Consider the following 275428-nt stretch of genomic DNA (forward strand, 5'->3'; position numbering starts at 1 on the left):
AAAGCTGACTTAGTTTCCTTGCCTTTCTGGAGGTGTGAACCTCCAAGTCTTGAGACTCCTTTCCCCTGGCTGGGGCTTAGAATTTCTACCTGGCTCAGAGGAAGCTGGAGTTTTCTCTCTCTCATTCCTTAATATCTTCCCTCTATTGTAAATAAAACTACCATAAATTCCACTTATTTGAGTAACTCATTTTGGGATTTAGAAATTAAATCCTTGGCATCACCTATTAAATATTCAGTCAAACAATAAAAAAATTAACACTTCAGAGTCACATTTTACTTTCTTTATGGGTGTTATTGGTGTATTATATTCTGAAATTGTTGCGATTAAAATTGTCTTATCTAACAAACTTTGGATAATCGGGTTGATTCCATTTATGGCTTCTTTACTTAGTTTGTATTGTGGTTTTTTTTGTGGTGTTCCTTCTTTAACTTCTACTTTTACTGGTGTTGCTGACTTTAGAATCCCTACATCTATAGAATGTGTAGGCCAAAACCCTTCTGGTATATCACTTGGTATTTCAAATATAGTATCTTCATTCTGAACTTGTACATCATCCACTTGCCCCATGCACAGCAATGGATAATGTTTTAAAGAGTCTTTGGGTAGATGTAGAAAGATTTTCCCCAATTTATCACATTGAATGGTTGCTCCAATTTTACACACAAAAAAGTCTCTCCCAAAAAAATTGATTGGGCATTCTGGGATTAACAAGAATGTGTGTTCTGTTGTTAGGGGTCCTAGAGTTACCATTTTTTATTTTAGTTTTGGAACTCTCTGTTTTTTCTCTGTAGCCCCCATTATTTGTATGTAATTTGTGATTTGGCTGTCTTCAGGAGATGTTTTTAAAATAGATTTAGTTGCCCCTGTATCGATAAGAACTTGGTAGATTTCATTACCCACTTTTATCATGACCTTTGGTTCTGTTTTGTCATTTTGTTGGTATACTTGGACCATAGGTGCTTGTATATATATTTTGTTCATATCCCAGTTTTGTTCTTCAGCTAGTTAGTTTTATCTTATGTTGAGAAGTGTTGCAATTCATTGTTGCTTGGATCTAATCTTTCCTGTTCTTTACTTTCTAAGTTATAATGTCCTAATATGTTTAAGGTTTGTGTATTACAGACTATTGCCAGATCTGTTCCTTCCCCTTTCTATGTATCATTTTCCACTGTTCCAAAAATGTTCTCTCTAATCTCTGTTACATCATTATCTAATTGGATTTCTTCTTCTATCTGCTCTTTAGTTTTATTTTGTACTTTGGGGCCCCCAAATTCTATTTACATGCAGTCTCCTTTTTTATTTTCCCCATTTCCTTTCCCATTTTTCCTTTTTGATGTTACCCCATGCCCCTGGCATCATAACTGACATTGTTTGGCAGCACGGGAAACTACTTGTGAATAATGTGGTTTTATTCCCTGTTGGATATCTCTCTCCATGGTTTCTAAATTTGGTGCTTTCGATGAATTCTTGCAATTACAATTGCAACATTTTGTATTTGTGCATTGTTGCTATATGTTATGTTGCTTTTCTAGGATCTCTTTTCATTGTTAGCTTGGAATAATTGTGCCTTTAAATAACAGTCATGAACCATGTGACCCATTTTTCCACATAGAAAACATTTGGGTACATTTCTCATTTGATTGTTTTGTGTGTAATTTCTTGTGGGTTTGTATGATTGACTAGTTTTTTTTATTTCTTCAATTTCTTTATGTTTAATTGTACTATTTGCCTCTTTGAGCTTGGTTTTAAGCTCTTTTGTTATTTCATCCTTTTCCTCTAGTATTTCTTTGTAACCTGTGAATATGTAAGTTATAGTTTTTCTTAAATCTCCTAGACTTAGTGTTTCCCAGTCTGGGCATTGAAGTTTAAAATATGATCTAATAGGTGTATTACTGCTTTTCACAGATTGTCTCCTTATGTGTTGGAGATTTTGTTCAGTTAAATTTTCAAAACCAAGCAAATCCTCTGCTATTTCAATCACCCTATCAAGGAACTTTGATGGATGTTCCCCACTCTACTGTCTCAATTTCTCAAATTGTCCCCAAGTATCTGATCTTTTTGAAAAACTTTTCATTGCCTCTAATAGATCTTCTCTGGCCTTTTTTAGATAACACAGATTTTCATTATTAGATAACTCTAAGTCTGTTCCTTCCTCTGGCCATGATGTTAAATTTGGATTGTTTCTAGTTTCATCAATAAATTGTTGCTTTTCCTTTTTGAAAATAATTCTGAGAGAAGAATTTCAGAGTCCTGGAAATTTGGATCATAAAGCCTAATTGCTCTTTTAAATTCTTTCAAACATCACACAGGCTCTGAAAACCAGGAAGGCATCTGTTTTTTCAGACTTTCAAGGTCTGCTGCTGTAAACCACTAATGTGTTTTAATATGAATTATGCCACTGTCTGGATGTAGGCTTGTTTGATCTCTTAGTGGCAATTTTGGTATTCCACCTTCAGTCCCATCTATCTTTTCTTGCTTAGGTACATCATTATTTTTTTGGTATGTCTTGTTGTGAGTTAATATCTTTGCAACTTTGTTTCTCCTCACTTAGTTGCTTAATCATTTGCTTTAGTTGTGTCATCTTCTCCCTCATGGCTAAAATCATCACTGCCATTTCATTTTCTTTTGCTTTTTACCCATAAATTAGATGCATACCTTTTTTCAGGGCATAGTATATTTGGATTAAGGAGAATAATGCTCCAGCATATGTGTGAATGAATGAAATCAAGCTTTCAATACTAATCTTCAGCCATTGAAAACTGTCATAGATGTTAAGCAGAAAATAAATATAATCTGGAATCTTGACAAAAAATAAGTTATAGACCATATAAAAGAAATGTCCAATTAAGGCTAGATAACCCATGGCAGTAATAGTTTCTTTGCTGTCTTGTATCTTGAAAAGTCTTTTCCAAAGGAAAACAATGTTTTTAAGTTTGGCCTTTTAAGAGTTGCCTCATCCCTTCAGAAGGAATGGTTTCTTTTGGCTGTGGTGTTGCTAGGCAGATTACCTGCACTCAACACTGCTCTCAAAATGGCTACTTTCCACAGTCACATAGGCTTTTGAAATGTATGTGGGCCCGATTTCTCTGAAACTTCTTTGACACCTCCAACTGCCTTATTCTTCTCAAATTCTTGGCAAAATAGGCTGGAAAACCTATCTGGCTCTGCCAAAACTATAATTTTTATAAGGGATTGCTGAGGATTGAAGAGGTATAGGGGATAAGGAAGGTTTGTAACAAGGAATGGAGGAGTTGAAGGGACAGAGGGTATATGGCTGCTGGTGAGGTAAAAGGAGAGAGATACACCTTGCTGAGAGGCTATCTTTGAAATTGGGGTTCCTGAGAAATGGGCTACCTATGATAGCCTGAGGGGATGACTTCTCTATTGATGGATGCTGAAGATACCCCAGATCAGGTAAGCATGGACCCCACTGAGGGACAAGTCTACCCCAGACCAAGGTTGCCGGGGGGAGGTCCAATAAAGACCGTCTAGGGCTATATGGCTGTCCTTAGGTTCAGCTCCCTCTATGTTCCCCTGAAATGACATTCCTCTTATCTGACTGCAGTCATTTAAATAAAGATGACTTTTAATAACACGTTTGGATTGGGGAGGTATCAGGGAAGAGGGATTTCCCTAGATTGGGTTTGAATCTCAGCTTTTGAGCTGAGGCCAGGCCTCACAGGCTGGTGGAGGTTTTCTTTTATTCCTGTCTATATGAATCTGTGTTAGTTTTCTTAAATTCAAAGTCTTTAGCAATAGACAGCAAGAGTAAGGCAAGGTTCTGACCTTCAGAGCTGGTTGGGCCTGTCCCTTTGGGCTGATGCCCCTAAAGACTGGCCTTACAGTTCAAACTACTCCCCTTTTGTCCAATGACAGGATCACAGGAATCTAGGTAGAGTACACATTTGAGAACAGGAATAGAGGTACTTCTATCCCGAGACAGGGGGAGAGGATCCTTCCAGTCTGAGAGCCATGAGATCAACTGACACTCACAGTTGCCCTTCCCCCCATGAACTGTCATTCTTGTCAATATCTTCTCTCTAACATTCCAACTGCTGTTTGTTCCACCCGAGTGTCAGAAAGTTCAAAACTTGATTCAGTTTTCCTTTCCACAAAGGTAAGGATAATGGATATGAATTATTTCAGGTAGATATTAAGGAATGAGAGAGAGTAAGAGAAAACTCTGGCTTCTTCTGATATCAGTTAGAATTTCTAATCCCCAGCCAGGGTAAGAGAGTCTCAAGAAATTGGGCCTTTCCTGGAGGCTTCACGCCTCCAGAAAGGTGAGGTCCCTAAGCCCACTTTTCACTCACCAGTGGTAACAGTCTAAAAGAAGTCTGGGTGTTGGTCTTCTAGTTGCTCCTCCATCCTTCACTCCAAGCCCGGTGACTGACTATTTTTCAGTTTTTTTCCCTCTATTTAAAGACCTGTTCCTCTTGTGTTACCTCTAAATTTTTATGTCTACCATCACAGCAGACGCTTTTCTCCAGGACTGCCCATTCTCTAGTTCTCATCTTCTTTGGTTATATTATTTCTTTTTGGGTTAATTAACACCTTTTTTGTTAAGTTCACCTTTTGTAGTTACTTAACACCTTTTTGTGGTTAATTCACCTCTTGTAGTTACTTAACACTTAAGTAAAATTCTAATTGAATATTCTATTACAAAAATCCCAAAGTCATACTTAAAAAAAAAAACAAAACTGCATGACAATTTCTCCTTCAAAGCAATTTTAAAAAGCCAAATTTAAAAGTTTCAAAATTGAAATTAACTCCAAAAATTCTCAAGACTAAAAATGCTTCTAACTTTATTTAATTTTAAAACCTCTCACACACACACTTTTGGGGAGGTTGAGATGCTCAGGATTTAAAAATTGTTTTCATTCACCTTTACTTAACAATTATAATCATGCTTAAATAGTTTAGACTTTTTACTTCTATTAACTGTTTTACTTTGTATGAAAAATTAATATTGCAACTGAGTCAGCCAATGTAAAGTCTGTAGATGAAAATTATTGTGAAAATAATTCTCTTAATTTGAGTTCTAGCCTTAACTAAATTAGTTTTGGTACACATTTCAATTTCCTGAGTATCTATTCATTGGCAATAAGGACTCCATAGGCACCAACACCCCTCACCCCCAAACTCCATGTTGTACAATGTGACAAGGAAATCACTTTAAAATACTGATATATATTAATTTAAGGTCACCAAGGAATTCAGCTATGTAATTCCTAAATGAAAACTCAAGTCAGCAGTCAACCTTTTATGGAGTTTAATTACAAACAGGAGGAAGAAAGGTATTAGAGATAGAGAGAGAGAGGGAGAGAGAAAGGGGAGAGAAGGGAATAGGGCTTAAATACCCCTTCTGTTTAGGCTGGGACAAAAGGCCCAAGCCCTTAGATAGCTGAGGCAAAGAAAAGAGATCAGTCCCTATCACTCACGTGACCAAAATAGAGAAACAGTCTCAGGGGCCTCCACCTCCAGCTTCCTTCAGAGCAAGCTTCTCAGAGCACAACCTCTCAGAGCAAAACCTCTCCAACCAACCCCCATCAGTCCTCAGACCCCCACTATCTTTAAGGAAAACATCCAAGTTCCCTCCCCTCAGTTCTCACATCTACCAATCACTGTCCATGTCTTCCCTGTGCCAATGGTGGCTCTAGCTTAACCCAGGACCGTCCAGAGGTCTGTGGCTTTGCACATGTCTGTTGAAGGTCATATTCTCAAATAATTAAATCTTGATCCTTTGCTGCAGCCCTTCCTAAATCCTCTTACCCTGAGTAGGGTGGAGATTGGAATAATTAAATTTTGATCTATGCTGCAGCCCTTTCCATTGTTCAGCAAAAGGTTTCTGTCCTAAAGTAATCTTAAGAAGGGAGGAGGAACCTCCCATGCCAATGGGGTTCACATTCCAATAGACTATCAGTAAGAAATTTTCCAAGTATGAAATTTCCCAATGGTGAAATTTCCAACATTTATAAGTCTAAGAAATTTTAAGGTTTACAACAGTTTGTGTTGGGTCATGACTCTGCCACCCTGTGTAATGGTTAAAATTTATGGAATATGGGGAGACTGAGGCAGGTAGAAATTAGTTTCTCTCTGCAAGGAGTATTATATTTTTTAGAGGTTTATTAAAGGTTAAAGATTAAAAAATATACAAGTAAGAAACATGTGCCTAGGCCAGAGGCCTAGACAAAATAACCTCACATCCCGCAAGAGACGCCTCTGCTCCAAAACGGAAGTCCAAAAAAAACCAAGCCCCTTCAAAAGCCTTTGAATCCACTTAAATATCTTCTCGATCTCGGCCCAGGTGAGATTACAAGGCATTCTGGGGAAGTGGAGCAAAGGCTCGTGGGGATTGTAGTCCTGTATTCGAGTCTATTTTTTACACCTGCCATCTTCTCTGAACCTTTACCTGCATTAAGCCCAAACCTTGAAAATGTAACTTGCAGAGATCATGAGGTGGTTCCTTGGTTCACTGACTGCCTCCACCTCCATTTTGGGATCACAGACATGCTTTTCCCATTCCAGCAGCCCCTGGGTAGCTCTGGACCCTGTGGCTCTCTGTGTATCCTACAGAGTCCCACTTAATGTCCCATTCATTAAATAGTTGGCCCCTCCCAAATACTTGAGGCCAAGTCCTTTCTCCAAGAGCCACTTCCCTGCCCCTCTGATAATTGAACTCCTGACTCAACCCTAAAAGGGTTTTGTGGGTACCTCACATCAGGGCATGTTTGTATGCTCTCAGAAGTGAGGCTTTACTATTAAACAACAGGTGGGTAATATTCTCTGGATCTGGGTGGAGTGAACTTACTTCCGTCTTCCAGATCCCCTTTTCATATGTTAAAAATGCAATCAATTCTACTGATACTCTAAAGTGGCTCCTGCTGGCCACTTGTGTCATAGCAATAGTTCTCTCTGGTTTGAATTTGGGAGGAGAAAAAGGTTTTTTCTTTGTGCCTAGAAATTTTAAGGGGGTCAAGAGAGGCTCCCCAAACAATTTAAATGCTGTTTGGTTGTGGCTGTCTAGGCCTGTGTTCTTGAGAGACATGGTGAAACACAATGCCGTCTTTTGGGATACTTCTGGCTTATATCCTGAGGTTGCCTTGGCTTTAATTCAGGGCATGATCATTTAAAATGTCCAGCTTTGTGGCAGACAAAGCAGACATGTTTAGTCTTATTAACCCGAGATGCCCTTGGATTTTTGTGTTTGAAACTTTATATCTTGGCATGCTCTTATAGTCCCTTGGTGAGGAATTGTCTCTGCAAAGAAATTTGCCTCATTACATTTTTAGTTACAATGTGCAATGCTCTTATAGCAACTAATACAATTTGATTAAAGAAGATCAGATTAAATTAGAAGATTAAAGAATAAAATTTTTTTTCTGAATATGATAATTGCCTCTTCAGAATCTCAAATTCACCTGTGCCAGTGAATTCATCATAGGTAATATTCACATGGTTTCTCTGTTTGATCCTAGCTTATTCCTCACATAATTCCTGAAAAAAAAAAGCACCTATATTATTAAATCTTTGGCATTAAGCACAGATGCAGGTAGTTCATACCAATAGTCTGATGTGGTGAGCTGCATTACCATACTATTCCTGAGCTCTTTAAGAATTTGGAATTCAACCTTTTTATGCTCTGCCAATTTTACTTTTGCATTCTGTGGAGGAGAGAAATTATAAGGCATGCATGCAAAGGACAGAAGCTGGAGATGGGTCAGTTGTCAGTCAATTGAAAATTCCATTTGGAATGTTACTGGGGAAAGTAGTTTGGCATCAAGCTAATGGTGACTGATTTTCTGGGACTTGGCTGAGGGCTTTTTGGCTGATGGTGGTGACTTGGAAGGAAGAAGTTGGGTTTATCTCTGGGACTTGGGATAATCAAGTTGGAGGTGGCCCTGGCTGATTTGAAGGCAGAAAAAGGACAATAGTCCATATATTTCTCTCTGACTAGCTCTGTTTCATGCTAGTGACTGAATTGCCATTTCTCTCAATATCCTCCAACTTAATATTCACTGCAGATAATAGGGAAACCTCCAACCCTCTTACCTTTATCCTATATCTTTCCTGTTTTTCCCCAATAAACTCTTATTTGAGATAAAAGAAGAAAAAGGGGTATTTCCTCTGAAACATCATAGCCCACCCTGAGTGACTTAGAAGGAGGCTAAAGAGGAAGAGGAAGGGGAAACTGAAGGGAAGAAGAGGGGAGGAAGGGAGATTGGAGGAGGGAGGAAGGGAGGTATAGAAGGAGGAGGATAGACAAAAGAAACTACCTGATCTATTAGTTATTTAATATCCATCAAATATATCCTACAATATTCTCTATACAATTCTCAGGATTATCCTCAATTTCTGTGGAGATGCTGATTTATCTGCTTCTCCTCTAGGGTTAGGATCATTATAACCTTGCATTTAGTATGGAGTGGAAGTGGAGGCAGAGGTGGGCAAGGAAAAGCAAGGTGAGTGGTATAGGAATCAGCTGAGCTGGAAGCTAAGCCCATTGGTGATCCCAGTACTGCACAGAAAGAAGAGTCCTCTGCACTATGAAAGGGAGGGGCAGGAATAGTGAGTGAAAGGGGGGAAACAGCCTGTGGGAGATTAGCAGGCTTTCAAACTTCAAGAGGAAGGCAAGAAGAGAGGGAGCTCAGAGGGATGGGTGGAGCAAGATAAGAAGTATTCAGGTTAGAAGGAGAGTGTAAGAGTGAGGCAGGTTGGAACAAAGAATTCTAAATGGTTTCTGCCTCTAATGCCATCCTAACAGCTTCCAAGTTAGCCAAATTTCTGGCTCACCTTGAAGTCACCTTTCCTGTCTTTGTCTTAAAGCCTGTCCAATGAGGTCCCACTTTTGTACCATGAGTGCCCCTACTTCTGGAAACTCAGGATAGCATTGCAATTTCAAGAATCAATGCCTGAAGCTTTGCTTCTGTTACTGTATTGCCTTGTCTCTATACTAAAGATTATAATAAGCATATATAACAAGTATGAGAAGAAAGTTTTTGACCCATATTCTAGTAGTCAGCTAATCACCCCAATGGCTAGTTCAGGTCCATTGACCATTCTGAGTCCTGAACTGCAATCTTCCTTTCCGGTGTCTGAAAGGCAGGTTGAAGGCCAAAATGAAGGCATCAACTGACTTCACTAAAGTTCCTCATGGGTAGAATAGTAGAAAAGGGAACTAGGGACTGAGTGAATACAGGTGATGAGTTAAAGTCTAAGGAAAGGAGGGCTTGAGGAGAAGAAAGACACAGAGACACAAAGAGTTCCAAGATAATGTAGGTCTGACAGGGAGTTAGCTCTGGTGGAAAAGAGCTCTGGTGATAACATACTGATTTTTTTATTGGGGTTAACAACAGGACAGAGGGAAGGGAGAATGATGATCAAATGGTGGTCTGATAAGTTAACATTAAGAGGTAATCATCACAAGATATAAGCTGCCAGATCCTAAAACAACAGGTATAGCTAACACCCAGATCAGGAGTTCATTTGACCTAAGGCATCTAAACTTATCTGATATAAATAAATGTTAAATGATTGCTTTTGGCAAAACAAAGATACTGAGATAGCTGGTCAATCTTCTGGAATGTAGCTTCAGGGAATGGTTTGGATTACAAGGTCTTAATTCTAACTCAAGTGCTTAGCTGGAAAATGAGCACAATGCTCATAAGTGTGATTTTCTTAGTACATATATAATATTTTCAAGATTAATACATGCCTGGACTGTTACAAAAAATACTTGAATACACTAGAATTGGAATAAAAATATAAAAGTTAAAGGATTTAGGAAAAATGATGCTCAAAAATTTAGTGATCTGCTAGTGTAAAATACCACAAATTTTGAAATATTGCAAAAAATAAAATCTCTGAGATAGTATTGCACGTGATTAAGATACATTAATCACCTTCAAGGAAAATTTTAGGGTAAAAGATCAATATACATTTAAATACAACTTGCTAAAATAAATTTTTGTGTGAAAACAACATCTATATGTTATGTACACAAATGTGATATGTAAACTATGTGCCTCTCTTCTATTTGTCATAAATATATAAGAAATAATGAGTTACCTTGACTGCAAAATATGTTAGATCCAAATATTTTTGATAAAATTTAATCAATTATTCAGAAATGTTTCCTAAATGATGAAAATAACATCTTAATTGTGCAAGACTTAGAAAGTCCCTGAATATATCAAAATTCTGCACATACTGTGTGCCTTGTTACCATCTATCCAGCCTCAGCTTACACACAATTACATTCTGAAGTTTGCAGCTCAAACTTTCATAGTTAGTCAAAGTCATAAATCCAAGTCAGTGATTACCCAGGAATGGAAATGCTTTTTTAAATAACTGTGAGTTAATCTAGCTGAAGTTAGTGAAAATTAGATCTTTTTCACAATACCAATCCTTGTGAGTAGATAGAGACTGGACCATGAGAAAATCATCTGCCAAGAGTGAATCATCTATGCCGACCCAGTTCAGAAGGAAGCAATTTTCAGAAACCAAAAATGCTATCCACTTTTCCCAAAACTCATGGCTGGTCCTTTCTCTAAAATAATCTGAACTAGACAATCCATCATAGCTTAACCATTAGAACACACATTTAAAAAAAAGGTAGGGGGGATTGACAAATATTATAATCGAATGGAAGAAAACCCATGTGACCAAAATTTAGTTATTTTTTAAATTAAAACATAGGAGTCAAGGTTTCTGCTTTTATGTACAAATTGTAATAGTTAACATTAAGAGATTGAGTAGCTTTATAACTTTATTATATCAAAGTAGTAGTAGTAAAATGAGAGGGCAGAGGAGAGAATTAAAGAGTTACTTAGCTTTCTACTCTATTGGCTGCCATAATGGATTGAAGCTCATCCAGCTTCCATGCTCCAGCCAGAAGACCCTTACTTCCTGCTGGGTCTCTCATTTTAAAGTTTTCTCCACCCACATCACATCTCAGGAACCAACCATAATTTCTTAATTTGCCTGCTACCACCCAAAGGGCAGTGCCTGTGAGATCAGTTTCCTGTCTCATTGGTTCTTTTACTTTCTTTCTTTGAGGGGCTTGTCTATACCTGCATTTACTTAGTGGTAGTTGGCCTCTAGGACACTGAGAAATGATGTCAACAAAGTGACACAATGGAGAGAGAAATTCCCTTCCAACATGGCAGATTTGGTTACTAATAAAACTGTGGCAGCTACTCCCCTAAGGCATGGTGGTGCTCTTGAAGCAACTGTGTCCAAATGGGCAGAATAATAGGCTACTAGGCATTGAGTAGGTCCCAAAAGTTGAGTTAGAAAACCTGAAGCTACCCCTATTTGTTCATGGACATATAAGGTAAATGGCTTGTTGTAATCTGGAATGCCTAGAGCAGGGGCAAATAGGATAGCATGTTTTAGATTTGAAAGAGCTGTCAGATTTTCCTTTTCTAATTTAAGTGGTTCAAGGACCAATTTTTTTTCTGAGTGATACAAGTGATTTCCCCACAGGAAGGGATCCACTGCTGACAAAAACCCAGTTGCTCCAAGAATCATCCTCAATTGCTTTTTAGTGGTAGAACCAGTTAATTTTTGGATACTTTCAATATGTTTAGGAGAAATAAGACAGGATTCAGCAGTTAAAATAAAACCTAAATATTGTACTTTGAGGAGACACCACTGAACTTTGTCTTTGGAGACTTTGTGGCCTCTCTTATGTAGCTCCAAAATGATGTGTTTGCTGTCCTCTTGGCATGCTTTAGTATTAAGTGATTCCAAGAATAAATCATCCATATATTGTATTAAATGGCTGTGTTTAAATTTATTGGCAGTAGTATCAGCAGTTAATAATTGTGTAAACAATGTAGGGATGTCCACTAAACCTTGGGGTAAATGGTTCCAGGTCCATTTGGAAACCTTCCATGAGAAAGCAAAGATGTGTCTGGAATTTTTATGTATGGGTATAGGAAAAAAAAGTGGAGCACAAGTTACTACAGTAAAGTATATAGCTGTGCTAGGAATAGAAGAAATAATAGTATTTATGTTGAAAATTATGGAGTGACTCTTTATAATGTGATTATTAACCACTCTTTAATCTTGGGCAAATCGATAGAAATGCTTGCCATGGGGCCCCAATTTTGGTTTCTTAACAGGGAGGATGGGAGTATTGTATTCAGATTTACAGGGAATTATGATGCCTTGGTCAATTAATGAATTTATTACAGGGGTAATACCCTCCATTGCCTCCTTCAAGAGGGTACTGAGGAATCAAAGGAGGTGGGCAAGATTTTGTTTTAATTTGGACAGGGACAGACAATTTAAATAGGCCAACATCAGAAGATGATGTAGCATAGAGAGCCTCAGGTATATCATTTGGGATTTGAAAAGTAAGAGCATCCTGTATGTTCTGAGTGTCCAAAAGTAGGATCAGGAGCAAAGTTAAGGTTTCCTCTGGGAACTCTAATGATATAGAGCCATTAGGAGTGCAATTTATCGTGGCTCTCAGTTTACATAATAAATCTCTCCCCAAAAGATTTATGAGGGAGCCAGGCAACAAGAACAAAGAGTGCTCCACTGATAAGGATCACACAGACACCATCCTAGGGGAAAGCTTTGGAACCTTTAGGGGTATACCTGATATCTCTACTATATTTATTGAGCATATGGAATTGCAATCTTAATCAGGTGTGCTCCTCAATAAAGATCTGGAGGTTCCTGTGTCTAGAAGACAGTCATAATAAGAGTTACCAACCTTTAAAGTCACGTGAGGTTCATCACTATGGGGGATGGTAGTGAATGGGGATAACGGGTAGTAAAACATCAGGGTCTGGAAAATCAAAGGTTATATCCTTTGAATCTTGTGTCCCAATTCCTCCCCCCCCATACACCTTCATAATATTTGGATAGTTACTTTTGATTCCCCTGGGGGGAATTAGCACCCTGATTTGGTCAGGGACAAGCTCCACTTAAAATATATTATTGTGGGGTCATTTGGTTTGAGTTATCAGTTATTTGATTTAAATTTCTAGAAAAGCTATCACTTCTAAAATTAGGATTTCTAAATTCATTATTATAAATTATAATTTCTATATCTATTATTTCATTGATTATTGTTTCTGATTACTTGGAAGAAATTTCTACAATTCATCATTATGTGGCCCTTCTTTCCACAGAAGTGGTAGGTAAGGGATGGATAATTAGGTTCTTGGAGAGGGGTGTTAAAAGGAAATATAATTTGGATAGGGGGAAGGAAAGTAATACAGAAGGAAAAACATATAAATATTTTATTTATTTTAACATAGAAGGGATGAGGGAAAGGGAAAGGGGAAAAGGTGGAATCTAAATTCTTTAATTAATTAAACTAATTAAACCATTAATTGAACCCTATCTGACTTACTCTAAACTAAACCCTAAGTTATCTAAAAGCAAGTCCAACAGGGAATGGGATCAGTTTCTCACAAAGAGTCCTTGATGAGCCAGAAACAGGAGTCTAGCTGATGTCTTCAGATGTCCCAGCAGGGTAGTGATCTATTCCCCAGTCTGGCTGTCCACCAGGAAGCCTGGAGTTATTCTTTCACCACAGCTAGAAGATTCTCAAGGCCTGTTGTTTGATGGATGGGATCAAGATGATTCAACAGTACATCTGTATCCTCCATATCTCAGGTCCAGAGTGTCAGTTGGGGAACTGTCTCTTCAACAGTTTAGAATCCTGACACCCCTGGAAGAATTCTGAGTATCACACCCTGTCAATCATTTCTCACATAAGTTTTATTTTCTATTGCTACAGGAGCAAGTGGCATTGGTTGAGTATCATACCATTTTTCTTGTTTATCAATTCTTTTGGTTAAAGATTTTAACTTTCTGGATCTTTTCTAGTAGATCACTAGTTTTTGATTGTTTTTATTTTTATTTATTTACATGAAGACATAAGAGCAGTTCACCTCAACTCATCAATGTCCATTTCAGGCCACTTTGGGCAATGTATTTTAAAGTAATCTTGGACTACTGTGAAACAGTTGTTTACAAAATGTATTTTATATGTCTAATATCTCTTTTCTGTAGAAATGTCAATGTCCACCTACCTACCTCCTAGTTCAATGAGCCTATACATAAATTGGGGGAGGGGGGGTCCCATCATCAGATTAAGGCATTCAAACTTAGTCCATCAGGTCTTTCTGAGAACTCCCTCATTGCTTTTAGAATGGTGTACCTAGCACGTTGTAGTTGCATGTGTTCATCGTGATCATTATAGTCCCAATGAGGATCTACAGGTGGCCAGTGTGGTGCATTGCCTCAGGCCTTATTAACATGAGATGATCTTATTCCTCTCATATTCTGTCAAAAAGGCATGGAGAAACTGTTCAACATCCTTATACGAAGGGTCAAAATGAAAGAATATATCAGCCATCTTTTTTTATGACAAGTACAGGTTCATCTTCGTAACTGGGAACATCTCGTTTAAATTTCTTAATGTTAAGATCCCCATTTGGTGTTAATGTGGGGACTTCCCCTAAGGGGAAAGGAGATTCATAGGAATTAGTTAGTGATTGTGGCTTTCTAGGTGTCTGTGTAGATACTGAGGTAGTTCAAGTAGGAACCTGTATGGTAGGAGGACAAGGGTTTCTTGGGGCTGGGATTAATCATGGGGTGGAAGAAGGGACAGGGCAGGAAGGGGCATCAGAAGGAGCAGAAGAGTGTTTTAGCCAGGAGTTGCTCAAAATGAGAGAGGATGTTTTCCATCTGAGACATATGAGAACAGTCCATCTGTATTTCAGTAGAAATGGGAATAGGCTCTTAAAAATTTGAATTAAACATTTGAATGGGATCATTTTCTACTGGATCATATGAAGTGTTTGAAATTTTTCCAATTGAATTTGGACTGCTGCTTGTATTTTTGCTTGCAATTTATAATTTTCAACCTTTTGTATCTTAATATTAATAAGTAGGAAAAGAAGAATTTCTAGAAGCATTAGGAAAAGGAGCCATTCAGAAACCTTAATAGTTTCCCATTTGACAAAAGCCCAAAGGCTTTCTTGTAGAGAAGCGATCGTGTTCTGTTTTTATTCTCTACAATGATATAGTGTTGGCTGTATTGGATGGGTTTTTTTGTTGTTATTGTTGTTTTCAGGTGCTATATGTATATATATTTTTATTATTGGTGCTTTCCTTAGGTGGCAGAAAGGTAGCACTGCAACTCAGAAGAAAAGGGGAAAAAATACTGAGTGCTCAATATTAGTCTCTATTGGCAGGGGTGAGGAGGTTTAAGCCAAGGATTATGGGCTGGTTTTAGGGGTGATGACTCCTTTTAGATGGAGTGGGAAGAGATTTTTTGTTGTTTTGTTTTATTTTGCTAAGAGTGAGTATAGGAAGCTGGGTGAGGTGGTGGCTTTTTGTTGTTGTTTGTTTGTCTTGTTTTGGAACAGAACATAGTTAGGAGAGAAGACCAATACCCCCCTGAAAAGGGAAAATGAATTCCCCTCTGCTGGGCTGAGATTTGGGGCAGGAAATGTAAAGCTTACCAGTAGCAGGAACAGCAAGCAGCAGTGACAACAGAAAGAGTTAGCAGGAACAGCCTCTGTGAGGGTGAGACCCAGCTATCTGGCTCTCCTGGCGGGTAGATGTAGGCAATGAGCCTGAGAAGGCTTTGAAGGGTTTTCAGGAGGGAGAAGGGAGAAGGAAAAGGGGCCACCTTCATGGTCACCAAAGATTTATGGGAGTAAAAATGACTACTCCAAGTATTTAAAAATATATAGGATTTTAGGGGGCAGCTGGGTAGCTCAGTGGATTGAGAGCTAGTCCTAGAGACGGGAGGTCCTAGGTTCAAATCTGGCTTGAGCCACTTCTCAGCTGTGTGACCCTGGGCAAGTCACTTGACCCCCATTGCCTAGCCCTTACCATTCTTCTGCCTTGGAGCCAATACCAAGACGGAAGGTAAGGGTTTAAAAATATATATATATATATATATATAGGATTTTAAATACTAAATCAAAAGAGAGGGAAAAGAAAAAACATTCTTTCAGTTAAGTGAGCAGAGCAAAGAGAGACAGACTCATACCTGCAGCACTTTACCAAAAGCACAAGCTCCTAAAAAAAGAGCCTCGCAGAGTGGGTCTTGGTCAAATTTATCTCCTAAGCATGCTTATGAAAAATGAAGACGTAACTTAAAAGAATGCTGGGAATGTAGCTCAGATGTTGCAAATTTTCCATCTGCACAAGAGAAAAATCAAGTATCCAATTGCAAATATAAAGAAAAACAATAATAAACAGGAATTCATAGTTCAAATTCCACATGAAAATGTGTCAGCAAAACAGAGGCATAACACAAAGGTTTTTTACTCAAAGACAAGTTCTTTTTCCTTTCTAACTTGGTCATGATCCACGATGTGAATGTACATAATTTTTTCACAAGGTAAAAGCTTTTTATAAACAGTAGCACAGCTAAAAGCCAAAACACAGTAAATGAAAGTAGCATAGTCTAATGGGATATTTTAGAGTAGATTAATATGTAAATATAAAAACAAAACTGAATCTTAAAACTGATGAGAAATAAATCCACAGATAAGCAATTTGAAAAAATAAAGTCAAAAAGTAAAAATTTCCAAATCAAGGTAGTAAGCTAGATTTCAATGGAAGAGGGCCAAGTCTTCCAAGAAAATGGGACTGTTGAATTACATCGTTAACCCGCCACAAGAGACAAATTAAAATGGCTAATGCCTGTTTAAATACTCTTACAATAACAAACAATATTTCTATGCATGGTGCATGAGTTTTATCATGACATTGCATCATTTCGACCTTTTAAGGAAATAATTACCAAACAAAAAAGCTGATTGGTTAATTCGTTTAGGAAACCCCCTATTTGTCCAAAGATTGAAAAAAGGAAAGGATGTAGGTGTTTAAACCATATTTGGACATGAAACTCAGAGGGTTAGCACCTTATGATCAAGAGAAGTTCTTACACTGTAACTAACAAGGGAGACCCTGAAAATCCCCTTACAAGCAGTTTTTATACTTTAGAAAACTATAGATTAGAAAGCCTTATACAAATAAAAAATCATAATTATAATTATGATTTTGGTGGGATTGTACTAATCACTTTTAGAATCACAATATTGATTATGTTAAACCTATCAACATCACCAAAATCCAATCAAGCATAAGGAGTTAGGGGTTTATTTCCTCGACAAAACAAACAAGCAGCAAATACAACAGATATGACAGTATACAGTCAATCAGTGTCAGTAGAAGATACCTGTTTTACATGTGAGCAATGAATCCAAGAGTCCTTTTCTCGAATTTTTATATCTGTTGGAGTAATTCACAGGAAATTAAATGAGGAAAAAAGCTAAAATCTAAGCTTGCTACCCTCCCCCAATACTCAATCACTTCTCACCAATTCAGAGCTCTGGGCCATGAGGTTGTAACTTTGATCAGTCCTCATCGCTGGCTCTGGGTTGGAGTCTTGGCATTTTTTAGCCAATCTTAACAGCTACAAACCTACTCACTTAAGGATAGTATAAAAATTATTATAAATATTATATTTTATAAGATTTATTAATGATCACTAGAAGTAATAAAATAAAAAGGTAAGAAAATAAAACCACATACCCATGGCTAATCTACCTGTTCAAACAGCTTGCTCCACCAATGTCCCGATTCAGAAAGGAAAGAGCCCTAGCCAAGGAAGACAACCCCATGTATCTCTTGTCTTGATCTCTTGTACATGAGCACATAACGACAGGAAGTCAGTATGATCCTGGGAAATATAGTTCAAAGGCTCAAGATTTCCAATTACACATTCCCTCCTGAGATTCCTTGGAAGATTAGCCTCTCCAATGGATCTTGTAAATATAACCAACTTTTAAATTACAATAATTTGGGGATAAAAGGAAAAGAGTAAAACCCAATGACTGTCAGGCACATTGAAGAAAGTCAATTATGGGGCAGTATCTTTCAGCATAAAAGTATACATTCAAAATAAATGCATTCAACACCACACAGTTCAAATCACCACAAAGGATCTTCTGGTACAGGGTGTGGTCTGTGCAAGCATCTTCATGGCTCCTTCTCCAAACGGTTCACTTTCTGGATTTGGAAAGGTAGTATGTTTCTTATCCTAAAATTACTCTCAAAAGAATTTAAACTTTGCATTATAGGACAATTATATTCCCTCCTGAGGAGGATGGTGAAAAACAGGGAACACACAGGGATGCCTGGCTGAGTTATGAGGTATGTGAATCAATTGGCAAGAGAAATCAAAAACATTTAACAATCCAAATAAAAGAGAAAAAGTAATTTCTGGATGAAATATAAAATATCAAATCTTATGTCTAAAAAATTCTAAGGAAAAATAAGCCTATAACAGAGGTCCTTGAATCAGGGCCCAATTAAAGTGATTTATGTAATTATGTACTTTCCCACTCAGTAGCCAGAACTACAGAAAGTTTGCCACACTATGAAAGACAGAAAAGGGACTATATTTTGGGAGCCAGGAAGGCAGTCAAAGTGACGGGCTTGATAGAATGTGGGGCACAGGGGAGATCTGCCTCTGACATATGTCCAAATAGCTGCAACCTCAAACCCCAAACAAGTTCAAGTCCTCTTGTCTTGGCTCAAAATTTCATCAATTCCATTGGGATTGGTTGGTGTCTTTGACCTTGTGCTCGATTGGCACTATGTAGGTTAGCTTTGTGCTCCTTTGGCACTGTGCAGTGGCTCTTTTTGTATTTCCTTCTCCTGGAACCAAACACAATCATTAAGCAAAGTCCCATAATTTTTAAACAATAAATGTCAGGTTTCTATAGTCTAAAGCTTTTGGGTATACATTGACACTAAAGGTAATGGACATTTAAAACTCATACTAGTCCAAAATCAAAAACTTCTTAATACTGATAACATGTGTTTTGAGTTCAAAAAAGGAGAGGAAAAAATAAAAACTCAACTACTATATTGCACATACAAGGAAAAACAATAATAAAAACTGTTTTAAAAAATCAAAAAAATATATATATATATACATATACAGCTTATAATCAGTGACACACTGTGTCAGCCAAGGAGAGGTCGAATACAAAGTTTTTATACCCCCAAAATGAGATCTATTTGCTTTTTTAAACTGGTTGTGATCCAGTGAGTGCAAACAATTTTTTTTTTACGAAGTAACAGCTTTACAAAACAGTAGTATAACAGGTAATGCACATTAAAGATGTATCAAGATTCCCCAAAATTATAATAGTCCAAAATAGCAAACAAACCCACTATCATTAGGAGTCACATGAGTCTCTATGTAGCCACTTGCTGTGTGACATTTAAAAAAAACCTATGAACACATGCATACTTGTCACAAGTTCTACAGCTCTAACAAATATTTCAACCTGGGCTGAGATATTTTTAACAAAGTCTATAACTGCCATAATTCCAAAATTTGGCAGAGGAGCCTAGAAAAAAACCACAAACCTTTGTACTGTTGGTAAAAACCTTTTGGGGTCTAAAAACATCATTAAGAAATTTTGATTGTTTTGGTGGAAGTAGATTAAACTGAAGAGTTAAAATATTATGCAGAAGTTACTTTAGGCTTCATGATTTATATATAAAACTTTTTGGCAGGAACTTCTATTTTGTTCTCTAATTAAACAAGTTTGATAATATATGTATAAAAACAATATTCAAAAGCTACTATATTTCACAGAAAAATAAAATCCTTCATACAGCCTAGATCAGATTATAGCCCATTACAAGGTAATTAAGCCTCTTGGGCACCTTATTTCCACTGGTGTGAGACTATAACACTTAACAGACCTGTCTCCAATATGTCCCACACATTTCACATAGAGCCAAGGACTAAATAATGAAAACCACTTCAGATGTTTCATCCATTACATTTTTAATAAATGCAAAGATGGGGAAATACAATAGTGCTATTACACTTTTCTTCAACTACAAATGGACCCTTATTTCTTGTTACAAATAATTAAAAGTCAGGCAAATGATAAGTAGTACTGGTGCTACTAGAGATCTAAAAATCACTTCTGAAGACCCCTTAAAATCAGTTTGAAATCCATCAAGCCATCAAAGAACTTCCTAAGAAAAAATCCCCAGGGCCTGATGGATTCACCTGTGAATTCTATCAAACATTCAGAGAACAGTTAATCCCAATACTATACAAACTATTTGACATAATAAGCAAAGAGGGAGTTCTACCAAACTCCTTTTACGACACAAACATGGTACTGATTCCAAAACCAGGCAGGTCAAAAACAGAGAAAGAAAACTATAGGCCAATCTCCCTAATGAATATAGATGCAAAAATCTTAAATAGGATACTAGCAAAAAGACTCCAGCAAGTGATCAGAAGGATCATTCACCATGATCAAGTAGGATTCATACCAGGGATGCAGGGCTGGTTCAACATTAGGAAAACCATCCACATAATTGACCACATCAACAAGCAAACTAGCAAGAACCACATGATTATCTCAATAGATGCAGAAAAAGCCTTTGATAAAATACAACACCCATTCCTATTAAAAACACTAGAAAGCATAGGAATAGAAGGGTCATTCCTAAAAATAATAAACAGTATATATCTAAAACCAACAGCTAATATCATCTGCAATGGGGATAAACTAGATGCATTCCCAATAAGATCAGGAGTGAAACAAGGATGCCCATTATCACCTCTACTATTTGACATTGTACTAGAAACACTAGCAGTAGCAATTAGAGAAGATAAAGGAATTGAAGGCATCAAAATAGGCAAGGAGGAGACTAAGTTATCACTCTTTGCGGATGACATGATGGTCTACTTAAAGAATCCTAGAGATTCAACCAAAAAGCTAATTGAAATAATCAACAACTTTAGCAAAGTTGCAGGATACAAAATAAACCCACATAAATCATCAGCTTTTCTATATATCTCCAACACAGCTCAGCTGCAAGAACTAGAAAGAGAAATCCCATTCAAAATCACCTTAGACAAAATAAAATACCTAGGAATCTATCTCCCAAGACAAACACAGGAACTATATGAACACAACTACAAAACACTCGCCACACAACTAAAACTAGACTTGAACAAATGGAAAAACATTAACTGCTCATGGATAGGACGAGCCAATATAATAAAAATGACCATCCTACCCAAACTTATTTATCTATTTAGTGCCATACCCATTGAACTACCAAAATACTTCTTCACTGATTTAGAAAAAAACCATAACAAAGTTCATTTGGAAGAACAAAAGATCAAGGATATCCAGGGAAATAATGAAAAAAAACACATATGATGGGGGCCTTGCAGTCCCTGACCTAAAACTATATTACAAAGCAGCAGTCATCAAAACAATTTGGTACTGGCTAAGAAACAGAAAGGAAGATCAGTGGAATAGACTGGGGGAAAGCGACCTCAGCAAGACAGTATACGATAAACCCAAAGATCCCAGCTTTTGGGACAAAAATCCACTATTCAATAAAAACTGCTGGGAAAATTGGAAGACAGTGTGGGAGAGACTAGGAATAGATCAACACCTCACACCCTACACCAAGATAAATTCAAAATGGGTGAGTGACTTAAACATAAAGAAGGAAACCATAAGTAAATTGGGTAAACACAGAATAGTATACATGTCAGACCTTTGGGAGGGGAAAGGCTTTAAAACCAAGCAAGATATAGAAAGAATCACAAAATGTAAAATAAATAATTTTGACTATATCAAACTAAAAAGCTTTTGTACAAACAAAACCAATATAACTAAAATCAGAAGGGAAACAACAAATTGGGAAAAAATCTTCATAGAAACCTCTGACAAAGGTTTAATTACTCATATTTATAATGAGCTAAATCAATTGTACAAAAAATCAAGCCATTCTCCAATTGATAAATGGGCAAGGGAAATGGATAGGCAGTTCTCAGATAAAGAAATCAAAACTATTAACAAGCACATGAAGAAGTGTTCTACATCTCTTATAATCAGAGAGATGCAAATCAAAACAACTCTGAGGTATCACCTCACACCTAGCAGATTGGCTAGCATAACAGCAAAGGAAAGTAATGAATGCTGGAGGGGATGTGGCAATGTAGGGACATTAATTCATTGCTGGTGGAGCTGTGAATTGATCCAACCATTCTGGAGGGCAATTTGGAACTATGCCCAAAGGGCGACAAAAGAATATCTACCCTTTGACCCAGCCATAGCACTGCTGGGTCTGTACCCCAAAGAGATAATGGACACAAAGACTTGTACAAAAATATTCATAGCTGCGCTCTTTGTGGTGGCCCAAAACTGGAAAACGAGGGGATGCCCATCAATTGGGGAATGGCTGAACAAACTGTGGTATATGTTGGTGATGGAATATTATTGTGCTAAAAGGAATAATAAAGTGGAGAAGTTCCATGGAGACTGGAACAACCTCCAGGAAGTGATGCAGAGCGAGAGGAGCAGAACCGGGAGAACATTGTACACAGAGACTAATACACTGTGGTATAATCGAACGTAATGGACTTCTCCATTCGTGGTGGTGTAATGTCCCTGAACAATCTGCAGGGATCCAGGAGAAAAAAACACCATTCATAAGCAAAGGATAAACTATGGGAGTGGAAACACCGAGAAAAAGCAACTGCCTGAATACAGAGGTTGAGGGGACATGACAGAGGATAGACTCTAAATGAACACTCTAATGCAAATACTATCAACAAAGCAATGGGTTCAAATCAAGAAAACATCTAATGCCCAGTGGACTTACGCATCGGCTATGGGGGGTGGGGGGGAGGAAAAGAAAATGATCTATGTCTTTAACGAATAATGCTTGGAAATGATCAAATAAAATATATTAAAAAAAAATCAGTTTGAAATATTTAGCTCATTAAATTCTCCAAAGGTTGTTAAACAGGTTGACAAAATCCATTCATTATCTATGTGACAATTAACAAAGGCAAAATGGAAGAAAAGGCTTTATAAGCAACATGTGACCTCAATGAATCTTGTGAATTTTTTAGGGCTTATGGTTTTGCCAAAGGGTTTGCACAAATTGTTTATGGATTTTTACAATGTTATTTGGTTCAGTTATAGGGGAAAATTTACAAATCAAAATAATGTAACAGAATATATCTAATAGCCAAAACACAGTAGATTAAAATGATTCAGTGTTACAGAATAGTACTGATCAGATTAACAAATGAATTTAAGACAAAAAAATTAAATTGTAAAGCAAACTATGAGAAAAGTACTATAAGATACAGACTTTCATAAAAAAATGGAGTCTGAAAAGACTTAAAAATTTCATCTCCAGACTTTTTAAAGTTCCTTCCCTATCCATTTAGGTTCCTTTTGTCACAACTCTGGGATCTCCCACAGTGAGGGAGAATTCCTTGATGAACATAGTATGGAGGAATCCCAAATGGGATGTATTATAGAGACTGGGCAGGCCCAAATGGCAAGGGATTGTAGGGAGATGAATTTCTCCCCTGAATCTCCATGCAAAATAATCGCTAGGACCAGTACATACAGGAATGGTAGGAAGGAAAAGCATCCTAAAATTGGGATCTGTTTGAAATAGGTAATGTACTACTCTTTCATAGTGAACCATGCTTGCAATTGTACTTCTTGTTTGGAAGAGTAACCTTCCTTCCCCTTCCCCCCATTGGTAAAATGCCAGGGGCCACATTCTATCAGAAGCCTACCTGGGTTAGTCAAACTGGGGAAGGGGTGGGTGTGTTCCACTGCAGAAGATCCTGTAGGCTCAAAAACCCACATTGGGGTTGGGGAAGGGATTTATACTTCACCCTTCTACAGAAAAAAACAAAGGTTCTTTAAATGGTTCTTGAACCCTCGGGCAATTGGGTATGGACTGCAGTAGCTCATGAAGGCAGAAATGGCAAGGAATTAGGAGGCTAATTATTGCCTAAGGGAAAACACACCTGGGCTTCCAAGGCAAGCAATAAGCAAGCAAGTACATTGTTGGCAATGTACTTTATCAGCTGCCTGGAGAACGGCTCCAAGGATTGCCAGTTTGTGTGTTCTAAAGTCATGGTGGCAGTAATCAGCAATCAGCAACAGCAGTAGGAACAGCAATAGCAGCAGAAATGGATGGCTGGGACAACCCAGGGAGTTAGGCAGGATTGGCAATAGCAACGCCAGAGACAGCAGTGAGAAACAGGAATGCTGGCTCCAGCAGATGGGCCGGAAAAGTGGCTTATTCCTTCTCTGACAAGAGCCTCCAGCTACATCATTCAAACTAAAACAGCTGGGTGGGTGGGGTGGCCCGGAAAAATTGAGGAAAAAAACCTGGCAGGAGCAGGGCAGCAGGAGAAACAGCAGGAGAGAAACATGGTTTTGCAAAATTTACCTAGGCTATTTTTTAAAATTGAGAATTCTTTCTCCAACTTCAGTGGTTGCTATCATTGTAAAAATTAAAAATTTATAATAACTTCAAATATTACATTTTATAAGATTTATTAATGATCACTAGAAGTAACAAAATAAAAAAGGTAACAAATAAAACCATGTGTCCATGGCTAATCTACCTGTGCAAACAGCTCGACCCAGGAAGGAAAGAGCCCTTGCCACAGAAGACCATTCTATTTATCCCATCTACATCAGCATGGAATGACAGGAAGTCAGTGGGCTCCTAGGAAATGTAGTTCAAAGGCACAAGACTTCCAATTACACAATAGTTTAGAAAGAGCAAAAAATGAAAATGAGAGCACTTCTCAAACCTTTATAGTTGTCAAATTTTAAGTTAAAATTAAAAGACTGATAGCAGCTTTATTAAATCAAAGTCATAGTAAAGAGAGGGAAAGGTACAGAGGTAGAGAAAGAACTTGCTTACTGATCTGATGGCCACCATGATGGATTGAAGCTCACCACTGACAAGAATTCATCCAGCCTCCAGCTGGATACCCCTTAACTTCCTGCTGGACCTCCCCTTTATAAGCAGTTTTCTCTACCCACATCTCAGGAACCAATCATAGTTTCTCAATTTCCCTGGGTCAGTGAGGGGGGCAGTGCCTGTGGAATCGGCTTTCTGTCTTGGTTCCTTGATTCTCTCAAATGTTCTTTCACTAAGGGGCTCGTCTATCCTTGAGTATACTTAGTGGTAGATGACCTCCAGGTCACTGATAGATGATGTCAACAAAGTGATACAATGTGTTGGGATTGGCAACAATCTTACAAATGGAGAGGAAATCTCCAAGAGTTCTGATTAAAAATGCTTCACTATTATTCATGGCCTCCTCCTATATCACAGGAAGGAAGCCTAGGAGGATCATATCTAAAAGTACCAGAAACTAAACTAAACTGACCAGGCTGCAGCCAGTGAGAATGGGGAACAATTTGTGCATGGCCCCTCCTCCACTAGGGCTCCAAACGCAGACATCCAGGAAGTAAGACTCCATTTCTCAGAATGCCTGAGCCCTGAAGTTACCCAAGTCTTGGCACCTTTCCCTGTGCAGTCCCGGGGCATGCTGGGAATCTCTTGTGGGCTGTCTCTGCTCCTGGAGTGCTAACACAAGTCCTTTTGGGGACTTTCCTCCTTGAGAAGGGGAGGGGAGGGAGTCAATGAAAAAGGTGTGCCCTGGTTCCCCCCCTCTGGCAGAGGAGACTTTTTGCTCCCCAATTCCTGTGGATTGAGAAGACCCAGGTGGTACAGTTGCTGGTAATTTAGCCTGGAAGTCACAGTGGGGGAAAGGCTAGGGTTAGGGTTGCACCCAATGCAATTTCTGAATGGAATGAAGCCAAAGATGGCACTCCTTTCCAAGCCTGAAGTTCCCTGTCCCCTCTGGTTGGGGAGTTTCCCCTGAGTCCAGGGAAAGGTCCCTAGGAGTTCCTCTGAGCCCTCCCCCTCTCTAATTTACCACAGATATACAAAGAGGAAGATTCCCCACCTTCAAGCTCTCATCTCATAAAGGACCACAATCTGGCCCAAGCAGAGACCCTGGAGCCAGAGGGAATGGCACCTGGGACCCAGAGGACCCCATCCCAGGTGAGTGCAGTCCAACCTCAGCCCTGGCAAAGCTCCCCGCTGCTGGAATCCAGCAGAATTAAGACCTCTGTCTTTTCCAAGTCTCTGGGGGTGCCACCACAGCTTGCTATCAGCATGACCTCAAGTCACCCACAATCTACAAGTATGTTAGGGGGTTTTTCAGGGTCTTGGTAGCCCCTGCATGATGATCGAGTCCAGGTTCCAGACAGGCCCAAGTGCAGTCATTTATTCATCTACCCTCCTCGTTGGCACACTCCTTCAGAGGGGGATTGGTAGTTCTTAGAATGGATAATCTCCACTCCTGAGCTCCAGGTTCTGGGGTTTGGACAGGTCAGTCAGGCCACCCAGGGAGGCTTTGGAAGAAGTTTGAGGTGAGATCAGGTAAGGGCACAGAGAGGAAAAAGTATGTTTTCATGAGAATAAAAAGGATGAGAATTCTGGGAGAGGGTAAAAGGTCTGCTTTTCAAATATTAAACTATCAGGAACTTAAGAGTGCATTTAACATATGGAAACTTTAGGTCTTTCCCTGTCCAATGAGAATTACGTTCCTTGAATCTAACAGGATTATCTAACCTGTTGCTTTATCAATATTTTTTATTTTGGTTCCTTTATTTTTTTTTTTATTTTTTAACTTAAAACATTTCAACATACAAAACCTTTAGGTCTTTCCTTGTCCCATTAAAATCATGTACCTTGAACCCAATAGATTACCTAACCTGTTGTTTTCTCAATGTTTTTTCATTTTGGTTTCTTTAGAAGGATAAGATGCAATTACAGTTCTAGCCCTATAGATACAAATATAAGAAACAATGGTTTTTGGGGAAATAGATTTTTCTAACCCTAGGTGCAATGATGCCACAATTGAATTAACTTACAAAAGACTAATTATATTCCAGTTAAAACAAAAAAGTGGGTGGGATGCCAATACATTTCAATAATTGCCTATTATATATAGACAACTGTGTATCTATTGAGTTGCCCATAATAGAAGATTAGAGTTGTTGACTACATTCCGATAGGAAGATATTACACAAACTATATCAGAGACTTTCTTATACATGATTAGCATTAACAGACAACCAATTCACTTGGTTGGTTGGGATAAAGAATGACCTACCATTTAACAGGAAAGTCATATGTTAACATTTGCATTATGTTCCTACAATTCCTTGGTGACTTGCACAGATTATAATCTATACATTTTCCATTGTAAAATCCAATAATTATACATTTTCCAATTGTAAAATTTCCAATAATTATACATTTTCCATTGTAAAAATTAAAATCTCAATAATAAAAAATATATTTTAAGGGATTTATTAAAGGATCATTAGAAATCAAGGAATAAAGAGGGTACAAAATAAAAACTGTGTGCCCATGGCTGATCAGTCAGTTCAAACACCCGCCTTACCACTACCAAGCTCGGGACTGAAAGAGATGGGACCTTCCACGTCCATAATGATAGGAAGTCCATGGGCTCCTGGGAAATGTAGTTCTTTTTTAGGGTAACAGATTTTCAATTATACACCACCAAAGAAAAAACAGATAGAAGAGTATAACCACATTAACAGTGGTCTTTTATATATCAATCTCAGTGCACTGAGTGGATTCAACACTATTTGACTTCAGGTAAGAGTCAGAGGTGTCAATTAGAGAGTAATAGTTCTACTTTATACCCAGATCAGGAATAATCAGGTGGAAAATTCATATTTAAAAGGAAATAACAAAATGGGGATTCTGAATCGAAGACGGATCCTATTCTCATATGTGCTAAGAATCATCCCCTTGACTTCTGCCAGATAAAGATATCCACTTGTGAGTGTTTGGGATCATATTCCTTCTGAGTAACTGGTGGATTTTCTCTGGAAAGCTGGATTACTAACTTCATGATCAATGATCCATCAGACAATTCTACCTGAATTCAAGACTCAAAATGTTAGTTGCAATCCCCAAAACTTTTAACTCAGATACTTACCACTCACTGTGGGGTTTTCCTTAATGGACTTCCCTGACCAGCAGGGTCCCACAAGGGAAGGGGCTCACCTTTGTGATGGGACCCGAGGAGAGGTAGGAACCGAGAACCAGGGTGGAAATGAAAGACACGGACAAGTCAGTGGTTGGATAGGGCAGGCAATCCCTATGATACTCCCTTTGATAGGAGAGTATGAGTACAAAGGAACACGAGGTGGAGGAGGAGATTAAGATAGGAAATGCAGGCCGAGATGGTTACAGCCTCGGGGAAGGAGAAGGTCAAGAGGAGAGAGACATAGTCATTGAGGAGCCCAGTGGAGCTCCATGGAAGGGAGAAAGGCCAAGAGCCAAGAGGAAGTTCATGGGATTGCCTCTGGATTTTATTCCTGTCCTGCCTGGGCGGTACTCCCAAGCACGTAGTAGCCACATCACAAAGTATAGACAATCAAGATTGGGTGGCAAGGTAGAGGGAACACCTTTGGGCGTGTAGATTGCAAACCCTGCTTTCCCGGGGAATTGAGTCCGAGCATGTTAATGAGTTTGTCTTAGCCAAGGGCCTCATGGCCAGTTCAAGGTTACATTCATAAGCCTCATTGGTATAACCTTATGCTTGGAGACACAGTAGCCATACAGTCATTTATATTTCATAGATGTGAATATGCTTGGGATGCTACATATCCCCCCCCCCCCTTTTTTTTTATTAAAATGAAAGGTGGTTGATATAGAAATGTGACTAAAATAAAAAATATAAAAATCATGTAGCATCACCAATTGATGCTTCAAGTGATTAAAAATAGATATTCAAAATATATTGCCAAAGCCTTGGCTGAAGTGTGATTATCAACAATAATAAAATCTTCCTCTTTGCTCATAAAGATTATTGCAAAGATAAAATGTGTTCTTAATACTGAACAATCAAAATCAAAGATGAAAATTTTCATAAATGATTAAAAATAATGACAAAAGTAATGAGAAAATAGTTTTCACTCTGATTATCCTGAATTATTGAGGTAGCAGTCCCATAGAACATAGGATAGGTGCATTAGATTATCACCCACACACAGTTAGGATTACAAGAAGTTGCCAGTGCTTTTGTAGCAAGATAAAAGATGACTGTATCTGGATATGAAGGGGAATTTCCTTTTTCTCCCTTGTACTGATTATGCATTTTTGGGATATACCCGCCTAGATGCCTGCCACATGGCAATATGGTTGGACTTTGATACCCGAGCCACCTGTGAATGAGGGTGTCAAGCACCGTGTCCCAGGACCTCCAACCTCAGCAGTCCACATATATCCATCTCTTATGGAATATATGCCTGTGTGTGTGGCTTTGGCTATCTGGCCCATTGAGGTGTCCTCTGCATTCCCTTTTTATGCAATCAGTGATGGTTTCCCAGTAAAGTCACCTGCAACTTTGACAAATGCTGTCACGTTCTTGTAATCTGATGCTGTTGGGTACATATTAACATTTGCACCTTCATTGCTCAGGATTAGAGTGTTAAAAGTACTTGAAATATTTTTCAAAATATAAGAGAAAAATGAAAACAACATAATATAATCAAAATATTCAGGGAAAATAGTGAGAGCATCAAATCAAAATTGCTCAATAGGATTAAAATGATATAAAAATGGTATAAAAATGTTCTTAAAAATACTTTCTGTCTTATCCCCCTTTTTTTAAATAGCATACCAAAGATATTAGCATCTTTTACATTTTTCAAACAGTAGTGCAAACATTAATACAAATATCAATTTTGCCATAAATATAACATTTTGATTTGTTGAAGACATAACAAAAATGAAGCTAATGAAATGACTTTGTACATTCTGGCTGCATATTTCTTATATGAGCCTTATTTAAATCTCTGCTATAAATGAATTAATCAATATAATGACCAAGAATATAATATAACCAATGTTTGCAAAATTCATTCCACCAAACCTATGTTTGGACTGATAGAAGCTTGAGTTGCTTTCTATGTAGAAGCGATTTCCACAGTTACTTGATCATACGGAGTTTGATGTAACTTACTTTTCCTAGTTGTAAATGAATAATATTCAATGTGCTTTTTCTACAAGCTTATTAGTGCCAAAATTTTTTTTCCTATTTTCAATACATACTCCAAAAAAGAGCATCTTAGTGTATACTTTGCCCTTGCTCCATGTATGTATGTAATAACCTATTCCATCTAGGAGGTTCAACAACTGCGCGTCCACAGAGATTGTCCAACCTAGGCTTTACTTTCATGTACCAAAACATCTTCCAGTACTTGGAAGTGGAAGTTAATAGACCCCGAATCCAGCGGCCGTCTGAATTCTGGGACTGGTGTTAGAGAGCAAGAAAGAGTTTCCATGAGGATGGGGTTTCAGGAGTAGTGATCAACAATGATGTTAACCTTTAACTACAGCAATGGCAGTTGGCACATAATGTCTACATAGTCATTGTCAGGAATATAATCTACACATGGATGTAGATGATCAATTTTCAATAATGTTGGTTCCTAATTAAAAATTTCTAAAGTGCATTTTGCCTGATATCTCATCCCTTTTTTAAGAGTGGTATCAGGACCATCTGTGCATTGAACATTCCTGTTCAGCATCTCCTGCACTGAACATAATTTTTGTAGTCAGGGTTGCTAGGTTTGTGTTATTTATAACACATTTATGAAAAATGTCTATCTCCTGTCCTTTTGGAGATTCATACCAATGTCTATACCCTTGTCAATAGACCAATTTTTCACAATACAAGGAGTTTTACAATGCATACAAAATAAATTTCCTTTTGACATATATAACGGATATCCAAAATGAAAGATATACATTAGTGTTTGAACAATTATGGCTGTTTCGATTTTGATCCCATGATAAAGTCTTTGCAGTGTGGGATCCATCTGACGTCACAAATATATGAGTGGGGTTTAGTCCATACAAGTTGACATGCTTGATATTGGTTTAGTTATAAAAGACCAATGGATGTCAGCATGACCATTGTCCTTCAGTAGAATAGTAAATGTCATTAAAAGTAGTGTAATGTCAGTGTTTGGTTTTTATAGTCACCAATAATGGTTTCTTCCCGCTTGCTTGGTATGCAATCAGCTGGCATCATAGATGTTCCTCGTCTGCTTCTCTTCCTGGTCCCGTGCCTCATGGCATGACGTGCTTGGTGGGTGACCAGGTGTTTTCACTCTCTGTAAACATACAAAACCTCGACCCAAAATTATCATCCTGTTGGGTCCCTGACAGTCTTAATCTCCTGGCAATATTCAGCCCAATCCATGTACAACATACAATGCAACGTTTATCATTACATGGGAATTGTGATTTAATAATATTAGCTTATATTCCTTCTGGGGTGTAAGAGAGATAGATGGTTAGTAATACCATTTCCACCCCGTTTTTCTTTTTAAAAGCTTCAATGCTTTTCCAAAAACTTTTGAATAAGATTGATTCTAATGAAGACCTAATTCGTTCTTACAAATTTAATATGAACCCTATAAGGTAAATATTATACATACATTTTGGATGATAGCAACAATGTGTTACAATTGGACAGTATTCACTGTATTGTTATAACATTTCAATAGTATGATGTTCATTTGGTCAAATTTGGGTAACATGGAACAATTCCACTAAAATAATTGCAGGTTACATATTGTACAAATACCCTTTGAAGTTTTCAGGTACATGATGAACTTAGATCTTACAACAAATACCCATATACTGGCATAATAGAATGCTAGTGAGTAACAATGATATTTTTTTTCTAGGTAGATTGTCTTTCATACAAGTATATTTGTGTGGATATTGCATTAGACCTGCCTATAGAGCAGTGATGGTTTTTCCAGCTCATTGGCTGCTTTTCCTGTTGTCTGGCATCGGTGCCATGTTGTGGATGGTGCCAGGCACATCTGCATTGACTTTCTGGGCAGACTGTCTTTCAGCTGGATCATTTCAGTTTTCTTCCATGGACTTCTGGTATCTGAGAAAATAAACAGAAATCTCGACCCCAAAAGAAAGCCTTGTTGGGTCTTGTTAAATTAGAAAGTGGCTGAAAATATCTCCTTGTGTTTTGAGTTTGGGGCTTATCAATTCCTTTGAGCCCTTTTGAAATTGCTTGCATTTAGGCCATGGATTATCCCAGTCAGCCCATGTATTGCTGTTACAAGCACTGTTACTTCACAATTGTTTTGGAATAGTTAGATCTGCCCAATTATTTAAAAGATCTGTAATAACTTTGCATACTTTATTATTTTAAGCTTAATCCTATACATCAGGAGAGTGATTATCTCCCATCACATGTCAGCTTTTAAATTTTTATACCACAGGGGCATGTAGTAATGCCTCCCTTAGTCCACAATGTCCAGTTCAGACACCTGTTTGAGGTGCACGAGTGACATGATAACATTCACAAGATTTTGCACTGGTAGCCAATTTCACTTGTGTGCATAAACTATGGAGGAATACTGGACTTGGCACTCTGATGTGTCAGAGAGTGCAAGTGATCTGTGTCTGCCCAAAGCCGTGTCCTCCAGGCCATTTGCCGTTGATAATGATTTCACCTTGGCTTTGCAATAAGGCCTGCATAGATGTTTAATATTCACGTTTTGAACCAATGCTCATAAAAGCATTATACCATAAATCACATTTGATTTTACCAGCCTGTGCTGTGATCTTAAGCAGTAGCCTATCTGCATGTAGCTTTTGCTTTTGTATCAACTTATACTGTGCATTTAACAATATCTGCTGTACCCTAAATAGATGCAGTAAATGTAAGCATAGCGATTGCTGTGATATTTTTATTTTTAAACTGTCAAATTTAAATTCATGACTGAAAGGATTTTGATAATTTGAATGGAATTATCAATTTTACCTAAGAGTTTTACAAAATTCTGTTGCCAAGAATGGACCACCTGGTGCAAGTAACATTTGAGCTTGTACACTAGTAATTGGTTTTAGACTGCAATAATGATCAGGATTGATATATGCAATTTGAATAAGTGGTAGTGTTGCCCATTCTAAACCACACATAGGTCACTGTTACTGGTTAATCAAATTAATTAATAACCTTAATAATTTACTACTGATTAACAATTTGAATCCTACCAGCACTGTTTTTACTCTGATGCCTTGCAATGCTGAGAATGTGTCTCATATTTAGAATTGATGCTATATTATTTTGATATTGAGTAATTCTAATTAATTTGCTTTTTGGATAAAGTAGCAGTAATGTGCTTTATATACAATTTTTGAACTTTATCCAGGTTTTTAAATAATGGCTGCTAATTTTTATCCTTGTTGACCTTATGTACTGTTTAAAAATTTAATGATTCCTACATCTTTAAAATTGGAATATATTGGAAATTTTTCTAAAGCATATGCCAATTGATGCTAGTCAATTAAAAATTTGCACTGATTATTCATTTTGCTTTTGATAATATTCAATATTTGCCATAAAAACTTGTAACCTGAGGTGTAGATGCATTGCCTGCTATATGGCAGGATCAATTTATGAAACTGCTGAATTAAGTTTCCTTTCCAGGTCCAAATAGTTTTGGTAGTGAGTCACATGGTTGCAAGAGTCCATGAGGATTTACCTCTGAAAACCTTGATAAATTTGTGTTTATACCTTGGTTTTTGGCCTACAGTTATACAATAATTCATTTAAAAATATTATTACAGATAAAATATCTCCTGTAGCATATGACAAAAGTCAGAGAAAGATTTTTAAACTTTAAAACTTTGCCTTATAAGAAATACAATTGGACCTTCTTATGTAATTTTGCCATGTCCAATCCAAATTAAGACAATTTAATTTTTAAATTTTGCTTCATAATAATACCATCTTTTAGCAAAGATCTGTTTGAAAGACATAACAGGTTTATACCTTTACATTTAAATCATAGTCCTCCGGCATTCTCTGGTGCTGCTACAAAAGGCCTGTTCCTTTTAGAAATGCTAAACTGGTGGAGAGGTTTGCTGATAAGAAAGTCTTTTTGCTCCGTTTGTCCTCTTGAGAGCAAAATGTCTGTTTGCTTCCTAGTTAGGGCAAACACGTGCTCTGCCTTTTTTAAACTGGTCTTCCTTTAGGTGCTTAAGGAATATTTTCATGCTTTGATACGATCTTATGGTCCTCATGTGAGGGATTGTCTTCTCACAGCACTTTAACCTTACGCTAGTAGCCCAAAGTGATTAAAGGTTTGCTCTAAGTTTAAGCGTTGCTCATTAAGCTTTCCCCATTCACCTGTGCCAGGTAACTTCTGGTAGAGAACAGTGTTATGGCACAGAGTTATGATTTTTGGCTTTTTTCTTGCCTCACTTTTGCAATAAGCAATGTTTAAGTAATTTCTTGCCATGAACTTATATTTAATTGATGAGAATGGTTTGGTTCTAGGACTTGTCAGTGTTAGTCTTATCTAGCCCCGTATGCTTTAGCTAGAAGCTTGATACTCTGCTTTGGATTTCTAGAGGAGTCAGGATTTCAATGGCCGTAGGCTGAATTAAGCTTCCGTCTGTACTATTGGAATCATTTCTAAGTTTTGTAGAAGAAACATTTCTACCTGCTTATTTCTATACATTTAAAATGATCATAATACTACATTAAGCATGGATGGAGGCAGAGGTTGACATAGAATATTTCTGTCTGTTTCTGCAGCAACAGACAGGGGAGAGATAGCAAGGATAGATCAGTCAGCTGAAGGAAGTGATTTAAGTATATTGTTAGTATCTTTAGTGAAAGGAAGGGCAAAAGACTGAAAGATAAGTCAATCCTCCTTGTTTAATGTAGCACTTTAATCAGAATCGATCTTAGCAGCAGGTAATATTTTCCTTAATTTCCAATCATCTGGTGTAAAATTTGTTGCTAAAGAGTTTTGATCGGTTCTGTAATGCTGGGAGCTTCCCATATTTTTGCATGTTTCAGCACAATGTAGAAATCCTGCTTCTCCTTTGCAGGGGGCTCTCTGTAGCCTCCTTAATGCTGTTTTGGCTTGCAGAGTTCTGCGGGGGAGGGGGCGGGCTGCACAAGACAAGAAGCCTTAAAGGATGAAGGTGGCTGGAGAAGGCTGAAAGCTTCCGAGGAAGGGACTTCCTCTTGCGTTTGGAAAGATTCTTCTACCTTATGATCGGGATGCTGAAATGGCTTTGCGTTGAACGCCCTTTGCCTCATTTCCCACGTTTTAAAAGGTAGAGGAGGGAGCCGTGAGCCAAACTATGGCTTCTGCACTTTTTAGAATGGAATCCTCCATAGTGAAAGGATTAGGAGAAAGTGTTAGACTTGCCCATAGCGCTCTCTCAGCCATCTGCCCTAAGAGATAGGTTACAGCAGAGGCTTTTCCCTCCACAGTTGGAGGGGCCTTCCTCATTCTGAGAATTAGGGTTAGACTGAGGCTTGGCTTTCCAGCACCCGTGATGCCTAAAGTCTGCACAGGTTGTGCCGTCAAGGCCATCCTTGTAGTTTCCCAAGTGTTCCGACTGACTTGCGATACTTTCTGTCTTTCTGACACGGCCTCGTTTTTTCTTTTACCCATCAGATCTCATAGCTGCACTTTGGGAACTCCCCTTGCGGGAATTCAGGCTTTGCTTCAGTGCCCACTTACGCAATGTTTCAGAGATCTCAATACCTTTCTGTTCAATCAGAGACATTAACCGTCTAAGGTGACAAGTATATGATGAGGCTTATAGACCCAGTTCTAAATAATTTCTAAAATAAGAAATTGAAAAAAAAGACATCTCTCACCTTCAGAGGCCACCTGCAAGGTCACGCCTTTGTGATTCCGTACCTCAGTGGTCGCTCCTCAAGTTGCACGTGCTTGAATGCCTGTGACAAAGGAATTTCACTCCCAAATCCGGGGTGCCAAGTGTGGGGTTTTCCTTAATGGACTTCCCTGACCAGCAGGGTCCCACAAGGGAAGGGGCTCACCTTTGTGATGGGACCCGAGGAGAGGTAGGAACCGAGAACCAGGGTGGAAATGAAAGACACGGACAAGTCAGTGGTTGGATAGGGCAGGCAATCCCTATGATACTCCCTTTGATAGGAGAGTATGAGTACAAAGGAACACGAGGTGGAGGAGGAGATTAAGATAGGAAATGCAGGCCGAGATGGTTACAGCCTCGGGGAAGGAGAAGGTCAAGAGGAGAGAGACATAGTCATTGAGGAGCCCAGTGGAGCTCCATGGAAGGGAGAAAGGCCAAGAGCCAAGAGGAAGTTCATGGGATTGCCTCTGGATTTTATTCCTGTCCTGCCTGGGCGGTACTCCCAAGCACGTAGTAGCCACATCACAAAGTATAGACAATCAAGATTGGGTGGCAAGGTAGAGGGAACACCTTTGGGCGTGTAGATTGCAAACCCTGCTTTCCCGGGGAATTGAGTCCGAGCATGTTAATGAGTTTGTCTTAGCCAAGGGCCTCATGGCCAGTTCAAGGTTACATTCACAAGCCTCATTGGTATAACCTTATGCTTGGAGACACAGTAGCCATACAGTCATTTATATTTCATAGATGTGAATATGCTTGGGATGCTACACTCACAACTTGGAGCAAAAAATATTCCAGGATTAATACACAGAGAAGAGATTTCAATCTATTGTTTTATTTTATTTTATTTAATTTACATTAGAACTCATCCTGTATAAAGATCAATTTTTAGAAATCATTGCGGTACCATAGTCAAATTAATACATCATTAAGGATTCCATTTCCTTGTTTAGAAATCCCATAACCCAAACAAGATCTGATTTTGCAAGGCTGATTGCTTTGCCTACTCAATTGACTTCATAAAGTCTTATAAGTTTACAAAGAAAAAGTTTTCCCCTTTAATCTTCATATACTGTAATCACCCACTCTTTATTTTCTTTATTCTCTTTCCAAATTTTTGTCTTCACAGAATCTCAATACTCTACACTGGATCTCATTGATAGGATTTTTACCCCAGACCATCACAATTTATTTTTCTGGGAGTTTTCACAGACATGGACTTGTTCCCCTTTAGCCCCTTCAATGTTTTCCTTTTTGTAGTGAGAAACACATAATTCTTGAATTCCAATGAAAGAATTACAAAATACAAAAGAAATTCAGCAAAAAAGAACTCTAGTTGGATGTTTCCCAATTCATATGCTTTTTCCTTTACCTTGAGTCAGAAAAGGTTTAAGAAATCTGCAGACAGTTTAACTTTTATCAATTCTACATCTTCCTCATTACCTCTTATTTGCTTGAAAAGACCTATATGTGCCAGCAAAAAACAGGAAACTAGTTGAGTGCCAATTAACTAGGCAATGACTAAAAAAATTATAACAGAAGAATGCCAACAAATAGTGAGGAAGAATGATGAACATTAGGATTTCAGAGAAAAAGTCCTTATCATTGTGGTATTTTTTTGGTACAGTATGAAATTTGGAGTGTTTAGTGAGGGCTTTGTCTGTGGCACAGTCTATGAAGACAGGACTAGAGAAAAACGCCTTACCTACTGAATACAAGACATTGAATCTTATCTCAAGCATAATGTTTCCAGTGTCTAGTCAAGTATGATCTCAAGGTGAAGCCCTTCCTGTAATCATTTCCCGTACACCTCTTAAGTCCAGAATGAATGATGTTCACTACTGATCATACGATTCTTAAAATATTATTTTATTATTTATTTTATTCATTCATTTATTTATTTTTATATTATATTCCTTTATTATTTATTATTAAAAAATTTATATTGTTTAGAGTGATTTGAATGAACACAAAACATTTGATCAGGCCTTTGGATGGGGACAAAAATTGATCCAGAACTAAACAATCACTCTTTGCAGATGATATGAAGGTAAAGTTAGAGAATCCTAGAAAATCAACTAAAAAGCTAGTAGAACTAATTAATAATTTTAGCAAAGTTATAAGATAAAAATAAATCTACATAAATCGTCAGAATTCTTATATATTTCTAACAAGATTCAACAGCAAGAATTAGAAAGAGAAACTCCATTTAAAATCAACTCTGGAAAATATAAAATATTTAAGAATCCTTTTGCCAAGAGACTGAGGAATTATATGAACACATCTACAAAACATGTATCACACACACACAAAAAAAAACTAGATCTAAACAATTGGAAACACATTCATTGTTCTTGGGTAGTGAAATAACCAAGTTCACAAATATGTGAACCCTCAGCATCCCTCAGTGAAGTAAGGACAATGGCCTCAACTTACTGAGACCAGTGTGAGATCAGGCCTCCAAGCAGTGTTGGTAAACAAATAAAAGAGTTAGTGATAATAAAATGAAAGGATTAGGAAGGAGGATTAAGGAACAGGGTTTCCCAAACTAATAAGTCTCACTAGCTTCCCCTTCTACATTTCCCACATGGGAAATTCTTCATTTTTCTTGAAGCCCCCTAAGCCCTTTCCTGCCTTTGGCTAAGATCCTTAAGCCTCACTATCTATACCTGACTCTAATTAATCCTCTTTGTTGTTTCACAAGATGTAACAATCTTGTGATGATCAAGGAAGGAACTCTTGATGACTGAGTTCAACCCAGCTAGGTCAGGCTCTGAGTTTGGCCTCAGGCCCTCACACCAACACATCTCTTGATCAGATCAGGCTGTTATAAGGATCTTCTTAGTGAGAAAAGGCACTTTCCCAGTAGGTATAAACACTTCCCTTCAACCTCACTGTAGATATTATCACAGCAGGAACAACAGTGATCCGCTACCTCCGCTCCACTCAGCTACAAGGACAGGAAGCAAAAGCCCTTTCAGTTGGTTGGTGTCCCTTCAAATCCTCTCTCTGGATTCCAGAATCCCCTGTCATCAGGTTCCTAGCATGTGGCCAAACCAAGTTCTGTAAAACCATTTCTCTTTCAAACTCCTGCTGCCTTGATATGTTGGAAACTACCAAGAAAATTTTTTTTTACTGAATTAGAAAAAACTATAACAAAGTTCATTTGAAAAAACAAAAGATCAAGAATATGAAGGGAAATAATGAAAAAAAATGTGAAGGAAGGTGGTCTAGCAGTACCAGATCTTAAACTGTACCATAAAGCAGTGGTCATCAAAACAATATGGTAATGGCTAAGAAACAGAAGGGAGGATCAGTGGAATAGCCTTGGGTTAAGTGACTTCAGCAAGACAGTTTATGACAAACCTAAAGACCCCAGCTTTTGAACAAAAATTCAGTATGACAAAAATTGCTGGGAAAATTGGAAAACAGTATGGGAGAGATAAGGTTTATAACAACATCTCACACCCTACACCAAGATAAACTCAGAATGGGTGAATCACTTGAATATAAAGAAGGAAAAATTAAATGAGGTAAACACAGAATAGTATTCTTGTCAGATCCTTGGGAAAGGAAATATTTTAAGACCAAGTAAGAATTAGAAAAAATTACAAAATGTAAAATAATTTTGATCACATTAAATTAAAAGGGTTTTGTACAAACAAAACCAATGCAACCAAAATTAGAAGGGAAGCAACAAAGTGGGAAAAAAATCTTTATAACAAAAACCTCTGACAAAAGTCTAATTACTCAAATTCATAAGGAGCTAAATTAATTGTAAAAAAAAATCAAGCCATTCCCCTATTGATAAATGGGCAAGGGACATGAATAGGCAATTTTCAGATAAAGAAATCAAAACTATCACTAAGCACATGGAAAAGTGTTCTAAATCTCTCATAATTAGAGAAATACAAATCAGAACAACTCTGAGGTACCACCTTATACCTAGAAAATTAGCTAACATGAAAGCAAAGGGAAGTAATAAATGTTGGAGGGGATGTGGCAAAATGGGGACATTAATGCATTGCTGGTGGAGTTGTGAATTGATCCAACTATTTTGGATTGCAATTTGGAACTATGCCCAAAGGGCGCTAAAAGATTGCCTGCCCTTTGACCCAGCCATAGCACTGATGGGTTTGTATCCCAAAGAGATAATATAGGAAAATACTTGTACAAAAATATTTATAGCCGTGCTCTTTGTGGTGGCAAAAAAATTGGAAAATGAGGGGATGAATATGGCTGAACAAATTGTGGTATATGTTGGTGATGGAATACTATTGTACTCAAAGGAATAATAAACTGGAGAAATTTCATGTGAACTGGAATGATCTCCAGGAATTGATGCAGTGTGAGAGGAGCAGAATCAGGAGAACATTGTACACAGAGACTGATACACTATGGTACAATTGAATGTAATGGACTTCTCTATTAGTAGCAATGCAGTTATCCAGGACAATTTGGAGGGACTTAAGAGAAAGAACACTATCCACATCTGGAGAAAAGAAATGTGGGAGCAAAAACAGGGAAGAAAAACAACTGTTTGACTACATGGGTCAAAGGGGATATAACTGGGGATGTAGATCTAAATGATCACCCTGGTACAATTATCACTAATAGGGAAATAGGTCTTGGTCAATGATACATGTAAAACCCAGTGGAATTGAGCATCAGTTTCGGGGGGAGGGAAGGGAAAGAACATGAATCATGTAACCATGGAAAAATATTCTTAATTAAATAAAATTTTTAAATAAAAAAAGTCATTTTTCTCACTTATATTTCAACCCATTTCTATCTCTTTCCTTTCTACACTACATTAGGATGAGCTAATATAATAAAAATGACAATACTACCTAAAGTCATTTACTTATTCAGAGCTATACTTATCAAGCTGGCAACCACTAGATTGGATGAGAACTTCTCAAATTTTTTAGCCTAGATAATAATTTTTTTAAAGCCACATTTCTCCAAGATGCTCTTTAGAAAACCATCTTGATCAGCTCCTGCCTGCGGCCCTCTCCGGCTCCCGCTTCTGCTCCTGGCCTCTCACCTGGTGCCCGAGCTCCTGGCCCTACCTGTCTGTGCTCCAGCTCCCGGCCCTACCCACCCTGGCGGTCTGTCTCATCACCCCAGCCCCAGACCCACGAGCGTGACCCCAACCGGCTCATCACCCAGATCCTTGGAGCAGATAGCTCAGGACTCATTGCGACCAGCTGGTAACAGTATTGGCCACGTAGGCGGAGGGGAGAGACGAGAGGGAAAAGAGAACAGGTAATTTTCCCTTAGGCTAAGCCTCCACGTGGATGGGGATATTGACCACAGGGGTTTCATAGCAGGGGAGAGAGAAGAAACAGACTTTTCAAACAGATTTTTAAGCAATGGGCTATTTAAAAGGATACCTTTTGACTGTTCTGGTAATTTCATTGATTTCACCTGCGTGCCAGAAGAAAGATCCAGCCCAAAGATTCAACTTTAACTTTGAAGGGGCAAATGGGTGGCTCAACCAACTGGGAGCCAGACTTGAGGACATGTGGTCCTGGGTTAAAATCTGGCCTCAGATACTTCCCAGCTATGGGGACCTGAGCAGACCCCTTAGACCTCATTGCTTAGCCCTTACCACTCTGCCTTCTGACAATAGACATTTAAATGGATAAACCCCCAAGGAACTTTGAAGAGACTAAAGGCTATATTCTAAGGCATTTCAGACTCCAATGGTTTATAAAAATCTCTGTATCCTATTGCATTTTTTGTTATGGTTTAACTTTGTGATTTTAAGTTCATATATTACTGGATTCAATATTCTCTTGCACTGAAGGTTAATTGAATTTATTTTGAATGTACCGAGTTTTGAAATTCTATTTTTTTCCCCCTATAACTGTGCTGAACAAATATTATTGTAATTAAGCCCATATGAAAAAGAAAACAGCCTTTCTATTTTGACTTTGTAAATTATCACATAGATGGACTTCAGGACTGGTTATAATTGTATAACAACCTTGGAAAAATTTAATGTGCTAAATACCTCAAATGATTTTAAGGGCTTTTTAAATATGATTTTTGGAAATTTTTTTTTTAACAATCTCTGGTTATTTTGCCTGCCCCTACCATGAGGTAAGGCCCATTCTAGTAGCTGAAGTGAAATGTATTCTATAAACCCCAACCTTCCCACATGTGAATGGAAGTTGGGCAGTTAATCTCAGGGCATTTGTACCCCTAAAAAGCCTCCAAGAAAAAGGAGCACCCCTTTATTTATACTCTTCAGCTCACTACTTTACTTGCACCAGAATGATATATAGATTTCTTGATTATGTTCTAAACCCAAGATGAGTTTTACTTTGTTTTAAAAAATATGTTTAAATATCAAGGTTGAAAGATTTGCTATGATTGTAAAACTTGTGACAAATATCCATCAATTCATAGGTTTAAAATGCCAGTGTGTTTGTTTGCTATTGTAATTAATTGGACTATTGAGAATTTTGGGGATTTCAATACCTACATATTTGTACTACTGTATTTTAAAAATGAAAAATTGTTAACTTGTTCAATTCATTTGCCTTCTATTCACAGGCTGATCACTGTGATATTAAGAGGAAATGGATCTCATTTTTGGTGAGAAAGCCTTGCATTTTATATTTTCTTAGCTGACACAGAGTGTCAATGATTATAAGCTATATTTTTGAATTTTTTAAAGCTCTTTTATTATTGTTTTTCTTGCATGTGTAATATACTATTTGTTTTTGATTTAATTTTTTCTCTCCTTTTTATATTTCAAGCACATGTCACCAGCATTAAGATTTTCTTTAACTTTTTGACTTTTCAGTACTATAAGTTTGAAATACATTTGTCAGAGCATGCCCAACAAGCTTATGACTATAAAAACGATGCCACTAATTATTTAAATAAATTATGGGACTCTGCTTAATGATTCTGATTCCAGGACAAGATATACACACAAGAGCCATTGCACAGAGCCAAAGAAAAGCCAATCCAGGATGGATTGATGCACTTCTAGGTCAATACAAAGGTCTTGAACCTAGTGTGAAGACTCGAGGTTACTGTGTTTAACATGTTACAACATAGGTTGTCCTTGTATCCACACTCACTCTGAAAATACTCACAGATGAGTATCCCTGAAACCTTGGCTCCTATAATCTGGTCCCCTTTTCTGCCTCTCATAGTGTGGTACCTTTCTGTAGTCCTGGCTACTGACTGGGTAAATGCATCATTGCTTAGATCATTTTAATTGGGCCCTGATTCAAGGACTTGTTATAGATTTATTTTTCTTTTACTTGGAATTTTTACACATAAGACTTTGATAGTCTATATTTTCATCCAGAAATTTTTCTTTTCTTTTTGATTTTTCTGATATCTTTTAATTTCTCTTGCCAATTGATTCATATACCTCATACCTCAGCCATGCATCCTTAAGTGATTCTGTATTTGTCGATCACCCTCTTAACGGTGGGAATGTAAAAAAAAAAATCATTATTTAAATTGCAAAGTTTAAATTCCTTTTGAGAAGAATTTTAGGTAAAGAAGATGCTACCTCTCTGAATCCAGAACTGAACCATTGGAGAAGCCACCATGAAGAATCTTCCAGACCATAAGTGCACAAAAATGAACTTTGGGTGTGGTTAATGAACATTTATTTGCATGTATACTTTCATGCCAAAGGGGACTGCCCCCTAACTGCCTTTCTGTCAATGAGTCCAGTAATTATTGGTTTTGTTCTTTTTTTCCTCATCTTCAAATTATTGTAATCTTTAAATTGAGTATGTTTTCATGATCCTTTGGGGAAAAACTTCTTCCCAGAGGATCAAATGGAGGAATGTAAAAAATAGACTAGAATACAGGACTACAATCCCCACAAGCCTTTGCTCCACTTCCCCAAAATGCTTTGTAATCTCACGCAATTCTGAGGTGGGCAGAGATTGAGGAAGGATTTAAGCTGGTGGCAAAGGTTTTTGGGCTCTTTTTGGACTTCCGTTTTGGAGCAGAGGTGTCTCTTCCATGATGTGAGGTTATTTTGTCTAGGCCTCTGGCCTAGGCACATGTTTCTTACTTGTATATTCTTTAATCCTTAATCCTTAATAAACCTCTAAAAAATATAATACTCCTTGCAGAGAGAAACTAATTTCTACCTGCCTCAGTCTCCCCATATTCCTAAATTTTAACTGTTACAGTTTTCATAGAATTAGCAGAAATTATAACAAAGTTCATCTGGAAGAACAAAGGATCAAGAATATCAAAGGAAATAATTTTTAAAATGGGGAAGGATAGACACTGAGTTTCACATGATCTCAAACAATATTATAAAACAAGTGATCATCAAAACAATATAGTACTAGCTAAGTGACAGAAGGGTGGATCAATGGAATAGACTAGGGATAAATGAACTAAGCAAGCTAGTGTTTGATAAATCCAAAGATCACAGCTTTTAGGAAGGAGAACTCACTATTTGACAAAAATTTCAGGGAAAAGAGTATGGGAAAAATTAGATTTAGATTAATTTCTCACTTTATACCAAGATAAGTTCATAATGGGCATATGACTTAACATAAAGAGTGACATTTTAAGTAAATTAGAGGAATGTGAAATAGTATACCTGTCAGATCTATGGGAAAGGAAGGAATTTAAGACCAAACAAGAGACAGGGAACATTACAAAACATAAAATGGATAATTCTGATTATATTAAATTTAAAAGTCTGAATCAGTTCTCAAGTCTTTCCAAGTTTTTCTGAGCTTCTCCTTATCCTCATTAATGATAAAATCATAGGATTCAATTACAATCATATACCACCATTTACTAAGCCATTTGCCAATTGAAGAATTTACTATTAATTTCCAATAATTTTGTCACCCCCAAAAGAGCTCCTTTAAGTGTTTTATATTTTTAATATATATTGGTCTGTATCCTTTGTTTTTTAATGCACTTTGGACATAGTTCCAAATGGACCTCTCCTGAATGATTCAATTAGTTCACAGCAACTCTTCAAAAGTTAATTTCTTTTTCAATCTTTCCACATCTCATTCAACTTTTGTCACTTTAATTTTCTGTAATAATAGCCGATCTAATAGATATGGGCTGGTCCCTCAGACTTGTTAATATTTGCATTTCTCCAAATGATAGTGACCCCCTCCTCCTGAGGAAAACACATAACCTTAAGTACATTCATTAAGTTTTGTTGCACAATGAATTCTCAGATATGAAGTAAGGGATGATCTCTGGCTGAAAGTCTTCCTATGGGAAATCCATCGGGAACTGGTCTGTTCAGAAGCCATTTTCTCATACTGAACAAGCTCTGTACTTTCCATTTCAATGTCTTTGTTCATTCATGAAAGGAATAAGATTTCTTTTCAAAAAGAATCCTGGCTTGGAAATAAGGGGAAGGCCTTACCACATGGACCATACTCCTAGAGTTTCTCTCTAGTGTGGATCCTCTTCTGTTAAATTAACTAAGAGTGTCAACTATAAGCTCAGCCTCATTCATGAGGTTTCTCTCCAGTGTGGATTCTCTGATGCTTAGCAAAACAGCCTCTCCTTGTGAACGCTCTTCCACATTGTTTACATATATAATGTTCCTTTACTGTGTGGATTTTCTGATGTCTAACAAGATCACCCCTCCTTGTGAAAGCCTTTTCACATTGTGTACATTCATAAGGTTTATGTCCAGTGTGGATACTCTGATGTGCAGCAAGAGAGCCCCTCTGTGTGAAAGCCTTTCCACAGTGTTTACATTCATAAGGTTTCTCTCCAGTGTGGATTCTTTGATGTCTAACAAGATCTCCCCTCCTCGTGAAAGCCTTTCCACAATGGATACATTCATACGGTTTCTCTCCAGTGTGGATACTCTGATGTGCAGCAAGAGATCCCCTCTGTGTGAAAGCCTTTCCACAGTGTTTACATTGATAAGGTTTCTCTCCAGTGTGGATTTTCTGATGCATAGCAAGATTGACCCTCCATGTGAAAGTCTTTCCACATTGTTTACATACATAAGGTCTCTCTCCAGTGTGGATTCTCTGATGTCTGGCAAGAGAACTCCTCTCTGTGAAAGCCTTTCCACATTGTGTACATTCATAAGGTTTCTCTCCAGTATGGATACTCTGATGTGCAGCAAGAGAACCACTCTGTGTGAAAGCCTTTCCACAGTGTTTACATTCATAAGGTTTCTCTCCAGTGTGGATTTTCTGATGCATAGCAAGATTGCCCCTCCATGTGAAAGTCTTTCCACATTGTTTACATTCATACGGTTTTTCTCCAGTGTGGATTCTCTGATGTGCAGCAAGGTGGGCCCTCACTGTGAAAGCCTTTCCACATTGCATACATTCATAAGGTCTCTCTCCAGTGTGGATTCTCTGGTGTCTGGCAAGAGAGGCTCTCTCTGTGAAAGCCTTTCCACATTGTATACATTCATAAGGTTTCTCTCCAGTGTGGATACTCTGATGTGCAGAAAGAGTGCCCCTCTGTGTGAAAGCCTTTCCACAGTGTTTACATTCATAAGGTTTCTCTCCAGTATGGATTTTCTGATGCATAGCAAGACTAACCCTCCATGTGAAAGCCTTTCCACATTGTTTACATGCATAAGGTTTCTCTCCAGTATGGATTCTCTGATGTTTAACAAGATCGCCCCTTCTTGTGAAAGTCTTTCCACATTGTTTACATTCATAAGGTTTCTTTTCAGTGTGGATACTCTGATGTGCAGCAAGAGAACCACTCTGTGTAAAAGCCTTTCCACAATGTTTACACTCATAAAACTTCTCACTAGCATGGATTTCCCAATGCATAGCAATATTCCCCCTCTCTGTGAAATCCATTCCACATTGTTTCCATTCATAAGGTTTCACTCCAGTGTGGGTTTTCTGATGTACAACAAGAGGGTTCCTCTGTTTGAAAGTCTTTCCACATTGTTTATATTCATAAGGTTTCTCTGCAGTGTGGATTCTCTGCTGTGCAGAAACATTGTCCCTGTGTGCGGCCTTTCCACATTCTTTACATTCACGTTGTCTCTCCCCAGGGTATATTATTTGATATGAATGCAGCTCAGAATTCTGAATGAAAGGTTTCATCCCTTTATCACTCACAGAAAGCATCTCTACATTTTTACTCTTTGGATGTCTTGTGAGGTCTAAACTTGAGCCAGAGGCAATTCTCCCTAGATTACCTTGATACATGGATATTTCTGGTGGTTTCTCATGTGACTGATTAAATTCTACTATTTTAGGAAAACATTTGGTGTATTCACTATCCCCACAACAGCCAATTCCTGAGGTCAATTTCATATACTGATTTAGGACTGAATGTTGGCCGAATTTTCCCATAATTTCATCATATTCACAGTCACTCTTTGGATTTTTATTTACCTTGATATAAGAGTCACAGATTTCTCTCAAAATGAAGTCACAGGAACCCTGATTCAAGCCACTTTGGGGGCCAGATCCTTCCAGAAAAAGGTTCAGCTTTGTAGACATCTCCTTCACTTCAAAATTAGTCTCTGCCTCTGAAGAAAACAAATAATAATATAAACACAGATGAAAAGGGGACATATACACACACACACAATATAAATCCTTTCCTCTGATGGCAATAAGTAAATGGCTTTTTATGCTAATTCCCAAGGTCAAAAGGAGTTTTCAAACTTAAACAATCAGAACCAAACTTTGGATATACCATTTGGTCAAAAATGCAAGATGGAACATTTTAGAAATACTTTTACATACAATAGCAATGAAACCTCATAATGGATCTGTGACACAGACAGGACCCCAATTCTTATCCTAATTCACAACTCATGACATAAAAAATGAACAGAGTTGGAGGATTGTGGGTGATCTTTAAGTTCACACTGACAAGTAGTGATGGCACCCCTCGAGGCTTGGGAAAGACAGACGTCATAGTTTTTGGTGGGAACTTAGCCAGGGCTGGGGATAAACTCCACTCACCTGGGATAGGGGCCTCTAGGTCCCAGAAGCAATTCCCTCTAACTCCTGGGTCTCTGCTTGGGTCAGACTGTGGTCTTACAGGGGGGTGGGAGCCGCGAGGTGGGGAGATTTCCTCTTTGTACACTTGTGGGAAATTAGAGAGAGAAGGCTCAGGAGAGCTTCCAGAGCCCTTCCCCTGGCTCAGAGGAGACTCTTCCCTACAGGAGAGGACAGGGAGCCTCAGGCTTGGAAAGGACCTTGGATGGGACAGGAAGAAGCCTCCCCACCCCCTCTGCTATTCTCTTTGGCTTTATTCAATTCAAAAATTACATTGGGTGCACAGGGTGGATTGAGAGAGACTCCTAGGTGGAGAGGCTACTGGGTAATGAGGGGCAGATGATACTAGACAGGGAGATAGGCATCAGGTTGGGGTTGGGATGAAACATGTTGGCATTTGTTCTGTGCCCAAAATTAGAACTCCTTCCATGGCCTATGGGCATGGGCATCTCCCCTCACTCCAACCAGGCTCATGTTGGATGCTTCTCCCCTTGGACCTTTCAAGAAGGGTAGGACCAACCCCTCCCCCATCCTGTGACTGCACTCCTCTCCCCCCTTCTGGCATCTATCAGGGGCGGGGGGAGGGGGGGGTACGGCATTCTGTCCTCTGGGGAAGAGTAAATCCCTGCCATGGCTCCTGGTCCAGAGAGAGTCTGGCCTAGTAATGGTATTACTGGATCAAAAGGTATACATTATTTTGTAGCTATTTGGAAGTCATTCCAAATTGCTCTTCAGAAAGAATAGAACAATTCACAAATCCAACAGCAGGGCATTAAATGTTCTAATTCTGCCACATCCCCTCAAATGTGTTTAACTTCTTTTTATTGTCATACTAGCCAATTACTTAGGGGTGAGGTGATGGTTCAAAGTTCTTTTAATTTACTTCTCTAATCAAGAGGCATTTATAACATTCCTTCATATGGTTATTGGCAGCTTTGACTTCTTCATCTGAAAACTTATGAATAAATAACCTATGATCATTTGTCCATTGGGGAATAACTTGGATTCTTATTAAATTGTCCTAGATATTCTTTGATTTTTTTTTTGGATTTCCAATTTAGTCTTTACTTGGGGATTTTGAATTTGTTCTTTTTTCATTTTTTTCCTCTATCTTATTGATATAAGTATGCTTGGATATATAATTTTCCTTCAAGTACTGCTTTGGTTACATCACAACTTTTGATATGTTGTCTCCTCATTGTCATTCCTTTTTTTTTTTTTAATAAAAAACCCTTACCTTCTATTTTAGAATCAATACTAGGTATTGATTCTAGGCAGAAGAGTAGTAAGGGCTAAGCAATGGGGGTCAAGTGATTTGTCTGAGGCCAAATGTCAACCCAGGACCTCCTATCTCTCAGCCTGGATCTCAATCCACTGGGCCACCCAGCTGCCTTCTGTCATTCCTTTTATATCATTGATTGTTTGCATCATTTGTTTGTTGACCCACCCTTTTCATCAATTAGATTATTCAGTTTCCATTGAATTTAAAATATTTCTTTCCATTAATTCTCATTGACTATACTTTTATTGCATTATTACTGGGAAAAAGTTATAGTTATTATTTCTGCTTTTTTGCATTTCATTGTGAAGTTTCTATACTTTTAAATGGTTTTTTGTGTATTTTTCATGTGCAGCTTCAAAGAAGATATATTCCTTTACTATTCCATTCAGTTTTCTCCAGATATCTATTAAATGTAATGTTTATAAAATTTCATACAATTCCTTTCTTATTTTTTTGGTGAGAATTCTGATAGGAGAAGGTTGAGATTCCCCACCAGTATAGTTTTAATGGCAATTCCCTCCATATTTCCTTTAGTTTCTACTGTAAATATCTGGAGACTATAACAATTGATGCACATATGTTAAGAATCAATATAGCCTCATTGTCTATACTACCTTTTATCAAGATTCAATTATTAACCTTATTCTCTTTTAATCAGATCTATTTTTGCTTTACCTTTGTCTGAGATAATTGCTACTCCTGAAGTTGAAGCCCAATAGTTTGTCCTCCATCCCTTTTGCGGCTCTTTGTACTTCTAACTTCAAGCAGTGAGTATGGGATGAGCTAATGAAGGCTTAAGAAGGGTACAAGGTCTTGAAGTTGGCTTCTGCCCAGGAACGGGATGTGGATTACTTCCAATTCCTCTCTGTCCTCAGAAATAGACTCTTTTTACCTACCTTTCAACTTATTTTCCTCCAGAGGCTCTCCTTACTCTGCCTTCTTCATTCTCTTACTCTGGAGTTTTAGAAGCACTCTTTTAAGGCTCATTTGAGACTAATGGTGGTTCTTGCTTTTGCTTCCACTCTGCTGCCTTCCTGGCACTGCCTTCCCCAAGAATGCTTTTTAAAAAAGAAATCCTTTCTAAAGACCAGATTCATCCCAAACGGAAAGGGGCTGCCTTGGCAGGTAGAGTGTCCCTTTCAATGGCCATCTGCAAGGAAAATCTGCCTTGGTAGTAACAATTTTCACACAAAATTCAAGTCTAATTAGAAGGTCGACTAGATGACTTTTGTGATTAGCTTCAGGAATGTAAATCTGTAACACTGTTTTAAGTTTTCACCTAAAGCTATCTGAAATAGAAGAGAGACAATTTCAGAAGCAAGAAAGGAAAGTCCCAGCCTCTCATCACAGAATACAAACTTTTTTAAAAATTAAAACCAGGTAGGAGGATAACCCTGTGCAGAGATCAACAGTTTTACTATTTTAATCATTGGCAAAGGCTTAAAATTCTGCACCTTTGGCATGGAATGAAGATATTCACTCAATGGCAGATTCAGAGTTAAATGAGGAAATGGTCCTTACCCACAGAGAGTAGATTCTGCACATTCTCCAGCATCACCTCCCTGTACAGCTCTTTCTGAGAATGGTCCAACAGCCACCACTCCTCCTGGGTGAAGTCCACAGCCACATCCTTGAATGTTATTGACCCCTAAACCAGCAAAAGTCACAAGATTTAGAGCTGAGTCTGCCAAATTCATCCTATCTGTACCTCATCAACTAACTTGAAGAAACTGAAGTATACAAGGGACTCAGCCCAAACTCTTCACCTTGAAAAGTGTCAGTGCCAACACTAGACACCTAGAGCCCAACGGAATGCCGACAAAGGCATTTTGTGTCTGAAGTGAGAATCATGTTGGAGGAGTAAAACTTGGAGAAGTGTCTCACTATGAATTGCTTTCCCCTATGGAATAAGGGAGAGGCTCATTGAGGGAGGAAGGATTCTGTGGAGAATAGAGAAGGTAATCTGAAATCCCTCCTCATCACAAGTGTCCGAATTATTTTGGTAAGAACATTTTATTGAAGTTTGTGAGAATGTAGCAAGTACTGAGTATTCTGGGGGAAAAAATATTACTAAAGCAATGTGGACTGATCAACTGTAATCTATCAGGACAATCCTGAGGGACTTGTGAGAAAGAAGGCAGATTACATCCAAAGAACTGTGGTAGTAGAAACTCAGAAGAGAAACATGATCTATCACCTGGTTCTATGATTATATGATTAGGAGTTTTGGTTTAAAAAAATCACTCTATTCCAAATATGAATAATAAGAAAATAGATTTTGAGCAATAATACATGTGTAACCCAGTGGAATTTTCCATCATCTGGGGGGGGGGTGATTGGGGAGGGGGTGTAGGGGGAAGTTAGAGGCAAGGGAGGGAATAGGAATCATGTAACCATGGAAAAATATCATGAATAAAATTTTTTCAGAAAAAAAAATTTTAAGAATAAAGGAAGCAAAATGAAAAACATTGAGAAAGCAACAGGTTAGATAATCCTTTTAGGTTCAAGATAAATTATTTTCGTAGGAAAAGGAAAGACCTAAAGTTTCTGTATGTTAAGTGCACTCTAAGTTCATGATACTTTAATAATATTTGAAAAGCAGATCTTTTTAGCCTTCCACTTGAATTCCCAAACTTTTTCTTCTATTAAAAACATGCCTTTTCCTGTCTGTGCTCTAACGTGATATGTCACCCCAAACTTCTTCCAAAGTCTCCCTAGCAGGCCTAACTGATATGTCCAAACCCCAAAGGTCAGGAGCAAAGACTGTACCTGGGCTGTCGCTGCAACTGTGGAACACACAGTCATCCCCATCTGATGGAATTTGTCCCACTCAAGGGCAGTTGAATAAATGACTGCACTTGGGCCTCTCTGTCTGGAATCTGGGCTGGCTCATCCAGGCAAGGGCTACCAAGGCAATGCCCAGAACACAGTTGGGGATTGTGGGTGACCTTTGAGGTCACACTGACAGACAGCAAGCAGTGATAGCACCCCTAGACTTGGGGGAGCTTGACCAGGGCTGGAGATGGACTGCACTCACCTGGGAAAGGTGCCTCAGGGTTCTGGGGGCCATTCCCTCTGGCTCCAGGGCCTCAGCTTGGGCCAGACTGAGATCCCTCAGGGGGTGGGAGCCCCAAGGTGGGGAGACTTCCTCTTTGCGTACCTGTGAGGAATTAAAGGGGGGAGGGCTCAGAGGGACTCCCAGAGCCCTTCCCCCGGCCTCAGAGGAGACTCTCCCCACAGGAGGGGACAGGGAGCCTCAGGCTTGGAAAGCACCTTGGACTGCCCAGGAAGAAGCCTCCCCACCCTCTCTGCTGCTCTCTTTGGCTTCATTCCATTCAGAAACTGCATGGGGTGCACAGAGTGGATTGAGGAAGACTCCTAGGAAAGGAGGGTAAAGGGGGCAGGGCAGGAGATGCTGGACAGGGAGATGGGCATCAGGTGGGGGTTTGGGGAAAACATGTTGGTATTTGTTCTCTGCCTGAAATCAGAACTCCTTCCATGGCCTGTGGGCATGGGCATCGCCCCCCACCCCCCCACCCAGGCTCATGTTGGCTGCTTCTTCCCTTGGACCTTTTGGGAAGGGCCCAGACCAGTCCCACCCCAATCCTGTGAATTTTGTACACACCCCATCTGTGTACACCTGTGTGTGGCCACCTGTGGGGGGTAGCCCATTCTCTCCTCTGGGGGAGAGCAAAGCCCAGCCATGGTTCCTGATATAGAGAGAGATGTCCCACCTGACAGGAACACTTCCATGTTTGTCCATTTTCTATGGTCCTTCAAAGTGATGGACACAAAGACACATGTGAGACATAAAGACACTAAGACACAGAGACCTCCCCCCTCCACACACTTACACCCCCAAACACAAGCCCCCTGTCCCTCCTCTCTGGTTGCAGAAACACCAGAGCTTCTCCTTTCCCCTACCCTGACCTCCAGGCTAAATTACCAGCAACTGGACCAACTGGGTCTCCTCAATTCCCAAGAATTAGGGAGCAAAAAGTCACCTCTGCCAGAATGGGAAACTGGGGAGCACCTTTTGCATTGACTCCCTCCCCTCCCCATCTCAAGGAGGAAAGTCCCCAAAAGCCCTCAAGATTCCCAGCATGCCCTGGGACTGCACAGGGGGAGATGCCACAACTTGGGTACTTTCAGGACCCAGGCATTCTGGGAAATAGTCTTCTACAAAGGGAGTGCCAAGACTCAGAGGATGTCCTGCTAGAGGTATTCTGGGAAATGGAGTCTTACTTCCTGGACCTCTAAGTTTGGAGCCTTGGTGGAGGAGGGGCCACACACCAAGCGTTCCCAGTCTCCCTGGCTGCAGCTGGGTCCTTTTATTTCCCTTTCCTTTCTGGTACTTTTAGCTTTAATCCTCCTGGGCCTCTTTTCCTGTCATATAGGAGGCTGCTATGGAAAGAACCACGGAAGCGTTTCTGAGGAGAACACAGACCGAGGGTGAGAAGGGACTCAAGAAGCCCCTAAGCACCACCTCTTCATTTCAGGGAGGAACAAACTGAGGCAGACAGGCTCATCCTTGTCCTGAATGAAGGGCCAGAGGAGGGATGGTGCCGGTGCCGCATTGATCCTAATAGCAGAGTCCTGGAGCAGAAAAGCCCCACTTCCTGTAGTTTAGGAACAATTTCTATGTATTTCTCTGTCAGACCCGGCCCCAAGATGCCATCCAGTCTATGGCTTGTTGCACTTCCTTTGCCTTAAGCATCCCAAAGAACTTCCTTGTCCACAGAATTTGGTGACTAAGTGAAGGGGGCAAAGAAGGTTTTCAGGCCTGAGAGGGACCCTTCCCAAGTCCCCCTGAGTGTGACAATGGCCGAGGGCTGCCTGGACCATCTCCTCATCAGGCTTTCACCAGTTGGGCTGTCTCCGAGGGCTCCAGGGAGGGGCTGAATAATGAGCTCCTCAAAGTCTCTGTTAAACTGCCTGAGCAAGCTCTGGGGTCTCTGGTTACTGGGGAGGCTCCTGACCTCCATGGCCCATTCCAGAGCTGATGCTGGTGTGACCCAGACATGGATCTAAACCAGAAACTGACGCGTGTCACCCCACATCACTCTCTCACGTGACTTCAGTCCTCCCAGGACAGAGCAGCTGATGTAGTTGAGAGCCCAAGCTGGCCAAAGCTGAGCTAGGCTTGATCCATTCCAGCTCCTGCCATCCTCTCCTCTTTCTCCAACATCTGTTTGCATTAAACATGAAGCCACTTCAGCGCCAACAGGTTTTCTCCATCTGCCTTTCTGAGCACAAGCACTGCCAGGAAGAATCCTTAATGTAAAAGCCAGCGTGTGTGCAGGGAGTGAAGGCTGGCCCAGCATTTTATAGAGATTTTCTCCCTCAAGCAAGGGTGCACATTACACAAACTAAGAGGGAAATGGGGTTGACTAAGGCCTAAGTTAATCAGTTTTAAAACTTAACTAAAATATAAGTAAAATGCCTTCTAAAATCATGATTTATACTATGTTATCTTGGAATTACAATTATGATTATCTTAAAAGTATTACTAAAAATAAAATCTAATCACAGATAAGGGTATTTTCTCACTCACAGTTCTGGAATCTCTGGAAATTTAAGATGATGTCCAAGGAGTTACACCTAAAAAGACTAGTGGTGCCTTATGCAGTGAAGAACTGCCCAGTTTGATTAACGATATCTTCCAAAGGGCAAGAGGCTCCTTGGCAGGTACAGGGTTCCCTTCGATGCCCATCTGAAAGGAAAAGCTGTGCAGAGAAAAGCACTTGCTTTGTTAATCAATTATAAAGGCTCACAATGCTGCACATATGGTATGGAATGAAGGCATTTCTTGGATGGAAGAAACAAAGTTTGAGAGGAAATGGTCTTTACCCACAGAAAGCAGATTCTGCACATTTTCCAGAATCACCTCCCTGAACAGCTCTTTCTGAGATGGGTCCGACAGGCACCACTCCTCCTGGGTGAAGTCCACAGCCACATCCTTGAATGTTATTGACCCCTAAACCAATAAAAGTCTCAACATTCAGAGTTGAGCCTTCAGAATTCATCTTGTTCAACCCTCCTGGTAGCTAGCTGTTCTAGCACACTCTCAAGCTGCATCAAAATGCATCATGGCTTGCCAGCCCTGATCTAGACACTTGGGAAGTATAAAAGACAATCTGTGCCCTCAGGTATCATATGATCTCATAGAGAAGCCAATTCACCAACAAATACCTGCAGTGAAAGAGAATTCTTTACTCTATTGTCCATCCCGAGTTAACATTAACTTAAGTACCTCACTAGAGTATGAAGACAGGTACAACTCTCCTTTGTCTATCTTTGATTGAATCAACAAAAGCTTGAACTAGGTGGAGGACCTCACAAACCACTTAGTGAATTCACATCCTCAGAAACTCAATCAGCCAGGATGAGTATTCACCTCACCAGAAGGTGAGAACTTCAAAAGGTGAGAGTTGATACCACAGACACTGCCCCATGGGCAGTACTAGACAATTTGGAGACTGTGATTGGCCCCTGTGCAGAGGGACAAGGACAAGAAGTCACCATAAAAGCAAGCCCTTATATATGCTGGCTTTTGCCTTTCCTTGCAGCTGAACCTCTTTGGAAGCTATTCAGTGAGTTTAACAGAGAGTTTGAGGAGTTCATTATTCAGCCCCGCCCGGGAGCACCCCAAGACATGCAAAAAGCCATAGACTAGATGGAATCTTGGAGCTGGGTCTGACAGAGAAATACATAGTATAGTAATTTTTCATAAAATACAGGAATTGGGGCTTTTTCACTTCAGGGTCCTCCTATTAGGACCAATACGACTCAGTTTGGTCCCCTCTGAAATAAGGTTGGGCTCAGGGGGTTCTTGGGTCCCCTTCTAACCCTAGATATATGTTCTGTGGGAGTAGAAATGCAGAAGAAAAACAAGACCGATCACATGATTTGCAAATATTAATATGGAAATGGGTTTTGAGCAATAATACATGTAAAACCCAGTGGAGTTACTCTTAGCCCGGGGAAGGGAGAGGATGGAGGGTAGGGAAAGAACATCAATCATTTAAATATGGAAAAAAATTCTAAATCCATTAATTATTTTAATTAATTAAATTTAAAAATAAAAAAGAAAAATAGAAAAAATTTAATATAAAATTTTTAAAGCTTACATAATATAAAATGAATGAAAATATAAAATAAAATGAATATATAATATAAAATAAAGAAATAAAATAAAAAATAAAACTATTAAACTAAAAAAAAAAACCGTAGGCACTTTGATCCAGCTATATGACTACTAGGTTTGTATCCCAAAGAGATAATTATGAAAAATGTTTCTAGAAAAATATTTGTAGCTGTGCTTTTTGTGGTAGTAAAAAATTGGAAAACATGAGGGTTCCCATGGATTTGGGAATGCTGAACAAACTGATGGTCCACTGATTGGGGAATGGCTGAATAAAACCATGGTATCTGATGATGATGGATACTCTTGTGCAGTAAGTAATGATGAACTGGAGGATTTCTATGTGAACTACAAGAACCTCCAAGAACTAATACAGAGTGAAATGAGCAGAACCAAGAAAACATTGTACAGAGTAGCTAAAACAATAAAGGATGATCAAATGTAATCCATTTTGCTATTAATAGCAGTGTAATGATCCAGGACAATCCTGAGGGACTTGCAAGAAAGAAGGTTATGCACATGCAGAGAAAAAACAATGGAAGGAGAATCTCAGAAGAAAAACAATTGATTTACACGTGGTTCAATGGGTATGTGATTGATGGTTTGGGTTTTAAATGATCCCTCTATTACAAATATGAATAATATGGAAATAGATTTTCAGCAATAATACATGGATAACCCAGTAGAATTGATTGTCAGCTCCAGGAGGGGGGAGTGAAGAGGGCAGAGACATAATACAAATCATGTAACCATGGGAAAATATTCTAAATAATTTTTTGAAAAGTTAAAAATTTAAAAAAGTAAAGGAACAAAAATGAAAAACTGAGAAAACAAAAGGTTAGAAAATCCTGTTAGGTTCAAGGTAAATGATTTGGGAGCAGATGGTAGCTCAATGGATTTAGAGCCAGGCCTAGGGACGGGAGGTCCTAGGTTCAAATCTGGCCTCAGACACTTCCCAGCTGTGTGACCCTGGGCAAGTCACTTGACCCCCATTGCCTAGCCCTTACCACTCTTCTGCTTTGGAACCAATACACAGTATTGGCTCTAAAGTGGAAGGTAAGGGTTAAAAATAAAAAAAGAACTGGTCCTCAAGATAAATGATTTGAATAGGAAAAGATAAGACCTAAAGTTTCTGTATGTTAAGTGCACTCTAAAGTCCTGATAGTTTAATAATATTTAAAGGCAGACCTTTTAGCTCTCCCCTGGAAAATTCCCAGAACACAGTTGGGTATTGTGTGTAACCTTTGAAGTCACACTGACAGCAAGCAGTGATGGCACCCCTGGAGGCTTGGGAAAGACACAGGTCTTAGTTCTCCTGGATTCCAACTGGGGGGAGCTTGGCCAGGGCTGGGGCTGGACTGTACTCACCTGGGTTGGGGGCCTCTGGGTCCCGGGGGCCATTCCCTCTGGCTCCAGGGTCTCTGCTTGGGCCAGACTGTGGTCCCTCAGGGGGGTGGGAGCCCCAAGGTGGGCAGACTTTCTCTTGTTCACCTGTGAGGAATTAGAGAGGGGGGAGGGCTCAGAGGGGCTCCCAGGGCCCTTCCTCTGGTCTCAGAGGAGACTCTCCCCACTGGAGGGGACAGGGAGCCTCAGGCTGGGAAAGGACCTTGGACTGGCCAGGAAGAAGCCTCCTCACCCCCTCTGCTGCTCTCTCTGGCTTCATTCCATTCAGAAACTGCTTTGGGTGCACAGAATGGAATACAGGAGATTTTTAGGAAAGGTTACTGGGTAATGAGGGGAGGGGAGACCCTGGACAGGGAGATAGGCATCAGGTGGGGGTTTGGGGGAAACATGTTGGCATTTGTTCTGTGCCAGAGATCAGAGCTCCTTCCATGGTCGGTGGGCACCAGCATCCCCTGACTCCAACCAGGCTCGTGTTGGCTGCTTCTCCCCTTGGACCTTTGGGGAAGGGCCTACACCAGCCCCGCCCCCAACCTGCGACTGCACCCCTATCGCCTGGGAGGGGGTGGTGGGAGAGGAAGGTGGGGAGCCCATTCTCTCCTCTGAGGGAGGACAAAGCCCCGCCCTGGATTCTGGTCCAGACAAGAGCCGTCCCTGCCTGATATCAACACATACATATTTGTCCCCCTTCTATGGTAGTTTAGAGCGATGAACAGACACAGAGACACACAGGAGACACACAAACAAACAGAGACCTCCCCCTCTCCCCATCACATACATGCACCCCAGCAAAAGGCCCTGGCCCCGCCACTAGGCACGTGAACCGAAGCTTCTTTCTTTCCCAACTCCCGATCCCGACTGCCAGGCTCAATTACCCGCAACTGGTGCACCCAGGTCTTCTAGCTCCCCAGGAATTAGGGAGCAGAAAGTCTTCACTGCGTTGACTAGCTTTCTCAAGGAGGAAAGTCCCAAAACTCAAATTTGTGAACACTTCAGGAGCAGAGATTGCCCTTAACAAATTCCCAGCATGCCCTGGGAATAAACAAGGGAAGTACCAAGACTTGGCTTTAGTCAGGTCCTAAGCATTCTGGGAAATGGAGTCTTCCACGATTGGAGTGACTGTATAGATGACGTCATTCCAACGGCATTCTGGGAAATGGAGTTTTACTTCCTGATCCCCTAGGTTTGGAGCCCTGGTGGAGACGGGGCCACGCGCCAAGTGTTCCCAGTCTCCCTGGCTGCAGCCGCGTCTTTTTAGTTTCCTTTCCTTTCTGGTACTTTTAGCTTTAATCCTGCTGGACCCCTTTCCTGTGATATAGGAGGCCGTTATGGAAAGAACCACGGAAGCGTTTCTGAGAACACAGACCGAGGGTGAGAAGGGACCCATTTCAGGGAGGACCAAACTGAGGCAGACAGGCTGGTCCTGGTCCTGAATGGGGGGCCAGAGGAGGGATGGTTCCGGTGCCGTATTGATCCTAACAGCGCGTGTAAAAGCCCCACTTCCTGTAGTTTAGGAACAATGACTATTTCTCTGTCAGACCCGGCTCCGAGATGCCATCTAGTCTCCGGCTTGTTGCCCTTCCTTTGCCTGAAGCATCCCAAAGAACTTCTTCCTCTTCCACAGAATTTGGTGCCTCAGTGAAGGGGGCAAAGAGGGTTTTCAGGCCTGAGAGGGACCCTTCCCGAGTTCCCCTGAGTGTGACAAGGGCTGAGGGCTGCCTGGACCATCTCCTCATCAGGCTTTCACCAGTTGGGGTGTCTGGGATGCTCCAGGGAGGGGCTGAATAAATGAGCTCCTCAAAGTCTCTGTTAAACTGCCTGAGCAAGCTCTGGGGTCTCTGGTCACTGCGGAGGCCCCTGACCTCCGTGGCCCGTCCCAGGGCTGATGCTGGCCTGACCCAGACAGGGATCTAACCCAGAAACTGACGCGGCTCACCCCAGATCACTCTCTCGTGACTTCAGTCCTACCAGGAGGAAGCCGTGGAGGTAGTTGGGAGCCCATGTTGGCCAGTGCTGAGCCTGGCCCGACCCCTCCCAGCTCCTGCCATCCGCTCTCTCTCCAACATCTGTTTGCATTAAATATGAAGCCACTCCAGTGCCAACAGGTTTTCTTCATCTCCTTTCTGAGCACACGAGCACTGCCAGAAGAATCCTCCCTGCAGAAGCCAGCGTGTGCGCAGGGAGTGAAGGCTGGCCCAGCATTTTACAGAGATTTTTTTCCTCTATCTTCCCCTCAGCCCTGAGAGGAAGCTGCTCCTGTGACCCCATTGGCAGAGGAGTATCAGGGAGAAGCAGGTGAAATGACTCAACCAGGGTCACTGAGATGGAAATTGTAAAGCCCTCAGCACGTTGCCTGGCACCCAGGAAGCTTTTCTAAATGTAGGCTATATTTGCAGATGGACCCCAACCCTCTCCCTGGTGTGGAGGAGGAGTGGCCCCCTCTGAGGGTGGGGGCAGGGAGGAAGGATCTCCCTGGGAAGGAGGGACAGTGCAGAAGGAAGGGATAGGCTCCCTGAAGATGGCGGGCAAAGGGAGCCTGGGGGTCCCTTCAGAAGAGCTCCAGGGTAGGGGAGAGAGTGAGACACATGGGAGGGGGACGGGTAGAAAGGGCAAGGATGGGTTGTCTAGTGGGGGATCATGAGGAGATAGGAAGGGCAGAGGGGTATCAGGAAGGAACCAGCAGGTCACCCCAAACTCTCCAAACCTCTTGCTAATCTCCTGACCCCAGGGTACTGGTCACTGCCTTAGCATCTGGCCCTTTCTGGTCCTGAGCAGCCCTGTCCAGCTTGGCCCTCTGTCCACAGCTTCCTTCTAGCTTCTCTCTGTCTCTCTTTTCCCTGGTTTCAGGTAGTATTTTTGTGTCCCTCATTCCACAGGAAAGGAAATCCTCACAGCCAGCATTTTTGTGGAACTCAGGAATTTGTTGCAAGTACCTTGTGTGATATTTAAAAAGAGTTAAACTGTGGCATTTAAAAGAGTGGGAGCCATAAGCTGTAAGAATTAAAATGGTTGAGGCTGTAAACTGTAGTGATTAAATGGTTGAAGACTTAAATTGTTGTAGATATAAGAGTGGAAGACTTAATTTGTGGCCACTAAAAGAGTAGGTGAGTAAATTTGACCGCTGAAAATATGTTTTTACTACAGTGTTTTGTTTTAAATCAAATATAAGGTGGTCGCCAGGGAAATATTCCAAATTATGAATATACCCAAGTCAACTGGGTTTTATAGAGAATTTAATTAATAATACAATGAGGAATTAAAGAAAGAGAGAGAGATAGAAAAAGGAAATAAATGAGAAAAGAATAGGCCGGCCCAGGCAGCCCTGGCCAACCCAGGCCTAAGTCCTAAAAGAAAGGATCAGTTAGTCCTTAATCACTCACCATAAGATCTGTTCAAGTGAGGATTCAGAGGGACAGAGTCTCCTCCCCAGAGGGAGTTCCAACCAGAGTCAGCCTCCCTTGAGAGACCTCCTTAGAGATTGTCTTTCTTTCAACAACCTCCTTAGAGCTTGTCTCTCAAGAGCCCCAGAAATCCTGTTTTTCAGCTTTTCCTTTCCTTATAAAGGGAAATTTTCCTTTGTCACCTCCCCTAAATTCTTACATCTACCAATCACAGTAGACGTTTTTCAAAGGACAGACCTTTGTCCACACCTAAGAAGGTGTGGATTTTTGAGTAGTTCACACCAGGAAAGCTCTGAGTAAGTTTCCCTGTTCTTTGTTCCTTGTAAATTCACAAGTTGCCTGACCTTTATAGGTACTTGGCACCCCCTTGTATTAATTCTAAAAATAGGCATGGCTTAAGTATGGGTGTAAGTATTTTTCATTGTTTCAGCAAGGAGTTTTCTCCCCTAAAGTAGTCTTAAGTACAGGTGGAGTAGAGGTCTTCCCATTTCTGATCTAAGTAGAGTTCTCACTTTCCAAATGGGGAGTGGTCCAATAGGGAATTGTCCCAATAAAAAATTCCCCAATGGGGAAATTTTTTTAACATTCACAAGTCTGAGAAATTTCAAGATTCACACTTGGTGTGTTGTTGTCCCATTTTACACATGGGGAAAGTGACTGGAGATGAAGTGATGAAGAGTTGTGTCCTGTCTCTGACTGGCCTGACAGCTCAAATAAAGACCTCTACTGTGAGTCCTCATTGGTCCATCCTACCAGAGACTAAGTGGACTTAAAGACCTCAAATCCTCCCTCATTACTTCATCACAGAAGGGCTGGACCTCAGTTCAGACCCAGAAATCAGCCAGGTGCTTCCTTGAGACTCAGTCGTTGGATATAATGGCCTGAACAGCAGGGATCAGGGCCTCTACCCATTCAGTATCTTCTCCATATAATGTTATTTTGTTTGTTTGTAAGATCCTATGTGCCAGCAAACTACAAAGCAAGTATCAATTCACTGGGGAACTGCTGAAGAAATTGTAATAGATGAATGCCATGAAATGGTGAGGAGGCATGACAAACACTGAGATTCCAGAGAAAAAGCCCTTATCATTATAGTATTTTATACACAATATGAAATTTGAGCTGTTGGATGAGGCCTCCTCTGTGGGGCAGTCTAGGGAAGACTGGGCTACAGCAAGAGGCCTTTCTGGAGAATGAGTTTTACTGAATCTTCTCTCCAGAATGATGTGTCCAGTGTAGAGTCAAGGATGAACTTGAAGCAAACTACTGCAACTACTGCTTATAGACCTCTTTATTCTTGGAAGAACATTGTTCTCTACTGATCATACCTCTGAAATCTCCCAACAATGGATATTTTTTTTTTACCACAATTAGAAATAAAAACAATATCCAACATTTAAAAAATATTTATTTTTGGATTTTCTTCTTCCAGCCCAAGAGAAGGTAAACAATCTGATATAGATTTTACATGGGCAATCATGCAAAACTTTTCCCCATATTGATCTTTTTGTGGAAGGAAACTAAAAAAAGAAATTAAGAAAGTAAAATATTTTTCTTTGGTCTGCATTCAGACCCCTTCAATTCTTTCTCTGGAGGTAGATGAACTTTTTTTTTTTTTTAATTATGAGTTTTGGGGATGTTTTGGATATCTGCATTGTTGAGAAAGGCTAAATATAGTTGTTCTTCATGGAATATTGCTGTCTCTGTACAATGTTCCCCTGTGTCTGCTAACTTCAGTTTGCATCAGTTTTTGTGAGTGTTTCTTTGTTTTTCTTTGTTCTCCCTGCTTAAAATTAATTGTGTAGGAGCCGCCTGCAGTTCCTACACAATTTACTTGTGGGTGGTGACCTGAGAAGGAGAATGGAGACTGGAGGAAAATGAATGAATAGATAATAGAGATAGAGGGAGAAAGGCAGGAATAGACTCAGAGACAACAAGTGGGATGTAGCAAGCTCTAGTGATACTTCTCATGAGCAAGAGGAGTAATGAGAAGCAAGAGCTTTATGAGAAACAAGAGAGTTACAAGAGGGCAAGAGGAGCAAGAGGGAGGCTCGCATGTGTTCCCCAACTTTTATTGGAGATTTTAGGAATGTGGAGTGGGAGGTGATTAGTGAATACGTGACATGGCATAGGTTTTAACACTGGTTGAATTGACAATCATGAAATCAAAGAGGAGGAGATTAATCCAACATGCGCCTTGGAAAGTGTCAACTTGGAAATCTAGAGATCCCCAGTTTATTTAGTTTGAGTGTAGAAACCCCAGGTTTTGACCTTGTCACAAGAGAGGTTTCCCCCTAGTTGACATTAGGAATGTGGTCTGACAAGGCGTGAGCTAGGACTCTGTGGCCAATGATGTCCTGCTCAGGAATTCTCTTGTCCTTTGGACTGAAGATTCGGCAATACAATAGTCAATAAGTAACATGATCATGAGTCTGGTAAATGAATAGATAGGATACAATATCAATACATCAATAATACTTCCAAGATGCTAATATGCCTGGTATCCTACAAATTGCAATACAATATTGTCTGATTATAGTCATACGTCACAATTTACTTAGCCATTTCCCAATTGATAAGTTTCTCCTTACTTTCAAATTCTTTGCAATACCAAAAAGAGCTGCTTTAAGTATTTTTAGCTATATGGATACTTTTCCTTTCTGTTTTTTAATGAGCTATGGACATAGTTTGAAATTGCTCTCTCCATAATGGTTCACAGCTCCCCTAGTAGTTCAGAAGTATCCCATTTTTCCTATATCTCTTTCAACTTTTGTCACTTACTTTTTCTGTCACAATTGCTAATCTGATAGATATGGGGTGATTCTTCAGACTTGTTTTAATTTGCATTTCTCTAATTAATAGTTGTTTGGAGTGAGAGATTAGTGTATCATTCTCAAGTTATTAATAATTACTATGTCTAAAGAGTTAGTAAAAGCCAATTCCCCACCCCATGCCCATCTGTTCCCTGTAGGACTGCTTTAAGTGTTTGGGTTGGGTTTTTGGAATTCCTCTGGGAACTTGCCTGGGGCAACAAGTGCCCCAGTCTGTCAATGATCAAATCTTAAATACCAATCTTGAGTACCCTTTTGTCTTATTTGTATTGTATCTTTTGAAGATTCTTCCAGGAGGTTGACTGATCCTCTCATCAACCCCTCCTAGATAATTCAGTCTGGAACTACTCTCATCTTTGTATCTGTCTCCAGATTCCTGAACATTTCTTTAAAAGATTGATTTGCTTGGATGTCTCCATTGTGAGACTATTTTCCAATTTCTTGAAGATGTTAATTGGCTTGAATGTGTTAATTGTGAAGCCATTGTAAAGCTATTCAACACTCTGTCTCCAACAATTTTAAAAATGTGATAATCCCTACTGAGCGGTTTGATTGCATCAGAATTCTCCTATAAGTAAGGGATTTTTCTGTGAATTTTTTGGTATTTGTCTTCAGTCAATGACTTAAGGTATTGCCCCACATTTTTCTATAAATCCTTGGGGAGTATTTTGTCTTTTCTCAATGACTTGCGACAGTACACCCCCCCCCCCACTCCCCATCTCTCTCTTTTAAGAAAGAATTATACTTTAAGTGATAATTTTCCCTGGTCATATTCTTTAATAAGTTATTACAAAGGATAAACTTTGGAATTTTTGAGTTCCTCTCAGTTTCGACTCCATACATAGTGATCACACAAACTTAAGGAAACCATGTCCACCTAGAACCCATTCATAAGGTTTCTCTGAAATTCTCTCATATAAAGTGATGATCTCTGCCTGAAAGTCTTCCCACTGGGAATCCATCTAGAATTGGTTTCCTCAGAAGGCATTTTCTTCTACTGGACAAGATCTAAACTCTCCATTTGAATGTCTTCCCTCATTCATGACAGTGACAAGACTTCTATATGAAAGGAATTATCAAGCTGGGAATAAGAGATGATTGCTGCATGAAGGCCTTACTGTATTAGAAATGATAATTTGAAGCTATTTCTGGTTGTGGTAAATGGATACACTCTGGCTTGTGACTAGAGAGATACTAGGGGAACCTCAGGATGCTTAATTATAATGGAGATAGAGGTACTTCTGAGAGATAGAGAGATGCTACTAGAGGGGATACTCTGTGGTTGCCTATTGATCACTATTGATGGCTAATAGATCAAGATTATTTCCTACCCTCCTTCTCCCTCAATCCTGCCTTTCACTACCTTCTTCTTGAAGCCTTTTGATTCACCCCTCCCCCCTGTGTAGACTATAAGGTTTATGAGGAAAAACTCTTTTCTTTTCCTTTATCAAGTAAGGGGGTTTATTGGGAACAACAGGATGGAGATTGAGGTAAGATGAGGTGGGAGGAATGAGATTTGTCCCTAATCTACAAGGAAGGGTTATGAGGATTTTTGGGAAATGTCAGTCCTGTCACAATTGTGACAAAAAAGTCTGTCAAGGAGATGGAGGACAACTGTTAAATCTTCTTTCTTCTTCCAATTACACAAAACCACCACCAAAAGTTAATTTCTTCTCAGCCTAACTCCAGAAGCCCCTCTCAAGCATCTTTCAGCCTGGGACAGAAGCTAATAAGGATCAGTTTCTCAGCTTCTTCCCCCTTCAGCCAGAAGCCAAGGAAGACTGTCTCCAAAACCAAGAGAAATAGTTCAAAGCTAGAAATACCAGCTTCTTCACCACTCTGTCAGAAAAGCCACCCAGGTCTCTCCTGGCCAGGCTCCAACTGCCTTTCCTAGGAACATTCTATTTTGGAATGTTCCCCTTGATTGACAGCTGAGGTCCTTTACTTTGTTTTGCATGCATGGCTTGGCTTATAAATCCTCTCTTCTTTCATGCCTCTTCCACATTACCATGATAATTCTACTCCTAAAGTTTCTCCCCAGTGTGGATCCTCTTCTGTTAAATAAGCTAAGAGTGGCAACTGTAAGCTCAGCCTCACTCATGAGCTTTCTCTCCAGTATGGATTCACTAATGTGCAGCAAGATGACCCTTCTGTGTGAAAACCTTTCCACACTGTTTACATTCATAGGGTTTCTCTTCATTGTGGATAATCTGATGTGCAGGAAGTTCAGAGATCTGACTGAAGGCCATCCCACCTTTATTATTCCCAGAAACCATTTCTGCAGGGTTACCATTTGGATGTCTAATGAGGTATGAAGGTTACTCTGTCTAGATTAACTTGAAAAATGGGCATTTCAGGAGATGTCCATGAGACTGACGATGTTTTACTTCTTCACAAAAGTATTTGCTGTATTTACTATCCTGATGATAGACATTTCCTTCCTGAGGTTATTTTCTTTTACTGAATGAGATTTTAGTATTATCTGAATTTCTCTATAGTTTCACCAAATTCACTGTCACACTTTGGATTTTTATTTACCTTAATATTAGACTCGCATATTTCTCTCCAAATGAAGTCTCAGGGAGCCTCATTCACATATTTTTGGGGACCAGATCCTTCCACAAAAAGACTTAGCTTTGAGGACAACTCTTTTACTTCAAAACTGGCCTCATCCTCTGAAGAAAACAAATAATGGTATCAACACAGAAATATAAGCTCTTTCCTTTGATGTTGAAGTAAATTTATTTTTACTCTATTTCCCCAGTCAAAGAGGACTTTTAAAATCTGAAACAATCAGAATCAGTCTTTGGATACACTACTTCATTATATCTGCAAGATGGTTTATTTTAGAAATAGCTTCATGAACAACAACACTGAAAGCTCACAATGGAGCCGTGACACAGGCAGGTCCAGGGTTCTCATTACCTTTCACAATTCAGGTCAAGAACTTAGAATGTAGAAGGGACCTATAACAGACATCCAGTGACTATTATAAAAAGAATTTTCTTTAGTGGGTTGGGGCTCGAGAATGAGCAAGGAGTCTGAGAAAATGGGTGATAAATAAGAGACACAGACAAGTCAATATTTTTAGCAAGGGAAGGCATGAATCCCTGATGACATTCTCCTTGGAAAGACAATTAAAGGAAAATGTGAGAAGTATGCTGGCACATGGAAGTAAGAATTCTGAAATAGAAAGCATGTGGCCAAGAGTGGCGCTAGGAAAGATAAGAGAGAGAGAGACAGCAGGGAGAACTTCAAGGTTGCAGGAAACAAGAGGAGGAACCAAAGCTTACCCCAGGCTTTATTGTAGATTGTGAGGATGAATGAATACGTAACAAAGCATAGTTGATTCTCTTTGGTAGCATAGATAATGACAAGATCAGAGTAGGTGGGGATTCACCTGACATGCACTTTTCAGAGGAATGAGGTTAGACAAGGTGAGGGCTAAGCTTTGTGGCTTAGGCCCAGGAATTCTCTTGCCCTTAGAACTGCCTATACATTGATCATTAACTGCTCTGATCAAGTATTTAATACATCAACCATACTTCCATGCCTGGTATGCTACAGGACCTGACCAGCCTTCCTGCAACTAGACTAAAACTCAAACCCTGTGCCTGACCATTTGTCATTAGTAGAAAACAGTTTTTCTCCACTGCCCTTACTATCTTTCCTTTAAATGTCACTTGTCAATTATACTTACAATTTTCTCAGTCTCAGGTAACCTTCCAGATATTCTGTTCTTATCATTTTGTAGGCACTATCATATGGTCATTCTTGGTAAATTTTATATGCGAAGCTGAGAAATAAGATTAATCTTTTTTAACTCTCCTGCAATAATTTTCAATGTAGATTATACATTTTCTACTTTTCAGATTCAAAGATATGCCATGTTGTGCAGATATACTAAATAGTCATCTTATTTAACAATATACCATCTATTATGTCTCATACTCTATGTTGAGTCTATCATCCTTCTCTCAGAAAATGAGCAGCAAGATTCAGCATTGGCTTTCTAGAACAATAGCACTTTGGTGAGTCTTGAACTTCTGGAAATTTAGAATGATGTTCAAAGAGTCATACCCAAAGGGGGCACCTGGGTGGCTCAATGGATTGAGAGTCAGGCCTAGAGATGGGAGGTCCTAGATTCAAATCTGGCCTCAGACACTTCCCAGCTGTGTGACCCTGGGCAAGTCACTTGACCCCCATTGCCTAGCCCTTACCACTCTTTTGCCTTGGAGCCAATACACAGTATTGACTCCAAGATGGAAGGTAAGAGTTAAAAAAAAAAGTCTCAAGATTCAGAGTTGAGCCTTTCAGAATTCATCTTGTCCAACCCTCCTCAAGTGACTAGAGAAAACTGAAGCACACAAGGAATTGACCCCAAAACTCTTAATCCTAAAGAGTGTCAGAGCCAGCTCTGGAGACCAATCATTCAGAGCCCAATGGAATATTGACAAAGACATTTTGTATCTGAAGTGAGATGTTGGAAGAATAAAACCTGTAGAAGTGTCTCACTCTGAAATGCTTTTCCCTATGGAATCAGGTAGATGGTATGTGCTGTCTGAGTAAAGAATGAGATTCTGTGGAGGAGAAAGAGAGAAGGTGATCTGAAATTGCTCCTTATCACAAGTGTCAGAATTGATCTGGTAACATTTTTTGAAGAGTTTGTGAGAAGGTACCAAGTGCTGTGTATTGCTGGGGAAAATATTACCAGTGATTAATGAGGAGAAAACTAAGAAAAAGGAATTCTCTACTCAGTTTCCTTAAAGGCTTTTACCAAATGTGCTCAGAGGCATCAGGCCGTGATGTCTTGACAAAGTCACTCATGGTAACCAAGAGGTCACAAGCACCAAGAGGATTCCAAAGAGTTACATAGAATCAGACTGATTCTAGCTAAGTGAAGAGGAGCAGTCTCTTATTATATTGCACATTTAGGGAAACACTGTGTAGGATGCGGCTTAGCCAAAACATCTTGTCTTTGCTTTATGATAAATTTCATTTGTTAATGGAATATACTCATTCATTTTATAATTAGTCACATAGAAAGAAGAGTAATTATGATGAGGAAAATAGGGGGTATTGATTAAAAATATATAACATTTTAAGAACTGGGGTTAGATTGAGCTAATTCATATGAAAGGTGTTGACTGTAATGATTGCAATTCTCAAGAGGCTGGATTTCTTCATTTCATATTAATTTATTACTTGACTGGTCAATTAATGTGGTCAGTTGCCTTTCCACAATCTAAAAGAAAGATAAAAGATACTACTGTTGTGGGATGAAGAGGTGAACCCCTGGGGTTTGGGAAGGATACCTTTCTGAAAGAATGCAAGACTCCAAAACTTAGCTTAAAAATAAAAAGAGAAATTTATTAATTTAGAAAGTAATGTTGAGAATGGCCAGGAGGATAGTAAAGGTGGAACAGCAAGACAGAAGGCTGCTCCTTGGGAGGATAACATGGATGGAAAAGCTCTCACCCTGGGAGGACAGCATGGATGGAAAAGCTCTCCCCCAGACAACATCATTTCTGGGGATTTTATACTCTTTACAACAGATGCTGTCATGGTGAGGACATGACCCTAGAATGGTAAACCCTCAGGCATTTGGTCATCTGACTGGGGTCTGCCTGGAGACATAGGGAATGACCCTCATAAAGTATTCTTTAGTTTTAGGGAACAGACAGATGTCTGAGATACAGCTCGATAGTATTGAGGTATAACCTGGAGGTGCATCTCTGTCCATCTTAAATCTAAAGGAGGATCAAAGAAGGATAATCTCAGAGTTTTATAGGAATTATTAGATGTTTGGGGTTAAGAGTCATGAGGATGTAAGGGAGCAAAGGAATTTCCCTGATAATAGTTTGCCTGAGTTTCTGGGGGTACAATGCCCATGTCACTACTCTAGCACAATTCTGTGTGTGTGCATGTGTGTGTGTGTGTGTGTGTGTGTGTGTGTATTTATATGGGGGACCTCACCACTCAGTCCCTCCACTGGACATCCCCTGCTATCTCAAATTCATAATTACCACTGAGGAGGGGGACTTATGGGACCTCAACTTCTCCCTCATTACTTCATCACAAGAGAAGCAGGTCTTTGTCCAGACAAGGAAGGTGCTACTCCAAGCTTTCCTCACTCTGGTGGCTAGTCCAACACACTCTCAAACTGCATCAAAATGCATCATGACTTACCAGCCCTGAACTGGCACTGGAACTTAATTGTTTTATTTTTTTTTAAACTCTGACCTTCCATCTTAGAATCAATACTATGTATTGGTTCTAAGGCAGAAGGTAAGGGCTAGGCAATGGGGGTTAAGCAATTTGCCCAGGGTCACACAGCTAGGAAGTGTCTGAGGCCAGATTTGAACCTAGGACCTCCTGTCGCTGGACCTGGCTATCAATCCGTCTATCTCTTAATCCTTTCATCTTAAACAAAAGGGGGAGGGGGGATTCACCTGTAGTGTCATAGCCTGAGGAATGAGGGGACTGAAAGTCTTGAATTTTGACCTTGAAGAGCTTGTAATAATTAAAATAGTGGAAGACATAAATTGTGGCAGATAAAAGAGTGTTTGGCTTAAATTGTGACCGCAAAGATATGTTTTTTATATTAAAAATAAAGTGGTCACCAGGGAAAAATTCTCAAATATTAAATATACCCAAGTCAGCTGGGTTTTAATAGAGATTTTAATTAATACAAATGAGGAATTAAAGAAAGAGAGAAAAAGGGAATAATGAGAAAAAAAGGCTATACCAGCCTAAGCCAACATGAGCCAGCCTAAGCTGAAAACCCTAAGAGAGGGATCAGTCAGTCTTTTATCAACTCACCACAAGATATCTAAGAGGAAGCCCCGAGAGAGACCCTTCAAGGCAGCCTTGGCCAGCTGCCTCCTCCAATTCAGCCTTTCCCAGCTGACTTGTCCCTAGAGAGAGCTTTTTGTCTCCTTTTAAAGGGAATTTTCTCCTATGTCACCTCCCTAAGTTCTCACATCTACCAACCACAGTAGACGGTTTCCAAAGGACAGACCATTCTTAGTTCACACCTAAGAAGGCTTGAACTTTTAATTAAGTTCACACCAGAAAACCTCTGAGTAAGTTCTCAGCTCTTTGCTCCTTGTAAATTCACAAGTTGCCTGACCTTTATAGGTACTCAGCACCCTTTTGTATTAGATATAAAAATAGGCACAGCTTAAGAACTTTTGCCTTACTATAAGTATGGGTTTAAGTATTTTTCATTGTTCAGCAAGGAGTTTCTTCCCCTAAAGCAGGCTTAAGTAGGGGTGGAGTAGAGGTCTCACATTCCTGATCTAAGTCCCTTCATTGCTTAAATGGGGAATGGTCTTAACCAAACCTTATGAAGTAGGGTATGAGAATTTTTAAGATTCACAAGCTAAAGGGAAATTTATTCCACAAAAAGATTACAATTCAATATTTGCAAGGCTCATCAAAAAGGTGGCCAACCTTTTCGTGACCTTGCCTGGGGTAACAAACATACAGAGTGACGAATGGATGCTATATGAAAAAGCATAACAACCCTTTATTGAGTTCAAACAAAGCAATATATAGGTTAAGACACACAGGAAGATATGATGTTATCGCCCAGCAACAGCAGGAACTAATAATTGGGCAGATTCATAGGAATTCGTGACGTTACCTGCCAGGCACAGGGAAGAACCGAGAGGATTCCAAACAAAGACAGAGAAGCAACTTTCTCACAGTCTCTCACAATTTCTCACAACCCTTATCAGTCCTCTGCTGGTTACTCCAACCTTACAGTTTCTTTCTCACAAACCTTATCAGTCCTCCCTCTGATGGTACTCCAACCTTGAGCACACAGCTGGGCAGGTCGTACACAGTTCAACCCACGACCCTGACTATGCAGCCCAAACAGAGAGAAGAGGAGGCTTAACCCTTACGGTTCTGCCTTTACGGCAATGCCTCAACTACAAACATTAAATTTCAACAACAGTTTATTTGTGAAAAATAGAGGATCCAAGCCTAGACCTGGAACCCTAGGGATAACTTACTGCAGTCAGATCCACGTTATCAGCCAAATCTAGTGCAGTATTGGACAAACCTTTTATCAACAGTCCTAGTTTAAGTAAGACCCTACCATTTGGAAGTAATTCTCTTTCATGTAGATAGAAATCTCTTTTCACTTGTTCATCATTATGATTTCTTCCTTAAAACATATGATTTCTCTTTTTGTAATCTATAGTTCATCCTTAGCTTCCTTCAATTCTATTAGGAAGAATTTAAGACTTTTCCCCCTTCTTTTTGTAGATTCTAAAGAATTTACAAAATTGTCCTTTTCACTGGGGTTTCTTGAGTTATGATTCTTCATTGCACTGTATTTCTTCTGTAGGATTTAAATTAAATTAACAACTAATACTTCAAGAATTATATTTTATAAAGTTATAAAGTTTATTAATAATCACTTGAAGTAAAGGAATAAAAAAGGTAATTATCTAATAAAGACCATGTGACTAAATTCTCTTGCCTGTTTAAAAAGCCCACTCTACCAAAGCTGTGACAGGAAGAAAAGAGAGCAAAAGGCAGAGCTACACCAAATTTATATTATCCCTATGTCACCATGTAACATGAGAAGGAGAGTGGAGTGCTGGGAATTGTAGTTTTAGGGTAGAGATATTAATTACACAATCCTCCCTGTAATCTTTTGGGAGACTAGTCTCTCCAATGGATCATTTAAACATAACCAGCTTATATCTCTAAAGATCGACAACTAAAGATACATAGAATATAGTACTTTCTAAGAGGAAATTACAATAATTTGGGGATAAGAGGGAAATAGAAGAGAAAGTGAACTAAACCAATGATTGACAGGTGCATTAACAAAAAGTCAATTAGGTACAGTCCCCGTTGGCATAAGTGTACACACAAAATAAATGGGTTCAACCCCCTCACAGTTCCATTTCACTACCTCCCAAAGTTCATTCTGGATCCTTTGGTGCAGTGTCAGTTTTCTGCAGGCATCTTCATGCCTCCTCCAAACAGTTCACTTTCTGGATTCAGGGAGGTAGCAAGCCTCTTATCCTAAAATTACTCTCAAATAAGAAAAATTTTATAAAACTAGAATTTATGACAATTATATGGTCCCCCCTGAATAGGGTGTTGACAAACACATGGATCACTCAGGGATGTCTGGCTGAGTCATGAGGTATGTGAATCAATTGTTAAAAGGAAATCAAAAACATAAAAAAAACAGAAGAAAAGAAAAAAAAATCAAAATTAAATAGTATGTATAAATTCTGAGTAAATAAGAATAAATCCATAACAGGTTCTTAAATCAGGGTCCAATGAAGTGATTTATGTCCCACAAGCCTGTAGGACCTTTTCAGCAATATGTACTTACCCAATCAGCAGCCAGAAGTACAGAAAATTCCCACACTTATGAAAGACAGAAAAAAAAGCCTAGATTTTAGTAGCAAATGGAAAATATCATTCCCTTGTCTGATTCTACCTTTGCTCTTCTGGATAGGGGAGCCAATATTCTAGCCAAACTGAGGTACTTTTCAGAATATGGCATGGAGAAGACCTATGTCTGATGTATGTCAAACAGCTGCAATCTCAAACCCCAAAACAAGCCCTCTGTCTTGGTGCAGAATTGTATTAATTCCATCAGGATTGGTTGGTCTCCTTGACCTTGTGCTTGTAGGCACAGTGCAGATTGCTTTGTGCCTCCTTGACACTGTGTAGTGGCTCTTTTGTGATCCCTTCTCCTGGAATCAGAAACAATTATTAATCAAAGTCCCATAACATTTATTGATCAATGGCAGGTTTCCATAGTCTAAAGCTTTTGGGTATGTGTTCATATTAGAGCAAATGTATATTTTAAACTTATATTAGTGCAAAATCAAAAAAACATTAATACTGGTAACCTGTGCCTCAAGTATAAAAATGAGAGAAAAAAAGAAAACTCAAATATCTTGTTGCACATGCAAGGAAAAACAATAATAAAAATTTTTTTTAAATCAAATATGTATAGATTTCATAATCAGTGACTTTGGTTGATTAAGGAAAGGCACAATGCAAACGTTTCTCAATCAAAAATGAGATCCATTTCCTTTTTAACTTAGCTATGATCCACAGTGTAAGTGTACATACTTTAAACTAAGAAAACAGCTTAAAAAACAAAACAAAACACAGTAGTGTAGCAGCTAATGTACATTCAAGAAGTACCAAAATCCCCAAAGTCATAAGAGCACATTTAAATAACAATAGCAAACAAACCCCACTCATTAGGATTCACTGAGTCTCTATAGCCACTGAGTCTCATGGATACTTGTCACAAGTTCTTCAGATCTAGCCAATCTTTCAACCTTGACTGAGATATTTTTAACAAAATCTATTACTGCCATTGTTCCAAAATTTAACAGGAGAGTCCAGAAAAATCCCTCTACTGCTGATGAAAATCTTTTGGGTCTAATGTCACCAAGAATCTAGATTGCTCTGGTGGAAGGATAGAGTAAACTGAAGATTTAGAAATATAAAAAAAATCCAGAAGCTACTAGACTTCATGGGAAATGCTCCCTCTCAGGGGCCATTCAGGGGGGTACCATGCACTCTAGGAAAACCTTACCACCTCCAGATGAACCTCCCTCCTCTGGCATGGAACTGTAACAGCTGTAAAATGCATGTCTTTGTGTCCCATCCATTGCAATGTGGAGGTATGGGCTACAATAGTGAAAATCACTTCAGATGTCTCATCCATTACATTTTTAATAAATGCAGAGGTGGGGAATACAATAGTGCTGTTGCACTTCACTTCTACTACTAAATGGACCCTTACCTTTTGTTATACACAAGTGAAAGGTAGGCAAATGATCAGTCAGAGGTAGTGGTGCTACTAGATATCTGAAAATCACTTCTGAAGACCATTTAAAATCAATTGAGATATTTAGCTTATTAAATTCTCCAAAGTTTGTATACAGGTTGCAACCAGTTTGATGGAATCCATCTCTTCTTCCCAGAATGTGGCTGTGGAGGCTGGGGGGAGAGCTTGCCAGGAAAGCTTACTCACATGGTCTTACTTTAGTTAGAAAATTAGGTTTTTAATTTCTATTTCTTTTTCTTCCACTTCAAGTGATTATTAATAAACTTTATAAAATATAATACTTGGAGTTACTGGATATTAATTTTAATCTTACACTCCTGACTTACAGAAAAACTGGGATACAAAATGTTCCCAATACAAAATGTTCATCAGGTTTAAAGAGATAGTCTCAATTTATAAGAAGATATAATAGAATTAACATTTCAAAAGGTTGGACAGTTCAAGCAAATTAGCATCTTCAAGAAACTGGAGAATAGCTTTAGAATGGGTACATTCAAACAAATTTATATTTTATTTTTAAAAATTTATTTATTTGTTCATTTTTCAATTAATTAAGAATATTCTCCCATCGTTACATGATTCATGTTCTTTCCCTCTCCTCCTTCCTTCCCCCTCCCAGAGCCAAGAAGCAATTACAAAGGGTTTTATAGGTATCATTCCTCAAAACCTATTTCCATATTATTAATATTCACAACAGAGTGATCATTTAAAGCCAAAATCTCCATTCCTATCCCCATCTAGCCATGTGATTCAGCATGTTTTTCTTCTGCATTCCCACAGTTCTTTCTCTGAATTTGGATAAAGTTCTTTCTCATAAGTCCCTCAGAATTGTCCTGGATCATTGCATTGCTGCTATTTGAGAAGTCCACTGCATTCGATTGTGCCATAGTTCATCAGTCTCTGTGAACAATGTTCTCCTGGTTCTGCCCCTTTCACTCTGCATTGGTTCCTGGAGGTATTTCCAGTTCACCTGGAATTCCTCCAGTTCATCATATTGGCTTGAGGCCCTTCATAATTATTCCTTTCCTACTCTTTCTCTAATTCCTCATTTTATTATTAATTAAAAATCTCTATAAAACCCAGTTGACTTGGGTATTTGAATAATTGGGAATATTTCCCTGGCGACCACCTTATATTTGATTTAAAACCAAGACACTGTAGTGAAACATATTTTCTGCGGTCAAATTTACTCACCCTCTCTTATATCTATCACAATTTATATCTTCCACCATTTTAACTCACTACAGTTTAAGACCTCAACCATTTTAAATCTAACAAAACCCTAAAAGTCAAAGGAGAAATTAATAAAATTGAAAATAAAAGAACTATTGAACTAATAAATAAGACTAGGAGCTGGTAAAAAATTGAACTCACCTTCCAATAAGAAGCAATTGAGGGCAATTCTAGGAGCAACAGGATTTTGTAGGCAGTGGATCCCTGGCTATGGGGAAATCACTAAGCCACTTTATAGCACTAACAACAAATTCAGTACCTAAAGTACTAAAATTAGAAGTGGAACACCCCTGTCAGTTCTTTCACAATTGTAACATATCCTATATACCCCTGCTCTAGGTATCTCAAATTAAAATAAACCATTTCCTTTGTAGTAAATGAACAGAGAGGGGTAGCTTCAGGTGTTTTAACTCAAACTTTGGGACCTGCTTTGCAACCATTGCTTATTATTTGGTCCAGCTGGACCCATTAGCTTCAGGAGCACCATCATGTCTTAGTAGCTGCCACAGCCTTGCTAATGACTAAATTTACCGATTTAGTATTGGGATGCCCTTTAATCATAATGTGCCCACATGACGTCAAGGCATTATTGCTACTACATAGAACACAGGCATTTTCTGATCAGAGAATTACAAAGTATGTGGTAACCTTTTTGAATAATGAAAATATTACATTAAAATGATGTGCAGTTCTAAATCCTGCAACCTTATTTCCCGATTTACCAGTTTCAGGAGAACCTTTGCACATTTGTGAATCTTTAGTGTCCATGGATTTACTGGATACTCTTTTAAACAATTCAGAACTAGTATTATTTACTAATGGTTCTTCTTTTATGAGGGATGGTATACACTACACAGGAGCTGCTGTAGTCAAAGAATTTGCCACTCTGTGGTCAGCTTCACTGCCCTCAAATATAAGTGCTCAAGGTATAGAACTGATAGCTCTAAAACATGCCTGTCTAATTGCCAGATAAGAAGGCAACAATTTACATAGACTCTAGATATGCATTCAGAATATGTCATGCAGTGGGCATTCTTTGGCTTCAAAGGGGATTTTTAACATCAGCTGAAAAATGTAGAGCTAATGCAGAAATTATTAATGAAGTTCTTTCTGCCCTCCAGCTCCCTGAAGCCCTAACTGTAATTCATTGTTCTGCCCATACACATGGCACTGAACTCTGTCTGGGGAATGACCAGGCAGATACCGTGGAAAAGCTAGTGGAGGCCACTGAGTTAATTTTAACATTGACAACTATTGATGACTTAAATCTATCCCTTTCTTATAAAGAAAAAGAAATGGGAAAATGGAAGCAAAAATTTAAGACCAAAAAGTTAAATGGAGTCTGGGTATCATCTGAAGGAAAATCTCTGCCCCCTAGTAGTTTTTATCACCAAATTTGCCACTCCATTCACAAAAAAATGGTCAGTTTGGTACCCAGGGCATTGTGGACTTTGTTAAAAGACTATGGATAGCCCCTAGCATAACTACTTGCTGTAGTGTGGGCCAGCCTCCCACAGGGGGTGGAGTCTTGGAGGTGGGACAGTGTCAACGAAATGATGGATGGGACACAGCTTTCGCATTTAACCCGCAGCACAGGTTTCACAGGATAAACTGCTCCATCTTGGCTGAGGCCTGGCTTTATTTTATACCCTCGTGATCACACATCTACTTGGTACACAGTTTCATTCTCAACATACATGTTTCCATAGAACCAACAACAGATGGGAAGCCTAGGGAGACAGTCAACAAAACATTGTTGCTAAGTGCATGGTTAGAGTGTAGAATCAACATGACCTAGATGTAGGTTAGGGAATTCAGAGCACAGATTTGCCAGAAGTTTTTATGCCTAGAAAAGAGGGTCCTATCTAAGTGGGTATATAAGAATCCTTACGTTTAATTTTGTAAGTGGGCTCTCCTGTAGTAGGCTCTCCTGGTAATATTCTGGGGGGACAGATTCTATTAACATCTCTATTAACCCTGCAAGCATGTTGCTCTCATCTATTTTTCCTGGGACTAAATAAGAATCATAATTAATTCCAATAGTAAGGGGATGTTAATAAGGAAATTTACTTAGGGGGTTTCAGTGGGTGTTTCCATCCTTCCTGGGGACTGCTTTGCAGTTCCTGGTTTCCATGTGGACTGTGTCATTCATATAGTCTTGATGGCTCCCAGCAACTACTGTTATGGGGTTTAGAGGTGTACCCCTTGGGTTCAGGAAGGATACCTTTCTGCAAGAATGCAAGACTCCGAAACTTAACTTAAAGGTAAAAAGAGAAAGATTTATCAGTAAAATAACAAGGGGATAAATCCTTTGCCATCAAGACAACATAAGTGGAACAACCTAGAGGTTGTCCCCGAATGCCTCCATTCCGGAGTTTTTATATTCTTTCATTTCAACTGAATGGGAGCAATCAAAGAAGGGTAATCTCTAAGGTCAGGTGTTTTAGATTGGGAGTCATGAGGGTCTCAAGAAGCAGAGGAATTTCCCTGATATGGTTTACCTGAGTTTCTGGAGATACAATGCCCATGACAACTACCATAGTCTCTAAAGTGTGTACAGCCTCCCCTACCTAGCAAGCATTTAATCAGCCTGCCTTTTGTGGCAAAGCTTTTGGTGTCCTCTGGCTTACACACCTTTTGAACACCTACAAATTGACTTTCTCTCTATGCCAAAAGCTGGACAGTATAAATTTTGTCTGGTCATAGTAGATCAGCTAACCAAAGTGTCTAAAGCATTTCCTATTGCTTAAGCCACAGTGGCTTTTGTTGCCAAAGTGCTTTTAAAAGAAATTATGGGGGCAGCTGGGTAGCTCAGTGGATTGAGAGCCAGACCTAGAGATGGGAGGTCCTAGGTTCAAATCTGGCCTCAGACACTTCCCAGCTGTGTGACCCTGGGCAAGTCACTTCACCCCCATTGCCTAGCCCTTACCACTCTTCTGCTTTGGAGCCAATACACAGTATTGACTCCAAGATGGAAGGTAAGGGTTTAAAAAAAAAAAGAAATTATTCCTCACTTTGGCCTGCCAGCATGCATTGATTTATATAGAGGAACTCATTTTACTGATTTGATTCTGTCTCAGATTTCTTCATGTTTGGGAATAACTCCTAAATTCCATGTACCATACCATCCCCTGTGAATCTTAAAAACTGCTCAGACTCTACCTTAGAACATTTGGTTAAGGCTATTCCCTTATTGTAACAAATGGAGGTACTTGATTGGGAATTTTAACATTACTCCACCCATACTTGGGCATACTTTAGGGGAAGATAAAGTTGTAAACTCCTTACTGAACAATGAAAAGTCACCAACTTATAGTTATAGTGAAGCAAAAACCCTAAGCTAGGTCTATTTTTAGATCTAATACAAAAGTGTGCTAATAAGTACCTATAAAGGTTAAATTAATCACTATAAGGTCAAGCAACTTACAAAAGGCAAGCTTAACAAAAGAAGTGTGAAGTTTTAGTCTACCTAGAGAAGGTGAGAACAAAAGAAGATGTGAACTAAGAATGGTCAGTCCTGGGGAAAACGTCTACTGTGATTGGTAGATGTGAAAATTTAGGGGAAATGACATAAGAGAAATTTCTCTTTAAAAGGAACTGGCTCTCTGGACTTAGGGAGGGGGGAGTTTGGACTAGTTGGAGTAGCTGGGTCTCTGAACTCAGTTCAGGAATTGAGGATTTCAGTGAAGGACTGGAGTTTTGCTTGGGACAAATCTTGTGGTGAGTGGATAAAAGACTGACTAGTCTCTCTTAAAGCTCAGGCAGGCCTAGGCCATTTGGCCTAGGCCCTTCCTACTCTTACTCTGTCTCTCTCCCTTCCCTTAATTCCTTCATTTGTATTAATTAAAATCTCCATAAAACCCAGCTGACCTGGGTATTTCATATTTGGGAATTTTCCCATGGCAACCACTTATTTTTAATATAAAAATCAAGACACTAAAAATTATTTTTACAGTTTGGCTGAAACCTTTACAATTTTGGCAATTCACTGCCTTGGAAAACCATATTTTTGTGGTAACACCCCTGAGCTCAGGCCAAGTTGAAAGAATTAACAGAGAACTTAAAAGTATGATTGGAAAATTGTGCACTGAGATTCCTTCAAAATGGCCTGAAATTCTCCCTCTGGCCCAATTTAACCTAGAACAAGGCCCAGAGGAGATCTACACATCTCACCATTTGAGATGCTTTTTGGACACCCTCTATACAGGCTAAGCCTTTCTCTCCCACATATATTTCATTACTAGGAGGAGATTCTTCTCTGGTCTCATATATATAGGATTTACAGCCCAAACTGCAAGAGCTCCATGAATCTGGAGCTGCTGTATAAGCAGGACTTATAGACTTCTCACTCCATGACTTGCACCCAGGTAACAAAGTTTACATAAAGAACATACAGTATACTAGAGCAATTCAGCCTGCCTATGACAGTCCATTCCAAGTCTTGTTAACTACTCCAGCAGCTATTAAAATTGGAGAAAAGGACTCTTGGATCCATTGCTCCCATGTAAAGAGAGCACCTTCACTAGATGATAATTAAATACTATAATCTTTATTGCATTTTACTGATTGCCTTGAGATTTAATTTTGTTTTTAAGTATATATAGATGTAGATGTAGATATAGATATAGCTAGCTAGCTAACTAACTAGATAGATAGATATTGCTGTTTCTCTTCAGCTATTGTATTTTTGCTGTGGGATATATAGTCTATTCCCTGTTTTTATTTGTACTATCCTATATTTGAACCTGAGAAAATACTGTTATAAAAGTCCATAAACTAGTTGGACAAATCTTGTATTAGTAACCTTTAGATAAGTTAATGTGCTTATTGTGAATTGTGAGAATTTTTATACTTTCTTTGAACATGCATTGCCTATTGTACTACTGTATTAGTAACCTGTTACTTTGCACAAATCATTTGTATTCACACTGTGGATCATGGCTAAGTTAAAAAGGAAATGGATCTCATTTTGGGGGTGAGAAACCTTTGTATTTTGCCTCTTTGGCTGACACAGTGTGTCACTGTTTGTAAGCTATATGCTTTTGATTTTTAAAAGATTTTATTATTATTTTTCCTTCCATGTGCAATATAGTATGAGTTTTCCTTTTTCTTACTCCCATTTTTTGCACTTGAAACACATCATCAGTATTAAAAAGATTTTTTGATTTTGCACTAGTGTAAGTTTAAAATGTCCATTAGCCCTAAATGTACATGCGTACCCCAAAGCTTTAGACTATGGAAACCTGTCACTGGTTGTTTAAATATTATGGGACTTTACTTACTGAAAGTATCGGATTTAATGAGAAGGGATGACAAAGGAGCACAGATTTCACCTGCACAGAGCCAAGGGAGTACAGACTTAACCTGCATAATACCAAATGAGCACACAGGTCAAAGAGATAAATCAATTGTGGTAGGATTGAGGAGATTCTGGGCCAATACAAGAGAACTCTAACCTTGTATTAGACTTGAGGTTTCTGATTGAAGAAAATCGGGCACAGACAGAAGAAATGACCTGCAAAGCAAAGAAAAAAAAATCAGATGGAACACAGATCATTGGAGGAGGAGAGAGAGAGAGGAGAGGGTGAATGTTTCATGGAAGCTTGAAAAAGTTGTCAGTTAGACCCCAGCTATACTGGTCTCACTTCTTTCCTTTCTTCTGTGGAGAGTGGTCTGAAGATACCATTTCATCTTCTGTCTGGTCATAACCTTTTCTACCTCTAATTGGAGCTGAAGAAGAGAGTCTTGCCCAGAAAAGACTTTGGCAGAGTTACTGCCATCTCCTCTCAGAGGAAGAGATATTTTTTCCTATCAAAGAGATTTCTTTAAAAGTCTTCAACCAATGTTACATATTTAGAAAATAGGGAGTCCTTTTCCCTCTTTCCCAACCTCATCCTTATTCCCCTCTCCCCAAAAGGATAAAAGATCCTTTAACTAAAGAAATTAGTTTGAAGGATTATTGTTATTAGATAGAGGAATTTGACTTGCCATCTGTGAGGAAAACCTCTATCAGGTTGTTTGGTGAAGGAAGAACAGGAAGTGGGGGGGGGGGCTCAAGATTCAGCTTCTTACATTCAACTACTTCTTGGTGTGACATCTTTTGATTTCCCCTCTAGTACAGGTTACAGCTGTTAGACCTATGTTAGATGCAAGACTCTGTATAATTGAAAATCTGTTAATCTAAAAAAAATTGAATTTTTTATTTCTCCCAAAGGTTAATTTTTCTTTTTATGTTTTTGGTTTTTCTTCTGATAATTGACTCATACATCTCATAACTCAACTACTTTGAGTTGATCTGCATGTTGGTGAACACCCTCTTGAGGGGGGAATGTATAATTAAATTCATTTTCACAACCAGGGGAGAGTAAAATTTAATCTTCACAACTCCTTGTGCCATACTCTCTATCAAGTACCTAACATTGCTAGTTCTTGCTCCCCTATCCCTGAGAGACAAGGAAAAATCAGAGCAGGGAATGATATTTCCCATTTGCATCAAAAATCTAGTCCCTTTTCTGTCTTTTACCCTGTGGCAAATTACTGTAGTCCTGGCTGCTGAGTGGGTAAGTGCATGATTGCTATTACAGGCTTATTTGACATAAATCACTTTAATTGGGCCCTGGTTTAAGGACCTGTTATAATTATATTTTTCCTTACTTAGGACTTTTACATATAAGACTTAGATATTTTATATTTCATTTAGTAGTTACTTTTTTCTCTTTTATTTGTTTTTTTTGAAGGAAGGTGTGGTCAGAGGGCCAAGTTGAACAGGGCTGCTCAGGATCAGGAAGGACTAGATGCCAAGACATGACCAGTACCCTGGGGTCAGGGGATTAGCAAAAGTGCAGGGTTTGGGGTAACGTACCAGCCCCTCCCCGATATCTCTCTGCCCTTCCCACCTCCTCATGGTCCTCCATCAGACACCCCATCCTTACCCTTTCTCCCCTTCCCACTCCCATTCTTCCCACTCTCTTACCCTGGAGCTCTTCTGAGTGGATTTCCAGGCTGCCTTTGCCGCCCCTCCCCCATCCCAAGGGACCCCTCCCCCCACCCTCTGCACTGTCCCTCCTCCCCCTGCAGGTCCTTCCTCCCCTCCCCCACCATCAGAGAGGGTCACTTCTCCTCCAGACCAGGGAGGGGGGGATTGGACTCCACCTCCTAGAAGAGCTAACATTTAGAGAAGTTTCCTGGGTGCCAGGCACCGTTGGGAAGGCTTTACAATTCCCATCTCAGTGACCCTGGGCGAGTCATTTCACCTTTTCCCCCTTTACTCAGTCAACAAATTTTGTTGAAGAGGAAGAAGTTCTTTGGGATGCTTAAGGACAAAGGAAATGGAAAAAGAAATAGATTAGATGGAATCTCGGAGCTGGGTCCAACAGAGAAATACAGTCATTGTTCCTAAAATACAGGAATTGGGGCTTTTCCGCTCCAGGGCCCTGCTATTAGGATCAATATGGCACCGGAACCATGCCTTCTCGGGCGCCTCATTCAGGACAAGGACCAGCCAGTCCGCCTCAGTTCGGTCCTCCCTGAAATGAGGAGATCCCGCTCAGGGGCTTCTTGGGTTCCTTCTCACCCTCGGTCTGTGTTCTCAGAAACGCTTCCGTGGTTCTTTCTATAGCCGCCTCCTATATCACAGGAAGGAGGTCCAGGAGGATCAAAGCTAAAAATAAGGAAAGGAAAGGAAAAGCACCCGGCTGCAGCCAGGGAGAATGGGAACCCTTGGTGCGTGGCTTCTCCTCCACCAGAGCTCCAAACCTCGGGCACTTGGAAATAAAACTCCATTTCCCAGAATGCTTCCGGCACGTCGTAGCACTCCCACTGTAGAAGACTCCATTTCCCAAAATGCTTGTTTTGGCACCTCCCCACTCTGTAGTTCAAGTGTTGGTGAGGGCGGTCTCTGCTCCTGGAGTGATCGCTAGTGTTGGTTTTGGTACTTTGTTCTTGAGAGAGGAGGGAACGGAATCGATGCAAAGGTTGCTGCTGGAGCTTCAGCAGAGGAGGCTTTCTTTTCTCTAACTGCTGGGGAGAGAGAAGCCCCGGGTGGATGAGTCGAGGGTAAGTAATCCTGGGAGTTGGGGTGGGGGGTGGGGGAAGGGGGAACCTCCAGTGCACGTGCAACCAGAGAGGCGGGGCAAGGGGAGGTTTGACGGGGTGTAAGTGTGTGTGGTGGGAGGAGGGGGAGGTCTCTGTGTCTCTGTGTCTGCTCATCGCTTTAAACTACTATAGAAGGGGTAGAACTATGTAAGTGCTGGTGTCAGGCGGGGGGCAGCTCTGTGTGCACCCGGAGCCATGGAGGGGTTTTCCCTTCCCCGGAAGAGAGAATGGGCCCCCACCTTACAAACCCCCTCACGCTGGGGGCGGGGCTAGGCCAGGCCCTTCCCCAAAATTCCAAGGGGAGAAGCAGCCAATATGAGCCTGTTTGGAGTGGGGAGAGGGATGCTGGAACCCACATGCCGTGGAAGGAGCCCCGATCTTTGGCACAGAACAAATGCCAACACAACCCCCCCCCCCCTCTTCTTGTCCAACGTCTTCCTCCCCACTATTTCCCATAACCTCTCCCAGGAGTCTCCCTTAATCCACTCTGTGCACCCAATGCAGTTTCTGAATAGAGTGAAGCCAAAGAGAGCAGCAGAGGGGGTGGGGAGGCTTCTTCCTGGCCAGTCCAAGGTCCTTTCCAAACCCGAGGCTCACTGCCCCCTCCTGTGGGGAGAGTCTGGGCGGGGGGCGGGAAGGGCCCTGGGAGCCCCTCTGAGCCCTCCCCCTCATTAATCCCCAACAGGTGCACAAAGAGGACCTCCTGAGGGACCACAGTCTGGGCCAAGCAGAGACCCTGGAGTCTGAGGGAATGGCCCCCAGCACCCAGAGGCCCCCTTCCCAGGTGAGTATAGTCCATCCCCAGCCCTGGCCAAGCTCCCCCTAGCTGGAATCCAGGAGAACTAAGACCTGTGTCTTTCCCAGCCTCCAGGGGTTCTGTCAGTGTGACCTCAAAGGTCACCCACAACCTCCAACTATGTTCTGAGGGTTTTCCAGGGCCTCTGTAGCCCCTGCCTGGATGAGTCAGCCCAAGTTCCAGACAGACAGGCCCAAGTACAGTCATTTATTCTTCCACCCTCCAGTGTGACACACTCCATCAGAGAGGGATGCCGGTGTGTCCCACCATTCCAGGCATGGCCCAGGGACAGTCTCTGCTCTTGACCTCCAGGACCTCAGGTTTGGCCAGGTCAGTCAGGCCTGCCATGGAGACTTTGGAAGAAGTTTGGGGTGAGATCAGGTGACAGCACAGAGAGGAAAAGGTATGTTTTCAGCAGAAGAAAAAGGATGGAAGTTCTAGGTGAGGGTAAAAGATCTGCTTTTCAAATATTATTAAACTATCAGGAACTTAGAGTGTACTTAACATATGGAAACTAGGTCTTTCCTTTTCCTATTCAAATCATTTATCTTGAACCTAACAGGATTATCCAACCTGTAGCTTTCTCAATATTTTTCATTTTGGTTCCTTTATTTTTTTTTTTACTTTTCAAAGAATGTATTTAGAATATTTTTTCCATGGTTACATGATTCCTTTTTTCCCATCCCACTCCTGGAACTGACAAACAATTCCACTGGGTTATCCATGTATTATTGCTCAAAATCTATTTCCATATTACTCATATTTGTAATAGAGTGATCTTTTAAAACAAACCCCCTCAATCATATACCCATAAACCATGTGATAAATCATATATTTTTCTTCCGCTTTTCTAATTCTACAGTTCTTTCTCTGAATGTGGATAACCATAGGATTGCCCCGGATCATTACACTGGTATTAGTAGCAAAGTTGATTACATTTGGTCAACCCTCATTGTTTCAGCTACTGTGTACAATGCTCTCCTGGTTCTGCTCATTTCACTCTATGTTAGTTCTTGGTAGTTCACATAGAAATCCTCCAGTTCATCATTCCTTACTCCACAAAAATATTCCATCACCATCAGATACGACGGTTTTATTAAGCCACTGCCCAATCAGTGGACACTCCCTCATTTTCAAATTTTTTGCCACCACAAAGCACAGATATAAATATTTTTGTGCAAATATTTTTCATTATTATCTCTTTGGGATACAAATCTATTCGTAGTATTGCTGGATCAAAGGACATGCAGTCTCTTTTAAAATTTTAATAGTTTTGTTTCATTTGCTTATATTTTATATTCATTGCATACTACATAAGCTTTAATGCTAATTTATTTTATATTCTATAACTTAATTTTTTATATTGTTTTTATTGTTTTATTTTTCTATTTCTTCTATTTATTTAATTCATTTTTATTTTTCTATTTTTTAAATTTTATTGATTTAGAATATTTTATCCATGGTTCCATGATTCATGTTCTTTTCCTACCCCTTTTTCCCCCCTCCCTGAGCCAATCAGCAATTACACTGGGTTTTACATGTATCATTGCTCAAAATCCATTCCCATATTATTAATATTTGTTACAGAGTGCTCATTTATTTTTTAAAATTTTATTTAATTAAGAGAATTTTTCCATGGTTACATAATTTATATTCTTTCCTTCCCCTCCTCTCACCCCCCACCCTCTAGCCAAAGCGCAATTCCACTGGTTTTTACATGTGTTATTGATCAAGACTCATTTCCATATAATCGATATTTGCACTAGGGTGATCATTTAGAGTCTACATCCCCAATCATATCCCCATCAACCCATGTGATCAAGCAGTTGTTTTTCTTCCCTGTGTCTACTCCTACAGTTCTTTCTCTGGATGTGAAGAACGTTCTTTCTCTTAAGTCCCTCAGAATTATCCTGGATCATTGCATTGCTGCTAGTAGAGAAGTCCATTACATTTGATTTTGCCACAGTGTATCAGTCTCTGTGTACATTGTTCTCCTTGTTCTGCTCCTTTCACTCTGCATCAGTTCCTGGAGGTCTTTCCAGTTCCTATAGAAATCCTGCAGTTCATTATTCCTTTCAGTACTATAGTATTCCATCACCATCACATACCACAATTTATTCAGACATTCCCCAATCAATGGACACCCTCTCATTTTCTAGTTTTTTGCCACCACTAAGAGCATGGCTATAAATATTTTGGTACAGGTATTTTTCTCCATTATCTCTTTGGGGTACAAACCCAGCAGTGGTATGATTGGGTCAAAGGGCAGGCAGTCTTTTAAAGCCCTTTGGGTCGTAAAAGGAATTTGGTAGAACTCCTTCTTTGCTTATTCTGTCAAATAGTTTGTGTAATATTGGGATTAGTTGTTCTTTGAATGTTTGACAGAATTCATTTGTGAATCCATCTGGTCCTGGGGATTTTTTATTAGGGAGTTCTTTCATGGCTTGTTCGATTTCTTTTTCTGATATGGGGTTGTTTAGATAGTCTATTTCTTCTTCTGTTAGTCTAGGCAATTTATATTTTTGTAAATATTCATCCCTGTCACCTAGAGTGCCATATTTATTGTTGTATAATTGGGTATAATAGTTTTTAATAATTGCCTTAATTTCCTTTTGATTAGAGGTAAGGTCTCCCTTGTCAATTTGGTTTTCTTCTTTCCTTTTTAAAATCATATTGACCAGTATGTTGTCTATTTTATTTGTTTTTTCAAAGTACCAGCTTCTATTATTATTTATTAAATCAATAGTTCTTTGACTTTCAATCTTATTAATTTCTCCTTTGATTTTTAGGATCTCTAATTTAGTCTTCATCTGAGGATTTTTAATTTATTCACTTTCTAGTTTTTTACTTTACATGCCCAATTCATTGACCTCTGCCCTCTATAATTTCTTAATATATGAACCCAAGGATATAAATTTCTCCCTGAGTACTGCTTTGGCTGTATCCCACAGATTTTGAAAGGATGTCTCATCATTGTCATTTTCTTCAATGAAATTATTATTTGTTTCTATGATTTGTTCTTTAACTGATTTTGGAGAGTCACATTGCTTGATTTCCAATTAATTTTTGATTTGCCTCTCCATGTACCCTTACTAATTATTATTTTCATTGCATTGTGGTCTGAGGTTGCATTTATTATTTCTGCTCTTTTGCACTTGTTTGCAATTTTTTATGCCCTAGAAATGGTCAATCTTTGTGAATGTACCATGTGCGGCTGAAAAGAAGGTGAATTCCTTTTTGTCCCTATTTATTTTTCTCCACATATCTACTAACTCTAATTTTTCTAAGATTTCATTCACTTCTCTTACCTCTTTCTTATTTATTTTTTGTTTTGAGTTATCTAGTTCTGGTAGAGGAAGGTTCAGGTCTCCCACTAGTATAGTTTTTCTATCTATTTCATCCTTGAGCTCCCCTAGTTTCTCCTTTAGAAATTTGGATGCTATGCCATTTGGTGCATATATGTTGAGTACTGATAGTTCCTCGTTGTCTATACTGCCTTTTATCAGGTTGTAATTACCTTCCTTATCTCTTTTGACTAGATCTATTTTTACTTTGTCTTTGTCAGATATCATGATTGCTACTCCTGCCTTCTTTTTATCGGTTGATGAGTTGGCTCCATCCTCCTAATTTTACCCTTTGTGTGTCTACCTTCATCATGTGTGTTTCTTGTAGACAGCATATGGTAGGGTTTTGGTTTCTAATCCACTCTGCTATTCGCTTTTGTTTTATGGGTGAGTTCATTCCATTCACATTCAGAGTTATGATTACAAGCTGTGTATTTCCCAAGGAAGATGACCTTGCAGTTCCAGATATCAAACTATACTATAAAGCAGTGGGCATCAAAACAATTTGGTACTGGCTAAAAGACAGAAAGGAAGATCAATGGAATAGACTTGGGGTAATCATCAGTAAGACAATTTATGATAAGCCCAAAGATTCCAGCTTTGGTGACCAAAACCCACTATTGATAAAAACTGCCGGGAAAATTGGAAGACAGTATGGGAGAGATTAGGTTTGGATCAACACCTCACACCCTACATCAAAATAAACTCAAAATGCATGAATAACTTGAATATAAAGAAGGAAACTATAAATAAATTCGGTGAACACAGAATAGTATACATGTCAGATCTTTGGGAAAAGAAAGATTTTAAAACCAAGCAAGAGCTAGAAAAAAATCACAAAATGTAAAATAAATAATTTTGATTACATCAAATTAAAAAGTTTTTATACAAACAAATACAACCAAAATTAGAAGGGAAGCAACAAATTGGGAAATAATCTTCATAACAAAAACCTCTGACAAAGTTTAATTACTCAAATTTATAAAGAGCTAAATCAATTTTACATAAATCAAGCCATTCTCCAATTAATAAATGGGAAAGGGAGGTGAATAGGTAATTTTCAGTTAAAAAAATCAAAACTCTTAATAAGCACATGAAAAAGTGTTCTAAATCTCTTATAATCAGAGAGATGCAAATCAAACCAATTCTGAGGTATCACCTCACACCTAGTAGATTGACTAACATGATAGCAGTGGAAATTAATGAATAGTGGAGGGGATGTGGCAAAGTTGAGATAATAATGCATTGCTGGTGGAGTTGTGAATTGCCCAAAGGGCGCTAAAAGACTGTCTGCCCTTTGATCCAATCCTAGCACTGCTAGGTTTGTACCCCAAAGAGATAATAAGGAAAAAAGACATATACAAGAATGTTTGTAGCTGTGCTCTTTGTGGTGGCAAAAAAATTGGAAAATGAGGGGATGCCCTTCAATTGGGGAATAGCAGAACAAATTGTGGTAAATGTTGGTGATGGAATAATATTGTGCTCAAAGGAATAATAAACTGGAGGAATGTGAACTGGAATCATCTCCAAGAACTGATGCAGAGTGAAAGGAGCAGATCCAGGGGAACATTGTACAGAGACTGATACACTGTGGTACAATCAAATGTAATGGACTTCTCCATTAGTGGCAATGCAGTGATCCTGAACAACCCAGAGGGATCTAGGAGAAAGAATACAATCCACATTCAGAGGAAAAAATGTGGGAGTAGAAACACGGAAGAAAATCAACTGCTTTATTACATGGGTCAAGGAGATATGATTGGGGATATAGACTCTAAATGAATATCCTAGTACAAACATCAGCAACATTGTAATAGGTTCTGATCAAGGACACATGTAATACCCAGTAGAATTGGGCATCGGCTATGGGAAGGGTGGGGGGAGGGAAAGAATATGATTCTTGTAACCAAGGAATAATTTTGAATAATGGAATAAATTGACTAAAAAAATATATAAAAAAATAAATAAAGCCCTTTGGGCATAGTTCCAAATTGTCTTCCAGAATGGTTGGATCAATTCACAACTCCACCAGCAATGCATTCATGTCCCAATTTTGCCATATCCCCTCCAACATTTATTACTTTACTTTACTGTTGTATTGGTCACTCTACTGCGTGTGAAGTGGTACCACAGAGTTGCTTTGATTTGCATTTCTCTAATTATGAGAGATTTAGTACACTTTTTCAGTTTCTTATTGATAGTTTTGATTTCTTCATCTGAGAACTGCCTATTGTAAACCTCAAAATTTCTTAGACTTATAAATGTTGGAAATTTCACCATTGGGAAATTTCATACTTGAAAAATTCCCTATTGATAGTGGGTCTTGGCTATTGGAATGTGAACCCCATTGGCATGAGAGTTTCCCCCTCCTACCTTCTTAAGATTACTTTAGGACAGAAACCTTTTGCTGAACAATGGAAAGGACTTTGACCTATGCTTAAGCATAGAACAGGAATTTCTTTGAGTCATGATTGATTTTGGAATTGATACAATGGAGATACTTGGAATCAATCTCCACCCTATTCAGTCCTAACAGGATTGAGTAAGGGCTGCAGCCTAGATCAAAATTTAATTATTTCAATCTCTACCCTACTCAGGTTAACAGGATTTAGAAAGGGCTGTAGCAAAGGATCAAAGATTTAATTATTTGAAAATATGACCTTCAACAGACATGTGCAAAGCCAGAGACCTCTGGGTGGTCCTGGGTTAAGCTAGAGCCTCCATTGGCACAGGGAAATTGATGGACAGGTGATTGGTAGATGTGAGGACTGAGGGGAGGGAACTTGGATGGTTTCCTGAAGGATAGGGGGGTCTGAAGACGGGAGGTGGTTGAGGAGTTTGTCGGAGTGGTTGCGGTGTGCTCTGAGAAGCTTGCTCTGAAGGAAGCTGAAGGTGGGGGCCCCCGGAGACTGTTTCTCCATTTTTGGTCACGTGAGTAATAGGGACTGATCTCCTTTCATTGCCCCAGCTATCTAAGGGCTTGGGCCTTTTGGCCCAGCCTAAACAGAAGGGGTATTTAAGCCCTATTCCCTTCTCTCCCCTTTCTCTCTCCCTCTATCTCTCTATCTCTAATTCCTTTCTTCCTCCTGTTTGTAATTAAAACTCCATAAAAGATTGACTGCTGACTTGAGTTTTCATTTAGGAATTACATAGCTGAATTCCTTGGCAACCTTAAATTAATATATATCAGTCTTTAAAAGTTATTTCCTTGTCACACTATTCATGTCCCTTGATGATTTGTCAATTGGGGAATGGCTTTATTTCTTATACAGTTGACTCATTTCCTTATATATTTGGGGAATTAGATCTGTGTCAGAGAGTTTTGTTATAAAAATTTTTATCAGATTGTTGCCTTCCCTTCTAATTTTCGTTGCATTGGTTTTCTTTGTATGAAACCTTTTTAATTTAATATAATCAAAATTATTCATTTTACTTTTTGTGTAATGTCCTCTATCTCTTGTTTGGTTTTAAATTCCCTCCTTTCCCATTATTATTTGGGAATAAATTCCCATTTATTTATGATTCCGTTCTTTATATTTAAGCCTTTTATCCATTTTGAATTTATCTTGTTATAGGGAATGACATGTTGATCTCAACCCAGTTTTTCCCACACTGTTTTCCAATTTTTCCAGCATTTTTTGTCAAATAGTGAGTTCTTGTTCCCAAAGCTGGGGTCTTTATGTTTATGGAACACTGGCTTACTGAGGTCATTTAGCTGAAGTATATTCCATTGATCCACTGATTCTTCTTTCTCTTAGCCAGTACCATATTGTATTGATGATCACTGTTTCATAGCATATTTTGAGATCTGGTACTGCTAGGCTACCATCCTTCACAGTTTTTTAATTAGTTCTCTTGATATTCTTTATCTTTTGTTCTTCCAGATGAACGTTATTATAATTTTTTCTAATTCTATGAAAAAGTTTCTTGGTAGTTTGATAGATATGGCACTAAGTAAATTAATTTAGGTAGGATTGTTATTTTTATTATATTAACTTGTCCTACCCATGAGTAATTAATGTTTGTCCAGTTGTTTAGATCTAATTTTAATCCTGTGAAAAGTGTTTTGTAGTTGTGTTCATATAATTCCTGTGTTTGTCTTGGCAAATAAATTCCCAAATATTCTAGAGTGTTTTTAAATGGAGTTTGTCTTTCTCACTCTTGCTGCTGAGTTGTGTTGCAAACATATAGAAATGCTGATGATTTATGTGGGTTTATTTTGTACCCTGCAACTTTGCTAATGTTGTTAATATTTCTACTAGTTTTTTAGTTGATTTTCTCGTGTTCTTTAAGCATACCTCATATCATCTGCAAAGAGTGATAGTTTAGTTTCCTCATTGCCTACCTTAATTTCTTTTTCTTCTCTAATTGCTTCATTTCTGATTTTATTGGAAGGCTTCTAACTTGTCCTCATTGCAGATGATACTTGCTTGTGGTTTTAAATATATACTGTATATTATTTTGCAGAAGGTCCCACCTATTTCTTTACTTTCTAGTGTTTTCAATATGAATGGGTGTTGTATTTTGTCAAAGGCTTTTTCTGCATCTATTGATATAATCATGTGATGTCTATTGGTTTGGTTGAGATGGTCAATTATGTGGATGGTTTTCCCAATATTAAACCATTCTTGCATTCTAGGTATAAATGATTGCTCTCAAAGGGCTAAGTCTACTCCAGGGGGTCTAATCCCTGAGGTAAAACCTCAAAGTCAATCTGATAGAATTTTTAGATCAAAATCTTCTGGAAAGCACAGCAGGTTTGGTCAGATCCTTTTCTAGGTGTTTTTCAGTCAAACAGAGAACCTCCAAAGATGATTTAGGGGTTTCTCCTTCTCCACAATCAGGTAGAGGTAACTAAGCTCTGAGAAGCCACCTTTCCTCCACCCTTTTTGACAGGAACAACCAACTCTCCTACAGGAAGTCACTCATTCTATCCTTTGCTACTTCCAAACTGTTCCTTCTCTGCCTTCTGCCTGCTAAAATACTTTCTGTTGAGTTCCTAGTTTGTGCCTTAAAGACAGCCTTCCACTTCTCTTAACTATCTTTATCCTTTTCCTATTACATTACCTCCCTATGATCATTTGATCAAATTTGTTCAAGACAAAATTTCTCATGATCATTAGTAAATATGTAAACCCCCCTTATCATAAACTTATTTTATTATACTTACTGAAAATAACATACAAACAGTCCTATTCTAAATTTAATTATTTTTCCTACTCCTATTCACTAACTTATTTTAGGGATATACAATAGGGAAAAAGTCTAAATAGAGAATTACAGTAAACTACTTTACAGAAAGCAAAAACATGTACACATTGAAAAAAACCAACAATACTAGATAATTCAAAATATCAGATGCTAAAGAGTACAGTAATAAAATTCCAAAAATGCATCATGCAAAATGCAAAACTTTTACAAAAATAGTTTTTACAAAGAATACAGTCATTCTAATATAGAAAACTATATTTGCCTGAAATTCTTATACTGATCTAGCATAACTGTAAAGAGAAAATTCCAACTAACTTAATATAACAGTGTATCTATGCAGTGTATCTAAAAATCTTAGTTGAACAATTCAAAGCAAAATGTTTTCTCTATGCTAAACCTTATTCTAGTACAGAAAACAAAACTGATTACAGATAACTGAAAATCAAGTTTCCCATCCTCAAAATCTAAGCTTTTATAACATTATAACTATTCCCAGCTAATTTACAGAAGTCTTTACATATTTACATCTATGTACAAATGATTTCCTGTATGATTCTATATATATATACAGATCTAATAAAAAATTAACTATTGCAACTTTGTAACTATTCAAAATATAACAAATAGAACCTTTTTGCTATTTATATTTTTATACATTTTGCTATTCTATGTGTTATCTATAAACTATGGTACAAAGTTTATATATAAAGTATATTATAGATCTATTTACAAAGTATATTACAAATATGTACATGTATGTGTCTGGAAGAGAAATGTTCTCTCTCTGACAATATTTCAAACTATGTAAATACCTATATGTTTTTTGATGTTACCTAAATGGAATATTGTAAAACCAAAACTTTCCAGTTAGGTAAGATTTCATAAAATTAATGTGAATCTTAATTATAGTCAGTACCATTTTTCTTATATGTGTGTTCCATATGTATCCTTTTATTAGCAATTGTAATTTTGCGGAACTCACACTCTGTAGATGGAAAAATGAGGGTTGAAGGCAGTGAGGAAAGGGTTGATGAAAATGGCTTCCCTCACTACACCATCCCAGAGTCCCTGAATTACTTGAGGGAGACAAAATGGAGATCTCCCCTCAGTGAAGACTTGCCCCTTAATGGCCGTGCCAGCCCTTAAGAGTGGTGGGGAACTCTTCCCTACAAGGAGAGGTATGAGGGACCTCAATCCAGATATGTGCTACTTTGGGGCACTCACAAACCTCCCCCTCATGTCTTCTTGAAAACTGGCAACAAGATGGAGTCTGCCAATGGGCTTACTCTCTAGGTGTAAATAAACAAGATTGAATTCACTATCTGACTTCTTGTTTGATTTAATTGTTGATTAGGGCAAAGGTTTGGGATTATAAGGGTTGCAGGGTCACCCCAAAATCTCTTTCTAAATAAAACTAATTATTGAAGTACAAGGTTTTCTTGTAGGCAGGGGAGAGGTAGAAAAAAGGAGAGAACACTGCTCATCAATTTGAGTCCAGTATCTCAATAGTTCATGGAATGAAAGTCTGAAGAAATTAGGTTTCTTGACAGGAACCAGCAATGTTTAAACAAGAACCTTTGATATTAGGATTTCTGTTAGTGACAGAAATCTCCACAGGTGACTTGAAATGACCCAGAGAAACAGTTCCTCCTTCTGTATCTCCGTACCCAAGACCCCCTGCTCAGGAGCATTTCGCAGAAGTCCCTTTTCCATTTCCAACTGTTATTCTTTCCTCATGCAACTGTAGATCCTCAACATTCCATTCATCCCCAATGGTTCTCTTTCCTACTCCCTGTCATTACAATATCCCGGTTTTTATTTTCATGAGTCTTTTGCTAAAAGCTTCCAAATCTGTCCTGTAGCATGTAGAATATTGAATGCATATTTTGAATTGATATGAACATTGATTCTTTTGTTTTTACTCATCTGTAGAGATTTTGTCAGGGTGAGCAATTTTGCTCCTTGGGCATTGATGTTTTTTGGCAAGGATGCATACCACAATGTGTGATTTTGTGTTACTACAGCTGCTCCCATGAACCTTTTTCCATTATGTATATAGGAAGATCCATCAGTATAGAGTTCTAGATCTGCTTCAGGCAATGGGGTATCTTTTAAATCTTCTCTTATCTTTTGTACTATATCTAATGTATCTTGGCAGTTGTGCATGGGTTCTCCTGACATTGGTAGATCTGGGAGTAAAGTAGCTGAATTAAGAATTTGGCAGCGCTTTAAGGTGATGTTCTCGTTGCTCAGTAATACAATTTCATATTGGAATAGCCTTTGTGAAGTGAAAGCTTGCAGATTTTTGTTAGAGATTTGGTCAATTCACTATACTCAGGGATCCATTGTCTACAGGAGCCTGTTGTTCCAAGTATGGCTTTTAATTGACTTTTGGTTCTTGGGGCACTAAGTTTTTTAATATTTGCTATAGGTTTTTGGGAAATACTCCTAGAACCTCCAGATAGAATGAATCCTATGTAGTCTACTCTTGGTAGACACCATTTCAATTTGCTTTTGGAGATCTTATGTCCTTGCTTATATAATTCACATAAAAGAAATTTGCTATCTCTAAGACACATTTTTGAATTTAGGGAGGCTAAAAGAATGTCATTATGAAATGTACTAATTTCCTGTCTTTAAAATGAATAGTTTCTAGATCTTTATTTAGGATTTGTGAAAAGAGAGATGGGCTTTCACAATACTTTTGGGGCAAAAGACTCTTAACAGAAACTTCATCCTTGCCAGGTGAAAGTGAAAATCTTTTGGGAGTCCTTATGTATGGGGATAGAAAAAAAGGTTGACCATAAGTCTACCACTGTGAAATATCATGCATGACTGGGCATGGAGGAGATCATTGTAGCTGGTGATGGTACTATTGGATGAGATTTTATAACATAATCATTTATAGCCCTTAAATCTTGGACAAATCTGTAATACAGTTTCCTAGTTTCATCAACTTTTGGTTTTTTAATTGGTAGTATAGGGGCATTAAATTCTGAAATACATGAGAGTATAATGCCTTGTTCTAAGAATGATTCTATGATTGGTCTTATGCCCTCTGTTGCCTCCTTACTTAAAGGATATTGGGGAATACAAGGTTGAGGACCCCCTTTAGTCTTTAATTGGTGGTGCCTATTTTAGTAAGCCTACATCTGTCGGAGATGAAGCCCATAGACCATTTGGAATGTTGTCTGGGATTGGATTGGATAAACTACCCATTTCCCCTTCTGCCTCAACTGTCTCTAAAAATAACATTGGAAAATTTTTCAGGGATTCTTTGGGAAATTGTAAAGAAATATTTCCAGATGGTGTACATTGTATGGCAGCCCTTAATTTACGTATCAGTGAGTTTGGCATTAAAACATGAATGTTCCACAGATAAGGGACTCAATGATACCATTTTAGCTTGTAATTTCTTTATCCTTTGTGGTCTCCCAGTTATTCCTACTACTTCCAAACTCCCTACAGCCTTACGTTTTTCAGGGAATGTTTGTAAAATGCTTTTACTCACACCCTTGTTAACTAAACAATCACAAATTTGCCCCCCACATTTAATTTAACGTGGTTCTGTGTTATTCAGTGGTAAATGTGAGGTTATAATAGGTGCTAAAATAGATGGATCTCAGAATTGTATCTCTTAATTCCTGACCATCACATTCCACCTCCCATTTACTTCTGAATCATTATTTTGATAAGGTTTAATAATTCTATTATTTTTCCAGGATTTACTATTTTCACCTGTGGGTTTTAAAAATTAATAATCAATAACTATTATATTTTATAAAGTTTCATTATATAATATCTAAAGCAAAAAAAAAAGCTACCTGAACTCAGCCTGATTGCAGGTCAAAGAGAGGAGTTACGGTCACTTAAATACAATCACACAATACATGAGGATGTGGGAAAATGGGAAAGGATTCTAGGTAATACAGAAAATAACTTTGGGTAATGTAGTTTTGTTTGAAGGTTTAAGACTTTCTATACACACCACACCTTTCTTCATTTTCTATTCCATTGCTCTCACTTGTTTTTATAGTCCCTATGTATTTCTTTCCCACCATTTTTATTTTTGTTTCTTAAACTGTGCTATCCTGAGTGCACCTACATAATGCACATGTCCCTTTTTGCATATTGCCTTTCTGGCCATTACCCCCTGTTACTTGAGAGTATTTGTAGCTTATTGGAATCCATGGCAACAACCATGATTACAGTAGTTACTATCTTGCCTTTGGTATGTGTTGTTAAACCTGTTATAGTTATATTAATTCTGTCTCTAACTGTTGTTGTTAAAGTTATTGCCTTGGTTTCCCCTAAATCCTTACTCTTAGAACTGACCTCTAAAACAACACTCTCTCATCATGTGTCCAAGATAGTTAAATAAATAACATCTAGGGGAATTTTGCCTATTTATTTTTGAATTGTAGTCAGTTTTAGGAGGTCTATAAGATCTTAAAGCTGCTACTGCTTTTATCTCTTTTTCTTTAAGCTTTTGGTTTGCTTCTTTTATTTGCTTTCTTAAGTCATCAATCAAGTCATTTATGCTCTCTGCCTATCTGTCTTTATCTGCTTGGTAAATATAGTTAGCAATTCTTTTAAGTTCCTCCAGGCCCATACTATACCAGTTAGGATAATTCTTTTTAAAATAGTTCCTTACAGAGAGACAAGAATTCTTTACAAGTTTTCTTTGAATGTGGCCTATGTTATCATTGGATAAAATATCAATGTCTAGCCATTTCTCTTCACAATATGTCTGTTGAAAAATATTGGTGTTTCTCCTGCCTCCTGCCTTTATCTTTCAAATTTTGACCATGTGCCAGGTGTTAGGGGTAAAACTTATGGTTGGACTGAATATATTTTTAATTGGTCACCAAGGATTTAAATTCTAAATCCCAATGAAATACTCAAGTCAGAATGGAATTTTACGGTGGTTTGTTTACAATAGAGTGAAGATATTAAGGAAGAAAGAAAGAGATGGAAAAGAGAAAGGTACCAGGCAGGAGTTCAGAGGTCCCAGCAAGGGGATGGGGCAGAGGATTAAATTTAGCACAGCTTCCAGCCACAAGGCCTCCTCCAAGATGCAGGCAGGGCCTCCTCAGAGGCTTGTGCCTCCAGAAAAGCCAAGGAAAAGGAAGCAAGCCTTGCACTCACCACATGACACTCTAAGGGAAGCAGCCTGAGGTCTCACACTCAAGCTCTTCCACAGTCAAGTTCCACCACCAAGTACCTCTTACAGGAAGTGATGCAAAATATAAAGACAGTTCTTTACATCACTTCCTGTGTCTCACATGTACGAATGGTGGCTTAAAGTTGGATTTGGACGGCCCAGGGGTCAGTCAGTTGTTTCTGATTTGTCACTTGCTAGCACATGTGGGTCATAGACCTCCCTCCCCCACACTTATTCCTTAAGTGGTGATGTATACGTTCCTGGTTGCTAAAATTCTAAAGACTAAGCACGGTGGAGAAAATCTAAAATTCACACAGGGTGCTTGCAATTGTCTTTCATAACTTCCAGAATAGATTCCCTCGGTTTTCCTAAATATCTATAAGCTTCAGTGCAATTAATCTGGAGTTCAGAATTTTCAGTGGACCATGGACTGAGATTGTCATTATTATGTGCTCATTCAGTAAATCGTCGTTTTTCACTCATAGTTAATAATTCATCCATAAGAATTTCAAAATCCTGAAAATCTGGATCAAAAATCCCAGTTACTCCCAAATTCCCTTATCACCCCCCCACTGGTTCATTGTCAAATTTTGGGGTTCTCTTTTTAGTTGCATCCAAATCAGCTTCTGTGAAATATTTATGAGATTTAGTATGCACAATTCCTTTGTCAGGTGACATATAAGGTGCATCTCACAAAGGAAATATTGTTGCAGGAGAGTTTTCTAAAGCCGATTCCTCTAATTTTAGCTTAGTAAGTACTTATTTTTTAGCACCCCCTGTTCCAGTTACTCCCATACATTGCCTAATTTGCCTGATTTGGCAAGTTCTAATCCTTGAGCTTCCACTTGCTCAAGCTTTGCTTGCAGGGTTAGAACTAGTTCCTTTATTTCACTGTTCCCTAAGATGAGCCAGCCAGTAACATTTAAGTTTTTTTTAAAAATTGCCACTACAATCTTCTTGAATTGGTAGAGGCAGCCTACTAGAAGAATCAGGAGAAGCAAAGACAGATCTCTATGTATGGTCATATATGTAATTAGTAATAGAGCTTGGAACCCTAAAAAACATGTATGTACTGGCATGATTACCACACAGAAAAAAGGTATCATTGTAGTATAATAACAATTAGTCTCTACTACATTATGCTGAATCACACTGGAGAAATAAACTTCTTGAGTGAAATGAATCTTCCCGGACGCCGTAGCAATTATTACCTTCCACTGTTATCATTGCAATGCAGTCTATTGAAAATTGTTTTCAAATATTTGTTTGATAGCTGACTGGGAGATTTGTTATGGAGCCCCCTAGCAGGCAAGAGAAAGGCACTGCAACTGTCAGCACAGACCATTGGAGTCTGTTTCTTCAATTACAGTCAGTTTCATAAATTAGCTCTCAGGCTTCTAACCACCAGAGAAGCGCCTCTGCTCTTAGCAAAGATTCTAAATGGCTTCTGAGCTTAACACACACACACACACACACACACACACACACACACACACACACACACACACACACATTAAATCTCTAAGTTCTTGTCCTGTACCAGTTGCCAACTAAAAAAAGAGATATTGAGGGAGAGAGGCCCAAAGTTGTCATTTCTATACTGTTTCTCCTCTGTCTTCTGCCTGTTAAAATCCTTTCCCTTGAGTTTCTTGTATGTGCCTTAAAGACAGCCTTCCACTTCTCTTAAATCTTATCCTATCTCTATTCTTTTCCCATTATAGTACAGAGGGACCGAAGGTGTTACATCTTTTGATATTTTCTATTCCCCACTCATCTAGCAAGTCTCTTGTCTACGGAAGCCTGCATTTGGTGGTGTAACAACTTAAACCACTGGGCACTGGGGGTAATGCAAACCCCGGGCAGGGAGTCTGGACCACAGACATTTTGAGAGTGTGCTGGACCAGTCGTAAGACTGGGTAAAGCTTGGACTGACACCTTCCTTGTATGGACAAGGACTTTATTCTCTTGTGATGAAGTAATGAGGGAGGAGTTGAGGTTTCCTAAGTCGCCCCCCATGATTATTTATGAATCTGAGATCTCAAAGGATGTCCAGGGGAGAGGTTCAGCTGAACACATTAAATGGCCAGTTGATTAATAAATTAATTTAAAATGAAGAAATTTTGCCTCTTGAGAATTCCAGTAATTACACTATGAATGTTGTTCTTACGAATGAGCTCAGTCCCCAACCACAGTTAATCAAATGTTTTATATATATATATATATATATTTTTTTTTTTTTAAACCCTTACCTTCTGTCTTAGAATCAATACTGTGTATTGGCTCCAAGGCAGAAGAATGGTAAGGGCTAGGCAATGGGGGTCGAGTGACTTGCCCAGGGTCACACAGTTAGAAAGTGTCTGAGGCCTGATTTGACCCTAGGACCTCCCATCTCTAGGCCTGGCTCTCAATCCACTAAGCTACCCAGCTGCCCTCCAAATGTTATATTTTTTAAAAGGTGAATACTCACTCCTTTCCTTATCACACTTACTCTTCTGTAATTAAATATACAATGATTGATTATTTTCTAGTAAGAAATGATACTCATCCTAAAACAAAAAGAGGATATTTTGGCACATCATACCCAGTTTCTTGTCACACTGTATATATTTTCAATATAACAAGGAAAGACTTCTTCACTTAGCTAGATCAGAGTCTGATCTCATATAAATCTATGGAATTCTCTTTATGCTTTCAGCTAGATAAGGGTCAGCTTATTAGGAAACTAAGTAGAGAATTCCTTTTTGTTGTTTTCTCCTTATTAATCATTGGTAATATTTTTTCCTCAGAATATGTAATACCTGCTACCTTCTCACAAACTGAAAAAAAATCTTCTTACTAGATGAATTCTGACATTTGTGATAAGGAGGGATTTCAGATCACCTTCTCTCTTCTCCACAGAATCTCCTACCTCCTTCAGAGAGCCCATATCCTCTCTAATTCCATAGGGGAAAGGATCTCAGAGTAAGACTTTTCTACAGTCGTTACTCTTCCAACATGATTCTCACTTCAGACACAAAATGCCTTTGTCAGTATTCCATTGGGCTCTAGATGACTGGTCTCCAGAGCTAACTCTGGCACTCTTCTAGGTGAAGAGTTTGGGGTGAGTCCCTTGTGTGCCTCACTTTCTTCAAGTTAGTTGATGAGGACTGGATTGGATGAATTCTGTAAGCTCGGCTCTAAATCTTGTGATTTTTGCTGGTTTAGGGGTCAATAACATTCAAGGATATGGCTGTGGACTTCACCCAGGAGGAGTGGTGCCTTTTGGACCCTTCTCAGAAAGAGCTGTACAGGGAAGTCATGCTGGAGAGTGTGCAGAATCTACTTTCTTTGGGTAAGGAACATTTCCTGAGTTAACTGCCATTGAGGGAATGTCTTCATTTTATGCCAAAGGAGCAGGATTTTAGGCCTTTGTCAATGATTAAAAAAGCAAAACTGCTGATCTCTGCAAAGGGTTCTTATCCTGCTTGGTTTTCATTTAAAAAAATTTTTTTAATTCTGTGATGGGAATCTGGGACTTTCCTTTCTTCCTGAAATTTTCTCTCTTCTATTTCAGGTAGCTTCAGGTGAAAACTTAAAACAGGGTTATAGATTTACATTCCTGAAACTAATCACAAAAGTCATCTAGTCAACCTTCTAATTAGACCTGAATTTTGTATGCAAATTCTCTGTTAATACCAAGGCAAATTTTCCTTGCATTTGGCCATTGAAGGGGACACTATCTGCCAGGGCAGCCCCTTCCCATTTGGGATGAATCTGGTCTTTAAAAAGGATTTCTTGTTAAGAAGTATTCATGGGGGAGGCAGTGCCAGGAAAGCAGACCACCCTCAGAATCTCAAATAAACCTTTAAAAGAGTGCTTCTAAAATTCTAGAGTCACAGAATGAAAAAGGGTCAGAGTAAGGTGAGCCTCTTGCGGTAAATAAGTTTAAAGGTAGGCAGAAAGGGTCTATTTCTGAGGACTATAAAAATGGAGGTTTCCTGATGTAAAAATAAAGATTCCCTCCACTGATTATGATGGTTGTCAAGATTAAAATTAATATTTAATACTTCAAGTATTATATTTAATAATATTTATTAAATATTAAAGTAGAAGTATGAGGGAGTAAGGCCAGCAAAAAAACCCAAAACCTCAAGAGCGCTCCTCTCTCCTCCATGTGGGTCCAGAGAGAGCGTGCCCATGCAAAACCGAAACTAAATACGAAATCAACAGAATGACACACGTACATGAAAGGGAAAAGGAAATTGTGGGTAATCCAGTCCCCAGGGTTCAAGGTTCCAAGCAATACATTATCCCCTATGATCCTCTGGGAGACCAGTCTCCCCAATGGATCATGAAAACTTAACTAACTTATAACTTGAACTAGAGGTATATGCAAATATTACAGTTTTTAAAGGGAAATCATAATTATTTGGGGATAAGAAGAAAATAAAAGGGAAAAGGAACAAAACCAATAATAGGTGCATTGACAAAAAGCCAATTAGGGGGTGACTCCCTTTGACATTAGAGTGTACATTCAAAACAAAAGCATTTCAACCCCCCATCCCACCCCCTTCAAATTCTCCATATCTCAAAGTTCACTCTGGATCTTCTGGTACGTGTGTGGTCTCTGCAGGCATCTTCACGGCACCTTCTAGATTATGGGAGGTAGTTTCTTGTTCTAAATTAGGCTCAAATTCAAGTCAAAGTCTACAATAATAACATAGTCCGTCCGTCCGTCCCCCCCCCCCCCCCAGGAAAATAATATATGTCCCCTGAGGAGGATATGAGGATGCATGTAGGAATTACACAGGGATAGATGGTCGAGTCATAAGGCATATGAATCAAGTATCAAAAACATCAAAGAATCCAAAGAAATTTTAAAAATCAACTCTGAGTGAAATATAAAAAGAAAACTTGAAAAAATTCTGGTAAGAGAGGAAAAAAAGATAAAATTTCACAATTCACAACAGGTTATGGTAGCAGTCCATGTCCCATAACCATGCAAGAACAATCTCTCACTAACATAATATAGCAGCCCAGACTACAGTAAGTTGCCACATCATGAAAGAAAATAGAAAAAGGACTAGATCTCAAGACAAATGGGAAATAGAATTCCCAGGTTCAACTCTTCACTTTCCAAGATAATGAGCCAGAACAATAGATGTTATGTTCTTGATATAGAGTGTGGTACAAGGAAGTTATGCATTTATTTAACACACATTAAACAGCCACAACCTTGAGTCTCACACATGATCAAGTCATTGTGCTTTTTTGTGTGTGTGTATAATGTTATCAATCCCAATAGGATTGATTTGGTTTCTTTTACCTTTTTTTGTGCTCATTTGGCACTTTGAAGGTCAAGTTCTGTGCTCCTTTGTGGTCCATTTCTCCTTGGATTAGACATAGTCATCGTGCAAAAGTCTCATAATAGTTAAATAACTAGCGGCAGGTTGCCATAGTCTAAAGCTTTTTGGGTATGTTTTTGTATGTTAGGTAAATGAATATCTTATCTTATGCTATTGCAGAAAGTAAAACAGTTAAAATCTTTTCAATAATAGTGACGTGTGTTTCAAAGGCAAAAAATGAGAAAAGAAAAAATCAAATACTGTATGACACATGTAGGAAGAAAACAAAATATAAAATTGTGTAAAATTTTACAATTATAGTAGTAAAATATAGAGGCTAGTTTTCAAAAAATAAGATTCATTTCCTCTGACTTATAATCTGCAGTGTGAGTACAAATGAGGTAGATAAAACAATGTGAGTACAAAAGAGGGAATTAAAGCAATAATACATTCAAGAAAATACAAAAAAAATTTAGAAAAGGCACAAAATATTACAAAAGGTACATGAGGTTACTATAGGTCACTAATACAGATTTTCTTCTTTGAGGTATTATATGTGTTACCCTACAAGGCAGTTTGTGTGAATACAAGGATCAACCAAATAAAGTGCAACAAAATAGTACAAATCCAGCTATAAAAAAGTCATATCACAATTATTAGTCAAGTACAATCAGTATAAGCAACTACTTAACATCAATAGAAGGTACTCGTTTTACATGGCTACAATGAATCTATGAGTTCTCCAATTTTTATCGCTCTTGGTGTAGTTAGTAGGATCTGGAATGGTCCATCATAAGCAGGTTGAGTTGATTCAGTACGTTTGAAATTCTTTATGTACACACTATCACCTGGGTTTAAATCATGAAGCGAGAAATCTATTGGGCCTGCTTGAACAGCAGCTCCAAAGTCATGGAGTTCTCACAATTTTGTTTGTAATTGTCTGATATATGTAGGTTGTATCCCCTCCTAACAATGAAGTATAGGCAAAGGGTAAATGATTGTGCCTGGATAGGTGGATGCCCAAATAGAATCTCAAATGGTCTGGGTCAGCTTCTGAGATAAAAAAAGGGCCAGAGGTAGAATTTCCGGGCCACTTTATTTTATTTTATTTATTTTTTATTTTTTTTAGTCAATTTAGAACATTATTCCCTGGTTACAAAAATCATATTCTTTCCGTTCCTTCTCTACCCCCACCCTATCCATAATGGATGTGCAGTTCCACTGGGTATTACATGTGTCCTTGACCAGAACCTATTTCCATGTTGTTGATGTTTGCACTAGGATGTTCATTTAGAGTCTATATCCCCAATCATATCCCCTCAACCCATGTAATCAAGCAGTTGTTTTTCTTCTGTGTTTCTACTCCCACAGTTTTTCCTCTGAATATTCTTTCTCCTAGATCCCTCCGGGTTGTTTAGGATCACTGCATTGCCACTAATGGAGAAGTACATTATATTCGATTGTACCATAGTGTATCAGTCTCTGTGTACAATGTTCTCCTGGTTCTGCTGCTTTCACTTTGCATCAATTCCTAGAAGACATTCCAGTTCACACGGAATTCCTCCAGTTTATTATTCCTTTGAGTACAATAGCATTCCATCACTAACAGATACCACAATTTGTTCAGCCATTTCCCAATTGAAGGGCATACCCTCATTTTCCAATTTTTTGCCACCACAAAGAGCGCATCTATGAATATTCTTTTTTTTTTTTTTTAAATAAACCGTTACCTTCCGTCTTGGAGTCAATACTGTGCATTGGCTCCAAGGCAGAAGAGTGGTAAGGGCTAGGCAATGGGGGTCAAGTGACTTGCCCAGGGTCACACAGCTGGGAAGTATCTGAGGCCAGATTTGAACCTAGGACCTCCTGTCTCTAGGCCTGTCTCTCAATCCACTGAGCTACCCAGCTGCCTCCTATGAATATTCTTGTACAAGTCTTTTTCCTTATTATCTCTTTGGGGTATAAACCCAGCAGTGCTATGGCTGGATCAAAGGGCAGACAGTCTTTTATCGCCCTTTGGGCATAGTTCCAAATTCCCCTGCAGAATGGTTGGGTCAATTCACAATTCCACCAGCAACGCATTAATGCCCCAAATTTTCCACATCCCCTCCAGCATTCATTACTTTCCTTTGCTGTCATGCTAGCCAATCTGTTAGGTGTGAGGTGATACCTCAGAGTTGTTTGTATTTGCATCTCTCTGATTATAAGAGATTTAGAACACGTTTTCATGTGCTTGTTAATAGTTTTGATTTCTTTAACTGAAAATTGTCAGGGCCACTTTAAATGAGTCTCCTTGCACAATTTGCCAGTCGTGGTTTTAAGTTCTTTATTCATTTTTTCAACTTGGCTAGACTCTGGGGATGATATATAGTATATGAAATTTGGGAGTTATTCCCAGACATGAATAAATTTGAGATAAGCCAAAGTCAGTAAAATGAGTTTTTTTATCCAACTCCGTATGTTTTGGCAGGCCAAAACGAGGAATAATTTCTTTCAAAAGGACTTTGGCAACAAAAGCTGATGTGGCATGAGCAGTAGGAAACACTCCAGGCCACCTGGTCAGTTGATTGACTGTGACCAGACAAAATTTATATCGTCCAGCTTTTGGCATAGAGATGAAATCAATTTGTCAGTGCTCAAACGGTGTGTAAGTGAGGGGACGTCCACCGAAGGCTTTTCCTCAAAAGACGTGTTGATTAAAGGCCTGGCATGTAGGACAAGTTATACATACTTTGGAGGCAATTGTACTTATTCCAGTTGCTATCTATACTCTTTTTTTTTTTTAAACCCTTACCTTCTGTCTTGGAGTCAATACTGTGTATTGGCTCCAAGGCAGAAGAGTGGTAAGGGCTAGGCAATGGGGGTCAAGTGACTTGCCCAGGGTCACACAGCTGGGAAGTGTCTGAGGCCAGATTTGAACCTAGGACCTCCCGTCTCTAGGGCTAGCTCTCAATCCACTGAGCTACCCAGCTGCCCCCGCTATCTGTACTCTTTTAACAGAGTCTACAATGCCTTGGGTGCCAAAATGACCATGTTTATGGATGAAGTGACAAATCTGGTTACAGAAAGCTCTAGGGAGCAAGGGTCTGCTGTTTGATGATACCCATACTCCATTAATCTGTTTTGCTTTAAATTTCGGCTTCCATTTTTCCACTTCCTTGTCATTATAGGAAAGGGATAGATCCAAATAATCAGTAATTGTTAGTGGAATAATTAAATTAGGTCCTTCTAAGGCTGCTAGTTTGGCTGTGATATCTGCTCGGCTATTTCCCCTGGAGACAGGGTCAGTGCCACCTGTATGTGTAGAGCAGTGAATGATAGGTATAGCTTCAGAGAGCTGGATGGCAGAAAGAAGTTCAGTAATAAGGTTTGCATTGGCAATACATTTTCCAAGGAAATAAATAAAAGGAAAAGAGAACAAATCCAATTATTACTAGGTTGACAAAAAGCCAATTTGGGGGCAGTCCCCTTTTGCATAAAAGTATACATTCAAAACAAAAGTATTTCAACGTTCCCATAGTTCGATTCACATCCATCCCAAAGTTCACTATGGATCTTCTGGTGTAGCATGTGGTTTCTACGGGCATTTTCATAGAGCCTTCTGGATTCTGGGAGGTGGCAAGTTTCTTATCCTAAAATTGTTCAAATTCAAATCAAAGTCACAAAAATAATAGTCCTCCCCTGAGGTGAATAATAACAAACATTGGAATCTCTCAGGGATGCATGGCTGAGTTGTTAGGTATATGAATCAATTGGCAAAAGAAATCAAAAACATTCCCAAAAAAATCCAAACAAAAGAAAAAAATAACTTGTGGATGAAATACAAAATCAAAGTCTTATGTCTAGAAAATCTAAGTAAAGGAAAAACAAATCTATAACAGATTCTTGAATCAGTGCACAATTAAAATGATTTATGCAATTATGCACTTAACCAATCAGTAGCCAGGACTACAGAAAGTTTGCCACAGTATGAAAGACAGAAAAGGGACTCGATTATAGGAGCCAAATTGAGATATTTGGAACTAGTGGAACTAAGAAGACAGGCCTCTGACAAATGTCAAAACAGTTGAAACCTTGAACCCCAAACAAATTCAAGTCCTCTTGTCTTTGCTCAAAATTACATCAATCCCATTGGGATTGGTCTCTTTGACTTTGTGGTCAACAGGAAGTATGCAGTTAGCTTTCTGTTTCTTTAGCACTGTACAGTGGATTTTTTTGTATTCCCTTATTCTGGAATCAGACAGAATCATTAAGCAAAATCCCATAATTTTTTTTTCTAACGCTTACCTTCTGTCTTAGAGTCAATACTGTGTATTGGCTTCAAGGCAGAAGAATGGTAAGGGCTAGGCAATTGGGGTTATGTGACTTGCTTAGGGTCACACAGCTGGGAAGTCCCATAAATTTTAAACAATGGCATCAATTTTATAATTTAAAACTTTTTGGGTATGCATTGACATTAGGGCACATGTATTTTAAACTTATATTACTGCAAAATCAAAAAGTTAAAGAAAATCTCAATTCTGGTGACATGTGTTTCAAATACAAAAAGGAGAGGAAAAAATACTATATTGTACATTCAAGGAAAAATATCAATAATAAAGTTTTTAAAATAAAAAATATATAGCTTACAATCAGTGACACACTGTCAGCCAAGGAGAGGTAGAATACAAAGGTTTCTCACCAAAACATGAGATCCATTTCCTTTTTTAACTTGACAATGAGCTACTATGTGAGTGCAAATGATTTTCAGAATAAAATAATAATACAGTAGTAGTACAGTAGATAATGCACATTCAAAGAAAGTACCAAAGTTCCCATAATTCATAATAGCCCAGTTAATTTTAAAAAGCAAACACACTATCATATTTCACATTAGTTGCTGTGTGACATTTATAAACCTATGAACTGATAGATATTTGTCACAAATTTTTACAGATATAGCAATTCTTTCAAGTTTTGGCAAAGGTATTTTTAACTGTTGATAAAATCCTTTTTGGGTTCTAAAACATCATCAAGAAATCTAGATTGTTCTGGTGAAGTAAATTAAACTGAAGAATATACATACAGATGTTCCTTTTGGCTTCCTATTTTATATAAGGCTCCCCCTCCCTCCCCCGGCAAACATTTAATTATATATATATATATATATATATATATATATATATATATATGTGTGTGTGTATATATATATATCATCCATTCAGAAACCACTATTTATATAAAATTGTTTCTGAAGACTAAAGGTTGTACACAAGCTGTAACCAGTTTTGAAGTCCATCCATCATCATCTATGTATATGACAATTAACAAAGACAAAATGAAAGAAAAGACTTTTAAGGGAACATGTGATCTTCAATGGATCTAGTGATACGAGTTGAGCAAGATGTTCATGGGCTTATACAATGGTATTTTGTTCTTCAGCAAATTTACAAAATAAAAAATCATTTAACAAAATAGTATTGATTAGATTAATATATGAATTTAAAAAGATTAAAACTTAAAACAATCAGTAAATATAATAATATAAGCAAGTGATAAGGTACAGGCAGACAGTGCAGTCAAAATCCTTTTCACCAATTCCAATATACTTGTGTACTATCTTGAGGGGAACAACTGAAGATGATTAGCAAATAAAACAATGGAGAAGGTTTAAAATCCACCTCCAAATCTCAGTAAGGTTCTTCCCCTCCCCCATATTTATTATCCATTTAGATTTCTTTTGTCAGAGCTCTGCAGTTTCTGATAGAAGCACTGGGCAGAATGTGAAGAAATCCTATATGGGATGTGGTGCAGAAATAGGGCAGACCAAAATAACAATGGGATATAGGGAGATGTATCTCCCCCTTGAATGTTGTAGATTAGTCAAGCTCTCAACTGCAAGGTATCCAATCAGCATAAAAACCTCCAGGATCAGAAGTAAGAAAACACACCCTAAATCTATAAGTTGCATGAGCTCTATAAGATTCTGTGGAAATGGAAGCTGCCTGAGGTGGGCAAAAAACTGAGGTATGCTTTTTAATAACATTATTCCTAAAAAAAAAAAAGACATTGAATGGGATATGTTTACAAAGTAAGAAGAAAGAAGCAAAATTTCTAGAGGGAGAATAATAGGGTATTTGCATATGAAGAAATGGCATTTTGCTTTGGTGTTTTGAGTCTAGAGAGAGAAGGAAAAAGCAGGCCTATTATCTAAAACTGACTTTAAATCTATCGATTTTTAACTAACTGCTCTCTCTGTGAAAAACCTTTAGTAACAACCTTCTAAACTAGGATCCATGGTCAGCTTAAAAAAATATGCTTGAAAAATAGAAGGGGTGGGGTTTAATAACGAAGTTTTGTTTCTCCATGATAAAAAATGGCTAGGGCAGGCTGGAAAAAGCCTTGTGGAGTATGTGTGGGGTGGTCAACAGGATTGGGGAATCTCACCCTTTTGGGGGGGAGGGGGAAGCGGCTCAAAATGACAGGCGGGCCTGATTGTGGGCTATCAGAAGGCTGAAGACTTGGCGGGTACAGCTCAGGCTGAAACAGGAGCGATGGCGTGAAAGCAGGCAGGCTGTGTGGCCAGCAAAAAACTTAATAACTTAACTGAAAATTTTTCTTAAAAATATTTGAGAATTCTGTCCTGTCATGGTAACCCATAAATTTAAAGATTAAAATTAATATCCAGTAACTCAAGTATTATATTTATAAGACTTATTAAAATAAAAAAAAAAACTAGAGTGAAACCTGCCTAACTCAATCACGAGGAAGAAGAGAGGAAGAGAGAGGCAGAGCCTCAGAACTTGGAGAGATTAAAAGGAATTTTGAGAAATACTAAGGGACTTCTGGGGGATGAATTCCAAAGATTCAAAATCTCCATTTATACACTTTTAAAGTGAAGGCTGAAAGGGCATAATTCAATATTATTAACAAAGTGTGCTTAGGCACTGGGTGTGAGTTCTAGTCTACTTGCAAGGAAGTGGGTCAGGTCATTTCTCCATTGTTTACTTATGACATGAGTTGTAAAGTATGATGAGAATCTGGGTCTTGTCTGTCAACATCCGTTGTGAGGTTTCATTGTTATTATATGTAAAAGTATTTCTAAAATGTTCCATCTTGCAGTTATGACCAAATGATGTATCTAAATTCTGGTTCTGATTGTTTAAGTTTGAAAACTCTTTTTACTTTTGTCCTTCTTGCTAACAGAGGGAAGAATTTATATTGCATGTATGTATGTTCCCTTTCCATCTGTGTTTATATCATCATTTGTTTTCTTCAGAGGCAGAGACTAATCTTGAAGTGAAGGAGATATCTCCAAAGCTGAGCATTTTTGTGAAAGGATCTCGCCCTCAGAGAGGCATTAATAAGGGTTGCTGTGACTTCATTTTGAGAGAAATCTGTGATACTAAAATCAAGGTAAATAAAAGTTCAGAGAGTGACTGAATTTGATAAAAATTTAAGGGAAATTCAGTCAATCTTCAATCCTAAATCAGTATATGAAATTGATCTCAGGAAATTACTATTGTGGGGATAGTGAATACACCAAATGCTTTCCTGAAAAAGTAGGATTTGATCAGTCACATGAGAAACCTTCTGAAATACCCATGTCTCAAGTTAGACTAAGGAGAATTGCCTGTGGCTTGAATTTAGACCTCAGAAGACATCCAAAGAGTAAACATGTAGAGATGATTTCTCTGAATAATAAAGGGATGAGATCTTTTCAGTCAGAATTCTGAGTCTGGTTCATAACAAAATAATCCACTCTGAAGAGAGGCCTTATGAATCTAAACAATGTGGAAAGTCTTTCAAATGGAGAGAAAATCTTACTGAGCATCCCAAAATCTATACTAGAGAGAAACCCTTTGAATGTAAATGTGTAAAGGTTTTCACATGGAGGGACCATCTTGCTGCACATCAGAGAATCCAAACTGGAGAGAAACCTCATGTATTTATACAATGTGGAAAGGCTTTCACTATGAGGGGCAATCTTGCTGTACATCAGAGAATCCACACTGGAGAGAAACTTTATGAATGTAATAAATTTGGATAGCCTTTCTCTTAATGCTCCATATTTGCTTCATGTCAGAAAATCCCCCTGGAGAGAAACCTCATGAGTGAGGCTGAGCTTATAGTTGCCACTCTTAACTCATTTAACAGAAGAGGATCCACACTAGAGAGAAACTTTTGGAATATGATCGATGTGGTAAGATCTTCATGCAGTAATCATCTGTTATTGCCAAGGGGGAATTCCTTTTGGATATATAAGGGTTAAATTTAGTGGTTGGACAATAATTATATGAAATTATGTGGTCTCTAGTATTTATTATATTTTGAGTCAGAAGTTTATTTACAAAAATATACAAATAGAGAAGAAACATTAAAGAGAAATATGAGGGGAGTTAGAGAGATTATCTATCCTATCAACCTAAATGTTTACTCCAGGTCTCCTAATTTATACAGGCAGAGATTAATTAGTTCTCAACTAGGAAGGTCTTCTCCACAGAATCTCCTACCTCCCTCAGAGAGCACATACCCTCTCCGTAATTCCGTACGAAAAAGCATTTCAGAGTGAGACACTTCTACAGTCTTTACTCTTCCAACATGATTCTAACTTCAGACACAAAATGACTTTGTCAGTGTTCCATTGGGCTCTGGATGACTGGTCTCCAGAGCTGGCTCTGACACTCTTCTAGGTGAAGAGTTTGGGGTGAGTCCATTGTGTGCTTCACTTTCTTCAAGTTAGTTGATGAGGACTGGATTGGATGAATTCTGCAGGTTCAGCTCTAAATCTTGTGACTTTTGCTGGTTTAGGGGTCAATAACATTCAAGGATATGGCTGTGGACTTCACCCAGGAGGAGTGGTGCCTGTTGGACCCTTCTCAGAAAGAGCTGTACAGGGAGGTGATGCTGGAGAATGTGCAGAATCTACTCTTCGTAGGTAAGGACCATTTCCTCTGTTAACTCTGAATCTGCCATTAAGGGAATGTCTTCATTTCATGCCAAAGGAGCAGGATTTTAAGACTTTTTCAGTGATTAAAAAAGCAAAAATGCTGATCTCTGCATTGGGTTCTCCTCCTAACTGGTTTTAATTTTTTAAAAGTCTTTTAATTCTGTAATGGGAAGCTGAATGTTTCCTTTTTTGCTCCTTAAATTGTCTCTCTTCTATTTTAGGTAGCTTCAGGTGAAAACTTAAAGCAGAGTTACAGATTTACATTCCTGAAGCTAATCATGAAACTCATCTGGTCAGCCTTCTAATTAGACCTGAACTTTGGGTACAAATTCTCTGTTAATACCAAGGCAGATTTTCCTTACAGTTGTCCATTGAATGGGGACACTCTACCTGCCAAGGCAACCCCTTCCCATTTGGGATGAGTCTGATCTTTAGAAAGGATTTCTTGTTAAGAAGTATTCATGGGGGGGAGGGGGTGGCACCTGGGTGGTTCAGTGGATTGAGAGTCAGGCCTAGAGACGGGAGGTCCTAGGTTCAAATCTGGCCTCAGGCACTTCCCAGCTGTGTGATCCTAGGCAAGTCACTTTACCTTCATTGCCTAGCCCTTACCACTCTTCTGCCTTGTTGGCTCCAAGACAGAAGGTAAGGGTTTAAAAAAGTGTTCATGGGGGAGGCAGTGCCAAGAAGGCAACATAGCAGAAGCAAAAGCTGGAACCACCCTGAGCATCTCAAACAAACCTGAAAAGAATGCTTCTAGAATTCTAGTATCACAGAATGAATAAGGGTCAGAGTAAGGTGAGGTTCCTGAAGAAAACAACTTGGAGGTAGGCAGAAAGAGTCTCTTTCTGGGGACAAAGAGGAATTGGAAATAAAACTGGACAAAGGGGAGTACAGAAAATCCACCCCCTACATACTGCTCCACATCCCATAACTGGGTGGAAGGCAAATTCAAGACCTCAGATCCTTCTTAAGCTTTCATTAGGGCATCTCATATTCACCCCTTAAAGGTAGGGATACGGAGAGTAAAGGGAAGGGGAGGGAGGAGAAACTATTGGACTCCAAACTAAAATAAGAAAAGGAGTAACAATTATAATCTCAAACAAAGCTTGAGCAAAAATGGATCTGATTAAAAGAGATAAGGTTGATAATTACATCTTGATAAAAAAGGTAGTATAGACAGTGAGACTATATTGGTTCTTAACATGTGCACCAATTGGTATAGCCTCCAGATCTTTTAAAGTAGAAACTAAAGGAGAATAAGGAGGAAATTGCTAATAAACTATACTGATCAGGGATCTCAATCTTACTTTATCAGAACTCTCACCAAAAAATAAACAGGAAAGGAATTAAGGAAATATAGAAAATTTTAGAAAAGTTACATTTAATAGATATCTGGAGAAAGGAATATACCTTTTTAGGTACACAAAATGTTCCATTTTACATCTTGTAATATTCTCTGTCTCTTGCTTGGCCTTTAAAGGTATATTATTTCTCATTCACCTAATTTATTTACTTATATCAGTCTTTATGTTTAAGTCATATACCCATTATGAACTTATCTTAGGTTTTAGAAACTGTTCTAAATCTAATTATCGCCATACTACTTTCTAATTTTCTTACCCCCAAAGCTGTGATCTTTGGGTTTATGAAACACTAGATCACTGAGATCAGTTACCCCAAAGCTATTCCATTGAACCATTCTTCTATCTCTTAGCTAATGCCATATTTTCTTAAATGTTAATTTTCTTTCTATTTTCTTTAATTAATTAATTTAGAATATTTTTCCAAGGTTACATGAATCATGTTCTTTTCTTCCCCTCCTCCCTCCCATAGCCAAGAATCAATTCCACTTGGTTTTACATGTATCATTGATCAAAACTCATTTCCATATTATTTATATTTCCAATAGAGTGATAATTTAGCCTACGTCCCCAGTTGTATCCCCGTCAAACTATGTGATCAAGGAAATGTTTTTCTTCTGTCTTTCTGCTCCCACAATTCTTTCTCTGGATTTGGAGAGCATCTTTCTCCTAAGTCCCTCAGAATTGTTTTGGGTCATTGCATTATTTCTAGTAGAGAAGTCCATTACATTTGATCGTGCCACAGTGTATCCATCTCTGTGTACAATGTTCTAATGGTTCTGTTCCTTTTGCTCTGCATCAATTCCTGTATGTCTTTTCAATTCACATGGAATTCTTTCAGTTTATTATTCTTTATAGCACAATAGTATTCCATCACCAACATATACCACAACTTGCTCTGCCAATCAAAGGACATCCCCATATTTTCCAATTTTTGCCACCACAAAGAGCGTAGTTCTGAATATTTTTGTACAAGTATTTTTCCCTATTTTCTCTTTGGGGTTTGTACTTCAGAAGTGGTATAGCAGGATCAAAGAGCAGGTAGTATTTAAAGCCCTTTGGACATAGTTCCAAATTGCCTTCCAGAATGGATGGATCATTTTTTTAGTGTCCCAATTTTGCCCCATCCCCTTCAACATTTATTACTTTCCTTTGCAGTCATATTGGCCAGTCTCCTAGGTGTCAGGTGGTACCTCAGAGTTGTTTTGATTTGCATTTCTCTAATTATGATAGATTTAGAACACTTTTTCATGTGCTTATTGATAGTTTTTATTTCTTTATCTGAAAACTGCCTATTCATGTCCCTTAACCATTTGTCAGTTGGGGATTGACTTGATTTTTTGTATGATTGACTAAGGTCCTCATAAACTTGAGAATTTTGACCTTTGTCAGAGGGTTTTGTTATAAAGATTTTTTCCCAATATGTTGTTTCCCTTCTAATTTTGGTTACCTTGGTTTTGATTCTATAAGACCTTTTTAATTTAATGTAATCAAGATGATTCATTTTACATTTTGTAATCTCTGTCTCTTGCTTGGTCTTAAATTCTTTCCTTTCCCATAGATCTGACATATAGTATTCTGTGTCCGCCTAATTTACTTATAGTTTCCTTTAAGTCATTTACTCATTCTGAATTTATCTTGGTATAGGGTATGAGATGTTAATCAAAACTTAATCTCTCCCATACTGTTTCCCCATTTTCCCAGCAGTTTGTTTTTTTTTTTCAAAACAGTGGGTTCTTCTCCCAAAAGTTGTGGTCTTTGGATTTATCGTACACTAGCTTGTGGAGGGACTTTACCCCAAGTATATTCCATTGATCCTCCCTTCTGTCTCTTAACCAGTACCAGATTGTTTTGATGACCATTGCTTTATAGTACAGTTTGAGGTCTGGTACTGCTAGGTGTAAGGGTGTAAAATGGGATTGACTAGTATAAGAATTAAAAAATTTGAATTGTGGTCACCAATTATAAAATTAACTCTTAAGTAATGAGGATGTTAGTAGCTTTAAAAGATTTATTACATCAGGGTAGAGATAGTAAAGAGGGAAATGTAGGAAGGAGGTAGAAAATACTGCCTACCTAAATTAACTAAGTCCAGATGCCTCACCAAAGAGAGCATCTCTCTGAAGACAGAAGAGTTGAAATACCAGTGCCTCTGGCCAGCGTCTCCTCAACCCAATTCCTCTTTCCTCTCAGATTTGTTGATATATGCCCTCAGAGACAAATTTTCTCTCAAGTACTGCTTTTGCTGCATCCCATAGATTTTGATATATTGTTTCCTCATTGTTGTTCTTTTTAATGAAATCACTAATTGTTTCTACAATTTGTTCTTTAATCAACCAATTTTGGAGTATCATATTATTTAATTTCCAATTAAGTTTTTATTTGCATCTCCATGTACCCTTACTAATTATAATTTTTATTGTATTATGATCTGAAAAAGTTGCACTTATTTCTGTTTTTTTTTGCATTTGTGTGCAATGTTTTTATGCCCTAGTAAATGGTCAGTCTTTGTGTATATGCCATGTGATGCTGAAAAGATGTATTCCCTTTTGTCCCTATTTATTTTTCTCCATATATGTATTAATGCTGATTCTAAGATTTCATTCACATCTCTTACCTCTTTTAAATTTATTTTTTGGTTTGATTTATCTAGATCTTCTAGAGGATGTTTGAGGTCTCCCACTAGTATAGTTTTACTATCTATTTCCTCCTTAAGCTCCAATAGTTTCTCCTTTACCACTTGGTGCATACATATTGAGTACTGTTATTTCTTCTTTGTCTATACTGCCTTTTATAAGGATGCAATTACCATCCCTATCTCTTTTTATCAGATCTATTTTTACTTTGGCTTTGTTAGATACCATGATTGAGACTTCTGCCTTCTTTTTCCCAGTTGATGCCTGATAAATTTTGCTCCAGCTTCTTAACTTTAGGCTGTGTGTGTCCACCTGCCTCATGTGTGTTGTTTGTAGGCAACATGATAGGATTTTGGTTTCTAATCCACTTTTCTATTTGCTTCTGTTTTATGTCTGAGTTTATCCCATTTACAATGTAATATTGACAAATTAATATTATACCAAGAGTAATATTCTAAATGTAATATTTAGAAATTGATTTGGAAATATAATGTTAGTAAAAAATTGGTGTGGTCACCATTTATAAAATAATTAATCCTTATGTCCCAAGGATTATATCTTTTTTACAATTTAATTTTAATATGAAAGAAAGAAAGGAGGGAAGGAAATAGAAAGATATTTCCTAGCCTGCCACTCTAGTCTTACCAGCCCACATGAGTTCTTCTGCCCAAGTCACCAATGCCAGATCACAGATGAGATCCCAGCGAAAAATCTCTAGAAAAAAAGCTCAGTCTACTGTATGGTCTCATTTTTTAGTCCTCCTCCTCCACATCATGTCTTTTTCCTGTGTATTGGTCTAACACATTTCAGGAACTAATTAGTCTGTTTGGAGCATTCTAGCCAAGCCAATGGGCTGGTGCTGATAAGCAGAAAGTTTATGATCCTAGGAGAAAGGGGTTCTCTTCACACAACATTCAGAGTTAAAATTACCATCCCTGTTTTCCCATCATTTTGATTTCCTCTTTTAGTCCTGCCCTTTCTTCTTTCATTATTTCCTTTTATACCTATGTTTTGCTTTTAATCAGTCACCTTATTCCCCACACTTATTTTAATTTCCTTCCTACCTCTTCCCTTCTTATTCCATTCTTATTTTTCTTTAAGGTCTATTTGATGCTCCCCCACTACCTTTCTCTTCCTTTTAATATTCACCATCCCACTTCCCCTCTTGGTTTTTCCCTCTCATCTTTCCTGTAGGGTAAGATAGAATTCTATACCCCAATAGATCTAGCTGTTCTTCCCTTTCAAAACTGATTCCACTGAGAACAATATTTAAGTATAACTTATTACCACTCTCTTCCTCTCCTTCTTATAACAGTATTCTCCCTCCCCTCCCCATATGTATTATCTTTCTTTCTCAGATAGAAGTCTGAATGAGGAGTCCAGGCAGCTATTTGTATAGTGAACTATATAGTGTTTTGCTCTGAGGCTTTTTTTCCAGTCTCTGTTGCATCTGTTGTGGGCAGCCTGGTTCTGCCCTATCTCCACACCCAGGTTCATCACTTTCAGCCTCAGGTCCCAAGTCTCACTATCAAGGTCTTGTACTACCCTCAGGGGTAAGCCTGTGGTTCCCTCAGCCAGGCCCAGAGAGTTTAGAGATTGTGCCTACCCTCCCTCTGATGCTGGCATGGTAGGTGGTGTAGGGGAGGGGTGATCAGTTCTGGCTTTGGTAGCATGGTATTGCCCAAACATTGCCTACCTTCAAGGCTGTATCCCATGGCAGAGCCCCTTCACTCGCCCGATTTTGAATTTTGTACTTTTGAGATGCTTTGTAATGAACGGTTTTGAGGAGAGTCCGGCCAATCCAACTATTCTTTAGCCATCTTAGTCAGAAATGTTTTGATGATCACTGCTTTATACTACAGTTTAAGATCTGGTACTTCTGGGCCACCATCCTTCACATTGGTTTTCATTGGTTCTCTTGATATTCTTGATGTTTGTTCTTTCAAATGAATTTTGTTATTATTTTTTCAAATTCTATTACATATTTCTTTGGTAGTTTGTTAGGTATGGCACTGAATAAGCAAATTAATTTAGGTAATATTGTCATTTTTATTATATTAGCTCATCCTACCCAAGAGCAATTAGCACTTTTTTCAATTATTTAAATCTAGTTTTCTTTGTGTGAAAAGTGTTTTGTAGTTGTATTCATATAATTCCTATGCTTCTCTTGGCAGATAGATTCCCAAAAATTTTGTATTGTCTAGAATGACCATATAAAATGCTTGGAAATTATACGTGCTTGGAAAACTAGAAAACATTATGGCAAAATTAGATATGTACCAAAAGCTCATACCCTATATCAAAATATAGTTAAAATGGGCATATGATTTAGACATAAAGGGTGATATTATAAGAAAATTCAGGGAACATAGAATTGTTTACTTGGCAGCTCTATGGAGAAAGGAATAATTTATGACCAAACCAAAGAGATAGAGAACATTATGAGATGACTCCCAAAGTGCTAGTAATAGGCATACAATTTGATCAAATAATAACAGTGAAAGAGTCCAAAAGAGATCAGAAATGAAGGGAAAGAACCTACTTGTAGGAAAATAGTCATAACTGCTCTTTTGGTGGTAGCAAAGAAATGGAAATTAAAGGAATGTCTTATCAGTTGACGAATCGCTGAACAAATTGTGGTGTATGAGGGTAATAGAAATATTATTGTGTGGTAGAAATGATGAACATGATAATTTCAGAAAGAGCTGCGATGACCCCCAAGAACTGATACAGAGTGAAATAAGCAGAACCAGGAGAACATTATACACTGTAACAGTAATGTTATAGAATGTTCAACTGTGATTGCTTTGGCTACTATCTGCAATATACTGATCCAGTACAATTCTAAGAGACTTATGACAAAGAATGCCTCTACAGAAATTGCTGTTGGAGTTAGAATGCAGATGGAAGCAAACATTTTTTCACTTGTTTATTTGGATTTTTGTTTTGAGGTTGTGGTTTTATATGATTATTCACTTCTAAAAACAAACAATATAGAAATGAAATTTAAAAAGAAATATGAATCTCTAACCCACAGCCCTTAATTCTGCCTCATCTGGGAAGTTTATCCTTATTCCTGCTTCATTCCTCCCTCAAATTCTAAGCCTGCTGATAGAGATGAAAGGAAAGGCAATAAGCATTTAAAAATACCTGCTCTATGTCCTCTACTGAGTAAAGGAGTTCAGGATTATCAGTAACTTCACAACATCCCTATGAATTTGATACTCTTATCATCCTCAGTTCATAATTCAGGCAACTGAAGTAACAGAGGTGAAATAACTTGCCCTGGGGCATCTCCTTACTATTTCTTTCAAGCTGCATTAAACTTGTTTTTCTGACTCCAAGTTCTGACCTATTACCCCATTACTACCAGCTGCCTTTAATTTCTAGATAATGGGGGTTGTGAAATGTGCCTATACTTCTATTACAAGAGGTAAATCAAGATGGAATTTTCTGATTGCAAATGTTTTTCATGATCTCTACCCTCCTACAGATGTCCCAACAATGAATACAACAGACACCATACTGTAGACCTTGCTTACATGCCCCCTTTCTATTAAGAGGACCAAATTTTTTATTTTTCTCTCCTGATCCCTTCATTCTTTCTTATGCCCAGGGCTTCTAGTTCTCAGAGAAAATTTTAAGTGAGGGGAATCACCTTGGCTTATAGAGCAAAAAAGCCCAATGATATCCTATCCCAGGGAGTGAGGTGACAGCAGGTTTATAAGGGCTGTTACCACAAAAGGCTTTTATCTGTTGTAGTGAAAGAAGAGCTAGGCTTGGGGGCTGGCAGACCAATCCTGTTTGGTTCTGATAGTTTAATTTTTAAAACTCCTTTTGCCCTTGGGAAATAGAATAAAAATCCATTTACTATTTGCCATCAGAGAAAATAATTTATATTGGGTGGGTATGTATGTCTCCTTTCCATGTTTCCAATGTTTATATCATTATTTGTTTTCTTCAGAGGCAGAGACTAATTTTGAAGTGAAGGAGATGTCTCCAGAGCTGAGCCTTTTTGTGGAAGGATCTGGCCCTCAAAAAGGCATGAATCCCCTTTACTTCCTTTTGAGAGAAATCTGGGATGCTAATATCAAGATAAATAAAAACCCAAAGAGGGACTGTGAATTTGATGAAGTTGTAGAGAAATTCAGCCAACATTCAGTTCTAAATCAGTATATGAAGCTCAACTCAGGAAATGACTATTGTGGAGATAGTGAATACACCAAATGCTTTCCTGAAAAAGTAGGATTTGATCAGTCACATGAGAAACCTCCTGAAATGCCCATGTATCAAGGTAACCTAAGAAGAATCACCTATGACTCCAGTTTAGACCTCACAAGACTTCAAAAGAGTAAACACATAAAGATGGTTTCTATGAACAATAAAGTTGGTCATATCTCTGAGCTTGGTTCATATCACACAATCCACACTGGAAAGAAAACTTATGAATGTAAACAGTGTGGAAAGGCTTTCAAATGGAGGGGAAATCTTGCTCAGCATCAAAGGATCCACACTGGAGAGAAACCTTATGAATGTACTCAATGTGGAAAGGCTTTCACACGGAGGGACCATCTTGCTTCACATCAGAGAATCCACACTGGAGACAAAACTTATGAATGTACACAGTGTGGAAAGGCTTTCATACACAGGGTGAGTCTTGCGGCACATCAAAGGATCCACACTGGGGAGAAACCTTTTGAATGTACACAGTGTGGAAAGGCTTTCACACAAAGGGGCTCTCTTGATAAGCATCAGAGAATACACTCTGGAGAGAGACCTTATGAATGTAAACAATGTGGAAAGGCTTTCACAGAGAAGGGCTCTCTTGATAAGCATCAGAGAATCCACTCTGGAGAGAAACCTTATGAATGTACACAATGTGGAAAGGCTTTCTCAGAGAGGGGCTCTCTTGCTAAGCATCAGAGAATCCATTCTGGAGAGAAACCTTATGAATGTACACAATGTGGAAAAGCTTTCACAGAGAGTGGCTCTCTTGCTGCACATCAGAGAATCCACACTGGAGAGAAACCTTATGAATGTACACAATGTGGAAAGGCTTTCACACGGAGTTACCATCTTGCTTCACATCAGAAAGTTCACACTAGAGTGAAATCTTATGAATGCAAACAATGTGGAAAGGCTTTCACAGTGAGGGGCAATCTTGCTGTACATCAGAGAATCCACACTGGAGAAAAACCTTATGAATGTAAACAATGTGGAAAGGCTTTCACAGACAGGGGTAATCTTGCTAGACATCAAAGAATCCACACTGGAGAGAAACCTTATGAATGTACACAATGTGGAAAGGCTTTCACAGACGGGAGCAATCTTGCTAAGCATCAGAGATTCCACACTGGAGAGAAGCCTTATGAATGTAAACAATGTGGAAAGGCTTTTTCCCTGAGGGGCAATCTTACTGTACATCAGAGAATCCACACTGGAGAGAAACCTTATGAATGTAATAAAATCTGCTAGCTTTTCTCTTAATGCTCCACAGTGGCTTCATGTCAGAAAATCCCCTCTGGAGAGAAACTCATGAGTGAGGCTGAGGTTATAGTTGCCACTCTTAGCTTTCACAGAAGAGGATCCACACTGGAGAGAAACTTTAGTGTGGTAAGGCCTTCAGGCAGCAATCATCTCTTTATTGCCAAGGGTGAATTCATTTTGGGTAGAAATCTTATTCTTGTTATGAATGAAGAAAGACATTGAAATGGAGAGTCTAGAGCTTGTTCAGTATAAAAATGTCTCCTGAACAGACCAGTTCCAGATGGAAAGACTTGAGAACTGATGCAGACTTTTTAATTTAATATAATCAAAATCATACATTTTACATTTGGTAATGTTCCCTATCTTTTATTTGAAGTGTATAAGTTTAAATTAATGTCCAACAACACCAAATATTAATTTTATAAAGTTTATTCATAATCACTTTAAGTAGAGGGAATGAAAAGGAAATAGAAGTATAAAAATCTAATTATCTAACAAAATTAACACCACGTGACTAGGTACTCCTTACCAGCTCTAAAACCTTGCCCCAGCAACCTCTGATCACTGGAAAAGAGAGTGAGATGCATGGCTACACAAAATTTTTATCCTCCCTATGTCACCAGATAATGTTAGAAGGAAAGTGGGATCCTAGGAATTGAAGTTTTTAGAGTTCAGAAATAAATTACACAAACCCCACTGTGATTATCATGGGGAAAAAAGCATGTAGAAATATCTCAGATTCACATGCCTCATTTCCCCATGGAATCAGTAAACATAACCAATTTATATCTCTAAAGATCTTTAACTAGAGGTACATACAAGATTCCACTTTCTCGGGTGAAATTACAATAGCTTAGATAAATGGGAAATGAAAGAGAAAGAACAAAACCAATGATTGTTAGGCGCATAAAAAATAGCCAATTGGGGGCATTCCCCTTTCGCATAAGAGTTTACATTCAAAATAAATGCATTCAACCTTCCACAGTTCAATTTCTCTATACCCCAAAGTTTACTCTCGATCTTTTGGTGCAGTGTGTGGTTTCTGCAGGCTTCTTTATGGCACCTTCTTCAAACAGTTCCCTTTCTGGATTCGGGGAGGTAGCAGGTTTTGTATTATGAAGATGGGATTAACTCTTCCCTGCCCATTTTTAGACTTAATCACCAGAAGCATATACACCCCACTTATCTTTAAGTGGGGGAGGTCTGTGATCCATGTGTGTAATAATGAGTGACAAATCAGAACCCACTGACTGCCCCCTGGGCAGTCCTAAACAAATCTTTAGTTGTAATTGGTTCACGTAAAATGGAAGTCACAGGAAGTGACTAGAAGGAATGCTCTTTATTTATTTTTATTTATTTTTAAATTTTATTTAATTAGATGATTTAGAATAATTTTCTGTGGTTACAAGAATCATGTTCCTTCCCTCCCTCTCCCAAACCCCTCCCATTTCTGATACACAGTTTCACTGGGTTTAACATGTGCCATCAATCAAGTCCCATTTCCTTATTATTAATATTTGCACTAGGGTAATCTTTTGGAATCTACTTTCCCAGTTATAGCTCCACCAACCCATGTGATCAAGCAGTTGTTTTTCTTCTGTGTTTCTCTCCCCACAGTTCTTCCTCTGGATGTGGATAGCGTTCTTTCTCATATGTCCCTCCAAATGGTTCTGAATCATTGCTTTAATACTAGTAGAGAAGTTCATTACATTTGATTTTACCTCTGTGTACAATGTTCTCCTGGTTCTTCTCCTTTCACTCTGCATCAGTTCCTGGAGGTCATTCCAGTTCACATGGAATTCCTCCAGTTTATTATTCCTTTGAGCACAATACTATTACATCACCACCATATATCACAGTTTGTTCAGCCATTCCCCAATTGGAGGACCTCCCCCGATTTTCCAATTTTTTGCCACCACAAATTGCAGCTATGAATATTCTTGTGTAAGTCTTTTTCCTTATTATCTCTGTGGGGTATAAACCTAGCAGTGCTATGGCTGGATCAAAGGACAGACAGACTTAGTGCCCTTTGGGCATAGTAAAGGAATGGTCTTTAAAAATGCCAAGAACTTCCTGTCAAGACATCTTTTGCCTTGAACATGACCCTGGAGGAGTTCTGGCTGAGGACTGCTTCTATTTGGACTACTATGTGGGTGAGTGAAAAAGGCTGACTCCCTTCCATGGCTTTCCTGGAGGTACTAACCTCTGGAGGAGCCCCTCTTCTATGAGGAAGCCAATTGGCTAAATATTAATTGACCCTTAGGCCTTCAGCTGGGGCTTCTGGAGCCTGGGCGAAATAAAGCCAGGTCTTGAGGAATAGTCTAGCTCTTAAGTTAAATTTCTTACTCTGCCCTCTTTCTCATTTCTCTGCTTTAACTTTCCCTCTATTTTATAAATATTGCTAAAAATAATTTGGAATTTATTAAATTCCTGGAGATCATTCTTTTAAATAATCTAGTCCAACTCCCTACATTCTGCCACTTACATTATCCGGAAACACTCTCAAACAAGAAAATTTTATAAATCTAGAATTATATAACAGTTATACAATACCCCCATTGAGGACAGTGTTGACAAACACAGATCACTGAGAGATACATGACTGAGTTATGAGGTATGTGAATTAATTGTTAAAAAGAAAGTACAAAACAAAACAAAAAAATAGAAGAAAAGAATGAAAAAATCAAAATTAATTAGTAAATATATATTCTGAGTAAACAAGAATAAGTCCATAACAGGTCCTGGAATCAGGGCCCAATAAAGTGGTTTATGTCCCACAAGCCTGTAGGACTATTGCAGCAATATGAACTTGCCCAATCAGCAGCCAGGACTACAGAAAATTGCCACAAAGACAGAAAAGGGACTAGATTTTTGCATCAAAAGGGAAATAGCATTCCCTGGTTTGATTTTACCTTCACTTACAGGGATAGGAGAGCCATAATTGTAGCCAAACTGAGGTACTTTGAAGCTGGCACGTGGAAATCCTGTGTCTGATGTCATAGCTGTTTCCTTTAATCTCAAATGGGGGTAAGGCAATGTCCACACTGTGTTATTAAGCTAAAAACCATTTTAGCACCAAGCTACCACAGGCTTGAGACCCATGTGGGGATAGGAGGGGTGTAGCTGGCCTGGCAGGTAGCCAGCTACTTAGGTTCTCACCTTCCATGCAGGGGGATCTGCAGTGCTCTAGGGTAGTAGCAAACACCCAGCTGTTAGTAAGGGAAACAGCAGCAACTGGGAGTGCTGGGGCACTAGCTGAGGGGTGCCTAGACCCTGGTGCTTGAGTCATGTGGGAGTTTAGGAAAGGCCTTAAAGAGAGCAAATTTCTAGGAGTTAAGATAATGCTAAACTCTCTCAATTTAGCCCAATAATTATTACCTTCTAATAACAAAAAAGGGCTGAAATTATTAACTTCCAACAATCCAGGATTCTGGACTGTGAGATGGTAGCTTGTGTGTGTGTGGGGGAGGGGGGGACACTGGATTTCACCAGCAAGCAATTCTTATCCAGCTGCTTTCAGTTTAAGAGGAGAAAATGTATAAATCTTTTTCCTTATCTCTTTGGGGTATAAACCTAGCAGTGCTATGGCTGGATCAAAGGTGCTCCCGAATGGTTCTCAGGTAGGCAGTCAACAGTGGGAAGTGGTGGGAAACTTCTGCAGGCTTGGGAAAGACCCCAGGGCAGGTAGTGAGAAAGTTAGAAGCAGCAGCAGCTGGAGAAGGAAGATCAACAGCAACAAAAGGCAGCAGTAGCACTGTGAAAATTCTGGGGTGGGGGGGAGGGAGGTGAAAAAACTGCAGCAGGAGAGAAACAAGTTTGTTTTTTAATCTGTTCACTTGGAGAGAACTATGGGTTCTAAATCCCACTTCTGGTTGCCATAAATGTAAGATTTAAATTAATGTCCAACAACCCCAAGTATTAATTTTATAAAGTTTATTAATAATCACCTGAAATAGAGGGAATAAAAAGGAAATATAGGTATAAAAATCTGATTATCTAACAAAATAAGACCAGGTGACTTAAGTTCTCCTTGCCAGCTCAAAAAGCCTGTTTCAGCAGCTTCTGATCACCAAAAAAGAGAGCGAGAGGCAGGGCTATACAAAATTTATATCCTCCCTACATTGGCACATAACATGAGAAGGAAAGTGGGATGCTGGGAATTTGTTTTAGGATTCAGAAATTAATTACACAGCTGTGACAAATTAACCTAAATCTAATTTTTCCCATTCTGTTTTCCAATTCTCCCAGCAGTTTTTGCCAACTAGTGAGTTCTTGTCCCAAAAGCTGGAATCTTTCAGTTTATTGAACACTAGGATTTACCCCTACTCTATTCCACTGATCCACTTTTCTGCCTCTTAGCCAGTAACATTGATTTTTAAAATGAAATGAATTTTATTTTAAACTTCATTACATAATTATTTAATTTAGAATATTTTTCCATGGTTACATAATTCCATCTTCTTTTCTTCCCCTTCTGCCTCCCTCCTCCCGGAGCTGATGAGCAAATCCATTGGGTTTTACATGTTTCATTGTTAAAACTTTTTGCCATGTTACTAATATTTGCAATAGAGGGATCTTTTAACTCCAAAACCCCAATCTTATCCCCATCAAACCATCTGATCAATCATATTTTTCTTCTGTATTGCTGCTCTCACAGTTCTTTCTCTGGATGTTGATAGCATTATTTCTCGTAAGTACTTCTGGATTGTCCTGGGTCATTTCTTTGCTGCTAGTAGAGAAGTCCATTACATTTGATTTTTTAATAATGTATTAGTCTCTGTGTACCATGTTCTGGTTCTGTTCCTTTTCTTCTGCATCAATTCCTGGAGGTCTTTCCAGTTTACCATTCCTTTCAGCATAATAGTAGTCCATTACTATCAGATACCACAATTTGTTCAGCCATTCCCCAATTGATGAATACCTCCCCATTTTCAATTTTTTTTTTGCTACTATGAAGAGTGAGACTATAATTTTATTGCACATATTTTTTCCCTATTATCTCTTTGGGCTACAAACACAGCAGTAGTATGGCTGGATCAAAGGGCAAGCATTCTTTTAAAGCCCTTTTGGCATAGTTCCATATTGCCTTCCAGAATGGTTGGATCAATTCACAACTCCACCAGTAATGCATTAGTGTCTCAATTTTGCCCCATCCCCTCCAACATTTATTACTTTCCTTTGCTGTCATGTTAGCCAATCTGCTAGGCGTGAAGTGATACCTCAGAGTTGTTTTCAATTGCATTTCTCTAATTATGAGAGATTTAGAATGCTTTCATGTGCTTATTGACAGTTTTTATTTCTTTATCTGAAAATTGCCTATTCCTACCCCTTTCCCATTTATCAATTGGGCAATGGCTTGATTTTTTTGTACAATTAATTTAATTCTTTATTAATTTAAGAAATTAGATATTTGTCAGAGATTTTTGTTATAAATGTTTTCTCAACTTCTTGCTTCCCTTCTAATTTTGGTTGGATTGGTTTTGTTTTTACAAAACCTTTTTTATTTAATGTAATTAAAATTATTCATTTTACATTTTGTAATATTCTCCATTTCTTGCTCGATTTTAAATTCTTTCCTTTTCCATAGATCTGACAGGTATACTATTCTATGTTTCCTAATTTGTTTATTATTCCCTTTCTTTATATTTAAATCATTTACCTATTCTGAATTTATCTTGGTATAGGGTATGAGATGTTGATCTAAACCTAATCTCTCTCATACAGGTTTCCAGTTTTCCCAGTTTTTGTCAAATAGTGAGTTTTTGTCCCCAAATCTGGGATCTTTGGGTTCATCGTACACTATCTTGTTGAGGTCACTTACTCCAATTTTATTTCATTGATCCTCCTCTCTTTTGACCAGTACTGGCTTTATGGTATCGTTTAAGATCTAGTACTGCTATGCCCCCCTCCTTCACATTTTTTTTCATTAGTTACCTTGATAGTCTTGATCTTTTGTTCTTCCAGAAGAACTTTGTCATACTACTTTCTAATTCTATTAAAAAAAAAGTTTTTTGGTAGTTTGATAGGTACAATGTAGGTAGTATTGTCATTGTTATATTAGCTCATCCATTCCAAGAACAATGAATGATTTTATAGTTGTTTAGATCTAGTTTTATTTCTGTGAAACGTGTTTGTAGTTGTGTTCATATAATTCCTGTATCTGTCCCAGCAAAAAGATTCTAAAATATTTTATATTGTCTAGAGCAGAGGTCCCCAAACTATGGCCCACAGGCCACATGCGGCCCATGAGGCCATTTATTCGGCTCCTACCATACTTCCAGAAGGGGCACCTCTTTCATTGGTGGTCAGTGGAGTACTGTATGTGGTGGTAGTGCAGCATCACTCAAATACGGTACTACTTCTGGTGACTTAATCCTTTGCATGGCGCCTTGTTCTAAGAGTAACTGAATGGTAATGAGGCGCCGCGCAAAGGATTATATGACTGCACAATGGAAGACATCAGCATGGTGAGCTGCAATCTGGAGGAGGGGATTCTTCATTGTGTGTACTGCTTCCTGGTATAGTGGTGGCAGTGATGATGTGCAGTGTGCATAGGGATTTGTTCATAGTTTTTTTATAGTCTGGCCCTCCAATGGTCTGGAGAACAGTGAACTGGCCCCCTGTGTAAAAAGTTTGGGGAACCCATGAATAGAGTGATTGTAAATGGAATTTCTCTCTCTAACTCTTGTTGCTGATTTTTATTGGAAATATGTAAAAATGCTGATCATTTATATGGATTATTTTTCATCCTGTAACTTTGTTAAAATTATTTCTACTTGCTTTTAGTTGATTTTCTAGTATTTTCTAAGTATACCATCATATCATCTGCAAAGGGTGATAGTTTAGTTCTGGATCAGTTTTTGTCCCCATCCAAAGGCCTGATCCAATATTTTGTGTTCATTCAAATTGCTAGACAACATAGTGTATTTTAAGAGTTGGCCAATATGACACTAAAGAAACGTGACAAAGGATGAATGGAAGGTGACAAAATTGGGACACTTAATGCCTTGCTGGTGGAGTTATAAACTGATTCATCCTTTCTGTAGAGCAATTTGGAAAGATTCCCAAAGGGCTACGAAACAATGCATACCTTTTGATCCAGTAATAGCAGTACCAGGTCTGTGCCCTAAAGGGATCAGAAAAAAAAAGGAGAAAGAACCTACTTGTAGGAAAATATTTCTAATTGTTCTTTTGTGGTATCAAAGCATTGGAAATTGAAGAGATGCCTATCAGTTAGTTAATCAATGGCTAAACAAATTGTGTTATATGGTGGTGATGGAATATTATTGTGCTGTAAGAAATGATAAACAGGATGATTTCAGAAAGAACTGGGATGACCCTGTGGAAAGGAAAACTCAATCAAGCTTTTGTACTTTCTGTCACTCAGTTAGAGCAAACAGCATTTGGAATGTTAGAGAGAACATATCGACAATGATGACAGTTGGTGGGGGAAAGGCGACTTGGGGAGTGACAGTTGCTCTTGAGGGGTTACTCTCTTTCCTGGCCCTCGGATTGGAAAGAGCTCCCTCCTTGTCTCTGGATAGAAGTATCTCTATTCCTGGACTTTTCCCCACTGTGTGTTCTACCTGGATTCTTGTGATCTTTTCATTGAAAAAAAGGATTTAAGGGGATTGGTTTGAACTGTAAGTCCAGTCTTTAGGAGCACTAGCCTGAAGAGATAGGCCCAACCAGCTCTGAAGGTAAGAACCTTTTCTTCCTCTTGCTGTCTACTGCTAAAGACTTTGAACTTAAGAAAAGTAGCATAGATTAGCATAGACAGGAATAAAAGAAACCCTCCACCAGCCTGCAGGACCTGGCCTCAGCTCAAAAGATGAGAGAGACTCAAACCCAATCTGGAAAGAAGTATAGGGAACCCCTCTTCCCTCTACCCTGATACCTTTCTGATCCAAACTTGTTAATAAGTTCATCTTGAGTTAAATAATCCATACCAGATAAGAGGACTATCATTTCAGGGGGACATGGAGTAGAACTCAAGGATAGCTATTCAACAATAAACAGTTCTTATCGGACTAGTGGGAGACTTATCCCTCAGAAGGGTCTGTGCTTACCTGCCCTGGGTATCTTCAACATCAATCTGTAGAGAAGTCCCCTCAGGCTATCATAGTTGGACCATTTCTCAAGAACCCCATTTTTCACAGACAGCCTCTCAGCAGGGGGTTTCTCTCCTTTAACCTCACCAGCATCCATATTCCCTCTATCCATAAACGCCCTCTTCTCTCTCTGAGCCAACCCTAAACATCAGCTGTCTTCCCTGAACCCCACTTTGAGAAGGGAGGTCTCCACTCTTTTTCTCTCACTTTACTGAACCCCCAAACCTTCCAAATACAATTCCTTCAGCTCCTCCATTCCCTGTTACAAAACCTTCCTTATCCCCTGTACCTCTTTCATCCTCAACAATTCCTTTAAATATTACAACCTCCATGAACTGATGCAGAGTGAAATAAGCAGAACCAGGAGAACATTGTGTATTATAACTACTATTAGGGAATGTTCAACTGTGATAGCTTTGGCTGCTCTCACCAATACAGTGATCCAGTACAGTTCTGAGGGATTTATGACAAGGAATGCCTGGAGAGGGAAAACTATTGGAGTTGGAACGCAGGTGAAATCATTCAATTATTCACTTGTTTACTTGAGGTTGTGGTTTTATAGGACTATTCGCTTCTAAAAATAAACAACATGGAAATAAATTTTTTAAAAAATGAAACTGTAGCTCATAACCCCTAATTCTGCCTCATCTAGAAAGTTTATCCTCATTCCTGCTTCATTCTTCCCTCAAATTCCAGTCCTGGTGATAAGAATGAAAGGGAAGGTAATAAGCATTTAAAAGCACGTGCTCTGTGTTCTCTATAGGGTGAAGGAGATCAGGATTATCCTTAATTTCACAACACCTCTGAGTTTGATACTCTTGAGTGTCCTCATTTCATAGTTGAGGCAATTAATGCAAACAGGATAAGTAGCTTAGAGAGGCACCCACTTATGATCTCTCAGGCTGGATTAAACTTGTTTTTCTGGTCCAAGTTCTGACCTCTGAGCCCTTCACTGCCAGTTTCCTTTAATTTCTAGATAAAGGAGATTGTGGAATGTGCCTCTCCTTCTTTACCAGAAGTAAATCAAGATGGAATTTTCTGAAGGGGGAAATATTCCCCTATGAGAGAACAAAGGCCCACCATATCTCCTGGTCTAGATGGAGCCTCTGTGACCTGTTACAGGCACTTCCATATTTGTACCTTTTTTGTGGTCCTTTAAACCAATGGACAGACATGAGACAGCGACATTCAGACACACACAGAGGCATCACCCTCCCCCCATGACACACATTTATACCCCAGCACATGGACCTGAGCTTCCCCCTTCCCCTCCACCCACACTCCTGAGTTCAGATTCCTGAAAATGGTACACCCGAGTCTTCTCACTCCTCAGCAGTCAGGGAGCAGAACATCTCCTCTGCCTGATCCCCGATTGCACCTTTTGCATTGACTCCCTCCCAATGTGATAGGCCCCTAAGTTGCTGGAGCCCTGGGTCCTACATAAATGAATAGAGGACATTGAATAAGCCTGACTAGCCTAGGGATGACATAGGCCAGCTTGCCCTGGAGATTACAGGTTTGTGCATCATATCCCTGGAGACCCTCATGGAGATCCTGACGGAAGAAATGCCATCTTGAGTTTGTGTTCATGTGTCTTATGGATACCTGCTTTGCCTGTAATCATGTGGATGGGTGTGTTTGGGGTAACCACTTAGTATGATGAGTTGCTAAATGTCATTGCAAATCAGTTTCCTATGAGTATCGCCCCTCCCTCAATAAAGCCGCCATTGGCCACTTGATTTCCACCAGGCCTCCTGAGTCTGTCTACACTTATCCTATGGGACTCCCAACCACGTGGTCTCTGGTAGTCCTGACAACTGGCCCCCAATGGGACATTCAGACCCCCCACATGATTGAGGATCCCTCATTGAGAGATTACAGGTAAGGAAAAAAACCTTCCCTTCACACTACATGTAACCGCGAAAATGTGGGTTTCAAGACTGAATTGCCAAAACTGTAAAGATAATTTTTAGTGTCTTGATTTAAATAAAAAATAAGTGGTCACCATGGGAAAAATTCCAAAATATGAAAATACCCAAGTCAGCTGGGTTTTAGTGGTAGTCTCTCAGTGACCGAGAATGACTATTGTCTTTTTGCATTATCATCTATTGATGTACCCTCGTGTGGCTTTGAAGTCCAAAGGCTGAGGCACAGAGTTTGTGACACATGGGGCATGGGATGCCAGTTGTTGGGGGGGGTGCAGTTGTGGCCTGGTGTCGGCATTCACGCGCAGCGGCAAGACATTGACGCCGCTCATCTTTAAAGGTGGTGGCGGCATGGTTAATGTGGGTTCACCAGCTGTTTCTGACAGAGGCAGCGAGTTCTAGTTGCTTTGGTGTAATGCCAGCCCACTTCAAGTTTGACTTTAGCTGATCCTTGAATCTTTTCTTCGCCCAGCCTTGTTTCCTGAGTCCAGCTGACAGTTCACCATAGAATACCTGTCTTGGTATTCGCTGTGGGTCCATGCGGATGATGTGTCCAGACCATTATAGCTGGGCTTTGAGGATCATTACTTCGATGCTGGTGGAGTTGGCTCTGTCGAGGACTTCCTGGTTGGTGATTCGGTCCTGCCATCGGATCCTCATGATTGACCGGAGGGAGCGTTGGTGGAATTGCTCCAGCTGCTTCATGTGCTTCCTGTACAGTGTCCATGTCTCACAACCGTACAGGAGCGAGCTGAGGACCACTGCGTTGTACACTTTGAGCTTCATCACAGTGCTCACACCACTGTGTTGGAGGACTTTGCAGCGCAGCCACCCGAGTGCCTGGCTGTCCTTTTGGATCCTGGCATTAATCTCGTGGTCTAGGGACCCGTCGTTGGTTAAATGCTAAGATACATGGTTTTGAGAAAGCAATGATTCAGAGCTGTGCACAGAAATACAGTGGCCACTCAGGCATATACTTGCTTAAGAAACTTGTGCCAACTCAAAGAATGCAAGTTAAAAAAATAACATGAACAGAAAATCAAATATTCAATTGCAAATAAAAAGGAAAACCATAATAAAAAATAAAAAACCAGGAACTCATAATTCACATTCCACCTGACAATGTGTGAGCCAAACAGAGGCATGACACAAAGATTTTTTACTCAAAAACAAGTTCTATTTCCTTTATAAATTGGCCATGATCCACAGTGTTAGTGTTCATAATTTTTTCATCAGGTAAAAGCTTTTAATATACAGTAGCACAGCTAAAATCCAAAATACAGTAACTGAAAGTGTAAACCTCAAAATTCCTTAGACTTATAAATGTTGGAAATTTCACCATTGGGATATTTCATACTTGGAAAATTTCTTACTGATAGTCTATTGGAATGGGAATCCCATTGGCATGGGAGGTTCCTTCTCTTCCCTTCTTAAGATTACTTTAGGACAGAAACCCTTTGCTGAACAATGGAAAGGACTTTGACCTATGCTTAAGCATAGAACAGGAATTTCTTTGAGCCTTGATTGATTTTAGAATTGATACAATGGAGATACTTGGAATAAATCTCCACCCTATTCAGTCCTAATAGGATTGAGTAAGGGCTGCAGCCTAGATCAAAATTTAATTATTCCAATCTCTACCCTACTCAAGTTAGCAGGATTTAGAAAGGGCTGTAGCAAAGGAGTAAAAATTTAATCATTTGAAAATATGACCTTCAACAGACATGTGCAAAAGCCAGAAACCTCTGGGCGGTCCTGGGTTAAGCTAGAACCTCCATTGGCACAGGGAAATTGATGAACAGGGATTGGTAGATGGGAGAACTGAGGGGAGGAACTTGGATGGTTTCCTTAAAGATAGGGGGTCTGAAGACTCCAGGGAGGTTGGAGGAGTTTTGGTCGGGGTGATTGCGGTGGACTCGGAGAAGCTTGCGCTGAAGGAAGCTGAAGGTGGGGGCCTCTGAGATTGTTTCTCCATTTGGTCACGTGAGTGATAGGGACTGATCTTTTTTCTTTGCCCCAGCTATCTAAGGGCTTGGGCCTTTTGGCCCAGCCTAAAACAGAAGGGGTATTTAAGCCCTATTCCCTTCTCTCCCTTTTTCTCTCTCTCTATCTCTAATTCCTTTCTTACTCCTATTGTAATTAAACTCCAAAAAAGGCTGATGGCTGACTTGAGTTTTTCATTTAGGAAATACATAGCTGATTCCTTGGCGACCTTAAATTAATATATATCAGTCTTTTAAAGTGATTCCCTTGTAACAAAAGTGACATAGTCTAATGGAATATTTTAGAATATATTAATATATAAACTTAATAACAAAACTGAATCTTAAAACTGTCCAGAAATAAATCCAACTTTCAGAGATAAGCAATTTGAAAAAATAAAGTCAAAAAGTCAAAATTTCCAAATCAAGGTAGCAAGTTAGATTTTATTGGAAGAAGGCCATATCTTCCAAGAAAACCAGATTCTTTCATTACATCATTAACACACCTCAAGAGACAAGTCAAAATGGCTGAAACTGGTTTAAATACTCTTATAATAACAAACAATATTTCTATACAAGGTGCATGAGTTTTATCATAAGACATAGCATCATTTAGATCTTCTTGGGAAACAGTCACCCAACAACAAAGCATATTGGTTAGTTCATTTAGGAAACCCCATATTTGTCCAAAGGTTAAATTAGAAGGCAATACCTTTATCAAGAGAAATAATAATGACTATTACCTAACACTTATCTGATCTAGGGGTAGAAGGATGTTCCTGGTTGTTAATTCCAAAAAAGGGAAGAGTGTAGGTGTTTCAACCATATCTGGACATGAAACCCAGAGGTTCAACATCTTATGACTAAGAGAAGTGCTTACTCTGTAACTAACAAGGGAGGGGCTGAAAATCCCCTTAAAAGCAGTTTCATGCTTTAGAAAACTATAGATTAGAAATCCTTATAAAAATCATGAATTCTAATTGTAGTTATCATTGTGATGGGATTATACTAATCACTTTAGAATCGCAATATTGATTATGTTAAACCTATCACTATCATGAAAATCCATTCAAGTATAAGGATTAGGGGTCTATTTCCTCCACAAAACAAATAAGCAGCAAATACAATATATGTGACATGATACAGTCAATCAGTGTCAATATAAGGTATCTGTTTTACATGTGAGCAATGAATCCAGGAGTCCTTTTCTCAAATTTTGATAGCTGTTGGAGTAGTTCACAGGAAATTAAAAACACCATGTATTTAAAATCGCCTTACAGACGCTTCTTCACTATGGGGAGGGTAACAAAATGAAAGAGTTAACATAAATAAGACAATGGGGTCTGAAAGGGCTTAAAATTCACCTCCAGACTCTTTCAGTTACCTTCCACTCCCAAGTACCATCATTCATCTAGATTCCTCTGCCCACATCTCTGGAGTCCCCCACACTGAAGGGGGTTACCACACTGAGCACAATGAGGACAAACCCCATATTGCATGTTTTGGTTTGGGTTATGATTTGTTCTATTACAATCTGCTCCTGTAAGAGGATCTATTATTGTTATTATTATTCCTCAAGCTTCTATTTCTATTTTCCTGATTCCTTTTCCTGCAATTCACAGTCACAAGACCTTCCTTTACACAAAAATTAGTGGTTACTTTGTGGATTCCATTTCAGGGGCTATGACCTCTGCTTTAGTTGTTTTTTCAACTTTTTCCATTAATGCATTTATTTCCTTCTTTAATGTAACCTCCCATCCAGCAGGGGCTACAAAAAGAAATTTTTCTTTTGTGCTTTGGGGCTCAAGAAGGAGCAAGGAGTCTGAGAATATTGGTGAAGAATGAGAGACACAGACAAGTCAGTATTTCTGAATTGGGAAGGCACAATCCCCTATGATATTCGACTTGGTAGGAAAATATGAGAACTAATGGAACATGTGGAAATGAAAGAAAATAGGGTAAGCTTATCAAGAGTGAGAAAGCAAACCCCAAGAGAGGAAAGAGAAGAAATCACAGGGCCACCTTCCAAATTTATTTCAGTGTGTCTTGGGAAGTACTCAGTGAATACATAACAAAACATAGATAATTCAGATTGGACGGGATGGTAATGATGACACCTTTTGGGCGTGTTGACTTCAACCTGTGCTTTTACAAAGGAATTTGACTCCGCACCAAATGTTAATGAGTTTTCCTTGAGCAAAGGCAGCATGGCTAGGTCCAGAGTCCATCCACAAATATCAGAGTTCAAACCTTGTGTCTGAAGACACAATAGCCATACATCATTTATATTTCTTAGATGTGAATATGCTTGGAATGCTACATTTAATGTTTCCTCTAATCTCTCCACTAATTTAGTGTTCTCTTTATCTTTCCATGGCCATCAAAAATGTAAACTGACACTCTTTTTAATTCATTGAGGTCCATAGAAGATCAGTTTGGACATGTAGTTCTTAACCACCTTGCAGCAGTTTTTTGTTTGTTTTTTTACAAATTGTGTCCTTATGTGTCTAACATCTTTTCCCCTAGAGAGATTTAGGTCCAGATATCTGCATTTCAGCTCAATAAACCTATCAATAAACTGAGATGGCTTCTCATCTTTCTACCATAAATCCTCAAATGTTGTCCAAGTATCTGGTCTGACAGAAGAAGCTCTCATTGCTTTTAGTAAAGCATTCTTAGCCTAACAAAGTTTTAAGAAATCTTCCTCTGAATTTGGGTCCCATTTAGGGTTTTCAGTTGTCCAATGAATTCCCCCCTCTTCCTGGGCCTGATTAACAACAGAATCTTATTTATTTCTCTTTCCATTAACAGGGCATGGAGCAGATCAATCATTTCCATCCAGTTAGGATTGTAACTTGGTAAATGTTTTCAAACTTATTTATAACTACAATGGGATCATCTTCAAAGGAAGGGTTTTCTTTTTCTTTGCATCTCTCAATGTCTGCTGGAGAGAAAGGTGAATGGCGTCTAATGTTTACTATGTTCCCTCATTTATTATAAGTAGGAACACCTCATAGAGGGAATAGGAATTCATTTGAATTGTCTGTGATTACTACTTCTTGGCTTGTTGCTCTAGTTGGGGCTTGCCAGGAAGTAGGGATGCAGGACCAAAGGAGAGCAGGTAGAAGTATGGAGGAGAGAAGGGAGATCAGGGATTGAGGTGGGGAGAAAAGGAAGTAGGAGATTGGTTTTGGGGAGGGGAAGAGAGGACAGAGAATGGCATGTGGGGAAGAGAGTGGGAAGGGAGAAAGATTGAGCAGAGGTGGGTGGGGTGGGGAGTAGGAGACTATGTAGGATGGAGGGCTGGTCAGGGAAAAGGGAGTAGGTAAAAGAATGGTGTTGAGGGGGAAGAGAAGGATGGTTAAGAAGGTGGGTGGTGGCTGGGTAGCAGAAAGGGAAAAACTATGAGGTGAGGGTAATTGGATTGAGGGACAGATGGTAAGGTAGGGTACAGAGGTGGGTTGGTAGGAAAGGAGATTGGAGTAGGAGGTGAGTGGGTTCTAATAGCAGGAAGGACAGAAGGAGTCATATTGTGGCCTGGGTCTAGAGAAGGAGCTTTCTGGCAGTTTGTCAGGGTTTTCAGAGTTAGCCAAGCTATTTTCAGTGGATTTAGTTGAATTTTCAACCATTCTTGCCCACAAAAGCCAATAGGCATAGTTTTAAGAACTCATATTGCCAATGGCCAGTTTCAGGTCTTTCAGATTTTTAAATTCAAAAGAACCATACCTTAGCCAGCTAAAGGACTTTTGGGTCCAGGTTTCACACAATTTCTTTGCTTCCTTCTTTGACATACTATGTTTTTTAGGAAAGTTAGGATCACCCCAAGAATTCAATAGTTTATGCAGGGGTGAACATGGCGAAATTTTTTCCTGATTTCCTCTGATTTGTTGCAATATTTCCCATAACATCTAGTCTTTTCACTCTGAATTTAGAAGAAAATTTTCTAGCCTTTCTCTCCTGATTTGCCTAGGAAAAGTCCTGGGCCTTTCTTTTTTCTATCTGAGTGAGACTTCTCTAGCTACTATTATTGAAGAATCAGTAGCTGTGATACAAGTCTGTTCTCAGTAATAAGCTGTTCTGACTATTGCTGAATGGTGTGAGGGGTAAAAATAAAAGGGATGGAATAAATTTATAAGAGTGTAGTCACCAAACATTATTACTCAATTCAGAATGACTTTATAGCAATCTATTTATAAAATAGATGGAAAGAGTGAAAGTAAGGAAATGAGAATAGATATTTACTCTGGCCCAGTCTGAATAAGGCAGGGCTTCATAGGCCCTAGCAAGGGGCCTCAGAGGTAATTAAACAAGGATTTTAGACTTGACGCCTCCTCCAAGACTAGAACCTCCAGAAAAACCAGGAGAAGGAATCAGTCTTTTTCATTCACCCACATGGTAGTCCTAAGGGAAATTTCAAGAAAAGTTCCAGGTCCCCAGCTGGAGTTCCTCCAGGGTCAAGTTGAAGGTGAAAGACCTCCTCACAGGAAGTTTTTGCCACTTTTAAAGACTATTCCTTTCATTACTTTCTGTGGCTTCCTTCCATTTTACTTGGACCAATTATAAAGCTTTGCTTAGGACTGCCAAGGGGGCAGTCACTTGATTCTGATTCTTCACTCTCTGTAGCACATGTGGATCACAGACCTCCCCATACTTAATAATGAGGGGGGGGCATTGTACACTTCTAGTGATTAAATCTAAAAATGGGCAGGGGAGAGTTAGTCCTATCTTCAAAATGGGCAATTTAAACAGTGAAAGGAACCTAAAATATAAAAAAATTGAGACACAACTTCTTTTAAGTAGGCAATAGTACCAATTATTGTGTTTGTGTCTACTCAGGAGTGTGACCAACATGCTGGCTGGGTGATGGACACTTGGGCCCCCCACTTGTAGAGATCCCCTATTTTCTTTGTTGGTATTTCTGGTTGTGTGATTTTTTTGCTTAGTCATTGTAGGTATGTCTGCCCATTTCTAACCCCATTTGGGGATTTCCTGGAAAAGATCTTAGAATTCTGCAGAGCCTTATAGAGTTGAGAGTCTGGGCTGGATTTAATCTCTTCCTCTGTTGGCTGGTGCCAAACACTTTTTCAGATCCTTTCCACATGGCTTCAGTCTCCTCAGCTTGGCTGAAATTGTTCCCACTGAGTTATTAATGGCCTCTCTCTCTACAACTCCCCTAAGGGCTCCATCCTTGCTTGCTCTCAGAATGAACTCAAAGGAAAACACTGGCTGCTCCTACATACATCATGTGGCATGAAGTTTCTTGGTACTCCCAGCATGAATAAGGCATCCCATGGTCCAGAGAGACAGGTGAGCTGTCACTTCTTCATCCACCCACAAGGGCGATCCACTTCATCAGTAAGGGATGGTCGAGTGACTCACAATTCCAGGGATGGCACAGAGACACTCTCTGCTACTGACCTCCATGACTCAGAGTTTGGATAGATCACTGAGGCCTGGGGGAGGGGGAAGGCTTAGAAAGAACTTTGGCGTCAGGTGAGGGGGTACAGAGAGGAAAAGTCATATTTTTAGCAGAAGACAAAGGATGAGAATTTAGCATTGGAGTTAGAAAGGTCTGTTAAGAAGGTCTATAATAATCCCACATGTAGCAAGCAATGCATTTGGCTTTGTTCTCTCTAAATTCACTTTTGATAGCCATTCCCCACTGGCTAAAAGAGAGGCTCAGTGGTAAGTGCTGAGGGATGAGAGTGTGAAAGATGAGATTGTGCTTCCTCAAGTTCAAGGAGGAAAGAGAATGGGAAGGGTTGGCTTCAAGATGGGCAGAGAGGAGCATCAGGGGAGAGGGCCTGGGCTGGTGGAAGAGAAGTGATCAAAGTGAGCAGAGCAAGTCCCCTGGGTGGGAGCTATAGAGCTGAGTGAGGCAGGGGCATGGCAGGAAGACCACATCTTGTTCTTGGAAGTCAGAGGTCAAGGAGGCCATTTATCTGGTCTGGTCTCTTGGCTTTGCTCTGTCTGGTCCTTGCAATTCAGTCATGTTATTTTCCTACAAATAAAATATATACAAGATAAATTGTAGGAAATCACCCAGAGAAGATGAGCCAAGAAAAGCTTCTTGCAGAAGATGGGATTTTAGACCAGACCTGAAGGAATCCTGTGAACTAAGGAGTCAGAGACTATTTGGGACAGCAGTGTCAGCTTGGGTTGGAGACAAAGGTCTAATAAAAATGGTGAGTCAAGAGATGTAGAGTCTTGTGTGAGGAAAACCAAGAAGACCAGTGTCACTGGATCCTGAGAATATGGAAGAGAATAAAGGGAGAGTGAGCGAGGATATGGGGAGAGATCTCAGAATGACCAGCCTTGTAGGTGGCTTCCTAGATAGAATAACAAGCCCTGGGATGGTTTGGAAGCCTGGGAGGAGTTTAGGCTTGCTGCTGGCAGTGGCATTCCAGATATTAGAGGGCAAGGCTTGGAGTGGATAGGCTGATTGTGGAGAAAAAAGAATTAATCTGTTCAATCAAAGGAGGAAAATCTGTTTAGGCGTTCAGAATAACATCTCATAGACCATTTTGTTATTGCCATAGACCCAGTGGGTTGAAAGATCTCTTATCCCAAAGAAAGAAAACCATTAGGCTATCCTACCTCCTTATTTCCCCTGATCTTTAGAAGTCAGAAGAGACACTCCCAAGGACATAACTATCTCTTCATAACTTCCCCCTGGCCTGTTGAAAATCATGATGAAGACCCTGCTGTGATGGGGCTCCTGCTGTATTACCTGTTATTTCCCAACTGCCTAGACTTTTATGCCTAGATTGTAAGTTCATCCCCCAGACCATGAGGTATTGAACAGAGTGTGTTGGGGTTTGCATCAGGAGTCTATAACATGCTTGTATCTGTACTCGTGCATTGGGCATGGCCATTAGGGCATGGCCCCTTCTCATTAGAAAGATTAACCCTTGCTTCTGTTCATTTAAACAGTCTCTATTTCTTTAAGCCATATCGTTTCATATAGTTTATGGGGACTAGTCTGGGATCCAGGAGAGGCAGGAATCACCCAGGACCCCCAGTGACCAGCAGGACTTCCCATCAAATTTTTGGTGGCTGCTCAAAGGCAGAACTGGGTGAGTCCTTCTGACCCAGGAGGCCTGAGGGAGAGATCGAAAAGTGAGCAGATGCTTGGTTAGCTGAGTCTGGACCTAGGAAGAGAGGCTACTCAGTGATGCCAGGTCACATAATTTATGCACAAACCAGGGAAGTAATTAAATTTCCTACTGGGTAACCTTAGAGGAGGGTTCTACAAGGGTCAGGATATAGACTGTCTGCCTTTGGGTGGAAGAGGAGAGATTACCTCAGCCAGAGGAGGTGGAACCAGAACTCCTGTGTAGAAGACTTCTGAGGTGGGAGGAATGGGGAGAGAAAATTCAGGAGTAGCCAAAAAAGGGAAGGCTGAAGGCTTGGTAGAAGTCCCAAGGGAAAATCTACTTGGGAAGAATTGCCAAAGTATACAGCAAAAAGAAATTATTTTCTCTTGTGTTGGAACTGCCTATAGTTCCTCCTTAATTTCTTTGTGGGTTGACACCTGAGAAGGAGAATGAAGACTGAGAAAAAATGGAAGAAGAGATTATAGAGATAGAAATAGAGAGACAAAGGAACAAAGCCTCAGAGACAAAGAGTTAAAACACAAGGGATCCAGCATGCTCCAGTGATGCTTCTCAAAAAGAGCGATTTGCATGTGTCTCTGAACTTTTATTGGAGAGTTTAGGAATGTGGAGTGGGAGGTAACTAATGAACATGTGACATGGCATAGGTTTTAACATTGGTTCAATTGACAATCACATAATCAAAGAGAAAGAGGTTAATCAAACATGTGATTTGGTATGGAATGTTGTCTAACAAGGTGGTAACGAGGACCCTATGGCAAATAATGTCCTGCTCAGGAATTCTTTTGTCCTTTGGACTGAAGATTTGGAAATACAATAATCAATATGAACACATAAGATACAATATCAATACACAAATAATACTTTCAAGATGCTAATATACCTGGTATGCTACATCTTGTAACAACAAATGACCTTTACTATAGGAAAGAAAACCAAAAAGGCCCTCTCTCCCTCCTGTAACTCAGATCAGAAGACTGGAGATTGGATATAATCAAACTCAGAATTGTAGATGGGGAAGGGACATGACTGCTTTTGTGGATCTGTGTTCTGTGTAAACTTGTGAAAAACTCTTATGTGTTATAAGTGTCTGTATGTCTACATAGATTTCTCTATATCGAAGGATATGCAGGAATGTTGGGAGGAGTAGAGAGTGAGTTAAAGAGTTCTAAAATATACAAAAAAGGGAGAAGTGAGAAATGACAAAAGTGATCCCACAATTGGAAACTGCATTCTGGGGTTACTATATGTGAATTTGGGAAAGCACAAATGATTCTGGAATGTAATTATAAAATAAATGTAAAAGTGATTACACTCATCAGATAATAAGATGAGAAGAGTTATTCCATTTTTGTAGGTGGAAAACTGTCTGTTCTCACTGAGATTTAAAATTTGAACAATGATTAGAAAGTTAGATGGGGAGCATGTCTAAAATGGTTTTTTTGAGTCAGCTGAAGTTGGGGATCAAAATGACATGGGTAACGAGCCTGACTGATCTAAAATTTGCTGGCTATTTAATGTAAATGAGAGATTAATGGAGGGTATAAGTGTATAAGAATGTATACAATTGTGCTGAAAGGAATGATGAACTGGAGGAATTCCATGTGAACTGGAATGACCTCCAGGAATTGATGCAGAGTGAAAGGAGCAGAGCCTGGAGAACATTGTACACAGAGACTGACATACTGTGGCACAATTGAATGTAATGAATTTCTCTACTACCAGTGTGGAAGAGAGAAATGGATATATTCAAGGACTGGATGGCAATGTTATCTCATGGGAAAAGAGATAAGAATGCTGACTACCAATGGGGGATGGGAATGGAACATTCCAGCTAAGAAAAGATTGGAGCAGTTAGAGGCTGCTGTCTTTTCTCTTCCCTTGAAGAGGGAAGGAGCAAAATCTTCATTGAGCCTATTTAGCTACAAATCTACAAATCCCTTGTTGAGCAGAAAAAGATCCAGTCTAGCCATCTGTTTTATAGTGGTAGGATAGAGACTTTTTCCCCTTTGGGGTAGGCAATAGCCTATCCTTCAGAAGACTCATTCAAGCTATATTTTTATGACAAGAAATATCATCATCTTGAACTTACAAAGACATTAAGATCATCTGAGACTTAGTCCCAGACTTGTGCCTCAAACCCCTGAAGACATCTATAGGAGTGTGAGGTTAAATTTATGGTTGAGACTGAATGTAATAATTATATTTGGTCACCAAGGATTTTATTATAAAATCCTAATGAAACATCCAAACTCAGCTGGAAATTTTATGGTGATTTAATTGATATAGTGGAGGAAATTAAGAAGAAGGAAGGGGCTAGTAGTTGGTAGGAAGATTAGGAGATCTAGAAAGTAAGTGTGAAGGTTTTGAGTGTGAAGGAGGAAAGAATCAGCCTGACCTCCAAAGGGGCTCAGCTAAGATGTCTGAACCTGAATCAGCTAAAGGGCAAAACTCACCACCAACACTCCAAGATGTCGAAATGCCTAGCATACTCTCGGCCAGAGTCGCCTCTCCAGGAAAAGAGAAAGGAGAGAGGAAGTGATGTGCCTTATACACACAGGTTTACATCACTTTCCTGCATCTCATCTGTACCAATGATGACTTAGCTTGACTTATGACAGCCCAGATGTCTGTCCTTTTTTCTCCACATGTCTGTTGAAGGCCATTTCCTTAGATAATTAAATCTTGAGTTTGATGTAGACCTTCCAAATCTTGTTAAACTAATAAGGGAGGAGAAATGTAGAGTTTCCAAGACCTGATTCTGTTATTCCAAGTATCTCTATTGTTACTGATCAGAAAATAGCTAAATCAAATCTTCTAAAGAATGGTCTGATTAGAGTGGAATAGTTTCAAAATTCACAGGAGGGAGATAGCTCTTTTACATAATCTTGCACATTTGGCCATTCCAAACCAGTTTTTTAAAAATTGGAATAACAGTGCTTCTATCAGCAATATTAGTTAGAGAAATCATGGAACATGTCTCATAAGACTGATATTCTAGAAAATTCTTAAAAACAAGCAGTTGGAGAAAGGGCTCAAAGAAATTTAAAAGCCCAAATTCAAAACCAAAAAGGATATTTTCAGTCACTTTCTAACTGAATAAGACCCAATAAGTCTTTCATTTGGGATCGAGATTTTGCTTCTATTTTCACAGATATCAAAAGTCCATGGAAGAAAACCAAAGTCATCAAGCATTTTCAAAGAAAGCCAGCCCAGAGAGAAGAGAAAGCAGATGTCTGTACAGCACCAACCACAGCACAACATGGAGGCCAGACACCAGAAAAAACAGCAGATGAACAAACAAAGCAAAACCATTGACTTAGGGATAGGCCTAATGAACTATCCACACAGATGAACTTTTACTAAGAGGCAGCTTACCTACAAAAGACTATCATTAATTTGCTTACAGACATTCTATTCTAATAGTATATGGATATTTGTTGTAAGATCAATGCTTATCATGTACCTGAATACTTCAAATGGTATTTGTACAATATATAATTTGCAATTATTTTATTGGAATTGTTCCATGTTACCCAAATTTGATCAAAAAACAAATTGTACAATTGGAAATGTTATAACAGTATATTGGATACTGTTCAATTGCAACAGAAATTGTTGATATTATCCAAAATGTATGTATGATAATTGTCTTAACTGGTTCATTTTATATTTGCAAAAAAAAAAAGTATGTCTTCATTAGAATCAGACTTATTTAAAAACCAATTTGGCTGGAAATGGCATTTAAGTTTTTAAATGTAAAGGGGATGTAATGGTACTACTACTAACCAGCAATCACTTCTCCATCCCAGAAGGGCTATATGCTACTCCTATGCAATAACATTTTGAATGTAATGATAAGGATTACACTGTATAGTAGCCCTGGATTTTGCTGAATATTACCAGGAGAGAAAGACTATAGGGGACCCAACAGGATGCTAACATTGGATCGAGGGTTTGCTTGTATTTCTATAGATAATGGAAACATTTGGACACCCACCAAGTATATCACACCATGTAACCAGGAAGAGAAGCAGACAAATAACACAGATAACATCGATCACCAGCAAACCAGATGCACTCAGGACACACCTAATGAGATGCTCACTGGTGACTACACACATATCAAAGACTGACATTACACTTCTCTTAATTATATTCACTATCATTACCCTGGTGGACACTTTTATGATGAAATCTATTGGTCTATTATACCTAACCCCCATTATTAAGAATGTAACTTGTATAGACAAGCCCCTACTTGTGTATGTTAATGATACCAGATGGATACCATATCTAATGTTAGCCAAAGACATTACCATGGAATCAGAAGGAACTAGCTACAATTATTCAGACACTACTGTATATACTTCATTTTGTATGTCTAGGCTATGTACTGACAAAAAGAATTCATTTTGTATACATTGTAAAATTCAAACTTGGATTGTAATAAATGCTACTGATAACAATTATAGAGGCATTGGTATGGATCTCATAGGAAAAGGTGATAGAATTTATCAACCACAACATAGATCTAGCAGCCTTGACGACAAAAAAATTGTGTTTAAATCAGGTAGACACACTGCACAGGGATTTATCATGGACAGACTGTCCTGGTCAAACTCCTAGAAAGGTTGAGATGTCAGGTAGAATAGACTTTGAGATTTTTAATTGGGGACCTAAATTACTTAAACTGTCATCTACATCTATGTATAGATTCTATTCATGACAATACCTATATAGCTATTATGTACCAACCACCATTGGTGTGGTTACCTGTGAATCTTACAGACATGGGCATCTACTTCAATTGTCCATTTTGTTCACAAAGCATTTACTATCATTATGCATCACTCCAAATGCTTTATATTGACAATTATAGGAGCAGCAGTTTCAATTATTGCTATAATTACAGCAACAATTGTGTTGACTAACTATACAAAGTTTTATACAGGAGGTTGTATCTAATTCATCTGAACTGTGGCACACTCAGCAAAGTATTGACTTAGCTTTTAAGGATGAATTAGAAATTTTGAAAGATGCTGTATTTTGGCTAAGAAAAGAGGTTGAAGCTTTACACACTAGAATAACTTATCCATGTCATTTCTACCAAACAGAATAATGTATTACACCTTTAAAGTATGATAATGTTTACTATGAATGACAATCCATAGTAAAGCACATTAAAGATGCTTGGGGACATCATAACAGCATGTTGGATATTATACATTTACAACAAGAAATTAATAAAGTTAGACCAAATTGTATATGAGCAAGAAGCTGTAGAAATTGCTTCTAAATGGAAAGAAAATTAAGCTTCTATTAACCCCCAAAATTGGTTTGGCAGAATTAATTTTACAAACATTGGCAATGTCATATTTTTGGTTGTTATATTGATTGGTTTACTTATACAGAAGAAGAGTTTTAAATAAGGCTTATATCAGAAATATGCAGCCAGAAGTTGCAATGTCACTTCATTCTCATCATTCTTGTTTAAAAAATGATATAGAGCAACAACCAATCAGAATGTAATGTTTATGGGAATATTGGTACTTTTAAAAATTTGCATTAATTGTTGTATTAGTGTTTTTGGAAAGCTTTTCATGATGAAAAATTTTGTACAATTACAATGTGAATCTTGGTCAACTTAAATTAGGGAAATAGAAATCATTTTTGAATGAAAATTCTTGTATTACACATTGGCTTAGCTAAAACATTGCCACATGATATGTGAGCCATAAGTTTAAAATTTTGTATTAATTTTATTTTTATTTTCCCTGATTATTTTTTCTGATTATTTTCCCCATATATTTTCTTTTAAGTACTAGAAGTACATTGAAAGCAGTGTTAATATTATGATCCTGAAATATGAGTTAACAATATCTATAAGCTTTACTATATATCCTTACCCAAAAGCTTGAGACTGTAGGAACCTGCAAGAATTTGCTAAACCTCATGGGACTAATTTGAGTTATTTTGTCTGATTACAGAAGAAGGGATTTCAATGGGTACATTACACTTTGCCAGGAAGCCCAAGACATAGAGAGGTCTATAATCCATATGAGATGGATAAATATTGGTTGCTAAGGTTGGAGGTAAAGGGATGCGGTGTTTTGACACCCTCAAACACAGGTTGGCCTGGTACCAAAGTTCCAATCAAATATCTATGTGGCTTGGCTTCAATATTGCAAAGACTATGGATGATCAGACCAAGGGAAAGGAAAGACTTCCCTCTCATCTCAAACTATAGTCCCTTTCTTTAGATTTATAGGTCTGGCAACTTCTTATAGTCCTGGCTGAACATGGGTAAAATGTTACATTAATGTACCTGTCCTACAGGACTATGGGACTGATCACATTAATTCAGGATGACTAGTGAGTTAAGGTAAATTTTTTTTATTTTTATTATTGGCTGTACATAAATTTTTTAAATTTAATTTTGCTATTTGATTTAGAATTCATTTTTTATTTGTTATTTTTACTATAATCATTATTTTGTGGTTGTTTTGGTTTAGTTTATAATTTCTTTTTACCATCATATACTCTTGTCTTAATTTTTAACCAAAAAGGGGGATATTTAGCATACCAGATATATTAGCATCTTGAAAATATGATTGGTGTATTGATATTGTATCTTATGTGTTCATATACCAGACTCATGGTCATGTTGCTTATTGATTATTGTATTTCCAAATCTTCAATCCAAAGGACAGAAGAATTCCCAGGCAGGATAATATCTGCCAGAGAGTCCTAGTTCACACCTTGTTGGACCCCATTCCTTGCCAAGTCACATGTTTGTTTAACCTCCTCTTTGATTATTTGATTGTCAATTGAGCCAATGTTAAAGTCTATGCCATGTCACATGTTCATTAGTTAGCTCCCACTCCACATTCCTAAATTGTTCAATAAAAGTTTGAAGGCACGTGTAGTGCCCTCTCTCAATACCACCAGAGGGGCATAGCAAAAGGTAGCCCATATTTTTAAACTCCTTGTCTCAGTCTTTATTCCTTTGTCTCTCTCTTTCTCTTCTCTATCCATTTTCCCTCAATTTTCAAGCTACTTCTCAGGTGTCCACTCACGAGAATTTTAATATGTAACTATAGGAGGTTACAGTGATGTAAAAAACGGTCTATATATTTCGCGTCACTTTCTCTCTGGCCTCTTTCGTGGATACGTGGCTCTCACTCTGCTTGGTGTGGCTTGTGGCAGCATGCTGGGTGTCCTGGCGGTTTGGCAGTTTGGTGGCTTTCGGCTTGCCGGTGAGGTAATAGGGAGAAGCTCTGTAGAATGGGTTAGGTGAGGCGTCTTCACTGAGCGACCTGGGTGAGTGTTTAGGTTGATTCCTTTTTCCTTTACCTCTTAAAATGCTATCCTCCTAGGAGACCCCTCATCTTGGAGGAGGTCTCGTAGCTGGAAACTGAGCTAGATTAAATCTTGGAGGAGGCCTTGTGCCTGAGATCTCTGAACTTCCCTTATCTTAGGCTTGACTGGAGAAATCTTATACCTCGTCCTTTCTCTCTTCTTAATTCCTTCCCTCTAAATTAATTAAACCACCATAAAATTCCCAAAGTGACTTGAATGTTTTTATTGGGATTTGAATTAATACCTGGTAACTACTAGTATAATATATTCAGTCAAAACCCCCTAAATTTACCCCTAACAGTCCAAATCTGGCCTCTTACCAGCTGTGTGACCCTGGGAAAGTCACTTAACCCCTATTGCCTAGCCCTTACCACTTTCTGCCTTGGAGCCAATACTCCAACACAGAAAGTAAGGGTTTAAAAAAATGTAATGGATGAGACATCTGAAGTGATTTTCACTATTGTAGTCCTTGCCTCCACATTGCAATTGAAAGACATGCCTTTTACCCAGTTACAGTCTCATACCGGAGGAGGGAGGTTCCCCAAGGGGTTTGGTTACCCCATGATGGGTTGTAATATCATCCGAGAGGTAGGAAGGATTTTCCCATGAAGCCTAGTGGCTCCTGGATTGTTTTTATATTTGTAACTCTTCAGTTTACTATACTCTTCCACCAAAATGATCTAGATTCTTGGTGACATTTTAGACCCCATTTAGGTTTTCATCAGCAGTACAGAGGTTTTTCTGGGCTCTCCTGCCAAATTTTGGAATGATGCAAGTAATAGACTTTGTTAAAAATATCTGAGCCAAGGTTGGAAGATTAATTGGCTAGATCTGGAGACCTTGTAACATGTATCCATGATCTTCAAAGGTTTTTTTAACCTTTGTTACACAGCACCAATGTGAATCCTAATGATAGTGGGTTTGTTTGCTGTTGTCACTAAATGGGCTTTTGTGATTTGGGGGGTTTTGGTGCTTCTTTGAATGTGCATTAGCTGCTGTACTACTGTTTTTGGAAATCTGTTACTTTGTAAAAATTATGTGCACTTATGTTATGGATCATGGCCAAGTTAAAAAGGAAATGGATCACATTTTGGGGTGAGAAGCCTTTGTGTTGTGCCTCTCCTTTGCTAACACTGTGTCACTGAATCAGTGAACTACATATTTTAAATTTTTTTTAATATTGTTTTTCTTTGAATGTGCAATAGAGTATTTGAGTTCTTTTTTCTCTCATTTTTTATACTTGAAGCATATTACTAGTATTGATTTTTTTATTTTGCATTAATATTAGTTTAAAATATCCATTAGTGCTAATATTAATTCATACTCAAAAACTTTAGACTATGGAAACTTGCCATTGATTGTTTAATATTATGGGACTTTGACTAACAATTGTTTCTGATTTCAGAAGAAGGGATCATAAAAGAGACATTATACAGTGCCAAGAAGCAGAAGAGATTCATGAGACTTTGATAGTCTATGTTTCATCCAGAAGTTACTTTCTCTTTCATTTGGTTTTTTATGTTTTTTATTTTCTTTTTGCAAATGATTAATACAATTCATAATTCAGCCATGTATCTCAGGGAGATTCATGTCATGGTCAACATCCTCCTCAGGGGATTGTATAATTGTCATAAAATTCTAGATTTATAAAAATTTCTTATTTGAGAGTAATTTTAGGATAAGAAACTTGCTACCTCCCCAAATCAAGAAAGTGAACTGCTTGGAGAAGGCACCATCAAGAAGTCTGCAGAAACTACACAGTACATCAAAAGATCCAGAGTGAACTTTGGGATGTGGGGAAATTGAACTGTGAGGGGTTGAATGCATTTATTTTGAATGTATACTCTTATGCGAAAGGGGAATTCCCCCTAATTGGCTTTTTGTCAATGAGCCTAACAATCATTGGTTTTGTTCTCTCTTATTTCCTTCTTATCTCCCAATTATTGTAATTTCCCTTAAGAAAGTGCAATATTGTATGTCCTTCTAGTTAAAGATCTTTAGAGATATAAGTTGGTTCTGTGTACTGATTCCATGGGGAAACTATCTGCCTAGAACCATCAAAGACCACACTGTCTGACATGGTCACACGTAGAAGAAACTGGAGACTGGAAAGCAGCCCCCAGGAAGGATGGAAACATCCACTCAGCTCCCCTCTAGGTGACTTCTTTCACTAACACCCCTTATTATTGGAATTATTCCCCAGGAGACAATAGATGAGAGCAGAATGCATGCAGCATTAATACAAAGATCCCACTATTCCCCCCAGAATACTATCAAAAGATCATATTTACAAACTTAAATCTAAGGATTCCTATGTACCCACTTAGCTAGGACCCTCTTTCCTAGGCATAAAACTTCTGGACCTTAGTAAAATATTAAAAAATGAAAGCCAGATAGTAAAATATACTTAAATCTGGGTTGTGTTTATTCTGCCCCCTGACCTCGCACTGAGCAACAGTGTTTTGTTGACTATCTCCTTCGGCTTCTCTTTGTTGTTAGGATCTATAGAAACATGTATGTTGAAAAATGAAACTATATGCCAAGTATGTGTAACCAGAGTGTATAAAAATAAAGCCAAGCCTGACCAGGGCAAAGCAGATTTTCTGTGAAGCCTGAGCAGCAGATTGAAAACAAAAACTGTGTCCCATTTATTATCCGTTGACACTGTCCCACCTCAAAGACCCCATCCTCTGTGGGAGGCTGGACCACCTGCAGCAGTTAGTCATGTAAATCTGGGAGATTTCTAGATGCTTATTTTCCAATGAAATCATAGGGGTGGGATGGTATAATTAGGATTTTCACCCCAGAACTCTAAATCCTAGCTTTCCACTTTCCTTTTCATGTTACATCGTTACATTTTGATAACGTTTGTTTGTAACCCCACCTCTTGCTTTTCTCCCCATAGTTTTGGCAAAAGATGTGGGCTTTATGCCAACCAGGAGAATCTACACACGTGTGTGTACTTTTTGTTAGATAAAAGTTAAAACTTAATTATTTCTTTTAATCTTGAGGTCCATCCAGTGGCTTCTCTGAGGACCAGGGTTGCCCACCCGGGTGTGACATCACAGTCAGATAAATGAGGTGAGACACATTGTGCATTCAGCCCATGTACACAGGCATCACACACAGTGCTCTGCCATACTATCATGGTATGTTTATTATATAGGTTTTTGGTACACACACATAATCAATTCTCTACGTATGTGACATTCTACAGTTTGATTGGATATTATCAATCAACTAAACAACATTCTCGTGATGTTACTACAACAAACAGTTCTGTGGTCATTACTAGGTTTCTACAACACTGTGATAGATTTGATTAATGTGAATAAAGTCATTTGTAGGTTATTAGTTCTTGACCTGCTGAGAGGATCATTGTACTTTTGGTCAGCATTCACTCTGCATTATAATTGCTTAGGAAACAAAATAGACAAGGTACTGGTCAACCTAATTAAAAAAAGGAGGGAAGAAAAGCAAATTAACAGTATCACAGATGAAAAAGGAGACCTTACCTCCAATGAAGAGGAAATTAAGGCAATCATTAAAAACTACTTTACCCAATTATATGGCAATAAATATGCCAATCTAGGTGATATGGATGAATATTTACAAAAATATAAATTGCCTAGACTAACAGAAGAAGAAATAGAATTTTTAAATAATCCCATATCAGAAAAAGAAATCCAACAGGCCATCAAAGAACTCCCTAAGACAAAATCCCCAGGGCCTGATGGATTCACTAGTGAATTCTATCAAACATTCAAAGAACAGATAACCCCAATACTATACAAACTATTTGACATAATAAGCAAAGAGGGAGTGCTACCAAACTCCTTTTATGACACAAATATGGTACTGATTCCAAAGCCAGGTAGATGAAAAACAGAGAAAGACGACTACAGACCAATCTCCCTAATGAACATAGATGCAATAATCTTAAACAGGATACTAGCAAAAAGACTTTAGCAAGTGATCAGGAGGGTCATTCAATATGATCAAGTAGGATTCATACCAGGAATGCAGGGCTGGTTCAATATTAGGAAAACCATCCACATAATTGACCATATCAACAAGCAAACCAACAAAAATCATATGATTATCTAAATAGACACATAAAAAGCCTTTGATAAAATACAACACCCATTCCCATTAAAAACACTAGAAAGTATAGGAATAGTGTAAACCTTAAAATTTCTTAGACTTATAAATGTTGGAAATTTCACCATTGGGAAATTTCATACTTGGAAAATTTCTTACTGATAGTCTATTGGAATGTGAACCCCATTGGCATGGGAGGTTCCTTCTCCTCCCTACTTAAGATTACTTTAGGACAGAAACCTTTTGCTGAACAATGGAAAGGGCTTTGACCTATGCTTAAGCACAGAACAGGAAGTTCTTTGAGTCATGATTGATTTTAGAATTGATACAATAGAGATACTTGGAATGACAGAACCAGGTCTTGGAAAATACAATTTCCACCCCACTCAGTCCTAACAGGATTTAGGAAGGGCTACAGCATAGATCAGAATTTAATTATTCCAATCTCTACCCTACTCAGGGTAACAGGATTTAGGAAGGGCTGTAGAAAAAGGATCAAAGATTTAATTATTTGAGAATATGACCTTCAACAGACATGTGCAAAGCCACAGACCTCTGGGCAGTCCTGGGTTAAGCTAGAGCCACCATTGGCACAGGGAAGACATGGACAGTGATTGGTAGATGTGAGAACTGAGGGGAGGGAAATTGGATGGTTTCCTTAAAGATGGAGGGGTCTGAGGACTGGGGGGGGGGGGTTGGTTGGAGAGGTTTTGGCTCTGAGAGGTTGTGCTGGCTCTGAAGGAAGCCGCTCTGAAGGAAGCTGGAGGTGGAGGCCCCTGAGACTGTTTCTCCATTTTGGTCACGTGAGTAATAGGGACTGATCTCCTTTCTTTGCCTCAGCTATCTAAGGGCTTGGGCCCTTTGGCCCAGCCTAACAGAAGGGGTATTTAAGCCCTATTCCCTTCTCTCCCCTTTCTTTCTCCCTCTCTCTTTCTATCTCTAATACCTTTCTTCATCCTGTTTGTAATTAAACTCCATAAAAGGTTGACTGCTGACTTGAGTTTTCATTTAGGAATTACATAGCTGAATTCCTTGGAGACCTTAAATTAATATATATCAGTCTTTTAAAGTGATTTCCTTGTCACAATAGAAGGGTCTTTCCTAAAAATAATAAACAGTATATATCTAAAGCCATCAGCAAACATCATCTGCAATGGGGATAAACTAGATGCATTCCCAATAAGATCAGGAGTGAAACAAGGATGCCCATTATCACCTCTTATTTTACATTGTACTAGAAACACTAGCAGTAGCAATTAGAGAAGGAAAAGAAATTGAAGGCATTAAAATAGGCAATGAGGAGACCAAGGTATCACTCTTTGCAGATGATATGATGGTCTACTTAAAGAATCCTATAGAATCAACAAAAAAGCTAATCAAAATAATCAACAACTTTAGTAAAGTTGCAGGATAAAAAATAAACCCACATAAGTCATCAGCATTACTATATATTTACAACACATCTCAGCAGGGAGAATTAGAAAGAGAAATCCCATTCAAAATCACCTTAGACAAAATAAAATACATAGGAATCAACCTCCCAAGACAAACACAGGAACTATATGAACACAACTACAAAACTCTCCACACAATTAAAACTAGACTTGAGCAATTGGAAAAACATTAATTGCTCATGGGTAGTGTGGCAATTAAAAGTGTTGATGCCATAAATTGTGGCATTTAAAATGGTGGATGCCATAAACTGTGAGAGTTAAAATGGTTGAAAGCTATAAACTGTAGTGATTAAAATAGTGGAAGATATAAATTGTGATAGATATAAGAGTTGTTGAGTAAATTTGTGACCACAGAAAATATGTTTTTCACCACAGTGTCTTGTTTTAAATCAAATATTTAAGGTGGTCACCGGGGAAATATTCCCAATTATGAATATACCCAAGTCAACTGGGTTTTATAGAGAATTTAATTAATAATACAATGAGGAATCAAAGAAAGAGAAAGAGAGAAAAAGGAAATAATGAGAAAAGGATAGAGCAGCCCAGGGTAGCCTTGGCCATCCCAGGTCTAAGTCCTAAAAGAACAGATCAGTCAGTCAGTTATCACTCACCATAAGATCTGTTCAAGCGAGGATTCTAGGGGACAGAGTCTCCCCAGAGGGAGTTACAGCCAGAGTCAGCCTCCCTTCAGAGACCTCCTTAGAGATTTTCCTTCAAGAGATTCTTCTCAAGAGACCCTCCTTATAGCCTGTCTCTCAAGACCTCTTCTCTCAAGAGCTCCTTCTCAAGAGATTCCTTTTTCTTATGTAGGGGGTTTTCTCCTATGTCACCTCCCTTAAGTTCTTCCATCTACCAATCACAGTAGATGTTTTCCAAAGGACAGCCCATTCTGAATTCACAGCTGAGTCGACTAATCCCTTTAGTAAGTTTGAACCAGAAAAAACACAGCTGAGTTGACTAATCCTTTTAGTAAGTCACACCTGAGTAGGTTAGAATCTTTGAGCAAGTTTCTCACCTTTTTGTCCTGACAAGTTTACAAGTTGCCTGACCTTTAATAGGTACTTAGCACCCCATTGTATTAATTCTAAAAATAGGCATGGCTTAAGTATGGATGTAAGCATTTCTCATTGTTCAGCAAGTAGTTTTCTCCCCTAAAGCAGTCCTAAGTACGGGTGGAGAGGAGGTCCTCCCATTTCTGATCCAAGTAGAGTTCTCACATTTTAGATCTAAGTAGCTTCACTGTTTAAAATGAGGAATAGTCCCATGTAAGTTTTTTCCTCTTTGGTCCTTGTAAGTTTACAAGTCTGAGAAATTTCAAGATTCACAGTAGGAAGAGCCAATATAATAAAAATGAACATCCTACCCAAACTGATCTATGTATTTAGTGCCATACCAATTGAACTTCCAAAAATTTTTTTTACTGATTTAGAAAAAACCATAACAAAGTTCATTTGGAAAGACAAAGGATCAAGGATATCCAGGGAAATAATGAAAAAAAATACAAAGGAAGGGGGTCTTGCAGTCCCAGATCTCAAACTATACTATAAAGCAGTAGTCATCAAAACAATTTGGTACTGGCTAAGAGACAGAAAGGAGGATCAGTGGAATAGACTTGGGGTAAGTGACCTCAGCAAGACAGTCTATAACAAACCCAAAGACCCCAGCTTTTGGGACAAAAATCAACTATTTAACAAAAACTGCTGGGAAAACTGGAAGACAGTGTGGGAGAGATTAGGTTTGGATCAACATCTCACACCCTACACCAAGATAAACTCATAATGGGTGAATGACCTGAACATAAAGAAGGAAACTATAAGTAAATTAGGTGAACACAGAATAGTATACATGTCAAATCTTTGGGAAGGGAAAGACTTTAAAACCAAGCAAGACTTAGAAAGAGTCACAAAATGTAAAATAAATAATTTTGATTACATCAAATTAAAAAGTTTTTGTACAAACAAAACCAATGTAACCAAAATGAGAAGGGAAGCAACAAATTGGGAAACAATCTTCATAACAAAAACCTCTGACAAAGGTCTAATTACTCAAATTTATAAAGATCTAAAGCAATTGTACAAAAAAAATCAAGCTATTCTCCAATTGATAAATGGGCAAGGGACATGAATAGGAAGTTTTCAGCCAAAGAAATCAATAGTATTAATAAGCACATGAAAAAGTGTTCTAAATCTCTGATAATCAGAGAGATGCAAATCAAAACAACTCTGAGGTATCACCTCACACCTAGCAGATTGGCTAACATGACAGTGAAGTAAAGTAATGAATGTTGGAGGGGATGTGGCAAAGTTGGGATATTAATTCATTGCTGGTGGAGTTGTGAAATGATCCAACCATTCTGGAGGGCAATTTGGAACTATGCCCAAAGGGCGATAAAAGATTGTCTGCCCTTTGATCCAGCCATAGCACTACTGGGTTTGTACCCCAAAGAGACAATAAGTAAAAAGACTTGTACAAGAATATTCATAACTGTGCTCTTTGTAGTGGCAAAAAATTGGAAAATGAGGGGATGCCCTTCAATTGGGGAATGGCTGAACAAGTTATGGTATATGTTGATGATGGAATGGAATACTATTGTGCTAAAAGGAACAATAAAGTGAAGCAATTCCATGGAGACTGGAACAACCTCCAGGAAGTGATACGGAGTGAAAGGAGCAGAACCAGGAAAACATTGTACACAGAGACTGATACACTGTGGTACAATCGAACGTAATGGACTTCTCCATTAGTGTCAGTGCAAAGTCCCTGAACAACCTGCAGGGACCAAGGAGAAAAAAAACACTACCCACAAGCAGAGGACAAAAGGTGGGAGTAAAAACATCGAGGAAGGACAACAGCTTGACTACAGGGGTGGAGGGGATATGATGGTGGAGAGACTCTGAATGAACACCCTCCTAGGGAAACCAATAGCATGGAAATGGGTTGAGGAGGTATGTGATACCCAGAGGAATCACACATTGCCAATGGGACGGGTGGGGGAAAGGGAGGAGGAAAAAAAAGGTGATCTTTGTTTCTAATGAATAACTTTTAAAAATGACCAAATAAAATAATGTTTAAAAAAATAAAAATAATTGCTTGGGAGATGAACAACAATACATATTGGTATGTAGGCATAAGGACTTTAGGCAAACCAATTTTGGGGTTTTCCTCAATTTACAAGTTCTGTTTTTCTTGTGTTATTTTGAGATACCTAGCAACGCTGTTTGGCTTCTGTTCCAACAAATTCATTCAAGTGTGGTAACTGTAGGACAAGATTCATTATAGTACTCAACCTTTCAGCTTGTGTTTATTGTAGGGCCTTTGTGCTTGAGAAAGGAGGGGTCATGGGCAGTAATCTTGGGGCTTTTATTCTGTAATTGCAATCTTTTTGGGGTAATAAACTAGGGGGCTTAAAGTATGGTATATATTTTATTGATCCTATAAGTATTTGCTCTCATGTTATTTCTCCTGTATTGGGGAGAGAATAATAATCATAATAAGTCCACTAGTAGGGAAAATGTGGGGAAAGAAGTCATAAAGGGGGTTCAGCAAGGGGCCTTCATTTTGGGGACTGCTTTGCTGACCTTCCTTCCTCAGAACATGACCTTGTCAAATGGTCGGGACATGATGGCCTCCACCATTTTAATTTATTTTCTTTCTACTTCAAGTGATTATTAATAACATTTATAAAATATAATATTTGGAGTTATTAGATATTTAAATTTTTAGTCTCCTGCAACTCTCTTTGTCAACAACTTTTAAGTTAATCAATCAAAAACTTAAGTACCCCTACTTAGTACCTTACCAAACACTAAGTAAGAGTTTGCAAGTCACTAGAGTAAGCTCACACTCCAAAGGTCACTGCTCCCCCCCCCCCCCATTGGGCAGTGCTAGCCAAATTGAAAGACTGTGATTGATTTCCATAAAGTGGGGAATGCACAGGAAGTAATATTGAGAAAACTGCTTTAAAAAGATGAAGGGGAAATTTAGGTAAAATTGAAGGACCAGAGATAAATAGGCAGGAGTGTGCTGGATACAGAAGATGGAGTGTAGGAGGGAGCTTGGAATTCTGAGTGAGTTCTCAGTGCTTGGAACTGACAGTTAGGGAGAGTGAGGTGTTTGTGGAAGAAGACACATCTCCTGTCCTTAGCTCTCTCCAAACTGAGTGGGAAATGGACCCAAATTGCCTACTTTGGTTCCTGTTATTCCTGAGCTATCCCGGTCATCTAATTGACATCGGTTGACTCCCAAGAAGACTCTAACAGTGAAATTGGCTTGGACTTCTAAGTTACCTCAAGTAGGCTGAGCCTACAGACTGTGGTGGCTAAATCATTTTCTGTTACCATCCTACTGATTAATCAATGAGCTCTGACCTTGATTCAATAACTGTTTGATGGATTAGATTGAGAGAGAGGCAGAGCACATTCAACTGTGCTACCTATGAGGGTCAGAGGGTACTGGGACACATAGCCTGGGAAAAGATTAGGGAGCTTCCTAGCCCATCATCCTTTCCTAATTCCTGAATATCAGTTTGAATAAACCTACTTTTGTTCAACAAGAAAGATAACTTTTGTGAGTGAACTCCAGGCCTGAGGGTATCCATCTTGCCCTCAGGCCAGGGAGTAGCAACTAAAAAGTTAAAGACTCAACCAACTTTATTACTGGTCAAACTTACCATTTTACAAAGGCCAGCTCAAGGATTCAGTTTTTCAGATTTTCTCTACATTGCTGAGCCAGACTGTAGGAGACTTTCTCTGGATCCATTGTCAGCTTACAATGGTGAATGGAGTGATTCCTTCCTTAGTTCTTTGGTGAGGACACCCCCTCTGCTTATTGGCTCTTTGGTGGGACACTTCCTTCAATATAAGTTCTGGTGATATTCTTGGTGGTCTTAGCCCATGTGCCCTGAAGGTTCTTGGTGGATTCTTCAGCATCTCTTGGTTCTTGGGATTTTGGCTTCCTAATGCTAAAGGAATTTTCTTAATCTCTCCCTCTGTCTCTTTAAGAGGCAAGAATGCATGATTTCTAAGTAGAGCAGAACTGACAAGTTTCTGTGGGCGAGAGCTAAAGATTCTATTATCAGGGAGATGACCGGAGATATAAGGAAGGAATCAGTTAACAGTTGGGGGTCTTTTGCCTCTGGATCTCTCTTTTTAAAAAATTTAAACCCTTGCCTTCTGTCTTAGAATCAATACTGGGTATTGGTTACAAGGCAGAAGAGTGGTAAGGGCTAGGCAATGGAGGTTAAGTGACTTGCCCAGGTGCAGTGAACCTTCCATGACCTCATGGGAATAGAGTTCCTCTTCCCAGGTGTTTGTGACATACTATTCCTGCTGAGTCCGCCAAAACATAAAAATCTCAGTTCAAGGCTGCATAAACAGTTCCAAGAAATCCTGAGAACCAGTTAACTGCCCTGTTCACACTCTGGGGAGGATAGATTGTTTCTCTCGAGAAGAGCTTTAAATCTTGTGTGCTGCTTACAATAAACGTTCATTATCCCTGCTTTGATAATGTTCTAGTCTTTCTTGCTACTCCTGAGAAGTCCCCTATTTTGACTCTGTAGATGTCCCACGGCACCCAGGATGACACAGCTGGGAAGTGTCTGAGGCTACATTTGAACCCAGGACCTTCCATCTCTAGGCCCACCTCTCAATGTACTGAGCTACCCAGCTGGCCCCCTAAATATAAATTCTTAAGTTAATTTGCAGACAGCAAAGGTTTTCATGATTAACCTCAATTGTCTTCACTTTTTATTATCCTTAACTCGTGTCTTTAGTAACTAAATTCTTGAATTTGGAGTTCTTACTCTGCTCTAAGTTCCTAGAGCAGTTTAAAACAGATTAAATGAGTTACAGCTGCTGGTTTGTTTGCTGTGGAAGGGTAAATCCTAAATTTTTCTTCTTTTTTTTTCCCACTTAAACTGAAAACAGTTGAATTACCAGCTGCTACAGGCTAGGTTGGCTGTTTTTTCTTAGGTAACAATAAGACTGGCCCTCAGGGCTCCACCTGGAGAAACCCACACCCCACAGCCCCCTCCTTGCCTGGGGCAAAGCAACCCTGTCCCCATGAGCTTCTATCTCACAGCCCAGAATTCTTTACCACCTTTTCCAAACCCCACCTGTCTTGACTAAGGAGAGCAGTCAGCAGAAACAGGAACAACTAAAAGTGCTCTGTTAGTCCTGAAAAACTTTCAAATCCATTAGGAATAAAATACCAGCAAACATTTTTGCCCCCAGGCCAGCACATAGAAGCAGCTTCCTTCCTGATTGGCCTGAAAGTGGGCTCCCTGGAAACAGGAGGTGGAAGCAGTCAGGAGACCCACTTTGAAAACCACTTTTGCCCCAGAGAAGCAGCTTTTTGCCCACAGTCTCTGGCATTTAACCCCCTGCAGTGATGGAAAATTGGATGAAACCTCTTGGGTTTTGTGGGAAGGAAAGCAAGAAATGGGTTGAAGTGAGTAAGAGAGGGTTTTGCAGAAGGAGACCTTGGTGGCAAGCCAGGAGCCAAATGACAAGGGATCCTGGAACTCAGAAGAGGGATTTGAGAGGTCACCTACTGCTGGGGGGGGGGTCTTTGCTTCCTGTCCCCAATGCTGAGTGGAGAAAAAGATATCTAGTCTCTGTTGGCTCCTAGGGTGCTAAGGGCAGCAGGGAATTTGACCTGAAGTGTTCCTGCCTGCTGAGGAGTTCCTGCCTTACTCAGAAGATAAACCCTAAAAAAACCAGCCTCCCATTTCCTGGTACTAACCTCAGCTCCCACACTCCTGCTCCACCTCCATTCAAAGTTTCCAGCAACCATTCCTCAACCTCAAGAAACAGAGGACCACCCAAGTCCTTAGAAAGAACAAGCCTGTAATCAGCACAAGGAAGACAATGCAGGGGATGTTCAGGTCAGAGCAGGCCAAGGGGAGAAGCAGCCAATATGAGCCTTCTCAGGGGACAGTGCAGGCAAGTCTGTGCCCACATGCCAGGGTAGGAGTTTTGATCTTGAGCAGTTTCTGAATGGAATGAAGTCAAAGAGCAGCAGAGGGAGTGGGGAGGCTTCTTCCTGGCCAGTCCAAGGTCCTTTCCAAGCCTGAGGCTCCCTGTCCCCTCCTGTGGGACTCCCTCAGGCCAGGTGAGGGATCCTGGGAGCCCCTCTGAGCCCCCCCTCTAATTCCCCATAGGTGTACAAAGAGGAAGTTTCCCCACCTTGGGGTTCCCACCCCCTGAAGTACTGCTCAGCCTGGACAGGCCCAAAGCCTGGAAGGAGAGTCTGGAGTCCAGGGAAGGGCCTGCCATCCCCCCCATCCCAGGCCTGTGTATTCTCTCCTCCTGAGCCCCAGAAACAACAGAGAGGAGTTCAGAGCAGCAGCTTCAGCACTGAGGCAAGAAAAGGAAGACTTGTCCAGGGAGAGATGCCCTTCCAGGGCCTTTAGCCCCTCAGTGCCTGGAGTCAGAGAGGCCTGAGATCACTCCTGCGGGACCCTGGACAAGTCACCTGACCCTGCTTGCCTCAGTTTCCTCCCCTGTCAAATAGACTACAGAAGTGAAGTGGTACAATTCACAGATGAGTTCAAACACCTAGAATTTCAATTATTGGAACTGCAATTTATTAATAAAAGAGAAAAATAAAGAATCTACCAGCTGGGACAGAATTCCCTAATGCAAGATGTGTCGGTTTGACATTAAGGAACAGTTTATATAGGGTTACAAGATACAAGTTATTTCTTATCACATACAGGTTCTTATCTGACAACAAACAAACTTTAACACAGGAATGAAAGGTCGGAGATGAAGAGACAACACTTAGATTTACTGGGGTTGTTATCTAAGGAGTGTTTATCTTCACTTAGCCAAATGTTAGTTCCCTTCCATCCTGACCTTTTGATATTCATGAAATTCCTCTTTGTTTCCTGCACCCAAGCTAAGTAGAGATTAGTTTGTTATCTGCATAAACAGCTTGACCTCCTGGGGGAGTGAAGCCAGGTCTGTTCCTTGAAAAATGTTGTCAGGGTTTTTTAATTTGTTTTATCTATTTCAATCTTTCTATCTTACCCTCTTCAGACTACTTCAGAAGGAAAGGGCAAATCTCTAGAAAGGAAACAAGACTGACAGTTTGTGGGGGAAGGGGCAACTGGGAGTGGCAGTTGGGTCTTGTGACTAGCACTTCCTTCCTGCCGTGTGGGACTTGCTGCCTCGTGTTGGAGGAGAGAGGAGCTTGTTCAGCCTGTCTGAAGTGGCATGCTCTTCATGTTTCAGCCCAAAGATTCAGGCCCATTCATCTCTGAAGGTCAGACCTTGTTCTTTCTGTGTACTGTTACAATTCTGAATTAGAACAATGAGAGTAAATGGGAGTGGGACAAACTCTCCGCCAGCCTCTGGGGCCTGACCTCAGGTCTGAAACTGAGAAAAAACTCCAATCCCAACAAGTTATTAAACTTTATGTTATTTGAATTCACAGTCAGATAAGTGGATTATCTTTTCTGATCATAGAGGGAGCTGAACTTCAGCTCAATCATTCCAGGACAAAGAGTCCTTATTGGACCCCTGCGGCTTCTTCTCAGCAGGGGGCATCTCCCTCCTTTGCTTCACCAAGCAATGTTCCCTTTCCCCTTAACTCCTCCTTACCCCCATATAAATCTCCCATTTATCACCCTGTTTTCCAAATCCTATTTCCTTTCTCAATAAATATTACACTGCCTAGTAAGTAGCAGAGATGAGATTCACCTCAAGGTCCTCTGTTTGCAAAGTTAATTCTCTTTGCCACATTTCAATTAGTCTTTAAAGGATAGACTGTAGTCCATATGGTGGAGAAATTGGGAACAACATTCCAGGTTTAGGGAACAGTGTGAAATTCCTTCTTTTCCTATAAACTCCTTGATGACAAAGTCTCAGCCTTCTTCATCTTTATGAAAGTGCCTACCATGAATCCTAGCCTTTGGTCTTATAAACTCCCTGAATGAATTGCATACAAATTTTACATTTTTGACAAATTCTTATGGCATATGAGGATATTCCTGGTGCAGTCCAAAATCGTCTCACTGAATTGATCACAGCTTTGGTTCTGCAGTGTCCTTGTGCATGTATTGTATTGCACACATGATAAAATAAATTTTTAGGCAGGATGGGCTTGCCTACTTGTGAAAACCATATTCCTCTTATTTGTTTTGCTCCTAAGTTCTTTATCCACGATTGAATTTCCTGCTTATTATAGGCATCAGTTAGATTGTCCTGTTCAACTATTGAGAAATTCAATACATGAAAAGGTCCTTCTCTAGCTCCAAATTTTGCTGTAATGTCAGCTCTATGGTTTCCTAAAGACACACGATCATTAGCCCCTGTATGTGATCTACAGTGGATTATTGCCACTTCCTTGGGAAGTTGTACAGCCTCAAGAAGTTGCATTATGAGTTTGGCATATGTGATCTCTTTACCTGCACTTGTCAAAAATCCTCTATGTTTCCAAATTTCTGCAGTGGCATGAATTACTGAAAATGCATACTGGGAATCTGTGTAAATATTGACCCGTTTATCTTTACCAATTTGCAAAGCATTTAGTAAAGCAACTAGCTCTTCCCCTTGAGTGCTCATGTGCTTTGGTAAGGATGCATACCATAATGTCTCTGTTAATGTTACTACTGCTGCTCCAGTATACCTTTCTCCGTTAACTATCCTGCTCGAACCATCGGTATACATTTCAATGTCGGGTTGTTCCAGGGGAGTGTCTTTTAAATCATTTCTTGGCTTTTCTACTACTGATATTGTTTCTTGGCAATTATGTATGGGTTCCTCTTCTAATGGAATATCTGGAATCAAGGATGCTGGATTCAATGGTTGGCAACGTTTTAAAGTGATATTTTCATTGCTTAGTAACACAATTTCATATTGAGAAAGTCTTTGCTGTGTGAAAGCTTGTAAATGACATTTCTTCAATATGGATTCTAGTTGGTGTGCAGAGTAGACATTAAGTTTTGATCCTAATACCAAATCAGATGACTTTTGGATCATGGTTGCTGTGGCTGCGATTGCTCTCAAACAGGGAATCATTCCTTTCTCAATTATATCTAGCTGTGTACTATAATATGCCGCTGGCCTAAAATTGGGTCCTAAAGTTTGGACTAACACTCCAGAAGCTATGCCTCTGGCTTCATGTACAAAGAGATGGAATTCTTTGTTGTAGTCTGGAATACCTAAGGCTGGAGCTGTTATGATTGCTTCTTTGAGCTGTGCCAAGGCTTGGAGATGCTCTTTCATTAGTTTCAAAGGTTCTGTGACTGTGTTTTTGGTTAAGTCTGTTAGGCATTTTGTTATTTGGCTATAGCCTGGAATCCATTGTCTACAGAAACCTGTCACTCCTAAAAAGGCTCTCAGTTGTTTCTTAGTCTTTGGCACACTGAACTTCAGTATGTCTTCTACTCTTTTCTTGGAAATCTTTCTCGTCCACTTTTCCAAGATAAATCCTAGGTATTCCACTTTAGGCATGACCCATTGTAGTTTTGATTTGGAAACTTTGTGACCTTTCTTATATAGCTCTAGGAGGAGTTTTTTACTGTCCTGGTAACAAACTTTAGCAGATGGGGATGCAAGAAGAATGTCATCCACATAGTGCACAATTTTGCTTTCCTTGAATCGGATGTTCTGTAAATCTTTTTGCAAGATTTGGCAAAATGCTGTTGGGTTATCACAGAATCCCATTGGTAATCTTCCCCATGTCATCTGAGTCCCATTCCAAGTGAAAGCAAAGATTTTTTGGCTTTCCTTTGCAATTGGAATGCTAAAATAAGCACTACACAGATCAACAACAGTATAATATCTAGAGTTACTTGGGATTTCTGAAATTATTTTAGATGGGCTTGGAATGATTTCATGGGACTTTTTCACAAAGTTATTTACTGCCCTTAAATCTTGGACCAGTCTCCACTGAACTTTTCCTTCAGAGTCACATTTTGTTTTCTTTATAGGTATTATTGGTGTATTATATTCTGAAATTGTTGGGATTAAAATTTTCTGATCCAATAAGCTTTGGATAATTGGGTTGATTCCATCGATGGCTTCTTTACTTAGTTTGTATTGTGGTATCCTTGGTGGTGTCCCTTCTTTAACTTCTACTTTTACTGGTGTTGCTGATTTTAGAATCCCTACATCTGAAGAATGTGTAGCCCAAAGTCCTTCGGGTATATCACTTGGTATTTCAAATATTGTACCTTCATTCTGAACTTGTTCATCATCCACTTGCCCCATGCACAGCAATGGATAATGTTTTAAAGAGTCTTTGGGTAGATGTAGAAAGATTTTCCCTAATTTATCATATTCTCCAATTTTACACACAAAAAAATCTCTCCCAAAAAAGTTGATTGGGCATTCTGGGATTAACAAGAATGTGTGTTCTGTTGCCTAGTGTTACCATTTTTTATTTTAGTTTTGGTACTCTCTGTTTTTTCCCTGTAGCCCCCATTATTTGTATGTAACTTGTGATTTGGCTGTCTTCGGGAGATGTTTTTAAAACAGATTTAGTTGCTCCTGTATCAGTTAGAGCTGGGTAGATCTCATTACCCACTTTTATTATAACCCTTGGTTCTGTGTTCTCATTTTGTTGGCACACTTGGACCATAGGTGCCTCTATTTCTATTTTGTTCAAATCCCAGTTTTGTTCTTCATCTACAGACTTTTCTTGTTGCTTTGAAGATTCATTTTGCAAGCCATCATCAGTTTGTAATGGAATTGCATTATCATGGAGACTTAAGGATGGCATAACAATGTTTGTATTTGCTTTTTCTTGTGCAGTTACTATTGGTTGGAATTCTTCTGCATAAGGATTTAAGGTTGACTTTTCTATTATGTCATTGGTATTTTCTTTTGTAATATCATCCCTGCTTTTCATGCCACTGTCTCCAGGAGGTCTGATAATTTGAATGTTCTCTGTTATTGCATTTTTGTCCCCATTAGACCCTTCTGTTGTTTGCTCATGTGCTTCAATTAATTCATTTGCAATTTGTGTATTACAGACTGTTGCCAGTTCGGTTTATTCCTCTTTCTTTGTAGCTTGTTCTACTGTTCCAAAATTTTTCTCTTTAATCTCTGTTACATCATTATCTAATTGGATTTCTTCTTCTATCTGTTCCTTAGTTTTATTTTGTGCTTTTGGCACCCCACATTCTATTTGCATGCAGTCTCCTTCCTTTTCATTTTTCCTTTCCCATTTTTCCTTTTTGATGTTACCCCATGTACCTGGCTTCATAACTGACTTTGTTTGGCAGTACCTGAGATTTTTTGAGAATAACATGGTTTTGCTCCTTGTTGGATATATCTCTCCATGGTTTCTAAATTTGGTGCTTGCAATTATTTCTTGCAATTACAATCACAACATTTTGCATTTGTTGGTGTATTATTGCTGCTATACTTTACATTGCTTTTCCAAGACCTCTGTTTGTTATTAGCTTGGAATAATTGTGCCTTTAAATAACAGTCTCGAACCATGTGACCCATTTTTCCACAGAGAAAACATCTGGGTAAAATTCTCCTTTGATTGCTTGGGGTGTAATTTCTTGTGGGTTTGTACGATTGCAGAGTGGCTAGATTTTTTATTTCTTCAATTTCTTTATATTTACTTGAGTTATTTGCCTCCTTGAGCTTGGCTTTAAGGTCTTTTATTATTTCATCCTTTTCCTCTAGCATTTCTTTATGACCTGAAAATATGTAAGTTGCCGTTTTTCTTAAATCTTCCAGACTTAGTGTTTCCCAATCTGGGCATTGAAGTTTAAAATATGATCTAATAGGTGTGTTACTGCCTTTCACAAATTGTCTCCTTATGTGTTGGAGATTTTGTTCAGCTAAATTTTCAAATCTAAGCACATTCTCTGCTACTTCAATCACTCTATCGAGGAACTTTGATGGATGTTCCCCATTTTCCTGTCTCAATTTCTCACATTTTCCCCAAGTATCTGGTCTTTTTGAAAAACTTTTCATTGCCTCTAATAGATCTTCTCTGGCCTTTCTTAGGTAACATAGATTTTCATTATTAGATAACTCTAAGTCTGTTCCTTCCTCTGGCCATGATGTTAAATTTGGATTTTTTCTAGTTTCATCAAGGAATTGTTGTTTTTCCCTTTTTGAAAATAATTCTGAGAGAAGAATTTCAGTGTCCTGGAAATATGGATCATAACACCTAATTGCTCTTTTAAATTCTTTTAAACATCTCATCGGTTCTGAAAACCAGGAAAGCATTCGTCTTTTCAGACTTTCAAGGTCAGCTGTTGTAAATGGCTTATGTGTTTTAATATGAATTATGCCACTATCTGGTTGTAGGCTTGTTTGATCTCTTAGTGGCAATATTGGTATTCTACCTCCAGCCCCATCTGTATTTTCTTGCTGAACTACATTGTTATTTTTAGGTATGTCTTGTTGTTTATTAATACCTTTGCCACATTGTTTCTCTTCAGTCAGTTGCTTCATCATTTCCTTTATTTGCATTATCTCCTCCCTCATGGCTAAAATCATCACAGCCATTTCATTATCTTTTGCTTTTTCCCCAAAAATTAGATGCACACCTAATTTTAGGGCATAGTATAATTTGGTTAAGAAGAATAATGCTCCAGCATATGTGGGAATGAATAAAATCAAGCGATACATACTTATATTCAGCCATTGCAATGTTTCATAGATGCTAAGCAGAAAATAAATATAATCCGGAATCATGACAAAAAATAAGTTGTAAAACATATACAAGAAATATGCAATCCAGGCTAGATAACCAATGGCAAGTAATAGTTTCTTTGCCATCCTGTATCTTGAAAAGCCTTTTTGTAACAGAAAAAAAATATTTTTAAATCTGGCCCTTTAAGAGTCGCCTCCTCCCTGCAGGAGGAGTGGTTTCTTTTGGGCGTGGTATCACTAGGCAGATTAGTTGCACTCAGCACTGCTCTCAAAATGTTTACTTTTCACAGTCACACAGGCTTTTGAAATGTATGCAGGCCCAACTTTTCAAATTCTTGACAAAATAGGTTGGAAAACTTAGTTGGCTCTGCCAAAAACTGTAATATTTATTGGGAAAGGAAATGGGATTGAAAAAAATGGGGATTAACGGGAGGTTTGTATAGGGGTAAGGAGAGAGAGGGAATAGTGCTAGGTGAGGCAAGGGAGGGAGATGCCCCCTGCTGAGAGGAAGCCGCAGGGATCCAATAAGGACTCTTTGTCCTGGAATGATTGAGCTGAAGTTCAGCTCCCTCTATGATCAGAAAAGAGAGTCCACTTATCTGACTGCGAATTCAAATAACATAAAGTTTAATAACTTGTTGGGATTGGAGTTTTTTCTCAGTTTCAGACCTGAGGTCAGGCCCCAGAGGCTGGCAGAGAGTTTGTCCCACTCCCATTTACTCTCGTTGTTCTAATTCAGAATCGTAACAGTACACAGAAAGCAACAAGGTCTGACCTTCAGAGATGAATGGGCCTGAATCTTTGGGCTGAAACATGAAGAGCATGCCACTTCAGACAGGCTGAACAAGCTCCTCTCTCCTCCAACGGCAGGCAGCAAGTCCCACACGGCAGGAAGAAAGTGCTAGTCACAAGACCCAACTGCCACTCCCAGTTGCCCCTTCCCCCACAAACTGTCAGTCTTGTTTCCTTTCCACACTGCACCCAAGCTAAGTAGAGACTAGTTTGTTATCTGCATAAACAGCTTGACCTCCTGAGGGAGTAAAGCTAGGTCTGTTCCCTGAAAAATGCTGTCAGGGTTTTAAAATTTGTTTTATCTATTTCAATCTTTCTATCTCACCCTCTTCAGACTACTTCGGAAGGAAAGGGCAAATCTCTGCCCAGAAAGCCCCAAAGGAGTGGAAGACAGACAGGCCTGAAAGCCTGAGCCCAGCAGCCCTGCAGACAGACACACAGATACCCCAGACTGTCCTCTGTCCATCAGGGCTCTGAGCCTGGGCTCAGCGGCTACTGCTGCCCTCTGTGGCCTCACAAAGGGCAGGAGGGAGTTCCTGGGCCTCCCCCAGCCTCTGAAAGGTCTTTGGGCGTTGTGGGCTGGGGGAGGTGCTGAAGGAGACTCTCCTTAGCTGGCCCAGTGGCCCAAGAGACCTGAAGGAAGCAGCTCTGTTTCGATCCTTTCTGGACCCCCTTCCTGAGAGTCCCTGGCTCAGGCTCTTATTGTGTGGATCTCACAATGGGGAAAACTGAGGTAGAGGCTGGGCAGGGCCTTGGATCCCCCAGGATCCCCCAGCTGGGAAGTGTCTGAAACCAGGTTTGAGCCCAGATCTTGGGGGTTCCAGGCCCAGGAGGGCAGCCCTGGAGTCACCTGATTCCTCCTCTAGTGAGAGGGTTGGCCCCTCCTTTGGGGAGCCCTGGGGACACCCCCAAAGCAGAAAGAGCAGCAGGATGCTCAGAGAGATCCCAGGAGGAGGGGAAGCTGTGGGAGGGGGGGTCTTAGGTCTGGGCCCTTGAGGGTTAGCTGCTGCCCCGTGCCTCAGTTTCCTTCTGTGTCAGAAGGGGGCATCCTAGCAGCCACTCCCTAGGCTGTGGGGTCACTCCATTGAGGGATCAGTCAATCAATCAATCAACATTTATTAGATACCTGCTGTGTGCCAAGGTCTAGCCTGAGGCAGCTTCCACTCAGAAAAAGAAGATACATGGCAGGGCTGGAGGGGAGAAGACTGAAGCCCCCCAGGCTGGGGAACATTTCCTTTATGACCCTTCCCCCATCAGGAGGTTTAACCCAGGAACCAAGGCAGGAGAATATCCCAGAATGCCTGTGTCAGGACACCAGGCACACCCTGTCCCTCTTCATAGAAACCTCCATTTCCCAGAATACCTGTGTCATGACTTCCTCCAAGCCTTGGCCCTCCCCTTGAGGAAGACTCCATTTCCCCAATACCAGTAATGACTTCCTGCAAGGCTTTCCCCCTCCCCACATTGAGGAAGACTCCATTTCCCAGAATGCCGGGACATGACGACCCAAGTGCCTCCCCCCAGTGCGGTCCCAGGGCGTGCTGAGAATCTAAATCAAGGCCGTCTTAGTTTCTGTAGTGCTCACTTCCGAGGTTCTTTGGCGTTTCCTCCTTTAGAAGGGGAGGGGAGGGAGCCAGTGCACAGGCGCAGTAGCCCGGGCTCCCTGCTCCGTCTCTCTTGAGAGCGGGAAGATCCGTGTGGACCAGAAAGTGGTAATAGCCTGGGATTGGGTGGGAGGCCTGGGAAGAGGGAAGGTGCTCCTCCCGTGCAACAAGGGAGGATGGGCCGGGGCGGTGTGGCGGGGGGAAGGGGAGGTCCGCGTCTGCGTCTGTGTCTATCCACCATTTCAAAGGACTATCCGAAAGGGACAAACACGGAAGTGCCCGTGTGGGGCGGGGGCGGCTCTGTCCGGTCCAGGAGCCTCGGCGGGGCTTTGCCCTCCCCCGGAGGAGAACATTGCGCCCCCACCCCGGACTCCCTCCCCGGCCCCGGAGTCAGGGGGCGGCTGGGGGAGGGGTGCAGTCACAGGCTGGGGGCGAGGCTGTTTCGGGCCTTTTCCCCACGGGGGACCTTCAGGTCCGAACCTGCCAAGGGGATGTGAGATTAAAGGGGAAGAAATACTCCAAGTATGTATCACGTAGGATTTAATCACAATAAAGTGAGGAAGAAAAGGGTTAATTCGGCCAAGTGAGCAGAGCCAGCGACACCCACAACCAGGGAGCTCTGCTGAAAACCCCCCAAGCTCCCTGAGAGCTGTGCAGTGTGGGGCTTAGCCTCATTGACCTTCCAAGCTCCTCTCCCTGTGCAAAATGAGGACGTCACTCCAAAGGGTGCTGGGTAAAAGTAGTTCAGCGGCAGCAGATTTGTAGTTGCACAGGGAGAAGCAGCCAACATGAGCCTGGTTGGAGTGGGGGGTGCCCGTGCCCAGAGGCCATGGAAGGAGCTCTGATCTCTGGCACAGAACAAATGCCAACACGTTTTCCCCAACCTGGACCTGCTGCCCATCTCTCTGTCCAGCGTCCCCCCCCCCCCCAATTACCCAGTAAGCTCTCCTCCTAGGAGTCTCCCTCGATCCACTCTGTGCACCCAAAGCAGCTTCTGAATGGAATGAAGCCGAAAATGGCACCAGAGAAGCTGGGGAATCTTTGTCCAGTCCAGTCCAAGGTCCTTTCCCAGCCTGAAGCTCCCTGTCCCCTCCTGTGGGGAGAGTCTCCTCTGAGGCCAGGGGAAGGGCCCTGGGAGCCCCTCTGAGCCCTCCCCCTCTCTAATTCCCCACAGGTGCACAAGGAAGAAGTCTTCCCACCTTGGGACTCCCACTCCCTGAAGCACCACAGTCTGGCTGAAGCAGAAAGTCTAGAGCCAGAGGGAATGGCCCCCAGCACCCAGAGGCCCCCTTCCCAGGTGAGTACAGTCCATCCCTATCCTGACCAAGCTCCACAAAGGTGGAATCCAGGAGAACTTAGACCTCTGTCTTTCCCAAACTTCCAGGGGCGCCATCACTGCTTGCTGTCAGTGTGACCTCAAAGGTCACCCACAATTCCTCACTGTGTTCTGGGGATTTCCAGGGACTCTGTAGCCCCTGCTTGATGTGCCAGTCCAGGTTCCAGACAGGCACAAGTTCAGTCATTGATTCATCCACCCTCCAGTGTGACAAACTCCATCAGAGGGGATGGCCAGGTGTCCCCCCATTCCAGGGATGGCCCAGGCCCAGTCTCCGCTCCTGACCTCCAGGTTCTGGGGTTTGGACAGGTCAGTCTGGCCTGCCAGGGAGGCTTTGGAAGAAGTTTGGGGTGACATCAGGTGAGGGCACAGACAGGAAAAGGTATGTTTTTAGCAGAAGAAAAAGATGGGAATTATGGGTGAGGGCCATTTGCTTTTCAAACATTATTAAACTACCAGGAACTTAGAGTGCACTTAACATTCAGAAACTTGAGGTCTTTCCTTGTCCAATTAGAACAGGGGTCCCCAAACTATGTCCGGAGGACCACATGTGGCTTCCTGAGGCCATTTATCCGGCCCCCACCACAGTTCCGGAAGGGGCACCTCTTTCATTGTTAGTGAGTATGTGGCAGTACCACAAAGGGAGGCATTGCTCAGTAGTACTTCCGGTGACATAGTCCTTTGTTCTGAGAACCAGGCACTGCACAAAGGATTATGTGGCTGCACAATGGAAGACATCAGTATGGTGAGCAGCGATTTGGGGGAGGGGATTCGGTACTGTGTATACTGCTGCACAGTATAGTGATGGCGGTGATGGGCCTGTGCAAGGTGTGACAGGGTTAGGATTAGGGTTTGGCCTCTTTATCAAACAAATGAAGGAGGAAAATTTCTGCCATCTCCCCTTAACTCAAAATCTCTTAACAGAAAAACCCTTGATTGCATTCCCAAAAGAAACATGTGTGGATTCACTGGAAAAGTTGCAAAAGGAGTTCCAGTTCAGCTTTAAAGAGCTTCGTCTACACGAACAGGACATACAGCTTTTCCATGACTCATTTTCTATTGACATTGAAAATGTGGATATAATTTACCAAATGGAACTGGCTGAACTGCAGAATTGTGACTCTGAAAGACACATTCAAGTCAAGCAGCTTGCCTGATTCCTATGATCCCCCCCCAGACGTATCCTAATCTCAGGGGCCATGCACTCAAAATGGCACCATCTTTGGCAGCACTTGTGTCTGTGAACAGTCCAGGGTACATGAGTTCAAAACAAGAAGCTGTCTGCTCTCCTTGGAACTAAGGTCTCTGCATTCTTCCCTTTGAACCCAGATTTCTCTGCTTTCCTTTGGGGCTGATATCTTTCTGCCTTCTGGTTGAGAATGTTTTGCTGCCCCTGCTACTGGTGATGGTTTCCCTTTCCCTGGGCCTCATCTTTCCTGTTTGAACTCTTTGAATGCCCTTCACATAGGTCAGGAGCAATTCTCCCTCCCAGACCAACCTCCAGCGCTGCTCTCTGCCCCTGCCACTGTTGTGGTAGAGCTAGTTTTATCCTGTGAGAGGAAATGCTGGTTCTGGCCCAAAGAATTTCAGCTCAGACCCATTCCTCTCAAGACTTGAAGGTGTCTACAGAGTGTAGCCATAGGGTTGGAAAAAGCCATTGCAGGGAAGTGGAATAGCCCTTGCATGCATGAAGAGCACATCGGAATGGCTCCTGTAAGGTTTTCCGGTTTCTAGAGTGTATTGAAGGTCTGGGGAATTGGTGTCCTCCCATGCTTGGAAACTGATCTTTTCCTCAAACTGTTCTTCCCCTGTGTGTCCCAGGGTTATTTCAGGCTGCAAAGTAGGGAATGTGTGAGAAAGGGGTGAAGTGGAAGAGCATCCAATACCAGGTGTAGCCTGGGTTTTCTATGGAGCAATATGGAAAAGTAAAAGAGTCCTGCCAAGTAGCCTGTTATTGTTAGGTCTGGCCACTGGCTGGTCAATTATTCTTCAGTCTGCCTCTTCTTCTCTTGACCTATTTTCCTCAGGTTTCATAGTTATAGGTCTAGGCTTAGAAGTTTTGTTTTCTATAATAAGCTTTTTGAAAATTAAAGTTCAATTGTGATATTTTTGTGGAATAAATTTCCCTTTAGCCTGACCAAGGTAAAAACTCCAGGCTTGCTGTCCCCTTCTCCTGAGGCTATGAAACTAGGGGTTAGTTTCCCTTCTTTTGTTAAAATAAATGGATTAAGTTAGTCCTGGCAAGACGTGGTGAACTTTTGACCCATTTTGAGGGTGTGCTAGGCCAGCCACAAGACTGGGGAAAGCTTGGACGGACAGCTTTCTTGTATGGACAAGGACCTGCTTCTCTTGTGATGAAGTAATGAGGAAGGAGTTGAGATCTCTTAAGTCCTCCTCCTCAGTGGTTATATATGAATCTGAGATTTCAGAGGATGTCCAGGGTAGGGACTGAGTGGGTTGGGCACCAGGCACATAAATACATAAAGTGAGAGAGATAAGGACAAGAGATATAGAAAGAGCGAGATAAAGACAAGACACCAGTGCTAGAGAACTGTCTTTTTTCTTTTATATTGTGGAAAGGGTCAACTGACCACATTAAATGACTAGTCATTTAATAAATTAATTTAAAATGAAGATATTCTGCCTCTTGAGAATTCCAATTATTAATCTATCAATTTTTTTTCTCATGAATGAGCCCTGTCCCCAATCTGTTAGTCAGATGTGTGTTATATATATATATATATATATATATATTTTTTTTTTTTTTTTTAAACTCTTACCTTCCGTCTTGGAGTCAATACTGTGTATTGGCTCCAAGGCAGAAGAGTGGTAAGGGCTAGGCAATGGGGGTGAAGTGACTTGCCCAGGGTCACACAGCTGGGAAGTGTCTGAGGCCAGATTTGAACCCAGGACCGCCCCATCTCTAGGCCTGACTCTCAATCCACTGAGCTACCCAGCTGCCCCCAGATGTTATATTTTTAAAAGATGAACACCCTCTCCTTTCCTTATCACACTCTTCTTTATGTGTATCTAAACATAAAATCATTGAATATACTTCAGTCACCAATGACATGCACTCAATAAAGACAGGATATTTTGACCAAGACACATCATACCCAATGTTTTGCCAAAGTCTTAATACAACATTAGATTGCTCTTCTTCACTTATCTAGAATCAGAATCTGATCCCATATAAATCTCTGGACTCCTCTTTTTGCTTTCATCTAGGTAAAAGTATTTCAGCTGTTTAGGAAATTAGGAAGAGAATTCCATTTTCTTTGTTTTCTCTTTATTAATCATTGGTAATATTTCCCCACAGAATATATAGTACTTCCTACCTTTTCACAAACTTTAAAAAAATGTTCTTACCACATGAATTCTGTCATTTATGATAAGGAAGAAATTCAGATCACTTCTCTTCTTCACAGAATTTCCTACCTCACTCAGAGAACCTATACCATCACTCAGATTCCATAGGGGAAAGCATTTCAGACTACATAAGACATTTCTACAGCCTTTACTCTTCCAAGATGATTCTCACTTCAAAACCAAAATGCCTTTGTCAGTATACCACTGGGCCCTGAATGACTGGTCTCCAGTGTGGGCTGTGATACTTCAGGATTAGGAGTTTGGGGTAAATTCCTTGTGGGCTTTAGTTTTCTCCAGTTTGTTGATGAGGACAGGCCTGGATGAATTCTGAAGACTCAGCTCTAAATCTTGTGACTTTTGCTGGTTTAGGGGTTGATAAAATTCAAGGATGTGGCTGTGGACTTCACCCAGGAGGAGTGGTGCCTCTTGGACCATTCTGAGAAAGAGCTGTTCCTGGAGGTCATGCTGGAGAATGTGCAAAATCTACTCTTTGTGGGTAAGGACCACTTCCTCTGTTAACTCTGAATCTGCCATTAAGGGAATGTCTTCATTCTACGTCAAAAGTGCAGAATTTTAAGTCTTTGTCAAGGGATAGTAAAGCAAAAGTGATGATCTCTACATAGTGTTCTCCTCCTGACTGCATTTCATAAAAAAGTATTTGAATTCTGTGATGAGAAGCTGGGACTTTCCTTTCTTGTTCCTGAAATCATCTCTCTTCTGTTTTATGTAGCTTCAGATGAAAGCTTAAAACAGTGTTACAGATTTACATTCCTGAAGCTAATTTCAAAAGTTATGTAGTCCAGCCTCTAATTACCACTGAATTTTGTGTGCAAGTTCCCTATTTAATACCCAGGAAGATTTTTCCTTCCAGTTGGCCATCAAAGGGGATACCTTGCCTGCCATGGCAGCTCATTCCCATTTGGAATGATCTGGTCTTTAGAAAGGATGTCTTATTAAAAGGTTTTAATGGGTAAGGCGGAGCCACAAAGGTGTCATAGCAGAAGTAAAAGTTGGAACCATCTTGAGAATCTCAAACAAACCTGTAAACAGCACTTCTAAATTTCCAGAATCACAGAACAATCAAGTGTCAGAGTAAGGTAAGCCTATAGCAGAATACAACTTGGAAGTTAGACAGAAGAGTCCGTTTCTGGGAATAAAGGGGAACTGGAAGTAAACCTGCCCACAGGGGTCCCCATCCCTTGAATTTTGAAGGTTTCACACAGGGCCATAGTGAGGCTCCAAAATCATTTGGCCAGTTCAAGCCTGTGGTGAAGACCCTAGCCTCAGAGAAAAGTAGCTCCAAGTTCTCTGAGTCTTGCAACCCATCAGCAGCTATGGGAGCACCAAGCCTACAGGCTGTGATACCATCTTGGTATGGATGAAATGAAACTTAATAAACCAGAAGTACAGGTGAGGGGAGCCATATCAAAAAACCCAACTTTTAAAAGAATTCTCTCTCTACCCTGAGAACAGAGTCCAACTTTGAGATGGAAGTAATAATATATATATATATATATATATATATATTTTTTTTTTTTAAGTCTGGGAAAATGAGCAAACAGCAAAAGAAATAGCTAACCAAAGAAAATATCTAAAGAGAAAAAGAAGAGCAAGGCATAGATTCAAGCAAGGATAGTGATAACAAAGCAGCCACATGCAAAATTCGATATAATAATGGGAATTGGTCTCAGATGCTGGAAGAATTCAAAAGGGAATTCAAAAATCAAATAAGAGAAGTGGAAGAAAAATGGGGAAAAGAAATAAAATTAATGCAAAAAGAAAAGCTGAAAAAGCAAAATTGGCCAAGTCATAAAAGAAGTACAAAAATCCAAAGGAGAAAAGAATTTTTTTAAAAAATAGAGTTGACCAACTGGAAATGGGGGTGGGGGGAATCTAGTGTAGAAAAGAGTTCCATGAAAAGTAGAATTGATCAAATGAAAAAGGGGATGAAAAGGTTATAGAAGAAAATGATTCTTTAAAAATTAGAATTGGGCAAATAGAAACTAATTACTTCATGAGATAGCAAGAAAAAAACAAAACCCAAAGAATTTAAAAATAGAAGAAAATATGAAATATCTCACTAAAAAACAACTGACATGGAAAATAGATCCAGGAAAGACAATTTAAGAAGTATTGGAGTACCTAAAAGTCATGATAAAAAAAAATTTAGACATCATATTACATGAAATTATCAAAGAAAACTTTTTATATTTTTGAATCAGGGTAAAATAGAAATTGAAAGAATCCCCAGATCACCATCTATAATAAATCCCCAAATCACAACTCCCAGGAATATTATGGCTTAATTAAAGAACTCCTAGGTCAAGAAGAAAGCACTACATTCAGCCAGAATGAAATGATTCAGATATTATAGAGTTCCAGTGAGGACTATGCAAGATCTTGCAGCATCTTCATTAATGGGTCAGAATGCTTAGAATATGATATTTTGGAAGGCAAATAAACTGGCTTTACAACCAGAAACCAGACATTTAGATTCACTATGTACTTTCAGGGGTAGATGGGTTATTTAATGAACAAGAGGATATTGAAACATTCCTGTTGAAAAGAGCAGACTAAAACAAAAAATAGAAATAAAAGGAGACTTAAGAAAATTGGTGGTGGTAAGGAGAGTAATATAAGGGGGAAGAAATGGGGGGAGTGGTTAAAAAGGAAATAATGTGAAGGAACAGAAGGAAAGGAGAAAGTGCAGGATTAAAAGAAGAAAACAAGGTGAAGGGGAGCACAGAAACGGTAATCATAATTGTGATTGTAAATGGGATCATCTCATCCATAAAAATGGAAGCAGGTAGAAGAGTGGATTAAAAACCTCAATCCTAGGATATGTTGTTTACAAGAAACACATTTGGCATTTACAGGGATACAGAGAGTAAAGGGAAGGGGATGGAGCAGAATCTCTTGGGCTGCAACTAAAATGAGGAAAGCAAGAATATCAATTATGATCTCTGACAAAGTTAAAACAAAAATAGATCTGATTAAAAGATAAGGTCAGTAATTACTAAAGGAAAATAAGAAGTTAATTGCCAATAAAACTTTACTCATGGGGAACTGCAACTTTTCCCCTATCAGATCTCTCAACAAAATTAAACAAGAAAGGAATAAAGGAAGTATATGAAATTTTAGAAAAGTTAGATTTAAAGTTACATATCTGGAGAAACCTGAATGGAATAGTAAAGGAATATATCATCTTTTCAGCTGAACATGGAAAATATGCAAAAGACCATAAACCAGAGTAATAAGAACTTCATGATGAAATGCAAAAAAATAAACAACTATAACCTTTTCAGATTGTAATTCAAATTTAAAAATGGATAGAAAAATTAAAGGGTGGTTGAATGGAATAAATTAGGGGTAACTGACCAAGTAATATGATGTCTGATGAATGCAAAGATCCCAGCTTTGGGGATAAGAGCTCAGTATTTGACAAAATCTGCTGGGAAAACAGTATGGCAAAAATTAGGTATAGACCAATAGCTCACATCCTATTTGAGGATGTGGTCAAAAGGGCATATGCTTTAGATATAAAGGGTGATTATTATTATAAGTAAATTGGGGGAATGTAGAATTATTTATCTGGCAGATCTATGGAAAAGAGAAGAATTTATGACCAAACAAGACATAGAGAACATTACAAGAAGCAAAATGAGTAACTTTGATTATATTAAATTTAGATTTTTTTTGTAGAAATAAAACCAATATAATGAAGATTAAAATACAAACAGCAAACTGGGAAATAGTGTTTTATAAAAGATTTCTTTGATCTCTCTTTTCAACTATATAAAGAACTAAGTCAAATTCATGAGCATACAAGTTATTCCCCAATTGACAAATGGTTCTAGGTTAGGAATAAGCAGTTTTCATACAAATCAAAGCTATCAATAATCATGTCAAGGAGTATTCTAAATTCCTTTTGATTAAAGAAGTAAATTAAAAGGACTCTGAAGCATCACTTGAGCCTGATTAGATTGGCTAATATGACAGTAAAGAAAAGTAACAAAGTTTGAAGGGGATGTGACAAACTTGAAACACTTGTAGTTATGAACTGATCCATCCATTCTGGAGAGCAATTTGGAATGACCCCTAAAGGGCTACAAAACTACATACCTTTTGACCCAGGAATACCACTACTAGGTCAGTGCCCCCAAAGATATCAGATAAAAAGGAAAAGGGCCTACTTGTAGGTAAATATTTGTAACTACTCTTTTAGTGGTAGCAAAGAATTGAAAGCTGAAGGGGATGTCTGTCACTTGGCAAATGGCTAAACAAATTGTGGTATATGATGGTGATGCATTACCACTATGCTGTAAGACATGATGAACAAGATGATTTCAGGAATAACTTGAAAGATCCCCATGAACTGATGTGGAGAGAAATAAATAGAAATAGGAGTACATTATACACAGTAAGAATAATATTATGGAATGATCAACTGTAATGAACTTGGTTGCTCTCAGCAATAACATGATCCAGTATAATTCTGAGAGAATTATGACAAGAAATGCCTCCAGAAAAAGTATTTTTGGAGTTGGGATGCAGATGAAAGCATACAATTTTTCACTTGTTTATTTGGGTTTTTGTTTTGAGGTTGTGGTTATTTTTCATTTTTCACTTCTAAAAATAAATAATATGGAAATAAAATTAGAAATGTATGAAACTGTAGCTCACAGCCCTAATTCTGCTTAGTCCAGTATATTTATCCTTATTCCTCTTTTACCCTTCCCTCAAATTCCAGACCAGATGATAGGAATGGAAAGGATGGGAATAAGCATTTTAAAATGCCTGATCTATGTCCTCTACTGGGTTAAGAAGTTCATTTTTTCATTAATTTCACACCATCCCTGTGGGTTTGATACTCTCATTGTCCTCACTTCATAGTTGAGGCAACTGAGGCAAATAGAGGTTAAATAACTTGCCTAGGGATGCCCATTTACCATCTCTCTCAGTCTGGATTAAATTTGTTTTTCTGACTCCAAGTTCTGAACTCTTACGCCTTCATTAAAAGCTGCCTTTCATGTCTTGGTAATTGAAGTTGTGGAATGTGCCTGTTATATCAGGTAAATCAAGATGGAATTTTCTGATTGCAAATGGTTCCATGATTTCTGCCCTCCTGCAAATATCCCAACAGTTATGCAACAGAAACCATTCTGTAGATCTTGCTTACATGGCCCCTTTCTGTTAAAAGGACCAATGTTTTCATCATCCTCTCCTGATCCCTTCCTTCTTCTGTATACCCAGGGCTTCCAGTTCCTAGAGAAAAATTTATCTCCTGTTTTAAACAAGGAGAATCACCCTGACTGCTAGAACAAAAAGGCCCATAGAGCTCCTGTCCAGTTGAGTGAGGCGAAAACAGATGTATACAGGCTGTTATCACAAAAAAATTTTTATCTGTTGTAGTGAAGGGAGTGGTAGATTTGTAGGCTGGCAGACCAATCCTGAATAATGTTTATTTCCTGAGAGATGGATCATGGATTCAGCATAGAGTATGAAATATAATATATGGTAGATCATAAAATAAAATGAATGTTTAGCATGCCTGCATGAAATAGCACAATATCTTTGCAACTGTAGAGAAAAAAAGAAACCTTATATTCCACTTGGAAAATTACTCCATGAGAGTTAAAAAGAGTGAAGTTGTTTCTTCACTCAGCATATAAAATTTACCAAGAATGACCATGTGAGAGTTTACAAAATGATGAGAAGAGAATATCTGGAAGGTTATCTGAGATTCACAAAATTTTAAGAACAAGCAAAGAGTGACTTTTAAAGGAAAGATAGAAAGGGCACTGAGCGAAGATTGTTCAATACTGTGGACATAGCGTGCTTAGGCAGAGGGTTTGAGATGTAGTCTATCTGTAGGGAAATCACTCCTCCATTCTTTGCTTATGACATGAGTTCTGAAGCATGATGAGAATCTTTGATCTGCTTGTGTTACAGATCTGTTGTGAAGTTTCACTGATATTGTAAAATCATTCATCTTGCAATTATAACCAAATTGTGTATCCAGTGACAGGTTCTGTTTTTTCCCCTAACTTTGAAAACTTCTTTTTGCCTAGGAAACTTATATTTCTGTGTGTGTGTGTGTGTGTGTGTGTGTGTGTGTGTGTGTGTGTATCCACGTCCTTCTTCCTTCTGTGTTCATATCATTATTTGATTTCTTCAGAGGCAGAGACCAATTTTGAAGCGAAGGAGATATCTTCAAAGCTGATCCTTTTTGTGGAAGAATCTGGCCCCCAAATATTCATAAATGAGGGTCCATGTGACTTCATTTTGAGAGAAATCGGTGACTCTAATATGAAGGTAAATAAAAGTCCAAAGAGTGACTGTGAATTTGATAAAATTGCAGAGAAATTCAGCCAATATTTGTTCCTAAATCAGTATATGAAATTGACATCAATAAATGATTATCATGATAGAGAATACAGAAAATGCTTTCGTTGTGAAGCAGGATGTATTCAGTTGCACGAGAATCTTCCTAAAATGCCCACATATCAAGGAAACATAGAGGAAAGGGCCCTTGGTTGGAGTTTAGAGCTCATCAGACATGCAAAAGATAAACTTGTAAAGATGCTTTCTTTGAGTAATAAATGTGGGAGACCTTTCTGTCAAAACTCTGAATGTAGTTCACATCAAATTATCCACTCTGGAGAGAGACCATATGAATGTAAACAATGTGGAAAGGCTTTCCTATGGAAGTGTGATCTTGCTTCACATCAGAGAATCCACACTGGAGAGAAACCTTATGTATGTAAACAATGTGGGAAGGCTTTCACAAAGAGGAGTAATTTTGCTGCCCATCAGAGAATCCACACTGGAGAGAAACCTTATGCATGTAAACAATGTGGAAAGGCTTTCACACAGAGGATTAATCTTGCTAAGCATCAGAGAATCCACACTGGAGAAAAACCTTATGAATGTAAACAATGTGAAAAGGCTTTCCTATGGAAACGTAATCTTGATTTACATCAGAGAATCCACACTGGAGAGAAACCTTATGAATGTAAACAATGTGGAAAGGCTTTCACACGGAGCAGTGTTCTTGCTCAGCATCAGAGAATCCACACTGGAGAGAAACCTTTTGCATGTAAACAATGTGGAAAGTCTTTCCTATGGAAGCGTGATCTTGCTTCACATCAGAGAATCCACACTGGAGAGAAACCTTATGCATGTAAACAATGTGGAAAGGCCTTCACACGGAGGAGTGTTCTTGCTCAGCATCAGAGAATCCACACTGGAGAGAAACCTTATGTATGTAAACAATGTGGAAAGGCTTTCATACAGAGAAATATTCTTGTTTCACATCAGAGAATCCACACTGGAGATAAACCTTATGCATGTAAACAATGTGGAAAGACTTTCATACAGAGGGGCCAACTTGCTGCCCATCAGAGAATCCACACTGGAGAGAAACCTTTTGAATGTAAACAATGTGGAAAGGCTTTCACACGGAGGCGTGGTCTTGCTGCACATGAGAGAATCCACACTGAAGAGAAACCTTATACATGTGAACAATGTGGAAAGGCTTTTACACAGAGGGACCATCTTGCTGCACATGAGAGAATCCACACTGAAGAGAAACCTTATGCATGTAAACAATGTGGAAAGAATTTCACACACAGAGGTAATTTTGCTGCACATCAGAGAATCCACACTGGAGAGAAACCTTATGCATGTAAACAATGTGGAAAGGCTTTCACACAGAGGGGTAATCTTGCTAAGCATCAGAGAATCCACACTGGAGAGAAACCTTATGAATGCAAACAATGTGGAAAGGCTTTCACACAGAGGGGTAATCTTGCTAAGCATCAGAGAATCCACACTGGAGAGAAAAGTTACAAATGTAAGCAGTGTGGAAAGGGTTTCACAAAGAGGAGTGGCCTTGTTAACCATCTCAGCATCCATACTGTGGATAAAAATAAGCAGAACTAGGAGTACATTGTACACATTTGCAAGAGGCTACCATGCCCCTACCATCTGACAAGGTCACAGTCTGTGAAAGCAAGGTGAGCAAAGCAGACCCCAGAATGAGGGCCCGTGGCTGATCCCCCTTTGTGACTTCTCTCCCTAAATTTTCCACCCTAGTGGACTTGTTATGATTATTATTCTCTTCCAATACAGGAGAAATAACATGAGAGCAAATACTTATAGGATCAATAAATATATACCCCACTTTAAGCCCCCTAGGTTACTACCCCCAAAAGATTGCAATTACAAAATAAAAGTCCAAAGATTACTGCCCATGACCCCTCCTTTCTCAAGCACAAACATAATCCCTACAATAAACACCAGCTGAAAGGTTGAGTACTATAATGAATCTTGTCCTGTAGTTACCACACTTGAATGAGTTTGTTGAAACCAATGCCAAACTGCGTCACTAGGTTTCTCAAAGTAACACAAGAAAAACAACTTGTAAATTGAGGAAAACCCCAAAATTGGTCTGCCGAAAGTCCTCATGCTTAGATACCAATATGTTTTTGTGTTTATCTCCCAAGCAATTATGATGGAGAGTGAAAACTGACCAAAAGCACAATGATCCTCTCAGCAAGTCAAGGGATACTAACCTACAAATGACTATTCACATTAATCAAATCTATCACAGTGTTGTAGAAACCTAGTAAATGATCACAGAACTGTTTGTTGTGGTAACATCACAAGAATGTTGTTTAGGTGATTGATAATATCCAATCAAACTGTAGAATGTCACATACGTAGAGAATTGATTATGTGCGTGTACCAAAAACCTATATAATAAACATACCATGATAGTATGGCAGAGCACTGTGTGTGATGCCTGTGTACATGGGCTGAATGCATGGTATGTCTCACCTCATTTATCTGACTGTGATGTCACATCTGGGTGGGCAACCCTGGTTCCCAGAGAGGCCACTGGATGGACCTCAAGACACAGTAAGAATAATATTATGGAATGATCATCTGTGATAAACTTTGCTACTCTCAGCAATAAAATAATTCAATATAATTCTGAGGGACTTATGACAAGAAATGCCTCCAGAAAAAGTACTTTTGGAATTGGGATGCAGATGAAAGCCTGCAATTTTTCTCTTGTATATTTGGGTTTTTGTTTTGAGGTTGTGGTTATTTTTCATTTTTCACTTCTAAAAATAAACAATATGGAAATAAAATTAGAAATGTATGAAACTGTAGCTCACAGCCCTAATTCTGCTTAGTCCAGTATATTTATCCTTATTCCTCTTTTACCCTTCCCTCAAATTCCAGACCAGATGATAGGAATGGAAAGGAAGGGAATGAGAATTTTAAAATACCTGCTCTGTGTCCTCTACTGGGTGAAGGAGTTCATTATTTCCATTAATTTCACACCATCCCTGTGCATTTAATACTTTTATTGTCCTCAGTTCATAGTTGAGGCAACTGAGGCAAACAGAGCTTAAATAATTTGCTTAGAGATAGTCATGTTCCACTGCCAAAGTCCACAAAACTTCCTCTCATGGGAAGTGATGTGAAATATAAAGGTGTTATTTACAGCACTTCCTGTGTCTTACATGTACCAATGGTGGCTTAAACTTGTCTTTGAACAGCCCAGCGGGGTCAGTCAGTTGCCTCTGATTTGTCACTTGCTAGCACACGTGAGTCACAGACCATTGTGAATCTTGAAATGTCTCAGACTTGTGAATGTTAAAAATTTCCACATTGGGGAATTCTCCATTGGAACAATTCCCTACTGGGAACATTCCCCATTTTGACAGTGACATCTCTACTTGGATCAGAAATGGGAGGACCTCTACTCCACCCATACTTAAGACTGCTTTAGGGGAGAAAACTCCTTGCTAAACAATGAAAGTACTTAAACCCATACTTATAATGAGGCAAAAAGTTCTTTAAGCCATGCCTATTTTTTAGAATTAATATGATGGGGTGCTAAGTACCTATTAAAGGTCAGGCAACTTATAAACTTGCCAGGAGCAAAGAGGTGAAAACTTATTCAGACCCAGCAGTGTTTTTTCTGATACAAACTTACTAAAGGGATTAGTCGACCCAGCAGTGTTTTTAGAATGAGTTGTCCTTTGGAAAACTACTATGATTGGTAGATGTAAGGACTTAGGGGAGGTGACATAGGAGAAAACCCCCTATATGAGAAAAAGCAGAATCTCTTGAAAGTCAATCCTTTTTTGGAGAATCTCTTATGAGAAATCCTTTTTGGAGAATCTCTTGAGAGAGGCTCTGGAGAAGGGAAGCTCTTGGAGGACAATCTCTAAGTAGGTCTTGCTGGAGCTCCTCTGAGGGGACTCTGTCCCTCTGGAGCCTCTTGAGAGAGGCCCTTTGAAAAGAGTCTCTGACTGGAAGGCTCTTTGAGGAGGACTCTGGCTGGAACTCTCTCTGAGGGGACTCTGTCACTAGAATCCTTGCTTAGACAGACCTTGTGATGAGTGACAAAAGACTGACTGACTGATCTCTCTCTCTTAAGACTCAGGTCTAGGCCATGTTGGTTTAAGACCCTTCATACTTATTTCCTTTTTCTCTCTTTCTCTCTTTTCTTTAATTCCTCGTTGTATTATTAATTAAATTCTCTATAAAACCCAGTTGACTTGGGTATATTCATAATTGGGAATATTTCCCTGGCGACCACCTTATATTTGATTTAAAACCAAGACACTGTAGTGAAACATATTTTCTGCAGTCACAAATTTACTCATCCACTTTTATATCTACTACAATATCTATCTTCCACTATTTTATTCACTACAGTTTAAGACCTCAACCATTTTAACTCTTACAGTTTATGACTCCAACTCTTTTAAATGTTACAGTTTATGGCAGACAACTATTTTAAATATAACACCATCCTCCCCCACACTTAATCCTTAAGTTGGGTTGTTCAATTTGTACTTTTCCCTCTTTTTCTAGAATGTTGGGGCAGTTTTCATGGATAATTTCCTGTAGGATGATGTCCAGGCCTTTTCTTTTGTCATGGTCTACTGGTAGACCAGTGATTAAGTTGTATCTCCTGGAATGAATTTCCAGGTCTTCTGTTTTGTGGATGAGATGTTTCATATTTTCCTCAATTTTTTCATTCTTTTGATTTTGTTTCATAGTTTCCTGCTGCCTTGTGAAGATGCTTGCTTCTAATTGTTGTATTCTGATTTTTAAAGACTGAATTTCATCCCTGGCCTTTAGGTAATCTTTCTACTTCTGGTCTGACTTTCTTTGGAGGTCATTTTTCATCTTCTTTGCCTTATTTTTCATCTCCTTTGCCTCATTTTCAAGCTCATTGATTTTGGTTTTCAAGACACTGTTTTCTCATTTTAGTTCAAGTGTCTCTATTTCCAGATGACTTATCTTACTTATTAATTTCTTTGCCCAGTTGTCTTCAGTCTCTTAATTGTGTTTTGAATTGTATTTAAGGTCTTCCAAAGCCTGTGTCCAATTTGCTAGAGTTTATGTTTTTGCTTGATGTTCCTTGATCTTCCTCTGTTATATTTGCTTTTTGTTCATTGATGTTTTTGCTTGATGTTCCTTGATGTTCCTCTGTTATATTTGCTTTTTGTTCATTGCCTGGACAGAAGCTGTCAATTGTAATTTTTTTTTCTTTTTCTGTTGTTTGCTTATATTTACTCGTTTTCCCCCTGTTGTTGCCTGCACTCTTGCTCCAATACAAGAAGGGTGGGGGAGAGGAGGGAGGAAGGGAAAGAATGATTCTTGTAACCAAGGAATAATGTTATAAATTGTCTAAATGAAAAAAAAAGTGAAGGGAAAAAAATCCCACCAGCTGGGTTCTGCAATACAACAGGTATCCAGGAGCCTATGTCAGTTTCCTGCCCATTATCAAACCCTGGGGAGAGTGCAGAGGCTGGGAAGAAACAGGAGTCTGCAATTTTTGGGCCCAGGGAAAGTAAGACTGTCAGGGGGTGCTTGGGATCCTGCCCCATCCTCTACCACCCCACTCTAGTCCAAAAAGGGTGAGGTGAGGTGGGGTCGAGTGTGGGGAACCAAGTGAGGAGAGTCCTTTACGATCTAGAACAAAAAAAAGCAGCCGCTCTGCTGCCTGGGTCCCCAGTTCTGTTTTGGGCAAAAAACCAGGACTTCACTCTGTACTATCCCACCTATATCTATGCTAAAGGAATGGGGTGGGGGGGGCATGTCTCACCAATCGATCTAGGGAGTCGCATTAAAAGGCTATGCTTCTTTTCTCCCTGTCAAGTTGCATTTTGTTTATGCAGGCAGGCGGGCAAACTGAAGCCTCTTCTCTTCACCTAAGCTTACCTAAGCACTTATTTAAAACTTCTCTGAAGAAAATTAAAGGTCTATTTTTAAACCAAAGTGGATGCCATTCTATAATAATTGAAATATTTCTACCCAGATATATATTTTATAAAGTTTATTAGAAAACGTAGACAATTATTCCTCTAAGTAACCTGACCACGTGTTGCCTGGCCTTCCAGCCCCTTCCTCTTTTACTCTTACCTGCCTGCTCTGTTCCTGAGTCCATTCCAAGCCAGAAGCCCTGGTAAAGCCCTCCCCCTCACTTTTTATTCACATACAGTACATTCATGGACTCAAAAACTGTGTTATGACAGGAATGTTTAATGGACAGGTCAAGCTACTCAGGAGGCAAAGGGGATGAAATTCCTTGACACAATCCCAAAGTTCACTAGGGACCTTCTGGTGCAGGTTGTTGTCTGTGCAAGCATCTTCATGGTGCCTTCTCTGACAGTTCACTTTCTGGATTTGGAGAGGTAGCATGTTTCTTTTTTCTTTTTTTCAATTAGGGTATGATTTTATTTTTTTTTAAATATATTTTATTTGATCATTTCCAAGCATTATTCGTTAAAGACATAGATCATTTTCTTTTCCTCCCCTCCCACCCCCCATAGCCAACGCGTAAGTCCACTGGGCATTAGATGTTTCCTTGATTTGAACCCATTGCTTTGTTGATAGTATTTGCATTAGAGTGTTCATTTAGAGTCTATCCTCTGTCATGTCCCCTCAACCTCTGTATTCAGGCAGTTGCTTTTTCTCGGTGTTTCCACTCCCATAGTTTATCCTTTGCTTATGAATGGTGTTTTTTTCTCCTGGATCCCTGCAAGTTGTTCAGGGACATTACACCGCCACTAATGGAGAAGTCCATTACGTTCGATTATACCACAGTGTATTAGTCTCTGTGTACAATGTTCTCCTGGTTCTGCTCCTCTCGCTCTGCATCACTTCCTGGAGGTTGTTCCAGTCTCCATGGAACTTCTCCACTTTATTATTCCTTTTAGCACAATAGTATTCCATCACCAACATATACCACACTTTGTTCAGCCATTCCCCAATTGATGGGCATCCCCTCGTTTTCCAGTTTTGGGCCACCACAAAGAGCGCAGCTATGAATATTTTTGTACAAGTCTTTGTGTCCATTATCTCTTTGGGGTACAGACCCAGCAGTGCTATGGCTGGGTCAAAGGGTAGATATTCTTTTGTCGCCCTTTGGGCATAGTTCCAAATTGCCCTCCAGAATGGTTGGATCAGTTCACAGCTCCACCAGCAATGAATTAATGTCCCTATTTTGCCACATCCCCTCCAGCATTCATTACTTTCCTTTGCTGTTATGTTAGCCAATCTGCTAGGTGTGAGGTGATACCTCAGAGTTGTTTTGATTTGCATCTCTCTGATTATAAGAGATGTAGAACACTTCTTCATGTGCTTGTTAATAGTTTTGATTTCTTTATCTGAGAACTGCCTATCCATTTCCCTTGCCCATTTATCAATTGGAGAATGGCTTGATTTTTTGTACAATTGATTTAGCTCATTATAAATATGAGTAATTAAACCTTTGTCAGAGGTTTCTATGAAGATTTTTTCCCAATTTGTTGTTTCCCTTCTGATTTTAGTTATATTGGTTTTGTTTGTACAAAAGCTTTTTAGTTTGATGTAGTCAAAATTATTTATTTTACATTTTGTGATTCTTTCTATATCTTGCTTGGTTTTAAAGCCTTTCCCCTCCCAAAGGTCTGACATGTATACTATTCTGTGTTTACCCAATTTACTTATGGTTTCCTTCTTTATGTTTAAGTCACTCACCCATTTTGAATTTATCTTGGTGTAGGGTGTGAGGTGTTGATCTATTCCTAGTCTCTCCCACACTGTCTTCCAATTTTCCCAGCAGTTTTTATCGAATAGTGGATTTTTGTCCCAAAAGCTGGGATCTTTGGGTTTATCGTATACTGTCTTGCTGAGGTCGCTTTCCCCCAGTCTATTCCACTGATCTTCCTTTCTGTTTCTTAGCCAGTACCAAATTGTTTTGATGACTGCTGCTTTGTAATATAGTTTTAGGTCAGGGACTGCAAGGCCCCCATCATATGTGTTTTTTTTTCATTATTTCCCTGGATATCCTTGATCTTTTGTTCTTCCAAATGAACTTTGTTATGGTTTTTTCTAAATCAGTGAAGAAGTATTTTGGTAGTTCAATGGGTATGGCACTAAATAGATAAATAAGTTTGGGTAGGATGGTCATTTTTATTATATTGGCTCGTCCTATCCATGAGCAGTTAATGTTTTTCCATTTGTTCAAGTCTAGTTTTAGTTGTGTGGCGAGTGTTTTGTAGTTGTGTTCATATAGTTCCTGTGTTTGTCTCGGGAGGTAGATTCCTAGGTATTTTATTTTGTCTAAGGTGATTTTGAATGGGATTTCTCTTTCTAGTTCTTGCTGCTGAGCTGTGTTGGAGATATATAGAAAAGCTGATGATTTATGTGGGTTTATTTTGTATCCTGCAACTTTGCTAAAGTTATTGATTATTTCAATTAGCTTTTTGGTTGAATCTCTAGGATTCTTTAAGTAGACCATCATGTCATCCGCAAAGAGTGATAACTTGGTCTCCTCCTTGCCTATTTTGATGCCTTCAATTCCTTTATCTTCTCTAATTGCTACTGCTAGTGTTTCTAGTACAATGTCAAATAGTAGAGGTGATAATGGGCATCCTTGTTTCACTCCTGATCTTATTGGGAATGCATCTAGTTTATCCCCATTGCAGATGATATTAGCTGTTGGTTTTAGATATATACTGTTTATTATTTTTAGGAATGACCCTTCTATTCCTATGCTTTCTAGTGTTTTTAATAGGAATGGGTGTTGTATTTTATCAAAGGCTTTTTCTGCATCTATTGAAATAATCATGTGGTTCTTGCTAGTTTGCTTGTTGATGTGGTCAATTATGTGGATGGTTTTCCTAATGTTGAACCAGCCCTGCATCCCTGGTATGAATCCTACTTGATCATGGTGAATGATCCTTCTGATCACTTGCTGGAGTCTTTTTGCTAGTATCCTATTTAAGATTTTTTCATCTATATTCATTAAGGAGATTGGCCTATAGTTTTCTTTCTCTGTTTTTGACCTGCCTGGTTTTGGAATCAGTACCATGTTTGTGTCGTAAAAGGAGTTTGGTAGAACTCCCTCTTTGCTTATTATGTCAAATAGTTTGTGTAGTATTGGGATTAACTGTTCTCTGAATGTTTGATAGAATTCACAGGTGAATCCATCAGGCCCTGGGGATTTTTTCTTAGGAAGTTCTTTGATGGCTTGTTGGATTTCAATTTCTGATATGGGAGTATTTAGGAATTCTATTTCCTCTTCTGTTAGTCTAGGCAGTTTGTATTTTTGTATATATTCATCCATTTCTCCTAAATTGGTGTATTTATTGCCATATAATTGGGCAAAGTAATTTCTAATGATTGCCTTAATTTCCTCTTCATCAGAGGTGCTGTCCCCCTTTTCATCTTTAATGCTGTGAATTTGCTTTTCTTCCTTCCTTTTTTTAATTAGATTGACCAGTACCTTGTCTATTTTGTTTGTTTTTTCAAAGTACCAGCTTCTTGTCTCATTTATTAAATCAATAGTTCTATCACTTTCGATTTTATTAATTTCTCCCTTAATTTTTAGGATTTCTAATTTGGTTTTCTGCTGGGGGTTTTTAATTTGATCGCTTTCCAGTTTTTTCATTTGCATTTCCAATTGATTGATCTCTGCTCTCCCTTGTTTGTTAATATAAGCATTCAGGGATATGAATTTACCTCTGATTACCGCTTTGGCTGCATCCCAAAAGGTTTGAAAGGATGTTTCGCCATTGTCATTTTCCTCGATGAAATTATTAATTGTTTCTATGATTTCTTCTTTAACTAAACGGTTTTGGAGTATCATATTGTTTAATTTCCAATTGGTTTTAGATTTGGTTTTCCATGTACCATTACTAATCATTATTTTTATTGCCTTGTGATCTGAGAAGGCTGCATTCATTATTTCTGCTTTTCTGCATTTGTGTGCTATGTTTCTGTGACCTAATGTATGGTCAATTTTTGTGAATGTGCCATGTGGTGCTGAGAAGAAGGTGTATTCCTCTTTATCCCTATTTATTTTTCTCCATATGTCTATTAATTCTAATTTTTCTAAGATTTCATTCACTTCTTTTACCTCTTTCTTATTTATTTTTTGATTTGATTTATCTAAATTTGATAATGGTTGGTTTAAGTCTCCCACTAGTATGGTTTTATTGTCTATTTCTTCCTTCAATTCTCCTAGTTTCTCCATTAGAAATTTGGGTGCTATATTATTTGGTGCATACATATTGATTAATGATATTTCCTCATTGTCTATAGTCCCTTTTAACAAAATATAATTACCTTCCCTATCCCTTTTGATCAGGTCTATTTTTGCATTGGCTTTATCAGATATCATGATTACCACTCCTGCCTTCTTTCTATCAGTGGAAGCCCAGAAGGTCTTACTCCATCCTTTAATTCTGACCTTGTGGGTGTCAACCCGCCTCATGTGTGTTTCTTGAAGACAACATATGGTAGGGTTTTGGATTCTAATCCATTCTGCTATTTGTCTACGTTTTATGGGTGAGTTCATCCCATTCACGTTCAAAGTTATGATTGTCATTTGTGGACTCCCTGGCATTTTGATTGCCTTCCCTAATTCTAACCTTTTCTTCTTCGGCTCTACCTTTTAGTCCAGTGATTTACTTTGAAACAGTCCCCCTTGTCCCCTCCCTTGATGTTTCCCTTTTTAGTCCCTCCCTTTTTGTTCCCTCCCCCTCCCCCCTCTCTTTCCCTCCCTTTTTGTTCTCCCTCTCCCCCTCCCCCCCTTGGTTTTCCCTTCTCCTTACCCTTGTTGGGTAAGATAGAATTCAAGATCCCAATGGATCTGGATGTTTTTCCCTCTCAGAGTTGATTTCCCTGAGATTGAGGTTTAAGTACCCCCCCCCTCTTCCTCTCCTTCTTATAGGAGTTTTCTTCCCCTCCCCTTCCCATGTGAATCTTTGTGTGAGAAAGATTATTCTATTTGGTCTTTCTTTACCCCCTATTTATACATTACATTTTCCCCACATATTAGTATACATAGGTTGATATAAATGTAGTCCTTATAGAAGAGAGTTTGAGTAAAAGAAGAAGATAACATTTTCCCCTTTCCTTAATATTTACCTTTTCAGGTATTCCTTGCTCTTTGATTTTCGGTATCAAACTTTCCACAGAGCTCTGGTCTTTTCTTTGCAAAAAGTTGGAAGTCTTCTATTTTGTTGAATGCCCATACTTTCCCTTGGAAGTATATAGTCAGTTTTGCTGGGTAGCTGATTCTTGGTTGGAGACCCAGCTCTCTTGCCTTTCTGAAGATCATGTTCCATGCCTTACGATCATTCAGAGTAGAACTTGCAAGGTCTTGTGTGACCCTGATTGGCATTCCTTTATATCTAAATTGTCTTTTTCTGGCTTCCTGTAGGATTTTTTCTTTTGTTTGATAGCTTTGGAATTTGGCAATTACATTCCTGGGAGTTGTCTTTTGGGGGTTTAGTGTAGAAGGTGTTCTGTGAGCTCTGTCAGTGGCTGTATTGCCCCCTTGTTCTAGAATCTCTGGGCAATTTTCTTTGATTATATCTTGTATCACCATGTCCAGTTTGGTGTTTATTTCTGGCTTTTCTGGGAGTCCAATTATTCTTAAATTATCCCTTCTCCCCCTATTTTCCAGATCTATCACCTTGTCGGTGAGATATTTTATGTTCTCTTCTAATTTCTTGGTATTTTGGCTTTGCTTTATTAATTCTTGCTCTTTTACACGATCGTTGTCTTCCAGCTGCCTGATTCTGGCCTTTAAAGCCTGGTTTTCCTTTTCAGTTTCATCATACCGGTTTTGTAGATGCGTGAATTTCTTTTGCATTATTTCCAACTTTTCCTCCCAGAAGGCTTCCATCTTTTTGGTCATTTCTGATTCAAATTCTTCATAGGTTTGTGGAGAGTTTCCATTTCCTTTGGAAGGTTTTGGAGCATTTTCTTTTATATTATCTTCTATCTGCTCTGTATTTTGTATTTTGGCTCCATAGAATGTGTCCAAAGTCGCCCCTTTCTTCTTATTTTTCTTGGTATTTTGGGGCTTCTGTGTTTCTGTGGAGTTTTCCATCTCTGAATGTGGAGGATTGGCTTTTCTTGTCTCTGTCTGGTGTTCAGAGGCTTTAGTCCTGGGCAGATGGTTCTATGAGCTTTCCCTGGGTTAAACTGAATATGCCTCACTGGAACTGGAATGGAAGGGTCGGACCACGTTGCTTTCAGGAAGTTGCCTTCAGAACCGCTGGCCGTGAGGCTGTTTCTGCTTTCCGGAAGTTGCCTTCAGAATCGCTGGCCGTGAGGCTGTTTTGTTGGCCTGCGGGGGGATGGGCTGCAGCTAACCCAAGCTCCGAGGGCAAGGACTTTCACTGAGACTTAGATAGCAGGATCCAGCCCCTGAGGCTGTCTTGCTCCAGGCAGTGACTTTCACTGGGACTCGGATAGAAGGCCCTGAGGGTTGTTGTTCCGAGGACCCTGCTCTCTGAGCCCGGCTGGGCTGCGGCTTCCGGGAGCCTTGGACTCTGCGCTCCTACCCCTGAGGTCCGAGTGATCTCGGGTTCTGGCTTTTGAGGGGAGCCGTACCTTTTGAACCGGGTCCAGGTCCAGGAGGAGGGTTCCCAGGGTCTGTGCTGTTGCTCGTTTTGAATTTCGGCGCCTTAGGAGCTTATAGTTTGAGATCGGTCGGGAAGGGTTTTCCGGAGATCTGAACTTGAGCTTTCTCTAAGCCGCCATCTTAACCGGCAGCATGTTTCTTAACCTAAAATTACTCTCAAAAGGAATTTAAACTTTGCAATTTAAAATAATAATAATAATACATATCCCCCTGAAGAGGGAGATTGAAAAACACAAGGATCACTTAGGGATGTATGGATGAGTTATGAGGTATATGAATCAATCAGCAAGAGAAATAAAAAATGGAAAAAAAATTGGTTTTGCGCTATCTCTCTTCTATTTCCCTTTTATCTCTAACTATTGTAGTTTCCTCTTAGAAGGTGAAATTTTGTATGTACCTGTAGTTAGGAGATTTAGAGGTACAAAATGATTATGTTTAGTGATCAGTTGGGGAGACCAGTCCCCTAAACATCAGGGGGGATTGTGAATTTTAGATTACTCCACCCTGCTTAGTCTTTAGAATTCTAGCAATCAGAAATATATACACCCCCACTAAAGGATTAAGTGTCAGAGAGGAAGGCCTATGACCAGCATGTGCTAGCACGTGACAAATCAAAAACTGACTGACCCCCTGGGCTATCCTAAGATGAGTTTAAGCCACCATTGGTACATGTGAGACATAGGAAGTGATGTAAAGAACTGCCTTTATGTTTCCGTCACTTCCTGTGAGGGAGGCTTTTGGTGGATTTGTGGACTTTGGCGGTACAACTGGAGTTGGAGGAGCTGGAAACGTGGGTCCTTAGCCTTCTTTCCTGATTGACCATGTGGTGAGTGATAAGGCTGACTCCCCTTTCCCTTGACCCTTCTGAAGGCACCAGTCTCCAAGGAGGCCCCTCATCCTGGAGAAGGCCTCCTAGCTGGAAGCCAAGCTAGATTGGGTTCTGGGAAGGCCCCTTGGCTGAGAGGCCTCTGAAATCCCCCTGACTCAGGCCAGGCTGGAGTAGATTTTTAACCCTTTTCCCTCTTTCTTCCTCATTCTTAATTTCTTCCTTCTATTGTAAATAAACCACCATAAAAGTCCATTCTGTCTTCAGTTTCATGGGGATTTAGAATTTAAATCCCTGGAGACCACTAAATTGATATTCAGTCGCAACTCCTAAAATTTGCCCATAACAGTCTGACAGAGTCCTGCAGCTGAGGTAGTAGTTTGAGGCAGTGGGGAAGAAGTGCGCCTGCCACTTAGCTGGGGTTTGGCCAAGTTGCGGGCAAGAATGGGCAATCAGGTTGATTGGGCTGCTCTCCAGGCCATGGGCAGGGAGCAGCTTCTAAACCAAGTCCCCTAAATTAAGGCAGCTGGGCCAGTAGGAGAGTGACAGGCCAGCCAGGGTATAAAAATACAGCTGCCAGAGGCTTGGAAGGCGAAAGGAGAACTATAGGAATGAGCCTCTGCTTGGTGGCTGGAGAGGAGGTTTTAAAACTCCCAGCAGAAAAGCAGCTTTGGTTGCAAACCAGTAGCAGTTTTAAACTGCTGGGTTGCTTTGCTCTAACCAGGCTGCTGGCTTTAAAGGAAAAAAATTAAAAAACAAGTTCTAGATCACTTCAGGTCTCTAAAAATGTAAAGATTAAAATTAATATTCAATATTCCAAGTATTATTTTAATACTGTTTATTAAAATCCACTTAGAGATAAGCAAGGACCCAAAAAACTCCTTCCTTCCCACTAGTCCGAGCTGAGAGGCCCCATGTTGGCAGAAATGGAAACTCCAAAAACCATCTACATAAGGAGACGCACATGGGAAAAGGAGATTGTGGAAAATGTAGTCTATAGGGTTCAAGATTCTAAATCTCACTATCACACAATAAAATTCCCTCCCACAATAGAAGTAGGAGCAGAGAGCAGCCCCAGCCCAACCCAGGGCTGGGAGGACAAATTGCTCCTGACCTATATCGAAGGCATTCAAAGAGTTCAGACAAGAAAATATTTGACCCAAGGAAAGGGCAGCCGAAGGTCCTCATTCAGACATACCTAGAACCAGAAGGCAGAAAGATTTCAGCTCCAAAGGAAAAAAGAGAAATCTGGGCTCAAAGGGAAGAAGGCAGAGACCTCAGTTCCAAGGAGAGCTGTCAGCTTCTTCTTTTGAACTCCTCTACACTGGTTGGGTTCTAGTAGTCATCACTGTCCCATCTGTCCTGCCTCTGTAGTCCCAAGATCACAGCTGACCTCCAGTGGCACCCAAGGCCAGGCCCTCAGGACCCTGCCTGCCTCTCCACCCTAAGGTCAACCCTCTATTATCTGGAATGCCACTGCAGAGTGAACTCTCTTCACCCTAGACTCCTCCCAGGCATCTGCACCATCTCAGAGCTTGATTTCCACCTGGGCAGCCACTTACAAGGCTGGTCACCCTGAGAGCTCCCCACTTATTTTCCTCTCCCCTTATTCCCTTCCATACCCTAAGTATGCAGTGACACTGGGCTCTCTCTTTTCCCTCACAAGAGGCTCTCCATCTCCTATCCTTGCATTTTCCCTGTCTCCTCCTACAACCTTCACTGTTGTCCCCTATAATCTCTGCCTCAGTTCAGTGGATTTCCTTAGGACTGGACAAAAGTCTCACTTCCTTTGTCAATTCTGGGCATGGGGAGGGTGAAGGAGGGAAACAATACAAATCATATCAATTTGTCAAATGTGTAAATTTGTTATTAAAAATAAAATAAAGTTTAAACTAAAAAAGAATACAAATAAAATCTCATCTTCTGCAAGAAGCATTTATGAATCCATCTTCATTTGATTTCCTACATTTTATCTGATACATATTGAAGGGAAAATTGTTTTTATTACTTTTATATTATTGATCATGAAACAAGTGACCACATATCATTCTTCAGAAAAGGAACTGAAATTACAATTTTTAAAGTTAGACCCAGTTATCCCAGTAATTGTGTATAAGATATCAATTATAATAGTAGAATATTGGTCATTATATTGAAAAGGATGTACTTTGGTGTATTAGAACATAATAGCAATGAGTGCTGTTGAAGTCTTCTTTTGGAGGAATAAAAGCTTTAGGCCTACGTAGTTATCTAAGGAAGCTAAAAGCCCTACAGAAGGAGCTGGGTTCACTGCAAATGGTGAGTGTCCAGCTGGCTTGATGAGATCACACAGAAACTACCCTGGCATCTTCAGGTATTATTTGAGCCTTTCAGGATTTCTACCAACTAGAAGCTTCTCAAATCACTGTAGCCCAGAAAGGTTACTTTAACCTAAGTATTGTGATCCTTCTGGAGGATTCAATACATTTTCTTACCTTGTACTGAAATTAAGACATGGTATCAATACTCCAAAACTTTGTTACCAAACACCACTGCCTGTTTCTTAACATCCTATGTGTCCTCTGCCCTGTTCGTGACTTATGCTAATGATCTGTGAAAAACCATAAAACATGCTGTTGCACACCTATATGGGACCTTCGCTCCAGGCTGGGTGAGGTGCCATTTCCAGCTTTCATTTACCACAATTAAGGGCTTTGTAAGGATTAAAATTGGGGTTGTTGATTCAGTAGGAGAGTAATAAAGTAATATTGTGGTCACCAATTTTGAAATATTTAGGCTTAAGTCAAATTGACTTAGCAGTTTTTATTTAAAAAGAGGTAGAAAAGAGTGAAAGTGGGAAATGAAGATGAGTCAGAGCCTTTAACAAGTCTACCAGCCCTTCTCTGGTGAAGTCTGGCTCAGTCCCTCATACTGACTTCCCCTAAGTCCTGATCACCATGTGCATTTCCTGAGAATCTTCAGACAGAAGTCTGCCAGCTCAGCTTCCTCCAAAGTCAAAGTAGGAATCAGAAATTTGTTCAGCCATTCCCCAAGTGAAGGACACCCCCTCATTTTCCAATTTTTTGCCCATATAAAAAACACAGTGATAAATATTTTTGTACAAGTTTTTTTCCTTATTATCTCTTTGGGGTACAAACCCAATGGTGGTATTGCTGGATCAAAGGGCAAGTGTTAGCTCATCCTACCCATGAGCAGTTAATGTTTTTCCAGTTGCTCAGATCTAGTTTTAGTTTTGTGAAAAATGTTTTGTAGTCGTGTTCATATAGTTCCTGTGTTTGTCTTGGGAGATAGATTCCTAAGTATTTTATATTGTCTAAGGTGATTTTGAATGGAATTTCTCTTTCTAATTCCTGCTGCTGAGTTGTGTTGAATATACATAGAAATGCTGATGACTTATGTGGGTTTATTTTGTATCCTGCAACTTTGCTAAAGTTGTTGGTTATTTCCAATAGCTTTTAAGTTGATTCTCTAGGATTCTTTAAGTAGACCATCATATCATCTGCAAAGAGTGATAGCTTGGTCTCCTCATTGCCAATTTTAATACCTTCAATTTCCTTTTCTTTTCTAATTGCTACTGCTAGTGTTTCTAGTACAGTGTTAAATAATAGAGATGATAATGGGCATCCTTGTTTCACTCCTGATCTTATTGGGAATGCATGTAGTTTATCCCCATTTAGATGATATTGGCTGATGGTTTTAGATAGATATTATTTATTATTTTTAGGAAAGACCCTTCTATTCCTATACTTTCTAGTGTTTTCAATAAGAATGAGTGTTGTATTTTGTCAAAGGCTTTTTCTGCATCTATCATGTGATTTTTGTTGGTTTGCTTATTGATATGGCCAATTATGTGGATGGTTTTCCTGATATTGAACCATCCTTGCATTGCTGGAATAAATCCCACCATAATGAATCATAATGATCATGATGAATAACCCTAGTGATGACTTGCTGGAGCCTTTTTTACTAGTATCCTATTTAAGATATTTGCATCTATGTTCATTAAGGAGATTGGTCTATAGTTTTCTTTCTTTGTATTTGACCTGCTTGCCATTGGAATCAGTACCATATTTGTGTCATAAAAGGAATTTGGTAGAACTCCCTCTTTGCTTATTATTTCAAATAGTTTGTATAGTATTGGGATTATCTGTTCTTTGAATGTTTGATTGAATTCACTTGTGCATCCATCAGGATATTTTCTTAGGGAATTCTTTGATAGGCTGTTCAATTTCTTTTTCTGATATGGGATTATTTAAGAATTCTATTTCTTAGGGGGCAGCTGGGTAGCTCAGTGGATTGAGGACCAGGCCTAGAGACGGGAGGTCCTAGGTTCAAATCTGGCCTCAGCCATTTCCTAGCTGTGTGAACTCGGGCAAGTCACTTGATTCCCATTGCCTAGCCCTTACCACTTTTCTGCCTTGGAGCCAATACACAGTATTGACTCCAAGATGGAAGATAAGGGTTTAAAAAAAAGAATTCTATTTCTTCTTCTGTTAATCTAGGCAATTTATTTTTTTTAAATATCCATCCATATCATCTAGATTGGCATATTTATTGCCATATAATTGGGCAAAATAGTTTTTAATGATTGCCTTAATTTCCTCTTCATTGGAGGTAAGTTCTCCCTTTCCATCCATGATAACATTGATATGGTTTTCTTTTTTCCTTTTTTTGTTAGATTGACCAGTACTTTGTCTATTTTGTTTATTTTTTCAAAATACCAGCTTCTAGTCTAATTTATTAGTTCAATAGTTCTATCACTCTCGATTTGATTAATTTCTCCCTTAATTTTTAGGATCTCTATTTTGGTTTTCTTCTGAGGGGGTTTAATTTGTTCGCTTTCAAGTTTTTTGATTTTCATGTCCAATTCATTGATCTCTGCCCTCCCTAATTTGTTAATATATGAACTCAAGGATATAAAATTTCCCCTGAGTACTACTTTGACTGCATCCCATAGTTTGAAAGGATGTCTCATCATTGTCATTTTCTTCAATGAAATTATTAATTATTTCTATGATTTGTTCTTTAACTAACCAATTTTGGAGAATCCTATTATTTAATTTCTGATTGATTTTTGATTTTGCTCTCCATGTACCCTTACTGATCATTATTTTTATTGCCTTCTGATCTGAAAATGTTGCATTTATTATTTCTTCTTTTCTGCATTTGTATGCCATGTTTTTATGACCTTGTGTATGGTCAGTCTTTGTGAAAGTACCACTTGCTGCTGAAGAGAAGGTGTATTCCTTTTAGTCCTTATTTATTTTTCTCCATATATCTATTAACTCTAATTTTTCTAAGATTTCATTCACCTCTTTTACCTCTTTCTTATTTATTTTTTCATTTGATTTATCTAAATTTGATAGTGGTAGGTTCAGGTCTCCCATTAGTATAGTTTTACTATCTATTTCCTCCTTTAATTCTACTAGTTTCTCCATTAGAAATTTGGGTGCTATACCATTTGGTGCATACATATTGATTAGTGATATTTCCTCATTGTCTATACTCCCTTTTATCAGGAGGTATTTACCTTCCCTATCCCTTTTAATCAGGTCTATTTTTACTTTTGCTTTGTCAGATATCATGATTGCAACTCCTGCCTTCTTTCTATCAGTTGAGACCCAATAGGTCTTGCTCCAACCTTTGATTCTGACCTTGTGACTATCTATCTGCCTCAGGTATGTTTCTTGTAGATAACATATGGTAGGATTTTGGATTCTAATCCATTCTCCTATTCATCTGCAATTTTTTTTTTATTTGTACCCTCCTTCTATGATTGGACTGGAGATAATACTATTATAAAAGTCCATAGATCAGTCAAAGAAATCAAAACTATTAATAAGCACATGAAAAAGTGCTATAAATCTTATAATCAGAGAGATGCAAACCAAAACATCTCTGAGGTGTCATCTCACACGTAGCAGATTGGCTAACATGACAGCAATGGAAAGTAATGAATGCTGGAGGGGATGTGGCAAAGTAGGGGCATTAATGCATTGCTGGTGGAGTTGTGAATTGATCCAACCATTCTGGTGAATGGAACCAATCCACCACAAAGGACACTAAAAGACTGTCTGCCTTTTGCACTGCCATAGAACTGCTGGGTTTGTACCCCAAAGAGATAATAAGGAAAAATACTTTATTATAAAAATATTCACAGCTGTGCTCTTTGTGATGGCAAAAAATTGGAAAATGAGGGAATGGGATGCCCTTAAATTGGGGAATGGCTGAAAAAATTGTGGTATATGTTGGTGATGTAATATTATTATGCTCAAAAGAAAAAGTTCCAAGAGACCACAGAAGAGAAAGATGAGACCACTAGGAGATTTATGATAGATGGTGCAAGAGTGCTAAGAGGTTTGCAAGATTGGATCCCATTAACCCAATGATGCTAGAATAATTAATTCTGTCTTTGTAAATTAGTTGCTTCCAAATATCAAGGAATACTTTCTAAAATACTGTCCTGTATGGCATGAATAGAATATTGGGGAGCTGGAGGCAATTGCTTTCTGTGTGTATGAGGGGAAAAATAAGGGGGTAACACTACAGTCTGGTCAAAAGATTAAAATAGTCTTAGTCCCTGTGCAACAAATACCTCAAGATCATAGAATAAGTTTGACAGGATGTGGTTACTATTGCAGAGTCAGAAGACATAATGCCCAAGACTGTTTTAAGAAAAAGAGAGATCTGGAAAGGAATGATTTTGGGAACAAATAAGCAATAACATGGGTTGAGATGCAGGGTAAAAACTGGAATCAAAATAGGGAAGTTGCTTCACCCTGATGGTGTGGGGGAAGAAACAGAGAATGAGTGCATAATCTCTAATAAGTTTCTCCTTTACCTAATGTTATTTGGTGTAAATGTTTTAATGTAATTGATACTGGAACATCACTGTGTACAATGAGAATTGTTATGCCAGACATTATTATTATTATTACGGGTAATTTACTTGATGAAAACTTGTTAACTCCATTATTCATTGATATGTTAAGTGAATATAATGGTGAGAATGCCTGATCCATTACTAGCACAGGATGAAAGCCTTTCAATCCTAGATTTCTTAGTTAATGAGGTTTGGGCAAACTCCTTTTTGCCATCAAAGGGGGAAATCCACCACCTGAGCCCTAATATCCACTTGTCCTGATGGTAAGCCCATTTATTCTTATCCAATCACTATTGTGACTCCTATGACTTGTAAAGCGATTTATGTTTTAGTATTGATTGGTATGCTGCCTTCCATTTTATCTTTATCAACCCTGAATGAACTCCAATATCTGGTTGCATTTATCTGATTCAACCCAGTATCATAAACTCTCTAGAAGATTTCTCTGTAAAAGGAGTTACCAACTGTCATCTTCAAAGTTTCCACCTTGATCTAGTAAAACAATGACTTGATTCCTGGCCTCTCCTGGCAGTTCCATTTGATTCAGGAATTCTCTCTTTGGGGACAGAAGACATCCAAAATACCAGAAAAAAGATCCTCTCCAATGGAAACCATTGCAGGACCTGTCTGTGCCCAGAACCAGGAAACAAGTACATGTCATATTGGTCACAGTTGCAAACTATGGAATGAATGGAATACTCTTTTTTTTTTTTTTGTAAGATAATGAGACAGGCACCCAACTGCTGACTCCTAGTATTTCAAAACAAACACAACCAGCCCCAACCTCTCATTGCAGAGGTCTTGGAAAGGTCAGTCATAATAACAGATATTACTTATCATCCATAGTAATGATTTCTGTACTTTCCAGCTTATTCAGCACTTGGTCATTAATTAAGATCTCCCCATGTGGAAGATTTATGTTCATTCTATTTTAATTTTAACTGTCTTTCATCTGACACTGTGTCATCAGATTTCTGGGCATAAAGAAAGGCCATCTCCTCAGGATCAGGGTCTTTGGTCTTGGTCTTCACCAGAGTCTGCCTTAAATGTAAGACCAGCCCTCTCTCAATAAAATTCTTTCATTTTTATTTGACGACTTTGTTTCTCTTATTAACATTTCTGCTAATAGAATTTTCCCCACAAGGGTGATCCCACCTCTAATGACGAGGAATCTAAGGTCATTATTAAGAGCTACTTTGTCTAACTATATGGCAATAAATGTGACCAGCTAGCTGAAATGGGTGAATATTTACAAAAATATTAATTGCCTACATTAACAAGAGGAAATAAAATGTTTAAATAAGCCCATCTTAGAAAAAAAAAAGAAATTGAACAACCCATCAAAGAAATCCCTAAAAAAATCCCCAGGGCCATATGGATTCAAAAGTAAATTCTATCAAACATTTAAAGAACAACTAATCACAATACTATACGAACTCCTTGTCAAAATAAGCAAAGACGTAGTCTCACCAAATTCTTTTTATGACACAAATATGGTACTTATTCCAAAACCAGGTAGACCAAAAACAGAGAAAGAAAACTACAAACCAATCTCTTTAATGAACACAAATGCAAAAACCTTAAATAAAATAGTAGCAAACAGACTATAGTATGCCATCACAAGAATTTTTCACTCTGACCAGGTGGGATTTATGCCAGGAATGAAAGGATCCACATAACTGACCATCTCAGTAACCAAACCAACAAACATCACATGTGTAAAGTTTAAAGCACAAACAGGAAAAAAGGGGGATTGTGGGAAATGTAGTTTCTAGGGTTCAATATTCTAAATCAATACGCATGATTATCTCAAAAGACGCAGAAAAAGCCCTTGACAAAATACAATACTCATTGTTTTTGAAAATACTAGAAAGTAAGTGATCATGAGGGTTATTCATTATGATCAGGTGGGATTTATACCAGAAATGCAAGGATGGTTCAATATTAGTAAAACCATCCACATAATTGACCATATCAAAAAGCAAACCAACAAAAATCACATGATTATCTCAAAAGATGCAGAAAAACCGTTTGATAAAATACAACACTCATTCCTATGGAAAACACTAGAAAGTATAGGAATAAAAGGGCCTTTCCTAAAAATAATAAATAGTATATATATAAAACCATCAACAAAGATCATCTGAAATGTGTATAAACTAGAAACATTCCCAATAAAATCAGGACTGAAATATGGATGCCCATTATCACCTCTATTATTTAACATTGTATTAGAAACAGTAGCAGTAGCAATTAGAGAAGAAAAAGAAATTGAAGGCATTAAAATAGGCAAGGAGGAGACCAAATTATCGCTCTTTGCAGATGACATGATGGTCTACTTAAAGAATCCTAGAGATTCAACCAAAAAGCTAATCGAAATAATCAACAACTTTAGCAAAGTTGCAGGATACAAAATAAACCCACATAAGTCATCAGCATTTCTATATAATTCCAACACAGCTCAGCAGCAAGAACTAGAAAGAGAAATCCCATTCAAAATTACCTTAGACAAAATAAAATACTTAGGAATCTATCTCCCAAGACAAACACAGGAACTATATGAACACAACTACAAAACACTTTCCACACAACTAAAACTAGACTTGAACAATAGTTTGTTTGAAGAACATTAACTGCTCATGGGTAGGACGAGCCAATATAATAAAAATGACCATCCTACCCAAACTCATCTATCTATTTAGTGCCATACCCATGGAACTTCCAAAAATTTTTTTTAATGATTTAGAAAAAACCATAACAAAGTTCATTTGGAAGAACAAAAGATCAAGGATATGCAGGGAAATAATGAAAAAAAAATGAAAAAAAAAATACAAAGGAAGGGGGTCTTGCAGTCCCAGATCTCAGACTATATTACAAAGCAGCGGTCATCAAAACAATTTGGTACTGGCTAAGAGACAGAAAGGAAGATCAGTGGAATAGACTGGGGGCAAGTAACCTCAGCAAGACAGTATATGACAAACCCAAAGATCCCAGCTTTTGGGACAAAAATCCACTATTTCATAAAAACTGCTGGGAAAATTGGAGGATAGTGTGGGAAAGATTAGGTTTAGATCAACACCTCACACCCTACACCAAGATAAATTCAAAATGGGTGAATGACTTGAACATAAAGAAGGAAACTATAAGAAAATTAGGCGAACACAGAATAGCATACATGTCAGACCTTTGGGAAGGGAAAGACTTCAAAACCAAGCAAGAATTAGAAAGAGTTACAAAATGCAAAATAAATAATCTTGAATACATCAAATTAAAAAGGTTTTGTACAAACAAAACCAATGTAACCAAAATCAGAAGGGTAGCAACAAATTGGGAAACAATCTCCATAAAAACCTCTGACAAAGGTTTAATTACTCAAATTTACAAAGAACTAAATCAATTGTACAAAAAATCAAGCCATTCTCCAATTGACAAATGGGCAAGGGACATGAACAGGCAGTTCTCAGCCAAAGAAATCAAAACTATTAATAAGCACATGAAAAAGTGCTCTACATCTCTTATAATCAGAGAGATGCAAATCAAAACAACTCTGAGGTATCACCTCACACCTAGCAGATTGGCTAACATGACAGCTATGGAAAGTAATGAATGCTGGAGGGGATGTGGCAAAGTAGGGACACTAATGCATTGCTGGTGGAGTTGTGAATTCATCCAGCCATTCTGGAGGGCAATTTGGAACTATGCCCAAAGGGTGATAAAAGACTGTCTGCCCTTTCATCCAGCTATAGCACTGCTGGTTTTGTACCCCAAAGAGATAATAAGGAAAAAGACTTGTACAAGAATATTCATAGCTGCACTCTTTGTGGTGGCCAAAAATTGGAAAATGAGGGGATGCCCTTCAATTGGGGAATGGCTGAACAAATTGTGGTATATGTTGGTGATGGAATACTATTGTGCTCAAAGGAATAATAAAGTAGAGGAATTCCATGGAGACTGGAACAACCTCCAGGAAGTGATGCAGAGCGAAAGGAGCAGAACCAGGAGAACATTGTACACAGAGACTGATACATTGTGGTACAATCGAAGGTGATGGACTTCTCCATTAGTGGCAATGCAATGTCCCTGAACAATCTGCAGGGATCTAAAAAATACTACCCACAAGCAGAGGATAAACTGTGGGAGTAAAAACACCGATGAAAAGCAACTGCTTGACTACAGGGTTGGAGGGGATATGACTGAGGAGAGACTCTAAATGAACACTCTAGTGCAAATACCAACAACAGGGAAATGGGTTCGAACCAAGAACACATGTGATACCCAGTGGAATTGTGCGTCAGCTATGGGAGAGGTGGTGGGAGAAAAACAAAGGAAGGAAGAAGAGTAATATAGGAAATATCACAAGCATGCCATGGAGGCATGATAAAAGAATTATGGGAAACTTCACTTATGATGATATCTGCTATTTTTCTCTGCCATTGCAAAGCATCTAATCCCTTCACTTATCTCAATAATAACTTCATTCTCTAAAGTTGAAAAGCAATGACTACTTTTAATTATGGTTTTTCCAGATTACATGTAGATACAATTTTAATGATCATTTTCTGATATTTTTTCTCTCATTCCTTCTTTCCCTCCCCTCATACTTCCCTAAGAGTGCAAACAATAGTCTATGTTATATGTGTTCTACCATGAAACAAGGTGAAAGATTACACCTATGGCTTATTTTCGAAAAAAATAATGAAAGGAATGAAGTGAAAAATCGTATGCTTCAATGTACAATTAGATTACATCAGTCCCTTCTATGGCAGTGGATTGCTTTTTTTTTGTTTGTTTGTTTTGGATCCTTGCATTGCTGATAATAAAGTCATGCACAGTTGAAAAAAAGGAATAACATCTGTCCATTTTAAATGGGTTTCTGAACAGAGTTTAACTATGGATGTTTTCAATTCTTTATTCATTCTCTCATCTTGGCCTGAACTCTGAGGTCTATATATATCATGTAGACTGATTTTAATACCCAAGTTCTTATATACTTTTTGCAGGATCTGAGAGGTGAAATGAGTCCCTTGATTTGAGACAATGGTATCAGGAATGCCATATCTAGGAATTATTTCTTTCAGTAAAGATTTCACTTCTGTGGCTGTGTCATTTTTTCTAGCCAGATATGCCTCAGCCCATCTTATTAATCTATCCACAATAACTAATGCATATTTGAATCCTTTGTCATTAGGCATGTTTATGTAGTCTATTTGCAGACATTGGAAAGGCATATAACTTAGAGGTCTACCTCCCAATGCTGTGTTCTTAAAATGACCTCGATTGAATTTCCTACATATGTCACGTGCCTGATAAACTGATAGCATTTGCTGAAATTCTTGGAGCCATCCAGAATCTTTGTACCACATCTAGAATGGATTGCACTCCATCATGACCTTTGGGATGAATCACATTGCACAGATGTTGGTATAATTTTCTGGGGAGAATCAGTTTCCATACTTGAGCTACCTAGATGCCTTTAGCTAATCTAGCCCCTAGACATTTATTACATGACTGAACCTCATCCCCATGATAAGCTTTGGTAAGATCATACTTCTTCACCAGGGAAAGATTCAGCACATGGTAGGGACCAAATCTAGCTGCACATTTTGCTGTTATATCTGCTATTTGGTTTCCTAGGGATATCCTGTCCTTGCCATAAATATGTGCCTTGCAATGGATCATGGCTAGCTCTTTTGGCAAGTCGACAGCTTCTATCAGATGATGGATGGATTCACTATATGCAATTGGTTTTCCAGCTGTTGTTATAAAACTCCTGTTCTTCCAAATAAAAGCCATGGAATGAATTACTGAAAAAACATAAGAAGAATTGGTGAAAATGTTCGCTCTTTTGCCTTTTGCCATTTCCAGGGCTTTGAGCAAAGCTTTTAACTTGGAGCCTAGGGCACTGACATGATTTGGTAATGATGTATGCCATTGTCATTATTTACTACTGCTGCCCGTGTCCATGTCCTCTATAGATGTATTAGGATCCATCATTGTATAACTCCATGTCAGGATCACTAAGTGTGTCTTTGATATCTTCTCTAGGCTTATACATCATTTCCACCACTTGGTTACAACTTTGCAGTGGCTCTCCACCCAATGGCAAATCTGGAATCAGAGTAGCTGGATACAATGGTGCACATCTATGAATGGTTATGTTGTCATTCCCCAGCAAAATGATTTCATACTGAGATAGCTTGGTATTTGTGAAATCATGTGTATTCTGTGATCGTAATAGTTTTTTAATTTGGTGTGCAGAATACACATGTAGCTTGCATCTCAGTACAATATAATTTGCTTTCTTTACCACGAGAGCAGTTGATAGAACTATAAATTGCTATAGGTCTTAAATTCAACCCAAAATATTGTGCCAAAACCCCTGATGCAATGACCTTAGCTTCATGTACATGTAAATGGAACTCCTTCTTGTAATTTGGTATCCCTAAAGTTGGAGCTGTTATAATGGTTTGTTTCAACTTTGACAAAGCATGGAGATGTTCTTTAGTTAGTTGTAATGGCTCTTTAATCTCATTCTTTGTCAAGTCAGTCAGGCACTTTGAAATGTGGGAATACCCTATGATTGAGAAACCAGCAATCCCTAGGAATGCTCTAAGTTGTTTCTTAGTTTTAGGGATGGCTAGCTTCTGTATATCATCTATCCTTTTGCTTGAAATTTTCCTGGTGCCCTCTTCCAGGATAAATCCAAGATATTCTACTTTTGGGAGTACCCAGTGAATCTTCTTCCTAGAGACCTTGTGTCCTCTCTTATAAAACTCTATCATTAGCCTTTTTTAGCCTTCCAAGCATGTCTTTGGATCTGGTGATGCTAAAAGTTAATTGTCCACATAGTGCACCAACTTGCTGTCCTTGAAACTGATAGTTGCTAGATCTCTCTGAAGTAGTTGACATAATATAGAAGCTGATTCACGACATCCCTGAACAATCTTCATCCAGCAGAGCTTATTTTGTCCCCATTTGAAAGCAAAATGTTTTGGGAGTGTTAGATTTATGGTTGGACTGAAATATATTAAATTGGTGGTCGCCAGGGATTTAATTTCTAAATCCCAAAATGAATTACTAAATTAGAATGGAATTTATAGTAGTTTATTTTTACAATAGAGGGAAGATATTAAGGAACAGAGAAAAGGGGAGAGAGAGAGGGAGAGAGAGCTTTTCCATTGCTGTTCTTAGATTCAGTCAGTATAGAGAATGAGTTGGATTCCATCTATCCTATTCCCAAGGATATACCAGAAGACTTATGGTTTAAGTCTTCCACAGATGTAGGTCTATTGAAATAAGCTACTCCAATAACAGTAAGAACCAAGGAAGGACCAGTTCCTTGTGTTCCTCAATACCCTTTGAGTAAAGAAGCTATAGATGGAATAAGACCGATTATTGAGTCCCTAATTCAACAAGGGATCATAGTAATGTATTTCTCAGAATACAATACTCCCATACTGCCAATAAAAAAAAAACAAGCTGGATCAAGATGGCAGAATTGTCTATAGATTCATACAGGATTTGAGAGCTGTAAACAATCATGTAATAAAGACACATCATATAGTACCAAGTCCAGCTGCTATAATCTCCTTATACTGTTGTGTTAGTTTCTCCATCTTCAGAAAAATTTTGGGGTAGAGATTCCTGGTATCATTGTTCACATATAAAATTAGCACATGGTATTAATAATGAAAATATACAAATCACCGAAGAAGAAAATGAAGAAGAGATTACAGAAAGATAGAATCATCAGTCAAATTGAGTCTGTAGTCAAAAAGATCAATAAGGAGAGGACCATTCCTGCAGAAGAGGATAGAAGAGGATAATGCAGATGAAGAGAATTCAGGAATTAATGGACATTGTTAAAAGACTGAAAATCTATAAATTTAAAAGACCTTGTGAAATTTGCAATAAAGAAAGATTACAGGGTAAATGGACTAATGAATTTATACTTTGGGGTAATGTATTATAGTAAATACTAACATAGCATTTATTCACATAAAAATACAAATATATTTACTAATATGGAATTGCAGAAGAATATTCAAGAGGAGGTGAGAAGAGAAAGAAAGATGCGAGGAAGGGGTATGTTGGATACAACAGTAACATAACTCTGACATAACAGTAACACTGACATTAAAATAGCAAAACAGCGTGATATAACAAAAGTAACAACATAAAACAAACACAAAACATAAACATGGTTAGGTTACATTGAATCACTACTTAAATGAGTGAAACAATGTATAGTTAGGGTACCAACAGGGCTATGATTAGCTATATATATATGTTATTTACTAATAAAACATAAGTACATACTTAGATTTAGTTTAGTTATAGAAATCTAGTTAGGCTGAAGGATTTTAAAGATAAGAGATTATTTACATAAGACCAAGTAAGATAAGATCAGAAAATTAGGGGTCAGCTGGGTAGCTCAGTGGATTGAGAGTCAGGCCTAGAGACGGGAGGTCCTAGGTTCAAATCTGACCTCAGATACTTCCTAGTTGTGTGACCCTGGGCAAGTCACTTGACCCCCATTTCCTAACCTTTACCACTCTTCTGCCTTGGTGTCACGGGCAAAGTCAACCCTTGCCCGAGACTCCAGGGTATCCCGACTGGTGGCGAATGATCAGTCAACAAAAATAACAAACAGAAGACAGCTTAATCATAACAGCCATGGGATTGCTTTGCATCTGACAGCTGCTCCACTTTCCCAATATCTGATCTTTATTTTTATACCCATTCTCTTGGCATGCAGATACACAAAATCAAAGAGAGATAATTGGAAAAGTGATACATCAACTTTTAACAAATCACTTGATTAACATTCTATATTCTTATATTGTGATTACAGACAGAGTAAAGGTTGCACACAAGATAAATGATTTTGTCACAGGTGGCTTAATTTTCTCATTACCCTGTGAGAAGTTTTGAGCTTACAAACAATCAAGGAAAATTACGTGTTGCTTTTAATAAAATGGAATAATTAATCAGCAGTTCTTAGAAGACAATTCAACAATCATATCATGGAGGCTGAGGGGTCTGGGAACACAATTCAAATTTAGACTGGTGGCTTCTAGGGAGTTACTGATTTGTGTAATTGAGTCACTGAGGTATACTGAAGCTTGATGTACTTGTACTTATCACTTGGGCCTCTATGACTGATTTGTGTGCTGGCCTCATGAGAAAGTTTTGGGCTTGGCCTATAACTGCAGTTTCGCTGGGAATTATGTACCTAAGTAATAGTTAACCCATGTTAGCTTTTTGGAATTGGGTTTAAGGGTCTGGTCTTTTGGTGATGTTTTGGAGAATTAGGGTACAGGTTTTTTGCTCTTGCATTATTCCTTTTGAGACTAGGGGGAATAATAATCATGTCAATGCATAGGTAAGCGGCATTGATTAAAGAAGTCCTGCAAAGGGGATAGAGTGGAAAGTCACATCTTGCCAAGGACCACTCTGTGGTCTCCCTGGCTACCACGCATGACTCTGTCAAGGCATTGTGGACTGATGGCCTCCAGCACCTTGGAACCAATACACAGTATTTATTCCAAGATGGAAGGTAAGGGTTTTAAAAAAAAGGATAAGAAAATTAGATACTGATTTACACTACATCATATATTACACAACACAAACAACATGACATCACATATCAAGCAAAATTATAAATATGTAAATATATATAAATAAGATGTATAATAGGATTGTGAATTAATTTTATTATAGTGTATATATGTAAACTATGTGTAAATGTGAAGTGTACATAAGTGTATATATGTGCGCATATATAGCATTCATGTATATGTTGTATGTATGTACTATATGTATAATGTAAATTATTTACATAACTCACTAATATTTATTGTTACATGTATTTGCATAAGTGAGTTTAATGTTTGGTTTGATTTTCATTGTAAAACTTATGCAATGTTGTGTTAATTGTAATTTTCAAAAAATTTTCTCTAAGTTTAATGTTAATGTACTGCAATAGTAGTACAATTTGCTGTATTAGCTGATAAAAGTATTTTAAGCTTGATGCTTATATGGAAGTTATGTTCATCTTTTGTTTGTTATTTGCTGTTTTGAGTTTGCTTCTGTTTGACATTTCTATTTGTTCATTATTTAATTCCTTTTCCTTTTTCCTTGTTAAAACTCCCTAGAATAGATTAGTATTAGTTAGAGTAAGACAATTGAATGTAAGTTGTTTTTTATTTTGGGTAGATTTCTTAGTTTAGGTTGTTGGTAAGTATTTTAGATTGTGCACAAATACAAAAATAGTGTTTCCAACACAAGTTTTGATTCATGCAAAATGGGGGAATGTGATGAATGAATAGTTCACAAAAAAATGAGAGGTGCAAACGTCTGAGTGAGTGATTGACAGGAGCATGTGGCTAAGGGTCATGTGGGAGCCAAAGGCTGGAGGTCTGGGATAAGATTCTATGCCCCAACAGTCAGACATCTTCTCTCCTGAATGACCTTGAAAAGCCAGGTATTCTACTTCTCCTAATACGAGCTAAAGAAGGAAATCTTTGAATTTAGCTTCTGGCAGTTTGAGGAAAAGACGATTGAAGGCATATATCACCTCTGGGCCTGTTTGGACAGTAATCTACTGAAGATCCTGGCCTTTTGACTGGACTCCTTGTGTGAGATTAGGCTATGGGGAAAATTACTGTTTAGCTTAGAAAGATAGTTTTAGATAGTTTATAGACATTAGATTTTAAGATAACTAGTATATTTTCTCCTAAACCCTTGTTCCTTCCTCCCCTTCCCAATTAAATCTGAATTATTTATATGTTCCCTTGTGTTCATTCCTCACCAAATTCCTAACATAACAATATCAAAAAACCTATATGATAAATGAACCATGATACTATGGCAGAGCACTGTGTGTGATGCCTGCATATGTGGGTTGAATGAACAATGTGTCTCATCATCTCCTTATTCTGACCCTGATGGCACATCTGGGCAGAGGAACCTTGGAACCTCAGAAGAGCCGCTGGACAGAACCCTACACGAAATTCTACCTCTAGCCCTATTTTATCTCAGAAGCAGACCCAGAGATGATTTACACATCTCACCATATGAGATGCTATTTGGACATCCACCTATTCAGGCACAACCATTTACCTTTGCCTATACCTCACTGTTAAGAGGGGACACAACCATTGCTACATATATCAGACAATTACAAACAAAATTGCGAGAACTCCATGACTCTGGAGCTGCTGTTCAAGCAGGGCCAATATACTTCTCATTTCATGATTTAAATACAGGTGATAGTGTGTACATAAAGAATTTCAAATGTACTGGGTCGACTGAACCTGCTTATGCCAGACCATTTAAAATCCTACTAACTACACCAACAGCCATAAAATTGGAGAGAGGGACTCATGGATTCATTGCAGTCATGGAAAATGAGTACCTTCTGTTGATGTTGAATAATTGCTTGTGCTGAATATATTTGACTATTGAATGTGATTAGACTTCTTTATTGCTGGATTTGTACTATTTTGTTGCACTTTATTTGGTTGATCCTTGTATTTGCACAAATTTCATTGTAGGGCAACACATATATAACCTCAAAGAAGAAAATTTGTATTAGTGACCTATATTGACCTGACATGTCTTTTGTGACATTTTGTGCCTTTTCAAGTTTTTTTGTATTTTCGTGAATGTATTATTGCTTTATCTACTTCATTTGCACTCATATTGTTTTGTCTACCTCATTAGCACTCACAATGTGGATCATGGCAAGTCAAAGAAGAAATGAATCTTATTTTTTTAAAACTAGCCTCTATATTTTACCTCTGTAATTGTGAAATACAATTTTAACATTTTGTTTTCCTCCTACATGTGTCATACAGTATTTGTCTTTCCCCCCTTCTTTTCTCATTTTTTGCCTTTGAAACATGTCAATAGTATTGAAAAAGTATTTTTTTTTACTATTTTCACTTTCTGCAATAGAATAAACTAAGATGTCTGTTTACATAACAGATAAAGGCATTCCCAAAGAAGCTTTGGACTATGGCAACCTGCAATTAGTTATTTAACTATCATGAGACTTTTGCTTGAGAACTAGGTCTAATCCAAGGAGAAACGGACCACAAAGGAGCACACAACTTGACCTACAAAGTAGCAAATGAGTACCAAAAGGTAAAAGAAACCATGCCAATCCTAAGGGGATTGATGAAATTGTCCACACACGCATGTGTGAGACTTGAGGTTGCGGCTGTTTTAATATGTGTTAAGTGTAGGACTTCTTTGTACCATACTCTATATCAAGCATATAACATCAATTGTTCTGGCTCCATTATCCCAAAAAAGTGAAATAAAGAGTCGAACCAGGGAATTCAATTTCCCATTTGTCTCAAGATCTTGTCTCTTTTTCTATTTTCTCTCATGATATGACAACTTACTGTAGTCCAGACTGCTAAACTGGGTTAGTGAGTGATTGTTGTTGCAAGCTTATGGGACATGGACAGGAGCCTGTTGTGATTTATAAAATTTTTTTTCCTTCCCAGAATTTGTTCAAATTTTCTTTTTATATTCCATATTTCACTGAGGTTATTTTTTAATTTTTTTGGATTTTTAAATTATTTTCGATTCATATGCATTATGTGAACTTTAAATTACTCCACCTTACTTAGATAAAGTCGTAATCTCCTGATTGAACAATGAAGGTACTTAGTTTTCACCTTATGGTGAAGCTAGAACTTTAAGTCTATTTTTAGATCTTAATACAAAAAAGGTTAAGTAACTATAAATGTTAAATTAATCACAAAAAGGTCAAGTATCTTAATACAAAAAGATGTTCAATAACTATAGAGGTTAATCACCAAAAATCCAACCATTCTGGAGGGCAATTTGGAACTATGCCCAAAGGGCAATAAAAGACTGTCTGCCCTTTGATCCAGCCATAGCACTGCTGGGTTTGTACCCCAAAGAGATAATAAGGAAAAATACTTGTACAAGAATATTCATAGCTGCGCTCTTTGTGATGGCCAAAAATTGGAAAATGAGGGGATGCCCTTCAATTGGAGAATGGCTGAACAAATTGTGGTATATGTTAGTGATGGAATACTTTTCTGCTCAAAGGAATAATAAAGTAGAGGAATTCCATGGAGACTGGAACAACCTCTAGGAAGTGATGCAGAGCAAAAGGAGCAGAACCAGGAAAACATTGTACACAGAGACTGATACACTGTGGTACAATCGAAGGTAATGGACTTCTCCATTAGTGGCAATGCAGTGTCCTTGAACAATCTGTAGGGATATAAAAAACACTATCCACAAGCAGAAGATAAACTGTGGGAGTAAAAATACTGATGAAAAGCAACTGCTTGATTACAGGGGTGGAGGGGATATGACTGAGGAGAGACTCTAAATGAACACTCTAATGCAAATACCAACAATATGGAAATGGGTTCGAATCAAGGACACATGTGATACCCAGTGGAATCGTGCGTCGGCTGTGGGGGGGGGGGGAGAAAATGATCTTTGTTTCCAATGAATAATATTTGGAAATAACCAAATAAAATAATGTTAAACATTTAATCACAAAAAGGTCAAGTAACTAACAAAAGGTGAACTTAACAAAGAAGTGTTAAGTAACTCTAAAGATATAATCAAAGAAGATGAAAACTAAAAGTATGGGCAGTCCTGGAGAAAGGTAGATGTGAAAATTTAGAGGAGGTGACACAAGGCTGAAAGGTCTATATATTTGGGATTTTTCATCTCTCAAAAAATACTCTTTCCCTGATTTGCAGAGGAGAGTTAGCTGAGAGCAGCATGCTGAGCTCTCGGCATCTTACTGTGGCTACAAGCTATTGTCTGTTTTGGTGGTAAGTTTCTGGCTGAGTTTCCTCATTTACTTTCCAACTTTATACTCTTAGAAGCCTCTAATCTTCTTAAGAGACCTAGAGGCAGGGATTTTAAACTCCCCCCTGGCATGGGCCAGGCAGGAGAAATCCTTTATCCTCTTCCCTCCTTCTCCTTTAATTTCTTCCCTCTATATTAAATTACCATAAAATTCCAGACTGACAAGTATTTTATTTGGGATTTCCCCATGCGACCAAATTTAAGTCACAATTCTAAAATTATCCTTAACACTTATGACTTGACCATGTATCCCTCTATAATTCCTATGCATATCCCTATATCCTCCTTGGGGGGGGGGATGTATTATTATTTTCCTCAGGGAGGATTATGTTATTGTTGTGAACTTTAACTTGAATTTGAGCCTAATTTAGAACAAGAGACTACCTCCAAGAATCTAGAAGGCACTGTGAAGATGCCTGTAGAGACTACATGCTGCACCAGAAGATCCAAAGTGAACTTTGAGATATGACGAATTTGAACTTTGGTGGGGTTGAAATGCTTTTGTTTAGAATGTACTCTTATGCAAATGGGGACTAACCCCAATTGTATTTTTGTCAATGCACCTATTTTTGGTTTTATTTCTTTCCCTTTTTATTTTCCTCTTATTCCCAAATTATTGTAATTTCCTTTTAAAAACTGTAATTTAATTTGTATATACCTCTAGTTCAAATTATGTTAGTTATGTTTTCATGATCCATTGGGGAGACTGGTCTCCCAAAGGACCACAGGAGAGGATGTGTTATTTAGAATGTGTGCCCCGAACTACATTTCTCATAATTCCCTTTTCCCTTTCCTGTTGTGCATCATCTGCCGTAATTGGGTATTCAATTTCAGTTTTGGCTACACCGTCTCTCCCGGGATAGCACTTTTGGGGGTGGACACAATTGGAGGTAGGGAGCAGCTTGCTTTTAGTTTCCCTAGGCTCTAAGTTGATTTTAATAAACAGTATTAAATATAATACTTGGAGTACTGTATTTTAAATTTAATCTTTACACCAGGGAATGCCATTTCCCATTTGCTACAAAAATCTAGTCCCTTTTTTACCTTTCATAATGTGGGAATTTTCTATAGTCCTGGCCACTGACTGGATAAATTCATATTGCTGCAATAGCCCGAAAGGTTGTGGGACATAAATCACTTTTTCAGGCCCTGATTCCAGGACCTGTTATGTGTTTATTCTTCTTTTATTCAGAACTTTTGGGGTGTATGGGGTGCTCAGGGAGGGGTAGTATCTCTGGTATGGAGGGCTTGTTGTGCCCTCCCAGGGCAGCTCTCCAGCCTGACCCCCTCCTGACACCCAGCTCTCACTTGTGGCTCCCAGTAGCTGCTAGCATGCTGCAGCGGCCACTCACTGGGCAACGGCTTCGACAAGCCGTCCAAACCTTGTGAGGGTAGCCATCGGGTCGTCGACCCATGGTGAACCAGGGCTTTGCTCACCCAGCATATGAATACTGCTTCGGCTGAACAGATGGAAGAAACTAATAAGAAAGTTCAACAGCTGAGAGGGCGACGCAGCAAAGCACTGTGGAGTGCTTAGGGCATGTTGGAGCACAAAGGACAACACGGCCGTCCAATGCATCTCAGGAAGTCTCCAGACTTAACAATTTTTCGTGCCACTGGACCCAGGCTTGCAACGCCGAGAGAGTGGGACTGTCACTGTGCATCAGCTTTTCCACTTAAATCTCTTTCACGCACAAGTATCTTTGTGCACACTCATCTATCCTAACCCCGTCCACCCTCTTCAAGACCTGCGGCGATGGAGGAGTGACGACGCAACAGGTGGAGGTGACCACTGGCAGTTGTAGTCACAATCCTACACATAGGTGGCCCACGGACCAGTGGTCGCTCGGCCCTGTGGGCAGCAGGGACGTTCGGCAGCATCCTGGGTGACTGAGCAGCCCTCTATAGGACAGCACTGCTCACCCTAATCAAGGGAGGGGACTAGAAAAGGTGTCCCAAACATTGCCTTCCCTACAAACACCCGGTCAGCACACTGCGGCTGGCGGGTCATCCCCTTTAAGAGGTCGAAATCAAAGAAAAAATACAAAGAAACTCCTACTAGGAGCATGGAACATCAGGACATTACTTGGTAGAGAGAATACCCTAAGACCTGAGAGAAGAACAGCTCTAATCAGTAAAGAACTGGCGCGATATAATATCGAAATTGCAGCCTTAAGCGAAACATGCTTACCAGAAGAGGGATCACCCAGCGAACCCACCACAGGATACACCTTCTTCTGGAAAGGTAGAGCCTCAAATGAAGACAGAATCCACGGTGTTGGCCTGGCCATCAAGACCAGTTTGCTCAAACAGCTGCCAGACTTTCCTGTGGGCATCAGCGAGAGGCTCATAAAGATCCGTTTGCCTCTCAGCAAAGACCAGTATGCCACAATCATCAGCGCATATGCCCCAACACTGACCAGCACAGAGGAGACCATCGAGCAGTTCTACTCTGACCTGAGTGCCGTCCTGCACTCAGTGCCCACAAATGACAAGCTGATACTACTGGGAGACTTCAACGTCCACGTTGGCCAGGACCATGAAAGATGGAAAGGAGTGCTCGGCAAACACGGTGTGGGCAAAATGAACAACAACGGCTTACTGCTACTCAGCAAATTCTCAGAATTTGAACTCACCATCACGAACACTGTGTTCAGAATGGCGAACAAATATAACTCAGCTGCAGAACTGCTCGTCTCATGGTCTGCAACTCTTGGCTGACCCTACTTCCCAAGATCCTTCTCCTGAAATCCCAGTTTCTCCTGTTCCTTCTCCCATCCCAAAACAAATTCCATTCCCAAGAAAATCTTGTCCTTCTAACAAAATTGTTTCTAGCCCAACTGACTCACCCTTACCCAGTTCAACTAGAGGTATTTTTCCTCTTAGAGAAGTACCCGAAATAGAATGCAATGGGGATGTGGTGACCCTAAGGAATAAATGAATTCAAATGAAATGTTCCCACATATGAACAAGATCCCTTTGTGGTAACCAAAAAAAAAATGGCAGACGTATTTCTTTAGTATAATCTGTCTTACAAAGACGTTGAAAATCTACTCCAGGCTTTCTTAATGGAATGTGAGAAAAATAAAACAATTTCTCATGTCAATGAAGTCTGGGGGCATAATGCAGCACACTGGCCATTGCAAGATCCTGAATGGGACTATAACAACTATGAAGATTATTTACCACTATATCATTGTAGGGAGGCCATTCTAACTACTATGAGAGAGTGCTCTGAAAGCACAGATAAATGGACAGAATTTGAAAAACTTAATAAAATGATGATGAGATACCCTCCAGATTCATGGATAGGATCATTGAGTTTGGAGGTTGATACTTAGATTTTGACCTTTCTAAAGAAAATTACATCGGGCAGCTGGGTAGCTCAGTGGATTGAGAGTCAGGCCTAGAGACAGGAGGTCCTAGGTTCAAATCTGGCCTACGACACTTCCCAGCTGTGTCACTTAACCTGAGCAAGTCACTTAAACCCCATTGCCTAGCCCTTACCACTCTTCTGCCTTGGAGCCAATACACAGCATTGACTCCAAGACGGAAGGTAAGAGTTTAAAAAGAAAGAAAAAATTACATGTCAAATTAGAAGACACTTTGTCAATAACTCTTGCAACATGATCAGGGATTATTTTAGAACTCGTTGTTCAAGGTGGCCTCAAATGGATCTTCATGAATTGAGAAACACTGCTGTTTGTCTTTCAAAAGGAAACAAAGAAAAAGAGGAAGAGATTAATGATTTCATGGAGACAATTAGGAAAGAATTGAAATGTTTAAGAGATAAAATTGATAAACAGGGAAAAGGGCATGATACTCAACCAATGACACTTGCTCCTCTCCAAGAATCTAACTATCGGTCCATTACCTACCAATTCTGTGAGAAGGGCCACAAAATGATGGAGTGTAGAAATTTATTGAAGACGATCAGATGTCTGATTCTAGGAAATGGGATAAAAAAGGAGCTCAGACTTCATCTATACAGTGCCATAGAAGCACAGACTTAACCTGAATAGTGCCAAAAAGCACACTGGTTAAGAGAGCACACAGGTCAAAAGGAGGAAACCAATCCAGGTAGGACTGATGAATTTCTAAGCCAATACAAAAGGACTTGAATCTAGTATGAGACTCGAGGTTGCGACACTTGACATATGTTAAGACATAGAACTCCTTGTATTCACACTCTTTGTGAAATACTCAGACAAGTACTGAAGTCTGGCTATCATCCTGGCTCCCACTATCCCTGAGAATGATGAAAGAATCAGACCAGGAAATGATACTTCCCTATCACACACAAAAATCTGGTCCTTTTTTCTCTCTTTCCTGTAGTCTTGGATGCAAATGGGTAGGTGAAATATTACTGCATTTTGTCCTACAGACTTGGGGGATAAATTACTTTAATTGAACTCTAATACAAGGGCCTATTATGAATTTATTATTGTTTACTCAAATTTTTATATACATAGATTTTTATATTTTGATTCTGATTTTTAATTTTTTTTTCTTTCTCCGAAAATTTTAACTTTCTTCCATTTTCTTTCTTTTATGTTTTTGGGATTTTTTTCTCTTCTTTTGATAATTGATTCATACACACTATAAGTACCAGCCTGCAGTCCCTATATATATATATATATATATATATATATATTTTACCTGTGGGTAATAACCTGAGAAGGAGAAGGGAGACTGAAGGAAATAGGTGAATAATAAAGACTCAGAGACAACAAGTTAAAATATATGGGGAGTGGCGTGAACTCCTTAATGTTTCCCTTGGATAATTAATTAAAGGGAAACATGAGGAATAAGAAAACACATGGGAGTAAGAACTCCTTAATGCCTCCTATGGACAAGAGTATCCGAGGAATAATAGGAAGCATGGGGGCGACAGCGTTGCGAGGAAAGAGAGATCAGTAGGAAAATGTTAGGACAGAGCACTCCGAAGATCCAGGGAAGTAAGAGAGAGATTTGTGCTTCTTCCCCAGTATTTATTGGAGGTTTTAGGAAGGTGGATTGAGCGGTGATCAACGAATACATAACATGACATAGGTCTTAACATTGGTTGAATTGACAATGATGAGATCAAAGAGGTGGAGATTAACCTGATGTACACCTTTCAAAGGAATGTGATCTGACAAGGTGTGAGCTAGGCCCAGTGGCCCCTCAGGAATTCTCTTGCCCTATGGACTGTAACTTCTATACAATGATCATTAACTTATCTGACCATGTATGTGGTAAATGAATATATATGATACAATATCAATACATCAACCATACTTCCCAGATGCTAACATGCCTGGTATGCTACACACCCCCATAACTCAACCATGCATCCTTAGATGAATTGGGTGTTTCTCAACACCTACTTCAGGGGGGGAATTGTATTTTCATAAAAATCCAAGATTTAAAATATTTTTTCAAGAAATATCTTCAAGGCAAAAGCTTGCTAACTCCTAAAATCCAGAGAATGAACTGTTTGCAGAAAGATGCCTGAAAACCCTATACTACATCAAGAAGATCCAGAATGAACTTTGGGGTGTGGCTGATTGAACCAAAGGTTGATTGAACATTTATTTTGAATGTATATTCTTATGCCAAAAGGGGACTAACCCCTAATTGGTTTTTGTCAATGAGCCCACCAAAACATTGGTTTTGCTGTCTCTCTCTTCTATTCTCCTCTTATCTCTAACTATTGTAGTTTCCTCTTAGAAGGTGAAACTTTGAAAGGATCTGTAGTTAGAAGATTTAGAGGTACAAGGTGATTATATTAAGTGATCAATTGGGGAGACTAGAACCCCAATCATCATCAGGGGGATTGTGAATTTGAGATTTACTCCACCTTATTTAGCCTTTAGAATTTTAGCAACCAGGAATGTATACACCCCCACTTCAGGATTAAGTGTGGGGGAAGAAGGTCTATGACCCACATGTGCTAGCAAGTGACAAATCAGACACAACTGACTGACCCCCTGGGCAATCCAAAGCCAAGTTTAAGCCACCATTGTGTACATGTGAGACACAGGAAGTGATGTAAATAACTTCCTTTATATTTCTGGTCACTTCCTGTGAGAGGGACTTGGTGATGGAACTTGACTGTGGAGGAGCTCCAGTGTGAGACCTCTGATTGCTTCCCTGAGACTGTCATGTGGTGAGTGCAAGGCTTACTTCCCATTCCTTGGCTTTTCTGGAGGCACCAGCCTCCGAGGAGGCCCTTCATCTTGGAGGAGGCCTTGTGGCTGGAAGACATGCTAAATTTTTTGTATAGTCCTTTAAAGCAATGGACAGACAGGGTCACTCAGACACACATAGAGACATTCCATCCCCACCCACCACCCACACATATCTACATCCAGCAAGAAGTCTGTGCTCCTCATTACACCTGCAGAGCAGCTTCCTCCTCTTCCACCCTCCCAGCCATCCCAGTCATCCCAGGTTATTACCAGGGTCTGGGTCACTCAGACCTTCCTGCTCCCCAAGAGTTAGCTACCAGTATCTCCTGTGCCAGATAGGGGAGCCCCAGCTGTGCCTTTTTCACTGACTCCCTCCACACCCCCTCAAGGAGGAAAGGTCCTAAACCCACAAATGTGAGCACTCCAAGAGCAGAGACTACCCTCATGAGATTCCCAGCATGCCCTGGGACTGCACAGGGGGAGGTGCCAAGACTTGGGTGAAGTCAGGACCCAGGCATTCTGGAAAATGAAATCTTCCACAAGGTTGAGGGCAAAGGCTTGCAGGAAGTCATGACACAGGAATTCTGGGAAATGGAGTTCTCCCTTCCTGAACCCTCCCCCTAGGTTTGGCGCCTTGGATGGAGGCACCATACATGAATTGTTCCCCAGCCTTCTCCCCACCCCTATTTCCCCTTCTGGGCCTGCCCTTCTTCTTTAGACTAGAAGCTGGCTCAGGTAGAGCCAGGCACACAGCTGGTGTCTAATAAGTGTTGATTAATCACTCCCTGGATCTATGATCCCCACAATTGGGGGAGGAGCTGCTAGGATGCCCCCTTCTTACAGAGAAGGAAACTGAGGCAGGGGGCAGCAGCTTAGAGTCCAGGGCACAGGCCCAGGCCCAAGGCCCCCATCCCATAGCTTCCCCTCCTCCTGGGATCTCTCTGAGCATCCTGCTGCTCTTTCTGCTTTGGGGATGTCTGCTGGGCTCCCCAATAGATGGGCCAACCCTATTCTTAGTTGGGGGAACCTGGTGACTCTGGGGCTACCCTCCTGGGCCTGGAACCCCTAAGGTCTGGGCTCAAACCTGGCCTCAGACACTTCCCAGATGGGGGAGCCTGACCATGGCCTTTCCCCAGCCTTTATCTCAGTTTCCCCCATTGTGAGATCCAGACAATAAGAGCCTAAGCTGGGGGTTCTAGGGAAAGGGGTCCAGAGAGGGTCTGGGGGAAACACAGCTACTTCCTCTGGGTCTCCTGGGTCTCTGGGCCAGCAGAGGAGGGTCTCCTTCAGCACCTCTCCCAGCCCACAAGGCCCAAAGACCCTTCAGAGGCTGGGGAAGGCCCAGGAACGCCCTCCTGCCCTTGAGAAGGCCACAGAAGGCAGCAGCAGCCACTGAGTAGAACTCAGAACCCTGATGGACAGAGGACAGTCTGGGGTGTCTGTGTGTCTGTCTGCAGGGCTGCTGGGCTCGGGCTGTTCAGGCCTGTCTGAATCTTCCCCACCTTTGGGGCTTTCTGGGCAGAGATTTGCCCTCTCCTTCTGCTGCCCATTTTACAGGGGAAGGAACTGAGACAAGCAAAGTCAAGTGACTTATTCAGGGTCCTGCAGGGGGTGATCGCAGGCCTCCCTGACTCTAGGCCCTGAGCTCCAGCAGGCACCAAGGGCTAAAGGCCCTGGAAGGGCGTCTCTCCCTGGACAAGTCTTCTTTTTCTTGCCTCAGGGCCGAGGCTGCTGCTCTGAATTCCTCTCTGCTGTCTCTGGGCTCAGGAGGAAAGAATACACAAGCCTGGGTTGGGGGTATCAGGGCCAGGCCCTTCCCTGGATTCCAGGCTCTCTTTCCAGGCTTTGGGACTGTCTAAGCTGAGCTGTTAGGGAGCCCTAAAGGGACAGAGGGGGCCTCCATCTCTGCCTCCTTCTCTTGGGCCTCAGGGGTATCAGAGGCCTCCCCCATCACCCCCCAGGTACCAGGAGGCAGAAGAGGCTTGGGGATTCCAGATGGGCTGAGGCCAGGCCGGCCTCCTGACTCATGGGGGATTAGAGGGCCAAACAGCTGTAACCAAAGGGGGAAGGCAGGGATGGCAGCCCAGGACCTTTAGGGTGTGCTGGGGGCCTGGATGAGGAGCTGGGCCTGGAGGGAAGGCCTAACCAGGGTATCACTGGCATACCTGGGCCAAGAGGTAAGATGGGGAAGATGAGGTACAAGAGATTCGGAGGCCAGGACCAAGGGAAGGGAGCAGCCTGGATAGGACCTACCTGACCACCACAGGGGCCTAACTGGCTTCTAGCAGCCACACACGTCTCAACTTCAAGGGGAGGCCCAAGAATTCCTGCTTCCAACTAGCACCCTGAGAGGGTCCTCCTAGGCCTGCCAGCCCCCAGGAGCCCAGGAGGAGCCCTTTCCCGTAGGCACCCCCAGGCCCAGCCCCCGGAAGCCTGGCTCCTGCCCTCCCTCAGCAGGAAGGCCTTTCCCCCTTGGGCCTCCTCTTGTCATGGGACTCAGGGTTCCCCTTTCTGAATACCCCAAACTCCAGAAGTGTTTGAGGCCAAACAGAGAGCAGGAACATTCCTTCCCTTCCTTGCATTCTTGTGATGCTGAGGATGGGGCTTTGGGCCTAAGACCCCTTGGATTCTCCCCTGGATTCTGAGATGGACTCAGATAAACACTTTCTGGTTCTGCCCTGATACCATAGGGTGGACATCACAGACATCTCCTCATCCCCTAAACTCTGCCCAGCTAAACCGTGTCTTTGGGACACCAACAACACTCTAGCCCCAGGGAGGTGACCAACTTGAGGCTCAGTTCCTGCCACCACAGTCTCTTCCCCAGTCATGCAGCACCTGTTGTCAGCAGAGTATAAAAAACCCCAGAATGTCTCCCCAGAGGAGGCAGTGCCCACTCTGGATCCTGTCTCCCCACCTTTCAACATGACTCTCTAAATTAATAAATTTCTATTTTTATTTTTAAGGTAAGTTTTGGAGTCTTGCATTCTTGCAAAGGTTACCCACCACAACCTAAGAGTTCACTTGAAATCCTCCCTAACACTCTCAGGCCTTCAGACTCCCAATTCTAGCCCGGGGCTCCCATGGCAAGGGGCCACCCCCAGCAGGGGCTTCTTGGCCTCCCCTGATCCTCCGTGTCCCTCTCCCTCCCCAGCACAAGCCCTGCCTTCTCCCAGCTCTCCCCCAAGCACATTCTCCTTCTTGTTTAATCCTCCTCTTCTGTGTCAGGGTCAGGACAGAGTCTGGGTTCCACAAGATCCAGAAGGGCTAGGAAGTGTCCCAGGCCACATTTTTAAGCCAGAACCTCTGCTCTCCAGCCAGGCCAGGCTCTATCCACTGAGCAATCTGGCTGCCCCTGGACTCACCTGCTTTGCAGAGTTTTTCCCCCTTACAAGCCTCCTGGTTCTTCCAGTCATTCTTCCCTCCCCCTGCCCTCAGAGGTTCCGTTCTCCCTGCAGGCTGGAACCCCTAACTTTTTTTTATTTAGAATATTTTTCCATGGTTACATGTTTCATGATCTTTCCTTCCCGTCTTCCCTCCCTTCTCCCAGAGCTGAGAAGTAATTCCACTGGCTTACACTTGTATCATTGTTCAAAACCAATTTTTTATTGTTTCTATTTGTAATAGCATTATCTTTTAAAGCCAAAACCCCAGTCCTATCCCCATCGAACCACAGGATCAATCATAGGCTTTCCTTCTGCATTTTTAATTCCACATTTTTTTCTCTGGATGTAGAGTCTTCTTTTTCACAAGCACCTCAGAATGTTCTGGATCATTGCATTGCTATTAGGAGCAAATTCTGTTACATTTGATTCTTCCCACAATATTTCAGTCTCTGTGCACCATATTCTCCTGGTTTTGCTCATTTCACTCCACATCAGTTCATGGAGGTCTTTCCAGTTCTTATAGAAATCCTCCAGTTCATTATTCCTTTTAGCACAATACTATTCCATCCCCATTATATGCCACATATTCATTCCCCATTTGAATTTTCCAATTTTTTGCCACTATAAAAAGCACAGCTATAAGTATCTTCATACAAATATTTTTTCTTATTATCTCTTTGGGGTACAAACCCAGCTGTGGTATGGCTGGATTAAAGGGCAGACAGTCTTTTAAAACCCTTTGGGCATAATTCCAAATTGCCTTCCAGAATGATTGGATCAATTATCTCTACTCCATCAGCAGTGTATTAGTGTCCCAATTTTGCCATATTCCCTCCAACATTTATCCCTTTTCTTTGCTGCCATATTGGCCAATCTGCTAGGTATGAGGAGGTATTTCAGAGTTGTACTTATTTGCATTTCTCTAATCAGATAATTTTTAGAACATTTTTAATGTGATTATTGATCATTTGGATTTCTTCATCTGAAAACTGCCCATTCATGTCCCTTGACCATTTGTCAATTGGTGAATAGCTTGGTTTCTTGTATAGTTGACTTTTTTCCTTATATATTTGGTAAATTAAACCTTTTTTAGATGGTTTTGTTGTAAAATTGTTGCCCCAGTTTGTTGTTTCCCTTCTAATTTTGGTTGCATTGGTTTTGTTTATACAAAAGCTTTTTAATTGAATATAATTAGAATTATTCACTTTACATTCTGTAATGTTCTCTATCTCTTGTTTGGTCTTAAATTCCTTCCTTTCCCATACATCTGACAGGTATACATCTAATTTATTTATGATTTCACTCTTTATATTTAAGTCATTCACCCTTTTTGAATTTATCTTGGTATAGGGTATGAGATGCTGATCTAAACCTATGCTCCCCCATACTGTTTTTCAATTTTCCCTGCAGTTTTTGTCAAATAGTGAGTTTTTGTCCCAAAATCTGGGATCTTTGGGTTTATTGCACACTCTACAGTTCAGTCCATTATATTGTGGCTGCAGGCAGCTACATATTTTTTTATTGGTTAAACTCTGAATGCCAAAAAAAAAATCAATTGTACAAATTGTGTAAAGATTAAAATTTAGGGGTACTGAGGCAAGGTAGAAATTAGTTTCTCTCTGCAAGGAGTATTATTTTTCTAGAGTTTTATTAAAGCTTGAGAATTTAAGAAAATATAAGTAAGAAAGGTGCTAGGTGGGCTGAGAGGCCCAATTCAGTTTCACTCACATCATCAGAGATGCAACTGCTGGGAAGCAGAAGTAGGAAAAGGGCACTCAGTAGGAGGAGAACTCCTTTAAATAATAATTTGTGATCTTGACCAGGTGAGAATTCAGTGAGATTACAAAGCATCCTGGGAAGTAGAGCAAGGACTTCTGGGGATTGAAGTCCTAAGTTCAAATCTCCATTTTTACATTTCCCTGTTTGAGCATTTGGGGAAAAGGTTCTCCCTAAAAGGTCATGAAAACATAATCAATTTAAGGATTACAATAATTTGAGGATAAGAGAACAAGAAGAACAAAACCAATAATTGCTGGACACATTGACAAAAAGCCAGCTAGGGGGAAGTCCCAGGTGAGAATTCAGTGTGATTACAAGGCATCCTGGGAAGTAGAGCAAGGACTTCTGGGGATTGAAGTCCTAAGTTCAAATCTCCACTTTTACAATTGAACAAAGTCCTAATTACACCCAATAATTACTGTCCACCTAACCAAAGAGATGTTATAAAGGAGAAGAGGATAACATTTTTACTTGCTCTTATAGCTCATAAGGAAACAAGGTGATTTAACTATAAGTCCTCAGTTTTTTCCTGTACCTGAATGTTGGATGTCAGTCTGTACCTTGAGGATCCCCCTCTTCAGACCAGTAACTGTCCCAGTCCAAAGATACAATGAGGGCCATTCCATGAGGTGCTATCAAGAGCAGGTTCAAAACCACATGGCCTTCATCTGAACCCCATGAAGGGAAATATGGATGGAATACAGAAGATCTAACATGGAATCCCCCTTGAGACACTTGGGCAAGACACTCCATCCATACCCTATTGGTATAGGTTTGGTTTCATGTTTAAAGCAAACAGATGTTGGAGAAAGAGGAGAGGAAGGCAGGAGCTGGGAGGGGTAGGGCCAGGCTCAGCACTGGCAAACTGGGGCTCCCAACTACCTCCACTGCTTCCTCTGGGAAGGACTGAAGTCACGTGAGAGTGATCTGGGGAGAGATGCATCAGTTTTGGGGATAGATCCTGGTCTGAGTCAGCCCACCATCAGCCCTGAGATGGGTCATGGAGGTCAGGGACCTCCCCAGTGACCAGAAACCCCAGAGCTTGCTCAGGCGTTATAACAGAGACTTTGAGGAGCTCATTATTCATCCCCTCCCTGGAGCATCCTGAGACACCCCTAACAGGTGAAAGCCTGATGAGGAGATGGGCCAGCCAGCCCTCAGCCCTTGTCACTCTCAGGGGGACTTGGGAAGCTTCGCTCTCAGCCCTGAAAACCCTCTTTGCTCCCTTGAAGAGGAATAAGTTCTTTGGGATGCTTAAGGCAAAGGAAGTGCAAAAAGCCATAGCCTAGATGGCATCTCAGAGCTGGGTCTGACAGAGAAATACATAGTCATTGTTCCTAAAATATAGGAATTGGGGCTTTTCTGCTCCAGGGCCCTGTTATTAGGATCAATATGGCACCGGAACCATCTCTCCTCTGGCTCCTCATTCAGGACAAGGACCAGCCTTTCTGCCTCCCTTTGGTCCTCCCTGAAATGAGGAGGTCTAGCTCAGGGCTTCTTGGGTCCCTTCTCACCTGAAATCTGTGTTCTACTCAGAAATGCTTCTGTTCTTTTTTTTTAAAATCTGTTGAACTTTTTATTTCAGAAACCCAATTATTCTTTTTTTAATTGAAAATTTTCATTTAATTAATTAATTTACAGTATTTCCCCACAGTTACATGATTCATGTTCTTTCCCTCCCCTCCTTCCTCTACCCCCCCCCCCCTTGCTGAGGCACAATTCCACTGGGTTTTACTTGTGTCATTGATCAAGACCTATTTCCATATTATTATTTGCAATAGAATGATCATTTAGAGTCTACATCCCCAGTCATAAACTCATCGACCCATGTGTTCATGCAGTTGTTTTTCTTCTGTATTTCTACTCCCACCCTTCTTCCTCTGGCTGTGGGTGTTGTTCTTTCTCATAAGTCCTTCAGAATTGTGCTAGATGACTGCATTGCTGCTGGTAGAGAGGTCCATTACATTTGATTGTGCCACAGTGTATTAGTCTCTGTATACACTGTTCTCCTGGTTACGTTCCTCTCACTCTGCATCCATTTCTGGAGGTCAGCCCAGTTCCCATGGAGTTCCTCCACTTTATTATTTCTTTGAGCACAATTGTATTCCATCACCAACATATGCCACAATTTGTTCAGCCATTCCCCAATTGAAGGACAAAGCAGCCATGGATATTGTTGTACACCTTTTTTTCCCCTATTATTTCTTTGGGGTACAAACCCAGTAGTGCTATGGCTGGATTAGAGGGGCAGGCAGTCTTTTAAAGTACTTTGGGCAGAATTCCCAATTGCCTTCCAGAATGGTTGGCTGGATCAATTAACAACTCCCCCAACAATATATTAGTGTCCCAATTTTACCACATCCCCTCCAACACTTATTACTTCCCCATCTTTCTTTCCATAGCCACTTCCCATATGACAGGAAGAAGGCCGAGGAGGATGAACGTTAAAACTACCAGAAAGGGAAGAAACTAAAAGGACAGGTCTACAGCTTGGGAACACTTGGTGCGTGGCCCCGCCTACATAGGAAGTAAGCCTCCATTTCCCAGAATGCCTCTGCCATGACGTCCCGCAAGCTTTGGCACTCTCCTGGTGGAAGACTCCATTTCCCAGAATGCTTGGACCCTGACTTCACCCAAGCCTTGACACCGCCCCTTGCGCCTTCTCAGGGCATGTTGGGAATCCGTTGAGGTCTTGTCTCTGCTCCTGGAGAGCTCACTGGTATCCTTTTTGGGACTTTCTTCTTGTGAGGCTTCCGCAGTGGAGACCATCTTTTCTGTAACTCCTGGGGAGCGAGAAGATGCCGGTGGACCAGTTGCGGGTAACTGAACTTGGAAGTCGGGCTGGGGGAAGGGGGAAGCTCCGGTGCTCGTTGGACCAGAGAGAGGGGGCAGGGGCGGTGTGAGTTTGGGGGAGGGCGAGGTCTCTGTTTGTGTGTCTGTGTCTGTTCAACGCTTTCAATGACCCTAGAAAAGGGAGAAATACGGAGGTGCCCCTATGAGGCGGGGCGGCTCTGTCTGAACCAGGAGCCATAGCGGGCCTTTGCCCTCCCCTAGAGAAAAGAATGCCCCCCCACACACCTTTCCTCTCCCCCACCTCCACTCCTCTGCTGGGCGATGGGCGTGCGACTGGTGACAGGATGGGGGCGGGGCTGGTCCAGGTCCTTCCCCAAAGGTCCAAGGGGAGAAGCAGCCAATCCGAGCCTGGTTGGGGAGGGGGAGGTGGGTGCCCGTGCCCACCGGCCATGGAAGGAGCTCCGACAAATGCCAACACATTCCCGCAACCCCGGCCTGATGCCCCCTCCCCTCGTCCAGCGTCTCCGGGCCCCCCCGCCCCCCATTCCCCATAACCTCTCCTCCATTCCACCCTGTCCTCCCAATGCAGTCTCTGAAAGGAATGAAGCCAAAGAGAGCAGCAGAGGGGGTGGGGAGGCTTCTTCCTGGCCAGGTCCTTTCCAAGCCTGAAGCTCCCTGTCCCCTCCTGTGGGGAGTCTCCCCTGCGGGTAGGGGGGGCGCTGGGGTCTCCTCTGGTCCCTCCCCTTCTCTAATGCCCCACAGGTGCACAAGAGGAAGTCTCCCCACCTTGGGGCTCCCACCCCCTGAGGGACCACAGTCTGGCCCAAGCAGAGACCCTGGAGCCAGAGGGAATGGCCCCCGGGACCCAGAGGCGCCCTTCCCAGGTGAGTGCGGTCCATCCCCAGCCCTGGCCAAGCTCCCCCAGGAACTAAGAAGACCTTTTCCTTTCCCAAGCCATCACTGCTTGCTGTCAGTGAGGCCTCACCGGTCACCCACATTCCCAACTGTTAGGATCGGGTTTTGGCTAAGGAAAACACAAGAGGGAAAAACATAAGAATCCACTTTATTTGGAAGGGGAAGGAATAAGGGCTTCGAGATTTACTTATGCTTATTCTTATTTTAAAAACTTACTAACTAGGTAACTAAACTACAAGAACTTAACAGAACACCCAAATATCCCAGCAGGGGTCCAAAACCAGTTAGAGCCAGGATCTGTAGTTGTTAGATGTCCAAGCAAGTCCTGATGTCCAAGTGAGAGTGAAGGCAGCCAGCAGCTGGATACAGGAGCCCTTTCTCAGGTCAACACAGGGAAATCCTCTTCAGACTTTCCTCTTGACTTCCTCAGGAGACCAGAAGAAAAGTCCGTTGGGGCAAGATGGAGTCTTCCCAGATCCTCCTTCCAGACTCCCATGTGACCCTTGGTCACATGTCACTGTCCATCATACCTAGGTTTGCACTTTTCAGTTTTTGCAGTTTTGCAAATTGCAAACCTTTCCATCCTTTATCACACAACTGTGTTCTGGGGGGTTTCCAGGGCCTCTACATGTAGCCCCTGCCTGGATGAGGTTCCAGAGAGACAGGCCCAGGGCAGTCATTTATTCATCTAGCCTTGAGTGGGACAGATTCCATCAGAGGGGGATGGCCATGTGTCCTACCATTCCAGGATGCCCTAGGGACAGTCTCTGCTCCTGATCTCCAGGTTCTAGGGTTCAGACAGGTCAGTCAAGCCTGCCAGGGAGGCTTTGGAAGAAGTTTGGGATAAGATCAGATGAGGGCACAGAGAGGAAAAGGTGTGTTTTTAGTGGGAGAAAAAGGATGGGAATTGGAGGGGAGGATGAAAAGTCTGCTTTTCAAATGATCATTAAACTATCAGGAACTTAGAGTGCACTTAACATACAGAAACTTTAGGTCTCTCCTTTTCCTATTGAAATCATTTACCTTGAACCTAACAAGATTATCTAATCTATTGCTTTCTCAATATTTTCATTTTGGTTTCTTTTTTTTTTTAATTTTAACTCTTCTAAAAATTAAATGTCAATGTATTTCCCTATTATTCACATTTGTAATATAGTGATCTTTTAAAACCCACACCCCAATCATATACTTATAGAACCATGTGATAAATCACATATTTTTCTTCGGAGGTTCTACTTCGACAGTTCTTTCTCTGGATGTGGACAATCTTCTTTCTCACAAGTCCCTCAGGATTGTCTTGGATCATTACACTGGTGCTAGTAGGAAAATAGATTGTATTTGATCGTCCCTCATGGTTTCAGCTACTGTGTACAATGTTTTCCTGGTTCTGCTCATTTCACTCTGTATTAGTTCTTGGAGATTCTTCTAGTTCATCTAGAAATCCTCTAGTTCATCATTCCTGATTGCACAATAATATTCCCTCACCATCAGATACCTCAGTGTGATCAGCCATCTCCCAATCAATGGACATCCCCTCATTTTCTGATTTTTTGCCACCACAAAAAGCACAGATATAAATATTTTTTATTAACATTTTTCATAATTATCTCTTTGGGATACAAACCCAGAAGTGGTACAGCTGGATCAAAGGGCATGCTGTCTTTTAAAGTACTTTTAAAGCATAATTCGAAATTGCCTTCCAGAATGGTTGGATCAATTTAGAACTCCACCAACAATGTACTAGTGTCCCAATTTTACCACATCTCCTCCCACCTTAATTATTTTCCTTTACTGTCATATTGGCCAATCTGCTAGGTGTGAGAGATGATGCCACTATTCTATGTTTTCCTGATTTATTTTTTATTTCACTCTTCATATTTAAATCATTTATCCATTTTGAATTTATCTTGGCACATGTTGATCTCAACCTAATTTTCCCCCTACTGTTTTCCAATTTTCTCAGCAGTTTTTGTCAAATAGTGAGTTTGTAAAGATTAAAATTTAGGGGAGATGGGAAGACTGAGGCAGGTAGAAATTAGTTTCTCTCTGCAAGGAGTATTATATTTTTTAGAGGTTTATTAAAGGTTAAAGATTAAAGAATATACAAGTAAGAAACATGTGCCTAGGCCAGAGACCTAGACAAAATAACCTTACATCACGCAAGAGACCGCCTGCTCCAAAATGGAAGTCCAAAAAGAGCCAAGAGCCTCAAAAGCCTTTGAATCAGCTTAAATACCTTTCTCGATCTCGGCCCAGGTGAGATTACAAGGCATTCTGGGGAAGTGGAGCAAAGGCTCGTGGGGACTGTAGTCCTGTATTCGAGTCTATTTTTTACAAGTTCTTGTCCCCAAAGCTGGGATTTTTGTGTTTATGGAACACTGGCTTACTGAGGTCATTTACCCCAAGTGTATTTCATTGATCCCCTGATCCTTCTTTCTCTTAGCCAGTACCATATTGTTTTGATGATCATTGCTTCATAGCACAGTTTAAGATCTGGTACTGCCAGGCCACCCTCCTTCACATTTTGAAAAATTAATTCCCTTGACATCCTTGATCTTTTGTTCTTCCAGATGTTATAATGTATTCTAATTCTATAAAAAATTTGTTGGTAGTTTGATGGCATTGACTAAATAAATTTGATACTATTGTCATTTTTGTCATATTAGCTTGCCCTACCCTTGAGCAATTAAGGTTTTTCCAATGTTTGGATCAAATTTTAATTGTCTGAAAAGGATTTTGTAGTTGGGCTCATCTAATTCCTGTGTTTGTCTTGGAAAATATATTCCCAAGTATTTTATGTTGTCTAAAGTGATTTTAAATGGATTTTCTCTTTCTCACTCTTGCTGCTGAGTTGTGTTGAAAACATATAGAACTGCTGTTTATTTCTTGTGGGTTTATTTTGTATCCTGCCACTTTGCTAAAGTTGTTGATATTTCTACTAGCTTTTTAGTTGGTTTTCTATGATTCTTTAAGCATACCATGATACCATCTGCAAAAAGTGATAGGTTAGTTTCCTCATTGCCTACCTGAATTTCTTTTTCTTCTCTAATTGCTTCACTCCTAATATTATTGGGAAGGCTTCTAACTTGTCCCCATTGCAGATGATACTTGCTGATGGTTTTAAATCTATATTGTTTATTATTTTGAGGAAGGTCCCAGGTATTCCCATACTTTCTAGTAGGAATGGATGTTGCATTTTGTCAAAGGCTTGTTCTGTATCTATTGAGATAATTATGTGATTTCTGTTGGTTTGGTTGTTGAAATGGTCAGTTATGTGGATGGTTTTCCTAATATTAAACCATCTTTGCATTTGTGATATAAATGCCACCTCGTCATAGTGAAGAATCCTTGTGATTACTTACTGTACTCTTTTTGCTAGTATTTTACATAAGGTTTTTGCATCTATGTTCATTAAAGAGATTGGTCTATAGTTTTCTTTCCCTGTTTTTGGTCTGCCTGGCTTTGGAATCAGTACCATATTTGTGTCATAAAATGATTTTGAAGAATTTTCTGAGACTCCTTCTTTGCTCATTTTATCAAATAGTTTGTAGAGTATTGTGATTAGTTCTTAAATGTTTAAAAGGTGAGCACTCCCTGCTTTCCTCATCACACTTACTCGCCTGTCACTAAATATAACATGACTATTTTCTAGTAAGAAATGACATTCATCATAAAGCAGCAAAGACAGGATATTTTGGCACATCATAACCCAGTGTTTTGCTAAACTCTCATTATGAGAGCAAAAGACTGCTCTTCTTCACTTAGCTAGAATCAGAGTCTGATCCTGTATAAAACATTGGAATCTTCTCTGTGCTTTAACCTAGATAAGAGTCTTCCAGCCTTTTAGAAAATGAGAGAATTCCTTTTTCTTTGTTTTCTCCTTATTTATAATTGGTAATATTTCCCCCAGAATACTTAGTTATTGCTACCTTCTCACAAACTTCAAAAAAATGTTCTTATTAGATGAATTCTGATTCTTGTGATAATGAGGAATTTCAAATCACCTTCTCTCTTCTCCACAGAATCTCCTGCCTCCCTCAGAGAGCACGAGAGAGACACTTCTATAGTCTTTACTCTTCCAACATGATTCTCACTTCAGACACAAAATGCCTTTGTCAGTATTCCATTGGGCTCTGAATGACTGGTCTCCATTGCTGGCTCTGACGCTCTTCAAGGTGAAGAGTTTGGGGTGAGACCCTTGTGTGTTTCACTTTCTTCAAGTTAGTTGATGAAGGCTAGATTGGATGAATTCTGCAGGCTCAGCTCTAAATCTTGTGACTTTTGCTGGTTTAGGAGTCAATAACATTCAAGGATGTGGCTGTGGACTTCACCCAGGAGGAGTGGTGCCTGTTGGACCCTTCCCAGAAAGAGCTATACAGGGAGGTCATGCTGGAGAATGTGCAGAATCTACTCTTTGTGGGTAAGGACCATTTCCTCCATTCACTCTGAATCTCCCATTAAGGGAATGTCTTCATTCCATGTCAAAGGAGCAGGATTTTAAGCCTTTGTCAGTGATTAAAAAAGCAAAAGTACTGATCTCTGCACAGGGTTTTCCTGCCTGATTTTAATTTTTAAAAAGTCTTTGAATTCTGTAATGGGAAGCTGTGACTTTACTTTTTTGCTCCTGAAATTGTCTCTCTTCTATTTCAGGTAGCTTCAGGTGCAAATTTAAAACAGTGTTACAGATTTACATTCCTGAAGCTAATCACAAAAGTCATCTAGTCAACCTTCTAATTAGACCTGAATTTTGTGTGCAAATCTTCTGCTAATACCAAGGCAGATTTTCCTTGCATTTGGCCATTGAAGGGGGGACACTCCACCTGCCAAGGCAGCCCCTTCCCATTTGGGATGAGTGGTCTTTAGAAAGGATTTTTGGTTAAGAAGGATTAATTGGGGAGGTGGTGCCAAGAAGGTAGCATAGCCAAAGCTAAGCTATGCCCAGTGGGCAGTGCCTGTGGCATCAACCTCCCATGTTCTGAGGGTGTGAACTTTTATTGAAGGGATTCACAAACTCCTGACTGACTGGATTAAAAGGGTGAAGCACTTCAAATGATTGATGAAGTTAAGATTAAAAGATTCCCTTTCACATAGACCCCCATCTTTTACATTTTTTCCATTATGTCCTTTGATATTCTTGATCTTTTGTTCTTCTAGATGAAATTTGTTATAATTTTTCTAATTCAGTAAAAAAAGTTTCTTGGTAGTTTGATAGGGGTAGCACTAAATAAGGAAATTAATTTGGGTAGGATTGTCATTTTTATCATATTAGCTCATCCTAACCATGAGCAATTAATGTTTTTCCAATTATTTAGATCTAGTTTTAATTCTGTGGAAAATGTTTTGTAGTTGTATTCATGTAATTTCTGTGTTTGTCTTGGCAAATAATTTCTTAAATATTTTATGTTGTCTAGGTTGATTTTAAATGGAATTTCTCTTTTTCACTCTTGTGGCTGAGTTATGTTGGAAACATATAGAAATGCTGATAATTTATATGGGTTTATTTTGTATCCTGCTACTTTGCTAAAGTTGTTGATTATTTCCACTAGCTTTTTAGTGGATTCTCTAGGACTCCTTAAGTAGATCATCATATTGTCTAAAGATTTGTGATAGTTTATTCTCCTTATCGCCTATTTTCATCCCTTAAATTTCTTTTTTTTCTCCAGTTGCTACCAGTAGTGTTTCTAGTACAGTGTTCAATAATAGCGGTGATAATGGGTATCCTTGCTTCACTCCTGATCTTATTGGGAAACCTTCTAACTGATCCCCATTGCAGATGACAGTTGCTGATGGTTTTAAATATATGCTGTTAATTATTTTTAGGAATGGCTTCCCCTCCTATACTTCCTAGTGTTTTCAATAGTAATGAGTTATATTTTGTCAGTTTTTTTCTGCATCTATTGAGATAATCATGTGATTTCTGTTGGCTTGGTTGTTGATGTGGTCAATTATGTGGATGGTTTTCCTTATATTAAACCATTCTTGCATTCCTAGTATAAATCCCATCTGATCATAGTAAATCATCCTTGTGATGACTTACTTTAAGTTCTTTGCTAGTATTGTATTTTAGGTTTTCGCATCTATGTTCATTAAGGAGATTGGTCTGTAGTTTTATTTGTGCATTTTTAGTCTGCCTGGCTTTGGAATCAGTACCACATTTATGTCATTAAAGGAATTTGGTAAAACTCCTGTGCTTATTTTGTCACATAGTTTCCATAGAACTGGGATTAGTTGTTCTTTACATGTTTGATAGAATTTAGTTGTGAATCGATCTAGTCCTGGTGATTTTTTCTTAGGGAGTTCTATGATGGCTTGTTCAATTTCTTTTTCTGAGATGGGATTGTTTAAGTATTCGATTTCCTATTTTGTTAATCAAGGCAATTTGCATTTCTTTAAATATTCAGCCATTTCACCTAGATTGTCATATTTATTGCCATATAATTGGGCAAAATAGTTCCCAATAATTACCTTAATTTCCTCTTCATTAGAGGTGAGGTTGCCCTTTTCATTTTTTATACTTTTAATTTGACTTTCTTCTTTACTTTTTTTTTAAAAATTAGATTAACTAGTATTTTACCTATTTTATTTGTCTTCTCAATGTACCACCTCCTAGTCTTAGTTATTAATTCCATAGTTTTTTTGCTTTCCATTTTATTAATTTCCCCTTTGATTTTCAGTATTTCTAATTTAGTTTCCATCTGGGGCTTTTTAATTTGTTCTGTTTCTAGTTTTTTAAATTTGTATGCCCAATTCATTGACCTCTTCCCTCTCTGATTTGTTGATATATGTACTCAGGGATATAAATTTTCCCCTGAGAAGTGCTTTGGCTGTTGTATCCCATAGATTTTGATATGTTGTCTCATTTTCGGTCTCTTCAGTGAAATCACTAATTGTTTTGATGATTTGTTCTTTAACCATCCAATTTTGGAGAATCATATTATTTAATTTCCAGTGAAAATTTTTATTTGTCTCTCCATGTATCCTTACTAATTATAATTTTTATTGTATTATGATCTTTAAAAGCTGCATTTATTATTTCTGCTTTTTTGCATTTGTTGGAAATGTTTTTATTTCCTAGTTTATGGCCAGTCGTTGTGAATGTACTATGTGCTGCTAAAAAGAAGGTATTCTTTTTTTGTCCCTTTTTATTTTTCTTCATACAATTATTAATGCTAATTTTTCCTAAGATTTCTTTCACATCTCTTACCTCTTATTTATTTATTTTCTGGTTTGATTTATCTAGATCTGATAGAGGAAGGTTTGGGTCTCCCTCTAGTATAGTTTTACTATCAAGTTCTTCCTTAACTCCAATAGTGTTTCCTTTACAAATCTGGATGCCATACCATTTGGTTCATACATATTGAGTACTGCTAGTTTTTCCTTGTCTATACTTCCTTTTATCAGGGTGTAATTACCTTCCATATCTCTTTTAGTCAGATCTGTTTTTTCTTTGATTTTGTCAGATATCATGATTGAGACTCCTGCCTTCTTTTTCTTACTTGATGTCCAATAAATGTGGCTCCAGCCTCCTACCTTTAGCCCATTTGTGGCTACTTGCATCATGTGTGTTTTTTGTAGACAACATATGGTTGTATTTTGGTTTCTAATACACTCTGATCTCTGCTTCTGTTTTATTCCTGAGTTGATCCCATTCACATTGTAATATTGACAAATTAATATTATACCAAATGTAATATTCTAAATGTAATATTTAGAAATTGGTTTGGAAATATAATATTAGTAAAAAATTGGCATGGTCACCATTTACAAAAAATTAACCCTTAAATCCCAAGGATGATAGCTTTTAACAATTTAATTTTAATATATAAGAAAAAAAGAATGAGGGAAAGAAATAGAAAAATATTTCCTAGCCTGCCACCCTAGTCCACATGAGTGTCTTCTGCCCAAGCCACCAACGCTGCATTACAGACAAGCTCCCAGGCACAATTCTCTAGAGAAAAAGCCCAGCCTACTCTATGGTCTCATTTTTATAGTCCTTCTTTTCCACATCACATCCTTTTCCTGTGCGTTGGTCTAGCACATATCAAGAACCAATCAAACTCTCTGTTTGGATTTTTCCAGCCAAGCTCATGTGAATGAGCAGAAAGTTCAGGAACCAAAGAGGAAGGGGTTCCTTTCACACAACATTCAGAGTTACGATTACCACCTGTGTATTCCCCATCATTTTGATTTCCTCTTTTAATCTTGCCCTTTCTTCCAATATTTTCACCTACACCCATGTATTGTTTTTAAGTAGTCCCATTATTCACCACCCTTATTTTACTTTCCTTCCCAGCCCCTCCCTTCTTATTCCCCTCTTATTTTTCTTTAAGGTCTATTTGATACTTCCCCACTAGTTTTCCTTCCCTTTTATTTTTTAAATTTTAATTAATTTATTTTTTTAAAACCCTTACCTTCTGTCTTGGAGTCAATACTGTGTATTGGCTCCAAGGCAGGAGAATGGTAAGGGCTAGGCAGTGGCGGTCAAGTGACTTGCCCAGGGTCACACAGCTGGGAAGTGTCTGAGGACAGATTTGAACCTAAGACCTCCCGTCTTTCAGCCTGGCTCTCAATCCACTGAGCTACCCAACTGCCCCTTTCCCTCCTTTATAATATTCCCTGTCCCACTCCCCCTCTTGGTTTTTCCATCCCAAATTCCATGTAGGATAGGATCGAATTCTATATCCATTAGATCTGGCTGCTCTTGCCTCTTAAGAACTGATTCCACTAAGAATAAGATTTAAAGTATTACCTATTACCACTCTCATCCTCTTCTTATAAAAGTATTCTCTCTCTCCCCTCCCCTGATTCACCTCTTTATGTGGAATAATTTTTCCTATTTTTCTTATTCCTTCAAGTTTTTTTTGGTGTATCTTCTATCCCCCACTTTTTTTTACACATAATCTTAAACAACTTAGTACTCCAATCTCTGACTATCCATAATTATTATATCCATTATGATTATGAAAACAATTTTTGAGACTTACAAATATCATTTGTACATATAGGAATATAAACAATTTGACCTTACTTAAGCCTTAAAATGTTTTTCTCTGTCTTTTTGTTTATCTTTTCATGTTTCTCTTGAATTTTGTATTTGGTCATCAAATTTTCCATTTAGTTCTGGTCTTTTCTTTAGGAATGCTTGGAAATCTCCTATTTTGTTAAATGCTCATTCTTTCCTTTCAAAGTATATAGTCAGTTTTGAGGGTTAGTTGATTCTTGGTTGTAGACCCAATACTTTTGCCTTCCTGAATATCATATTCCAAGCTTTGAGGTCCTTTATTGTGGAGGCTTCCAGAACCTGTGTAATCCCGACTGGGGCTCCTTGATATCTGAATTGTCTCTTTCTGGCTGTTTGCAATATTTTATCCTTGGCTTGGAAGCTCTTGAATTTGGCCATTACATTCCTGGGAGTTGTCTTTTGAGGATTTAATGTGGTGGGTGCTCTATGGCCTCTTTCAGTGTCTATTTTGCCATCTTGTTCAAGAATATCAGGGCTGTTTTATTGAATAATTTCTTGTAATATGGTGTCAAGACTTTTATTTTATTCTAGGCTTTCAGGTAGACCAATGACTCTCAAATTGTCTCTTCTAGATCTGTTTTCTAGGTTAGTTGTCTTTTCAACGAGGTATTTTATGTTTTCTTGTATTTTGTTATTCTTTTGACTTTGCTTTATTAATTCTTGCTGTCTTGTGAGATCATTAACTTCTAGTTGCCGAATTCTTGTCTTTAAAGACTGGTTTTCACCTATGATTTAAAATTTTTCCTTTTCAGTTTGGTCTGCCCTATTTTTTATGGCTTTCAGGAGGTCCATTCTGGTCTCTAATTTGCTTATTACTTCCTATGATTTCTGTGCTTCTTTTTCCAAGTTGGAAATTTCATCTTTTAAACTGTTATTTTCTTTTTGAATCACTTTCATTTCTTTTCCTCATTTTTCTTCTATCTTCCTTACTAGGTTCTTGAGCTCCTTTTTGAATTCTTTGAGAGCTTGTGACCAATTTCCATTATTTTGGAAGTTTGGATGTATTTGCTTGTTTGTCACTCTCTGCTGTTGCTTCTGTATTTTGCAGTTTTCCATCATAGAACTAATCCATGATCAAAGGCTTTTTCTGTTGTAGCTTATTTCTTTTGGTACTTATGGATTGAAGTTCCTTTGTGTTGGTGGCCATTGCTATGCCAGTTTTATTTTTTCCTCTTTATTATCTTCCTTTCCCAGATAGATGTAATAAAAATATGGGTAATCTGTGTGAACTATTTCTGGTTACAATAACTGCAGCTACTCTGGTTTGTTGCTAGAGAGAGCTACTAGGGAACCTGCCTATTGATCACTGCTGATGACTAATGTATCGATACTTTTCCTACCCTCCTCCTCCCTCAATGCCACCCTTCACCTCCTAGTTTTCACCCTGGCCTTCCTGTCTCTTTTCCCCTCCCGCCTATTGGTCAGCCACCTTTCTATGTAACTTAAAGGTGAACTTTAAGGTTTAGAGAGAATACTCTTGTTCTCTTTCTTAGGAAATGAGGTTTATTGGAAAAGATAGGACAGGATAGAAATTGAGGTAAGATTGAGGGGAGAGGGATAGGAATGTCCCTAGCCTACAATGAGAATTAGGAGGGTTTGGGAAATGTCAGTATAGTCATAGTTGTGACTCAGAGACATTCAGAGAGATGGAGGACAAGTATTTTTCTTCTTTTCTTCAGTGAGATTATCTCTGCTTGAGTAACTCAAGTCCACACTCTGTCAAAAACCACCAAGGTCTCTCTGCCTAGGTCAGGAAAAAATCAGAGTCTCTCCCCTTGGTCAGCAAAAACCAAGCCACAAGGTTCAGTCAGGGACAGAAGCTAACAGGGATCAGTTCTCAGCTTCTTCCCCCTTCATCCAGAAACCATCTTGGTCAGTCACCCCCCAGAGAAAAAATCTCCGTTCATCTCTCCTCTGGCAAGGCTCCAACTGACTTTTCTGGGAACATTCCATTTGGAATCTTCATTTCTTGATTGACAGATCATGTCCCCAGCTTTGTTTTTGCAGCCTGAAATTCTTTCTTCATGCCTCTTCCACACAGAAATCTGAGTGAATAGTCCAGGCAGCTCTTTGTGTAGTGAACTATCAAGTGTTTTGCCCTGAGGTTATTTTCCACTCTCTGTTGCATCTGTTGTAGGCAGCCTGGCTCTCAACACTCAGCCTCCATGCTTTCAGCCTTAGGTCCCAAGTCTCACTGCCAAGGTCTTGTACTGGCCTCTGGGATAAGTCTGCAGTGCCCTCAGCGAGCCCCAGAGAGTTTAGAGATTGTTCTAGCCCTCCCTCTGACTCTGGCATGGTAGGTGGTGTGGTGGAGGGGTGATCAGTTCTGGCTTTGGTTGGTGTCATCTTACCCTCTTATAGCATGGAATTGTCCAAACACTGCCTACTTTCAATGTTGCACCCCATGGCAGAGCCCCTTCATTCTTCTGATTTTGATTTTTGAGATGCTTTGTAGTGATTGGTTGAGGAGAGTCTGGACAATCCAGCTACTCTTTGGCTATCTTAGCCAGGAAGTCTTCCATATTATTTTGATGATCACTGCTTCATATTACAGTTTAAGATCTGGTAATTCTAGGCCACCATCCTTCACATTGGTTTTCATTGGTTCTCTTGATAATCTTGATGTTTTGTTCTTTCAGATCAATTTCATTATTATTTTTTCTAACTCTATAAAATATTTCTTTGGTAGTTTGTTAGGTATAGCACTGAATAAGCAAAGTAATTTAGGCAGTATTATAATTTTCATTACCTCACCCTATCCAAAAGCAATTAACATTATTTTCAATTATTTAGATCTAGTTTTATTTGTGTGAAAACTGTTTGGTAGTTGTGTTCATATAATATAATTCCTGTGCTTCTCTTGGCAAGTAGATTCCCAGATAGTTTATATTGTCTAGAGTGACCATATAAAAAGCTTGGAAATTATAAGTTCTTTGAAAACTGGAAATCAGTATGGGGAAATTAGTTATATGTAGTTATATGGGGAAATTAGTTATACCCTATATTAAGATTAGTTAAAATGGACATGTGATTTAGACCTAAAGGTTACTGTTATATGTAATTTCAGGGAATATAGAATTGTTTACATGGCAGAGTTATGGAGAAAGGAAGAATTTATGACCAAACAAGAGATAAAGCATATTATATGAGGACTCTCAAAGGGCTAATAAAATGCATACTTTTTCATCCAGTAATAATAGTCAAAAAGAGTCCAAAAGAGATCAGAAAAAAAGGGAAGGGGTCTACTTGTAGGAAAATATTTGTAGGTGCTCTTTTGGTTGTAGCAAAGAAATGGAAATTGAAGGGATGTCTGTCAGTTGATGATTGGCTGAACAAATTGTGGTATATGAGGGTGATGGAATACTAATGATGAACAGGATGATTTCAGAAAAAGCTGGGATGACCCCTGTGAATTGATGCAGCATGAAATAAGCAGAACCAGGAGAACATTCTAAACTCTAATACTAATGTTATGGAATGTTCATCTGTCATAGCTTGGCTACTCTTAATACACTGATCCAGTACAGTTCTGAGGGACTTATGACAAAGAATGCCACCAGAGAAAGAGCTGTTGGAGTTGGAATGCAGATGAAAGCATACAATTTTTCACTTGTTTATTTGTTTTGTTGTTTTAAAGTTGTAGTTTTATAGGATCATTCACTTCTAAAATTAAACAATATGGAAATGAAATTTACAAAGATCTATGAATCTGTAGCTCACAGCCCCTAATTTTACCTAGTCTAGCAAGTTTATTCTTATTCCTGCTTCATTCTTTCCTCAAATTCTAAGCCTGCTGATAAGATGAAAGTAAAGGCAATAAGCATTTAAAAATACCTGCTCTATGTCCTCTACTGGGTAAAGGAGTTCAGGATTATTAACTTCATAACATCCCTATGAGTTTGATACTCTTATTATTCTTGATTCATAGTTGAGGCCACTGAAGTAACAGGTTAAATAACTTACCCACCCACTCACCATCTCTTTCAAGTTTTATTAAATTTGTTTTTTTGACTCCAAGTTCTGACCTCTTACCCTGTTAATACCAACAGTGTTTAATTTCTAGATAATGGGGGTTGTGGAATGTGCCTATCCTTCCATTACAAAGAGGTAAATCAAGATGGAATTTTCTGATTGCAAATGTGTTCCATAATCTCTACCCTCCTGAGATGTCCCAACACTGAATACAAAAGAAACCTTCCTTTAGGCCATACTTGAATGCCCCCTTTCCATTAAGAGGACCAAATTTTTTATTTTTCTCTCCTGATCCCTTCATTCTTCCTTATGCCCATGGCTTCTAGTTCTAAGAGAAAATTTTATCTCCTGTTTTCAGTGAGAGGAATCACCACAACAGCTAGAGCAAAAAGGCCCAAAGTTGTCCTGTCCAAGGGAGTGAGGTGAAAGCAGGAATATAAGGGATTTTACCCCAAAAGACTTTTATCTGTTGTAGTGAAGGGAGGACTAGACTTGGGGGCTGGCAGACCAACCCTGAATAATACTGTTTATTTCCTAAGAGATGGACAATGGATTCAGTATAGAGTATAAGACATAATATATGGTAGGTTGTAAAATAAGATGAATATTGACTATGTCTGCACTGAATGGCATATCTTTGTATCTGTTGGGAGAGGAAGAAATCTAATATTCCACTTTGAGAATTACTGCACGAGAGTTGAAATGAGTGAAATTCTTTCTTAGCTTAGCAAATGAAATTTACCAAGAAGGGCCATGTGATAGTGTTTCCAAAATGATGGGAATGGAATATCTGGAAAGTTACCTGAGATTGACAAAATTATAAGATTAATCAAAGAGTGACTTTTAAAAGAAATACAGAAAGAGCAATGGATAAAGATTGTTCAATACTATGAGCAGAATGTTCTTAGGCCCAGGGTTTGCGTTCTAGTGTACTTGCAAAGAAGTTGGTCAGGTCACTTCTCCATTGTTTACTTATGACAAGAGTTGTGAAGAATGATGAGAATCTTGGTCCTGTCTTTGTCATAGATCCATTTTGAGGGTTCGTTGTTATTTATTGTGAAAGTATTTCTAAAATGTTCCATCTTGCAGTTATGACAAAATGGTGTCTCCAAAGTCTGGTTCTGATTGTTTAAGTTTGGAAAGTCCTTTTACCCTTGGGAAATAGAATAAAAATCCATTTACTTATTGCCATCAGAGGAAAGAATTTATATTGCGTGTGTGTATGTCCTTTCCATCTGTGTTTATATCATTATTTGTTTTGTTCAGAGGCAGAGACTAATCTTGAAGTGAAGGAGATGTCTCCAAAGCTGAGCTTTCTTGTGGAGCAATCTGGTCTTCAAAGAGGCATGAATAAGGATCTCTATGACTTCAATTTCAGAGAAATCTGTGACTCTAAAATCAAGATAAATAAAAATCCAAAGAATGACTATGAATTTGATGAAATTGCAGAGAAATTCATCCACCATTCAGGCCTAAATCAGTATATGAAACTGAACTCAGGAAATGACTATTGTTGGGATAGTGAATACATCAAATGCTTTTCTGAAAAATTGGGATTTGAACAGACACATGAGAAACCTGAAAAGTCCATGTACCAGTGTAACCTAAGGAGAATCTCTTATGGCTCAAGCTTAAACCTCAGAAGAAATAGTAAAAATACAGAGATGCTTTCTGTGAGTAATATAGGGGTGAGATCTTTTGGTCAGAATTCTGAGCTTGGTTCATATAAAACAATCCACTCTGAAGAGAGACCTTATGAATGTAAACAGTGTGGAAAGTCTTTCAAATGGAGGGGAAATCTTGCTCAGCATGAGAGAATCCACACCGGAGAGAAACCTCATGAATGTACACAATGTGGAAAGACTTTCACACGGAGTACCCACCTTTCTTCACATCTGAAAATCCACACCGGAGACAAATCTTATGAATGTACACAGTGTAGAAAGACTTTCATACACAGGGAGAGTCTTGCCACACATCAGAGGATACACACTGGAGAGAAACCTTATGAATGTACACAATGTCTAAAGGCTTTCACACAGAGGGGAAATCTTGCTAAACATCAGAGAATCCACTCTGGAGAGAAACCTTATGAATGTAAACAATGTGGAAAGGCTTTCACACAGAGGTGCTCTCTTACTGCACATCAGAGAATCCACACTGGTGAGAAACCTTATGAATGTACACAATGTGGAAAGGCATTCAAATGGGGGGGCCATCTTGCTGACCATCAAAGAATCCACTCTGGAGACAAACCTTATGAATGTACACAATGTGGAAAGGCTTTTACAGAGAGGGGCTCTCTTGATAAGCATCAAAGAATCCACTCTGGAGAGAAGCCTTATGAATGTAAACAATGTGGAAAGGCTTTCAAAAGGAGCAGCCATCTTGCTGTACATCTGAAAATCCACACTGGAGTGAAATCTTACGAATGTAAACAATGTGGAAAGGCTTTCACACAGAGGGGCAATCTTGCTAAGCATCAGAGAATCCACTCTGGAGAGAAACCTTATGAATGTAAACAATGTGGGAAGGCTTTCACTGTGAGTAACTCTCTTGCTGAACATCAGAGAATCCACACTGGAGAGAAACCTTTTGAATGTATACAGTGTGGAAAGGCTTTCACACAGAGGGGTGATCTTGTTAAGCATCAGAGAATCCACTCTGGAGAGAAACCTTATGAATGTACACAGTGTCGAAAGGCTTTCACACAGAGGGGCAATCTTGCTCAGCATCAGAGAATCCATGCTGGAGAGAAACCTTATGAATGTAAATAATGTGGAAAGGCTTTCACACACAGGATGAGTTTTGCTGCACATCAGAGAATCCACACTGGAGAGAAACTTTATGAATGTAATAATTTTTTATAATCTTTCTCTTAATGCTTTGAAGATGCTTCATGCCAGAAAATCCCCTCTGGAAAGAAACCTCATGAGTGAGACTGAGCTTATAGTTGCCACTCTTAGCTTTAACAGAAGAAGATCCACACTAGAGAGAAACTAGGAATATGATACATGTGGTAAGACCTTCAAACAGCAATCATTTCTCAATGCCAAGGGAGAATTAATTTTTTGTAGAAATCTTATTTCTGTTATGAATGAAGAAAGCCATTGAAATAGAGGGTAAAGTTTGTTCAGTATGAGAAAATGTCTTCTGAACAGACCAGTTCCAGATGGATTCCCTGTAGGAAGGATTTCAGCTAGAGATCATCTCTTTATGTAAGCGAATTCATAGTGGAAAAAAAAAACCTAATGGATGTGCTCAAGTTTATGTGCTTTCCTTAGAAAGAAGATCATTACTATCATTTGGAGAAATGCAAATGAGAACAAGTCTGAGGTACCAGCATCTCTTTTATTGGCTATTATGAAGGAAAAGGAAAGTGACAAATGTTGGAGGGCATGTGGGAAGATTGAATAAGGAATGAACTTTTGGTGTTGTGAACTAATTCAACATTTCAGAAAGATCAATTTGGAACTATGTCCACAGGGCATTAATAAACAAAAAATGAAAAGGATCTATATGTATTAAAAAATATAAAACACTTAAAGGTACTCTTTTTGGTATGACCCAAAGAATCAGAAGTTAAGAGGAAAGTTATTTTTAAAATGGCTGAGCAAATGGTGGCATACATTTATAGTGGAATCCTATTATTGTGTCATTAATGAGAAGAAGGAACTCAGAATAACCTAGAAAGAATAGATATCTGATGCAGACTTTTAAAATTTAATATAATCAGAATTATAGATTTTAAAGTTTGTAATGTTCTGTATCTTTTGTTTGAAGTGCGTAAGATTTAAATTAATGTCTGCCAACTCCAGGTATTAATTTTATGAAGTTTATTAATTAGAACTTTATTAAACTAGAAGTTTATTAACTATGAACTAGAAGGAATAAAACAGAAATAGAAGATAAAAAATCTAATCTTAAAATTAAGACCAGGTGACTTAAGTTCTCCATGCCAGCTCAAAAAGCCCATTCTATTAGCCTCTGATCAACGGGAAAAGAGAGGAAGATGTGAGGTACACAAAATTTATATCCTCTCTCTGTCAGCACTTAACATGAGAAGGAAAGTAGGATGCTGGGAATTCAAGTTATAGGGTTCAGAAATAAATTACACACACCTCCATGATTCCCATGGGAAATAAGCATGTAGAAATAGCTCAAATTTACATTCCTAGTTTCCATGGAATCAGTACACATGACCAACTTATCTCTCTATAAAGATCTTTATTTAGAGGTTCATTCAATGTGGCACTTTCTAAGGGAAAATTACATAACTTGGGGATAAGAGGGAAACAAAAGAGAAAGAGAACAAAACCAATGATTGCTAGGAGCATTGACAAAAAGCCAATTGGGGGCAGTCCTCTTTGGCATAAGAGTGTACATTTGAAACAAATGTGTTCAATCACTCACTGTTCAATTTCACTACATCCCAAAGTTCATTCTGGATCTTTTGGTGCAGTGTGTGGTTTCTGCAGGCATCTTTATGGCACCTTCTTCAAACAGTTCACTTTCTGGATTCAAGGAATAGCAGGTTTCTTATCCTAAAACTAATCTCAAGCAAGAAAAATTTTATAAATCTAGAATTATATGATAAGTATACAATCCCCACTGAGAATGGTGTTGACAAATACATGGATCACCAAGGGATACCTGGCTGATTTATGAGGTTATGTGAATCAATTGTTAAAAGGAAGTCAAAAACATAAAAAAATAAATAGAAGAAAAAAATCAAAATTAAGTATTATATAAAAGTTCTGAGTAAAACAAGAATAAACCCATAACAGGTCCTGGAATCAGGACCTGATAAAGTGATTTATGTCCCACAATCTTTTGGGCTATTACAGCAATATGAACTTACCCAGTCAGTGGCCAGGACTATAGAAAATTGCCACATTATGAAAGATAGAAAACGGACTAGATTTTTGTAGCAAATGAAAAATAGCATTCCCTGGTGTAAAGATTAAAATTAAATTACAGTACTCCAAGTATTATATTTAATACTATTTATTAAAATCAACTTAGAGCCTAGGGAAACTAAAAGAGAGCCGCTCCCTACCTCCACTTGCATCCACCCCCAAGAGAGCTAGCCTGGAGTACAGACGGTGTGGCCATAACTGAAACTGAACACCCAATTAATGTAGATGATGCACAACAGAAAAGGGAATTATAGGAAATGTAGTTCGGGGCACACATTCTAAATAACACAATTCTTCCTGTGATCATTTGGGAGTCTAGTCTGCCATATCTCAAAGTTCATTCTGAATCTTCTGGTGCATCATGTGGTCTCTAGGCATCTTCACGGTGCCTTCTAGAATCTGGGGGTAGTCTCTTGTTCTAAATTAGGCTCAAATTCAAGTTAAACCTCACAACAATAACATAGTCCACCCTGTTGGAAATAATAATACGTTCCCCACTGAGGAGGATACAGGGATACACATAGGAATTACATAGGGATACATGGTCGAGTCATAAGGCATATGAATCAATAATCAAAAATGTCAAAGAATCCAAAGAACTTTAAAAAATAACCTCCGAGTGAAAGATGGAATATAAAAGGAAATCTTGAAAATATTCTGGTAAGAGGGAAAAAAGAAAAGAGAAGAAAAAAAATTCACAACTCACAACAGATTCTTATAGTGATGTATATCTCATGAGCATGCGACAACAATCATTCACTAACCCAGTTAACCAGTCTGGACTGCATTAAGTTGCCACATCATTAGAAAACATACAAAAAGAAACTAGATCTCTATAGACAAATGGGAACTAGAATTCTCCTGTTCAATCCTTTTCTTTGGTTTTTCAGGATAATGGAGTCAGAACAATCGATGTTATATGCTCGCTATAGAGTATGGTACAAGGAAGTCCTACATTTAACACATGTTAAAACAGCTGCAACCTCAAGTCTCACACATGATCAAGTCATTGTGCTTTTTTGTGCAGAATGTCATCAATCCCTGTAGGATTGCCTGGGTTTCTTTTACCTTTTTAAGCTTGTTTGGCACTTTGTGGGTCAAGTTCTGTACTCCTTTGTTGTCGGTTTCTCCTTGGATTACACATACTCAATGAGCAAAAATCTCATAATAGTTAAATAACTAGTGGCAGGTTGCCATAGTCCAAAGCTTTTTTGGGGAATGCTTTTCATCTTAGCTTATTCTACTTCAAAAAGTCAAAATAGTAGAAAGAAATGCTTTTTCAATACTAGTGACATGTTTCAAAGGCAAAAAATTAGAAAAGAAGGGGGAAAAATACTGTGTGACACATGTAGGAAGAAAACAAAATGTAAAAATTGTGTATATTTCACAATTACAGAAGCAAAGTAGAGAGACTAGTTTCCAAAAAATAAAATTCATTTCCTCTTTGACTTATGATCCTCATTGTGAGTGCTAATGAGGTAGACAAAACAACATGAGTGCAAATGAGGTAGATAAAGCAATAACACATTCAAAAAATACAAAAAACTTTAAAAGTCACAAAATGTCAAAAAAGGCACACCAGGTCAATATAGGTCACTAATACAGATTTTCTTCTTTGAGTTCGTATATGTGTTGCCCTACAATGGAATTTGTGTAAATAAAAGGATCAACCAAACAAAGTGCAACAAAATAGTACAAATCTAGCAATAAAGAAGTCTAATCACATTCAGTAGTCAAATATATTCAGAAAGCAATTATTCAACATCAACAGAAGGTACTTGTTTTACATGACTACAATGAATCCACGAATCCCTCTCTCCAATTTTATGGCTGTTGGTGTAGTTACTGGGACCTGGAATGGTCCATCATACAAAGGTTAAGTCAACCCAGTACATTTGAAATTCTTTATGTACACACTATCACCTAGGTTTAAATCATGAAATGAGAAAAATCTATTGGCCCTGCTTGAACAGCAGCTCCAGAATCATGGAGTTCTTTTCATTTTTGTTTGTAATTGTCTGATATGTGTAGCAATGGTTGTATCCCCTCCTAATAGTGAGGTATAGGCAGGGGTAAATGGTTGTGCCTGAATAGGTGGATGTCCAAATAGCATCTCAAATGGTGAGATGTATAAATCACCTCTGGGTCTGCTTCTGAGATAAAATAGGGCCAAAGGTAGAATTTCAGGCCAATTTAAATGACTGTCCTTGCATGATTTGCCAACCATGGTTTTAAGTTCTTTATTAATTCATTCAAATTGACGAGCTCTGGGGATGATATTGTAAACCTCAAAATTCCTTAGACTTATAAATGTTGGAAATTTCACCATTGGGATATTTCATACTTGGAAAATTTCTTACTGATAGTCTATTGGAATGGGAACCCCATTGGCATGGGAGGTTCCTTCTCTTCCCTTCTTCAGATTACTTTAGGACAGAAACCTTTTGCTGAACAATGGAAAGGACTTTGACCTATGCTTAAGCATAGAACAGGAATTTCTTTGAATCATGATTTGATTTTAGAATTGATACAATGGAGATACTTGGAATAAATCTCCACCCTATTCAGTCCTAACAGGATTGAGTAAGGGCTGCAGCCTAGATCAAAGATTTAATCATTTGAAAATATGACCTTCAACAGACATGTGCAAAAGCCAGAAACCTCTGGGCGGTCCTGGGTTAAGCTAGAGCCTCCATTGGCACAGGGAAATTGATGAACAGTGATTGGTAGATGGGAGAACGGAGAGGAGGAACTTGGAGGGTTTCCTTAAAGATAGGAGGGTCTGGAGACTTGAGGAGGGTTGAGGAGTTTGGTCGGGGTGATTGCGGTGGACTCGGAGAAGCTTGCGCTGAAGGAAGCTGAAGGTGGGGGCCTCTGAGACTGTTTCTCCATTTTGGTCACGTGAGTGATAGGGACTGATCTCTTTTCTTTGCCCCAGCTATCTAAGGGCTTGGGCCTTTTGGCCCAGCCTAAACAGAAGGGGTATTTAAGCCCTATTCCCTTCTCTCCCTTTTTCTTTCTCTCTATCTCTAATTCCTTTCTTGCTCCTATTGTAATTAAACTCCAAAAAAGGCTGACGGCTGACTTGAGTTTTTCATTTAGGAATTACATAGCTGAATTCCTTGGCGACCTTAAATTAATATATATCAGTCTTTTAAAGTGATTCCCTTGTCACAATATGATGTATGAAATTTGGGAGTTATTCCGAAATATGAATAAATTTGAGATAAGCCAACATCAGTGAAATGAGTTCCTTTATCCAAATCAATACATGCTGGCAGGCGAAAACATGGAATTATTTCTTTCAAAAGGACTTTGTCAACAAAAGCTGCTATGGCATGAGTAGTAGAAAATGTTTTAGGCTATCTGGTCAGTTGATTGACTATGATCAGACAAAATTTATACTGTCCAGCTTTTGGCATAGAGATAATGTAAATTTGTGTATAAGTGAGAGGACGTCCCCCAAAAGCTTTTCCTTGAAATATGTATTCTTTAAAGGCTTAGAAGATAGAAGTTGTACATACTTTGGAGGCAATTGTAGTCATTCCAAGTGCTATCCATGCTCTTTTATCAGAATCTACAATGCTCTAAGGAGCAGAGATTTGCCATCTATTGATACCCATACTCCATTTATCTGTTTTGCTTTAAATTTCTGCTTCCAGTTTTCCTTATAACTTGTCATTATAAGAAAGGAATAGATCCAAATTATCAGTAATTGTTAGTGGAATAATTAATTCAGGGCCTTCTAAGGCTACTAGTTTGGCTGTTATATCTGCTCGGCTATTTCCCCTGGAGACAGGGTCAGTGCCACCTGTATGTGTAGAGCAGTGAATGATAGGTATAGCTTCAGGGAGCTGGATGGCAGAAAGAAGTTCAGTAACAAGGTTTGCATTGACAATACATTTTCCAAGGAAATAAAAGGAAAAGAGAACAAAACCAATTATTATTGGGTTGACAAAAAGCCAATTTGGGGGCAGTTCCCTTTTGCATAAGTGATTTCTCTATTGCAAGGCATCCACTGCTGACAAAATCCTGTTGCTCCAAAAATTGCCCTCAATTGCTTTTTAGTGGTAGGAGTGCTTAACTTTTGGATATTTTCTATATGCTTGGGAGAAATTAAATGGGACCCAGGAGTTAAAATGAAGCCTAAATATTGTACCTTGGGGAGACACCACTGAACTTTGTCTTTGGAGACCTTGTAGCCTCTCTTATGTAGCTCCAAAAGAAGATGTTTGCTATCCTCTTGGTACAATTCAGAATTTGGTGAAGCCAAGGGAAAATCATATACTTAATTAAATGGCTGCATTAAAATTTTTATGGCATCTGTATCAGCAGTTAAGAATTGTGTGAACAACGTAGGACTCTCCATGAAACTGTGAGGCAAAGGAGCCATTGTCCACTTAGAGCCCTTCCATGTGAAAGCAAAGATATGCCTGGAGTTCTCATGTATAGGCATTGAAAAGAAAGCTGAGAACAAGTCTACTATTGTAAAGTATGCAGCTGTGCTAGCAATAGAAGATATAATGGTATTTATTTTGGAAACTACTGGGTGTCTCTTTAAATGTGATTTTTCACAGCTTTCAGAATCCTGGACAAATTGATAGAGATGCTTGCCATGGGGCCCCAGTTTGGGCTTTTTAACAGGGAGGATGGGCGTATTGTATTCTGATTTACAGGGTATTATGATGCCTTGGTTAATCAATGAATTTATTACTGGTGAAATGCCATCAATAGCCTTCTTCTAAAGAGGGTACTGAGGAATGGAAGGAGGTAGGCTAGATTTTGTTTGATTTAGGGCAGGGACAACCAATTTAAGTAGACCAACAGGAGAAGATGATATGGCCCAGAGAGACTCAGGTCTATCAGTTGGGATCTCAAAAATAGGAGTCTCCTTCATCTCATGAATATCTGAGAGATGTACAGGGAGAAAAGTTGAGGATTCCTCAGGCAATTCCAGTGACATAGAACCATCTGGAGAACAAGTTATTGTGGCCCTAAGCTTGCATAAATGATCTCTCCCCAGCCAGGCATTAAGAGGAAAGACTGTTTCACAGCAAAAGGTCCTATGGACACTATTCTAGGGGAAAGCTTGGGAACCTTTAGGGGTGTCCCTGATACTGCCATGACATTTATTGAGCAGTAGCACCCAGGGTGGTTTGGGGACAAGCTCTACTCAAGGTAAACTTCTGGGGGGTGGGGAATGAGCTGCAGAGGAGTTCTTAAAAAGCTCTCAGTTCAGATCCTTTGGTGGTTGCCAAATTGCAAAAATTAATAAATACTCCCAAGTCTTATATTTAATACTATTTATTAAAATCAACTTAGAGCATAGGGAATATAAAAGCCAGCTGCTCCCTACCTCCACTTGCTTACAGCCCCAAGAGAACTAGCCTATGTGAACTTTAGATTACTCCACCCCACTTAGTCTAACAAAAACAGGAATGTCTACCCCCATACTTAAGGATTAAGTATTTAAGAGGATGACAGACATGTGCTAGAAAATGACAAATCAGAAACAACTGACAGACCCCTGGGCTTAAGCTACCATTGGTACATGTGAGACACAGGAAAGTGATGTAAAAACCTTCTATATATTTTGTGTCACTTCCTCTCTCTGGCCTCTTTGGCAGTGGAGAGGTGGCTGACAGCAGCATGCTAAGCGTTTTGGCATGTTGGCATGGCAGCTGCTATTGTCCGGGTTTAACAGTGTTTTCTTTGATACCATACTGGAGGGAGCTGAGTAACCTAGTTCAGGTGAGGCATCTTTACTGAGCTCTCTCATAGTTTAGGCTGATTCTTTCTCCTTTACCTTCAAAACACTATCCTCTTAGAAAGCCACAATCTTCAGAGACCTCGTGGAGGAGGACTTTGAACTCCCCCTGGCACAGACCAGGTGGGAGAAATCCTATGCTTTTTCCCTCTCTCTTCTCCTTAATTCCTTCCCTCTATGTTAATTAAACCACCATAAATTTCCAAACTGACTTGGGTATTTTATTTGGGATATTCCCTGGTGATCAAAATTAATTTAGATTAGGTCTGCAATCATCTCTTATTGCCAAGGCGGAATTTCTTTTGGTTAGAAATCTTTTTCCTGTCATGAGTGAAGAGAGATATTGAAAAGGAGAGTCCAGAGCTTGTTCAGTATGAGAAAATGTCTTCTGAACAGACCAGTTCCAGATGGATTCCCTGTAGGAAGGCTTTCAGTCAGAGATCATCTTTTCATATTAGGGAATTCATAGTGAAAAAAATACCTAATTGATGTGCTCAAGTTTATGTGTTTTCCTTAGGTGGAGGGTGATTACTATCATCTGGAGAAATGCAAATGATAACAAGTCTGAGGGACCAGCCCACATCTTTTAGATTGGCTATTATGACAGAAAAGGGACAAAAGTTGGAGGAGATGTCAGAAGATTAAAAAAGGAATGAACTTTTGGTGTTGTGAACTAATTCAGCTTTCTAGAGAGATCAATTTGGAACTATGTTTAATGGGCATTAATAAACCAAAAGGAAAAGGACACTATTAAAAGGTTCTTTTGGGGGTGATGATGAATCAAGAATTAAAAGGAAACTCAATGTCAGAAATGGCTGGGCAAATAGTGGCATATTGTTATCATGGAATCCTTTTATTTTTATCAATGTGGATTTTGAAAAGACTACATGTTGGTATTACATTCTCCAGCATGCCCCAAGATTCTCTGTCCCCTACTTCCAGGCATTGGTTTGGTCTATGAGAGGACCAATCTCACACTAGGGAGAGACCTGTATAAATTAAAATTAATTCTCAAATAAGAAAATGTTTTAGGAGATATATTAATAATCATTAGAAATCAAGGAATGTGGATTTTGGATTTTACTTCACCCTGGTTAGTCTTTAGAATTCTAGCAATCAGGGAAGTATATACTGCCACTTAAGGATTAAGTGTCGGGGAGGAAGGTCTATGAAATTGTGTGTGCTAGCAACTGACAAATCAGAAACAACTGACTGACCCGTGGGCTGTCCAAAGCCAAGTTTAAGCCACCATTGGTACATGTAAGACACAGGAAGTGACATAAATAACTGACTTTATATTTCACGTCACTTCCTGTGAGAGGAACTTGGCTTAACTCGATCATGGAGGAGCTGCAGCATGAAACCTCAGACTGCTTCCCTTGGTCTATGAGTGGACCAATCTCATGTTAGGGAAGGACCACTTCCCTTCCTGGAGTAGGATTGGTCTATGAATGGAGCAATCCCATGCTTGGAGGGACCTGTAAAAATTAAAATTAAATCTCAAATAAAAAATATTATATTTTAGGAGATTTATTCATGATTATTAGAAATCAAGGAATAAAGAGGACACAAAATAAAGACCATGTCCCCATGGCTGATCAGCCAGTTCAAACACTCATCTTACCACCACCAACCTTGGGACAGGAAGTAGAGAGGCAGGACCCTCCATGTCCCAACCTAATATCCCTTGTCTACAGGAAGTATGTAATGACAGGAAGTCGATGGGCTCCCGGGAAATGTAGTTCTTTTTTAGGGTAACAGATTTTTAGTTATACATTCACCCCTAAGATCCATTGAAGATTAGTCTCTCCAGTGGATCTTGTAAACATAACCAACTTTGAAATTACAATAATTTGTGGATTAAAGGAAAAGAGAACAAAACCAATGATTGCCAGGTGCATTGATAGAAAGCAAGTTAGTGGGCAGTCCCCTTCGACATAAGAATATACATACAAAACAAATGTATTCAATACCACACAGTTCAAATCACCACATCCCAAAGTTCATTCTGGATCTTCTGGTGCAGTGTGTGGTCTCTACAAGCATCTTAATGTTGCCTTCTCCAAACAGTTGACTTTTTGGATTTGGCGAGGCAGAGTATTTCTTATCTTAAAATTACTCTCAAAAAGAATTTATATTTTGAAATTCAGAATAACAATAAAAATACATCCCCTTCCCCCCAGAGGGCATTGAAAAACTCAGGGATCACTTAGGAATGCATGGTTTAGGGGGCAGAGTCAAGATGGCAGCTTAGAAGCTGCAAAAGTTTAGACCTCTGAAAACCCTTCATTACCGATCACAAACTGAATGCTCCTAGGAGACTGAAAATCAAACCTAACAACAAGACAGAGCCAAGGAACCCTCCTTCTTGACTCAATCCAAAAGGTACGCCCCCCCCCCCAAAGCCAGAAGCCAAGAACACTCGAGTTTAAGGGTGTGAGATTTAAAATGGTTGAGGTCTTAAACTGTAGTGAGTTAAAATGGTGGAAGATATAAATTGTGATAGATATAAGAGAGGGTGAGTAAATTTGACCGCAGAAATATGTTTCACTACAGTGTCTTGGGTTTTAAAATCAAATATAAGGTGGTCGCCAGGGAAATATTCCCAATTATTCAAATACCCAAGTCAATTGGGTTTTATAGAGATTTTAATTAACAATACAATGAGTAATCAAAGAAAGAGAGAGAGAGTAAGAAAGGAATAAGTATGAAGGGCCTCAAGCCAATATGGCCTTGACCTGAGTCTTAAAAGAGAAATCAGTCAGTTTTTTTATAACTCACCATAAGATCTGTCTACGTAAGGATTTCTAATGACACCAGGCCAGCAGCATCTCAGCTGCTTTCACCAGCTCCCTCCTCCATCTGAATGTTTCAGAATCAGTCTCCTCAGATTGAGTCTCTCCAATCTGAATGTTTCAGAATGACTTCCCAGCTCTTCCCTGAGCTCTTATTTTTAAGGGCAAAATCTTCTCTGTCACCTCCCCTAAGTCCTTACATCTACCAATCACTGTAGATGTTTCTAAAGGACCGCCCATTTTGAATTCACAGCTGAGTAGTTTTAATCTCTTTAGTAAGTCAGGAAAAAAATGCTATGTCGACAAATTTCATTAGAAAAAACCTCTGAATAAGTTATCACCCTTTTAGGTTTAAGTAGTTTACAAGTTGCCCCACCTTTATAGGTACTTAGTATCCCATTGTATCAATTCGAAAACAGTCATGACTCAAAGAACTTCCTGTCCCTTCCATAAGCATGGATCAAAGAACTGTTCATTGTTCTCAAGGAGCTCTCTGTCCTAAGGCAGTCCTAAGTAGGGTGGAGTAGGGATATTCCCAAGGCAAGGAGCCCCCACACTCAAGTAGAGTTCTCCCCATCTGCTAGGGAATTTTTAAAGTAGAAGATTCCCCAATGGGGGAAATTTCCAACATTCATAAGTCTGAGAAATTTTGAGGTTTACAAGGGGAAGGCAGAAGGAAGGTATCAGGATTTCCCCCCCGCCAAAGTGCTGAACCCCCAGTGGGAGTGGGAACCTCTGGGCAGGCAAAGATACTGGTGTAGAGGGTGTACCTTGTGGGCAGGGCTGTGTCAGGCTCAGAATGTCTAACACAGGCAGAAGGGAGTCAGCTGGAGAGAGATCGAAGAGCTGGCAGCCTGGGGGGCTGGGTCCTTCCATTTGGCTCCAGACTTACAGAGGTTTTTGCCTCGGGCCACATCTACCCCAATCCAGCTTTACTTAATCCCATCAGGAGTCCTCAGAGCTCAGAGAGGCCAGGAACCTCTGGGTAGGCAAAGGCACTGGTGTAGAGGGTGTACCGTGCTGGCAGGGCTGTGCCAGACTCAGACCGTCGAACACAGGTGGCAGGGAAGCAGCTGGAGAGAACTGGAGAGAGTCTGGGCGGCTGAGACCTTCCATTTGGCTCCAGCCTTCCAGGTTTCAGTCTCAGAGCATGGCATACAGTCCAACCCAGCTGAACTTAATCCCATCAAAAGCCTCCAGAGGACAGGGAAGCTCAAACTCCTCCCCCATAGACTGCTCCAAGAGGGGAGACTGACAGAAAGCCCCAAATCCAAAAAAACGAGAGGAGCAAGAGCACAGACAAATACGGGGAGCAAAGAAGGGGCAAATATGAGCAAACAGCACAAAAAAGAAGAAAGAAATTACAATAGACACCTTCTACACTGCCAACGGAACAGAGAGAAGGGATCAGCCAACAATAAATCAGAAAGCCCAGTGAATTGGATACATGCTGTGGAAGAAATCAAAATTCAAAACACAATTAAGAGAGGCTGAAGACAACTGGAAAAAGAACTTAAAAGCTAAGAAAAGTCATTTGGAAACAGAAAATAGTGTCTTGAAAGCCAAAATCAACAAGCTGGAAAATGAGGCAAAGGAGATGAAAGATGAGGTGAAAGAAGATGAAAGATGACTTCCAAAGAAAATCAGACCAGAAGGAAAAGGAAAACCAAAAGTCACGGAAGAAAGCCAGTGTTTAAGAACCAGAATACAATAACTGGAATTAAGTGACCTCACAAGGCAGCCTGCAGGACACTATAAAACAAAACCAAAAGAATGAAAAAATTGAAGAAAATATGAAGCATCTCATTCACAAAACAGGATTTAGAAAATCATTTGAGGAGAGGCAATTTAAGAATTATTGGTCTACCAGAAGACCATGACAAAAAGAAAAAGCTTGGATATAATACTACAGGAAATTATTCAAGAAAACTGCCCCAATATCCTAGAGCAAGAGGGAAAAGTGGAGATTGAAAGAATCCACAGATCACCTCCTGTACTTAATCCCCAATTGACAACACCCAGGAATGTTATTATAGGCAAATTCAAGAACTATCAGACCAAAGAAAAGATATTACAAGCTGCCAAGAAGAAGTCATTCAGATACCATGGAGCCACAGTGAGGATAATGCAGTATCTGGCTGCATCCACACTGAAGAACCAAAAGGCATGGAATATGATATTCCAGAAAGTACGGGAACTAGGTCTACAACCGAGAATCAACTACCCAGCAAATCTGACTATATTCTTACAGGGGAAAATATGGTCATTCAATAAAATAGAATAATTCCAAGAATTTTCAAAGAAAACACCAGACCTGAACAGAAAATTTGACATCCAAGCACAGAACTCAAGAGAATCATCAAAAAGTAATTAAAAAAGAGGGAAAAAGAAAAACAAAGCAAAACAAAATTTTAAGAAACTCAATAAGTTAAAATGATTTGTATCCCTATAAGAAAAGAGGTCATTGGTAACTCTTAAAAACTGTTGTTATCATCTGGGAATCTAGAAGAATTACACTTAGAGGGAATAGTGACAAACTGTATAGGATGAAAGGACAAGACATAAATAGGTATATAGATATGCATGCATAAATATATATACATGTGTGTATATACAACTAGAGCTAAAAAAGAGAGGTTAATACTAAAATGGGGAAAGAAACAAATGGGGGTAAATTCATATGTCACAAAGAAGCTCATGGAGGGAGGGGGGAGAACATCAATACACTGGAAGGGTAAAGAGATTGGAGATAGGAAATACTCAATTCTTACATGCTTTGAAATTGACCCAAAGAGGGAAGAAGAATCCAATCCATTGGGGCAGAGAATAGATTTGTGCCCTATAGAGGAATAGAAAGGTAATAAAAGGACTGGTGGGGAGGGAAGCAGTACAAGGGAGGGAAAAGGTGGGGGGTAATTTTAGAAAGACTACAGGGAAAATAAGGGGGGAATAAGAAGGGAGGGGGGTAGAAAGGGAAGTAAAATAAGGGTGGAAACTAGGGGGACTGATTAAAAACAAAGATTGCTGTAGAAGGAAATAGTGAAAGAAGAAAAGGCCGGACCAGGAGTAGAAATCAAAATGCTGGGAAATACACAGCTAGTAATTATAACTCTGAATGTGAATGGAATGAACTCACCCATAAAATGCAAGCAAATAGCAGACTGGATTAGAATCCAAAACTCTACCATATGTTGTCTGCAAGAAACACACATGAAGGTAGATACGCATAGGGTGAAAGTAAGAGGATGGAGCCAAATCTATTGGACATCAACTGGTAAAAAGAAGGCAGGAGTTGCAATCATGATATCTGACAAAACCAAAGTAAAAATAAATCTAGTTAAAAGAGATAGGGAAGGTAATTACATCCTGATAAAAGGCAGTATAGACAATGAGGAAATAGTTGTACTCAACATGTATGCACCAAATGGCATAGCATCCAAATTTCTAAAGGAGAAACTAGAGGAGCTAAAGGATGAAATAGAAAAAATTATACTAGTGGGAGACCTGAATCTTCCTCTATCTCAACTAGGTAAATCAAACCAAAAAATAAATGAGAAAGAGGTAAGAGAAGTGAATGAAATCTTAGAAAAATTAGAGTTAGTAGACATGTGGAGAAAAATAAATAGGGACAAAAAGGAATAGACCTTCTTTTCAGCAGCACATGGTACATTCACAAAAATCGACCATGTATTAGGGCATAAAAACATTGCAAACTGTAAAAATGGAGACTTGAACTCTGGACTCCAAACCCCAAGAGTCCTTACTAGCTCCCAGAATGCCCTCTAATCTCACTGAGATTTCCACCTGGGCGAGGTCAAGAATTTCTATTTTACCTGGCTGTAAAGGCTATTGACCCTCTTTCCTACTTCTGCTGGGGGGCAGACACGTCTCATGATGTGAGTGAAATTTGAATGGGCCTCTCGGCCCACCGAGCACGTGCTTCTCTTACTTGTATATTCTTAAATTCCTTATCTTAAATAAAACTCTAAAAAATATAATACTCCTTGCAGAGGGAAACTAATGCCTCTGTTTCCCCTAATTTTAATCATAACAGTTAAATTTCATCTGTTACAAAACAAGTGTAAAAGAGCAGAAATAATAAATGTAACCTTCTCAGACCACAATGCAATGAAAATAAAAATTAGGGTAAATAAAAAATTAATTGGAAATTAAACTATAAGATTCTCCAAAACCGGTTAAAAAACAAATCGTGGAAACAATAACTTCATTGAAGAAAATTACAATGGTGAGACATCCCTTCCCTATGGGATGTAGCCAAAGCATTACTCGGGGGGAAATTTATATCCTTGAGTTCATATATTAACAAATAAAGAAGGGCAGAAGTCAATGAATGCAAATTAAAAAACTAGAAATTGAACAAATTAAAAATCCTCAGATGAAGACTGTTATATTTAAAATAGTTTTGAGTGTTAAATAGTTGTAGATAAGAGAGTGGGAGCCATAAACTTGTGATAATTAAAATGTTTTGGGAGCAAGGGAAATATATAACAATTATGACCGCTGAAATATGTTTTCTACTGTGTCTTGGTTTTATATAAATATAAGATGGTCGCCAGGGAATATATTCCCAATTTATGAATATGCCCAAGCCAACTGGGTTTTATAGAGAAATTTAATTTATAATACACTGATTAATCAATAGAAAAAGAGAGAAAGTAAGAAAGGAATAAGAATGAATAAATCAGTCAGTTGGTTTTATCACTCACTCAAGATCTCTCTAGGTAAGGCTTCTCATGCCAACCTCAGGCTCCACTTTCAAGAGAGCCTCCTTTCAAGAACTGTTTCCAGAGAATTCTCCTCCTGAGTTCTCCTTCCACAGCCTCCTTCAATACCTCTCCAGGAGCTCTCCCTCCAGGACCTCTCTCCTCTCAGACCTCCTTCGGAGTAACCACCTCTTCAGAGCCAACCTCCTCCTCTCTCTCCTCAGACCCCGCTCTCTTTAAGGAAACCATCTAAGTTCCCTCCCCTCAGTTCTCACATCTACCAATCACTGTCGATCTCTCCCCTGTGCCAATGGTGGCTCTAGCTTAACCCAGGACCACCCAGAGGTCTGTCTCCTTTGCACATGTCTGTTGAAGGTCATATTCTCCAAATAATTAAATCTTGATCTTTGCTGCAGCCCTTCCTAAATCCTGTTACTCTGAGTAGGGTGGAGATTGTAGTTTCCAAGACCTGGTTCTGTCATTCCAAGTATTTCTATTGTATCAATTCTAAAATCAATCATGACTCAAAGAACTTCCTGTTCTATGTTTAAGCATAGGTCAAAGCCCTTTCCATTGTTTAGCAAGAGGTTTCTGTCCTAAAGTAGTCTTAAGTAGGGAGGAGAAGGATCCTCCCATGCCAAGGAGTTTCATATTCCAATAGAGTTCTTACTATTAGTAGGGAATTTTTTCAAGTATGAAATTTCCCAATGGGGAAATTTCCAACATTCATAAGTCTAAGAAATTTTAAGGTTTACAAGACTAAATTAGATATCCTAAAAATCAAAGGAGAAATTAATAAAATTGAAAGTCAAAGAATTATTGATTTAATAAATAAGATTAGAAGCTGGTTCTTTGAAAAAACAAATAAAATAGACAAAGTACTAGTCAGTTTAATTAAAAAAAGGAAAGAAAAAACCCAAATTGACAGTATCCAAGATGAAAAGGGGGATCTCACCTCTAATGAAGAGGAAATTAAGGCAATCATTAAAAACTACTATGCCCAATTATATGGCAACAAATATGGCAATCTAGGTGATATGGATGAATACTTACAAAAATATAAATTGCCTAGACTAAAAGAAGAAATAAATTACCTAAACAACCCCAGATCAGAAAAAGAAATTGAATAAGCCATCAAAGAACTCCCTAAGAAAAAATCCCCAGGTCCAGATGGACAAATTAATTCTATCAAACATTCAAAGAACAACAAATCCCAATATTATACAAACTATTTGACAGAATAAGTCAAGAAGGAGTTCTACCAAATTCTTTTTATGACACAAACGTGGTATCAATCTCAAAACCAGGCAGGTCCAAAACAGAGAAAGAAAACTATAGTCCAATCTCCTTAATGAATATAGATGCAAAAATCTTAAATATGATACTAGCAAAAAGCCACCAACAAGTCATCACGAGGGTTATCCACTATGACCAAGTAGGATTCATACCAGGAATGCAAGGATGGTTCAATATTAGAAAAACCATCCACATAATTGACCATATTAACAAGCAAACTGACAAAAATCACATGATAATCTCAATTGATGCAGAAAAAGCCTTTGATAAAATACAACACCCATTCCTATTGAGAACACTAGAAAGTATAGCAATAGAAGGGCCTTTCCTAAAAATAAAAAACAGTATATATCTAAAACAATTAGCAAACATCATCTGCAATGGGGATAAACTAGAAGCCTTCCCAATAAGATCAGGAGTAAAACAAGGATGCCCATTATCACCTCTATTATTTAACATTGTACTAGAAACACTAGCAATAGCAATTAGAGAAGGAAAAGAAATTTAAGGTATTAAAATTGGCAATGAGGAGTCCAAGCTGTCACTCTTTGTGGATGATATGATGATTTACTTAAAGAATCCTAGAGAATCAACCAAAAAGCTAGTCAAAATAATCAAAAAATTTAGAAAAGTTGCAGGATACAAAATAAACCTGCATAAGTCATCAGCATTTCAATATATCTCCAACCCATTTTAGCAGCAAGAATTAGAAAGAGAAATTCCATTTAAAATCACCCTAGATAATGTAAAATACTTAGGAATCTATTTGCTGAGACAAAAACAGGAACTATATGAACACAATTACAAAACACTCTCCACACAATTAAAACTAGATCTAAACAATTAGAAAAAACATTGATTGCTCATGGGTGGGACGAGCTAACATAATAAAAATGACAATCCTACCCAAATTATTTTCCTTATTTAGTGCCATACCCATTGAACTACCAAAAAACTTCTTTACTGACATAGAAAAAACATAAAGTTCATTTGTAAGAACAAAAGATCAAGGATATCCAGGGAAATCATGAAAAAAAAATGCAAAGGAAGGAGGACTTGCAGTCCCAGATCTCAAACTATACTATAAAGCAGTCGTCATCAAAACAATTTGGTACTGGCTAAGAGACAGAAAGGAGGATCAGTGGAATAGACTTGGGGTAAATGACTTCAGCAGGACAGTCTATGATAAACCCAAATATCCCACGTTTTGGGACCAAAACCCACTATTTGATAAAAACTGCTGAGAAAATTGGAAGACAGTATGGGAGAGATTAGGTTTGGATCAACACCTCACACCCTACACCAAGATAAATTCAGAATGGGTGAATGACTTGAACATAAAGAAGGAAACTATAAGCAAATTTAAAAGTGGGAGGCTCTTTTGCCTCCTAGTTCTCCGAGAGAAGTACAGGGAGTAAATTTAAAGATTCCTCTGGTACTTCCAATATTAAGGAACCATCTGGGGAGCATGTTATTGTGGCTCTAAGTTTGCATAGAAGGTCTCTCCCCAGCAAATTTAAGGGGAGTCTTCAATGCAGACCTGGTAGCTCCTTAAAGGTGGGTAACATTTATTATGATTGCCTCTTAGACACTGGAGCTACCAGGTCTGTATTGAAGAATGTACCAGATTTAAATTGTTATTCTGTTGACTCACAAAGTGTAGTGGGAGTATCATAAATACCCCAAAGAGTTAAAAAAAACTTGCCCCTGGTGTCTATATGGTGTCTGTAGGACCCCTAGAGGTACATTCCTTTCTTTTGATGCTTGACTCCCCTTTACATTTGCTGGGGAGAGACCTTCTATGCAAACTTAGAGCCACAATAACATGCTCCCCAGATGGTTCTTTAACATTGGAAGTAACAGAGGAATCTTTAAATTTATTCCCTGTACTTCTCTCGGAGAACCAGGAGGCAAAAGAGCCTCCCACTTTTGAAATACCTAAGGATATACCCAAGTCTCTTTGGGCCACATCTTCTTCCGATGTAGGCTTACTTAAATCTGCTGTTCTTGTGCAGATAAAAACTAAATCTTACTCAACCTCCTTCCATTCCTCAGTGTCCCCTCTCAAGGGAGGCAATTGAGGGTATTACACCAGTTATTAACTCATTAATAGAACAGGTAATAATAATCCCTTGCAAATCAGAATACAACACCCCCATCCTGCCAGTTAAAAAACAAAAAAGAGTGCCTGATTACAAGTACCTCTATAGATTCATATAGGATCTGAGGGCAGTGAATAATCACGTTATAAAGAGACACTCCGTAGTTTCCATCATAAATAGTATTATTTCCTCTATTCCTAGCACAGCTACATACTTTACAGTAGTAGACTTGTGCTCAGCTTTCTTTTCCATACCTATACATGAGAACTCCAGGCATATTTTTGCTTTTACCTGGAAGGGCTCAAATATACATGGAGTCGTCTGCCACAGGGTTAGGTGGAAAGTCCGAGTTTATTTGAGCAAATTTTGAGCCAAGACACAGGCAATATAACATTTAAAAATAGTAAATTAATCAAATATGTAGATGATCTACATATGTAGATGAAGCAGTTAGCTGACCAAATGCACTAGCTCCAATGCAAAGAAACATGCTATATGGAGTATGTATTCTAAGGCAGAAGGTAAAGATTTTTTTTTAAAACCCACAACGGGATTCCATCACCATCATTTACCACAATTTGTTCAGCCACTCCCCAGTTGATGGACACCCCTTCAGTTTCCAGTTCTTTTCCACCACAAAAAGAGCTGCTAGAAATACTTGTGTCCACATGGGTCGGGTTTTTTTTTTTCCATTCTCTCTGATGTCTTTGGGATACAGACCCAGGTGTGGTATCACTGGGTCAATGGATATGCTGTTTGATGGCCCTTTGGGCCTGGTTTCAAACTGTTCTCCAAATTGGTTAGATCCATTGGCTCCTTCATCAGCTGTTCCTTAGTTTGCCTATTTTTCCTTTACTCCCTCCAGTTGTCATTTCTGTTCAGTGTGAGGTGATACCTCAGAGCTGTTTTAATGTGCATTTCTCTAATCAGCAGTGATTGAGGAACAGTTTTTCCCATGATTCTAGATCACTTGGAGTTCTTCCAAACCTCCCTGACCTTATTCTTTGACCATTTATCAATTGGGGAATGACTTGTCTTCTTGTATGTTTTGTGTCAAAGAAGTTCATTCCCTCCCCCTTCTGAGTCACTTGACCTTTCCATCAAACATTCCCGAGATAATACAGTTGTGCCAGGTTTGGTCCCTCTACATGTGGTATGTCAAGAAACATCGAGGCTTTGGGGCTTGAGAGGGAGAGAACTGAGAAGAGAAGGCGGAAGGAAGAAGTTGGGAACAGGTGAAGGGAAGGAGGAAGAGGCTTGCAGGCTAGGGCCCACGTGGTCAGGTTACTTAGAGGAATGGCTGTCTACCCTTTCCAATAAACCTTATAAAATATATAATATCTGGGTAGAAATATTATTCAGTCCTTACAGTTTGCAAACAAATTCTCTCGTTATTTGAGAAACAAGACCTTTCTAGGTCTAAGCGGCAGGCTGTTCTGTGCTCCCCTAATCTGTGTGTCGTGTCGTGTCCCCTTTTCTAAGTCATGCCTACACAAGTTCCAACCTGTGGGACTCTGGACTGCTGTTCTTATTGCTGCTCCAAATGACCCAGGTCAGTGGAGCTGCTTCTGGTGCATCTGGGAAATGTGACTTTCTCTCTCTCTCATTCTCTCTCTCTCTCACACACACACTCACACACTGGTGGGAGTGGGAGGAGACACACGCATGGGCCTCTCCTTTGTTCTCATTCACAGCCTTTTAATAGGTGAATCCAGGGGCCGCGAGCCCCTCAGAAGTTCCAAACGAGTGTCTGATTCTCTTCTTCCAGTGAGCTGACAGGGAGAGGAGACATTTCCCCAACACCAAGGAACATATATGGAGAGGAGAGGGAGAGGGAGAGGGAGCGGGCCTGGATGCTCAGGTCCTTCAGGAAGGCCAAGACTCTGGACACTGGAAGGGAGTAAAGGGCTGGGGACCTGGATACCTGGGTCCTAATGGGGTTTAAAGCCTGGGTAGAAGTCTGTCAGAATGGCTAGGTAGCACAGTGGACTTGAGAGGACCTGGATTCCAATATGGACTCAGACACTTCCTAGATGGGTGACCCTGGGCAAGTCCCTTCACCCCCATTGCCCAGCCCTTGTTACTCTTCTGTCTTAGAATGAATACTAAAACAGAAGGTAAGGGTTAAGGGGTGGGGAGACGGGGCCTTTGAGTCTCTGAGAGGAAAAAGGATGGAGACTTGGCGTCATGGGACCATAATCACTCGTTGCCTTAACTCCGGTTCCTACTATGGACTTGGTGATACGAATCCTGGGTCTGAGCTAGGGTGCACTGGGGAGGAAGAGAGGCAGAGAGGAGCCTTGATGGGCTGGGGATTTGGGAAGAGGTATTTGATGTCAGAGACAAGTGAGAACCGAAAAGGGGGAGGCTGAAAAGCTGTGGGGGTGGGATGGATGCCTGAGCAGGACTCTTACCGGCACTCCTGGAGGCGGTCCTTCGGGGAGGCCTAAAGCCAATGGGCAGAGAGCTCTCTAGGCTGGCCAGGCTTCACGAGGCCGGAGTGGAGTGCGGCCTTGGTGGAAGGGAAGGAGGAGGCAGCTTCTCCCACTTGAGGGAGGAGGCTCTGTTGGGCGGTAAGGAGAAGGGTGAGGCGGAGCTCTTGTTCTTTGGGCTCCCATTAGGCTGCTCGGGGGAGGCCTTGGCAGGGGCGGGGGAGGAAGACTTTTTGGGGTGTTTGTGCCTGGGGTACGCTGTGTGCGTGAGCCAGCAATGGGCTAGGTGGCCTGGGCAGGGGGTTTCTTGGAGCCTTTGCTAGAGGGGCAGAACAACTTGTGGAACTGTCTATACAGTTTGGTGACCCAACACGGTGGCTTCTGGATGGCCTTCTTCTGCAGAGCCTTGACATGGGCAGAAGGCTGTGAGGCCTGGGTGGGCTCTGGCCCTTCTCTCAGTTTGTCCTTGGGCTGCTCTGTGGCAACCTGGGACCCAGCCAAAGCTGCTTCCGGAAACAGGCAGAGGACCCGCCTGTGACATCTGGAATCCCAAGCCTCCAGCCTATCTAGAATACCTTTGGCAATCGTTCTGTTTGACTCTTGTTCTAGGGGCTCCCATGAGGAGTCTCGTCCAATCAATCTAGAACTTCAGAACAAAAAGGACCTTTGAGATTGCCAAGCCCCAAGTGCCCTCCAATATCTCCAGAGACAGAGTGCTAGCCTGCTACTTCAGCGGCTTTTCTCCATCCCCCACCTGCTGTTTCAGGAACACGGGGGCCCAGTAGATCCATTCTGGGATTCCCGTAGGCATGGACAGATCACTACTTACCTGGAAGATCCCTTCTTTATGGCCTTGTTGAAGATCTTCTTCCATGGCTCTTGGGCACAGAGTGGCTCTTTGGAATGGTTCCACTCTTGGGAGCCTTCTGAGGCTGTGGCCGCTATTGGGGACGAACCAGCTCTTGGGGATGCGGTGGCTCTTTGGAAAGGTGCCGTTCTTGGGGGTGCACTTGGATCTGTGGCTGCTGCAGCTTTTTGGAATGGCACCACTCTTGGGAGTGTGGCTGCTCTTGGGGGAGCTCTTGTGGCTGCAGCTGCTCTTGGGGAAGCTGAAACTTTTTAGAATGGTGCCACTCTAGTAGGCGCTCTTGGGGAAGCTGCAGCTTTTTGGAAAGGTGCCACTCTTGGGGGCCCTCTTCAGAATGTGGCCGCTCTTTGAAATGGTGCTACTCTTGGGGGCCCTATTGGGGCTGTGGCTGCTGTTAGGGATGCTACGACATTTTGGAATGGCGCCGCTCTTGGGGATGCTCTTGGGAGTGTGGCCTCTCTTTGGAATGGCGCCACCCTTGGGGGCCCTCTTTGGGCTGTGGCTGCTCTTGGGAATGCTGTGACTTTTGGGAATGGAGCCCTGCTTGGGGGTGCACTTCAGAGCGTGGCTGATCATTGGAATGAGGCTGCTCTTGGGGGCCCTGTTGGGGCTGTGGCTGCTCTTGGGGAAGCTGCAGCTTTTTGGAAAGGCGCCCCTCTTGCGGGCGCCCTTGGGGATGTGGCTGCATTTGTGTACACTTCGGCTCTTTGGAATGGGGCCGCTTTTGGGGATGCTCTTGGGAGTGTGGCCACTCTTTGGAATGGCTCCTCTCTTGGTGGTGCCCTTGGGAATGTGGCCGCTGCAGAGAATGGCGCCGCTTTTGGGGGTGCTCTTGGGAATGTGGCCGCTCTTTGGAATGGCGCCTCTCTTGGGAATGTGGCCTCTCTTGGGGGCCCTCTTGAGGCTGTGGTTGCTCTTGGGGATTCTACAACTTTTTGGAATGGTGCCACTCTTTGGAGTGTGGCTGCTCGTGGGGGTGCTCTTGGGGCTGCAGCTGCTGTGGATTTTTGGAATGGCGCCTCTCTTGGGGATGCTCTTTGGAGTGTGGCTGGTCTTTGGAATGCTGCTACTCTTGGGGGCCCTCTTGGGGCTGTGGCTGCTTTTGGTTATGCTGCGACTTTTTGGAATGGCTCTGTGGTTGCTCTTGGGGTTGCAGCGACTTTTTGGAATGGTGCCGCTATTGGGAGTGTGGCTCCACATGGGGATGTTTTGGGGGCTGAGGCTGCTGTGGATTTTTGGAATGGAGATGCTCTTGGGGATGCTCTTGGGAGTGTGGCCGGTCTTTGGAATGGTGCCTTTCTGTGGGAGTCCTCTTGGGAATGTCGCTGGTCTTAGGGATTTTGCGACTTTTTAGAATGGCGCTGCTCTCGGGCAGGATTTTAGGAGTTTGGCCTCTCCTTGGAATGGCGCCTCTCTAGGGTGACCTCTTAGGGCTGTTGCTGCTCTTGGGGATGCTGCGACTTTTTGGAATGGTGCCACTAGGGGATGCTCGTGGGAGTGTGGCCGCACTTTGAAATGAAGCTACTCTTGGGAGTGCTCTTGGGAGTGTGGCCACTCATTGGCATGGTGCTTCAAGACTTGGGGGCCCTCTTGGGGACGCTGCGACTTTTTGGAATGGTGCCGCTCTTCGGGATGCTCTTGGGAGTGTGGCCGATCTTTGGAATGGCGCCACTCTTGGGGGCCATTTGGGCTGTGGCTGTTCTTGGGGAAGCTGCAGATTTTTGGAATGGCGCAGCTCTTGGTGGTGCTCTTCGGAGGGTGGCTGCTCTTGGGGATTGTGCAACATTTTGGAATGACATCGTTCTTGGGGGAGTTCTTGGGGCTGTGGCTGCTCTTGGGGATGCTGTGACTTTTTGGAATGGTGCCTCTCTTGGGGGTGCTCTAGGGAGTGTGGTTGCTCTTGGGGATGCTGCGACTTTTTGGAATGGCGCCCCTCATAAGGGTGCTCTTGGGAGTGTGGCCGCTCTTTGGAATTGCACTGCTCTTGGGGGCCCTTTTGGGGTTGTGGCTGCTCTTGGGGAATCTTCAGCTTTTTGGAAAGCCTCCGCTCTTGCAGGCGCTCTTGGGAATGTGGCTTCTCTTGAGGACACTTCGGCTTTTTTGAATGGTGCCGCTCTTTGTAATGCTCTTGGGAGAGTGGGCGCTCTTTGGAATGGTGCCGCTCTTGGGGTCCCTCTTAGAACTGTGACTGCTTTCAGGGATACTGCGACATTTTGGAATGGCGCCGTGGCTGCTCCTGGGGATGCAGCAACTTTTTGGAATGGTGCCTCTCTTGGGGGCCCTCTTGGTGCTGTGGCTGCTCTTGGAGATGGTGTGACTTTTTGGAATGGAGTCTCTCTTGGGGGTGCTATTCAAAGTGTGGCTGCTCTTGGGGATGCTGCGACATTTTGGAATGGCGCGGCTCATAAGGTTACTCTTGGGAGTGTGGCCGCTCTTTGGAATTGCACTGCTCTTGGGAGCCTTCTTGGGGATGCTTTGACTTTTTGGAATAAAGCCACTCTTGGGTGTTCTCTTGGGAGTGTGGCCACTCTTTGGAATGGCGCCGGACCTCTTGCAGCTGTGGCTGCACTTGGGGATGGTGCGACTTTTTGAAATGGCCCTGCTCTTGGGGGTGCTTTTGGGAGTGTGGCCTCACTTTGGAATGGCGCCGCTCTTGTGGTCCATCTTGGAGCTGTGGTTGCTCTTAGTTATGCTGCAACTTTTTGGAATGGCGCCACTCTTGGGAGTGTGGCTGCTCGTGGGGGTGCTCTGAGGGCTGCGGCTGCTGTGGACTTTTGGAATGGCGCCTCTCCTGGGGATGCTTTTGGGAGTGTGGATGCTCGTTGGAATGGCGCCTCTCTTTGGGTCCCTCTTGGGGCTGTGGCTGCTTTTGCATATGCTGTGATTTTTTAGAATGGTGCCGTAGCTGCTCTTGGGGAAGCTGCAGCTTTTTGGAATGGAGCCCCGTTTGGGGGTGTTCTTGGGAGTGTGGCCCCTCTTTGGAATGGGATCACTCCTGGGAATGGGGCTCTCCTTTTAATGGCACCGTTTTGGGGGAGCTTTTAGGAATGTGGCCTCTCTTTCGAATGGCGCAGCTCTTCGAGGCCCTATTGGAGCTGTGGCTGCTCTTGGGGATGCTGCGACTTTTTGGAATGGTGCCGCTCTTGGGGATGCTCTTGGGAGTGTGGCCACTCTTTGGAATGGCTCCGCTCTTGGGTATACTCATGGGAGTGTGACTGCTCTTTGGAGTGGCGATGCACTTGAGGTCCCTTTTGGGGCTGTGGCTGCTCTTGGGGAAACTGCAGCTTTTTGGAACGGCGCAGCTCTTGTGAGTGTGGCTGTTCTTTGGAGTGGCGCTGCACTTGAGGTCCCTTTTGGGGCTGTGGCTGCTGTTGCGGAAGCTACAGCTTTTTGGAATGGCACCGCTCTTGGGGGTCCTCTTGGTAGTGTGGCCGCTTTTTGGAATGGTGCCGCTCTTGGGGGCCCTCTTAGGGCTGTGGCTGCTCTTGGGGAACCTGCAGCTTTTTGAATGGCGCCACTCCTGTGGGCGATCGTGGGGATGACTGCTCTTGGGGATGCTGCGACTTTTTGGAATGGCGCCACTTTGGGGGTGCTCTTGGGATTGTGGCTGCTCTTGGTGTTGCTCTAGGGGCTGGGGCTGCTCTTGGGGATGCTGCGACTCATTGGAATTAAGCGGTGGCTACTCTTGGGGATGCTGCAACTTTTTGGAATGGCACCGCTCTTGGGGATCCTCTTGGGAGGGTAGCCGCTCTTTGGAGTGGCACTGCTATTGAGGACCCTCTTGGGGCTGTGGCTGCTCTTGGGGAAACTGCAGCTTTTTGGAATGGCGCCGCTCTTGTGAGTGTGGCTGCTCTTTGGAGTGGCTCCCCTCTTGAGGGCCATCTTGTGCCTGTGACTGCTCTTGGGGATGCTGCAACTTTTTGGAATGGCACTGTGGCTGCTCATGGGGATGCTGAGACTTTTTGGAATGGCCCCTTTCTTGGGGATGCTCCTGGTAGTGTGGCCTCTCTTTGGAATGGCATTGCTCTTGGGAATGTGGCTGCTCTTGGGAGCCCTCCTGGGGCTGCAGCTGCTCTTAGGGATTCTGGGATTTTTTGGAATGGCACCACTCTTGGGGATATTCATGAGAGTGGTGCCGCTCTTGAGGGCCGTCTTGTGGCTGTGGCTGGTCTTGGGGAAGCTGCAGCTTTTTGGAAAGGCGCTGCTCTTGTGGGCGTTCTTAGAGAAGTTGCTGTTCTCTTATACACTTCAACTTTTTGGAATGGGGCCCCTCTTGGGGATGCTCTTGGGAGTGTGGCTGCTCTTTGGAATGGTGCCCCTCTTCGGGGCCCTCTTGGGGATGTGGCTGCCCTTGCGGATGCTGTGACCATTTAGAATGGAGCCTCTTCTGGGTGCGCTCTTTGGAGGGTGGCTGCTCTTTGTGATGGCACCTCTTGTGGGGGCCCTCCTGCGGCTTTGGCTGCTCTTGGGGATTTTGAGAGTTTCCGGAATGGCGCCTCTCTTGGGGGTGCTCTTGGGAGTGTGGCCTCTCTTTGGAATGGTGCCGCTCTTGGGGAATATCTTGGGGCTGTGGCTGCTCTTGGGGATGCTGGGACTTTTTTGAATGGTGCCACTCCGGGGAGTGTGGCTACTCGTGGGCGTGCTCTTGGGACTGTGGCTGCTGTGGATTTTTGGAATGGCGCCTCTGTTGGGGATGCTCTTTGGAGTCTGGCCGCTCTTTGGAATGGCGCCGCTCTTGGGAATACTCTTGGGAATGTGGCTGCTCTTTGGAGTGGCGCTGCACTTGAGGGCCCTCTTGGGGCTGTGGATGCTCTTTGGGATCCTGCGACTTTTCGGAAAGGTGCCTCTCTTGGGGATACTCTTGGGAACGTGTGGTCACTCCTTGGAATGGCGCCACTCTAGGGGATACTCTTGGGAGTGTGGCCGCTCTTTGGAATGCTGCTGCTCTAGCAGGCCTTCTTAGTGTTGTGGCTGCTCTTGGGGAGGCTGCGACTTTTTGGAATGGTGCCTCTCTTGGGGATGCTTCTGCGAGTGTGACTACTCTTTGGAATGGCACCACTCTTGGGGGTCCTCTTGGGTGTGTGGATCCTCTTTGGAATGGTGCTGCCCTTGGGGATACTCTTGGGAGTGTGGCCGCTCTTCGGAGTGGTGATGCACTTGAGGGCCCTCTTGGGGCTGTGGCTGCTCGTGGGGAAGCTGCAGCTTTTTGGAATGGTGGTACTCTTTGTGGTGCTCTTGGGAGGGTGGCTGCTCTTTGGGGTGCTCTTGGTCCTGTGGTTGCTGTGGCTTTTTGGAATGGCGCCGATCTTGGGGGCCCTTTTGGGGATGTGGCTGCTCTTGAGGACACTTCGGCGTTTTGGAATGGCACCGCTCTTGGTGATGCTCTTAGGAGTGTGGATGCTCTTTGGAATGGCTCAGCTCTTGGTCTTGCTCTTGGGAGTATGGCCTCTCTTTGGAATAGCGCCGCTCTTGGGAGAGTGGCCCCTCTTTGGAATGGAGCTGCTCTTGGAAATGTGCCCTCTCTTTGGAATGGCGCCGCTCTTCGGGGCCCTTTTGGGGCTGTGGCTGCTCTTGGTGATGCTGCGACTCTTTGGCATGGTGCCCCTCTTGGGATTGTGGCTGACCATGGGGGTGTTCTTGGGGCTGAGGCTGCTGTGGATTTTTGGAGTGGAGCTGCTCTGGGATCGGATGCTCTTGTGAGTGTGGCTGCTCTTTGGAATGTGCCACTCTTTGGGGCACTCTTGGGAATGTTTCTGCTCTTTGGAATGACGCCCCTATTCGGGTCCCTCTTGGGTCCGTGGCTGCCTCTGGGGATGCTATGACTTTTGGGAATTGCACCGTGGCTGCTCTTGGGGAAGCAGCGACTTTTTGGAATGGCGCCGCTCTTGGGGGCACTCTTGGGAATGTTTCCGCTCTTTGAAATGGCACTGCTCTTTGGGTCCCTCTTGGGGCTGTGGATGCCTCGGGGGATGCTGCAACTTTATGCTGTGACTTCATGGAATGGCGCCTCTCTTGGGGATGCTTTCGGGAGTGTGGCCCCTCTTTCGAATGGTGCTGCTCTTGGGGGCTCTCTTGGGGCTGTGGCTGCTCTTGGGGATGCTCTGACTTTTTGGAATGGCACCACTCATAAGGGTGCTCTTCGGAGTGTGGCCGATCTTTAGAATGGCGCCTCTCTTGGGTGCCTTCTTGGGGCTGTGGCTGCTCTTGGGGATGCTGTGACTTTTAGGAATGGTGACTTGGCTGCTCTTGGGGATGCTGAGACTTCGTGGAATGGCGCAGCTCCTTGGAATGGTACCTGTCCTAGGGGCCCTCTTGCGGCTGTGGCTGCTCTTGGGGAAGCTGTAGCTTTTTGGAATGGCACCACTCTTGGGGGATCTCTTGGGAATGGTTCCGCTCTTTGGAATGGCACTGCTCTTCGGTCTTGGGGATACTGAGTCTTCATTGAATGGTGCCGCTCTTGGGGATGCTCTTGGGAGTGTGGCTGCTCTTTAGAATGATGCCACTCTTGGGGCCCCCCTTGGCGCTGTGGCTGCGGCTGCTCTTGGGGATGCTGTGACTTTTTGGAATGGTGCCACTTTGGGGGTGCTCTTGGGATTGTGGCTGCTCTTGGTGTTGCTCTAGGGGCTGGGGCTGCTCTTGGGGATGCTGCGACTCATTGGAATTAAGCGGTGGCTGCTCTTGCGGATGCTGTGACTTTTTGGAATGGCACCTCTCTTGGGGATCCTCTTGGGAGGGTAGCCACTCTTTGGAGTGGCACTGCTATTGAGGACCATCTTGGGGCTGTGGCTGCTCTTGGGGAAACTGCAGCTTTTTGGAATGGCGCTGCTCTTGTGAGTGTGGCTGCTCTTTGGATTGGCACCGCTCTTGAGGGCCCTCTTGTGCCTGTGACTGCTCTTGGGGATGCTGCAACTTTTTGGAATGGCACCGTGGCTGCTCTTGGGGATGCTGCGACTTTTTGGAATGGTGCCACTCTTGGGGATGCTCCTGGGAGTGTGGCTTCTCTTTGGAATGGCGCTGCTC

The 275428-nt window shown here is 39.7% G+C and overlaps 4 protein-coding genes across 17 annotated transcripts; 2 read left to right on the forward strand and 2 right to left on the reverse strand.

The window, feature by feature from the left end:
• Window positions 1-28285: 28285 nt before the first annotated feature.
• LOC100029755 (zinc finger protein 260-like) lies at window positions 28286-58634 on the reverse strand. 9 transcript variants are annotated; one of them, XM_056825808.1, is made up of 8 exons: window positions 57452-57575; window positions 54494-54665; window positions 54011-54127; window positions 52565-52713; window positions 51977-52099; window positions 50461-50587; window positions 47622-47744; window positions 28286-47179 (listed from the first exon to the last, which is right to left on the reverse strand). In XM_056825808.1, the coding sequence occupies exons 4-8, from the start codon at window positions 52700-52702 to the stop codon at window positions 45165-45167; spliced, it is 2526 nt and encodes an 841-aa protein (XP_056681786.1). In that variant the 5' UTR covers window positions 52703-52713; window positions 54011-54127; window positions 54494-54665; window positions 57452-57575; the 3' UTR covers window positions 28286-45164. The 9 variants fall into 9 exon arrangements, with proteins under 9 accessions (XP_056681786.1, XP_056681785.1, XP_056681787.1 ...); XM_056825807.1 differs by having other exon boundaries at window positions 52674-52713; window positions 54011-54198; XM_056825809.1 differs by lacking the exons at window positions 54011-54127; window positions 54494-54665 and adding an exon at window positions 58360-58372 and having other exon boundaries at window positions 57452-57574.
• Window positions 58635-62570: 3936 nt separating this feature from the next.
• Window positions 62571-183751, forward strand: LOC100619803 (zinc finger protein 420-like). Its single transcript, XM_056825815.1, has 8 exons — window positions 62571-83853; window positions 84578-84676; window positions 101612-101738; window positions 110990-111126; window positions 111797-111913; window positions 112522-112648; window positions 120622-122048; window positions 181704-183751. The coding sequence occupies exons 2-8, from the start codon at window positions 84644-84646 to the stop codon at window positions 182865-182867; spliced, it is 3132 nt and encodes a 1043-aa protein (XP_056681793.1). The 5' UTR covers window positions 62571-83853; window positions 84578-84643; the 3' UTR covers window positions 182868-183751.
• A 45455-nt stretch (window positions 183752-229206) lies between these two features.
• LOC103094101 (zinc finger protein OZF-like) lies at window positions 229207-247019 on the forward strand. Of its 3 annotated transcripts, none has more exons than XM_056825822.1 (4): window positions 229210-229622; window positions 230359-230480; window positions 234805-234931; window positions 244772-247019. In XM_056825822.1, the coding sequence occupies exons 2-4, from the start codon at window positions 230448-230450 to the stop codon at window positions 246280-246282; spliced, it is 1671 nt and encodes a 556-aa protein (XP_056681800.1). In that variant the 5' UTR covers window positions 229210-229622; window positions 230359-230447; the 3' UTR covers window positions 246283-247019. The 3 variants fall into 3 exon arrangements, with proteins under 3 accessions (XP_056681801.1, XP_056681800.1, XP_056681799.1); XM_056825821.1 differs by lacking the exon at window positions 229210-229622 and adding an exon at window positions 234534-234686 and having other exon boundaries at window positions 230343-230480; XM_056825823.1 differs by lacking the exon at window positions 234805-234931 and having other exon boundaries at window positions 229207-230480.
• Window positions 247020-247171: 152 nt separating this feature from the next.
• On the reverse strand, window positions 247172-269608 carry LOC130458847 (translation initiation factor IF-2-like). 4 transcript variants are annotated; one of them, XM_056825838.1, is made up of 2 exons: window positions 268370-269608; window positions 247172-266306 (listed from the first exon to the last, which is right to left on the reverse strand). In XM_056825838.1, exon 1 carries the CDS (start codon window positions 269606-269608, stop codon window positions 268676-268678), a length of 933 nt encoding a protein of 310 aa, XP_056681816.1. In that variant the 3' UTR covers window positions 247172-266306; window positions 268370-268675. The 4 variants fall into 4 exon arrangements, with proteins under 4 accessions (XP_056681816.1, XP_056681813.1, XP_056681815.1 ...); XM_056825835.1 differs by having other exon boundaries at window positions 247172-267671; XM_056825837.1 differs by having other exon boundaries at window positions 267523-269608.
• Between the last annotated feature and the right edge of the window lie 5820 nt (window positions 269609-275428).

This window comes from Monodelphis domestica, chromosome 4, assembly GCF_027887165.1.
Source record: "Monodelphis domestica isolate mMonDom1 chromosome 4, mMonDom1.pri, whole genome shotgun sequence".
NCBI classification, from domain to species: Eukaryota; Metazoa; Chordata; class Mammalia; order Didelphimorphia; family Didelphidae; genus Monodelphis; species Monodelphis domestica.

Coding starts and splice junctions, on each gene's coding strand:
- LOC103094101 (XM_056825823.1), top strand. CDS start 230,180: ATGCAGTCTCTGAAAGGAATGAAGCCAAAGAGAGCAGCAGAGGGGGTG. Junction 230,481..244,771: donor CCCAGAGGCGCCCTTCCCAG/GTGAGTGCGGTC, acceptor TGTTTTGTTCAG/AGGCAGAGACTAATCTTGAA.
- LOC100619803 (XM_056825815.1), top strand. CDS start 84,644: ATGGCCCCCAGCACCCAGAGGCCCCCTTCCCAG. Junction 101,739..110,989: donor GCAGAATCTACTTTCTTTGG/GTAAGGAACATT, acceptor TGTTTTCTTCAG/AGGCAGAGACTAATCTTGAA. Junction 111,914..112,521: donor TTTGGAATATGATCGATGTG/GTAAGATCTTCA, acceptor TTGCTGGTTTAG/GGGTCAATAACATTCAAGGA.
- LOC130458847 (XM_056825838.1), bottom strand. CDS start 269,608: ATGTGGAGCCACACTCCCAATAGCGGCACCATTCCAAAAAGTCGCTGC.
- LOC100029755 (XM_056825807.1), bottom strand. CDS start 54,144: ATGTTTAATGCAAACAGATGTTGGAGAAAGAGGAGAGGATGGCAGGAG. Junction 52,714..54,010: donor CCTGGGAGGACTGAAGTCAC/GTGAGAGAGTGA, acceptor ATCACTTTGAAG/GACCATAGAAAATGGACAAA. Junction 47,745..50,460: donor GCAGAATCTACTCTCTGTGG/GTAAGGACCATT, acceptor ATTTCCCACAAG/TGTACAAAGAGGAAATCTCC.